Source organism: Sus scrofa, chromosome 13 (genome assembly GCF_054392235.1).
Source record: "Sus scrofa isolate SSC_HxYL_T2T_F1_AM1 chromosome 13, Sscrofa_HxYL_maternal_Yorkshire_Landrace_v2.0, whole genome shotgun sequence".
Taxonomy (NCBI): Eukaryota; Metazoa; Chordata; class Mammalia; order Artiodactyla; family Suidae; genus Sus; species Sus scrofa.
In genome coordinates this window covers 204543751-204832108 of record NC_139395.1, presented here as the reverse complement: position 1 = coordinate 204832108, position 288358 = coordinate 204543751, and the positions used below count along the sequence as shown (strand labels likewise).

At 40.3% G+C, this 288358-nt stretch overlaps 6 protein-coding genes, 2 non-coding genes and 2 pseudogenes across 38 annotated transcripts; 6 read left to right on the top strand and 4 right to left on the bottom strand.

Moving 5' to 3' along the window:
• Positions 1-59273: 59273 nt before the first annotated feature.
• On the bottom strand, positions 59274-97267 carry GABPA (GA binding protein transcription factor subunit alpha). 4 transcript variants are annotated; one of them, XM_021071441.2, is made up of 10 exons: positions 97169-97267; positions 89511-89615; positions 86645-86789; positions 84184-84268; positions 80821-81066; positions 74283-74477; positions 70245-70298; positions 68957-69097; positions 68518-68710; positions 59274-62960 (listed from the first exon to the last, which is right to left on the bottom strand). In XM_021071441.2, exons 2-10 carry the CDS (start codon positions 89585-89587, stop codon positions 62732-62734), a joined length of 1365 nt encoding a protein of 454 aa, XP_020927100.1. In that variant the 5' UTR covers positions 89588-89615; positions 97169-97267; the 3' UTR covers positions 59274-62731. The 4 variants fall into 4 exon arrangements, 3 of the variants coding, with proteins under 3 accessions (XP_020927100.1, XP_020927099.1, XP_084847984.1); XM_021071440.2 differs by lacking the exon at positions 97169-97267 and adding an exon at positions 96656-96822; XR_014825095.1 differs by lacking the exons at positions 59274-62960; positions 97169-97267 and adding exons at positions 64896-66641; positions 96656-96822 and having other exon boundaries at positions 68459-68710.
• ATP5PF (ATP synthase peripheral stalk subunit F6) lies at positions 96555-105432 on the top strand. 8 transcript variants are annotated; one of them, NM_001444920.1, is made up of 6 exons: positions 96555-96747; positions 96844-96924; positions 97209-97250; positions 101508-101681; positions 104585-104709; positions 105248-105432. In NM_001444920.1, the coding sequence occupies exons 4-6, from the start codon at positions 101518-101520 to the stop codon at positions 105283-105285; spliced, it is 327 nt and encodes a 108-aa protein (NP_001431849.1). In that variant the 5' UTR covers positions 96555-96747; positions 96844-96924; positions 97209-97250; positions 101508-101517; the 3' UTR covers positions 105286-105432. The 8 variants fall into 8 exon arrangements, with proteins under 8 accessions (NP_001431849.1, NP_001431850.1, NP_001431851.1 ...); NM_001444921.1 differs by having other exon boundaries at positions 101505-101681; NM_001444922.1 differs by having other exon boundaries at positions 96555-96924.
• Positions 105433-110962: 5530 nt separating this feature from the next.
• Positions 110963-187931, bottom strand: JAM2 (junctional adhesion molecule 2). Of its 8 annotated transcripts, none has more exons than XR_014825101.1 (11): positions 187334-187931; positions 146747-146812; positions 140389-140496; positions 137305-137457; positions 134296-134498; positions 129312-129411; positions 122238-122345; positions 121642-121689; positions 116207-116276; positions 113017-113145; positions 110963-112388 (listed from the first exon to the last, which is right to left on the bottom strand). XR_014825101.1 is itself a non-coding variant. In XM_021070861.2 (10 exons), exons 1-10 carry the CDS (start codon positions 187398-187400, stop codon positions 113113-113115), a joined length of 897 nt encoding a protein of 298 aa, XP_020926520.1. In that variant the 5' UTR covers positions 187401-187931; the 3' UTR covers positions 110963-113112. The 8 variants fall into 8 exon arrangements, 3 of the variants coding, with proteins under 3 accessions (XP_020926520.1, XP_084847989.1, XP_084847990.1); XR_002338017.2 differs by lacking the exon at positions 121642-121689 and adding an exon at positions 120237-120252 and having other exon boundaries at positions 116207-116249; XR_002338018.2 differs by lacking the exon at positions 110963-112388 and adding an exon at positions 120237-120252 and having other exon boundaries at positions 113042-113145; positions 116207-116249.
• On the top strand, positions 117921-118414 carry LOC106507178 (large ribosomal subunit protein eL31 pseudogene; annotated as a pseudogene).
• Positions 187652-221567, top strand: LOC100621445 (uncharacterized). Of its 4 annotated transcripts, none has more exons than XM_084991868.1 (3): positions 187652-188137; positions 189016-189155; positions 221414-221567. In XM_084991868.1, exons 1-3 carry the CDS (start codon positions 188028-188030, stop codon positions 221434-221436), a joined length of 273 nt encoding a protein of 90 aa, XP_084847994.1. In that variant the 5' UTR covers positions 187652-188027; the 3' UTR covers positions 221437-221567. The 4 variants fall into 4 exon arrangements, with proteins under 4 accessions (XP_084847994.1, XP_084847996.1, XP_084847995.1 ...); XM_084991870.1 differs by lacking the exon at positions 221414-221567 and adding an exon at positions 217832-217962; XM_084991869.1 differs by lacking the exon at positions 221414-221567 and adding an exon at positions 199804-202569.
• Positions 190756-192201, top strand: LOC110255310 (U6 snRNA-associated Sm-like protein LSm3 pseudogene; annotated as a pseudogene). The gene has a single exon (XR_014825106.1). The product of XR_014825106.1 is annotated as a U6 snRNA-associated Sm-like protein LSm3 pseudogene (transcript).
• A 350-nt stretch (positions 221568-221917) lies between the features above and the next one.
• MRPL39 (mitochondrial ribosomal protein L39) lies at positions 221918-239020 on the top strand. Of its 8 annotated transcripts, none has more exons than XM_005670308.4 (11): positions 221918-222015; positions 222359-222578; positions 222828-223034; positions 224971-225110; positions 226387-226486; positions 226827-226894; positions 230060-230172; positions 232600-232665; positions 233900-234050; positions 235925-235972; positions 238799-239020. In XM_005670308.4, exons 3-11 carry the CDS (start codon positions 222881-222883, stop codon positions 238844-238846), a joined length of 888 nt encoding a protein of 295 aa, XP_005670365.1. In that variant the 5' UTR covers positions 221918-222015; positions 222359-222578; positions 222828-222880; the 3' UTR covers positions 238847-239020. The 8 variants fall into 8 exon arrangements, 5 of the variants coding, with proteins under 5 accessions (XP_005670365.1, XP_084847988.1, XP_003132793.4 ...); XM_084991862.1 differs by lacking the exon at positions 238799-239020 and adding an exon at positions 238275-238456; XR_014825096.1 differs by lacking the exon at positions 222359-222578 and having other exon boundaries at positions 235925-237533; positions 237853-239020.
• On the top strand, positions 224612-224750 carry LOC146397841 (small nucleolar RNA SNORA29). Its single transcript, XR_014825399.1, has one exon. It is a non-coding gene; the product is annotated as a small nucleolar RNA SNORA29 (small nucleolar RNA).
• An 8166-nt stretch (positions 239021-247186) lies between the features above and the next one.
• Positions 247187-261080, bottom strand: LOC146397840 (uncharacterized). Of its 3 annotated transcripts, XM_084991866.1 has the most exons (4): positions 260339-261080; positions 260097-260224; positions 252370-252542; positions 247187-248993 (listed from the first exon to the last, which is right to left on the bottom strand). In XM_084991866.1, the coding sequence occupies exons 1-4, from the start codon at positions 260549-260551 to the stop codon at positions 248848-248850; spliced, it is 660 nt and encodes a 219-aa protein (XP_084847992.1). In that variant the 5' UTR covers positions 260552-261080; the 3' UTR covers positions 247187-248847. The 3 variants fall into 3 exon arrangements, 2 of the variants coding, with proteins under 2 accessions (XP_084847992.1, XP_084847991.1); XM_084991865.1 differs by having other exon boundaries at positions 260097-261080; XR_014825103.1 differs by lacking the exons at positions 247187-248993; positions 252370-252542; positions 260339-261080 and adding an exon at positions 252860-257176 and having other exon boundaries at positions 260097-260220.
• Positions 248830-248910, bottom strand: MIR155 (microRNA mir-155). Its single transcript, NR_038583.1, has one exon. It is a non-coding gene; the product is annotated as a microRNA mir-155 (primary transcript).
• Positions 261081-288358: the final 27278 nt, after the last annotated feature.

Below are 288358 nucleotides of genomic sequence, written 5' to 3'. Positions count from 1 at the left end.
TGACAGTTTCTTTTTGTTTGTTCGTTTGGGTCTTTTTAGGGCTGTACCCAAGGCGTATGAAAGGTTCACAGGGGGTGGGGGGCTGTGCTTGGGCTGTGGGATGGAAATCCTGTGAAATCAGATTGTTATGATCATTATACAACTACAGATGTGATAAATTCATTTGAGTAATAAAAAAATAAAGTCAAAAAAATGAAACAGGTTTCTATTTGGAAATATAATTTGAACTTAAATACTCATTTAAAATAAATTACCTTGCAGGTTTGATTTAAAAAAAAAGAAAGAAAGGTTCACAGGCAAGGGGTTGAATCAGAGCTCTAGCTGCTGGCCTATGCCACAGCCACAGCTACGCCAGATCCTAGATGTGTCTGTGACCCACACCATAGCTCACGGCAACGCCAGATCCTTAACCCACGGAGTGAGGCCAGGGATCGAACCCGCATCCTCATGGGTACTAGTCAGATTCATTACCCCTGAGCCACAACAGGAACACCCACCATTGGTTTATTCTTGGGAATTAGTAAAGTCCCTGAGGGCAGGGATGCTTTAGAGCCTAGATCCTCTTCCTGTTTCAGTCTCCAGCGCATTTCTCTACACACAAAGCCTTAGAGAAATGGGGACCGCGTCCTAACTTCCATCTAAATGCAGGTCAGATTGAAAGGGGAGTGTGAGAAACACTATTTAATTCCATTACTTACTAATTTTTTTCTGCTTCCCAAAATGTTTTAAGTGGAATTTCTTTCTTTCTTTTTGTCCTTTTGTCTTTTTAGGGCCACACCCATGACATATGGATGGTCCCAGGCTAGGGGTCAAATTGGAGCCATAGCCACCGGCCTACGCCACAGCAACTCGGGATCCAAGCCATGTCTGCAACCTACACCTCAGCTCACGGCAACCTGGGATCCCTGACCCACTGAGTGAGGCCAGGGATAGAACCGGCATCCTTATGAATGCTAGTCAGGTTCGATAACCTCTGAGCCATGACAGGAACTCCTTAATTGGAATTTCTGAACACTGATATAAGGGGGAAAAGATTGATATTGAAGTCTCCTTTCAAGGGACTGCTCACCTGTTCTGCCAATGTATTGGAATTTAGGTGGCTGAATTATTTCTGACAGCCGGTATGGTGAAAATTATTAGTCCCAGCCAGCCCCAAACAGGTCCCTAGTGACAGAAATTCAGCTCAGGAAAGAGATCTGTCTGCTGTGACATCTTTGAACTCGAGGAAAATAATAGCCCAGATGCACAGTAATGCAAGAATTTTAAAAATTACTAAATGAGATGCAGCCAAAGGGCACTAATGTAATGCATAACTCTGAGAGCCAAATCATTCTAATTGTAAGGAAAGAAAAAAAATTAGTTTCTTTGAAAGACTTTAATACTCAGAATGCTATTCATCATGTTAGCCACACAAATGCAAAAAGCTGAGGCCTGGCACATTTCTTTAAAAGAAACTATATAAAATCCAAACAGCTCCAGGTAACATGGAGCATGGGAGGCAGGAGGAATGTGCCTTTGTAGCCCCATAAAAAGGCAGTCTGAGAGGTGGACGTTCTGGGGTTTTCTCTTTCTTTCTTCTTTTTTAATGGCTGCACCTGCAGCATATATAAGTTCCTGGACAAGGAGTCGAATTAGAGCTGCAGCTGGGGCCTACGCCACAGAACAGCAACACCGGATCTGAGCTGCATCTTCAATCTATGCTACAGTTTACGGTAATTCCAGATCCTTAACCCACTGAGCGAGGGATGGCTTCAAAAATAGATCTCAGGTTGTTTGGTTTTGTTTTTTTTTTTTTTTTTTTTGCTTTTTGCTTTAAGTTGGTTTTCATTTCCAGCAATGTCTTCAGAAAGAATTGTTATTACTCTGATGAAATATAGAGCTCTCTGGGTAATTGCTGACAAACCAGTAAGGTCATAGATACACACTCTGTTCCTCTGTCAACAAATGCAGAGACTGGTTGCAAGAGTCCAAAGGAAAAAAGGACCTTACTCAGTTCCCAAGAATATACTAATAGTTGGAGTTCCCATCGTGGCTCAGTGGTAACGAACCTGCCTAGTATCCATGAGGATGCGGGTTTGATCTCTGGCCTTGCTCCGTGGGTTAAGGATCTGTTGTTGCCGTGAGCTGTGGTGTAGGCTGGCAGCTGCAGCTCTGATTCGAGTGTAGAGGCCTCCCAGGGTAGCCCTGTCCTCTGCTCTCAGCGACAGTTGTTTACTTCCATGGCTGTATGACATGTCTAAAGAGCTCTCATCTTCAAAAAAAAAAAAGTGTGATTTTCTTTTGGCCCAATCTCTCCTTTGCTTAGAAAATATCTATCCTCCTTTTGAAGAGATTCTTCCTGAAAGAGAAGTCATGATCCCCCATCTCTTCTTTACTCCTTAATCCATGGCAATCTGGCTCTCTAAAATCCTTCATTTGGTTATTCCCCAAAAGCTGCCACCAGCATTGACAAAGCTCCTTTAGATATCAAACCAAAAGGGCAGCTTTTGTTGGGCTCTCTCTTGATCCTGCTGCCACATTTCATCCCTTTCCCCTAAACATTTTCTCCTCTCGTGTTTCTGAGTCACGACTCCCCTCCATTCTGACCCTCACACATAATATCCTTGCACAACCTCTCTCGTATCTCCCTTTGATATTTGTGTCTTGTGAAATTTTATCCTGACTCTTCTCTTTTCCTATAAACTCTTCCCGGATGTTCTCTAAACCTACAGCTTTAATTAAAATCAACTCGGCTAACTTCATCTCTCCTATTAGCTCCAGACTCATCTCTCCCCAGCTGGCAGAGGGGCAGGTCCAAGGAACAGCCAACATGAAAGTGGAAAATCACCATATCCAAATTTAATGTTATCTCGACTTTCCACTTGGTCCTCTTCCCTTGATTCCTATCTCAGGATCTGTTCCAAATAATGAGGATAAAGCAATTAACGAAATAGTCAAACTCCTACCCTTACATAGTTTTATTCTCCTTGGGGTAGAGGAATAATAAATAATCCTGTACACATGGAAAGCATCAGGTGGGAGGAGGTGCTGGAGGAAAAATGGAGCAGAGTGAGTGGATCGAGAGTGAGAGAGAGGTGTGTTATGCATGGATGCTGAAGGAAGCCCTAGCTAATAAGATGATATTTGAACAGAGAGCTGAAGCGAGTGATGGATGGAGCCAGGTGAGGATCTGGGAGAATTCAGTCCCAGGCAGAGGGAGAAGCCAGTGCAGAGCTCATGAGGGTAGCACATGTCAGGCTGGTTAGACTTGGAGTTGAAGTCTCCTTGGAGACTAAGGGTTTCTGAATGATTGGACTAAGTATTGCCGAAATGTCGGTTGCCTCTGTACACCAATGCCAACTAGAAATGAGACAGAGTTGGAGGACACAGAAAAAGTAGCTTTAATGGCTAGGCAAAGAGGGAACACAGCAGGCTAGTGCATGGGATCAGCTCCTGGACATTTTTCTGATTGGTGGGTGGTGAGATAATCGGGAGCCAGCATCATCAAGCTTCTGGTTTCAACCAGCCTGGGGTCTAGGTGCTTCTGGGCAGCCTACAGTTGACTTCTTCCACCTGGTGGGGGCTTCAGCACCTGAAAAACAGCTCCATGGACGTGGCTCAGAATATTATCTATAGTCTTTGAAGAACCGAAGATCCTTGATTTTGTTGAATAGCTGAACTATTATTATTGTTTACTTTTTCTCTGTACTTTTTTTTCATTTCCTCAATTGAATTGGTTCTTTGACTAAAGTTTTTCTATAGATAAAAAGGCAAATGGAGGATGTGAGTTGGGGGTCAACTCAGGGAAGGTCTCACAGGGTCCTGCTCAGTTACATAAGCCGGGAGGAAATGGCAGCATGAACGTCGGGGAAATAGCCCAGAGGCACATGATGCAGAACTCATAGGCTAGAGCCCGGACTTTGGATTTTTTTGTAGTTGTTGTTGATGCCAAAAGCCACTGCAGATATGCTCTGACTTCTGTTTTAAAATGATTATTCTGCCTGCCACGTGGAGGAAAGATTGTAGTGGCGAGTGTTATACATCAAGGTTCAGTTAGGAGATAGAAACTGCCCTGGGTAATTCAGGAAGATCTTAATTGGAACAAAAAAATTAAAATAAAAAGCAGCTTTTTTCCTTCCCCTTATTTCTCAGTCTCTTTCTAGTTCCTCTTATTGTCAGAACTAGCAGGAAGCTGGGGGCAAGGGAGAAGTGTGGTTTGCGCAAAGCAGAATCCAGAGAGCAGTTGGTATCACTTAGGAATGAAATGAGGCAAGTCAAAGAGAAATCCATGAGCCGTGGCTTAAATAAATAAGGATTGATTTTTTTTTTTTCAATAGAAAGAAATGGGGTGGGATAGGGTGGCTATGAGCATTGGTTCAGTTATTTAATGGTCTATGTTATTTACTCAGTTATTTAACATGGCATTTGGAGATTCTCTGGAATGTTACCATTCAAGATTCTGCATTCAGAGCATCTAAAAGGAAGAAAGGATAGCATGAGCTCCCAGAGAGACTTGATCATAATTCTACTGACCTCTCATTGACCAGAGGAGTGTCAGATGGCCACCTCCAGCTGCAAAGAAAACTAGGGAAGTGAGTGCTTGTCTTCCTGTTCTCTAGTGGATATTGGCAGAGAGAAGGCTGTGGGACAGCCTTGTTGAGATAGTAGTGACCAACACAGATCTAAGGGGGTCAGGCTTTTGAAATCTGAGAAAGGATTGAGAATGCTATGAATGACTCAATGAATGAGCTTACTCACAGATGCTTTTTCAGTAAAAGGAGTTCTGTTTGGAGTTCCTTTTGTGGCTCAGTGATAATGAACCCAACTAGTATCCATGAGGACATGGGTTCGATCCCTGACCCTGCTCAGTGGGTTAAGGATCCAGCATGAGCATGAGCTTTGGTGTAGGTCGCAGACATGGTTTGGATCTGGCATTTCTGTAGCTGTGGTGTAGGCTGGCAGCTGCAGCTCTGATCCAACTCTTAGCCTGGGAACTTCCATATGCCATGGGTGCAGCCCTAAAAGACAAAAAAATAAAATAAAATAAAATAAAATAAAATAAAATAAAATAAAATAAAGAAGAAGAAGCTTCTGTTTGGCTCTGTCCAATGCAGATGACTCTAACAGCTACATGTGGCTGATGAGCGCTTGAATATGGCTAGTCTGAAATCAAGAGTGCTGTACATATATATCATATATATATATATAAAACATTTAAAATTTTCATCAATAATTCTTTATGTTGATTATATGTTATAATGATATTAGGGATACATAGTAAAAATTTAAGTTCCTGTTGTGGCTCAGTGTGTTCAGACCTGACCTAGTGTCCTTGAAGATGTGGGTTCAATCCCTGGTCTCACTCAGTGGTTAAGGATCCTGCAGTGCTGCAAGCTGTAGTGTAGGTTGCAGATGCAGCTCGGATCTGGTGTTGCATAGGACAGCAGCTACATCTCTGATTCAACCCCTGGCTCGGGAACTTCCATATACCACAGGTGCGGCCCTAAAAAGACAAAAAAAAATGACTTCACCTTTTCCTTTTTACTTTGTTTAATGAAGTTGCTAAAGAGTTTTAAATCACATTATGTGCTTGCATTATATTTCTATTGGATAGTGTTGCCCTGAATTATTGAATGACCCTTTCTTTCTTTAAAAAGAGTCCCTAATTTCCTGCCTCTAAGTCAACTTTTCCTCTCCTGAGGTTGCTGGTTGTCATGTTCTTCTAAACCTGGGAAGAACTTACCAGAATTACATCTTCCATGATCTTTGTTGATCTCTAGCTCAGAAAGGTGTCTTCTGGTGACGGGTTGGAAAAACTCTACAAATCCTCCTCCCAAGAAACTAGCCATGACTATTGTATGTATTTGTGGTAACGTAGAGAGAAACAATTTTCAAATGATTAAATCAAGGAAAGATTCAAATGAGGAATCAAATTGTTCAACATCAATCACACCCTGAGTTTATCGGATGAGATGGTTTGACTCTTGTGGAAAGAGGATGGCGATTTAACTTAATCTTTTACTGAATCCCCTTTTTTTTCCTCATTAGATACAAATAGAAACCATTAGAAACCATTGACTTCTAATTTACTACCAGCTTGTCCACAACTTTGCATTTAAAAAATTTCTCCCGTGACTCTGGGGAGAAAATGATTGAGTTGGACTATGAAATCTATGGCCAACTTGTAGCAGGAAAAATAACTCCCCCCACCACGAATTCCCAGACTCTGTTAATGTATTACCATATACAGCAAAGGACCTTTACAGGTATTGATTACCTTACTCACTTTGATGTGAAAAGATTCTCCTGGATTGCTTGGGTAGGTCCCATCTAATCTCATGGGTTCATAAAGCAGAAACTCTTTCCAGCTGGAATCAGAGGAGATGGGACTGCAGGAAAAAGGAGCAAGTGATGTACCATTGCCAGCTTTGAAGATGGATGAAGGGGCCAGAAACCAAGGACTGTGTGTGGCCTCTTGAGTCTGGAAAGGTGAGAGGAAATAGATGCTTTCTGAGAGCCTCCAGAAAGGAACACAGCCCTCTTGACACCCTGATTTTAGTCCAGTGTGACCCATGTCACGGTCCTAACCTCCGGAACTGTAAAATAATAGATTTGAATTGTTTTAAGACCCTAAGTTCTCTTGTGGTGGAGCGGGTTAAAGATCGGGCATTGTGACTGCAGTGGCTTGGGTCACTGCTGTCATGTGGGCTCAATCCCTGGCCAGGGAACATCTACACCTCGTGGGCATGGCCAAAAAATAAATTGAACTTTCATTTGTTAAAAAAAAAAGACAATAAATTTGTGGTGATTTACTCCAGCAGCAATAGGAAACTAATATGCAACTAAAGAGAGAGACATCAAAGCAATAATTTTTATTTTGAGAATATTGCTTTTTAATTTATTTTTTATTATTTTGTTTTGTTCTGACTTTTTTGTCTTTTTAGGGCTGCTCCCGTAGCATATGGAGGTTGCCAGGCTAGGGGTCAAATCAGAGCTGTAGCTTCCACCCTACAGCCAGGGGATCCAAGCTGCATCTGCGACCTACCCCACAGCTCGTGGCAATGCCGAATCCTTAACCCATTGAGTGAGACCAGGGATCGAACCCTCAACCGCATGGTTCCTAGTCGGATTCGTTTCCACTGCACCACAGTGGGAACTCCCGAGAATATTGTTACCTGTAAAACTTCGACCTTCACAAAACTCTCAGCAGCTTCTGTATTAGCTATTAGAAGCTGGAAGTAATAAAGACATTACTTTGAAGAGATGTTCACTTTGTCCATTATCCCTTGTGCCCGCATACACACAAACACACAAACATTTCCTAAAGGATCAAAAACAGATTTCCCTATCCTGCTAATTACTCTTTTCAAATAATATGTAGCACCAAGGTTGGGGGAAGAGGTATCTTTGTATTTTCACATTTATGTCTTATTTTTACTAGCTTGTAGCCTGGTTTGTTTTGCCTTACATTTTATCTTGGTTTCTTACTTATATTAAAGAAGTCATTCTGGACTTTCCATTGCAGCTCAGCAAGATATGAACCCGACTAGTATCTAGGAGGATGAAAGTTCGATCCCTGGCCTCACTCAGTGGGTTAAGGATCCAGTTTTGCCTCAAGCTGCAGCGTAGGTCACAGATACAGCTCAGATCTAGCATTATTGTGGCTGTGGTATAGGCCGGCAACTACAGCTTCAATTCAACCTCAAGCCTGGGGATTTTTATATGCCACAGGTGCAGATGTAAAAAGAAAAAAAGAAAAAGAAAAATCATTTCTCTCCATCCCTCTCAACTGCAGTATACTTAAACTATCAGGCCTTGTTCAACACTGTTTGCTGTGTAAGGAAATATGTTCAGGCAAGAGAATTTTGCTACCAGCAATGGGAAAAAAAAAATCTACCTTCTTTGTACTTAGACTAGATGGCGTTGAACCAAGTCATAAATGATGAAATGCTATCCGCTTCATGAATAAGAGTTTATTTGAAAATCTAGCACTGTGCTGACAATAAGAATCACAGAGAAGTGGGAAAACATAATCAGGAAAAGAAATGGTAAGGAAATAACCAACTGTTAAAGTTTCCTTCAAGAATCCTCTTTCAGATCTACTGCAAGACCTGAGAATCTTCAGGGTATCTCTGACTCATGTAACTTAAAGTCCTTAAGTCATTAAATGGGTCCAGATCAGATAACTCAAAGCCCATGGGTAAGTGTGAGGATTCCAACACACCCAGACTCCTGACCCTGTCTTGTCCCCCAGTATGACTGCTTCTCTGAATCTACCTCCTGATGCTGCTTTAGGTCCCCCTGATCTGCCTTGTTCCTGCACCCCAAAAGGTGACCTGCTAACATGAGGCCATAGGGTACAAAGGATTAGGATAGTCAAAAATAAGACAGCAGACACAGAACAGAGTTGTTTTATGCTAAGTCCCATGTCGAAAATCAAGACTTAAATTAGTCACGAACTGATTATTATCCATGAGGACGTGGGTTCTATCCCTGGCCTTGCTCGGTGGATTAAGGATCCAGTGTTGCCATGAGCTGTGGTGTAGGTTGCAGATGCAGTTTAGATCCTGTGTTGCTGTGGCTGTGGCATAGGCTGGCAGCTGCAACTCTGATTCCACCCCTAGTCTGGGAACTTCCATGTGTCAGGAGAGGCCCTGAAAAGCAGAAAAAACAAAAAACAAAAAACACCTTAAATTAATTACAATTGTAGCTCTCCCAGAAATAGAATTTTAAATCAGTTCATTGAGAATCTCCTGATCAGCACTAGTTAGGTCGTCTGCCTGATAGACTTCTGCCATCCTCTAAAGGAAAGTGACCTTGCAATAACGCACCCACTTTTTTGCCTATTCTAATTTCCTTGACCACTCTCCTTCTGCCAATAAAAGTGGGAGTTTCCGTTGTGGCACAGTGGAAATGAATCTGACTAGTATTGAGGCAGAATTTTTTTTTTGTCTTTTTTTTTTTTTTTCCTTTTTAGGGGTGCACCCATGGCATATGGAGGTTCCCAGGCTAGGGGTCTAATCGCAGCTGTAGATGCCAACCTATGCCACAGCAACACCAGATCCAAGCCGCATCTGCAACCTACCCCACAGCTCATGGCAACGCCGGATCCTTAACCCACTGAGCAAGGCCAGGGAACCCACAACTTCATGGTTCCTAGTTAGATTGGCTTCTGCTGCACCATGACGGGAACTCCTTGAGGCAGAATATTAACTCAGGTAGTCAGTTTAGGAGCATGGGTTTTGATGCATTCTTGGATATAGCTATTGATTAACATTTGTGGCTTAAGGACTCCAGAGAGTAATTCCCACAGGCCTTGTTTTATTACAGGAATTGTGCCTTCGCCACAGCCTTGTTTACTATAGGAAGTGTACCTTCTCCACAGGCCTTTTTTATTGTAGGAAATGTGCCTTCCCCCCACATGGCCTTAATCTCTAACCCACTCCTCAACTGATAGAAAAGGAATGAGAGGAATGGGGACTTAGTCTAAGAGACGAGAAGGACAATGAAACCATAAACCTTACAGGATATTTCCACCCCTAAAAACCCTACTGGACAAAGCCTGATATAGGTAACTGGACAAGGCCAATAGGAGAAAACCACATCTTTCTGGACGCCATGTTGGTACCCCCCCCCCATCTTTAAGGGATAAAAACCCCTGTAGGACAATAGAGAGCAGGGGCTCTTCTCCCCACTCCCAGGAGCCCTAGGAGCTATTTGCTTTCCTATAATAAAGACTTTGCTTGCTTGCTGCCTATGTGTTTTAGGAGTTCATTCTTTAAGTGCGTGAACAAGAACCTGGATTCCAGTAACATCTTTCAGGCTTCAGTATCTATGAGGAAGTGGGTTCGATCCCTGGCCTCAATCAGTGTGTCAGAGATCCAGCATTGCCTTGAACTGTGGTATATGTAGTTTGCAGACGTGGCTTGGATCATGCATTGCTGTGGCTGTGGCATAGGCCAGCAGCTGCATCTCTGATTCAACTCCTAGCCCAGGAACTTCCATATGCTATGGGTTCGGCCCTAAAAAAAACAAAAAATAAATCCTGAGAGCTCCTTTCTATCTGCTAGATTGGATGCTGCCCAACTCAAACTGACTGTCACTCAAACTCTTACAATTTTTCACTTGCCTCAGTTAATCTTTTATGAAGAGAGGCTGATTTGCACAGATAGAATCAAATAGCCCTGATCTTAAAGTTGATCCTGCAGTCCCTGCCCCAGGGAATCTCTTGATGACTGGTTGTCCTCTAACTTCCCATTTTTCCATCACGTTTCCCTGGTAACCCATGAGTCAAGCAAACATGTAAGATTCCCCATCCATTAAATCACTGATATCTCTGTTGCTGACTCCAGGCTCTTTGGTCTTGAAGCTGAGCAAGTACTAGCCTAGGAGATGTAACCTAACACCTCCCCATGTGCCCAAAGTTCCAGGGATCTGACATCTGCTCCTTCTGGAAGCCCATATAGCAGCATCTTAGGTCACTCTCTCCATCCCCAGGGAAGACACAGTTTCAGTTGATCTGTTACTTCCTCTCTAGTCCAGACTGGTTCAGGTCTTTTCTTTTTACAACCAAAGGGCCCACTAGATAGTTTTTCTGAACAAAAGCCTATGATTTTCCATGAGGTGAATTCTGCTGTCCCTACAGAATAAAAATGTGGCTAGTCAGTTGAGGTTTTCCTTTAATAATAATATTTTTCTTCCCACTGAAATATAGGATGTATTTCTTCATCTCTTTTTGCTGTGTAAGACCACAAAGAGTTGCATTAATATAGGATGTTGGTTTTAACAAAATGCTATCGCAGCACATTGGAAAGTGGCTCTACCCATCCATCGGGGATACAAAAGTGCTTTAAAGAGGGGGAAAGCATTGGGTTGGATTCTAATTGCATGTTATGCCCTGGGATGATGCCAAAATGGGCAACCCAAAATGAAATTCTCCTCTCTTCCAGCATCGCATAAGTGGAAACCTCAACTTCTGAGTATATCCAGAACTTCCAAGGAAATTTTACAGTTTAGCTCTGTTTTCTCAAAGTGCATATAGTCTAGAGACCACTGTATTAGAATTACCTGTGTTTGTTAAAAATGTGAGCTCCTGCCCTAGGTTTCCTTGTCCTAGGAACATGCATTTTGGGGACAGTTTTTAAAATAATATTTATTTCTTAATAGTATGTATATATGTATGTGTAACTTGGTCCCCATGCTGTACAGCAGAAAAAAAAAAGTTAACATGTGCATAACAGGACACAGAAAAACACAACCCAATAGGAAGCAAAAAAAAGCAAAGTTATTTTAGAAGGATGCGTCCTTCTATGTCTCCTTTGGCAATGCAATTTTTATGGACAGCTAGGCTTAAGAAGCATATACAGAGTAAGGTAGCTTCAATACATGGATTAACCTGTGAGACTTCAAGGAAACCATGCTTTGTAGTCATCATTCCCCAGAATGAAAAATAGGGGTCAAAATAAAGAGTAACTTTACAGTGGAGAAACCTGGCAAATACTCTTAGCCAGGGTTAATATCTACGGTGATAAATTGTTAATACCTTGGTGTCATATGATGAAAATGGCACTTTAGCTCTCTGGTCTTCCCCTCAGAGCCCACAATTCCAGTCTAATCATGAGAAAACCGGCAGGCAAATCTCAACTGAGAGATATTCTACAAAATCCTGACCAGCACTCCGCAAAACTGTCAAGGTCATCAAAAACAAAGAAAAGTCTGAGAAAATGTCACAGCCCAGAAAAGCCTCAGGAGATAGGATGATTGAATATAATGAGGGGTCCTAGAACAGAAAAAAGACATTAGAGAAAAACAAAAGAAATATAAAGTATGGATGTTAGCTCACAATAATATACTAATATTTGTTCAATAATTGTGGCAAATGTACTCTTAATGTAATATGTTAATATGAGAGGAAGCTGGGTATGGAATACACAAAAACTCTCTGTGCTATCTTCACAGGTTTTCTGTCAATCCAAGATTCTTCTAAAACTAAAAATTTGCTTAAAAAAATTTCTTGAAGAGGAGTCAAGACAGAGAAGATTAATCTACGCCATTGTTCTTGGCACCCCCTCTACCTAGTCCATCAATCAAAACTCTATTCCACACAGGTTAATATAAATAGAGTTGATCAAATAATTGACATCATGGTATATATAATCAATAGGTTTAATTCTTCTATGTTGTGTATACACAGGGCTCCTGTACGGTCCAATTCCTGAAGGCTCCATTTTACACGAAGTGGGAGTGAACGAAAATCATTTCTATAGAATTGCAGGGGAGGAAAGAATTTCTTCCCTCTACCCTCCTAGGTCCAATACCTGGGTCCAAGAAATAAATTGACAATGGTAGATTAGCAGGAGAAAAGGCTTACAAATTTATTAATTTAGTATTACATTACAGGAAAAAATAATACTCCAAAAAAGAGTAATATATATGAGAGCTTATACATTGTCTTCACAGCAGGAAGGAGTGATGTAGGTAACTTAAAGTGTGTAATTTTTAGGAAAGATGAAGGGGCCCTTAAAAGAATAGATGGGAGGAGTTCCTGCTGTAGTGCAGCAGGGATCCATGGTGCTTCTGCAGCAGCAGGGACACAGGTTCAATCCCTGGCCCCGCACAGTGGGTTAAGAATTCAGCTCCAGGTGGCATAGGTTCAAGCTCCAGCTCAGATTCAATCCCTGGCCCAGGAACCCCATATGCTAAGGGTCAGCCGAAGAAGAAGGAGTGGGTAGGGGGAGAAGGAAGGATAGAAGATAAGATAGTTTGTGACAAAGTTTGTCTGGGCAAAGTGTCCACTTCTCCTCTCCTGTGATAAGGACAGATCTTTCCTGGGTGAAGAAATTCACAGAGGAAATTTCTGACAGTTGCATTCCTTTTGGAGGCTCTGTCTTGAGGCAGATAAGAAGGGTGCGGAGAAAGCCTTTTCTTGCATTTGCTGTTTCTCGAGTGTCTACAGCTCAAAATAATCAATATACCAAAGTGGCATGTTTGGGGGCAGCAGGTCCTGAACACCTTTAATTAATAAATTAATTAATTGTCTTTTTAGGGCCACACCCAAAGCATATGGAAGTTCCCAGGCTCGGGGTCTAATCAGAGCTGTAGCTTCCAGCCTATACCATAGCCTCAGCAACACCAGATCCAAACCGCAGCTTCAACCTATACCACAGCTCACGGTGATGCCAGATGCTTAACCCACTGCATGAGGCCAGGGATCCAACCCGTGTACTAGTCGGGTTCATTACCGCTAAGCCACAGTGGGAACTCCCAGGGCCTGAACACCTTTAGAACACAACGTGGGCAACCCTAGAATTGTTCTAACTGCTGGCCTGTTTACATAGCATCTCGTGGGTGAATGTACAAGGGGGCTATAAGGTGCCATGTTTATTTCTCATGTGAGGCTACCCAGGATAAAATAAAAGCCATCCCTATAATGTATCCTCTCCCTCCACTCCTAATCTTTACCTGTGAATGAATAATCTATCCACCTTCTCAACTGGCAGGACACTATTTCTCTCCATCAGTAGTTATCTGCTGTGCTCTTTTCTCCTCACTCTTTTTCAGATAACTCAGGCTTCTCCAACCGAGGACCCACTTCTTACCACTTAGGTCAAAATGTGAAGAGGAGAAGAAAAGGAGAAAAACCCTTGAGGTCTTGCCACAAGCTCTCGTCCATCTGTGCTGCATTTGAGCAAGTTCACAAGTACTTTTGTTCAAGAATCTGTGGTTAAACTTATAGCAATTTCGTAAATTGGTAGCAAGAGTATTAGTAGCTTTAAATCATCCTGATTGGAGTATTTTATACTGAAAAATTGGCACACACGACCAATGGGGCTTTTTTCCCCCCTCCAGGACCCACCACACCTTATTTTATATATGCATCTACAGACCTCAGATCATTGCTCTCCTCAGTTCCTGTAGAGATTCCTCTGACATGCAGAAGACAGGTTTGGGAATTTGTTTTTTTTTTTTTTTTTTTTTTTTTTTTTGCCTTTTTATATCTATCCTTAAAGACCTAGCTCCATTGTCATGGTCAAAGTGTTTTGGTCTCAAGAAACTGAGCCCAGGAGTTCCTGTCGTGGTACAGTGGTTAACGAATCCGACTAGGAACCGTGAGGTTGCAGGTTCAGTCCCTGCCCTTGCTCAGTGGGTTAATGATCCAGCGTTGCTGTGGCTCTGGTGTAGGCCGGTGGCTGCAGCTCCAATTCAACCCCTAGCCTGGGAACCTCCATATGTCGCGGGAGCGGCCCAAGAAATAGCAAAAAGGCAAAAAAAAAAAAAAAAAAAAAAGAAACTGAGCCCAGTAATGATAGCGGGGGAAAAAAAAGATTGAGAGAGATAAGATTTGGGATAATAACCAAAAAGACATAGAAGAATTTCAGATAAACCAAGGCAGGAAGCACCCAATGTGATATTAGGGTGCATGAACCTAGCAGGTCCCCACCACTGGGCCTCCCCTGATTGGCTGGCTTATGGTACCATCAGCCACAGGCTGAGGAGACTCTCGGTAAATTCAGCTGCCCCTTCACTTAAAGGGCCAATATTCACACAGGCTAGTGCAGTGAAACATGGCCAGCACATCTTTCTATAAGAAGAGACACTAGTCTCTCCCTAGTGATGGGATGGAAATAAATGCCCTGTTTTGATTTAACTGTTTGCAATGAAATTCATAAGATGTGTCCAAAAAAAGCTAAATTCTTACTTGAGTGACAGCAGAATTTGAGTCCTGCATGAGAGGCAGGGGAGAAATCATCAAACTATATAATTCTTCTTACTGGATCAAGAATTGGAGGGATTTCATTTCAGCAAAGATATAGCCCCTCATATGTGACAGGCGATGTGGTTAGAAAGTCGTGATAAAGGGTTTATCAAAGATCAATCTTCTAGGAACTCATCTTTTAATAAGAAGCTCGTGGTCTAATGGGAAATAAAGGATAGTACCAACAAAGTTTGTAGCACATTGCAGATCCAGCCTTGGGAGATACAAAAAAGCTAAACTGAAGGAGTTCCCACTGTGGCTCAGTGGGTCAAGAACCCAACAGGTATCCACGAGGATGTGGGTTTAATCCCTGGCCTGGCTCAGTGGGTTAAGGATCCAGCATTGCCACAAGCAGCACTGTAGGTTGCAGATGCAACTCCGATCTGGTGTTGCTGCAGCAGAGGTGTAGACTGGCAACTGCTGCTTTGATTCAACCCAGCCAAGGAACTTCCATATGCCATAGGTGCGGCCCTAAAAATAAAAAACAAAAAGCCAGACTGAGTTCAGAGGTCACCCTACAGATGGTTCCTGTTTTCCAGGGCTTCTTATTTTCTATTTGGTCCAGACAAGACACTACCTGTTCAGGTGGAAACTGAAAGCTTCAATACTCTCAAAGGCATCAAGTGGAGGGCTGAGGGAAGTGTGGTCCCTAGTTCACTTTTTAAAAAGATACATTTTTAGTTCCCTAAATGGGAAGAGTCTAAAAACATCCCATACAGGAGTTCCCTGGCAGCCTAGTGTTTAAGGAGCCGGAGTTATCACTACTGTGGCTCAGGTTACGGCTGTGGCACAGATTCAATCCCTGGCTGAGGAACTTCTTTCAGCATGCTACGGGCACAAGCAAAAACAAAACAAAACAAAACAAAACAAAAAAACATATACAAATATCTCATATGGTAATCATTACAAATAGTGGCTAGATTTTCTAGTATTATTTGTATCCAATTACCCTTCTGAGTAAGACTAATAGGATTCCTTAAGGCCTTTGTAGAACCTAATGCCTAAGATTATTACTCTCGGAAAATACACTTCAAGTGAAACCCACCAGATCACGGCTGGGCTTTTGGAACCAAGAGCATCTGTCCCAGCGAGCAAAACAAAGAGTGTTGATCTGGGTTCAACTCCACTGACCTCCCCTTCCTCACCCTGGAAATGTGCCTGCAATTTAGGAGAAACAGAAAATTAAATCTGAGAAGGGATTATAAATTATTGTAGCAATTAATTGAATTTTTAACTAGATACTTTTCAAATGCAAAGGGCTTCCTATACACATACAGATATTGTTCAGATATATTTATTTTTAATATATATTTTTGTTCAGATATATTTATTTAAATATATTTTTGTTCAGATATATTTATTTAAATATATTTTTGTTCAGATATATTTATTTTTATATTTCCATTCTTTGGTTGTAAGAGTAAAGGAAATTTTGAAGAGTGTGGCTGTGAAAATTATGGATTTACAGTCAATCTTTTCAATGCCTAACACTCCAAAAATAATGTTCTAAGCAATGTTCATTGATGAAAACCATTGTGGAAATAAACTTCCACCGTCGTAAGTCTTGGTATTCCTATTTTGGAGAAAAACGTCTCCTACTAGACCGATGTTTGAATAAAGTTTCAGGAGTTCCCATTGTGGCACAGGGGAAACAACCTGACTAGCATCCATGAGGATGCAGGTTCGATCCCTAGTCTCCATCCTGGTTGGGAATCCAGCATTGCCATAAGCTGTGGTGTAGGTCACAGAGGAGGCTTGGATCTGGCACGACTGTGGCTGTGGTGAAGGCCGGCAGCTGTAGCTCCAATTAGACCCCTAGACCAGGAACTTCCATATGCTGCAGGTGCAGCCCTAAAAAGCAATTAAATAAATAAATAAATAAATTCTTAAAAATGAATAAAGTTTAAGCCATTTTCAGAGAATATTGTAAAAAAATGTTCTCTGTAGAAAAATGGATTTCATAGCACCAGAGATGCAAAGAAATATATTGAGTTTTATTCTGGATCAATGGTGGATGGGTATGTCTACACCTGGTAACAGCATGGCATGGACTGGAAATACGTCAAATGGATCAAGAGTTCTAATCTGGCCAAACGGAGACAGTTTTCCCCTCATTAGAGCTATTCTGTACCTTTGTTTCATCAGCACTGTGTTCTCATCAACCAAACTTACTGGACAAGTTCAAATGTTATTCTTTTCAAAGGTCAAGTCTACCTCTCTGAAGAAACGTGCCTGCGGCTAGGTTACAGTTCACATTACTTTCCTGTGTTTTTATGATTTCAAAAGATGGAAGCAACAGAAGTATTCAAAGCAGAAAAAAATGGCTCATTAAATTAGGACAAAATCATTTGGAAATTTGGGCATTCACTAAAATGATAATAGAAAATTACATAGAAATGTTACCATTAAAAAGGTAATATAAAGACTACATAGAAACATAATTTAACTTGATCACATGGTTTTATAGGCTGGATCTTTGTTGAATCATACGAAATTGCTGATAATCTATTGTTTATGACCTACAAAAATGCCAGTTTTAAGTTTCAATCAAATATGTTCCTATACATGACTTTTTATGTCTATAAAAAATACAATGCACATTAAAAAATATATAAATTGACTTGGATTAATTGGGGACAAATTAGAGTTAAAACCGGGTGAACTATATATTTATAACAAAATGAAATATCAGAGCACCAAAGATTAGAAAGTCACAAAAAATTAGGAGAGGTCAAGATTATATCAGAGTGAAGAAATTATGGCATGTCCTACATCTTTCTAGGTTTCTGTAATGGGTTTTGTCTTTTTCAATTGGAAGGAAAAAATCGTAATGTCTTATGTGCTATTTTACCATGTCAAAGACAGAGCTAACGGCTCTTGTCAAGGTTCAGAAATGGGAGCCATACCACGACTAAAGGTCTAAGTCCACAGAGTTTCTATGTCTCCCTTCGTCAAAATAGACATCTTCAGAAGTTCCCGTTGTGGCTCAGTGGTAACAAACCCAACTAGTATCCATGAGGCCTCAGGTTCAATCCCTGGCCTCACTCAGTGGGTTGAGGATCCAGCGTTGCTCTGAGCTGTGGGGTAGGTCGAAGACTCCATACCAGCGCTGGTATGGCTGTGGTATAGGCCGGCAGCTACAGCTCTGAATTGGCCCCTAGCCTGGGAACCTCCATATGCCATGGGTGTGGCCCTAAAAAGAAAAAGAAACAAAAAAGAAATCTTCAAAAAAAGAAATCTGCATAGCTCCAGAGCATAGAAAACTCACAAGGTGACTTTATTTAGTAAAACAGACACAATCATTTTTTAGCTGGGTTCTGTAATAATGTATATTTGTCTCCAGTCTTAAAGACCCTTGCTTTAACAAAATAGGGTTTTGTGAGCATGTCTCTGTCCTCCCAGGTGGCTTCTTCTGGCCAAGCCCTGCGGTTCAGGGCTATCTGTGTTAAAGTATGGATATGGGACCTGCCCCGCTCACTTATCTCCCGTCAATATCTCACCTGCCTGGGAAGGGTCTGAAGGAACGAGCAATTCTGAGTCCCTGTCCCACCCATATTGCTTCACTTCACGTAGATAGTTAATGCTATTCCACTGGTTCTCAAAGTACAGTTCCCCCAACCAGCAGCATCAGCATCACTAGAAATTTTGGTAGAAATGCACATTTTTCAGGCCCCACACCAGATCTACTTAAGCATAATTTCTAGATGGAGCCCAGTGATCGGTGTTGAAACAAGACCTTTAGGTAATTCTGGCACTTACCACTGAGAACCGCTGGGCTATTTTATATGCCTACTTACAACACATTTCTACATAAATACCAACACAGCAGTAAGAACATATTACTTTTTTTTTTTTTTTTTTTTTAGTGCTTTTTAGGGCCATGGCATATGGAAGTTCCCAGGCTAGGGGGCGAACTGAACCCAAATCCTCATGGATGCAAGTCTGATTCCTTTCCACTTTGCCACGACAGGAACTCCCAAGAACATACTGCTTTTAATTCTAATTTGCTATCATAATCACAAATTGTCTTCATATTGTATTTCTGAAATAACTATAGAACTATAAAAGAATTACAGAAATGGTACAGAGACTTTCCATATGCCCTCCTCTTAGCTTCCTCTAATACTAACATTTCAACATAGTGATGGAACATGAATCAAAACCAAAAAATTAACTTTGGTACAAGATTCTTAACTAAACTAGTTTCCACTTGGTTCTTACCAGTTTTGCCACCAATGGCAAATCCAGGATTTCACACTGCATTTAACTGTCATGTCTCCTTGGTCTCTTCTCATCTGTGACAGGGCCTTAATCTCCCCCCCCCCTTTTTTCCATTGAAGTACAGTTGATATACAGCAACATATGTTATACGTGTACAATATAGTAATTAACAATTTTTAAAGGTTTTATTCCATTTATGGTTATTATAAATTATTGGCTCTAGTCCCCATGTTGTACCATTTATGCTTGTAGCTTATTTTATACTTAGTAATTTATACCTCAGACTTCCCTGGTGGCTCAGCAGGTGAAGGATCTGATATTATCACTGCTGTGACTCAGGTCACTGCTATGACACAGGCTCATTCCCTGGCCTGGGAGCTTCCACATGCCACAGGTGGGTCCAAGAGAAAAATGTTTAAAAAAAATAGTTTATACCTCTTAATCCCCTACCTTCGTGTTGCCCCTGCCCCTTTCCCTCCCCACTAGTAATCACTTGTTTGTTCTTTACATTCAAGAATCTAATTCTTTTTCCTTATATTCACTAGTTTGTTGTATTTTTCAGATTCCTGTTTGTCTTTCTGATTTATTTCATTTAGCATTATGTCCTCCAAGTCCACGATTAGAGTTATAAGAATTTAAGTACCTTGGAAATTTTATTTGTCAGATTATTGCAGTGTTTTAAAAGGTAATCAAATATGAAAACTGCTGTTTAAATTGCTTAAAGGAGTTTATGTTTATAAATGAAACCAAGGATCAAATTGCCCTATAGTAGTTTCTAAGGCTTCTGTAACGAGTGACCACAAAATTATGTGGCTTAAAGCAACAGAAATGGGAGTTCTCACTGGGGCTCAGTGGGTTAAGGACCCAACATAGCCTCCATGAGGATGCGGGGTTGACCCCTGGCCTTGCTCAGTGGGTTAAGGATCTAGCATTGCTGGGCAGCTGCAGCTCAGACTCAACCCCTAGCCTGGAAACTTCCATATGCCACAGGTGCAGCCTTAAAAAAGAAAAAAAAATTAAAAAAGAATTCCCATTATGGCTCAGTGAGTTAAGAACCTGACTAATATCCATGAGGATGTGGGTTTAATCCCTGGTCTCACTCAGTGGGTTAAGTATCCAGCATTGCCACAAGCTGTGGCATAGGACAGAGATGCAGCTTGAATCAGGTGTTGCTGTGGCTGTGACATAGGCTGGCAGCTGCAGCTCCAATTCAATCCCTAGCCTGGGAATTTTCACGTGCCACTCCTGCAGCCCTGAAGAAATAAAATAAAATAAAATAGTTATGATGGTTGTACAACTATAACTATAATAAAATTCACTGAATTAAAATATAAAATTGGGAAGCAACACATTTATCATATCAACTGAAATGTTTTGCTTCCAGTTCTGGAGGCTAGAAGCCTGAGATAAAGGTGTCAGCAGGGCCACATTCCTTCTGAAGTTTCTAGGAAAGAATCCTTCTTGCCTCTTCCAGCTTCTGCTGGGTCCTGGCTTTCCCTGGCTTGTGGCTACATCTCTCCAACCTCTGGCGTTGTTTTCACATGACCCTCTTCTCTGTGTCATTTCTGTCTCTAATAAGGACACTCTTATTGAATTTAGGGCCTGCCCTAGTCCATTATGCTCTTAGCTTGATCCTTATCTAAATTTCAACTGCAAAGACCCTACTTCCCAAATAAGGTCATTTTCTGAGCTGCCAAGTGGACATGAATTTGGGAGGGACACTCTTCTACCCACTACACCCCTTTTAAGAGCGATTGTTAAAATCTGCTAGATTTCTAAGTAGAATAGTAAGGCTTGTAATCTAAAGATTACCAAGAACAAGGACTTTGACAGTGTCTCTGTAACAAACTGTTATTTTGAAAACAAGGTAACCGCTGAATAATCCATTCTGCACTTGTTTCTCTCTCAAGGTCACCAAACAGCTCACTGTCACACAGAAAGAATCCTTTTATTAAAAAGGCTCTGGCAAAGTGGCTTTCCTCCTTCTCATTCTGCTCTAATATTTCTCTTTGAAGACAGCAGCATTGCTGTCTGACATTTACCTTAAACTAAGAAGTCCTGGACAAAATGAACACCTGTCATGATAAAGAGCTTCAGATAGAATTCCCTGGGGTTCCCATCGGGCTCAACAGGTTAAGGATCTGGTGTCATCACTGCGGTGGCACAGATTTGATCCTGGCCCAGGAATTTCCATATGTCTTGGATGTGGCAAAAAAAAAAAAAAAATAGGATCCTCTATCAAAAGAAAACACAGCTGCAAAAATATAATCTCTGGTGGAACCCAAAATATTCTTTAGCCAATGAAAGGAAAGTAGATCACAGCAAAAGCATGATTTGTCAGTTTTTGCAGAATTATAAACAGAAATGATTTTCAGATAAAGACATCTTAGTTAACTCTAGCAAATCTTCCAAAAATCACATGGTCCCCAGTAGAGATAAACTCCTTCCATATTCTTGGAATGATGGCTTTTACTCCCCTGGCCAGCTGCTGAGGACTCGGGGCAGGGGACTGCAGGTCTGAGGCCAGCCCACTGAGAACATTCAGGACTTACATTACTTCATAGAGATAAACTACAGCAAGAGCCTCAAAGAAAAGATGGGTGATATGTCTGTCTCCAGGTGCTGGTCCGCCCAGGTAGACAATGAGGAAACATCTATCAGAGAGATTAGACATCACACAGGAGCCCCACAAATGGTGAGAGAAGCAGAGGCACCAACAGCAACAATTCTTGGAGGTTGGTTTCCCCAGAGAAGTCTGCAGCAAGCCATATTTGATCATAAGATGTAGGCTACTTTTTTAACATTCACTATGCCTGGCCTTTTAAACGCATATCTTTTTCAGACAATTACAGTACTTCTCTAATAATAACATCATTTTTAAGGAGACTGGATAACAAATTCTTTGATTTATAGGTGTAGTTCCAAGTTCTTTCCTTAGAAATATTACCATTATTTATTAAACAGCCCCCAGACCAAATAATGAGCCCCCTCTTGAGACGGCTACTCTTCTGCCAAAGAGCTCAAAGCACTTTATATTACTTGCCAAAATAGAATTCAGATTGGAGGTGAGGAGAAGAAGAATATACAGAAAGTAAAAACTTTAACCGACTTAATAATGAGGAAGAATTTCTAGGCATAGAAGAAAATAAGGTATAAGATGCTATAAACAAAGTGAAAGGCGAATAGCAGAGTAAAAAGAGGTTTTCAAATAATAAAATGGACCAAAAAAAAAAAAAAACCCCGTTAACAGCTTTAACCAATGATAAATTATTGATGGGCCATTACAATTTGACAAAGCACTTGAACGGGCATCGCCTAAAAGAAAAAAAATATACAACGAAAAAAATATGTGTTCAACATGATGATTTGTCAAAGACATCCACAACAGAAATAATTTCTAAGTATCGATTGGGCATGTATTCGATGTGTGAATAGAGCACTATCATATAGCTTTGCATTTGCCAGACACTTATTCCTTGCAACAATTCAACATTAGCAGTACTATTATTATCTTCATTTTACAATTGAAGAAACTGAGACACAGACTGTGAGTAATTTAATCAAGGTCTTGTGGCTACACGTTGGTTTAGCTAAGCTCCATGCCCGATAGTCTGGCTCCCCGTCTATGCTCCTAACCACTGATTTTATGATTTTTCTTTTTTTTTTAAACATGTGTTATTGTAAAATAAATATTTAGTTAGTTAGTTAGTTCTTTTAGGGCCACACTCACAGCATATGGAGGTTCCCAGTCTAGGGATCGAATCAGAGCTGTGGCCCCTGGTCTTCACTGCAGCCACAGCAACTCAGGATCTGAGTCATATCTTTGACCTATACTACAGCTTACAGCAATGCTGGATCCTTAAGCCACTGAGCAAGGCCAGGGATTGAACCTTCATAATCATGGTTACTAGTCAGATTTGTTTTCTGCTGAGCCACGATGGGAACTCCTGATCTTTCTGAATATTTGCAATGGGCCAAATATGTGTATCCCCCTAAAATTAATATGTTGAAAGATTAACCCCCAATATATCAGGTGATAGTGTATTTGGGAGGTAATTAGCTCATGAGGGTGGAGTGCTTATGAATGGATTAGTGCCCTTTTATTAAGAGACACCAGAGAGCCCTCTTGCCTTCTCTCTGTCATATGAGGACGCAATGAGAAGTCAGGCTGTTTGCAACCTGGAAAACGGTGCTTACCAGAATCCAGCTACACTGGCACCCTGACTTTGGACTTCTATCCTACAGAACTGGGAGAAATACATTTCTGCTGTTTATAAACCACTCAGTCTATGATGTTCTGTTTGGGCAGCCTGAATGGACTGATGCAGTTCTATGGGGGGGAGGGGCAGTGAGATCTCTCCCACATAGCCTCATGAGCAGGCAATTTAGTGCAATTGTGAGAATAGGTACAATTGATCAGTGAAGCAGAGGCTTTATTTTATTTATTTATTTATTTATTTATTTTTGTCTTTTGCATTTTCTGGGGCCGCTCCCGCGGCATATGGAGGTTTCCAGGTTAGGGGTCGAATCGGAGCTGTAGCCACCGGCCTATACCAGAGCCACAGCAACACAGGGATCCGAGCCGCGTCTGTGACCAACACCACAGCTCACAGCAACGCCAGATCCTTAACCCACTGAGCAAGGCCAGGGATCGAACCCACAGCCTCATGGTTCCTAGTTGGATTCGTTAACCACTGCACCACTCCCCAGCAGAGGCTTTATGTAAAAGTTCTGAAATACCTTTGTATGGAATAAGACTTTTTTCTTTTAAGGCATGAACGCCTTGAGGACAATGAACAGCATAATTGTGGAATGGACCCCACCGATAACAATGGTACCAGGAGTGACTGCAGAGAAAGGGGTCTATACCCAGAACGAGGTTGCTGGCAAAGCTGGAACTGCAGGAGCACAAAAAAAGTGGAGGGTCAAAACACATGACTGAAGGAGTCGCATTTGATGACCTCATCTTCTCCGTAACATTGGAAGCAAAGTCAGTGGCAGAAAGACAAGTTGTGAGAAGGGGGAGAGAGAAGACGCCTGACACAATCACTGACTGGTAAGGAATCAGAAGAGGTGAATTAAAATTTTTCTGAAATGCAGAAAGATGAGCTTTAAGCAAGACAAAGGGAATTTTCAATGGACTTGGACTTGGTGATGAGTTAAGTCAGCCTCTGTGTCACTCTGACTCCAAAGCTGAACTGAAGACAGTGGTAGGAATCCAAATTTTGGAGCAGATGGAAAGTCAAGGGAAAAAGATAATGCTGCTAAAAGCATAGGTGTGCAGGGAGTTCCCGTTGTGGTGCAGCAGGTTAAGAACTTGACAAGTATCCATGAGGATACAGGTTTGAACCCAGGCCTCGATCAGGGTTAAGGATCGGGTGTTGCCGTGAGCGGTAGTGTAGGTTACAGATGAAGCTCAGATCTAGCATTGCTGTGGCTGTGGCTATAGGCCAGCAGCTGCAGCTCTGATTTAATCCCTAGCCTGGGAACTTCCATATGACCCAGGTGTGGCCCTAAAAACAAACAAAAACATGGGTGTGCAAATATCTCTCAAAATCCTGATTTCATATATTTTGGCTATATATCCAGCAGTGGAAGAGCAGGGAACATATGGTTAAAAAGAAATCTTAATTTTTTGATGAGCCACCATGTTTTTGCCATATGGGCTGTGCCATTTTTACATTCACACCACGGGTGCACAAGGATTTCAATTTCTGCACATCCTCATCAATACTTGTTATTTTCTATTTTATATATATATATATATATATATATATATTTTTTTTTTTTTTTTTTTTTTTTTGCTTTTTAGGGCTGCACCCGTGGCATATAGATGTTCCCAGGCTAGGGGTCGAATTGGAGCTTCACCCACCGGCCTACACCATAGCCACAGCAACACAGGATCCAAGCCACATCTTTGACCTACACCACAACTCACAGCAATGCTGGATCCTTAATCCACTGAACGAGGTCAGGGATCAAACCCACATCCTCAAAGATCGTATGGATCCTAGTTGGGTTAACCACTGAGCCATGAAGGGAAGTCCTATTTTCAGGGTTTTTGTTTTGTTTTGTTTTGTTTTGTTTTGTTTTGTTTTTTTGAGGTAATCCTAATGGGTGTGAGTTGGTATGTCATTGTGATTTGGATGTATTTGCATTTCCTTAATGAGTAGTGGTGCTGAGCATCTTTTCATGTACTGATTGGTCTTCTTTGGAGAAATAACTATATGTCTATTCAAGTCCTTCACTTTTTTTTTTTTTTTTTTTTTTTTGCTGTACATATAGGATGTGGGAGTTCCTGGGCCAAGGATCAAACTCTTGCCACAGCAGCAACCCAAACTGCTGCAGTGACAATGCAGAGACCCTAACCAGCTGTGCCACAAGAGAACTCCTACCCATTTCTAATTGGTCCATTTGCTGTTGTTGAGTTCTAGTTCTTTATATATTCTGGCTATTAACCCCTTATCAGGTATATCATTGGCCAATATTTTTTTCCATCCTGTAGTTTGCTTTTTCACTCTAATTGTGGTTTTTGATATACAGAAGTTTTTAATTCTGATGTAGTCCAATTTATTTTTACTTTTGATTCCTGTGCTTTTAGTGTCATATACAAGAGATCGTTGCCAAATCCAAAGTCATGAAACTTTTACCGTTATCTTCTACAAGTTTTATAGCTTTAGCTCTTATGTTTAGGCTTTGGTCTATTTTGAATTAATTTTGTATATGGCATGAGGTATGTTTATTCATATGCATGTGGACATCCAGTTTTCCCAGCACTATTAAGACTGCTTTTCATCATCCCTTAAGTTCTAGTTGATCTAGTGGTTGAGCGCTTCAGACTAATCTTTACCACTGAAACAGAACTGGGAATCTTTACAACTGATTTATTATCTTTGCTATTGTTAAGATGTTACTTCCCTTGCCTGATAAGTTTGTTCCTGCCCTATTTTGATCCCTTAAGATCATTATATACTGACACCTATTCCAGGACAAGCATTGCAGCCAGATCACAAAATAGCTCAGATGCAAAATGGCTTCTCTTATGTCAAGAAAGAGACCCCCCTACCCTATCTGCTTATAGTAATTTGTGTGGATAAGGTTAAGTATGACTATGACAAGAAAAGTCAAGGAACTGAAAGACCATGGTGTTGGCTGGGTCACATACAGAGATTTCATTTAATGTTTGATTATAGAAAACTTTCAACATTTACAAAACCAGAGAGAAGAGTATAATAAAGCTCCATATATATACCTATCTTCAACAATTACCAACTCATGGCCAGTCTTCATTGGCAGCAAATCCAAACCTCACATCTTGATATCTGTAAATGTATCAGAATGCATCTGTAAAAGATAAGGACTCAAAAAAATAACCACCTTACATTATCACATTTAAAACAACCAACAATAATGACATAGTATCATCAAATGCCTGATCAGTCACATTGAGGTTTAAAGTTGCTGGTCATTATGATAGAGATAAAGGCTGGTGGAGGGAGCTGACTCCAAGGCAGGAGAAGGAGAGACAGAGGTGTCCCCAGCTGACAGCAATAAAGAGAGGGGGGATTTTCAAGTTAGGTAGCCTAATCCTCAAAAGTGCGGGTGACCTCCACCCTCCTTGCTTCTAAGAAAGGTGGAGAAATGGTTTGGAAATGAGAAGTGAGAGGCAGAGGAAAGCTTCGATTCTCATAGTCTCACCTTGAGAAACAAGGATATTAGAGCAAAAATTGCCTCCACTTGAGAGATTGGAAGGGAGAGATTTCACAGAGAGACCCAGGTTTCAGGTGAATTCAGGAAATGAACAAACTATTTATCAAAGAGATGGACGTATGAGAATCTGCTCATTGCAGACCTGGAGGGCACAGTGAAGAGTAAGGATGTGGGAGAGGATGAGGGTACAGAGGAATCGAGTTAGATTTATGGGGAGATGTTCTGGATGGTGTGGGTCATGAGTAGGTTGATGATACATCCTATTTTCCCAAGACTATCCTCCTTTCTTTTTTTTTTTTTTTTTTTGGAGAGTTGGAAAACTTGGGTTCATTACGCTGGTGGGCTCAGAGGAGATCGCCCTCTGGCGTCTGAGCCCCAAAGAAGGGTTTCACAAGGCTTTCGTGGGCCAGCTCTTCTGGGCACGTGCTTGGCAGGATGGACCAGAGTGAGGACAGGCAAGGTAGCAGATGCAGAAGCAAGTTTACAGAAACAGAGGCGTGGGGAGGAGGTAGTTAGTTAGCTGGATTCTGCTTCGTATTCATGGCCAGGGTGGTTCATTCTTGGCCTTTCTTTATCTTAGGAGAACTCTCCTCTACATTCCCCCCTCTTGATGCTCTTTTAAATTTCTATAATGCATCAACCTTCCTGGTCTTCTTGACCCAGGGGCTGATATAAGGGCAGCCCAGACATCACCACAATTTGTAACTTGATAGATTCTAGGTGTGAGGAGACAAACTTGACCTGACAGTTCAGGATACAAGGGTCAAATGAGAGGGCCATGAAGAGCAGGAGTGGCCCATCGAAAGGCATGAGCCACGCTGCCCGGCTCCAATAGTTTCCCCAGTTTAACCAGGAGTTAGCTAAGTCTTCTCTTCATTTTGCTGTGGGTTCTTTTAGGGGTTGGGCTCTATTTTCTGACTATTCCCGACCTGTTTGTGTAAAAACAACATCCTTCATTGAGGAACAGGCAAAGTCCCCCCTTCTCAGCAGTGAGTAAGTCCAGTCCTCTCCTGTTCTGAAGGGCTACTTCTGCCAGAGTCTACCTGATCCTGTAAGGCTACTAGGGCAGTGGCTACTTGTTCCTTGTCATCTGAGAATCCTTTAAATAACGGATGATAATAGGCAGTGGAGGACGCCATCCTCCCGCTGCTGCTCCTACTCCTGCTGAAATTCCCAAACCAACTAATGAGAGGATAATTTGTACTGCTCTTTTGGTTCTGCCATGTTCCACTATGGGCCCCCAAAGAGACTGATTCCTAGGGACAATATTGATTTGAGGAGTGACAAAGGCTAGTGTGCAGGCCCCCGTCCAATTAGCAGGGAGCCACTGGTAGGCATAATTTCCACACACAAAGAAAAGGCCTGGCTGGGGTCTACACCAAGTGATCAAGGAAGGGTCTAAGCCCTTGACATTAGAAACACTGTCACACTGTTCTTTCATCTCAGGTTACCCTCCTGAACCACTTTCCCAAGACTTTGAATGCCCCACGGGGCCTTGAAAGGCATGTGTACACCTATCAGCCTAGGTTCTTGTGTTGGATCAAATTGGCTTTGGCTTCCCCTGGTGGTACTGATGACACTTGTCGGGACTGCAGTAGGTTGGGGCTTTTGGATGGGTAGCCAGAGCCAGTAGTCCCTCGCATTCGGCATCTGGCCTAGGCCAGGGACTTGGCTCGGAGGGCTGAGTTTTAGCCTGGTAGCTTTATGGGGTTGGGGGGTGGCAGAGGCCCCCCATGTACTCTTCAAACTCGAAATCTAGTCCCCCTGGCCCCAGATGGTAGCTGGCTGGGTAGTGATTTCCGGGGGCCCTGTTATGAGTAAGCTCCGTCCCATCCCACAGGGCGTCGTCCCAGTCTGTCACCCCTGGAGCAGGGCAAGTGTTAACAAGACTGTGATTCCCTTGGTTGTGCTCACTGACCTATTAGGCGTAGGGATCCTAGTACACGGCCAATCGGGAGACACACCACACAGAGGAGCAGCAGTGCTCCCTGTCCCCATCCTGAGGGGGTTACGGGGTATAACCCCACGCCAAACACAAGGGCTATGGCAATTTCAACCCCAATATTCCCCCTCAGAACATGGGTTCAGTTCAAGTTTGCGTGGAGATCCTCTGGCTTCCAGTGCACAGACCAGCCAGCTTCCAGTAAGTGCCTGGTGCAGGGCTGTGGATTCCTCAAGCTTCTGCCATGCATAGACCGACCAGCTTGCACGTGTGGTCAGAGCAGGATTCCTTGTTTTTCCATGGTGGGCACCTACGTATCTTGACCTTGAGGAAGTTCTCAGGGTGCCTGACGGGTTTCCCAGGTGTCTGTGTCAGGGTGGGAGCAGACTTCTTTATTGTGATGTGATGGATCCACGGGACAATACCTGCAACTTGTCCTGAGGCCTTTGCTCGTGAGTTGGTCTGTCTCTCCACTGAGTCCCGTCGGAGTTGAGGTGGCCGGGAGTCAGGAACACCGCTCAGGAAGGAGGACCCGAAATACCACCAGGTGGTGCCACCACCTGGTTCGCTCTGAGGGCTCCCCAGCCCCATTGCAGCCTCACTGTGGCTCTGGTGACTCAAGGTATGTCTTACTTCATATCTTTTCAATCTTTCACGCTTTTAAATGCATGTATTTACGGGTATAAATTTACTTTTAAATGTGGATATTTGAACTCCACAAGTTTTGATACCCGTGGCCACAGTGTATCAGCTCCAGCAGCAGCCCTGCCGCCCCATTGTATCCAGAGTCTCTCTTACCCGGCGAGAAACCAAGTGAGCACAAGGCCTCACTTTTCCCAGCACGTCAGGGCTATCCTCCTTTCTATCTGTCATCCTGACATGAAATTTAGCCTATGTCCAGGTCATGTGATCTCTGTAGAGGTAAAGGCTGACTAAAGTTTGTTCTCCAGGCAGTAACAGTGAGCAAAGATGCCCAGCATGGTGGGACTGCTCCGGAGAGCCAACCTGTCCTAGCTCTGTGTAACCCTGGGGTGACAACCACACTGCAGTGCTGGGAGCCAGTGCATGGGATGGTTTTTCCTCCATCAGTGAGATCATTTGGGGTGAAGAATATTAAACTTTTGAGCCAGCAATTCCAAAGTTGAGAGTCTATCCCTAAGGAGATAATCAATACTGCAGACAAAGATTGCTTACCCCTCGATCCTTGTTTTGGTATTATTTATAAGAAGCTGGACTCCCCAGCATAAACAGAGAATAATTAACTGTCTTTAAATAAATAGCTCTACTTCTCTCCTGAGGAATAAACTATAAAGAATTATCCATGCATGAAATGTCTGAGTCTCAAATAGCTGCCTGCAGTTCTCAGCATCCGCCATCCTCACCTTTGATTTGAAACTCACATATGACACCACTAGGGGAGGCACTGCTATCAGTGCATGTAAAATGCTTCTCAATTTTGTGAGGTTTTTCAGTTTTTCTTGAGCTAGTTTTAATGCATATCATTTTCTAAAATTAAAACGTTGAATAATTTTTCAAATGTATTGGTATAACATTGCTCAGATGCTTATGATTTCCAAATTCATTATATCTTAATTTGTTCTCCTTCTTCCAGGTTCATCTCTAGTTTTTTGGCACTGTTATTTCCTATTTTATGTATATTATTCATTTCTACTCCTGCCTTTTTTTTCTGTTCTTATACTTACCTTATTTATTTATCTAGCTCTTGAGATAACGTCTCACTTCATATCTTTTCAATCTTTCATATTTTTTAAATGCACGTATTTAAGGATATAAATTTACTTTTAAATGTGGATATTTGAGGTCCACAAGTTTTGATATAGTGTGTTTTAATTCTTCTTCTTTTTTTTTTTTTTTTTTGTCTTTTTACCTTTTCTTGAGCTGCTCCAGCGGCATATGGAGGTTCCCAGGCTAGGGGTCGAATCGGAGCTGTAGCCACCGGCTTATGCCACAGCCACAGCAACGCAGGATCCGAGCTGCATCTGCGACCTACACCACAGCTCACGGCAAGGCCAAATCCTTAACACACTGGGAGAGGCTAGTGATCGAACCCGCATCCTCATGGTTGCTAGTCGGGTTCGTTAACCACCGAGCCACAACAGGAACTACTTTTAATAATTTTTTGCTCCTGCTGTATAGCACTGGGAACTACATCTAGTCACTTATGATGGAGCATGATAATGTGAGAAAAAGAATGTATATGTGTATGTGTGACTGGGTCACCTTGCTGTATAGTAGAAAATTGTCAGAACACAGTAGACCAGCTATAATGGAAAAAAATAAAAATCATTAAAAAAATAATTTTTTGGTTTTTTTTTTTTTCTTCTTAGTTGTGATGTGTGTCGTGAATTCTTAATCTTAGTGTAGCCATCATTCTCTGAGTGTAAAACTCTAGGCTGATAATTATTTGCCTTTAAGACATTTAAGATACTCTTCTCTTGTCTTGATGCATCTACCTTTGTTGATAAAAATAATAAAACATCATGAACATGTGATCATCTCTCTATTTGGTGAATTTTAAATTTTCTTAGAGAGTTTTACTATCTCTTGTTTGGATCTATTTTTATTCATCTTCCTTGATACCTAGAATACCCTTTTTATTTAAAAACTTGGGACCAAAAAAAAAAAAACTTTGGTTTGCTTTCAATTCTGGGAAAGCCTTAGCTAATCTCTTTAAATATAATTTTTCCACCATCCCCTCATTTTCTTTCTCTGTACCTAGGAACAGGGATATGGATATTAGGTCCAAGAGTTTATCCCATTTTTCATTTCTAATTGTTTTTTTCTTTTTGATTATGCTCAAGGCATGTGGAACTTCCTGGACCATGGATCAAAGCTGCTCCACAGCAGTTATCAGAGCCACCGTAGTGACAACACCAGATCCATAACCCACTGAGCCACCAGGGAGCTCCGTCATTGTTATTCTTTTTAATTAGTTATGTTTCATATCCATCTATTCTTGGTTCACTTATGCCTATTTTGTTTCATAATATTTTCACTCCCTTCTACTTTTTTACCTTGAGCAAGATGTTTCCCTTTATTTTCTCTCTAAGTATCTTAAAATATTTAAAGCCTTCTTTTCAGATGTTTCTATTATTTTTAGCTTATTCTAACCACATTTACCTCATGATTTTGCCAGTTGTCTTTCTTGGCATTGTAGTTCTAGGTGCGGTCTGAATATTTGGTTTGCGGGCTCTCTGGCTGTTTTTTCTGTTTCTGTCTTCATTCTCTTCGTGGGCGAACCTCACACTTCAGGTGGTTGGACTATTGCTGGACCCTGAGGCAGAACCAGGTCATTGCAGGGAGGGGCCGCTGGAGATGAGGCAATTCATTGACTCAGTCACTGAGGGGTTAAGGGGCTTGTTTCAAGCTGCTCTTGCTTATGAGTGTGTGTCCTTATTCCCTAGGTCTGCAGTGTCACAGAAATCCTGGTGCCAAGCTACAGTCAGCAGCAGAAATTTGGAATTATATTGCAGCAGCAAAGGATCCACACTAGCCTTTGTTTCAGCAACGAACTAACTCCGGCCTCTGTCTTTCATGGAGCGATTTATCTTATCAGAATCCAATTGCCTGTTCCCTCCGCCAGGTCCCAGAGCTACAGTCTTGAGTCTTCAGCTCACCTACTTTTGCTGCTTCCTAGTCTACATTGATTTTTTTTTCTGGATGTGTGCGTGTAATAACTCTGACTTGGAGTTCCCATTGTGGCTTAGCAAGTTAAAGACCCTATGTAGTCTCCATGAGGATGTAGGTTTGATCCCTGGCCTCGCTCAGTGGGTTAAGGATCCAGTGTTACCAGTGTAGATGGCAGATGCAGTGTAGGCCAGCATCTGCAGCTCAGATTCAGCTCCTAGCCTAGGAACTTCCATATGCTGCAGGTGCAGCTGTAAAAAGAAAACAAACAACTATTTCTTTTTATTTCCCTATTTTATACTTTATCTACTACTGCCATATGTTTGGAAGAGAAAGAATATCCCAAAGTGTAAAGTTAAGGCTTCCTTGAATGGAGATTCTGAATTAATTCCAGGTCAGGGGCATAAAAGGAAAACCAAGGTTTTAATAGCTGAAATGTTTTATTTTTGTTTTTCAAAAGTGTTGCAAGGCATAGTAACTGTGTGCTCTGATAAATAAGCACTTGTAACAATGCAGTTCAGGGGCTATTAGATGGTATTATAAGAGGCTCTATATACAAACAGCCCACTAAGCATTATATTCAGTTGTCTTGTGATTTTTTTTTTCTTTGTGCAAACTGGGACTTTTTCTAGATTTCTGTCCAGGCTCATAGTCTTTTCACTTTCTTGAGAAACTGCAACAACCAATAAAGAAAACTAAAACCTCAGAGGGCAAATATTTTGCAAAACCCATAATAGCAGGTATAGAAAGCAGCAGGAAAACAGAATATCAGAAGTCAAAGAGTAGGAGTTCCCACTGTGGCTCAGCAGTAACAAGCCCAGCTAGTTTTCATGAGGTTGAGGGTTGGATCCCTGGCCTCACTCAGTGGGTTAAGGATTTGGTGTTGCCATGAGCTGTGGTGTAGGTCACAGATGAGACTTGGATCCCTCACTGCTGTAGATGTGGTGTAGGCCGGCAGTTGCAGCTCCAATTGGACCCCTAGCCTGGGAACCTCCATATGCTGCAGGTGTGGCCCTGAAAAGCAATAAATAAATAAATAAGTCAAAGAGTGACTTCGTCTTTCTTTGTTCCAGTCCTTGTTGGAAGGATGATCTTATTCCTTGGGGGCTGCTAAAGTGGAGGGAAATCTAATTTCCTTATAGCAATTGGGTATTGGGGAAGGATTAAAAAAATGCCATAGGGAATAATTTTTTTCTAAAAATATATTTTTGGTTTTGGTTTCATGCTGTTTTTAATTCTCCCTAGATACGATGCCTCTGACATTTTCTTGCATGCCGAAGTGAAAGCTTTTCTTAAAGTCTGCATTTCTTACACTGAACTTATGAAACGTTGATGTTCAAAATTTTAAAACATTAATACAATAAAAATGGCGCGTGCATAACTTAAAGTCTTATATTTGAGGAATTTTCAGGCTGGAGGTGATTTCTAGCTTTTTAACGTATCAGTGATGGTGATGGTATGTGAGCTTAGTCTAGGTATATTGGACCTTAGTCTACGTATATTGGACAAGTTACTCTTCAAATAACAGGAGACATGGAATTGTGAATAAAATCATTGCATGGCTGTTGGCCACAATTATCAAAAGTTGGTATCATCCTAAACTCACTTGTCTGCAATGGGTTTAAGAGTATCATTTCTTTTAGAAGCAATAAGCTCTATGTTTCTATATGTTGCCAATTAGAAAGAACTTTGGTACTTTTGTTTAGTTTTGCTTTTTTTTTTTTTTTTTTTTTGGCTGCACCCCCCAGCATGTGGCAGTTCCTGGACCAGGGATCAAACCCGAGCCAGAGCAGTGACTGAAACAAAAGCAATGATGACACCAGATCCTTAACTCACTGAGCCACCAGGGAACTCCCTTTGGTCCTTTTTTCAAAGGGAGTTTTGTGGATGTTGTGTACATGCCTGTGAGTCTAAATATACACATAAACACAGTCATACGCAACACATACATTGGCTGAGAGTGCCTTGTAAATGAACATCCTGAGTTCCATTCTCTCAGGAAAGAAAGCCTTTATAGATTTTTGTAATGTCTCTGTTTTTAGCTCTTGAATTTTTAATTGTGCATGGAATGCTATGAGGCTGCTCCTTAACATAAAGAAAAACAGTGAACCCCATAAGCCTCTCATATTGAAAGCCAAAATATAGCAGCACTTGGAGAAAGAAGTTATTATGAGAGAGAAACACCAGCTTTGGAGTCAGTTAGGTCTAGATTGGACCCTGTTTCTGTCGTTGACCCACAGTATAAACTTGACTTTGAACTTCTTTCCATGCATTTCTTTACCTGCAGAGTGAAGATGATCTCTAGCCTGTGCACTTATGTGATGTCAGTTCTCTTTGACCAATGACACATCCAGAAACTAGGACAGGGATGCTATTAGAGTAAGAAAATATGAAGATGTATGAATATACAAAATAATGTTTCAGAGCAAGGGACCTGCAAAGTAAACACATGGGCTATCTTCCCATCTAAAAAAAGCAGTCCTATCTGATGTAACTTAGCTTTGGCTGGCGACTACTGGTCATGAAATTTTGTTTCCTGAACTCTTCTATTGTTGTCCCCTCCTCAAGACCCCCTGGATATACCTATCAAAACTCCTACAGATTATTAGTTCTCCATTCAAACAGTCTCTAACTTGCATCAGAGAAGGGGGACTTAATCCAGCATTTCTTATACAGAAGATTAGAAACACAGGTGGCATAGCCACCAGTTTTACAGTGGTAGGAGCCCTTTAACAACTACAGCAAGGCCTCCTTTTAGGCACTATAAAAATGAATGTCGGGGAGTTCCCTGGCGGTCTAGTGGTTAGGATTCAGCTCTTTCACTGCTGCAGCCCAGGTTCAATTCCTGATCTTGGAGCTGAGATCGCACATCAAGGTGCTGCTTGGCCAAAACCAAAAACACAAAACCTTCCAATTGAAAGAGTCATCTGGAGGGAACTCCTAGTCCAGTTACTGCAAAACTTTGCCTTAAAAATGTCAGCCAATGCTGACATCAGCAAAAGCTCAGAATACACTGAAAACCAAGACTTTCATACAGCCAGTTGCCTGAATCTCAAAATATACCACAAATTGGAAGAAAGAAAGAAGAAGCTGAAGGAAAATTAATCAGTGCTCTGCCCTAGCACAGAGGGCACTTGTGATACCTTCCAGAATCACCTCCCTAACTATCTATCTTGCTCTCAACCCTGTCCCAGGTCATGAAACTTGCTTTCGTCCCTCACATTTAAGCCCAATCTATTCTCCATTCAAAGTCTGAGTAATAGTTAAAATGATGGTGGTCACAACAGCCATGACATCACAACATCACAACATCACAACAGCCCATGACAAAGGTGATTTTGTCATCAGTTTTACAAGTGAGGAAATCAAGCTCATCATTCTGCCTCCAAATTTGATAAGAGAAAGCACTGTGCTTCCTATATTGTTTAAGTTCCTACTGATTGGGGTGTTCCTGTTCCTAAAGCCAAAATAGAGGATCTAGGAATATAATACCTCGTCTTTTCCAAGGCTGATTTCGTAGGGTCCATGTTCCTCTTATCTTTCAAAATTACCTTAAAAAAAAATAAAAAAAATAAAAAAAATAAAAAACAGCTCTTGTTAATCTAAGCAGTTTTTGCAAGTCTACAGCCATGCTGAACATTCACTTTTTAAATGCTATTTCTAGAAATAACCTTTCTGTCTTTTCTGCATGTCCTTGCTTTTGTATCCTTTTACACCTGATCTTTTAAAAGCTGTAGACTTATTTATATCTTGCCGCATTTGGAAATGGATGGGAGGTGACTGCTTAGAGATCTTAGACAATTTTATACTCGAGGAGCCCAAAATATGCCTTGCCCAAGTGCCTTGGCCAGATCTGAGCTGAGCCATCCCCATATATGGGTATAAGTGTTTTCTTACAGCTCTTGCAAAAAGCAGGTTCTGCCAACTTGCTTAGGAATGAGGTATCTTCTCAAGCCAGACATTTAATTTTTTTAATACATTTAATTTTTCTAGTAGTTTTGGATTTACAGAAAAATTACAAAGATAGTACAAAGCATTCAGAGATGCACATGCCCCAGACACAGTTTCTTCTATTATTAATATACATTTGTCAAAACTATTGAACTAATAATGATAGAATTTTATTCACCTTTTCATTCAGTTCATTCAAATAGCTTTATTCATTTTGCCTATTGACTTCCTGTTTTTTTTGCGGGAGGGGGGGTGCCCAAGGCCTGCCAAAGTTCCTATGCCAAGGATGGAGCCCATGTCACAGCAGCAACCTGAGATGCAGTAGTGACAAAACCAGAGTCTCAACTTGCTGCATCATACAAGAACTCCCTTCCTTTCTAATATTTACACTTAATGATATAAATTTCCCTCTAGGTACTGCTTTCACATCATCCCAGGAATTTCAGTAAGTTGTATTTTCACTTTCATTAATTGAAAACTTTTTTAGCGTCTCTTGACACTTCATCTCTGACCCACGAGTTATTTAGGATTGTGTTGCTTCATTTCCAAATATTTGGGGATTTTCCAGCTATCTTTCTGTTCTTTATTTCTAGTCGATTTCCTTTGTGATCGAAATATATATTGTTATATCACTATGAAAAATTTGGGCGTTCCCGTTGTGTCTCAGCGAGTTACACAACCAACTAATATCCATGAAGATGTGGATTCGATCCCTGGCCTTGCTCACTGGGTTTAGGATCTGGTGTTGCTGAGCTGTGGTGTAGGTCACAGACAAGGCTCAGATACCTCATTGCTGTAGCTGTGGTGTAGGCTGACAGCTGTAGCTCTGATTCAACCTCTAGCCTGGAAACTTCCATATGCTGCAGGTGTGGCCCTAAAAAGCAAAAAAAAAAAAAAGTAAAAAATTTGTTCAGGTGTGTTCCATGGCCTAAATTGATGTACATTCCATGTAAACTTGAGAAGAGTGTGTATGTTGCCATTTTGGATGAAGAATTCTGCGTTTGTTGACGAGAGCCAGTTGTTGATGGAATTGCTCAGATCAAATATATTCCTACTGGTTTTCTGCCTGCTTGAACCATCAGTTACTCAGAGAGGGGTGTCTACTTTTCCTTCTAGTTCTATTCATTTTTGCCACATATATTTTGACCCTCTATTGGTAGAGGCATATATATTGAAGATTACTTTGTTCTCTTAGAGAATCGACCTTTTTATTTTTATGTAATGTCCTCCTTCAGCCCTGATCATTTTCCTTACTCTGATCAGACATGGGTTCGACCCCTGGCCTCGCTTAGTGGGTTAAGGACCTGGCTTTGCCCTGAGCTGTGGTGTAGGTCGGCAGCCGTAGCTCTGATGCGACCCCTAGCCTGGAAACCTCCCTATGCCACAGGTGCAGCCCTAAAAAGACAAAAAGACAAAAAAATAAAGTGGGTTTCTGGTGGACAACGTATAATTGAGTCTCGTTTTTAGATCTACCTTGACAATCTTTGTATTTTAATTCATATATCCAGATCATTTCCATTTCAAGTAACTGTATACTTCGGTTAATATCTAGCATGCTTTCTATTTGTTGCTTTTGTTCTTTCTTTTTCCTCTCTTATTCTACCTCCTTGGGTTTTAACTGGGTATCTTATATGAGTCCATTTTATCGCCTTTCTTAGATCAATTATACATCTAACTTTTTAGTGATGGCTCTAGAGTTGGCAATGCATATTTTGAACTCATCTAACTCAGCTTTGAGATAACACTGTATGTCGCTTAACATATAGTGCAGATGCTTTATAACGGAGGATTCCTAATTCCTCCTTCTCATCCTTTGACATCTGTCATTCATTTCACTTATTCATATAATTGTCCACAACACTGTTACTGTTACATCTTAAATTATTTCTTTTGGCTCAAATGAGAGTAAAAGATTTTCTTTTACTTTCATTTATTCCTTGTCCAACAGTCTTTATGTTTATCTGAGTTTCATTTTCCTTCTCCTTGTAGAACTTTTTATTTTATTTATTTATTTATTTATTATCTTTTTGCCTTTTTCTAGGGCTATTTTTTTAATTAATTTTTATTTTATTTTATTTTTTTATTTTTTTTGCTTTTTAGGGCCACACACACAGCTTATGGACATTCCCAGGCCAGGAGTTGAATCAGATCTCTGGCTGCCAGCCTACACCACAGCCACGGCAACACAGGATCTGAGCTATGTCCTCGAACTACACCACAGGTCATAGCAACTCTGGATCCCCAACCCAATGACTGAGGCCAGGGACTGAACCCACAGCATCCTCTTGGATACTAGTCGGATTCGTCTCCACTGCACCACAATGGGAATTCCCTTGTAGAACTTCTTAAACATTTTTTATAGGACATGTCTACTGTCAATAAATCCTCCAATTTTATTTGTCTCAAAAAGCCTTTATTTTTCCTTCACAGAAAATTTTGTGAGATATAGAATTCTATGTTGGTGGGGGGTTTTCTCTCAATGTTTTAAATATTTTACTCTCTTCTTGCTTTTGCACGCTTTCTGTCAAGATGTCCACTATAATTCTTATTCTTGTTTCTCTACAGGTAAGGATTTTTCTCCCATTCTCAAACTTCTTTTAAGATTTTGTCTATTTGCTTTTTGCAGTTGATATGCAATATTCCTATGTATAGATTTTTTGACACTTATCTAGCTTCTCTGAGCTTCCTTAATCTATAGTTTTGCGTCTGTCATTAATTTTGGAGATTTTTCACTATAAATACAAATATTTCTCCTGCTTTATCCTCCTTCTTTTCTTTCTGATCTTCTAGTTATGGGTAAGTTATAGCTTTTTAAATTTTTCCACCTTGGCTGGACATCCTGTTCTACTTTATTCTTTCTTTTTTCTCTTTGAATTTCAGTTTGGGAAGTTTTTATTGACAAATCTTCAAGCTCACTAATTCTTTCCTCAGCCATGTCCAGCCTACTGAGGAGCCCATCAAGAGCACTGAGCATTTCTTTTTCTTTTTATGGCTGCACCTCTGGCATATGGAATTTCCTTGGCGAAGAGTCGAACCATAGCTGCAGTGGTGGCCTGTGCTACAGCCACAGCAACACTGGATCTGAGCTTCAGCTATGACCTTTGTTGCAGCTTGTGGCAACAGCAGACCCTTAACCCACTGATCAAGGCCAAGGATCAAACCCACATCCTCATGGAGACGACACTTGGTCCTTCACCTGCTGAGCTACAACAGGAATTCTGAAAGCATTGTGCATTTCTGTTACAATGTTTTCAATTTCTAAAGTTTCCTGTGGATTCATTTTTAAAATTTCCATCTCTCTACCTATATTTCCTAGTTGTATGGCATGTTGTCTATATTTCCCATTAAAGTCTTTAATATATTAGTCATAGTTTAGATTCCCTGTCTGATAATTCCAAAAATTGTGTGGTATCTGAGTCTAGTGCTAATGCTTATTTTGACTTTCAGGCTTTGTTTTCTTTCTTTCTTTCTTTCTTTCTTTCTTTCTTTCTTTCTTTCTTTCTTTCTTTCTTTCTTTCCTTCTTTCTTTCCTTCTTTCTTTCTTTCTTTTAGCATGTCTGGAGATTTTTTTTGTTGGAAGCAAGACATGATATATCAGGTAATAGGAGCTGAGGTTATAGAGTTTTAAAATGCGTTTGTGTGTTAGTCTGACTAAATATTGGGCTGTGCATAACTGCAGGTTCCAAGGACTTCAGATTCCTCTAGCGTCCTTGTTTTTGCCTCTCCTGTTGACTTTAGGTTTCTTTAAGAATTCCTCAGACATTGCAGCATGCAGTCTATTTATTTTCTAAGGAAGGAATCAAAGGAAATGGACAAGAATCAAAGGCGTTATGACAGCAACCTGCTGCTATTATAGTGGTGCACTGTCAGTATGGTGGTAGGGTGTGAAGGAAGAGAAGCATTCTATATTCTTAGGACTAAATCCCAGCACTTCTGTGGGCCTGTGTCCCTGGACTAGGATTTTTTTTTTTTTTTTTTGCTTTTTAGAGCCACACCTGCAGCATATGGAAATTACCAGACTAGGTGTCGAATCTGAGCTACAGCTGCCAGCCTATGCCACAGCAAGACAGGATCAGAATAGGGTCTGAGACGTACATCACAGCTCACAGCAACAGTCCTTAACCCGCTGATTGAGTGAGGCCAGGGACTGAAGCTGCATCCTCCTGGATACCAGTCTGGTTTGTCACCCACTGAGCCACAACAGAACTCCTGAGGACTTTCTTATTTTGTCTTTCTTTTTATGTGAGAAGTGCAGAGAGGGGCTCAGGTGGGAGAAATACCATTCCTCAGTTGAGAGGAAGTCTTGTCCACTAAAGAATCAATCTCCTTTGTTATGGAGAATGCTCTGGGCATGTTTCATAAGGGTCACTCTTTCTCTCTCTCTCTTTCAGAACTGAGGAAGGGCTCTTTTTTGGCCCTTCATCCTGAGAACCTGATGAGATTCCTGGAGGTAAAATCTATGAAAGTGTGAAAGTTAACTCTCAAGCTAGTCCACATGCAGCCTCCAGCAGTTCATCAAAATTACCGGTTAAGTGTGTTCCTACAAGTTTATAGCTCCACTAACTTCTGTTTGGGGGGAATTGGGCTGATATTGGTTATGACTCTCTGAATTCACTTTTCTTTCCAGGTTTCAGGTAACAGTCTATCCTGTAACTTCTGATGAGTCCAAGAAAAGTCATGGATTTTCAATTTGTTCAGCTCTTTCTTGTTGTAAGAACAGGAGTGACGCCTTTCAAGCTCTTTACATGTCAGAGCTGGCATCAGACGTTTTCCAGATATTTAATTTTAATCCTTATATTTTCCTAAACTCAAGAAAATGCTGTGAGTGTGACATAACATTTCCACAATAATAATTTATTCCAAGTGTGGGTAGAAATATTTTCAACTTACCCTATAACCATATCCCAAAATAAGCATAAACACATCATATCAGAATGCACTGTTTTAAGCCAAGAATTATATGCTACCAATAATTTGGTGATGTGACTGTCAAATTTAGACTTCCCATCACCACCCAGGTCTGTAGTTTTTCCCTTCCTCTCTCTTCTTTCTTACATACACAGTATTAAATATCACTCACTGTGAAAGGTTTTCATGTATATACTGACAGCTCTTACAATCATGAAATACTTTTATGTGTTTCATTAAGCTTTTTCCTACTGTGATAGAAGACTTTATAGTTGTATCCATTGTTTCATTTTCTGTGAACTTGGAAACTTAACACTCCTTACCTCATTGTAAAACAGACCCTGGAATTTTAGAGTTGAAAGAATTGGAATTTATACTAAGGTGCAGAATTTATAGAAGCACTGAACACATCCCCCCCCCCCCCCCAGTGATTGAGGGAAATAATATTTTAATGCAATATTTTTAAAATGTATGCAAAAAATCCATGATGAACAAAATATAGGGGTTTTTTTGTTGTTGTTGTTTTGTTTTTGTTTTTTCCTTTAGGGCTGCACCTGTAGCATATGGAGGTTCCCAGGCTAGGAGTCCAATTGGAGCTGCAGCTGCTGGACTGCACCACAGCCACAGCAATGCCTGATCCAAGCCACATCTATGACCTACAGCTCATGGCAACGCCAGATCCTTAACCCACTGAGCGAGGCCAGGAATTGAACCCGAATCTTCATGGATACTAGTTGGGTTTGTTTCCGCTGAGCCACAAGGGGAACTTCCCAAAATATGAGTTTTAAATAATATCAAGATCAGTATATTTTCTTGTCTAAAGATTGTGAATCCTTCACACATGGACCAAACATGGAACCAAATCTTTACTTACTCATGGAACATTTGAGACAAAGTATGATCTTTTCTGGGGGCAAGGAGGGCCATACCTGTGCCATATAGAAGTTCCCAGGCTAGGGGTTGAATCAGAGCTGCATCTGCTGACCTGCACGACACAGCAACTTGGGATCCAAGCCATATCTTCGACCTACACCACAGCTCATGGGAAGGCTGGATCCTTAACCCACTGGGTGAGGCCAGGGATCGAACCCGCATCTTCATGGATACTAGTCAGGCTCGTTAACCGCTGAGCCACAATGGAACTCCAAAGTATGGTCTTTAATAAGACTTTTTACTCAGGACTCAGGGGTTACAGAAAGTAATTTCAATGCAATAGACAAGCAGTTTTATTTTTGTTGTCAGTGGATACTGCTGGTCCCAGAGCTCTTCAAACAAGCGTCATCCTGCCTGGGGAAATTTGGCCTAACCTGCATGAGGATACAGGGTACCTTACCCTCTACTCAAAGTGCCCTTGAACTTGTCTCCTAACACTACTGTCCTATCCCATAAACAGACCTGCACAACAGAACCAGGATCCATCCATCTCCTCCCTAAGTCTTCCTCTAGATTGGTTTCGATTCCAAGCCAATCTAAGGATTAAATGATCTGTCCTAAGTTCCTTTTTTAGAAGGAATTTCTTCCTGGGATAACTGATGATAGATAGGAATGTCCCCTTTATTCAACAAAAGCCTTGCCTGCAGGGCTTTGAATTTGTCTGAGACTCTCAGTAGGAATCTACACCAGAAGACATCAGTATAACCCCAGCATATTTCTCCAGATATGGATCATTCTGTTTTAATAGTCCCATAAGCAGGAGACCAACAGCATAGTCCAGGCAGAAATCTATCTGAGCCGCCTAGTTCCCTCTTTGTGTGAGAGGAAGAGCAGCAGGTTTTGCATAGTTTCCACCCTCAGTCTCGGCTCCTGATCACTTACGAACAACTTCTCCAATAACAGAAGCAACAATAAGAATGGCAACAACAGGGAGTTCCCTGGTGGTCTAGTGGTTAGGAATCAGCACTTTTATTGCTGCAGCTGGGGTTCAGTCCCTTTCTTAGAATTGAGATCCCCGATCAAGATGCTGCATGCCAAGGCCAAAACAAACAAAGAAAGAAAAGAAAGAACAGCAACAACACAAACACACATCTGCATAAAAGAGAGTGGCGGATTATAGGCATAGTGCAGATTAAATTCATACGGAGAACTATGAGACACTCTTACAAATGCCACCCTACCTTCACTCTTCACTCCCTCTCTTTTTCTTCCAACCATTTTTACACAGACCCCCTGTCCCCACCTCTTTAGGATTTCCTCTTCCAGTTTAAGGAATGTGCTTAATAGACCCATAGGCAAATAATCTCTTCGGGTGGTTTCCCCAGGACACGAGGCCTCAGGATATATTCAGGTCTTCACTTCCTACAAGGCTTCCACCAGGATGGTTAAAGTTTTGAAAATGTTGAAGCCAAATTTTAGTTAGGATATCATATTACAAGAACTTTGTTGGAGTTCCCGTTGTGGCTCAGTGGTTAACGAATTCGACTAGGAACCACGAGGTTGTGGGTTCGATCCCTGGCCTTGCTCAGGGGGTTAAGGATCTGGCGATGCCATGAGCTGTGGTGTAGGTCACAGAAGCGTGGCTCGGATCCCGTGTTGCTGTGGCTCTGGCGTAGGCCAGCGGCTACAGCTCCAATTTGACCCCTAGCCTGGGAACCTCCATGTGCCACGGGAGTGGCTCTAGAAAAGGCAAAAAGACCAAAAAGACCAAAAAAAAAAAAAAAAAGAACTTCATCACCTTATTTTGGCAGATCAGCACTAGTCACTAATAAAGACTTCAAGATTTCACTGGTCCTAAAAATAGCACTCTTAGGATGTTTATGGAGTTAAATGCACTTAAAGTCTATTCCTTTGTTCCTTCAGTATATATAGCCTTATTACTTTATTTCTCTTAATACATCATTTCTTTTATTAAATGATGATAGCATCATATGTTGGGTTTTTAAATTCCTGATTTGGCAAAATGAAGTTTAAAACTGGAGTTCCCATCGTGGCTCAGTGGAAACGAATCTGACTGGTACCCATGAGGATGCAGGTTCGATCCCTGGCCTCACTCAGTGGGTTGAGGATCTGGTGTTGCTGTGAGCTGTGGTGTAGGTAGCAGCTGTGGCTTGGATCTGGCGTTGCTGTGGCTGTGGTATAGGCCAACGGCTACAGCTCTGATTCCTAGCCGGGGAACCTCAATATGCCTCGAGTGCAGCCCTAAAAAGACAAAACAAAAACAAAAAAAGTTTAAAACTATGTGTCATCCACCTAGGGATGTGGGTTTGTGGGTTTGTTGCTGTTGTTTTTTTGCTCAGAGCTGAATTGTGTTCCCTCCAAATTCATATGTTGAAGTCCTAACCCCAGTACCTCAGCATAGGATGTTTAAAGAAGGAATTAAGTTAAAATGAGGTTATCAAGGTGAACTCTAAGGCAATATGACCGGTGTCCTTATAAGAAGAGGAGATTCGGGCACAGACACACAAAGAGAAAGACCGTGTGAGGACATGTGGAGAAGACGGCTGATGACAGAGGCCCTGAAGGAACCAACCCTGCTGACACCTCGATCTTGGACTATTAGCCTCCAGAGCAGAAAATACATTTCTATTCTTTAAGCCACCTAGTCTATGGTAACTGGTTATGGCAGCTCTAGGAAAATAATGTCTTCTTGTTTGTATTATTTATGTAATTTTACTGTTTCATGAAAGCCCCAGGTCTTGGGAAACTCATCTCAATTTAGTTTAGGTCGGTTTTATCTTGCAAAGGCACAGTAAATGCTTCTTTTGTATCTTCTAGAACAAAGTAGACATTTAATCAATATTTGTTGAAACTTTGAGTTATTAAAAAAAAATTCCCAGAAAGATCACTAGGGAAATTTTTGATTAAGAAAATGCTTCAGGAGTTCCCGTCATGGCTCAGTGGTTAAGGAATCCGACTAGGAACCATGAGGTTGCAGGTTTGGTCCCTGCCCTTGCTCAGTGGGTTAACGATCCGGCATTGCCGTGAGCTGTGGTGTAGGTTGCAGACACGGCTCGGATCCCGCGTTGCTGTGGCTCTGGCGTAGGCTGGCAGCTACAGCTCTGATTCGACCCCTAGCCTGGGAACCTCCATATGCCGTGGGAGTGGCCCAAAGAAATAGCAAAAAAAAGAAAAAAAGAAAATGCTTAAACACACACCCACCAGACAAACTGGCAACTGTCTTGCTATTAATACTAATCCAGATTTGAAAAACAAGATTTATTTTGGCAGAATTTGCTTCAGAGAGACCATTTTCCTTTATAGATTTTATTGTGTAAATAGGCATCAATATTTCCTCTCTCTTTTTTCTATTCCCAATTTTACCCTCGGCCACACCTGCAGCATATGGAAGTTCCTGGGCTAGGAGACAAATCAGAGCTGCCTCTGAGACCTATGTTACAGTCACAGCAACACTGGATCCGGACTGCATCTGCGACCTATGCCACAGCTTGTGGCAATGCCAGATTCTTAACCCACTGAGCAAAGTCACGGATCGAACCCACATTCTCATGGACCCTGGGTTGGGTTCTTAACCCTCTGAGCCACAACCGGAATCCCTAACCTCATCATTTTTACTGTCTCGCTGCCTCCTCTGTGGAATAAAGTTACTTCCCAGAGCTTTCTAGGGACCAAATGTGTCTTCCTAGCCATTTATTCAAGGAATCGCACTCAAGGCCCCATTTGTAATCAAGACCTGGTCAAGGCCATGGAAACCCAGCTATGTACTGTGCCTTTAAGACCCATTTCATTGTTTCAGTGCCTGTTTCTGAAACACTGATGAGAAGACTGATTTTTTTTCACATTTTTCCATCTCAGGCCTGAGAGACCTTTGCCGTAAAACCCAGTCTGTGGCCTCTTTCTGGGCACAGGGACCCTCACCAACGGAGAGAACTTCAGCCTTCAGAGCTCTCGATGGCCATGAAGGCTGCACAGTTCCGACTTTCTCCAGCAGAATTCCAAATACATGTCCTCAATCCTCATTCTTATCACTGATTCATAGGTTTAAAACAGAAACAGCGATTTTTAGTGCTCAATTACAGTTTCAATACTGATGACATCTTACGGTCCCAGCTTGCATTTCCTCCAACTTTGCCAAAACCTTTTCTTCACTGCGGACGTCGTGACGTGGAAAGAAAGCTGCATTTTAAATAGGTTTGCTTTCCAACTTTTAAAGCAGAAGAAAAACAAAAACAGGAGTTCCTGTTGTGGCTCAGCGGTAACAAACCCGACAAGTATCCATGAGGACGTGGGTTCAAGCCCACGCCTCACTCAGTGGGTTAAGGATCCGGCTTTGTTGTAGCGGTGGTGTAGGCTGGCAGCCCCAGCTCCGATTCGACCCCTAGCCTGAGACCTTCCATATGCCGAGGGTGCAGCCCTAAAAAAGACAAAAAACAAACAAGAAAACACCCAAACCAAGGGTGGACCGTCTTTGAAACAAGGTCCAACACAGCTTATGATTATCTTAATGGGAGAAATCATCTTTCCCATCACAGGTGACAAGAGGAACCAGTCTAAAATCAGATTCTCCTTGGAAGTCAGGGCCCCATGGAGGCAGGTTTCATAAGAGAAAACATTTGTGTGGCCTCCACTCAAGTGCTCACCACTGGTGCATGTCACCGTGTGCTCTGCGGAAAGTGCTAATAAATACATCTGCTTGCCTCCCCGCACAGCTGAGTAATATCAGAAAACAGATCTGTGTTCCCAGTCCAGAAAAAAGACCCAGTACAGGCTCACGGATGAAGTGTTTTAGTTACACAAGTTCCTTGACCTCGCCATTTAAACCACACGGCAAGACCGAGGAGTCCCTAAACAGCTGCTGAAACTCAAGGACCTGTTATTTACTTTGGAGCCTAAAGTGCTCAGGCGGACAATTTAATTTCAGCTGCTGTTCATATTCAGACACTCTGAGTCATTACCACTTCTGTTAATAAACAAGTCCTTGCTTTGGATTTCCTCTATTATCTATCCTCTGACTTCCTGCGGGGACGGAGACAGTACACCTGCCCATCGCCAGAAATTTAGGCTTCAGGGGTCTACTTAACGCTTTCTCAAGAGCCTAGAAGCCAGACTAAAGGCTGTAATTGGCTCCCTCAATACCTCGCGGAGGTTTAGATCGTGGGAAGATTTACCTGCTGTGGCTTTGCAAAGAGCAACGTTTCGGCAGCTTCCAAACTCATTATAGATTTGTCTGTTTCCTTTTTTACGGATTCATATAAGAGCAGATAAATGCATTCACTTTGCTATTGATTCCAAGAATTGAATTCTGATGTTTTGCCTTTTTCCCCATTCCCATTTTAGTAGCATCCCCCCAAATACACGCTTCCTCTTGATTCAGCCATGTTACTAGATTTGTATCTTCCTCTTTCTGCTGCTTTAATGCCAAATGTTTGAGCTACTTTGCCATAGTGACATCAACTGGAAAAAGCTGGAACTGGAAACTCTAAGCCCCATAAACACCCCCAAATGCATCATTTTCTACATTACTGGCATTTTTATCTTTAACAAAGCATAGATTTCTAGATAAATTCATCATGTAAATTAATAGCCAAGTAATACTTAACACTTTCCGATAAGTTTTATCAGAATAGCCATTCATTTATTAAGCAAATATGTCTTCTGAAATCAGATTACACGTAAGGCATCTACAGTGCAAGAGAGCTACAAATACACATAATTCTTGGGTATTCTGCCTCCTGGGAATTTACAGTGCAACTAAATAATACCCATTAATAATACCATTGGACAAAACACATAAGATATAGGCTGTGTCGGCTGCCATAAAAGAATGCTACAAGAATTTAGAGAAAGGAAATCAGTTAGCATCTTAGTTGGAATTTGAAGAATGAGTAAGAGTTTTTTTAATAAATAATGCAAATAATCAATACTATATTATTTTGTGCTCCTATATGCAGTCTGAAGATTTGTTCTAGGACTAGGCTTGTTTTTTAAGCTTCGTTAGATGAGACCAAGGCAGACTTTAGTAACTAATCTTCCGAGTATTCTGCTCAATATCTCATGTATTATGGGTTATCCTCCTTGACAGGTAGAAATACAATGATTCCCAGCCCTGGGGGAGCTCTGACCATTATTCTCTGGGCTCCTGTTAAGTGGGTCTTTCTTCAGCCTTGGGTAGTGTCCTCACTTATCTGTACGGATCAGTGCATATGTGTAAAATCAATGACATAAGTTTCATCTTAAGAAGCCAGAAAAATATGATTATATTTAACCTAAACAAGGAGTTCCCTTGTGGCATAATGGGTTGAGGATCTGGCATCGTCACCGAAGCATCTTGGGTCGTTGCTATGGCTTGGGTTTGATCCCTGGCCCAGGAACTTCCACATATGCAGACATGACTAAAAAAGAAAATTAAAAATAAAAATAAATAAAATTAAAAAAAAAAAACCCAAACAAGTCCCATCGTGGCTCCGTTGGTTAAGAACCCAACTAATATCCATGAGGATTCGGGTTCAATCCTTGGTCTCGCTCATTGGGTTAAGGATATGGCATTGCCATGAGTTGTGGTGTAGGTCACAGATGTGGCTCAGATCCTGTGTTACTGTGGCTGTGGCTGGCAGCTGCAGTTCTGATTTGACACCTAGCTTGGGAACTTCCATAAGCTGCAGGTGCAGCCCTAAAAAGAAAAGGAAAGGAAAGGGAAGGACAGGGAACACACATGAAGGAAAGCAATAAAGCTAAGAGTGTAAATCAATAAAATAGAAAACAGTAAAAAATAAACCAAGTCAAAAATTTATTCTTTGAAAAGGTTAATAAAATCGATAGATTCCTAGCAAGACCAATCAAGAAAGAAGAGAAAAACCTAAGTTGTCAATATCAAAAATGAAAGTAAGGTGTTATTATAGGTTCTATAGATGTTCAAAAGATAATAGCAACTTTATGACAACAAATATGGCAATTTAGATGAAACAGACTTCTCGGGAAAAACCAGGTATTACAAACTGACCTAAAGTGATATAAAAATCTTAATTTTCCTGTATCTATTTAAGAAAGTTGAATTTGTTATTCAACTTCTTTAATTAAAAAATTTTTTAAAAAGGTCTTCTTACAAAGAAAACTCCAGACCTAAATGATTTCAGTGGCGAATTCTACCAAATATATATATATATATTTTTTGCCTTTTTTTTTAGGTCCACACCTGTGGCATATGGAGGTTCCCAGGCTAGCGGTCCAATCAGAGCTGTAGCCACTGGTCTACACCACAGTCGCAGCAATACTAGATCCGAGCCATGTCTGTGACCTACATGGCAACGCCGGATCCTCAACCAACTGAGTGAGGCCAGGGATCGAACCCGCGTCCTCATAGATGCTATTCTGGTTCATTAACCACTGAGCCATGATGGAAACTCCCCTACCAAATATTTAAAGAAGAAATAATATCAGTATTATCCAGAAATTTTGTGGGGTCAGCGTAAACCCAATATCAAAGGCTGACAAAAAAAAAAAAAAAAAAAAAATCCCAGGCCACTATCCCCATGAAAATCAGAAGAAAAAAATTTTTAAAAACTCAACAAAATTCTAGTAAACCAAATGCAGCAATATGCTAAAGTAGTAATACTTCAGGGTGAGATAAGGCTAGTTCCATGAAAGCAAGTTTGGTTCAACATTTAAAATTAATTAGGGAGTTCCCATCATGGCTCAGTGGTTAATGAATCCAACTAGGAACCATGAGGTTTCGGGTTCGATCCCTGGCCTTGCTCAGTGGGTTAAGGATCTGGCGATGCTGTGAGCTGTGGTGTAGGTCACAGAGGCAGCTCGGATCCCGCGTTGCTGTGGCTCTGGTGTAGGCTGGTGGCTACAGCTCCGATTTGACGCCTTGCCTGGGAACCTCCATATGCCGCGGAAGCGGCCCAAGAAATGGCAAAAAGATAAATAAATAAATAAATAAATAAATAAATATATATATAAATAAAATTAATAGGCATTGCTATATTAAAAGAGGCCCTTCCAGAAATCCTCATGAGTTCTGTGAGATTGGACAATTAATTCGTAGTAACAGAGAGAGAGAGAAGAGGGAATGGGTTTATGATAGATATTAGTGCTAGAATTTTTACTGATAGGTTGGCTGTAAGAATGAAGAAAATGGAGGAATCAAGGAAAATGTTAAGTTTTTCCTTTTGAGCATTTGGGTCACTGGGGAGTTATTTACTGAGAAGGGAAAATTAGGAGGCGCAAAAGTGGGTTGGAAAATTAAAAGTGCCATCTTCTACATCGTTAGGTTGAAATGTCCTATTACACATCCCTGCAAGCAGTTGTCAATTTTATTCTCGGATTCTGGGCAAGCCCAAGGCTAGCTATGAAGATGTGCGATCACATAGGTGGTAGGTAAAGTTAGAGTCACCTAACGTAGGCTTGGAGGAAGAAAGGTGACCCAAAACTGAGCCAAAAAATAGGTGCCCTTGAGGTGGGAAGATCAGGCGTGTGTAATTTCAAGGAAACGGTGTTCAAGAAGGACTGGATACTTGATTCAGGACAATAAGCGATGCTAAGATTTTTGACAGGCAGAGAAGTGGGGAAAAAAGGAAGGATAAAGGGAAGAAGCATTTCGGTCAGAGGGAACAGGGGTGAAATGCAGTTCCTATGCATTTTCCATAGAGACGCGAAGCTGATCTTCCAGCCATCAGCTTTTGAGAAATGAAGAAAATATAGATTTCCTTCAGGAAACCAGCATCCTGTGTCCAGAGTAAAGATTTTCAAAGCACAACAACTCGCTCAGATTTCTAGGGCACCGTTCAGTAAGCTGAGATAATCATTGACTTTCAGAAGGAAATCCCATCCAGCTTCCACAAGGTGTCTAATTTACTCTCAGGTCCTACAGGCTGACACAAGTTCAACTATTTCTCATCTGAGAAAGAAGACTTGGGCTCATCCTGTTTCAAAGATACTGCCAACATCTTGAAAACCAAATAGCCGCAAGAAGTCCTTCACAGACAAAGTGAAAATGTGGAAAACAACCTTACTTTGATTTATCTTTGCAAAGATATGTGGCATTATTACTCAACAAGGATGGAATAACCTAATTTTCTTTACAAGAAATAAATATGAGGAAGACTTTTGTTTTCCCCAGCAGCACCAAAATTTATCAAATACATCCTATGGCATAATATTTGAGCCTTCACTCCAACCAGGTGAAATATTTCACCTCTGTAAGCCTTCCGACTTCCTGTTTGCTGAATTCTTCCCAAGTTTATTGCTCTTAAATAGTTCATTGCTTTGCTTCAGGACTAAGAATTTGACAAGAACTTGTCATGAAAATTCTGCTTGGAAGCTGCTGAAAAGAACTTACAGAATAAGAAAAGTTAGTATGTTTTTTTTTTGTTTTTTTTTTTTGTTTTTTTGTTTTTTTTTGGTCTTTTTGCCTTTTCTAGGGCCACACCTATGGCATAGGGAGGTTCCCAGGCTAGGGGTCTAATCGGAGCTGTAGCCACCAGCCTACACCAGAGCCATAGTAACGAGGGATCCGAGCCACGTCTGCAACCTACACCACAGCTCAGGGCAACACTGGATCCTTAACCCAGTGAGCAAGGCCAGGGATCGAACCTGCAACCTCATGGTTCCTAGTCAGATTCGTTAACCACTGCGCCACGATGGGAACTCCGAATTTTGAATCCTTAAATAATATCTTAACTGAAGAGTAATCCTGCTCTTTCTGGAACTCTGCACCAAAAATCTTGACGTAAAAAATAAAATGCCACAGATCATCTAATGCCCCTCACTTTTTCAGACTTAAGTCATTGATACCAATTAACATGTTTTCATAATGAGATTTAGAATCAATCAATGCAACAATGTAGTTCTTATTTAGGAGAAAATACTGGAATGCAAAATAGTTTCTACAATGTTACTTCTCAGACTGATTTTAAAAGGCAGATAAAAATCAAATGTATTATGGAAAAGAATTAAGGATTGAAGTGGTGAAAGGCTCTTTGCCCTTGTTTTTCCTATTTACCCAAACATGAGCATGAAATTTAGCACCATGCTTCTAAAAGAAAAAAAAATATATTTCTGCACGAATTTGATTGTTTTCATGTCAGGAAGGTAAAATATTTCAAGATAAATGTATTTTTAGAATCAACAAATGGACATAATAGGGAGTTCCCTTTGTGGTTCAGCGGTTAATGAGCCCAACTAGGATCCATGAGGATTCGGGTTCGATCCCTGGCCTTACTCAGTGGGTTAAGGGATCCGGCGTTGCCGTGAGCTGTGGTGTAGGTCGCAAAAGTGGCTTGGATCCCCAATTTCTCTGGCTCTGGTGTAGGCTAGCAACTGTAGCTCTGATTTGACCCCTAGCCTGGGAACTTCCATATGCCTTGGGTGTGGCCCTAAAAAGCAAAAAAAAAAAAAGACATAATAACCTATCAAATGGGTAAACATGCAATCAATAGGATATTCCTGATATTGTCAATTTCTTTTTTTAATCTATTTCCCTATGCAATATTGATGCTATTTCAGACTCAAATTTCAGTTTTATCCTAAATAACCATAGGAAAAAAAAAACAGATTTTTTTTTTACTTATTTCAATACTTATTCTTTATCTATAAAATAAGAGCTTTAAGATGCCATTTGAATGCAGATCAAAACCATAAGATATCACCTCTCACCTATCAGAATGGCTATTATCAAAAAGATGACAATAACAAATGTTGGCGAGGATACGGAGAAAGGGGACACTCGTGCACTGTTAGTGGGAATGTCAATTGCTGCAGCCACTATGAAAAATAGCATGGATTTTGGAAAATGTTCCCCCCCCAAATTAAAGATAGAACTATCACACAGTCCTGCAATTCCATTTCTGGGTATTTTTCTGAAGAAAGACAAACACCAATTCTAAAAGATATCTGTAGTCCCATGTTAATTGCAACATTAGTTCCAACAGCCAAGATATGGAAGCAACCCAAGTGCCCATCAATAGATGAATGGATAAAGAAGAGGTGGTACATATATACAATGGAGTATTACTCAACCATCACAAAGAATAAAATCTTGTGTTTTGCAACATCATGGATGGACCTAGGAGGTACTGTGCTAAGTGATCAGAATTAGCCATTATTCATTAGTCATTCATTCAGCCATTCAACCATATTTTGTCATTTTTACAATATCCCCTCATTTTACAATACTGTATCATTAAATGAGATAAGCACAAATTTCAATACTAAAGAATGGGATCCTTTGGAGGGTAGATTTTCTTTTCCAGACCCAAACGCTCCTTAGTGTTATTTAATTGCAAGATGCTTTCATTTAATCCTCTTCATACACCTGTAGGCAAAAGTATCCTCCATCCTAGCTGAGACAGGAGGACATGGAGGAGCAGAGGGGCTAAATGACTTGCCCTCAAGTTCTTATCTAGCCGGTGGCAAAGCTGGGACTAGAACCTAGTTCTTTGGGTTCTTTCCTTAACACACTGCGTTATGTATCCTGTATGGTTAGGTACTCTGTATTCATTGAATCAATTAATCAATAAATTTCAGACCAGCAGGGTAGATTTTCATACTTAAATGATTTTTTTTTTGTTCTTTTTTTTAGGGCTGCACCTGCAGCATATTCCCAGACTTGGGGTCAAATCAGCGCTGTAGCCACTGGCCTATGCCACAGCCACAGCAATGCCAGATCTGACCTGCATCTGTCACCCACACCACAGCTCACAGCGGATCCTTAACCCCCTGAGCGAGCCCAGGGATCGAACCTGCATCCTCATGGATGCTAGTCAGATTTGTTTCTACTGAGCCATGACAGGAACTCCTTAAATAATTTTCTTGGCAATAAAATGTCCTCCCATCTTATAATGGAGTTACTGGGTGGTGACAAAATGTGCTTAACTTTTCCAAAATCATGCGCTGTTATTTTACATTTTCACCACCAATGAGCGTGATTTCATTTGGTCCATCACCAACACTGGCTGTTACAATTAATTTTAGCAGTCATAATGAATATTTCATGACACTGAATCGTGATTTTGTGTTTCCTGATGGCTGATAATGCTGAGCAGTTTTTCATATACTTATTGACTATTTGTGTATCTTTTGTGAAGCGTCTGCTCAAATCCTTTGACCACGTGTTCTAGACTGTCTTCCTAAGAGTTTCATATATAAGTTTGAAATAAGAACTTTGTAAGATATAGGTATTGCAAGTGTTTTCCCCCAGTCTATGTTTTGCCTTTACTTTTTAAATAGTGTCTCCAAGGACGGAGATCTTTTAAAAAGGTTGACAAGGTCTATTTTAGTGATTTTTTTTTCTTTATGATTTAGTTTTTTGACTTATCTAAGAAAACTTTACCCCAAGGCCATGGAAATTTTCTTCTGTTTTATAAGTTTGAGAGATTTCTAAAATTTTTAACTTATTTTTAAATTGAGGTATAGTTTATACAATATTATATTAGTTTCAAGACGTTTGAGACGAATTCCCCTCATGGATCAGCGGTTAATGAACCCGACTGATATCCATGAGGATGCGGGTTTGATCCCTGACCTCGCTCAGTGGATTAAGGATCCGGCATTGCTGTAAGCTGTGTGGTGTAGGTCGCTGATGCAGCTCAGATCCTGCATTGCTTGGCTGTGGTGAAGGCCAGCAGCCTCAGCTCAGTTCGACTCCTAGCCTGGGAAATTCCATATTCCTCAGGTGCAGCCCTAAAAAGACCAAAAAAATTTTTTTTTGAGACTTTATCAATTTTTTCTCTTTACATTAAATCTTATTGTGATACAACTGATTTACACTGTTGTGTTAGTTCCTTGTGTACAGCTAAGTGAATCAGTTATACGTACATACATATGATATCCATTCTCTTTCAGATTCCTTTCCCATATAGGTCATTACACAATATTGAGTGGAGCGCCCAAGAAGTTTGAGACTTTTATATTTATCTTGGATTTAGACTGATGATCCATTTTTAGCCATCTAATTTTTGTGTGTGATAGGAGATAAGGATTAAGGTTTACTTTTCTCCATAAATACATCCAGGTGTCCTAACATTTGTTGAAAAAATTATCCTTTCCCCATTCAATTACCTTGGCACCTTTGTCAAAACTCAATTAGCCATAAAACTCCCTGACAGAAGCACAGGTGGGAGGTATGCTTTTCTTCCCAGTAATTCCATACCCACAGCATTCATTTAGTAATAATTCACGTATGGAGTGTTTGGGGTAATTTGGAGAAAAATCAAAATCTGGGGGCAGACATCAATGAATGTCCCTCCAACTCCTCCACCAGGCACCATCCATGGATATGTGCCATCTGTAGGTGAAGGAACTCACATTTGTGTTTTAAGTGGGAACCTTGCCTCTGCGCAGCTGGAGAGACATGCTTTAGTCAGATGCCCTGTTTTGAAGAGAGACCAGTTTTATGTCTGGCGGAAAATGTCAAAACTGAGTCTGCAGAGTTCCTGTTGTGGCTCAGCGGATTAAGAATCTGACTAGTATCCATGAGGATTCAGGTTCGATCCCTGGTCTCACTCACTGGGTTAAGGATCCCGAGTTACAAGCCTTCTGTGTTAGGTTGCAGATGCAGCTCAGATCTGGTCTTGCTGTGGCTGTGGTGTAGGCTGTAGCTGCAGCTCCCATTCGCCCCCTTGCTGAGGAGGAACTTCCACGTGCCACAGGTCTGGCAGTAAAAAGGAAAAAAGAAAAAAGAGAAAATTGAGTCTGTGACACAACTGCTTCCAAAAAAGCAGAAGAGGTGTTGGATGTGTTAAGTCTTCTGCCATTAATAAATCGATTTTCTCCCCTTGCCCAAATTCATAGTTCTCATGAGACCCATGGCTTATGAGTCTTGGGATGGGTTTTATTGGTGTACAATGCTTAAAAGGTCCAGTTTCCCCAGAATCACTTTTCCTGGGATGAAAAACGAGAAGGGAAGCTCCTGTCATGGCTCAGCGGAAATGAATCTGACTAGCATCCATGAGGATGTAGGTTCGATCCCTGTCCTTGCTCAGTGTGGATCCAGGGTTCCCCTTGAGCTGTGGTGTAGGTCACAGAAATGGCTTGGATCCCTCATTGCTGTGGCTGTGGTGTGGGCCAGCAGCTACTGCTCTGACTCTACCTCCAGCCCGGGTGTGGCCCTAAAAAAAAAAAAAAGAGAGAGAGAGAGAGAGAGAGAGAGAAGCAAGCACCCCTTCTTAGACACCCAGCTTTTAAATGTGAAGAACCCTGTCATGCCCACGATCTGCTCAAGGAGATTTATTTAGACTTGATTACCAGAAAGGGCTCTTGAATTCTCTCTTAAACTCAACACCACGGGGCCATTGCTTTTAAAATATTACCAGGGATAATTTTATCTTTGAGAATCCTCGTGGGTTGTTTCAGCCATTCGATTTCTCTGATTCCTATGTTAAGAGGACCCAATTCTGGATGGTATGTTGGGAACCATCTCTGCCGTTGGCAATCTTTTGCTCAGACTCCAGCATCAGATCACATCCCAGGCTTAAGGAGGGAATTGCTCCAGGGTTCATGACTGGTGATGTCCCTTGGGGCTCCAGCCAGGGGCAGTATTTTATCTTGATGTCCCCAGCCATGGATGTTTTCAGGAAATCAAATATCATAGAAAGCAGCTTCACTTGCAACACTGTCCTAAGACCTCGGCTCTGCGTGTTTCCAGGAGCAGGGCAGCTGGAAGTGCCATAGGGACTGACTTTATGATGTGTCTTCTCCCTACACCCAGGCTGGGAGAACAGCCTCAGACAAGTGCATCCCACATCATCAGCTGTATTTTGCCATCGTGCATCCAGGCCCTTCGCACTTCTTAAAAATCTTTGGATCCCTGTAACTCATGAAAACGTGTGTCCCTCTAGCCAACTGTGTTTGCGTTTCTCACGTTTTTTTTCCCTAGGCCCTTGGGTTGCCAACCCTCCTCCTGAGTTGTATTTTTTCATATTTAGTGCTTTCCAATTTGATGCCTATTCAAGAAACCCCAGAAATAAACTCCTTTTTTTTTTTTTTTCTTTTTCCTTTTGGTCTTTTGTCCTTTTAGGGCCGAACTGGAGGCACATGGAGATTCCCAGGCTAGGGGTTGAATCAGAGCTACAGCTGCTGCCCTACACCACAGCCACAGCAATGCCAGATGCAAGCTGTGTCTGTGACCTACACCACAGCTCATGGCAACACCCGATCCTCAACCCACTGAGTGAGGCCAGGGATCGAATCTGTGTCCTCACGGATGCTAGTCAGATTCCTTTCCGCTGACCTACCACGGGAACTCCTAAACTCCTAATTAAAAAAAAAAAAATCAACTAGCCATACATTTGTGAGTCTGTTTCTGGACTACTCTGTTCACTGGCCCATGTCTATCCTCCTTATCCCAATATATCTTGTGTAAGAAGAGCAAAGCTTTATATAGATAGTGCAAGTTTTTTTGTTTAATTGTTTTGGTTATTCTGGGTCGTCTGCATTTACGTACAAATTTTATAATCAGCTCATTTATAGAAAGGACTGCCAGAATTTTGAGTTGATCACAGCCCAGGTTAGAGACATTTACAAAATGGAGTCTTCCAACTCATAGTGACGGTATATCTCCCCATATTTTTTAAAAACATGTTTTAGATATTTCTATAGTTTTCATTGGACAAGCCTTGTACAGATTTTGCTGTATTTCCCCTTAATTTCTTCATGTTTTTTAATACTATTGTAAATGATAGTTAAATTTCAATTTCTAATTGCTGCTAGCATGTAGAAATAATATTGATTTTTGTATATAGGCCTTGTGCCTTACCTCACTAAACTTATCTAATTCTAGCAGGTTTTTTAAAAAATCTATTCTTTAGCATCTACAATATATTGGATGTTTTCTGCAGAGCTTTAGTTCCTACAATATGTATGCCTTTTCTCTTTCTTGCCTTATTTCCAGATAGGGTCTTCAGTATAGTGTTAATGAGAAATGGGAACTACAGACATCTCTGCTTTCCCTAAATCTTAGATGGAACACAACTATTGTATATGATGCTAGCTGTAGGTTTTTCATATTGTTTTAATCAAATTAAGGAGGTTCCCTTCTTCTAGTTGCTCAGAGATTTTATTATGAATGGATGTTGAATTTTATTGTACTTTTCCTGCATCCATTGAGATTTCTTCCCCCTCTTGTATACTGTGAATTTGGTAAGTTACATTGAATTTTAAAATTCTCCTAGCAATTTTTTTTAAAAAGTATTAATTGTGGGAAATACGTATAAAATTTACCCTCTTACCCATGCTGAAGTTCAGTAGTGTTAAGTATATTTATTGTTGTGTGACAAATCTCCAGAAGCTTTTCATCTAAAAACTGTAACTTCCTACCCATTACACAACTCTCCATTTCCTCCTTCCCCCGTTAATTAATTCACTTTTTATAAGTTTCAGTCTGTGACAAATTAGAAATAAAAGTCATTCTTCACCACTTAAAAGTTTTAAAAGCAGGGTACTAAATCAGTTTGCTAGTGTAAAATGCCTTTAACCATGTACTTAATAGCTTGCAAATTAAGCTTTAAAGTTGAATACAGAAACATCAGTGTCTTGGGAGAACAAAGATACCTAATTTCCTGATGACTTTCATCACTTCAAACTAGGTAAAATTAGATTGTGTGAAAAGCAATTTATTTCACTCAAACTATTTCTTTTTGAAGGATGTCAGTCACTTGACTGTATACAAAAGTATAAGCCAGGTTTTTCTCCTGTACACCTCCCCCCTTTTTGGCCACACCTACAACACATGGGAGTTCCCTGGCCAGGGATCGAATCCAAGCCATAGCTGCAACCTACACAACTGCAGCAAAGCTGGATCCTTAACCCACTGCACCACAGCAGGAATGCCTCTCCTGTCCCCTTTGATTCCTCTAAACTCACAACCTGGAGGCAGCATCCTGTTCTTACTCAACCAACATGGACAGGTAATTTTTCATAATTAGAAAAAATAAAGGCTTTACTAAGAATTTCTATTTTAACAATCACCAACCTGCCTTTTGACGGAGTACTCAAGTGTTACCATTTCTCCTGTTGCTATTCTGAAACAGTTCAGTTTTGTGGATGGAATGTCATGTATTTTCTTAAAAAAAACCTAAACTCTCCAACATGTAATTTTAGTTCAGTGGAATCTGTTCTTCCCAAATTCATAGTTTTTAAGTAAACTGCGTGGGAATCACATGTATAATACATCAGATGGGTATTGTCATATTTTTACCTAACCTAACATCCCAGGAATTTGAGACTATCTGCATTTTGGGGAAAAAACTTCTAAAAAACACAGAAATATACTGTATAATAGTTTTATTTTTCTCATTTTACTATTTTTACATTTTATGCACAAATATTTTTATCTGAGTAAAAATAGAAAATAACTGTTTTATGTAAAATTACAAAAAATAAAAACCACAAAGAAATACATAATTGTTATTATGACAGTATAAGTGTCTTTATTTAAAGAGTAAAAATGTATGCAAAAATCCTCCTCCCTCTTACAAAAGACTGAGAATTTTTTTTTTTTCTGGCAGCAAGTGAAATATCACTGAAATATCAATATTTTTATACCCTACAGATATGAAGACATTAAGTTAGTCACAAGTTGTTTTCAAATTATGAGTTTTAAAACACTTTTGTGCTATTTAAAGATACATTAGTTTATTTAAAAGGCAGTAGCATAAAATGATGAATATGAAAAACAGCAGACCTCACCAAAAATATTCGGAGGCACAACCCTTTAAAGAAATATCATACTTCAATTTCATTATTTATCAGGGAATAAAAACAACTAAATAATTTTTTTTTCTAATTAACTGACAGGGATTGACACAAAAATGAATGTGAGGAATCGATTCATTTGGTAATCAACTGCATAGCAATTTTGCCTATTTTGTTTGATTTTTTTGATGCCAACACAAACTTCCAAACTTAGGGCTAGCAAGATACATATGAAAGTTGGCTGAGAATTTTGTGTGGAAAAGTTCTAAACCAAAAATGAACATTTCATTGTTTTTGTACTTATATGGTATCAGAGAAGACCCATAATTTTATTTTTCTTCCTTTGACTATACTGTAAATTTGCCTATGGAAGATTCATTCATAAAAACAGAGCAAAGAAAGAATAGCATGAATTTTTATTTTCTTTCACAAGTTATCTTCCAATAAAAGAAAAGACTATTAGGCTTTCTGAAAACTGCAATCTCAATAAGGAAAATGGAAATAGTTTATTTAGAAGCTTAGACAAAGTAATGAAAGTTTCTTGAATCAATTGTGGAAACTACTCTTATTACTTTACCTATGTTACGCTGCATAAAATGATGGTGAGAGCCAAAGAAGAAAACAGAAACAGCAACTGATCTCAGTGTACGAGAACCGCCCCTATTCAAATGATATTGAGGAATAAAATAAAAATTGCCACAGGAAGAAAATGGATAGAATGTGTTTTGTTTTGTTTTAAAGCATCTGAGAAATGCTCAAGGGAAAAAAGAGATAGGTTGATTTTAGGGATCTAGAATATGGGTGTCCTGTGTCTTAAAAATGTATATACACATGCAATTGAGACATAATGAAGTCTGTCATCTAAGCTAAAACATAATGTCTCTCTCTCCCCACAGCATTTTAAATCAGAAAGTCAGCAATTTTAAGCTCTTGATAATTTGCCAGAAGAGCAGGCGTTATTATCATTATTTTAAAACTAAATGACTTGTCAACTTCCCAGGCCATAAGAGCATCATGGTGTAAAACATTCTTTTTAGCTATCTATTTGTTATCTGAAATTAGAGCTTCTATATATTTCATATTGCTATCCTACTTGATTGCAGATATTCTTGCAATCAAGTATCCAAATTAAATTAATAATTTGTCAGTCTACTCTGAATGTGTTTATAAAAAGGTAAACTTGGAAATCACACATTTTCTTCTTTTTTAGATTCTACGGCAGGGTCTTTGACTTAATACAACAATATAAATGAGTTACCATTACACGTTGTAGTCCCAGAGCATAACACTTAATATTGTGATTTGAGGTTACTAGAAAAGGTCTTAGATTCCTTCCTCTTTCCCTTGTTCTTAAGATCTCTGCCTTCTTCGGTTCTTTCCAAACCACTATGTGGTATTAGGGGCAGCAACTGCTAGCAATGCCCCTGTGTATTGCCATGGCCCTTTCCTCCTAGTTAGTCAAAAGCATTAAGTGAGCTCTCATAAAGCTGTTTAAGGAGATGGATTTAAAGGCGATGATGAGGGAGAAGGTACATAATGTTATATCTGAGAATCAATCTTCTGCTATAAGAGAATCAAAGGCTATTTGCCAGTATCTCATATCATGATTCATGCATAATACCTTAAAACACAAACTAAAAGAAAAAAAGAAAGAAACCAAGCAAAGCAAACAAGCAAAAAAAGAAAGACATTTCTAGCCATTTCTGTTTAGTGTTGGCTTGTGGTAAATAAAGAGTTGCATGTATATAAGAATTATTTAATTTTTAATGTTTTTAAATGAGTTATCTTTTGAAATAGCTTTCCTTTTGAATATCATTTTTTATTTATATGTGTACAGGTATATATATGTATATATGTAAATATATGTGTATATACACACACACACACATATATATATGATGGTCAACTGCGCATGTATATATCTGTATACCTGCACACATATATAATATTCAAAGGAAAAAAATTAAATAAATGGAAAATTTTAAGAGAAGACTGTCTATACTGGAGGTCAAAATTTCCTTTTAAAAAAATCTTCAAGTAATCTCCTAATGCCATAAAAAGTAAAGTACTGCTGACTGATTTAAAGTCTTCATTTCAATAGAAACACAGAGGACTATGTAAACTTGTAAACTGCTTTCTGTCATAAACCAGCACTATAGGGTAATTAAAAAAAAAAAAAAAAAAAAGGAAGCCATACCAAACCAAACTAAACCGAACTTTTATTTTCTGGTTGAGGTATACTTTTTCAGATTTTTAAATCTCTGATAGGAGAAACAGAGATCATTTGAGAATTTTTGCAATAGTTGGTTTATTTAAATTTAATGCCTCTCTTATAATAATTTAAATTCTTGGCCTGACATTAGGAATAGTCTATACAGTAAATCCTTAAAATTGGCTTGAGTAAAGCCAGATTTAAACCTGGATCTCCTTCTTCAGCACAGCTCTCCTGCCAGTCCTTTATCGTCCTTTGCTTGCAAATATATAAATTACTCTAATAATGTGATACTCTTAGTTTAGTAATTAATATTATAATTTTATTTGATATGACTATTTTAACTCTGCTTGATTAGATGAAACAGGCATACATGCTTTAGCTGTGAAAAATTCCTGGTTCTATGTAAAGCAACATCTAAAGCAGCAGAGAGGGGAAACAGTTATATTTTCAAAAATAGTTAAGCCAGACTGTTTCCTGGAGATACTTCATTTATTTTTCAACCTCAGATGCTACCGGCTATTTTTGGTAGGGCTAGACATTAATACTGACCAGTTTAGCTTTCCTGACTGTTAACAAACTATCCCACAATGAATCTGCCGAAAGACATTGTGGTGATCCTTTAACATACACATTTTCTAAAATATATGCTCAAAGTAAAAAGATCCAAATTCACAAGAGTATGAAATATTTATAAAAAAATCATGCATCAGATCGTACAGTCTAGAAATAAAAGAAGATTCAAATTCAGTAATAAAGGTAAGAGCAATACTTGCTCTAACATTTAAGAAAGACCTTGGACTCCCAGAAGGTCCTGGGCTCAATTATCTTTTTCTGTTTGCAGAGATGCAGTAGCAAGGGCTACTGCTGTGACTGGCTGGGCAATTCCATGGAGCTGCATCTTTGCAAGTTTCTTCTGTTCACATTCTGTGACCAAACGGTTCAACTCTGCTGCACTGTATCCAATAAGAGTCTTCAAGTCACAGACAAACTTGTATACAAATCTCTTGCCTTGAACTTTACAAATCATGTCCCCATCATAATAATACCTTTAAGAAGAAAAAAAAACAAAAACAAAACACATTAGGACTACATAAAAACATAAACATTTTGACTTAACAATATTTCAGACTATTCCATAAGCTTAAGCCTAGTATTGTATCTATCACAGTAACAATTCACATCAAAGTTTTATAGAAATCCTTAATATTATCCAAGGAAACATCAAAATATCATTAACTGCAATTGTGAGGCTAAGTACTCTAAAATTTTATTACCAAATTCAAAGATTATCTTCAACAATTATGATGAAACATAATTTAAAAATAAACATTTTTAAGCAAAACAAAAAACCCTTGGAGCAGTAACTGAATCTAAACACAAGGGCTATGAATCAGAATCAGATTCAAAACCTAACATTCTCAGGAGTTCCTGCTGTGGCAAAGTGGGTTAATGATCCAGCTTGTCTCTGTGGAAGATCCCCAGACTAGCACAGTGGGTTAATGATCCAGTTTGTCTCTGTGGAAGATCCCCAGCCTAGCACAGTGGATTAAGGATCCAGCATTGCTGCAGCTCTAGCATGGATTCGATCTTTGCATGGAGCTTCCATATGCTGTGGGTGCAGCTGAAAAAGAAGAAAACAACCCCCCCCCCCAACCTAACAACTCAACTTTTTACCCTTTGTGACCACAGGAAAGTCACCACATTTTCTTTATGCTTATTCCTCATTTATAAAATGAGGTTAAAAACAGCACTAACCCTCAGAATGGTTAAAGATTAAAATGATTATCTTATAAAGTGCTAATTAGTACACAATGACTGGCACATATAGCCCTCCGTAAAATAGCGGCTAAGCTGATAACTAAAAATCCAAATAACATGAAGATTTAACACACATTTTTTTTGGATTATTGGAATGTCTACTTTTATTATGTAGCTATACTTTCACCTTTACCATTTTAATACGTAAAGGTTTTCTTTATGAGAAATTCTCCAAACCAATAGGGAGCCTCAAAAGTATAAGAAAAAGGGCTTAAAAGAAAAAAAGAGAAGAAGAGAAGATACAGAAAAACAGAAAAGGGACCATCATAAAGAAACAATGTTTCTAGGAGTGGCTCAGTGGTTAACCAACCCCACTACTATCCATGAGGACAGGGGTTCTATCCTGTCCTCAATGGGTTAAGGATCCGGTATTGCTGTGAGCTGTGGTGTAGGCCAGGGGCTATAAAAGACCAAAAAAAGAAAAAAAGAAAAAAGAAAAAGAAGCAATGTTTCTAAACCTACACTGGTACATCTAGGGAAATCATTCTCCAAGTCTGGACTACTGTTGCTTTCTATGGAAACAGAAACAGATTTGGACTTACACTAACTTTGGAAACACACTTTATTTACCCTCATACACTGCCAATTCCAACACTAAGAAAGTCAAGACTTCTCTGGGTTGGCAGGTTTTGAAGCCTTTTAGTTTAAAACTACACGGCCCATTTATACCCAATCTGAGGCAGAGCTGTTACAAAAGAACCAACTTTTTGCAAAAGTATCACTGGTATATAAATGACTATACTTAACAGGATTTTATTATAAAAATCACTCAGTTTAACCAAAAATCTATTAATGAAAAGATTAAATGCAGAAAATGTCATCTTTCCCTAATTTTGGAAAGGCTAGAGTAAAGCAGTTATTATGTTCACTTTCCCAGTAAGAGATACAACAAACTGGGCAGTCTTGTGTCTCTTCTTCTGTCAATTACATCAAAATAGAATTTACATCTCAACCTACAAACCACCATCTGGTTGTTATCTAAATGCTGTAGACGTTTCAATTTCTTAAAGTTTCTACATAATATAATATGTAAGGCTACAACAGACAGACACTTGGAAAAAAAAAAGGAAAATAAAGAAGGAAAGAGGCTGTTTATTTCTAGGAGGGAAATGGAGTTGGTTTAATCATGTTTCTTGCTAAGAGGTTATAAAACACCACATACGTAAGGGTTGGTTTTGGTTCATGTTTTATTTTTTATTTAAAAATATTTTATTTACACTTTTACAATTAATTTACTTTTATTAATTTTTATTATAGTTGATTTACAGTGTTGTGCCAATTTCTGCTGCACAGTATAGTGACCCAGTCATGCATATATATACATTTTTTTTCCTTATATCATCAGGATTAAGAAGACTTGGTGCACATACATAATGGAATAACCACTCAGCCATTAAAAAGAATAAAAAATGCTACTAGCACCAATATGGATGCAACCAGAGACTTCCACACTATGTGAAGTAAGCCAGAAAAAGAAAAGTATCATATCACTTATATGTGGAATCCAAAGCATGGCAAAAATGAACCTATCTACAAAAGAGAAACAGACAGAAAATTTATAAAATTAAAGTATAGGTGATTTACAAAGCTGTGCCAATTTCTGCTGTACAACAAACTGGCCCAGATATTTATCTTTTTCTCATATTATCTTCCATCATGTTCTATCCCAGGAGATTGGATATAGTTTTCACTGTACTATAGAGTACCTCATTGCTTATCCTTTCTAAATGCACATAAGTTTTCATTTTAATTAGCAATTTTACTAAATACTTCTCCAATCTAGTAACAGATGCATCATACAACCACATATAACAAACAGCACTTACTGCATTTGTTCTCTCCTTAAAATGAAGAAAGTAGAAAGGTACACAATACCTGTATTTTCATGGATATGATTTCTTTTCTCCTCCACTTTAAAAAAATTGTAATTTTTAAAACCTTTTAAATTAGGTAATATATTGCACAAACAGAAAAGACACAAAAGTGAACAGCTCAGTGATTTATTATAAAGGGAACATTCACCTGTTAACTATAACTCAGGTCAGAAAACAGAACACTGCCAGCCCCCCAGGACCCCTCCATGGCCCTTCCCAAATATCACCTTCCCTTGCTCTAAAAGATTAATATGATCCTGTTTCGTGATAACAATTCCATTATTTCTTTTTATATTCTTATCACCCAAACTTATTACTTTTGTCTGGTAAATACTCAGAAGAGAAACTGCTGGGTTACTAGTCAGTTTAAATTCCTATTAACAGTGCAGAAGTATCCCCACTGCTCCATATCCTCACTAAGACTTGGTACGGGCAATTACTTTAATTATTTTAATTTCAGCTGGGATGTGCATTGTGCCATTTCATTGTGGTATGAAAATGCATTTCCCTGATTACTAATGAAGTTGTACATGTCTGCATATATTCATTGGTCATTTGTATAATCTCTGAAGTGTCTATTTAAGTCTCTTGCCCATTTTTTCCAATTTTCCTATGGATTTGTAAGAGTTCTTTAGATACTCTAATTAAGAGTCTCAGATTTAAGTGTGGCTTGACCTTCACTCTCTTAATGACAGCTTCTGATGACAAGAAGTTCTTAATCTAAATGTAGTCCAACGAACTGATCTTTTCAATGAGGTTAGTGCTTTTGGTTCTGTTTAACATCTTCCTCATCTACCAAAGTGATGGAGGCACTTCTAGATGCTTCCCTATCTTCCTTTTCACATTTAAAGCTACCAGCTACACAGAACTGATTTTTACTATGCAATGGGAATGAGTCAATATGGATAGTCAATTGTTCCAACACTACTGACTGAAAAGTAGGGCTTTTTCTCATGTCTTTTCCCCACTGTTATCTTTATTTATTTATTTATTTGTTTTTTAGGGCCACACCCACGGCATATGGAGGTTCCCAGGCTAGGGGCTGAATCGGAGCTACAGCTGCGGCCTGCACCACAGCCACAGCAATGCAAGATCTGAGCCGCGTCTGTGATCTACATCACAGCTCAGATCCTTAACCCACTGAATGAGGCCAGAGATTGAACCCGAAACGTCATGGTTCCCAGTCGGATTTGTTTCCACTGAGTCATGACGGGAACTCCCCTACTGTAACCTTTAAATCAAATGTTTCTATATTCTTGTTTCTCTTCGAGTTTATCTATTGTAAACTCTGGTCTATTTGTCTATCCTAGGAAAATGGCATAGCATCTTGTTGTAGCTTTACAGTGCGTCTCAATATCCTGTAGAGCAAGTCTTCCCACTTTGTTAAGTAAGCTTCTTCAGGTATCCTGGTTATTGTGATACTTTATATTCCTATATAAATTTTACAATTATCTTGTCAAGCTCTCCGAAAAAACTTATTCAGGTGGTTATTACACTGATACCTAGGCCAATCTGGGGAGAAGTAACACCCTAATTAATTCAAATAATTCATCTGTAATTTTGAGGGAACTTGTAAGCATTACAATCACATCAGCTGTCAAAAATGACAGTTTTAATTCTGATTATATGGAAAGAATCTTTAGATAGTTGGTAAAGTGTTTGAGGCTGAATAAGTGATACACACACTGAAAATAAAGCATTTTACTTACGTATGCTAAGGAAAACAAATGGTCATTCTGGAAAAGGCAAATAATCATGATAAACTATGTAAAAGTACTTACATGGTCATGATGCTGAAACAGTGAATACTGATCTAATGAACACTTCCACATAATTATATAATTTTATAGGGATGAGGGGATGGAAGAGGAGTGTGTGTGAGTGTGTGTGTGTGTGTGTGTGTGTATAATGATGAGAGGTAAATCATAATCTCTCAACGTGTAATTCAGACAATGCCCAAGTGAAACATGAAGTAGCAGCAAAACCATGTTATTTAGCCTGCAGAACTGCTCTATCAAATTCACTCTTCCAAAAACATAAGATGTAATTTCTATATATCCTACTTCTCTGATACTTAAGTGCACATATTGAATTTTCATCACTGTAGTAAGCATAATTTCTCACAGTAATTATGTCAAAAAATTTCATAGCACTCAAGAAATTACAAATAATTACTCTATTCCAACTCAACTGGTGTAAAATTTGGATATTCAGATTTAGGAAGACTGTAGGGGAAGGAAAAACAGGGAAATGGGTGAACACTTTGCAGCTAATTATAAAAAGTGACAATATTTATGCATTTGCTAGAATTTACACTCATCCAATTCACCTATGCCAAATGACAACAGCTCTAATTGTTATGCAAATGAAAAAAACCTCAAAGATTAAATGTTGGTTTTAAACAGAGGAGTATATGCTTTTAAATCAAATAAAAATAATCCTAGAATTATCTTTTAAAACTTCTATGTATCTCAAATTACTAAAAATCTTAAGAAGTAATTTTTAACAGGAGTGTGAAAATTTTTAGCTTTTTAAAATAAACATCTCATAAACAAGTATTTTAACATCATTATATTATAATGTTTACACCTAGAATAAGATAACATTTTTTAGAAAGTTTTGATCATTAAAACAAACAAAAAAAAAGAGTTCCTGCTGTGGCTCAGCAGATTAAGAACCCAGCTAGTATCCGTGGGGAGGTGGGTTTTATCCCTGGCCTTGCTCAGTGGGTTAATGATCCAGAGTTGCCACAAGCTGCAATGTAGGTCGAAGATGTGGCTTGGATCTGGCATTGCTGTGACTGTAGCACAGGCTGGCAGTCGCAGCTCCTGTTTGACCCCTAGCCTGGGAACTTCCATATGCCAGAGGTGTGGCCCTAAAAAGAAAAAAACAAACAGTAATGAATGCTTACCTTAATGCACGACTAAGTTTCTCATAGTTCATGGTGGGTTTATTTTTACGTTGTCCCCATTTCTGTGCAACCAGTTCAGGCTGATTTAGCTTAAACTCTCCTTCATCACCAACCCAAGAAATGCAATCTCGAGCATCCTTGTCAGTAAGAAGTTCTAGCAAAAACTGCCACAGTTGGATTTGACCATTGTTTCCTAAAATTGATAAGGATGATAAGCATTGACCACAGTGCTATGGATTAACAGAGAGCAACAGGAAACAAACTGGTCCCCTAGTTCATATCTCAGCCACACTAAAAACACCAATCTTTTTTTTTTACAAATGCTGTCTAAATACTGCCAGAGAAATAGCCCATATTCACATTTTCATGCAGTGAAATAAAACGAAAATTCTCGTAACTTGGCAAATTTTATAAATAACAGGTGATAATGCAAAAATACCTGTTCTGTTTCCAGGTGAACTTCTATCTTCTCCTGAAATCCTTGGAGCTCTTTGTACTTTAGCTGCCTTTGCACTACTACTTATAGCTTTAATCGCAGTTGGTGTAGCAGACTGAACTGATGCTGGAATAATCTGCACAGCTGCAAAGAAAGACAAGGGAAAAAATTTTTTTTCCTCCTTCCAATATAAGCAGTGGAAAAAATTACTGAAAGAAATAAAATGCAATTAGTTTAAGTAATGTTCACTAATTACCTCAATAAAAGTTCAGAGAATAAGGTATAATGTTTGCATTACAGTTTGTGAATCTTAGCAAATACGAGTTGGTCTCTTTATTTTGGAAAACCTTGGTGATGTATATACATTAGATAAAGTTATAGAAACTTTTTTTTTTTTTTTTTTTTTCCCTCTTTCTTTTTTGGCCACCCCACAGCAAATGGAGTTTCCAGGCCCGGGATCAGATCCAAGCTGCAGCTGTGACCTAAGCCACAGCTGCGGCAATGCCAGATCCTTAAACCACTGTGCCAGGCCAGGGATCAAACTTGCGTCCCAGTGCTTCTAAGACGCCACCAATTCTGTTGTGCCACAGTGGGAACTCCAAAACATCTATTTTTAAAATATTTATCCATAAAAAATGGTTTAGCAAATTTTGGAGAATGTGGAGAAAGGATAATTCATGTTCCACTGCTGATAAGAGTTCAAACTTAATACCACTTTGAGAAAAAATTTGGTAATGTATAGTAAGATTGAAAGGATAGCAACCCTGTATTATAACCAGAGAATCTGACACGCATTCTTATAAACTCTCATTCAATGATGTTCACAAAGTTTTAAAAATAATACACAGCAGTGAGAACGAATGAAACTGAGCTGCATGTATCAACATGGGTCTCATAAATAAACAAAAAAGCAAGTTATAAAAGGTTACACACAATATATTACCACTTTTCCCAGAAAGTTTACTCATGTGTAAAAACAATGCTATAAAGTGCTTATGGTTATAGAGTTGGTAAAAATATAAAATATGCATAGAATAATAAACATCAAATTCAGGACACTCATTTAAAATGGGATCTACCACAGGTGAACTTGATATATAAAGTTTTCTCTTATGGTGTATATAATTTCTTTATATTTTCTTTGTATATCTTTATAATTTCTTTGTATATCTAAAATACTTCATACAAAATTTAAAAACTAGTTTTTCTTTTTACTACCTTGCAGTACTAAAGAAAGAAAACATGTCTTATTGAAAAATGGGCCATATATTATGAGCACATGAGTACTCACGTTGATCAATTGTAACTATCTCATTCATCTGTTGTTCTTGGCTGGCCAATACATCTGAAGAACACACATAAAAATTTTTGTTTTCATTTAAATCAGAAATGTAAAGTCTAATCCAGCAAAATTCAACTTAATGAAAAAAAAAAAAAACCCTCCACAATTAAAACAAAAACCAAGCAAACATAAAAGCAAAACATCAAACAACTGAAACTTACTGGCATAATAACTTAAAAAATACTTGACAGTCACATTATAGGAAAAAGATATTTTTAAGAGAAATAGCAGGGAAAACTCCAATTTCTTTTAATGTTCAGAAAAGTTATTCAGAGAAGCAGAGTTTTCTAAACATAAATATTTATTCTAAATCATTTATCTATCTACATAAAACCATGTAAAAGAAACAGAAAAATCACCAAGATCAGATCAAAGATGAGAATATACATCACACTGAAATTATTTACACTCTTCATCAAAAAGCCTTCCTCAAGATGATCTCAGAGATCGTCATAATTTACTCATCTAACATCCATTTTTGAACAAAACTGCCTTGACTTTGTAATGCTTCTTCTTAAAGACGGTTAAATTTTCAGCGGAACGATAGCTGTCCTGTGTCACAACTAAACCAAATCATTAACACATCTATAAATATAGCTCTCAACATAAGACTTACAGTGTAAAAGGTCCTAATTCAGCCCTTTGGATAACCATTCATCACTCATCTGTTGCTATTCCCTATGCAAATGCTGTTCTTTACCTCTCAGACAAGAGTTAGACTTTCCAGTCTCTATTCCTTCAGCCGATCTATGCCCATCTTCCCATCTAGACTGGATGCTTCTCTCCTGAATTGAAACTGTACCCACTAGCAGTGATCTGTGTACTGAGGCCTGGGCTCCCATCACAGTTCTGCTTAGGAAGCCACGCCAGGATCCAATTCCAGACCCAGAGCTGGAGAGGGCTGGAAAACTAAAAGGAGATCTGAATCCTACTCTCAGATGGGAGCTTTTCCCTTGGGGGTCCCTGAGTTTGGGAATTTAAACAATTATACAAGATGAGCCTCAGACAGACCTGGGTTCTGATCTTAGTATTCACTTACTGGCTAAATGAATATGGTAAATGACTCGAGCAACTTGATCACTGATTTCTTCATATTTAAATGAGATACCCTCACCTACCACTTCATGGGGTTGCTATGAGGATTAAAGGAAATGCTTTGAACAAGCACAATGCCTGAAACATAGTTGACTTTTCAGTAAAGACAATACTCTTTAACCCAGATCCCTAGTTCTGAGCATTCTCCCCAAGAACTATCTCTCTTGAAAAGTCCCTGCTTTATATTTGCTGTATATTTTCCCCCAAGCTTTATAAAATTTCCCCCAAATTTTGTAAAAATGATATTGTTCATTTGTGACTATAAATGAACAAGTGCCCTAGCTTAAAAAGAGGCAAAAGCCAATCACTACCACACAGTACAGGTGTTACTGGCCTGTAACATCAGTTCCTCAGCCCTGATTTTCAGAATGGAGTTTGGTTTGTTTTCTGGGAACTCTTAAGATAGAAGGCAGAAAACAAAAAGAAAGAAATTTTTGAAAGACCAGTCCAAGACCACATATGCAGTCTAAATCCATAGTCCTCTGTAGCCCTCAAACCCTGGCCTTGCACGAAGCATGCCGAGCCCCAAAAGGCAAAGCTCTGGGACACATGGAGGTATTTTATGGAGAAATACCTTAGGGAATTAAAGAAATGAGGCAATTCTTTTTCCTAAAGAAAATCCTCAGCAAACAAAGCTTTGTGCCTTTGGTGACAGAAGACATATTCATATGTAGGACAACACAGAGATGGTACTACTGGAACATTTCCTAATGAATTATCCTCCACAAGTACTGTAGGACCTAGAGGAAATTTCTTTTTTCTTTCTTTCTTTTTTTCAATTATAGCTGATTTACAATGTTTCTTCAATTTGTGTTGTACAGCAGAGGGACCCAAGCACACACAGTTCCCTGTCCTGTACAGCAGATAAGGGGAACGGCAGGAAGGTGGGTAACCTAATACAAAAATCTAAAGAGGAAGTTCTGTTTAATACTGCTTCTCCTTGCTAGATCTAGATCACTGAGGAACAGATGACAGATGCTGGGTTAATAAATACCTTTCAGAAATATGCTGTAAGGAGTTCCCATTGTAGCTCATGGTAATGAACCCAACTAGTATCCATGAGGATGCAGGTTCAATCCCTGGCCTTGCTCAGTAGGTTAAGAACTCAGTGTTGCTGTGAGCTGTGATGCACATCACAGACACAGCTCGGATCTGGTGTTGCTATGGTGTAGGCTGGCAGCTGCAGCTCTGATTTGATCCCTAGCCTGGGAACTTCCATATGCCTGGGATGTAGCCCTAAAAAGCCAAAAAAAAAATAAGTATGCTGTAGATGTCACTCTATAACAGGGATCAGAGAACCCAGACCACACTCAAAAGAGCTTGTCCTGAGAAGCGAGGCTTGTGAATTACAGAAAGTCCACCGGAAATAGCCTTACACATCATACTACCACTACCCACTCCCGGATTCTGAACTGAGCACTGGATTTCCAATGCAGATGGGATTTCCTTGCCAGCAGAGCAAAGATGCTCTGGGGTTTGATACTTTTGAAAACAAAACAATTGCAGAGCAGAGCTCTTCTGAAGAAGACCCGTTCTACAGCAAGGGAATGGGAAGATACATAAGATTCCTCTGCCTCCTTTGCTAGGAAATGTCTCTGAAGGAGCTTTAATATTTGAGAAGCACTAGAAGAATCAGAAAAAAACAAAACAAAACAAAAAAAACAACCAAGTGCTGATCTCCGGGAGACAGTGAAAACCATGAATTTGAGAAAAACTAAACTGTAGTCTAAACACTGTCCCTCTTCTATTCTTGGGAGTTCCTACAAGAAAACATTTCAGTAAACATGACTCACATGTTAGGAATCTGAAACAACTCAGAATTTACCTTACTCGTATGAAAAGCTCTGCAGAGAAGAAAACCTGTGAAGCCAAGGACAAACCTTCAACCAGAATATTCAATTTATTTATCTAATAGGAACTGAAACTGGAAATAAACCCTGTAAACGTAATGAAAAGCAATAAGACTTTCAGATATTTTTTTCCTGCTAATATTTAAAAGAACCCAACGCAAGAGAGACACTACCAATAAAAACAACATAGGAAAGCCTCTCTACAGAGCTCATTTCTTATTTAACAGCAGATGAAAACCCTAAGCATTAAATGACTCTGAAAAAATCCCTCCACCAAAGCTGTCCCCTTATTGGGTACAGAGTAGAATGAAATGTTACCCATTACATTTCATCCATAGCCACTATGAAAACAAAGTCAGAGAGTCCCATTCACACGTTCTGAAAAAAGTGTGAGTTTAGCTAGCATTTACAATTTATATAACAGCGTTAGGAAATGGGTTACTGGAAGATACTTTAACAGTCACTGAGATACAAGATAGATCAAAATTCAAACAAAATAACTTATGTCCATTTAGGCTCTGTTGTTGGACAGCCTTAATCATTACAATAATGTCTGTGGAACAACACTATAACCAGTCCAATTCAAGATGGTGGGTTCATACTTACAATTTCCCTTTCTCCCTTAAAATCCCATTGAATTAAAAGACATTTAAAAAGATTTAATCTCAAAAATGATGAGAATGAGAGAGAAGCTATCCATGAACAAATACTCTTAAATTTCTAGAAGATGAGCACAAATGAAAGAACTGATTGATGAAACAGAAGTCAGCTACTAGAACATTTATATGCAAAGAGCTAAATGCAGGGCACAGAATCTTTCTAAGCTTCCGTTTCCTATATGAATAAGGAAAGTAATGATTTGCAGCATTAGCACAAGATTGAATGAAACTATACATATAAAGTTCTCAGTACAGCTTTACACAATTAACAAATGTTAATCATTATTACTATCATCAATGATAATTAAGATGAAATCAAAGTTATAAAAAAATAAATTAAACTTAAGTTACAATGCAAATAGAAAATAATTTCAACTTTATACATTTTCGAAGAAGTTCCAGATGACTCCAGAGAATCTCTCCCCGAGGAACCCGCTGAAAAAAGTCTTCTTGGTTGAGACTACACAGTTCTCTTCCGGAAATATTCAGTGTAGTGAGGTCTATGTCGGTCATGCTGAATTCCTTCATTACCCAAACCACCCAGTGCAGGACCTGGTCTGTGGACCACTGTATGGGATCTAAAGAGAAAAATATTACTGTTGGTCTAGTTGCAACTTAAATATTATCTAAATTTACAGTCAACTTGTCAACACACATACATATAAACATGCATATAAAATCCAGGCAGGTTTTTCTCTCCCTCAAGTGAAATAAATTTAATATATGAAATAAAAAAGGTTATTTTTTCTTCTGAAATGGTTGCACTCACAGCACACAGAAGCCAGGGACTGAATCCAAGCCTTGGCTGGGAACTATGTAGTAGCTGTGGCAACGCCAGACCTTTTAACCCACTGCATGCCAGGCTGGGGATCAAATCCATGCCTCCACAGCAACCCAAGCTGCTGCAGTCTTAATCCACTGCACCGCAGCAGGAACTCCATGAAATAAAAAGATTCATATGCTCTATTTACTCCTTCGTTCCTTGTCAATTTCTTAATCTAAATTTTTGATGGATTCATTTGTTTCTACATCAGTTACTCTGAAATTTAATAAGAAAAACAAAATGCAAAACTGCTCTCTACTGGGCCAAATGGAAGAATTAAAATACATGATTACCTTGGAGAAAATGGAGTAAGTTATCCAAGTTTTAAAAATTTTGTAGTAATGAGTTGATGCATTAAAAAAAAAAAAAAACAAAACTCTAAGGAGTTTCTAGGGTGCAAGACATATTCTCCAAAATAATTTTTCCTCATTTTTTCTTCTTGTAAAAATCTACTTGCTTCTGAACTTACCCTTATGATGGCAACTTACAATAAAACATGCTAATTGCATGACTACTCAGCTGTCTTCCCCTATAAGATCTTGAGGTCTTATTTAAATATAAGCATTGTGTCTTATAAAGCACTGAATTTTCAGAGCTTACCACATGCTTTGTGCATACTTCATTAAATTTATAAAAGGTGAATCCAAATAGCTTCATTTTCTTCATCATTTTTTACTATCTAATAAATGCACAAATGAAAAAGATGGCCAACATGTATGAATACTTCATTATTGGCACCTAATACAGCATTCTTCTCACAGAATTTTAATAAATACTAGCTGAATTAATTTTGGAGTAGGTATTTCTTCATGGAGAAGTTAATCCACCTAAATAGTATTGATTATATGCCCCCAAGATACATGCTATTCAATAAGAAAATAAGTGGGAAAAATAACATTTAGGTACTCATCAAGAGCCAATTTATAGCAAAAATGAATCAAACATAAGAATACAGGAAGGAGGAGTTCCCTTCGTGGCTCAGTGGTTAACGAACCCAACTAGGATGCATGAGGATTCAGGTTTGATCCCTGGCTTTGCTCAGTGGGTTAAGGATTCGGTGTTGCTCTGAGCTGTGGTATATACGTTGCAGACGTGGCTTGGATTCCGAGTTGCTATGGCTATAGCCTAGGCTGGCAGCTGTAGATCTGATTCAACACCCAGCCTGGGAACTTCCATATGCCATAGGTGTGGCCCTGGAAAGCTAAAAAAAAAACCAAACAAACCAAAAAAAAACCAGGAATGAGAGCCACAGAATCGATTTTTGTTTGTTTTTTCACAAAGAAGTTCAGGAAGATTCTGAGAAGATGACAGGAAAATTTAAAAAACTTCTCTCAATGTACACATAAAACAAACACAAACAAAACAAAAAAGCCCACCATTAAAAGGAACTGGAGGGCAAAAGCAAAAATTCATGGGCATTTATAACCACGTGATCTGATATCCCCATGGAACCCAAAATACACACAGCTGAAGACAAAGCAGTAAGAGCCACAAGCCTTGCCTGGTATGAGCATCTGTGCAGGAGAGAAAGCAAAGAAGGAAGCAAAGGGACATCTGACCCATTCTCTATCCTGAACATGGGAAAACCTCAACAACAGCCAGGAAGTACTCTTTGAAAGCACAAAGGGCCAAGCTGAAGGAGCAGCTCAAAGCAGTTTTGCCCAATCCAACAGCAGTGGAGTATAAAGGTCCAGGGTAAGCTTTAAAGGTGATGCAGCAGTATATCACCTATGAGATTTTCAAACTAAGTCAAGGATCACTTTCAGAAGAAAAGACCAAAATAAGGAAAAACTGGTGGGAGTGGAATTGAAACTGAGTAGTACAGGAACATCAAGGAAAGGGAAAGAGGAGATCCAGATAAAAGTGGAGTAAGGAAAGGCAGGAACTATGAAAGCAAGAGGCTCTTTTTTTTTTTCCTTTTTGGACCACACCCATGGCATATGGAAGTTCCTGGGCCAGGGACTGATCTAAGCCACATCTGTGACTGATGCCACAGCTGGGGCAACACCAGATGCTTAACCCACTGGGCTGGGCCAGGGATGAAACTGGTGTCTCCACAGAAACAAGCGAGATCGTTAACCCATTGAAGTGGGAATTCCCAAGATGCTCTATTTTTAATACTACTTGAAAACAAGAGAAGGAGTTCTAGAAAGTTAGAAAACCTATCCTGAACCAAACTTCAAAGTTCAAAGAAGCCTACTGTACACACACATGAACAAAAAGTATCAAAAAACTAGGGGAGGAGTTCCTGTCATGCCTCAGTGGTTAACAAATCCGACTGGAAACCATGAGGTTGCGGGTTTGATCCCTGGCCTTTCTCAGTGGGTTAAGGATCTGGCGTTGCCATGAGCTGTGGTGTAGCTCACAGATGCGGCTTGAATCCCGCGATGCTGTGGCTGTGGCTGTGGCTGGCGGCTACAGCTCTGATTACATCCCTAGCCTGGGAACCTCCATGTGCCGTGGGAGCGGCACTAGAAAAGGCAAAAAGACCAAAAAAAGGGGGGGGGGGGAATAGATTTGGTCCACCTTTTTTCTTAAATAACATCAGAACTTCCAGTTTAACCTAATTAACTGCCATGAATGTTTTCCTCTAAGTTCCCGGTAAAAGGATAGTAAAGAGATTTTCAAAAGATGTAAACTCCTAGGAACATGGATGCAAAACAACAGAAATGGATGAGAGATTTCAAGTAATTTTTTGGAAGACAATAAGTAGAGTGAAAAATCAAGTGGAAAAAAAAAAAGCGATAACCTAATCCCTGACTCAGGAACTCCATATGCCCCAGGGCAACCCCCCCAAAAAGGCTATGACCTAAAATATCTATTAAGGAGGAAACCAATTAAAAAGTGGAGCATCCCTCCTGCTACTAGCTCAGGCCATGGTGGTTCCATGTTGTAGACAGAAAACGAGGAGATTAAAATATGTGTTGTGGTTAGAATCTCCAGAGCCTCTCCTTCATTCTTAGGAGCCAACTGAATGGAAGCATCCCCTCACACGTAGGCATCAGGACACTTTAGATCAAGGAGAAATACAAAGTGGAAGCTAAGAGAACAGATGCCAGTAAGAAAAGTCTACAAACAGAAGAGTGAGACCCTCCTACCCCTCCTCCCACCACTTTGCACTTCCAGAATGCAGATACACATCGACCCTAAATCTTCACCGCAGCCTTCTACTCCTGACAGGTGTTTGGCCAATTCTCAAGAGAAGCTGAAGAGACCCAGAAGAAAGATCTATATATACTGACACTTGAAAATATTTTAATTAAATGACCAACACCTTTTTTTACCAGAGTATAGTCAACCAACCCCTTCCAGACTTTAATTAGGTTTAAAGTTATTCACTCTTAAATATGAGAAGATGGTTAAAAACAATCAGGTATTTGAGAGACTAAAAAACAAACCACTAGACAAACAAAAGTAAACAGAAAAACAAAACCCAGAGAAAGTAGAAGTAATGCCATAATAAACTAAACAAACCAAAAAAATCAAAAACTAATAACCCCCTCTCCACTGAAATCAACATACTCAGAGAAGAGAAAACATGATCAAAATGCTATGGAAAAGGAACAACCAGAATGAAGAACCCTCGTAAACTGAAAATAAAAATCAGAGAGGCTGCAATAAAACAACAAGAAAATTCGGCAGAAAGTAATACAATTAGATATGGAGATGAAAAATAAGGAAGGAAACAAAATGCAGAGGATCAACCCGGAAGATTCAACAGGAGTTCTATTAACAAGAACAAAGAAACACAGAAAGCAATTATAATGAAGGAAAACTCCCGGAACTGAAGCCTACAATGGTCTGGATAAGCAACTGTCCAAAAGACAGTTCAGGCCACTATGTAATTTTTACATTTTCTAATAGCTACATTAAAAAGGTAAAGAACTAGATGAAATTCATTTCAATAAAAATGTCATTTATTACATCGAAATGTTATCATTTCAACATGTAATCAACATAAAAAATGTATACGATTTTATATCATTCTCTTTTTGTCTTGGCCGTTTTACTCTTAGAGAACACTGCAATTCAAACCAGGCATATTTTGAGTGCTCACATGGGACTAGTGGCTACCGCACTGGCTAAGTACAGGGCTGGATTGAGATGCTACACTAAAAAGCCCTGAGCAAATTAAGAAGATCCACACTGTGACGGAACCGAGAAAAAGACGAGATCCTGAACAGCTCTTCTCATTCTTTGAGGAATAGCTAGGTCTCCTGCTTCAAACTGGACTCTTATCTTGTTATGCTCCAATGAACCCCTCTCCTTGCTTCCCGAATCTCTCCTTCTCCCACTAGTTCCACATCATTTATCTACAAATACACTCACACCACCAACTCCTGGACCTTCAATATTTTTTATTTGTCCCCCCAGCACTCTTCCACTTACCTCTGAAAAAAGCTAATACTCAAATTTCTCCATTTCTACAATATTTATTTCCTGTAATTCAGCTTTGTCTCTCCAACTCAACAGTTACTTTTATCTATATCTACCAATGAGCCTCTGATCACCAAATTTAGTAAGATACTACTCAGTCAGCATTTTTGACTTTCTAGGCAGCGTCAAGATTTTTGACCACCTAAAAGTCTTTCTTGGGGTTCCCATCGTGGCTTAGCAGAAATGAATCTGACTAGGATCCATGAGGATGCAGGTTCGATCCCTGGCCTCACTCAGTGGGTTAAGGATCTGGAGTTGCCGTGAGCTGTGGTGCAGGTTGCAGATGTGGCTTGGATCTGGTGTGGCTGCGGCGTACGGCTCCGATTCAACCTAGCCTGGGAACTTCCATATACCATCCATGGGTGTGGCCCTAAAAAAAAAAAAAAAATTCTTTCTCAAATTCAGAGACACTATATACAGTTCTTACTTTCCTTCTTTCTCTCCAGCTATTCCATGTCTCTGCTCTTCCTGTTCCTCAACCCTAAACGTTGACAAGGTCCAGCATCGTGTTCTTTTCCATTTTACTCTCTTCCATCAGACTACATCTACTTTTATGACTTACAAATCCAATGTCCCAAATAACATCATTATCTCTAGTCTAAATCTTGTGTACCCGAAACTACTTTCTGGCGACTTCCAGTTGAGTATATATTACTTCAAAATCAAGAATTATCAACACTTTCCTTTCCAACCAAAAATCCAAAAATCTTTCCTGCACTAGAAAGATTTCCTGTACTAGACTTTCCAACGCCCCCTGCCCCACTAAAGTTTGGAACACATGGAGTGTCTTTCCCATGTACCACTGAAAGCCCAGCATTTACCATGGTGCCTCACTCAGGAAATAGATAACAAAGACATAATCAATTCTTATCAATATTATTCTTGCGTAGTCATCCAAGCTTGAGAAATTAGATCAGCATTTGAATCCCCTCTACCCCCACACAATCCATCAGTTGCTCAGTCCTGTCACTGTTTTGATCCACCTCTTCCTTTCTACTCCCACAGAAATCACCTCGTCTAGGCTAACCTAAATATTATCATTAAGTCACACCTAAACCACCTAACTTATGCCACACTGCGCTGCCACATTCGCTTTCAACTGTCACTTCCATCAATCAAAAACGGTTCTATAATGCTACAGAATAATTCCTTCCCCACTCACTGTATGTTCTCATGCTCACGCACAGCATACTCCCACGTCTCAGCTTTGCACATACATTTCCTATCTGGAAGGTCGTCCTCTGCCCAACAGTTTCCTTGTCTATAATAAACCCCCAACTTCCCCCCACCGCCCTGCGCCCAGGCCATTATGATCCCTTTGAGACTGTAATTCTCAGTTTCCTTTATACCGGTTATTGATAGCTTAAAAACATGTTATCTTTATGTCAATTATCTCCTTTCATCTATCTTCTTGCTCTTCAACTACACTGTGAACACTTTGAGAGCAAAATTTTTTTAGTATGTTTGTATTCCCAGCACCATCACATATACAGACCCAAACCCCCCAAAAAAACAACAGCAAAAAAAAAAAAAAACAGGAAAATCAATATATTACCTAAATATCCTGCATCTAAAATAGATAACTTACTCACCCTAGTGTTTTCTATGTCAAGCTTAATTCTTATTATTCTCCCTAACATCATTATTATGTATTTTATTACCATAGGGTATCCCAAGACGTTCTTGCTCTTTCCTATAACCCTCAAGTGCAGCAGCCCATCGTGTCACTTGTTCTGAGGTTTCATCTGAAATAGTTGTAATGTGTTTTGTGCCATCAAGAGTTATCACTTGAGCTTCCTCAACAAGATGTGCTTCTGCTTCAGCATGGTGGGCATCTGGATCAATAACTACTTCAACTGTTTCTGCCGGTTTAACAATTTCCAGGATGTTTAGCTTTGGTTCGATTCCTTAATAGTAAATTGGAGAGAAAATAAAAAAGCATATTTAAGTCAGAACATGAATGAAAGTCACTAACAACATTTAGATTAGTTTATGTGTTCATACATTCTCAAATGGTAGAACAAAACCCATTTTAAATATTCTTGGCATTATGTCTAGACAACTTAAAAGATGAAAAAAAAAAAAAAAAAGAGAAATCTGTTATCTTCCTAGGGCTGCACCCGCAGCATATGGAGGTTCCCAGGCTAGGGGTCGAATCTGAGCTGCAGCCACTGGCCTACGCCACAGCCACAGCAACTCAGGATCCAAGCCGCATCTGCAACCTACATCACAGCTCTTGGCAACGCCGGATCCTTAACCCACTGAGAGAGGCCAGAGATCGAACCCATGTCTTTGTGGATGCTACTCAGATTCGTTAACCTCTGAGCCACAGGGGAACTCCTTAACAGATTTCTATTAAATGATAAAAATAACAATTCAACAGAACTTTGGTAGATCAGATAACAGTATTATATAAACATTAATTTCCTTATTTTGATAATTGTGATCATATAAAAGAATTCCTTGTTTGACATTCCTGGCACGGCTCAGCAGAAATGAATGATTAATATCCTAAGGACACAGGTTCGATCCCTGGTCTCGCTCAGTGAGTTAAGAATCAAGTGTTGCCATGAGCTGTGGTGTGGGTCACAGATGTGGCTCAGATCTGGTGGTTGCTGTAGCTGTGGCACAGACCAGCAGCTACAGCTCTGATTCAACCCTAGCCTGGGAACTTCCATATGCTGCAAAAAAAAAAAAAAAAAAAAAAAAAATTCCTTGTTTTTGGAAACCACACACACCACTGTATTTAGCTAAAGAGATTGTGTCTGAATCTTATTTTTATTTTACTTTTATTTATTTACTTATTTATTTTTACAGCTGCCCCTGCGGCACATGGAAGTTCCCAGGCTAGGGGTCGAAAGGGAGCTGCAGCTGCAGGCCTACACCACAGCCATGACCACATGGAGGCCAACCTGCATCTGCAGCCCATGCCACAGCCTGAGGCAATGTCAGATCCTTGATCCACAGAGCGAGGCTAAGGATCAAACCCACATCCTCATGGAGACTACACTGGGTTCTTAACCTGATGAGCCACAATGGGAACTCCAGTATCTTATTTTTCAACACGTCAGAAAACTAATGTGAGGATGAAGGGGAGAGAGAATAAAGCAAGTGTAATGAAAGTTAACATTTGGGGAAGCTGGACGAAGGACATCCAACAACTCTTTTACTACACTTGCAACTTTTCTCTACGTCTAAAACACTTTAAGACCCCCACCACCACACATGCACACATACATACACACCCCATTGACAAACACCAGTAAAAAAAGTACCAGTGTAGAATAGAAAATAAAAACTAAACCAGAGAGGGCAAATATGAGTAGCTACCTAACTTCAGAACTTTAAAAAGTCTTTCTAAGCAAACTAAAATTACTTATTGACTGCTTTTTTTTTTTTTTTTTTTTTTGCCTTTTCTAGGGCTGCACCCACGGCATATGGAGGTTCCCAGGCTAGGGGTCTAATTGGAGCTGTAGCCGCCGGCCTACACCACAGCCACAGCAACACAGGATCCGAGCCGCATCTGCGACCTACACCACAGCTCATGGTAACGCCGGATCCTTAACCCACTGAGAAAGGCCAGGGATCGAACCAGCAGCCTCACGGTTCCCAGTTGGATTCGTTAACCACTGAGCCACGACGGGAACTCCTTGACTGCTTTTCCTTTAAGGAAACAAAGTACATGTTTTGAAAATAAAGACACTGAATTTAAGTTAAATTCACATCATTAAATTCTCATTTTCGACTGAAGAAAAACCCAAATCCTTAGGATATTTAAAAGAGAAAAAACTCTTCTTTACAAAATAACCTCAGATACTTAGGTTAAAATGACAGCTCTAAGAAACTATCATACAACTTAACAGCTAATGTTTGCTCACTGATTCAGTTACAATCTGTATCAAAAGTTAATTTAAGTGCTTTGAAAGAAAAAACAAAACTCAAGTGTAATACTGTGAAGTTCAATCATAAAAACAATTCAATTCAATTGTGGAACCAGTATTATAAGAAAATATACTGTTATCACTTATTAGGTAATATAAAAGAAATCACTTTTTTTCAAATATACATGAAAAAAAATCATAATTTTTCAGAAAAAAAAATTTCCCCTAAACCTCCATTCAAATTTCGTCAACCATTCGTAAACGCACTTGAATTGAGAGGTCACTAAGCTTTTAAAGATAGAAAAAAAGACTGATTTTCTTTCTTATTTCCAACAACAGTAAATCCTGGGGAAATTAAGGTGGATAATTACCATTTTCATAATCTGAACAAAACTTTGGTTGGAGAAACATAATTGTCAGCAATATAATACATTCAGAGATTAAAATCAGTCTAAAACTCCAGTCAGAAATTTCAAAGGCTCATTTTAAAAAACTAAAACTCAATGTACCAAAAATGGTTTCCTAATTTTCTATCTTGTGTACTTACACAGATTTGTAAAAACACTGTGAGAGATATGGCTCACTGGGTCACTCCATACCCTTGGCAAATTCCTCTCTCTGTGCTAAGCTACACAGACTAGATTGCTTTGCAGACAGGATTCCAGGTGTGATTTAGGCATGCATCTTCTATTTGGAAATGAGCTAAGAGGGGACAAGCATATACATGGCATCCATTTTTTGGCTAATGTGGTTCACGGAAAAGGCAGCATGGTTCCAAGTTATCAGCTATAGGGGTGGCTTTCAGATTTGCCATTTTCCAGATCCTAGCAGAGCAGCAGCTTACTTGGCAGTGCTGTTCTGCAGTGTGGCTAAGCCATTCTCAGAAAGTCCATTAGAACCTCCCCTTCCAACCCTCCCTAGGATCCTGTTATTTACTACCCTACACTATATCCTTTCTTGTAGTAGGCAGAATGTATTATACTAATTGCTTCACCCTGACAGATAAAACAGTTAAATCAAAAGCATGAATATTTGGCTATAACATCACCTTAATTAATTTAGATAAGCATCTAAAGCTTATAAAAGTTCCTATATTAAAAACATGAGCTAAACTTTTAAATAACAACACTGAAAGTATCTTACCTTGGTAAGAAATTACCTGTACACTAAGCTGTACAGTTCCATCTGTCTTTACTCCTTGGTCAAATAAACTTCGTTCTGGATCCAGCTAAATATGGGTAAAATGAATAAGATTGTTTTAGCTCAGTCATCTGGTTTAATACAAATGGATATGCCAGCAGGACTTAATTACTGAGGCATACTAATTAAATTATAAAAACACATTTAATTTTTCAAGTTGTCATATCATTTAATTCTTTGCCAAAGCTGAAACTAGTTGAACCAATGTGGTAGCAATTAAGGACAACACAAACAACATTTATTTTAAGTAGTGTTTTTTCCCTAGCTCTGGAGTCTAGTTTACAATTTTTAATGATGCCAAAAGGCAATTTTTTTTTTGTAAAAGTATTTAAAATAGAAGATAATGCAATTTACCTGCCATGGATAGGTAAGAGTGTTTTATTAATGGGGAAAATTTATATACATTTATTTACATAATTTTTGCCATATGTCCCTTATACAACCAATGATACACATTTAAGATGAGTGTTAATTCTAAATTTCCGATCATAAAGGACTTATAACCTTAGTACCTAACCTAGCTATGAGTATCTTTAATCACAATTCTATATCCTTTCAATACTAGTGTCTTGAACACATTTCACACAAATGGCAAATTGATGACAAAAAGTTAATTCTAACTTTTAGACATTTTATCGCAAGTTTAGAAATGGGCTCCCATTGTAATTATTTTAAATAATGTATACTCTGAGTCTGCATATTATATAGCTGGAGGTACAAAGCTCCTCCCACCTTCATTCTCAAGAATTCAGCTAACACTTTAGTCATGGTACAAACATATTTTCTCATATTAAAAATGTCATATACGTAAATCCTAAAATCTTCAGAGACTATGCCTCTAACTTAAACAGAAACAAGACAACCTGTTTAACATGAAGATGGATGAACCTTGGCAACTTCACTTAATACAACAGGCTTTGGCTGACACTTTGTTAAACATTCTACTACTTTGTTAAAAATTTCTCCCCTAACTAGTCAACACTGGTATTATCTACCAGAAACTACAGCCTGTGTAACTCTGAAAGAGGGCTCTCAGGTATTGAATTCACTAGCTAGTTCTATAAGAACTGGCACAAGAATCAAACTCAAGCACAATATTTGATCTCGGATCATATTGCTTAGAGAAGTGCAACTCAACAGTTGTTCATTAGCTTTCAGAAGTCAGCATTCATCTGAAAATACAAAAGCTTTATGACAAGAGGCAAGCATTCTGACTCCAACTGTATATCTGTATTAATTGCCAAAGAAAACAGAAGCTGCTCCCCTTACATCCTTTTTGAGAAGAAGAAAGATAGGAAGAAACACAAAAGGCCCTGTATCCAAGGCACCTCTGAATCCTATGATACTATCAATTAGCATATTTCCATTTATTCAACCAGTATTTACTGAGAACCTATCATAGGTTGGGTACTTTGCAAGTCATACTTTAATTTTGGTTAGGTCAGGTATCATAAAAACAGTAACAAAGGTCAGAGCTAAAAGGCAAGTAGGGATTGAGTTACATATGAGACTCAATTTTACATATGAGAAAATTCAGCTTAAGTCCAGTGACACTGAATTATTCAATACGACTTTCTTAAAAAGTCAGCCTCACAAATGATGAGAGTTTTGAATGTCGCAAAGACCTGGGTTCAAATTCCACTGTATCCCTTTGTAGTTATGCACTGGGAAAAATATTTTATTTCTTTAAATCTTTCTACATCTACAGAATTTCATTAAGAACGTGTTGACTTCAAAGACTGATGTGAAGAATAAATGAGACAATTTAGAAATGTTCTGCAAATATTTTTTCACTCAATGTAAACTGCCCATATAGCCACAGTTTACCAATTTTTAATAGCTCCCTTGAATTACAATTTATAGAATTTATTATTATAATACTATCTCAGGTAAAATCCTATTGCAATAAACTCCAAGAAATTTACATATATGTATATGTGTGTATATATATATGTATGTATGTATTTGAATTTTAATCCAAAATTTACTGCTAGAGCAAATAAATGTGGAAGGGAATGTAAAATCACTTGGTCAAATTATCTCTTTTTAAATATGAGGAACTGAAACACAGAGAAGCTAGTCAGAAATGAGAGCGTGAAGACACAGTTTGGCTTCCAAGGTCAATGTGCTCCTTTCTCCTATTGTTTAAGCTCCGATTCAAATGTATTTAAACTTCTCATTTTGTATTTGTCAAAGTTAAAAAAGGATGTTTGATTTATTACTTAATCTTTTAAAAATAACTTTAAATGGAGGAAATTTTGCTGAAAGAATTCTTTTATTACTAAATGCTTCTAGTTAGAGATAAAGGCAATGGCTATAGCTATAGAGATAAAAGACCAACAAAAAAAACATTTATTAGACATAAGTGCTAAAATACAAATTTCAAAAAGAAAAAAAAAATTACCTGAATATCTTGCAGGCAAATTTCATGAGCATCCAAAGAACACTGTAGTCTTGGTTCTAGTAGTTTCTTCAAATTGCCTATTGGTTCATTGATGTCTATGGCTTGGCTTATGCATTCAGCTGGGGTATAGGTTTGTTCTACAATGCTAAAGAACACAAGGTTAAAGGACACAATGTTAAAGAACATAATGGTTAATAACTACATTTCTACTCTAGATTATTAACATTACAATATGTTCAAAATAAAACTCAACCAAAACACATTCCCGGTCTTTGAAACTCATTTCTAGATTGACAGCCTTCATAATGGTAGGCTCACAGAAACAAGTTGCTAAACTGAATACTGAATCGCATGGAGAAATGCTAGCTTGAAATTTAAAGCAACCCTGCAAACAGACCTCATTATTTGTATACATGTACACGTCTGTACATATATATGTGTATAAATACACACAAATATTGCATATACAATATTTAAGGAGAAATGTCTGAATTTATATCTCCAAGTTATTTTGAAGAATTTTAGGCTCAGAAAGGGATATAAAGTCTCGAACTTTGTATGACATCTCTACTAGTCGATTTCCCTTCCCAACATAAGCACAATTTAATAATATAACTTATAAAACGTTTTCCATTTCATCTAATCTGATAACTACTACCTATAAACAGCATAGATCCACCTTAAATAAAATTGTATTATTCTTTTAAAACTCTCTACGGGCTCTTTTGCATTGTTATTTCCTAATTTGAATTCTATGGAACCATAGCTCCTTAAGGGTAAAATGTTCTGTAAGTAATCCCATACGTACTTTTGTGAATCCTTACTTGAGGCCAAACAGAAGATAGACACCAAATAATAATTGCTGAATTGGTAAATCTAGAATAAATTAAGTTTCACAACATATTTAATTTAAATATGATTTAAATCTCATTTGCAGTTGTGAAAACATTAAGTATTTAAAAATTTGTCAAGTTCCATTTTCACATAAATTCCAAGCATAATGCAATATATACATAATATTCACTTAATGAATTTAGCCTAAATTCCTTCCGACTGTTTTAAAATTTATAAAAAGATCCCTCGTGATTGAAAAAAAATAAGAGTATTTAAAAATAATAGCAAACTATTATTATTTAAGATAAAATAATTGGGTCTTTTATTTAAGTATTTTTACTAAATTCTTCAGCTATGGCACAGTGGGCTATATTTTTCTTTTTCTCTAACAATAATTTTTTAAGAGAGTAATTTCCTACATATATAAATAACTGTGTGTGTGTGTGTGTATAAAAGACTCAAAAGACCTCTCCCTTGATTCTTTTATACATATATCTGAAAATTAAGAGAAAATTAAAAGAGGCATGTAGCCTATTGTTTCTTCTGCCAGAGAAAAACAGCATAATCAAACATGTTGAAAAGCTCCATTAAAAATGTGAGGTCTTCCAGGCAGCGGCGATGAGGTATTTTAGACCTTTTCTGTCAGGAAAACATTCCTGTGCCACAGCATGGTGGGACAGGACAGGACCAAGGACAACTAAAACAGAGTTTGTCTTTTGAGCTAGAGGCAGATAGCAACTCTTGAGCAGAAGAGGTGACAGGAGTAACCCCGACCTCAGGGCATAAAAAATGGGGGAGTTGCTAATTAACTGGCATAAAATCTCTATTATGCAAGAGGAATAAGCTGTAGAGATCTGCTGTCCAACACTGTGCCTATAGTTGACAATATTGTACCATACATTCAAAGATTTGTTGAGGACATTAATGTTCTTATCACAATAAAATTTTTAAAAATTTTAGGGACTTCCTGTTGTGGCACAGTAGAAACAAATCTGACTAGTATCCATGAGGATGAGGGTTCGATCCTGGCCTTACTCAGTGGGTCAGGGACTTGGTGTTGCCATGAGCTGCGGTGTAGATTGCAGATGAGGCTCGGATCCCACTTTGCTGGGGCTGTGGCCTAGGCTGGCAGCTGTAGCTCTGATTCAACCCCTAGCCTTGGAACTTCCATATGCCACAGGAGTGGCCCTAAAAAGCAAAATAAATAAATAAATAAATAAATAAATAAATAACAAAAAATTTAAGGTCTTTGATTTCAGCTATACTCTTCACAACTGAGCAATCTACTCAATCCTGTCCATTCCCACCATACTTATTCTAAACCTCTGTTTCTCTATAGAAGTTTACTACTAGTCTTTAGCCCCTTTCAGTTTCAGCATATTAACCCTCCCTTCTCCTTTACAGACTAAAGAAGGACCATTACCCATGACCTTCCTACCCTTCTTGATGCTCAAATCTTTATATTTTACCCATATTCTCTTCTTGGATCCTGAAATCATGTCCACTGCCCTCCTTCCTTAAAGGAGGAAGTAACAGTCTGTTACTATTCCGAAACGAACACCTGTCACTACTCTGTGTGCTTAGTACCATGAGGGCTCACACAGCAGCTTGTCTCCTCAGGTACAAGATGATCTCTCCAAGGGCAAGTCACAGTCGCATTTATTCATGTACTCCTGACAGTTACTATCTGTTAATTAGTTCAGGCTGTGGATTAAACTTTTCGTGAAATAAAAATAATCAGTACTGACAAAAGGAAAAAGAATCAAACAGTGCCCTCAGGGGAAAAAATCATCACAATCAATCGCTTGATCATTATCAGCTATGCTTATTACTATCTTTAGTTTGAAAAGGTTTTTTTTCTCCCAGCTATAAACCCATTAAGTCAGAAAAAAGAGGCAATACATTACCCCCTCAAATGCTCAGGCCCATGGGAAAAAAAAAAAAAAAAAAGCCCCAAAAGAACTTTGGCTTGATTTTTAATTTTAATTAGGTATGTTGAGAATATAAAAACGGTAAAATAAAAAACACCAACCTTTCTTCTGTGCACTCTGGTTTCTCTGTTCCATCGATCTCAATTTCTATCAGCTCCTCTGCTTCTCTTTTCGTCATTGTTGTGAAGTATTTCAAAAGCTCAGCCCTGCAAGAGTTAAATTTTAATACATTCGGAAATTATCTGCATAAACAGAAATGCTATACGAGAAGGAAAGACCCAACTCAATTAAAGCAGAGGGTAAAGAGAAGAGGAAGGAATAATCTTCACATATGAAAGAAAGTCCACAAGTGATATTTATAAACTAGTTATTGTTTACATAGTTTTTATTAGCCTGACATGGCATCATCATCACTCCACTGGATTTACTGATGTTTGTCAGCCCAATCTCCATCAAAAAATTAATTCAGGTTACTTCAAAATCAAGTGAAAGTTATATCATCCATATCACAGCAATTCAGTCTTAACAGATTCAAGCATGGAGCCTAAAAACCAACACGGAAATGAACTGTTTACAACTGTTTAGCTAAAAGCTGTACTTTATTGGCAGAATTTACTCAAACCGTTGTACTGACAGAGTAGTATTAATTAAAAATTAATCCTAGCTGTGAATTTGTGTTGCAAATTACATACCTCATAATTGCCAGTACAATACTCTCAATAGCAAAATAAAGTAACAAAATCATTATAGATATGCACATTATTATCCTGATTACACCCTATAATTTTTTTTACTGTTTTTCAGATATTATTTTATACATTTTAAACAACCCATTAATTCAGTTTTTAATTATCTCATGTAAAATGATTACCTAGTATATTAAACTTCCATTGATTTTTGCACCACTAATAAATTATATGCTGTTTTGTACCACTTGTACCACTAATACTAAAACATAATTTTTAAAAAGCTAAATAATATAGAAATAACTGCATATTTTGATATTTCTGTGTGTCCATCTCCAAGGTATGCATGCTGTAAGTTTCAGGTTGTTGTGACCTCAGTGCATCTGTCTTTGGACTCCATACATAGTCTCAGCCCAGAGCAGAAGTTTCTAAGTTTACTACCGCATCTAAAAAGACACTTATATGTGCCTTTGACTCTCTGACTTAAAAGGAACGATCCTCTAAATTTGGTATTTTAATACTTACAAAAGTGTCCATGCTCCTAAACAAAATTTAACAAAATGAATAGAATTCATGAAAATTAATGAGCAATTATTAAAAAGTTAATGAAAATTTAATAGAAATCAAATATTCCTATTAATAACAACCATTATTTACTGAGTATCAGACACAACCTTCAAATGCTTCACACAGAACAATCTTTTAAGTCTGCCCTCATACTAAACTGCCTGTGACTCTATCAACTGAAGTACACACTACTCCAGGTGAGGCTGAACCATGGTCTCCTCAAACACAGGCTCTGTACTGCAAACATAAACTAGTACCAGAGCCCCTACCATCTCTTACTTGTAACTGCAACAGCCTCTTCCTAACATGGTTGCCTGTGTTGGTGCCCTCGCCTCCCCAGCTCCCCAGTCGTTTCCAGTCAATACCATGGTGCTTTTTCAAAGTGACATTACACCTTCTGATTGATACCAGAGTTAAATCGACAGACCACCACAGCCAACAAGGCCCTACATGATCTACTCTCCATCCGCATTCCATTACTGTCCTCATTGCCTCTCCCACACTGGCCTCCTTGCTCATCCTTGAATCCTTCTTGTCCATAGCACTTGCCCTCTAACATACTATATCATTAACTTACTAAATTTATTGTCTTTGTCGGATCACTGTCAAGGTACAAAAACCAAAACTGTCCAAAAGTGACCCCAAGAACTTAGGTTGGTTTGTCTGGACTAGGGACTGCCCCTAGCTTCTTGAAGTGGGAGGGGCTTTCCCAGGTCTCAGCTTCTCAAGGGACCAAAGTTTCTCTGGTAAGCACAACAATAACCCAGAACCTGTGACTATGTTAAATCACCTACCAAAGCAGATTTAAATCTACTCATCAGCTGACCTTAAAATACAGGATTATCCTGGATTATCTAGGTAAGTCCAATGAAATCACAAGGATTCCTAAGAGTGGAAGATGGAATTCAAAAAAGATCTAGAGTGATTTAAAGTGAAAAGGACTTGGAGTTCTCCTGCAGCAGCAGTGGGTTAAGGATTTGGTGCCGTCACTGCAGCTTGGGTGGCTGCTGTGGTGCAGGTTTAATCCCTGGCCCAGGAACTTCACATGCCACCAGCCCAGCCAAAAACAACAACAACAACAACAACAAAATGAGAAAGACTTGACTGGACAGCTGTGACTGGCTTTAAAGATGAAAGGAGTCACAAACCAAGAAGCAGGCAGCCTCTAAAAGCTGAAAAGGAAAGGAAACAGATTCTTCCCTAGAGCCTCCAGAGGAAAAGCGGGTTTGCCAACATCTGATTTTAGCCCAGAAAGATCCATTTCATACCTCTGACTTCAAGAACTGTATGACAGGAGTTCCCGTCGTGGAGCAGCGGAAACGAATCTGAATAGGAATCATGAGGTTGCGGGTTTCATCCCTGGCCTCACTCAGTGGGTCAAGGATCTGGCGTTGCCGTGAGCTGTGTTGTGGGTTGCAGACTCAGCTCGGATCCTGCATTGCTGTGGCTGTGATGTAGGCCGACCGCTGCAGCTCTGATTAGACCCCTGGCCTGGGAACCTCCATATGCTGCGGTGTGGCCCTAAAAAGGACCAAAAGACAAAAAAAAAAAAAACCCAAAACTGTATGATAATAAATTGGTGTTTTCAAGCCACTGAATTTGTAGTACTTTGTTCCAGTAGCACTAGGAAACTAATACAGTCTTCTCTCCCATTTTAGAAAGAGTTTTAACACCTCCAAACTGGTGGGGAGCTGGTTTTCTGACAACTTAGTCTGTACACCACTGGCATCCAAATCTAGACTTCCTGGTACAAAAATGATCTGACTCCCCCCCTCCCCCCATCATTAAGGCTGCTCTCACACCTCCTCTATAAGAAGAAAAGAGGGTGGGGTTCTCTATGTGAATAGATACAGGTCATGGACATCCATCCAGGAGAATGCCCAAGTCCCAGCTGATTTTGTTTGGGATGATGAAGGAAGTGCTTTTGTTCGCCTCTCTTGCTGACCCTCGTCTAGTAAGTCTTCCTTTTCTCCACAAAGCCCATTTTGTAACTGCTAGAATATGTAAAAGTGTGGAATTCATCCTAAGCACTATAGCAGAACAGGTGGTGGTGACCCAGTAGGAACCAACCTTGAGGGACAAGAGCTCCACCTGGGAAGCTTACGAATCTATACAAAGTACTTTGAACAGTGCCTCTGCCTTCGTAGGCACTCTATTAAAATGTGTTGAATTAGTGAATGTTATAAGAACTATTATACACCATTATCAGTTGACTCCAGATGCCTAAAAGGCTTAAATGTGAAAGGTAAAACTACAAAGCTAGCAGAAGAAAATGGTGGGAATTTTTCTGAGATCTAAGAATAAAAGAGGGTTTATTTCCTAAACAAAATTCCAAAAACAAACCATAAGGAAAAAACCTGATAGATTTGATTACATAAAATTAAGATTTATGCTCAACAGACAGGCCAGACTGGGAAAAGATATTTCCGATATCCAAATGTGACAAGGGACTATTAACTGAATAAACAGCAAACTCTTGCAAGTTGCAAACTTCTGCAAGATGATAACAACCCAAAAAGAGGTAGGACAAATTAGAACAGTAAGTAAAGCATAGGAAAAGGAAATTCATTTGAAGGGGAACCAAAACAGCTAAGGACACGGAAAAAAGCTCACATTCAAATCACTCAAAAATGCAATTTGAAACAAGGAACTACCACTTTATACTGTGTGTGTATGGCAAAGATTAGAATGTTGAATGCTGAAAAGAGTTACTTAGCAGGGACATGGAGGCACAGGAATCCTGCCTCTGTTGATAGAGTCCAGACAGGACTGACTATTCTGGAGAAAAATCTAGCGGCACTTGCTCAAATAAAGTATGCTAATACCCATGACTAAGCAATCTTGCCCTTAGATAGGCATTCCAGAAACATTCTCACATTGACTGATAATAGGATGTTAAGGGCAGCTTTCTGAGGAGAGCTGGAAGGTGGAGCCAATAAAAGTACCTATGGTTAGAGAGTACTTCGATACAAGAAAATGTGAAAGAAGCAGACATCATGGAACTTTAGAAGCAGTTAGAAACAAGAAAATAATGTATACGCACACAAAAAAATCATAAAACCTGCCATATAGAAGAAAGTGAGAAAGAGAATAAGATTTATAGCAGGGCAGCACTTGAAAGGATTATTTATTTTCAGGCCCTACAAGGAAGTCCATTCCCACCTCCATAACCAATTTTAAACATCAGAACACAAATGAATTTTCTGGGAACTCTGGAAAAATAGAAAACAAATGAGGAAGTAATTATAAGCAGATAGAGTAGGAGGTCCCTGGAGAAAGAACCAGGCATGGCTTTCTTTACATAAGAGAAGCCATTTGGGGCCTAGGCCATTTTGGGATCCAAGCTTGGTCACAATCCTTGTCCCTGAACAGATCTCAGTAATAATGATCTTAAGGAGCAGCAATAGCAAAGATAATAAATCAGTTATCAAGACTCCGAGGTCTATTTAGACGGTAAAGATTAGCCCAAAGCACTTTCTCGAGCTGTTCTGCAGAATTAAACCCCTTCTCAAACGCTCAACCACCAGATCAACTGGAATCTAAAGGATGATGATGTTGGCCTTTTCTGACCCTCATGATTTCAATCAACTTGGGCTCTGTGGACCTCTGCCCTAATGCTATGCTGATCTCTCCTGCTGGAGCCCCTTCACGAACATGCATATACCTTTAGATGAACACTTCCCCAATTTTGCTGTAGGGGATTCATTGCTTTGGGAAAGATCCCAGATGTTCTCCTTACTTGCAGCAATAAATTCTTCCTTCTCCTGATCTTTGGCTTGGTTGTGTCTTTTGGCTTGACACCCACCAAGAGGTGAATCCAGTTTTTGAGTAAACAAGACTAGAGGGCGAGAAATGGCCCTGAGGGATTATCAGCAGGAATACCTGTGGCACCCTTAATACGCACAAGCACTAAGACAGAGGCTTGTTTTTCTCTCTTAGATCTCTAAATGAAGCCTAAAGAAGCAACGGAGAAATCTGGGAATTGTCCAAATCTTGATATCACTAATTGAGTGGGTTTTAGCTCTTTCTATGAAACCTATTCCTCAGGATTCCACATCAATACTTCAGAAAATGGACAAGAGGAGTTCCCGTTGTAGCTCAGCGGTTAGAGAATCCGACTAGGAACCATGAGATTGCGGGTTCCATTCCTGGCCTTGCTCAGTGGGTTAAGGATCCGGTGTTGCCGTGAGTGCTGGTGTAGGTTGCAGACATGGCTCCGGTGCAGGCTGGTGGCTACAGCTCCAAATGGACCCCTAGCCTGGGAACCTCCATGTGCTGTGGGTGCGGACCTAGAAAAGACAAAAAGCCAAAAAGCCAAAAAGCCAAAAAAAAAAAAAAAAAAAAAAAAAAAAAGAAAATGGACAAGAGAATATGAAGAGAATATGACTTGGAGCCTTTTTACCCAGGAAAGGTGCCCCTTGACATGCTAGTTTCTCCTAGACCAAATCAAACCTGGGTTCAAAATGCCTCCCAAGCTAAATTTACAAACTAAATACAAATAAAACTTTACAGTTACGTTTAACATTCTCTTTTACAGTCATAGATAAATTTCAGCATGATCCTTCTTCATTGGAACACATTACTAAATTACAGTGTTTAGGACAATTTTACCCCAGTAAAAGGACAACAAATAAATAACAAGTGTAATTGGGGAGTACCTGCCTGATCAACTGCGTATTTTCTCAAGTTAAAAAATATTTTTAAATACCTGAGGAAATTAAAAAATATTTTTTTTTAAAATAAAGTCAATAGCTAAAAATAAGCACACAAGTCTGTGTGTGTGTGAATGTGTGTACACATGGAAAGAGAGAAAGCAAATGTGGAGAAAGGTTAACACTTGGTGACCTCTGAAGGTGAAGATGTTGGTTGTATCATTTCATTGTATTTTTTTTTTCAATTATCCTGCAGACTTTTTAAGTTTTATGAATAAAGCTGGAGGTGAATGAAAACCAACAGTTTTAACTTAATATTCAGCCTCCACATGCCTTGCCTCAATTTAACATCTCCCTCATTATTTATGTCCTTACTTCCAGACTCTATATACACCCCTCAAGGCTTTCGGTCCTGTAGACACAATCCAGGTAAAACTGACTTAAGTCCACCTCGTGTCAGACTATGTTTAAAAATAAATAAACTTGAAAAGTCTGGGTCAAACCCTGAGAGAGGTCATTATCCCCTTAAAGTAGCTTCGAATGAGTGGACCAGTTTCTTTGGAAGTTTAAGACAACGCAGTATCTAAGAATGTTATCACTGCCCAATTCCTCACTTTGCTCAAGTGAAGCCTTCTAAATCTTTGCTCCTCCCATGGGTCAGACTTTCTGCGTGTATTTCTAAATCACTACTCATGCTCTGGCAACGCAACATTAGGCGTAGTCCTCCCTGCCGTTAACCTAATCAAGCTGAAACACAACATGAAAATCTAAAAAAGCTGATGAACTACATTAACCCATCATTTCCTCCTCGTCTTACTTCCTCGTTTTTAAAAGAAATCCAATGGACACCATATACATTAACAGATGGCTTGGATGCAACTGTAAAACAATTCTAGAAATACAACTGAATTTGAAGTGAGCGAATCGCTGAGTTGGCAAGGAGATTGGTTTTGCATCTTCCTCCGAAATCCTGGGGGCGTCAGGATCGGATCTCGACCACTGCGAATGCAGACCACGGCGGACAGTCCAGCAGGGGACAGTAAAGGAAGGGGGTGGCGAAAGGTGACAGGAACGACCCCAGCCCCGGGGGCGCGCGGCTTCGCAGAGCCCCGCGCCGCGCGCCCCCCGCCCCTCCCCTCCGCTCCCCGCACAGCCTCCCCCGCCCCTCCCCACCCGGCTCCCTCAAGTCTCCACGAACGGAAATGGGAGTCACAGCGCCGGGGACCAGCGGAAACAAAACACAGAGGCGGCCGCGGGGGGGCCGCTGTGGGGGAGAAGGCCCCGGAACGAAGCCGGCCCGCGCGGGCCCGCGCTCCCCTCCTCCCCCGCGGCCGCACTCACCCGCTCCGGATTCAGCCCCGTCGCCCCCGCCCGCACTCCAGAGCCGGCTGAGAACGGCAGCGGCGCGGGCTCCACGTGCAGCGTCTCTCCCGGTAAGACCCGCAGCTCCCGCGACTCGAAATGGGAGGCCCCGGGCCCTTCCCGCGAAAACGGCGCTGAGAAACTCCAACCCCCCTCCCGCCTCCCAGGCACCCCCGGGTCCGGGACTACAACTCCCAGCAGGTTGTGCGAAACGGACACTCTAGGCTACGGGGGCTCGCGAGGCACAGGTAACGCAACGCCCCAATCCGCTTTGTTTTACACCCTCACTTTGCCTGCGCAATCATACACCTCAACCACCCCCAAGGAATAGGACGCTGACTCGGGGCGCGGGGTGGGGGTGGGGGAAACTGAATTAGGAGAAAGGCTAGTCCAAGTGCGCATGCGTACAAAAGATTTCCGAGGGGGGAAGAGCAGGTCAAGTTGGGCGAGGGAAAGATGGCGGAGGCGTCCAGGGGACCCGGAAGCACTTACCCTCCACTTCCTCCTTCTGTTTGGCTTCTGTCTCACCTAGAGCCGTCCGGTCGCAGACTGTCTCCGAGACGCTTCCTGTCCGGTGAGTGTCGACCGACTGAAACGGCGACCCACAATGCCTTGCAATGGCGGGTAGGCGGGTGGGGGGCGGAGCCAGGGCCGGAAGTAGAACGGTGGCGGCGGTGCTGGCTCTGGCAGCTCGGGACTGAGTACAAGGTGACTGGGAGGGTAGTGGACTAACTTTGTTTCCTAGAACTCAGATTGTGGCTTTCTTCACGAGAGGCAGGGATGCTTATTACCTCTGCCTTTCAGGAAGAGAGAGCAGCCTTAAATCCCGGATACCTTCACGGCCTGGCCCGGGGTTTTTGCTCGGCGCTTTTAGGCCTGAAGGTTGTAGCAGACTCAATAGCCCTGATAATACTGCTCTCGGGGCAAACCGGGATGGTATGGGAGGCGTGGAGTCCGGGGCTTTTGGACTATCTCCCCGGCTGGGACAGCTCAAGGTCAAGCCTGCCGGGCCGGTCTGCAGCCAGGCCTGTTCAGCCAGGGCGCGCAAGAGATTGTTCTGAACTATTTAAAGTAGAACGTTAGAGGGAAAAGGGTAATAGGAATCCTGAAAGTTTGCAACCCAACTGTAAGGATTGGTAGTGCTAAAACTTGGTTAAGCAGCTTTGTTTTACAGTTCTACCCCTCGAAAACCCTAACGAAGCAGACGCTAGCTGCAGAAGAGGGGACTTGGCTTACAGACGTTGTTAACATGGTTGCCAAGAAGGAAAAAGAGAGGGTCAGGCTAGGCGAGTATGGATTGACTTTAGGAATATGCGAAAGAGGCAGCGAAAGCATAAACCTTAGGCCGGTCAGTCTTCGCTGTAATCAGGAGACCATGCTCCGTCTAAGGCCTCTGCGGCTGCTAAAACTTTTTCTTGCTGTTACCGTCCCAATTTTTCTGTTTCAAATCCCTATTACAGGCCTGAGTGGCCCCCCATGGTACTCAAATAGAGAACTTAATCACAGTAGGTATTTTATATTTATTTGTGCAATAACGTGTCTTTCTCACTAGATCAGTGGGATCTAGTGAGGAAAAAAATGAAAGGGAGTAAAGGAAAGCAAGTTTTGACAGAGATTGTGTGTTTACTTTTTAGATACTTTGAATTTAGGTAAGTAGAGGGCTCTATAGAACTTATGAAAGGATCAGAGCTGTTGAATGTATAGGTTTGGAGTTGAGGAAAAAGATCAAAATTTAAGGTATGATTTGGGAATCATTAATACTTTGACAGAAAATGGATATTTTACCTGTATTGAAATAGAAATAACGTGGTCTTTGCAGTCAGAATGAGTTAACTGTGGGAAATAAGGGGAATTTAGTAACCATTCTTAAACATTGATTTGTTGTCCCTAATAAAGGAGGGAGAAAAACACTTTACACCTGGAGTTCCCATCGTGGTGCAGCGGAAACAAATCCAACTAGGAACCATGAGGTTGTGGGTTTGATCCCTGGTCTTGCTTAATGGGTTAAGGATCCAGTTTTGCGGTGAGCTGTGGTGTACGTCACAGACACGGCTCAGATCCCGGGTTGCTGTGGCTCTGGCGTAGGCCAGCAGCAACAGCTCTGATTAGACCCTTAGCCTGGGAACCTCCCTTTGTCCCAGGTATGGCCCTAAAAACAGACCAAAAAAACCCATCACTTTCCCCTGTTTTTTTTTTTGTTGTTGTTGTTTTTTACCAGTATTGCTAGGACCTACTTTGCAAAATATCTGGGGCTAAACAAATGTAAAGTGACTTTATTGCAGTGTCAAGTGTGTTGCCAGAGGGAAAATACATATTGAATTGCACAATTTTAAAAATACATGTGTATCTCCTCAGATTCTACTGTATAACTATACTAGGGTCAGGTACTTACCTCTAAGGGTCAGTTTCTGTATATGTGAAATGAGAATGATGTTAAGTATACCCTAAAATGTTTGCTTGGAGTCTTCTCAATTATTTTTTCTCTGCTGAGTTATAGGAGTGCTATAGGATGAATTCTTTAAGTAGTTTGCTTTCGTTCTGACAGGTGAAGGATATTTTGTTGATTGTAGGATTTCTTTTTTTTTTTTTTTTTGGTCTTTCTGCCTTTTCTTGAGCCGATCCCGGGGCATATGGAGGTTCTCAGGCTAGGGGTCTAATAGGAGCCGTAGCCACCGGCCTACGCCAGAGCCACAGCAACGCCAAATCACAGCCGCGTCTGCGACCTACACCACTGCTCACAGCAACGCTGGATCCTTAACCCACTGAGCAAGGCCAGGGATTGAACCTGCAACCTCATGGTTCCTAGTCGGATTTGTTAACCACTGTGCCACGACGGGAACTCCGATTGTAGGATTTCTTTTAGTGGTTTTTATGTGCTATTTCAGGGCTTCTCAACCTTGGCGCTATTGACATTTTGGACCAGATATTTCTTTGTTGTGGAGAGACTGTTGTTAAAGGATGTCTGGCAGCAACCTGGTTTTTACCCACTAGAGGCCAGTAACACTCCTAGCAGGACATCCAAAAATGTCTTCAGGCATTCTAATATCCTGGGGGATACCCCACCTCTGTTAGAGAACTGCTCTGCTATTCCACTGTCTTCTGGCTTAGTGCTTTCAAACTCATTAGTAGAGGTCTATGTTTTCCCCAAGCCTGGTGGGGGAAAACTTGAAGAATACAATAAAAATGAATCACTGGAGGAGTTCCCGTTGTGGCGCAGTGGAACAGAATCCAACTAGTATCCATGAGGTTGCAGGTTTGATCCCTGGCCTCGCTCAGTGGGTCCAAGATCCAGTGTTGCAGTGAGCTGTGGTGTGGGTTGCAGACGAGGCTCAGATCCCACGTTGCTGTGGCTGTGGTGTAGGCTGGCAGCTGCAGCTCCATTTTGACCCCTAGCCTGAAAATTTCCATATGCTTAAGGTGCAGCCCTAAAAAGCAAAAAAAAAAAAAAAAGAATTATTGGAAAAATTAGATGAAAGACATAACAATGGAGAAACACAAAATACAAATTCTGATTTTTTATTATTTAAATCAACAGATATAAATCACTGTCAGATTGCTATAAAAGTTTCTAAATGCTTATTCCCAATTTTGATATTACTATAGACCAGTAACAACACTACCGCTGGTCCACAGCCCATAGTTTGAGCAGTATAATGTAGTATAGTAGTATAATATAGTATGATAGTAGTCCAGTGTCAGTATGGTGATGCTTGTTGTTATTTGATGATTTGAGGGGGTATGACAATCATATTAGCATGTCAGGTTTTCACTTTATCATTAAGGCTCAGAAGTTTACCAGTCTATATTGAGGTCTGAATTTTTAATTACCCTAACAATAGGGTTTGGTAAGCCTTTTCAGTTTAATCAGTCTTTTAATCTGGGGTAGTTTCTTCTAATTATGTGTGGTCTCCTTAATTATTCCTGTTCTTTTGGAATTCCTGTTTGCAGATAATTGTGGGGTTTTTTTTTGCATTTGATCTTTCAAGAAACTAAATGAGGTCTCAACTTAGATCATCCTCTGATTTATCTAGTGAAATTTTTTTAGCTAGAAGATCGTGTATTTTAGCTTCAGGAAGTCTAAGGACTTGGAAATCTTTAAGTCTTTATTTTAAAAATTCAGCCTTCACAACTTCTGTTTCACTGATTAGGTTTTACTGCTTGATTTTTCCATCTTTTGTTGGTGGGCTCCCTTGGACTGGATACCATTCTCCCTGCTGGTTCTTTTGGGCTTGAATTTGCTTTTTAGGGTATTTTTGAGTGCCTGGAATCCTGCAGATGTAACAGGCAGAGCAGTTTCTCTTCCTGTGAAGTAGAAACTGTGGCTGAGGCAATTGTCTCCAGTCTCCTTGCCCAGAGCTCCCTTTTCACCTTTTGAGGGAGTCAGAGAAACCTTGTACCTTAATTTGGGCACGAGTATTATTCTTTTTCTGCTGAGAGTGGGCAGTTTTCTAACGTCTTAGCTCAGTTCTTTCCTCTGGTCCAAGACTAATAAATTCATGGAGAAGAAATACCACATCCCAAATTTTGTGCTTTCTTTCTGCATCTAACCTTAGTGGAGCCAGTCACAGGCCTGAATGGTTCCTATCTTCTGCTAGGTCCCAGGGCCTTTTGGTTAAGAAGCAAAAAAAAAAAAAAAAAAACTTGCAGTGGGGAGCAGAGAGCAGAAGAGAGCTATGGTCTGGTGACTGCTCTTCGTATTCACTGAGTTCTGGAATGATTTAATTCTGAAGCAATTAGTAGAACTAGATGCCCACAGTAACATATGTAGAGGTGTTTTACAATTATATCTATTTTAAAATATCTTAACTTTCTGGGGCTTTTTTTCCAGTAGCAGAATCACCATGATTCTTCAGAGGCTCTTCAGACTGTCCTCTGTCATTCAGTCTGCAGTCTCGGTCTCTTTGAGGAGAAACATTGGTGTTACAGCGGTGGCATTTAATAAGGAGCTCGATCCTGTGCAGAAGCTCTTCGTGGACAAGATTAGAGAATACAGAACTAAGCGACAGTAAGTGGATAGACAATCAACCATGATGTAAATAGGAACACTCAAAGTGTTTAAGTGTTGAGATGGTAGTAAAGAATTCCTTAGCATTTGCAAGTGTCTCAGACCTTCACTGAGCTGATCCCTGGCATAAAGTTTCATTAGCTGCTCCAAAAGATGGGGGTCTTCCTTTGTTTGAGGTCCCAAATTTCACCTTCCTTGTATGGGTTCCAAGAAAGAATGCCATTAAGTCTGGTGCCATTTTAGATACATCCCTGCTATAATGTAATGTATTGTAAACTAGGGTCAACTCATACAAGAACATGGGGTCTTGGAACTCTCTTAGGAATCCTACTTAAGAAAACAAAGCCCCTTAGACATTGATTAGCCTAAGGTCATAAAACTAATTGTAGGGAAAAGGTTTTTAAAATATTCTCACTCTCAATTTAGTGCCTCTTCTGTGACATCATGATTTGGGGGAATTGTAAATAAGCATAGCATTTTTAATTTAATGTTATTTTCGTAGTTATATATTTCTGGGAATATCAAAGGATTGAAATGGCATAAAGCAAGTCCAGGAAAAGCATGGCTATTGAACCTCACAGTTTTGGAGATGAATATGACCTTAACCATCATCAAGTTCAATCCTCAAGTCTTTGGAAAAGAAAAGTGATGTAGATCAATTCAGAGTCTTTTTTTTTTAGGGCCTCATCCATGGCTTATGAAAGTTCCCAGGCTAGGGGTCGAATCAGAACTACAGCTGCTGGCCTGCACCACAGCCACAGCAATCTAGGATCTGAGTCACATCTGCGACCTACACCACAGCTCACGGCAACGCCAGATCCTTAACCCACTGAGGGAGGCCAGGGATCGAACCTGAAACCTCATGATTCGTAGTCGGATTCATTTCTGTTGCACCACAACGAGAACTCCCAGAATCTTGTTTTCTTTTATTTAGCTGTCTACCATGTGCAAAGCCCTGGACTCCTAACAGTGGTGGACCACAAAGAAAGAAGTTGTGTTGTATTTCTACAATAGTCTTAAAATCTGAGAGGGTAGAAATTTTGTAAAAAGTAGATACAATAGAAGGTAAAATAGGCTAGATGCTAAGACAATAGCACATTTGGTATTTGGGGAGTTCATAGAATGGAATGCTTCTTTCTAGCTGGTGCATTTTTTGGAAGGTGGCTTGGAAGAGTGACTGTTCTAAAAACTTGTGGATCCCAGAACTGGATGACAGTCTTTAAAATACCTGGTTGAAGGCTCTGTCTAGAACTGCACCGTATGTCCCAGGAGCTATTATCTACATGTTGAGTATAAATAAAAATTCCTGTCCTCAGTCTTCTTAGCCACTTTTCCAGTGATCAATAGGCAGATATGGCTAGTGGTTACCTTGTTAGCACAGATACAGCACATTTCTGTTATCACAGAAAGTTCTTTTGCACATGCTAATGTAGGAGAAAATTGGATCTGTGACTACAAACATTATTAACAAGTTTAATTTAGAGCTGGCTCAGAATTTTTCTGTGGAAATTCTGTAACAGAAATAAGACCCTATGCTTTTATCATAGGTATGGGTGAAAATATTACCTTTGGATGGAATTTTCACTTGTAAATTTTTTTTCTTTTTTGTCTTTGTAGGGCCACACCCGAGGCCTATGGAGGTTCCCAGGCTAGGCGTCGCATCAGCTGCCGCTGTTGGCCTACGCCAGATCCTCGTCTGCAGCCTACACCGCAGCTCACAGCAGCAGCAGATCCTTAACCCGCTAAGTGAGGCCGGGGATCAAACCTGAGTCTTCATGGGTACTAGTCGGGTTCATTACTGCTGAGCCACTTTGTATTTCGTGTTCATTGATAAGTGGGCAGTAACATGACAATGGTAATTAATTAGATCTAATTGGCCCCACTGCTGGTTTGTGATACTTTATTCATCTTCCCAAAGCGTAACTCTAATTCTGTCATTTTATTGCCTAGCAAACAAAATAGAGACTCCCAGGCTTAATGTCCCAGGCCTCCTGTGATCTGAGTAGTGCTGCCTTTTCTATCTAGACTGCACTAGAATATGTGTAGTATTCCCCACATACCGCCAAATCTACCTCCACATCCTTGCTTTTTCAGTCTTAGAAAGTCTCAGATTAAAGCCTGACCCAAATACATGGTTTGTCAAAAATGCCGCCTTTTAAAAATGAAATTTTTCTGTTTAGCTTAGCAAAAGTGCTCCCTTAACTCCAATAGCTTTTTGTTAAACTGCGTCTTTGAAGGTTATCTCTTAACTCCCTTACAGCATAAATGTTTATAAACATGTTTTTTTGTTTTTTTTTTTCCTTCTACGTGGCAAAACCTCTCAGGGTAGAGAGTAATTTGCTCCTTTGTTAGGCTCCTATTACAGAGACTTGAAATTGCTTAGATCTTTGACAGCTGTTCAGTAGTGGCTGGTTTAAATCCTAATGACAGTAGAGCGCTGTCTGAGTGGGGCATGTGCGTGCTCTCAGCACCACCAGTGGGTAAGACTTTCCCTTGTAGATGCAGAAACTATAAGTTTAGAGGGGTTCATACCTCGCTCTAGTTCACACAGTTACTAAATTGGAGAGCTGATGTGCAAAGGGAAGCAGTCATTCACCCCAGAGCCCTTGGACGTAGCCTTGACACCGTGTTGCAGCTGAGACCCTGAGAGATTCTGACTTTTAATGAGTATCCTTGATACTGATGGACCGCGAATGTTAGAGGTTTGTTTGAAGTTGCCTCATTTGTGTGAAACCTCATATTTAAAAGTTCAAATTGAAATTTAAGTGGAAATACTTATCTTTCAGAAAAATCTGTTTTTTCCCTGCATTTAGAAGGTCTGTGAAACTCGATCATGGAAAGTTATTTTTGTTTGTGTAAACCAGTGCTTAAAATGAGTTAATACTTGGTCATTTACCCCACAGGACATCTGGAGGACCTGTTGATGCTGGCCCTGAGTATCAGCAGGACCTCGACAGGGAGCTTTTTAAGCTTAAGCAAATGTATGGTAAAGCAGACATGAATACGTTCCCTAACTTCACATTTGAAGGTAAGTCTTTTTAGTCACAGACTCATTCTTGTGGGGGATCATTTTAAGTGGAAAATATTTATTCTTGCTTGGGTTGTTAGAGGAGTAAATGACAATTCCAGGCAAATTTGTTAGGATAGCGACATGTGCAGAGGAAGCTCCGGAATCAATGTTTGCCACTGGAGTAGGAGATCACCCAGCATGGAGGGTAACTGGTGGGGATCTAAAACCAGACTCCCTGGTCTTGAATCCTGACGGTGTCACAGATGAGCTGTGTGATTTGAGATAGTTAACTGGTCCCTGTTTCTCATCTGACATTTGGGGAGATTTATACTAACGTCCTCATGATGATAGTTGTAGTTAAATAACACAATATATGTAAATTAATGGGAGAGCCAAACTCATTGTTAAGTGCTGCATAAATCTTAAGTAATTATGTTTCCATGTAGAGTTTTTTTTAAAATCATCAGATCGATGAGCTAAATATTGAAGCTGTCTGGAAAGTGTACTTTATTACAGTATGGCTAAGCTTGAACCTTTTTTTTTTTTCCCCTCTTAGACCCCAAATTTGAAGCCGTCGAAAAACCACAGTCCTGAAGAAATAATGTAAAATTTATCTGGTAATTCGTTAGATTAGTCGTACAACTGATCAGACGTATCAAAATAAATGTACATTTCACAACATACTGTTCTTTTAATTCTGATTCCAAATACATTATCGGGTAGTGTTTGGTGTACACTTAAGTGGAGTGAATTCTGTGTTTTTAGATCCTCCTTTTTGGTTATAACAAGGCAGATCGATACCTTGGATTAATTGGATGCAGCTTGTCTATCACTTGCCAGACTCTTCTCAGAGTGCAGGATATCCTTTTTATTGTGGAGATTTATTACCTGATGGGAACCACCCTGACTCAAGGAATGTTTGCTGTGGAGGATGATACACCCATTCCCAAAATATGAAGAAATGATTTATAAATCCTTAATATCACAGCTTTTTTCAGGAAACCAAGTGCGATTATGAATATGTATAGGAACATCCATCATATTTTACCTTCCATCTCTCTGTATTATCCCAGCAACCCCAGTCCCTCCCCTTGCTGTGAGCGATCAGTGTCTGTTACAGTGCTGTGTGGACAGAGCAAGGAAGCTGGGAGCCAGGGGAAAGGAGGGCTCTACAAAGAACTTCCTTGAAAAGATGAAGCTGTGTGGTATTGTTTCACCCAATTAATGGAAGATCCAGCAGGTATGTGCCAGATTAGTGGCATAGCAGGCACATCAAAGTTTCAGTGAGAAGGTGGCTCGCCGGGAAATTAATTTTTAGTTATTTTCTTAAAGGGAGGGGGGCTGTGCCTTTTTATATCTGACAGTCTCTCTGTGTCAATACGAGTCTATAATAAAACTTTGGAGATTTTCTGTAAAACTAACAGCCCTCCTTATGAGGTTAGCTCACTTCAGAAGAGGAATAGATTTTTTACGATGGCATGCCATACAGCTGAAGCCTAAACCTGATGAGAAATACCTTTTTTAAAAGATCCACAAATATCTCTTGAAGGTATAGGTGATTAAACTTCGTAAGATGTGAAGAGATGGAATTGGGAAGGGTAAAGTAGTAGGAAGAAACTACCCAGTTTCCTAAGAAGCTAAGCAAAGACAAGTCAGTTGAATTTTATTTAAATCATTGTAGGTGTTGACACACTCCGATGTTTGATTATGGCACTGTTAAAGGTAACGGGTCCTTCCTCTCTCCTCCCCTGCAGTGGCTCTATTCCAGCCTCCTGTGGCAGGCAGTCTCAGTCAGCATGCCCTTCCCTCCCCACCTCAAGAGTTTAGTTGAGTTTTACCTTTCATAATCTCACACCTATTTCTTCATATACATTTTTCATCTAACAACTATTGGAAGTTTGCGTTTCAACATCCAGTCATTGTGTAAACAGAAGGCCTCTTTGTGGCTAACTGCAAGAACACCTGTGACCTCCATCATAGGCCTTTGCATTTAAAGCCAAATCTTGGCCAGAGAAGTGCTCTGTTTTTCCCAGTTGAATGCTCTAGTGGTGTGTCCTGTCCTGATGTTTCCTCAGATCCCCTTCCTCTTTCTGATGAGGCCGCCTCACATTTGCAGACTCCAGCCTTTGTCTGCCACTTCAGCCGACCCAGTGTACTTCTGCACCTACCATTTTGGACCACTTTATGTGTTACTACAAATGACCTCAACCTCCTGGACTTTTAGCTGTTTAAAATGGCATTTTTCTCCCTTACGTGGTGGTGCGGGCTGAGGTGTAGTCCCCTAAAATTCACACGTTGAAGATGTAACTCTTGAAACTTTATGTGGTTGTGTTTGGGGGTAGGACCTTTAAAGGTGATTAAGTTAAAATGAGGTTGTCAGTGTGGGCTTGACTCTAGTCTGCCCGAGGCCCTTATAAGAAGACAGGTGTTCTTATTAAGAACAGTGAATTTGAACTGAGGGAAGGTAGAAAGACCTGGAAATGGACATGTGCCTACCTGTTATGTATGGCCAGGCCACTCAAGGTGCTGTTCTCCCACTCTCTGTATATCCCCTGCCCAACCAGTGCCTGCCTCACCTGTACCCACTCATGTGACTGACTTTCCCATGTACTTGCTCCAGGCCTCAGCTAGTGATAGCTTATCAAAGGAGTGGTGAGGGGTGTGGCCTTCTGCTGGTTTCCCTGGTAACTAAGGAGCAAACCTGACATCAATTCCCCCAGTAACGTGATCTGCCCCGCTCATCCCCCAGGGAAGACTTGCCTGCTGTCCACCCCACACGGTGGGATATCCCTCTAGGACTTTGCTTCAGATGTGTAAGCTCCCCCATCCATTAAATGATTCATGTCTCTGTTGCTGGCTCTGGGCTCTTCGGTCTTGAATGTGGGCAAGCACTGGCCTTGTAGGCCTGCAGGGTGCAACCCAACATAAGACTAAATAGGGAGTTCCCATCGTGGCACAGCAGAAACGAATCCAACTAGGAACCATGGGGTTGCGGGTTCGATCCCTGGCCTCGCTCAGTGGGTTAAGGATCCGGCGTTGCCGTGAGCTGTGTGGTGTAGGTCGCAGACGCGGCTCAGATCCCGAGTTGCTGTGGCTCTTGTGTAGGCTGACGGCTACAGCTCCTATTAGACCCCCAGCCTGGGAACCTCCATATGCCGCAGGTTCAGCCCTAAAAAGACCAAAAAAAAAAAAAAAAAAAAAAGATTAAATGGCAAGTGAAACCAAGTAGGACCCTACAAGGGCCCTTCTGGATATAAAAGTACCCCCGCCCCTGCCCAGTGTTCCCAGTTGCTTGTTTGTAGTGGAGAAAGGCTTTAGTCTCCTAGGCCTTCCTTCAGTTCCAAAGAGCAGGCTCCTGGCCTCCTAGTTCCTCCTAAAGGGAAGGAGATAACAATCTGATGCATTTCATTGACTCGTTCTGCCGGTGCGGATGGTGGCTTCTTGGTGACCACAGGCATGTGGAACCAGAAGTCTGGGATTCAGGAGACATTACCTTATTACGTCACCACCAACCCATCAGCACTCCCTGCAGCCCTCACCCCAGATTTTGCTTTTGAAAACTTCCCCGAAAATCATCAGGGAATTCAGGCCTTTTGAGCAGATTCTCCTTGAGTGGCCCTTGCCATAAACCTTCCTCTGTTTCAAACTTTTATGGTTCACTTTGGGCTCACTGTGGATGGGACACATGAACTTGGATTTGACCATGAAAGTATCAGTATGAAAAAGTGTATAGTTTACCTTGGATTTCCTAACCAGTTACTACTAAAATTGTCCCAAACATAGATAACAAGAAACAAAGGATGGAAAGTTATTATTGTTATTATTTTTGTCTTTTTAGGGCCACACACAAGGCATATGGACGTTCCCAGGCTAGGGGTCGAATTGGAGCTGCAGCTGCCAGCCTATGCCACAGCCATAGCAATGCCAGATCCAAACCAGGTCTGTAACCTACACCTCAACTCACCACAATTCTGGATCCTTAACCCACTGAGTGGGGCCAGGGATTGAACCCATGTCCTCATGGATACTAATCAGGTTTGTTACCACTGAGCCACAACAGGAACTCCCAGCATGTTAAATTTTAAAACTTGAAAGTGGAAAAATATTTTAAGATCTTTTAAAGAATTGTGTGGAAATGGATGCCTAATAACTAAAAGAAATAGAATAAGAGAAAAGGGAGTTCCAGTCGTGGCGCAGTGGTTAACGAATCCGACTGGGAACCATGAGATTGCGGGTTTGGTCCCTGCCCTTGCTCAGTGGGTTAACAATCCGGCGTTGCTGTTAGCTGTGGTGTAGGTCGCAGACGCGGCTCGGATCCCGCGTTGCTGTGGCTCTGGCGTAGGCCGGTGGCTACAGCTCCGATTCGACCCCTAGCCTGGGAACCTCCACATGCTGCGGGAGCGGCCCAAGAAATAGCAAAAAGACAAAAAAAAAAAAAAAAAAAAAAAAAGAACAAGAGAGAAGTAATTTCTGTCCAGCCTTAATTCGTGCAGCATTCCTTTGTGACTGCATAATAAATGAACTGGTTATAAAAATACTGCAGTGTAAAATATTTTATTAGTATTCTAAATCTACAGAGAAATTTTATCAATAAATACTCTTTAGGGAGTCTCCTGGTATCTAGTGGTTAGGACTTGGCGCTGTTTTGGCCAGGGTTCAATCCCTGCTCTGGGAACTGAGATCCTACATCAAACTGATTGCAGTCGGAAAAAAAAAAAAAAAAAAATACTCTTTAAATTGTCCTTTCAGGAGTTCCCATTGCAGTTCAATGAGTTAAGAACCCCACCAGTAACCATGAGGATGAAGGTTTGATCCCTGGCCTCACTCAGTGAGTTAAGGATCTAGTGTTGCTGCAAGCTGCAGCATGGGACAGATGTGGCCCGGATCTGGTGTTGCTGTAGCTGTGCCTTAGGCCGCAGCCATAGCTCTGATTCGACCCCTAGCCATGAACTTTCATATGCTGCAGGTGTGGCTAGCTGTAAAAAGAAATAAATTGTCCTTTCACAAGTGCTTTTTTGATCTTTAAAAAGGAGTTCCTGCTGTGACGCAGTGCGTTAAGAATCCAGCATTGCCACAGCTGTGGCATGGGTCACAGCTGCAGCTTGGATTCAGTCCCTGGCCCAGGAACTTTGATATGCCATGAGTGAGGCCATTAAAAAAAAAAAAGTCAGGATTTCCCACTGTGAGTCAGCGGTAACAAACTTGACTAGTATCCATGAAGATTTGGGTTTGATACCTGGCCTTGCTCAGTGGGTTAAATATCTGGTCTTGCTGTGAACTCTAGTGTAGGTCACAGAGGCAGCTCGTATCCTGCATTGCTGTGGTTGTAATGTAGGCTGGCAGCTGTAGCTCTGATTCAACCCCTAGCCTGGGAACTTCCATATGCTGCACAAGCAGCCCTAAAAAGCCAAAAAAAAAAAAAAATCATTCAGCATATATTAAATATAAGCTACACATTAGGTATGGTTAAAAAATAATAAAATAAAAAAGTCCCACCGGGCTATGAGACTGGGGGTGGGGTGGGTGGATGGCCAGAGATTACCAAGGATGAAGGGAAGGTGTGCTAGGAGAGAATTGGAGAATTCAAAAGGGAGCGTTGGGAGCAGAGGAAAAACATCTTGTGTCAAACACCCTGGGTCAGATGGACCCAGGTCACATAGACCCGCCTCTCACTTGTCAGCTCTGTGAACTTGGCAGTCACTGACTCAGTTCATCTCAGTTTCCTTCTCTGTAAAATGATGATATGGCTTACTTTACAAAATCATTGAGGTGAATGAGATTTTATACACGCTTACCTCTATCCACCCCCACTTCCATGACATATAGAAAGTGTTCAATGGGAGTTGCCCTTGTGACTCAGTGGGTTAAGAACTGGACATAGTGTCCATGAGGATGTGAGCTGGATCCCTGGCCTCCCTCAGCGGGTTGGGGATCCCTTGCCCTGAGCTATGGCCCGGGTAGTAGAAGCAGCTTAGATCTGGTGTTGCTGTGGCTGTGGTATAGGCCTGCAGCTGCAGCTCCAGTTCAACCCCTGGCTCAGAAACTTCTGTATGCTACCAGTTCAATAGAGTTTTGGCATTTTATTTTCAAAGCATTTTTCAGCCTTTGAGAGGTTGGCAGGCATTCAGACCAAGAGATGAGATTCTCATCTTAAGCAGTTAAAGCGCTGGCCTTGTGGCTACAGATGATAAGAGGGAATAGTTTCCTGGGTTTTCTTGAACAATAATAGGTGGGTGACTTATCCCCTGCATCATTAAATTGGGCTAAAAAATTTGAGCAAGTTCAGCTATTTTTATTAATGTAGACTTTCATCAAACAAAACCATCTGTGAGATGAAGGAAGTTCTTGGCAATGCTGTATTGAAACACAGTTGTTCCAAATTTAGTTAGGTTAACCCCCCAGCTAAAATTAAATTAAATGTAGTTACAACAGCAATGATAATAATTAAGACAAAACAAAACAAAACTTGCTATTACAGATTCCAGAGCCCTAACCCTTTGTACAACATAATTTCACACAGAAAAAATTAAATCAAAATGCTCTAAGAACCATAATGATAGATTTTTTTTTTTCCATGTTTCACCACCAAGAATTGGGAAACTATGCACGTGGGCCAAATCCTGTCTCTGCCTGCTGTTTTTGTAAATCAAAAACACAAACATGATCATTATTAATTTTTATTATTTTCTGTGGCTGCTTTCATGCTACCATGGTATGAAAATGGCAGAGGTCAGTACGATACAGGTAGTTGTAGTGGGGACCCCATGGCCCTTTACGAAAAATGTTGAAAGGGGTCTGGTGAAAATCACTGACACAGGTGGGTGGGGCATCTAACAACAGGCATCTTCCCAGCCACTTGGTGTCCAGGCACATGTTAGGCACTTGGTGAATACTTAATCCAGCTGTCGGTCCAGCGAATCCTAGGGATTTGCTTTGCCAATTGGGCAAAAAGAGTAGACTCCTTTATTTTTATTGTTATGGCCGCACATTGAAGTTCCTGGGCTGGGGATCGAACCTGCGCTTCCACAGTGACTGGACCTACTGTAGTAGGATTCTTAACCCAGGGCACCACCGCGGGAACTCTAAAAAGAGTGAATGTCTTGAAAAGCCTCTTAACCACATTCAGAGTTGCCAAAGGTAGTGAGAGACCTTAGCATCCAGATTTGCCTGGAACTAGAAGTGCCCTCACTGTATTCTGTTTTCAATGTGACCTGAATAATCAAAATAAGTTCCAGATGATCATGCTTTTAACACAGGCTAATTGCTCTCACGATGACATGGGTCACTGGAATTTTCCCTTTGTAAATCCAGCTGGAGGTCTTTGTGATTTATCAGTTCGGATACCAGAGGATCAGACCCATTTTTCATTTCATTTCTCCGTTGAGTTCTGTGTATCAAGCATGGCACCAGGTGCCGGGAGCCACACTGAGCTATTTCATCTCATTTTATTTGTCTTCCCGTCCATATCCCTGACTTTGCCATAAGCAATATTGGCAAATCCCTGGCCATAACAGCAAAGGAGCGGCCCAATGCAAAATTTCCACTGCACGATTTTTAGAGAAAGAGATATGAAGCCACCATCAAGCCACATCTGCAGGGTTATGTGTATCAGCTCCAGTGCAGGGGTAAGTTCTGATGTCAAGGTTGCTGATCCTCTTCAAAGGGTTCTCAGGGGAAGGAAATAGCAATAAGCAGCTCTGAAGGTGAAATAAGACACTTGGGTTTGTGTTTGACTCTCAAAATGATGTTTAATAAAATCAAGGACACACACCAGGTGAGAGTTCTGGTCATTAGGTGTTTCCTTTCATGTTGCTTTTGGTTCTCAGAAATGAAAGTAAACACAAACTGCAAATCCTTGGGTAAAAGACCCTTCCTGCCACTTCCCTTCTGTGAATATGTTAGTGATAAATGAGCAGCAGAATAAGGATTATATTAGGGGAGAAAAGAGGATTCTGGTAGCAGTGAGACTAGAGGTTCATTTTGCATCTGTCAGAGTAATTTCTGAACTCTCTAAATCAGAATCCTGCACAGAGGATGCATGAAGTTTACATTTTCATGCTCTGCAGATTAATTTCACAACCAATATGGTGTGTTTTAGTATCTTTCTCTAGAAGTTAGGACAGTTCAGTAACTTTCTCTAGAAGTTAATTTCATAAGCCTCAGATTATTACAAAGCATTTTGATTTCCTTCAACTCCTTCCAGACACAAGAAGCCAGACTCTATTTTAGCTGCTGGGAGAACTATTTGTATAAAATAAACATTTCAAGGGATTTAGCAGTCATAAAGATTGTATAATTAAATCCCAATTTCATCTCCTCATGTACCTCTTTGCAAATGTAAGACAAAGCAGAGTTTTATAATCTTTTAATAACTTGTGTGCAACAACTGTGGTTTGGGTGTGTCGCAAAGGTGGGATCCTTTTAAATTATAAAGGATTTTGTGTGCTTGAAATCCTGGGAGAAGAAAGAAAAAACAAGTTTAAGTATGATGTATTAATTCATATTTAAAGACATGTATAAATCTTACCAGTATAAAGCTATATCCACTCTGAGAATCTTACAGGTACAAACCAGTGTACATTTAATTAACTCTATTTTATGGGGAATTAAATAATTTAATACTAGGAGGCAAAGCTTTGAAACTTAGCCTAAAGTGTAAAGAAGTCAGGAGTTCCCATTGTGGCTCAGCAGAAAAGAACCCGACTAGTATCCATGAGGATGCAGGTTCGATCCCTAGCCTTGCTCAGTGGGTTAAGGATCCGGTGTTGTCATCAGCTGTGATATAAGTCACAGACGAAGCTCAGATCTGGCATTGCTGTGGCTCTGCCACAGGCTGGCAGCTGTAGCTCTGATTCGACCCCTAACTTGGGAACTTCCATATGCCACGGGTGCGGCCCTAAAAAAAAAAAAAAAAAAAAAGTGTTGGAGTTCCTGTCGTGGCGCAGTGGAAGAAAATCCAACTAGGAACCATGAGGTTGTTGCAGGTTTGATCCCTGGCCTTGCTCAGTGGGTTAAGAATCTGGCGTTGCCATGAGCTGTGGTGTAGGTTGCAGATGAAGCTCATCCCATGTTGCTGTGGCTCAGGCAATAGCTCTGATTAGACCTCTAGCCTGGGAACCTCCATATGACAAAGGTGTGGCCCTAAAAAAGGACAAAAGATTAAAAAAAAAAAAAAGGGTAAAGAAGTCGGAGTGGGTTTTCCTGTTATGGTGCAGCGTTTTGAGAATCTAGTGTAGTCTCCATGAGGATGAGGGTTCCATTCTTGGCCTTGCTTAGTGGGTTAAGGATCCAGCGTTGATTAAAGTTGCAGCAGTGTAGGCCATCTGCAAATACAGCTCAGATCCAGTGTTGCTGTGGCAATGGCATAGGCTGGCAGCTGCAGTTTGGATTTGACCCCCTAGCCTGGCAACTTCCATATGCCACACATGCGGCCCTAAAAAGAAGAAAAGAAAACAAAAAGAGTTGAACTAGAACAGGAGAAATTTTTTTTTTTCTGAGGGGATGCTATTGGCATCTAGTGGGGAGAGGTCAGGTACTGCTAAAGCATCCTACAATGCATGGGACAGCCTACACAATAAAGAAGTACATGAAATTATAAGGATTCCTTACACAAGAATGATAAATTTCCATTTCTTTCTTTCTTATTTTTTTCAACTGCACCTGTGGCATATATAATTTCCTGGACCAGGGCTTGAATCCAAGCTGCAGCTTCGACCTACGCCATATCTGCAGCAATGCCAGTGTCTTAACCTGCTTTGCTACAGCAGGAACTCCAGAAATTGCCATTTCTCATGTAAATTCTTACATGAGAATTATAAGAACCTGTCAACAGTGCCAAGACTGAGAAACCCTGCTCTAGGCTATGAGGCAACAGAGAGGAAGTCAAAGAAGAAGAAAGAGGCTTTTGTTCTTGCAACTCAGCCATGAAGTGTCTCTTCCTATTTGGTTGGATGAGATTGTTTTATTCACTCAAGGAGTATTTCCCACAAATTACTGGAGCAAATATGGACTTACATATTCCTAGTCTGCTAATTAATGAACAATATGCTGTGGTATTATAAAGTACAATATAATAAAGCCACTTCTATGATGGATTCAGGAGTGGATAATTTTTTTTCTGTCTTTTGTCTTTTTTTTAGGGCTGCACCTGAGGCATATGGAGGTTCCCAGGCTAGGGGTCCAATCGGAGCTGTAGCTGCCAGCCTTCACCACAGCCACAGCAATGTGGGATCCAAGCCTTGTCTTCGACCTACCCCACAGCTCATGGCAATGCCAGATCCTTAACCCACTGAGCGAAGCCAGGGATCAAACCTGTCCTCATGGGTACTAGTGGGTTTGTTAACCACTGAGCCACAAAGGCAACTCCTGGAGTAGATATTTTTTTTAAATTTTGGCAGAATAAACTCTAGGGAGCAGTACATGGGTCTTAAAGGTTAGTGTCTGCTAGAGTCACCTAAGTGGTTATCATACTAATGTCCACACCTGACCCCAAGCTCTGTTGAAGGGAAATCTAAGCAAATGCAGGGTACTGGTGCTCAGTTTCTCAAGAAAGGGCTTAGACTGCTAAACACATGGGAAATCTCCCTCCTATCACTGTATTCCTAAAAATAGTCCAGTATGCTGAATATCTATCCAAAGAGCTACAAAACTGAGAAATGGTGGTATTTTCTGCTTCGCTGTAGTGCTCATCAATGCAAAGTCCTCAAGGGCCCAAACTTCTAAATTATGTCTCCTTAAGCAACTGAGGTAGAGAATTCTTGCATCTTTTCAAGGATTTCTGAAATGCTCCTTTCAGCAAAAGCAGAGGATAAGCCATAACCCTAAAATTTCGAAATGCTTTGAATAACCACGGGAGAGTCCTGGAACCACAGATCTGCCACAAGCCATATGCTTGGTCGAGCTGACAAGAATCAAGGTATCTGGGTCCCAGCTCAGTCACTCACTGTCATCCTGGGAGAACTTGTGTCTTAAATTCTTCGGGTATAAGATGGAGCTGATAAGGCCAGATCTACCGATCCTAAGGAGGCTGACTAATAATAGGAAACACCAAAGAGAAAATATTGGGAGGGTAGAGCTCCAGTGCTCTACAAACGCTGGGCAGCCCATTTAGAGAATTTAGTTCTTCCAAGACACTTGTACGAGGTTTATTAAAAGTGAAAATCCTGGAGTTCCCATTGTGGCACGGTGGAAACAAATCTGACTAGGAACCATGAGGTTGCGGATTCGATTCCTGGCCTTGCTCAGTGGGTCAAGGATCCAGCGTTGCCGTAAGCTGTAGCGTAGGTCGCAGACGCGGCTCGGATCTCCTGTTGCTGTGGCCCTGGTGTAGGCCGGTGGCTACAATTCCGATTTGACCCCTAGCCTGGGAACCTCCCTATGCCGAAGGTGCAGTCCTATAAAGAGAAAAAAAAAAAAAAAAAAAAGTGAAAATCCCTCCATTCTATACAATTAATTCATTTCCCTGTCTGATTCTCTAAACACATTCATTCTATACATATGCTTTAAAAATACTCACATTTTCACTCATTGTAGGGGCTTTAGATGCAGAACCACTCTTCCTGTTTGTGGAAGATAAAAGACGTTTACTACATTTCACTTCCAATTCTGAAACACATAACCTTTTCCAGTTCATATTATTTACCCCACACATTTTCTAAATATTTATACAACCCCCCCACCCTCAGCAAATCTAACTGAATTTCTTGTATGTATAGACAATAGTCACAGAGAAAACCATGCAACAAAATATCGGTATATGTGAAGCCCTGTGTATTTACTTGTAGCCTCGGGCTAGACACCAACAGCTTATACAGAATATGTAAACCAGAGACTTAATGACTTTTAACTCACAAAGTCGCTGACATTTAACATTTTGAAAGCTTGATCATTAAATCTTCAATTTCATTTTTTCCGTGGAAAGAAAGTTTTACATAGTGACTGCGGTTCCAGTTATATGTTATGGGCTGAATTGTGTCATCACCAACTATTCATGTATTCAAGTCCCTACCCCCCAATACCTCGGAATGTGACCATTATCTGGAGATGGGGTTTTTAAAGAGATAATTAAATGAAAATGAAGTAAATAGGGTGGGCCCTAACCCACTATGGCTGATGTCCTTATAAGAAGAAATTTATTAGAAGAAGGAGGAGGAGGAGAAGATGAGGATGAAGAAGAAAAAGGAGATGGAGAAGGAAAAGAAGGAGAAAGATAAGAAGGAGGAAGAGGAGAAAAGAAATTTAGACCAACAGAGATGGAGCAAAGACAAGGAGAAGACCATCTTTTTCTTCTTCTTCTTCCTGCACTGCAGCATGTGGAAGTTTCCGGGCCAGGGATCTGAATCTAAGCCACACCTGTGACCTTTGCCACAGCTGCAGCGATGCGGGATCCTTAACCCCCTGTTCTGGGCCAGGGATCGAACCCAAGTCTCAGCAGCAACCTAAGCCGCTGCAGAGATAATGCTGGATCCTTAACCCCCTGTGCCACAAGGGAACCCTGAGAAGAGCATCTTTAAGTCAAGGAAAGAGGCCCGGAACAGATCTTCCCCTCGTGACTCTCAGAACCAATTCTGCTGTCGTTGAGAAAATACATTTCTGTTGTTTGAGCCACCCAGTCTGCGGCCTTTTAAAGCAGCCCTAGCAGACTAATATCCAGTTGATTTTTCAACAAATTTCAAGGGACTTGGATTTGGCAAATGGCATAAAAAACCAAAATAATGCCATTTGCAAGCAACATGGATGGAACTAGAAACTCTCATGTTAAGTGAAGTAAGTCAGAAAGAGAAAGACAAATACCACATCATATCACTTATATCTGGAATCTAATATACAGTACAAATGAACCTTTCCATGAAAAAAAAAAAAAAAAAAAAAAAAAACCTCTTGGACTTGGAGAACAGACTTGTGGTTGCCAAAGGGGAGAGGGAGGGAATGGGATGGACTGGGAGTTTGGGGTTAGTAGATTCAAACTATTACATTTGGAATGGATACGCAGTGAGATCCTGCTGTATAGCACTGGGGACTATATCTAGTCACTTATGATGGAAGATAATGTGAGAAAAAGAATGTATATGTATTTTTGACTGGGTCACTGCTGTACAGTAGAAAATTGACAGAACACTGTAAACCAGCTATAACAGGAAAAAATAAAAACCGTTAAAAAAAAAAAAAAAGGATCTGGCAAATGGGAGGCAGGTCTAGGAATAAAGATACTGCCTTCCACTTTTCCATTCCAACCAGGGCTGGGGAAAATGGCTCCATCAAAGAAAGGTGGTGAGAAGAAGAAGGGCCTGTCCACCATCAGTGAGATAGATGGTGACCAGGGAGTACACAATCGACATCCATGGAGCGGGTTTTAAGCATGCCCCTGGGGCTCTCAAAGAAATCCGGAAATTTGCCATGAAGGGGATGCGAACTCCGGATGTGCGCATCAACACCAGGCTCAACAAAGCCATCTGGGCCAAAGGAATGAGGAATGTCCCATATTGGATCCGTGCGTGGTTGTCCAGAAAATGAAATGAAGATGAAGACTCACCAAACAAGCTCTATACATTGGTCACCTATACACCTGTCATCACTTTCAAAAATCTACAGACAGTTAACATGGATGAGAACTAACTAATGATTGTCAAATAAAAAAAAAAAAAAGATACTGCCTTCCAGATTACTGTCTGCGTTCACAGAGACACTAATTGAATGAAAGAATAATAACTTCCCTCACCTTGGCAATGCCAGCCTTTCTCCACATGGAAGATGATGTCTCCCCTCTGTTCATAGCCTTCCCTCCAATTGCTTTCCATCTTAATAAAAATGGGAATCCTCACAACTGCCTGGTGGGGGATGGGGTGGCTGTGCCATCAGGACACTCTGCTTTTCTGAATTCGCCCTTGAACTAGCTATTGCTAGGCCTGCTAACGTGGCCCTCATCCTGAACTTGGATATTATGAGGCTCAGAGGCCAGCACTAAGGAGCATGTCTAGGAACAGGAAATCAACGGCAACTAGGTCTTCCAAAGACTTAGGAGGTGACAAAGTATCTGAAGCCATGGAGGCTGAGGTGGAGGGAAAGGCCCACAGACTCAAGGTTGGGTCCATGCATACAAGAAGGCCAGTCACAAATCAAGGGCACAGAACTGCAGACTTTGTGATCTCATCTAGATCTCACGCACCAATGACCCCCCCCCCCATTTCTAACTCTAGTTAAGGTGTTTCCCCAAACTCCAGATTCATATATTCATATGAATATTCATATATTCATATATTCGGTTACTCAGTGACTATCTCTACATGGAAGTGTAACAGGCATCTCAAATATGAAAATTCCAGAGCACTCCGGACCTCTCTACTTACCCCCATCACCACTCTCCAACATGCTCCTCCTAAAACCTTTCTTGCTTCAGTAAATAAATGGGAGCTTCATCCTCTTCAGAGTCTTGGAGGCATCTTTGAGTTCTTGCTTTGGCTCACAGCCCACATTCGATCAATGAGCATAGTGTTCAAAATCCTATCCAGGATCCTATCACTTCTCAACATTTCCGACACCGTCCCTTTGAAACAAGCCGCCATTTTCTCTTGTCTAGATTATTCAGCAGTTTTCTGACAGGTCTCCCTGCTTCCTCCACCCTTTGTCGCCCTGCAGTTTATTCTCAACAGAGCTGCCAGGGTGAGCTTCTAAGAATTAAGTAAGAAGATGCCAGCCCTCTGCTCGAGGTTCTCCAGTGATGTCCCATCTTACAACCAAAGCCAAACTCCTCACAACTGCCTGGAAGAGACACACTCGTCTCCTCTCTGCATTGTCCTCACTCTGTTCCAACCACACTGGTTCCCAGGATGTTCCTCAGACACTGCAGGCATGCCCAGCCTCAAGAACTTTCCTTTTGTTCTCTCCCCTCTGCTTGAACACCCTTCTCATGCTTATCTGCATGACCTGCTCCCTCAGCTCCTTTCTCAAACGTCCCCTCATGAGAAAGGTCCTCCCTAACCATTGTATTTAAAAGGACAATCTCCATTTCTCCCCTGTGCATTCTCTATTCTCTCATTTGCTTTATTCTTTTCCATAACACTTTTCACAAGCTGATATACTATGGCATTCACATATTTGTTTGCTTCCTGCCTTTCTCTACTAGAAAGTAAGTTCTATGAGGCAGAGGTTTTTGTTTTTGTTTGCCTTTTTTTGTTTATTCCTATGTTGTCAGTCCCTAGGGCAGTCTTGAGCACATAGTCGGTATTCAATTCAATGTTAAAAGGACAGTTGGGGAGAAATTCTTTGAACTTTTTAAAGTTAGGAAAATAGAGAAAAAAAATGTTCAAGTAGTATTGTGGAAATGCCTATAGTAAAATTAGTGACTATATTTATTCCCTAGATAATTGGACATCACTCACAAGTAGGCATGAGGCATAAGGTGGTATATTTCTTTGATGAATTTAAGTCACTTCTCATAGAACTAAACTCACGTAAATAACCCAACTTCCCACTCTTGCCTTTAAACAGACAAATAACAATAAAGTAGAAGTTATGGGGGAAAGCATGCATTAAGAAAGTATACTTACTGGAAGGAGGTTTCTTCTACAAAAGAATAAGTATATACCATTAAAACAAGAATTAACAGGGTATAATACAGCTTCATATAAAAAGAAGTTTTGGCTTAATTCCTTTTTCTCAATTTTGATTCTCACTTTCTGACATTTATGACTTCTGAATCAAGGGTTGGCAAGACTTTTCTGTAACAGACCTCATGAAAAATATTTTAGGCTTTTTTTTTTCTTTTCTTTTCTTTTTTTTTTTAATGTCCACACTGCAGCATATGGAAGTTCCCAGGCTGAGGACTGAATCCTAGGTGCAGCTGTGGCAACATTGGATCATTTGATCCTCTATGCAAGGGCCAGTAATCGAATTCATATCTCTGCAGAGATCTGAATGGCTGCACTCAGATTCTTAACCCACTGCACTACAGCGGGAACTCCAGTATTTTACTCTTTGTGGACAAAGAGGTGAAATCATGAATACTGGGCAGGTACTTAATATAACAAAAGAGAAAACAAATTTCCAAAAATTTTTATCAATGAATAAAAAATATAATAATAATCATAGCCTTGCAATTCAGACCTACTAATTAGAAGAATGTAATTCTTTTAGGGGGAGATAAGATTTCTCTTAATTTGGGTTCACTGTTAGTGTCCTCTGTTATCATATAGATTGCCATGTTCATCTGTAAAAACCATTTGTAGCTCATGGACCATAAAAGATCAAGTGGCAGGCCAGATTTGGCTCATGGGTCATAGTTTGCCAAGCCCTGTCTGAAATGCAAGCTCAAGAAAATGATTCTCTTAGATTTTCTGCTGGATGAAAACAGGATTAACTTTCTTAGCTAATGAATGGCTTATATTCACATCAAATCTTTAAGTATTTTAAGAAAAATTTGTTTACCAAGTTTTTAATAAAAAATACTCAGGTATTCTTTGCAAGTAGAAATAAAGTTGACAAGGGTTATCAATGAGCAATCTTATCTGTTTGTACTTTCACTGGTGACCAGCAGGGGGACTTGATCAGATTACATTACACTGGACTAGACTGGGCAAAGGAACAGCCACTGTTAATTCACAGAGCCGTTACTCTTAGTTGCAGAAAATATCCTTAGAAATCATGTTCATGGGAACATGTTGTAATACTTAATACCTCTTTTGTAGGTATTATTAGAAACACCTTATAAATTTGTTTTATTTTGGTATAAAATATCTTTTAAACCTAAATTCCAAAATTAATCTTCACAATAATAAAACAGGGGGTCTAAAACTTGTTCATACTACAAATTTATTATTTCATGAAAACTTCTACTTTATTCATGATTCCCAATAGACTTGATGGAATTATACAGCTTTTAAGGTCCCAGATAATTTTAAAGACTGGGAACAAACAAATGCATTAAAAGACTAAAACATTATTTTTAAATCTTACCCATTTACATCAAACTGACTGTATCACCAAATGGGAGTTCCAAGAGATCTAAATTTGAAGAATTAAAAACCTTAGAAGCATCTGTAATACAACAGGTTTCTAGTTTTTAATCGAACATTTCTCTTCTAAATACAGTTGTGCTAAATATGACATTGAACATTCCACGGTTCTGCACTGACAAAACATTTCACAGACTTATTTCAGTGAAATTTCTTATCATAAATCAGAAATTAATTTACATCTTGAGATACACATTTCCTAACTTAGAATAAAAGGATCTTAAATACATGTCCAGGTAATATACATGTCCATCCGCATTGCATATTTCCCAGGACAGCTGCGCTATGTACTCCAGGGTGCCTCTCACCTACTCTGTGGGTTTCCTGGAAGGTTGCCAGGAGACAGCTCTGCCTTTCCTTCCTATGTTTGCCAAGGGGCTTCATGACTCACCTGCCTGTCATCGTGGGTATCTTCTACTGCAGAAAAACCAATGAAAAATATTCTCCAGAGTTCTTTAGAACTTAGGAGAAACAGTGTCTCAGAAGAGAACTCTGTATCTGCAGGAAGCTGTCTAGCAAAGAGTGAAATTCACTTACTTGAAAAGTAGCCTTTCCTCTGAGCATAGCACACGCCAAGGCCACAGAGAGAAATCACTATGGCCACGACGACTACCGCCGCTATGATGCCACTTATGTTGAGATCGTCTGGAATGCAAAATAAACCATGCATGAATTCATGTCAAAAAGATGGACATTAAAAAAGAAGATGGACAGATGTAGTCATTCAATTGAAAAAGTTCAAAAGTGCTCCCTTTTGCAGTTAGCCTTAAACGTGGATAGTGTCATGTTTTTAAAAGTGTTCAACTAACTTACTTTCAGGACATTCAAAGTTGATTGAAAATATTAACAGAACTAAGTTTTGCAAGACTACTAAAATTTTGGAGTTCCCCTTGTGGCTCAGTGGTAACAAAGGTGAGGATGTAGGTTCCATCCCTGGTCTCGCTCAGTGAGTTAAGGATCCAGTGTTGCCCTGAGCTATGGTGTGGGTTGTAGACATGGCTTTGACCCATTGTTGCCATGGCTGTGGCTGTGGCAGGCAGCTACAGCTCTGATTCAACCCCTAGCCTGGCAACTTCCATATGCTGTGAGTGTGGCCCTAAAAAGACAAAGAAAAAAAAAGAATATTAAAAATTAAAAAGTTCTATGATCTGGAAATAAAATGTATGACCTGCTCCTGGAGGTATAATCCATATGATTAAATACCAGGCTGGAAGTGATTTTTGAAGTTCAGCGAATTCAAATATTCTAATATCATACTCCCTTCAATTTTTTTTTTTTTTTTTTTTTTTGTGTGTGTGGCATGTGGAAGCTTAATGTGGGATCTCAATTCCCAGACCAAGCATTGAACCCCGGGCTGCAGCAGTGAAAGCATGGAATCCTAACCACTAGACCACCAGGGAACTCCCTCCCCTCAAATTTTACTTAAAATTCCTCTACATAATCATCTGTGTCAATTTCACAAATAAGGGACAAGCATTCAGCCCCAAAGAAAGCTCATTCCACTGTTGTTCTGTAAAACTAAGTGTCAGAAACATCTTCTTTCTTGAATTTATATGGATGGGTGTGTGTGTGTGTGTGTGTGTGTGTGTGTGTGTGTATACTGCACACACACACATATACACCACATACACATATGCCATTAAACTTACCCTATTCGGTTAAAAATGAATTAAACTCCTCAAGATTTTTTCCTGTTGCTACTAAGTCATCTCTCCTCCAGCCTAATATAATTGCATTTTTGGACCTAAATTTGAAATCAATACCACGTTATCAACTTAGGGGATTTTTCCAGTTACCGATTCTGTTGCCCAAGAATTAAATTATTAACCTTGTAACCATGAGGTTGCTGGTTCGGTCCCTGCCCTTGCTCAGTGGGTTAATGATCCGGCGTTGCCGTGAGCTGTGGTGTAGGTTGCAGACGCGGCTCGGATCCTGCGTTGCTGTGGCTCTGGCATAGGCCGGGGGCTACAGCTCCGATTGGACCCCTAGCCTGGGAACCTCCATATGCTGTGGGAGCGGCCCAAGAAATAGCAAAAAGACAAAAAAAAAAAATTATTAACCTTGTAAGGATAATATTTCTGTAGCTCGGAACTGCATCAAAAATACTCTCATTCAGGGAGTTCCCAATGTGGTGAAGCAGAAACGAATCCGACTAGTATCCATGAGGACACAGTTTTAATCCCTGGCCTTGCTCAGTGGGTCGGGGATCCAGTGTTGTCCTGAGCTGTGGTGTAGGTCGCAGATGCAGCTCCGATCCTGAGTTGCTGTGGCTGTGGTGTAGGCTGGAAGCTGTAGCTCTGATTTGACCCGTAGTCTGGGAACTTCCATATGCGGCGGGTGCGGCTACAAAAAAAAAAGCAAAAAAAAAAAAAAAATACTCTTATTCAAGTCATTAATAAAATGATAAACATGACCTTGGGAAAGAACTATATAACAGGCCATTAGACATATCTCTTCATATAACAAAATGTGCTAGCATGCTCTGGATGCAACTACGTGTGAATCAATCTACACGTTTAATGTGGGTCACATTTTTCCGTCTTGTCCATGAGGATTTCATGAGCCACACTTTCTGTCAGTTAGGCACTTGTTATATATTGATTGACATGCAAATTACCTACACTTTTAAAAGGAACAAAGAATTCTTTTTTTTAAAAGCAAGTATTAATTAATGTATAATAAATAATTTGGAGAAAATATTAGCAAGGATATTCTCAATAGTAATCTTAGATATTACTTGTGGAATGACTTTTTTAAAAAAAATATGAAATGAGTCTGCTATCATAGAACTTCCTGGTCTTAATTTTTGTTTGTTTGTTTGCCTCTTCCAAGGATGTGGAAGTTCCCGGCCAGGGATTGAACTCAAGCCACAGTTAAGACCTGAGCTGTGGTAACACCAGATGCTTAACCCACTAAGCCAGAGGAGAACTTCCTTCCTGGTTTTAAATTTTTGTTCTAATGCAAAATGTTACTAATTTTTGATACCTCTGAACTATTAACTTTAAAAAAAAGAAGGAATCTGGATAAATCCTTTGAAAAGCTGAGTAATTTGAGCAAAGTAGGAAATATGAAGTATTACTTGGTATAAACTCAGGTCATATTTGCTTGGATATTGAGAGATTAAGATTCAGCTATTTAATCACTTAGTTGAAAATTAGCAGAGAGGAGAAAAATCCACAATAATCACCATCTATGGCAAAATTAAATTAATAACTAAATGAAACTCCTGAGAACCAAATGTGTGCCTACTATTTGCTTTGTATAGTCAATGAATCTGACATCTACAAGGGGTTCAACCTAAAGGCTACTATCTGATAAAAAACTATCCCGTAGTTAGTCAATGGATTTGACATCTATCAAGAATTCAAGCTAAAGGCAAATTCTAATAAAAAAAAAACATCTAATCCTGTAGGTACTAAGTGGTGGTATAAATGTTATTTTACTTTCTTCAGCAAAATATAAGATAGAAGACTTTTAAGTTAGCTGTCAATTGTTTTCATTCCATTTGCCATTTACTCTGAAATCCTGAGCAAGTCATATGCCCACCTCATGCTTCACTAAAGAGAAAATATAATAAGACATATGAAAATATTGTGTTCTTTCTTTAAAAAGAAAAAAGCCACAATAAAAGGAAAGTATTCTTATTCTAACCAAAAGGAAAGGAACTAAATACTAAAAGGCTAAGCGTGAAATTGAACAATGAAGCAGCTTGGGAATAATTAGCAAACCCATGATTTACTTTCTTTCTATACTTCAAACAGGATTTATTTAGAACAGTTAACAAATCTGGTTTTGGATACAAGTTGAGAATTCACAAAGAAAACTGGAAATGAGATTTCATGAACTATATATTTCCAAAGATGTGAATTCAAAACCAATGGTATGAAACATCTAGGATCAATGGATGAGCTTTTTAATTTCTTTTTAGGGCCACACCCATGGCATATGGACATTCCCAGGCTAGGGGGAGAATCGGAGCTGTAAGCCACTGGCCTACACCACAGCGACAGCAATGCAGGATCTGAGCTGCATCTTCGACCTACAGCACAGCTCTGGATCCTTAACCCACTGAGCTAGGCTAGGGATCGAACCCACGTCTTCATGGATACCAGTGGGACTTGTTCCTGCTGAGCCATGATGGGAACTCTTGGATGAGCTTTAAACAAAGTCATTTTAAATGTATCTAGTATGTCAAAACCATGACTTCACAGATACTATTTCTTAAATGAGGCTAAATTAGGCATTGAAATTAAGAACGATCATTAAAGAAAAAAAAAATGTTATACTGAATTTTTCTAATAGCTCCGAAGTAGCCCTCAGAGGGGTATTTTCTGAAATTTGAGCAAATGCTTATGTTTGATTCTAAATGGTCAATACTTGAGTGAATTTGGTGTATAATATGTATCCTTGAATTTTAAAATAACCTGAAATTCAAATTTAGTTGTGGAAATTAGAGTATACTATTGAATACCTTTTACTTTAGGATATTCTGAAGTTGAATAAAATAATATTTTCTTTAAAAAATGATGCTGAGTGTAACTGGACATAAACAATACAAATTACTATCCGTATATGTACATACCCCAAAGTGGATTTAAAAAAAAAAAGGCGTTTCTGTTGTGGCTCAGTGGGTTAAGAACCTGACATAGTATCCATGAGGATGTGGGTTCAAATCCCTGGCCTCACTCAGTGGGTTAAGGATCTGGCATTGCCACAAGCTGTGCTGTAGGTCATATCTGACGCTGCTGTGGCTGTGGCACAGGCCAACAGCTGCAGCTCTAATTCAGTCCTTAGCCTGGAAACTTCCATATGCTGCAGGCGTGGCCTTGAAAAGAAAACAAAGGGAGTTCCCGTCATGGTGCAGTGGTTAACGAATCCGACTAGGAACCATGAGGTTGCAGGTTCGATCCCTGGCCTTGCTCAGTGGGTTAAGGAACCGGTGTTGCCATGAGCTGTGGTGTAGGTTCCAGACGTGGCTCGGATCACCAGTTGCTGTGGATCTGGTGTAGGCCGGCATCTACAGCTCCGATTCGACCCCTAGCCTGGGAACCTCCATATGCCATGAGGGAGGCCCTAAAAAGACAAAAATAAAAAAATAAAATAAGTAAAATTTAAAAAAAGAGAAGAGAAGTCTGACCCCACCATGCTGAGGCTAAGCCCCTGAACTGCCTCAGGGTACAGCCCTCCTGAATGACCTTTAACTCCCTCCACTGCCATCTCCCTATTACACAACCACTTTCAAAATGCACAGCTTTCATACAAGAAAGAATTAGAATTGTTAAAAATAAAATGAAAAAAATTAATGTTTGCTCTGAAACCCATGTAATATGATGAGATTCTTGAGCCCAATTTTTTTTTGAAGATGTCTTCTCAAGCAAAAGCATTTTTTTTTATCACATCTGTAGTTGTGTAATGATCATAACAATCCAATTTCACAGGATTTCCATCCCACAACCCAAGCACATTCCCCCACCCCGCAAAATGTCTCCTCCAGAGACCATAAGTTTTTCAATGTCTGTGAGTCAGCATCTGTTCTGCAAGGAAGTTAAGTCTGTCCTTTTTTCAGATTCCACATGTCAGTGAAAGCTTTTGATGTTTGTGTCTCATTGTGTGGCTGACTTCAGTTAGCACGATAATTTCTAGGTCCATCCATGTTGCTAAAAATGTTGATATTTCGTTCCTTTTAATGGCTGAGTAATATTCCATTGTGTATATGTACCACATCTTCTTGATCCGCTTCCATGTCTTGGCTATTGAAAATAGTGCAGCAATGAACATCGGAGTACATGTGTCTTTGCAAGTCGTGGTTTTCTCTGGATAGATGCCCAGGAGTGGGATTGCTGGATCAAATGATAGTTCTATGTTTAGTTTTCTGAGAAATCTCCATACTGTTTTCCACAGTGGTTGCACCAATTTACAATCCCACCAACAGTGTAATAGGGTTCCTTTTTCTCCATACCCTCTCCAGCACTTATTGTTTATAGATGTTTTGATGATGGCCATCCTGGCTGGTGTGAGGTGGTACCTCATCGTGGTTTTGATTTGCATTTCTCTAATAATGAGTGATGTTGAACATCTTTTCATGTGTTTTTTTTTTTTTTTTTTGGCCATCTGTATGTCTTCTTTGGAGAACTGTCTGTCTGTTTAGACCTTCTGCCCATTTTTTGACGGGGTTGTTTGTTTTTTTGGTATGGAGCATCAGGGGGTGTTTATAAATTTTGGAGATGAATCCCTTGTCAGTTGATTCACTTGCAAAGATTTTCTCCCATTCTGTGGGCTGTCTTTTCATTTTGTTTAGGGTTTCCTTTGCTGTGCAGAAACTTTTAAGTTTGATTAGGTCCCATTTGTTTATTTTTGTTTTTACTGTCATTACTCTAAGAGGTGGATCTGAGAAGATGTTGCTGTCATTTATGTCAGAGAGTATTTGGCCTATGTTTTCCTCTAAGAGTTTTATAGTGTCTGGTCTTACATCTAGGTCTTTAATCCATTTGGAGTTTATTTTTGTGTATGGTGTTAGGGAGTGTTCTAATTTCATTCTTTTCCATGTGGCTGTCCAGTTTTCCCAGCACCACTTATTGAACAAGCTGTCCTTTCTCCATTGTATATTCTTGCCTCGTTTGTCATAGATTAGTTGGCTGTAGGTGTGTGGGTGAGCCCAAATTTTATTGGACCCTAAGAAACATTTTGTGAAATAGGATACACAGCAGCTATGTTTCATAGCAACCTGGATCCATGACATATACTCACCATGTCTTTTCTGAGAGCTCACTCTGTGATAGGTACAAGTGTAGTATTTCAGGGGATGGAAAAAATGACCAATTAAAATAGTCAATACTTATATAGTGCTTACAATATGCTGGTGCTATTCTAACACTTTTGAATATTATTTTAATCTTCATAGCAACCCTATGAGGACAATATATTACTAATTCTGTTTGGGAGAGACTGAGGCACAGAGGTTAATTAAATTGCCCAAGAGCAGGTAGTAATTAGTGGCAGAGCTGGAATTTGAACCCCCCATCCAAATCCTTGACGCTGAGCAATTTATAAGACTCTTAGCTTTTGTTTGAAAGAGGATTGCTCAGATGAGCCTATTTTTAAAATAATTATTTGAAAATTTTGAATATCTATAAAATAAAATGATAAATGTTCTTGGCTTGGCTATAAGGTGGATGAAAACAGGACTTTTGTTTTCTGTAACATGTTATGTCACACTTATTTCTCCCATTCATCCTTCGCATCACTCATGCCTTATCTACTCCTTGCTCTTTCCACTCCCAAATATTTGCACATTTATTTATTTATTTATTTATTGTCTTTTTAGGGCCAAACAGCAGCATATGGAGGTTCCCAGGCTAGGGGTCAAATCGGAGCTATAGCTGCTGAGCTACGCCATAGCCACAGCAACGTGGGATCTGAGCCTCGTCTGTGACCTACACCACAGCTCACAGCAACACTGGATCCTTAACCCACTGATTGAGGCCAGGGATGGAACCTGCATCTTCATGGATACTAGTCAGATTCGTTTCTGCTTAGCCACAAGGGGAACTCCCCAAATATTTGCACTTTTTAAATGCAAACCATTTGGTTCTCCCAATATTTCATGCTTACCTACTTGCATTCGTTTCCCAGGACACTTGCGATGTCCGACAGAATTACGGGCTTCACAGGAATATTCTCCACTGTCCAGTTTTGAAACAGCATTAAATTGCTATTTGTGGAAGAAAAAAATATATCTTTAAGCAATAAATCTGTCAGTAGACTCCTGAAACAACTGTGTTCCTTAAATTTAGCATTAAGTTGGTTTTTCCTTTTTCAATGAGTTAAGACTTTCTATCTTTACTGTGAATTCAAAAATCTGCCATGTCTTCAAGGAGTAATTAGCTAGGCCTCCCGTTTAATTTGACAGAGAAAGATTTAAATTTATACAGTGTGTCTTTTGTGAGTGATACTGAAAAAGTTGTACAGTTAGGAAGGCAGCGGGTATTTTTTAAAGTTTATAGCACATGGCAGCGTTAAGTATTCTAGGTATTTCTTATTCCTAGGGAACACTTTTTTTTTTTTTTTTTGCTTTTTTTTAGGGCCACACCTGCAGCATATGGAAGTTCCCAGGCTAGGGGCTGAATCAGAGCTATAGCTGCCGGCCTACACCACAGCCAGAGCAACACCAGATCCGAGCTGCCTCTGTGACCTATACCACAGCTCATTGCAACGCCAGATCCTTAACCCACTGAGCGAGACCAGGGATGGAACCCTCATCCTCATGGATCTCAGCCAGGTTCGTTAACTGCTGAGCCATGAAGGGGACTCACCATTGATAAAGTGAAGGTCTCCTCAGACTTAAAGGATAGTTTTCTAAGTCACGGGTGAGTTCGCCACGGGGGCAAACAATGAACACATCCTCTCAAGAGCCAGAGTTACTACCAGGAAGTAGCTCAGGGCCTCAGGAAGCCTTATTCAAGGTGGTTTTACGGGATTACACATTCCACCAGGTAGCGAGTATTGGAAAATTCTGAGGTCATAACGTCTAACCCTTGCTCCCTCTACTCCCTGCCAGAGGAACTCAAAGTTCAGGCGTGGATGTAATGAGCTTCCTAATTGTTACTAGTAGTTTTAGCCCCTTGGAGAATTTCTGGAAGGAAGGAGGGCAGGCTGGAGGAAAGAAGGGATGGGTGGATGGGTGGATGGGTGGATGGAAGGCGAGAAGTTAGTTAGGAGGGAATGCAGTGTGTCCTGGACACCCGGAAGGATCCTGCCAGGACCTACAGAGGGTGAGAAGGGTGCTCAGAACCATCCTTTCAGTATCCTCCTGTCACCCCCTCAGGACTGCAGGGGTCACTGCTGATTGTACCCACAAGAGGCCATGAACTTCTAAGGGGCACCACCTTATAGTCGTATAATCTCACCCTCATGTAATATCTGTGTATTAAACCACTCAGGGTTTTTGATCTATTAACTCCTTCTTCTCTCTTTTGAAGTTTTATTTATTTATTTATTTGCATCTGCTTCTTTTAATTAACTTGTTCTCACCACAGCACTGTTAAAAGTAAAGGCATGATTTCCAGTCTATAGATGGGGAAGTTGCCTTGCAGTTTTTATTTTACGACCCCGCCCGTGGCATATGGAAGTTCCCAGGCCAGGGAATGAATCCACGTTGCAGCTGTGACCTACACCTCAACTGTGACAATGCTGGATCCTTTAACCTACTGTGCCAGCCAGATAGCAAACCCATACCTCGGCAGCAACTGGAGATGCTATATAGTTGGATTCTTTTTTTTTTTTTTCCCCCCGTCTTTGTAGGGCCACACCCGCAGCATATGGAGGTTGCCAGGCTAGGGGTCAAATCGGAGCTGCAGCTGCCAGCCTATGCCACTGCCATAGCAATGAGGGATCCGAGCTGCATCTGAGACCTACACTGCAGCTCACGACAACACCTGATCCTTAACCCACTAAGCAAGGCTGGGGATCAAACCTGCGTCCTCATGGATACTAGTCAGATTCGTTTCCACTGAGCCACGACAGGAACTCCTGCAGTCGGATTCTCAACCCACTGTGCCACAGCAGGAACTCCTCCTTTTCCTCTCTTTTCAACCTTCAGTGCCCGCTTTCTGTAGCCCTCAACATGATGAGATAGAAAGCCTTCCTTTGCGGGAGTTCCCGTCGTGGCACAGTGGTTAACGAATCTGACTAGGAACCATGAGGTTGCAGGTTCGGTCCCTGCCCTTGCTCAGTGGGTTAAGGATCCGGCGTTGCCCTGACCTGTGGTGTAGGTCGCAGACACGGCTCGGATCCCACGTTGCTGTGGCTCTGGCATAGGCTGGCAGCTACAGCTCCGATTCAACCCCTAGCCTGGGAACATCCCATATGCCACAGGAGCGGCCCAAGAAATGGCAAAAAGACAAGAAAAAAAAAAAAAAGAAAGAAGGAAAGAAAGCCTTTCTTTGCATATTCTCATGTTATGGAATCATCAGTCCCCAAAGCTAGACTCCTTTAAAAAAATTCACCCTGAACTCAAAGCCAAGGTTACGTGTAAACAATAAGTGAGACTAAAACTGAAAATGATCTTCCAGCACACTACAACTGGTGATTTTTAAAAAAGGAAGCCGTTGTTAACCACACACTAGAGTCTTTGTTTCGCTCACTGCCCAGAGAACAACCCACCCTGCTTCTGGCCGGGTGCGTCCCTTTGACATCACAGGTATTTCAAGGGTTGGGGTGAACTGAGGAAAGAGAACCTATCCTATATCATTTCAGACTCGCCTTGGGGCTTTTTATCACCTGCTCTGAGAAAAAAATAAATTTGGAAAGTAAATATAGCCAAGTGTGACAGCAGATTTTCTGCCCAATTTCTCAGTGTAAATATCACTCGGACCTGCTGACTGAGCCTCCTGACAGTGAAAGGGCGCAGCGTGGCCTTCCTTAAGGAGCAGCCACATCCCCCCAAATGCTTATCACTGTCGCTTTATCCATATGCTCCATTACTGACAAACCAGAGGATCCAGTTTTTAAATGTTACTGTGCACTTGTAGGTTGAAGGAATGCAAGGAACATTACACCCTCCTCTTAAAATTCATTACCAAATTTATTACCATGTCTTTTAAGATTTTTTGAGAATGGTTGCGGTAGTGATTCTGCATTGCCGGAAATCAGACATTTTTAAATGGACATATTCCTTTGAATGGAAAAAAAAAGCTTCAAACTTAACGATTTTTTTTTTTTTTTTTTTTTTTTTTTTTTTTTTTTAGGGTGGCACCTGCAGCATATGGAAGCTCCCAGGCTAGGAGTTGAATGGGAGCTGTAGCTGCCCGCCTATGCCACAGACACAGAAACACCAGATCTGAGCCGTGTCTGTGACCTATACCACAGCTCACAGCAACGCTGGATCCTTAACCCACTGGACAAGGTCAGGGATCGAACCTGCATCCTCACGGACACCATGCTGGGTTCTTAACACACTAAGCCACAATGGGACCTCCCTTAATGACTTTTTTTTCCACTCACACCGCTACCTTAAAAAGTCAGAGAAAAAATATTAACAACACTTTTATTTGTAAATGTCATTAATTATAAAAAGCTTATTTATAGATTTCCATCAGTCTTTCTTAGAAATGCTTTTCAATCAATCAGACAATGTGGACAAAATCATAAGTCACAGACTCAATTGTCAATGATCCAGTTATGAAAGAGTTTAATGACATAAACACCCTATTGTAGGTTGGCAAAAGTTACTCTTCCCACATGGTTGGCACTGAGGTCAGGGCTTCCCTGAGACAGCCTTTTTTTTTTTTTTTTGAAGTATAGTTGATTTACAATGTTGTGTTAGGTTCTGGTATACAGCAAAGTATTTAGTTTTACATATATATTCTTTTTCATATTCCTTTTCCTTACAGTTTATTACAAAATGTTGAATATAGTTCCCTGTGCTATACCGTGGTGGGGCCTTGTCGTTTCTCTATTTTACACAGAGTAGTGTGTATGTGCTAATCTTAAACTCCTATTTTATTCCCCCCCTCTTTCTCCCCTTTGGTAACATAAGCTTGTTTTGTATGTCTGTGAGTCCGTCTCTAGTTTGTAAATAGCTTCAGTTGTATTATATTTTAGATTCCACATATAAGTGCTACAATATATTTATCTGATTTATTTCATTTCACACGATAATTTCTAGGTCCATCCATGTTGTTGCAAATGACATTATTTCATTTTTATGGCTAATATTCCATTATTACATATGTGTGTGTGAGTGTGTGTGTGTGTGTATACACACAACATTTTTTTTTTTCTTTTTAAGGCTGCACCAGCAGCATATGGAAGTTTCCAGGCTAAGGATCGAATTAGAGTTACAGCTGCCAGCCTACAACATAGCCACAGCAACACAGGATCTGAGCCAAGTCTGCAACCTATACCACAGCTCATGGCAAGGCCAGATTGCCCACCCACCGATTGAGGCCAGGGATTGAACCCACATTTCCCTGGATACTAGTCAGATTCATTTTCACTTCCCCACAGTGGGAGCTCCTATACTATATATTTTTTATCCATTCATCTGCTGATGGACAGTTTGGCTGCTTCCCTGTCTCGGCTATTGTAAATAGCGCTGCTATGAACACTGGGGTGCATGTATCCGGATTATGCCCAGGAGTGGGATTATTGGATCAAATGGTAACTGTATTTTTAGTTTTTTAAGGAACCTCCCTACTGTTTTCCATAGTGGCTCCACCAATTTACATTCCCGCCAACAGTGTAGGAGGGCTCCCTCTCCCAAAAGACTTTTCGTTTATTTCCCTGATATTCTAAACATGAGACTGCACTGGGTACTTTCCAGGCCTGATCCATCATCATGAATCCATCTTGGCTCACTTCAGGCGCCTGGTGTAGACCTTCGTGTGCCCAGCTCCCCAGTCTTCCGTTTTGTCTTCTCTCCTGTGGCAGCCTTTCCATCACTTCCCTGTGTGAGTGCCACCGTCTTTCCTGCTACCCCTTCCTCTCGCCACTTAAGTAGCAATGGTTATGAGCCCTCTACTGTTCATTATTCTAGTTCTGATGTTTTTTTTCCCCATGCAAACAGTTATTAGGCCAATGCTTGAAATGTCCTTACCAGACTTCCAGATTTTACATTCATTGTATATGAGCTGTTGGTGCTTTGGGCATCCAGTCTTGGATTCCCTGACAAACGGATGCCATCCTTAAACCATGTGTATTCGGGAGCTGGATTGCCTTCTTTGTCTTGACATCGCAGCTCTACCGTAGTGCCGCTCAGAGCAGAACTGGGTACTTCACATGATGGAACTGCTGGAGCCACTGAGGGATGGAAGTCAAATGGTACTGGTTATTTACAAGCAAAACAGGGATTTTATTCATTTATTTATTTTTATTTATTTTATTTTTTATTTGGTCTTTTTAGGGCTGCACTAGTGGCATATGGAAGTCCCTGGGCTAGGGGTCGAATCAGAGCTGTAGCTGCCAGCCTACGCAACAGCCACAGCAATGGAGGACCTGAGACGAACCTGCAATCTACACTACAGCTCATGGCCACTGAGCGAGGCCAGGGATCGAACCTGCATCCTCATGGATGCTAATCAGATTTGTTTCCACTGAGCCACGATGCGAACTCCGTACAAGCGAAATAAGGATCTTAACAGCCAGGTAAAGACAGACCTATTGGGCACCTGTGATAGAGACTGGCTACTTGTTCGGGAGATCCACTTCCTTTCTTGGTGGCCACACAGCTAGACCACATTTTCCAATTCCCTTGTAGCCAGATGGGGTCAGTCAAGAGTTCTGGCTAATGGAATGAGGGGAAAGTGATAAATGCTATTCCCAGGCCTGATCCATAAAAGCTTCCTGCAAGATTCTCCATTCCCCTTCCCCTCCCTTTACCACATAGGTGTTAATATCCATGTGACCTCAGAGAACTGGGCATTGAAGATATCAGACTTATATCAGCTTGGGTCCCTACTGATGTCATGAAGTAGAGCCGTACAGTTCCACCACTACAATCTCTGTCTTCAACTATTTAGACTTTATTTACATGAGAAAGAAATGTCTATTATGTATGAGCCACTCACTGAGAGTTCAGGACTTACCTGTTAACAATAGCAAGCACTACATTGGCTACTATAACAGCTATTCTCTTTTAGATAAACAATCTCCACTTTTTCCTTAACCCAAAAAACAATTTTTTTTGGCCACACCTGTGGCATGTGGAAGTTCCCAGGCCAGGGACTGAACCCAAGCTGCAGCCGTGGCCCAAGCTGCTGCAGTGACAACCACAGGTCCTTAACCCCCTGTGCCACAAGGGAACTCCCCCTCACCAATGGTGTAAATGTATGATTACCAACTACATTCAAAACTCAAACCTGAGTATATTTTCAAGGCCAGTACTCAAACTAAGGTCCCATTCAGGCCAATGTAGAGAATACCTGACTTAGAGTTATTCTGGTCCCAGGGATTTATAAAGTAAATCAGACTTTAGTCCAATCCAGGGAAATAACGGTCTGTAGTAGGCAGAATTCTAACGATGGTCTCCCAAGTTCCCCACCTCTGGTGTATACACACTTTCTCTCAAACACCAATCTAGGTACTACTCTGAAGGGATTTTAGAGCTGTAATTAAGGCCCCAAATCTATTATCTTTATAGACATAGATGGGTCCGACCTCATCACATGATCTCTTAAGTAGTTTTTCTCAGGCTACTCACAGAAGGGAAAGTCAAAGATGCAAAGCCCAAGAAGGATTCAATGTGCTTTTGCTGGATTGAGGGTGAAGAAGGCCACGTGGCAAGGAATGTGGTGGCTCTACGACAGACAGCATAGACTGGGGACCAGGTCTACAATCACATGGAACCAAAATCTGCCAACCGCGAAAATGAGCTTGGCAGCAGATTTTTCCCGAGAGCCTCCAATCAAGAATTCAGCCCAGCGGACTCCTTGAGCTCAGCCTTGCAATGTCTGGGGCAGAGAACCCAGCTGTCATGCTGGACTTTTAATCTACAGAACCATGAGCTAATAAATGGGTAGTGTTTGAAGCTGTTAAGTTTGCCATCATTTGCTCTGTAGGAGTACAAGACTAAAAGTACCTTATTAGAATTTTAGAAAGAGCCTAGATTATATAGAAAAAGGAAGAAGAGTTATTTTATTCTCTTTGCTTGGCACTTTCTAGTAACATCTGTGGAGAAGAAAAGGTGTTCTTCCACCAGCTGTCATCATGGGCAGTTACACCTGTTAGTGAGTCTTAGAGTAACTAAAGGTATTGGTTTGGGAAAAGTTAACTCCATCAGGTTCCAAATCCTGCTCCAGATACTTCCTAGCTGTGCAGACTGGGGAAAATCACTTAGCATCTATCTCTCATCAGTAAAAACCACTCTGTCAGTGAAGATTAAGTAAAATTACATATGTGAGAAAGTCTAACACATACTAGCTGCACAATCAATGCTTATGTCCTTTCTTTACCAAAAAAACTTCTAGACCCCCCCCCCCAGCTGCCTTTTTTGTTTGTTTGTTTTATTGGCTTTTCTATTATCTCCTTTGAAACTTTTCTATGGTAACAGAATGACTACATATGCTGAAAGTGATGGAAAACTAAACTCTTGAGGAAATGCTTCTGCAAACAGCGTAGGACCATTAAGATATGCCTCAATTTTTATTTTATTTTTTTTATTTTTTATTTTTATTTTTTTCTTTTTAGGGCCACATCCGCGCCATATGGAGGTTCTCAGGCTCGGGGTCCAATTGGAGCTACAGCTGCTGGCCTACACCACAGCCACAGCAATGCAGGATCCGAGCCACATTTGCTACCTACACCACAGCTCATGGCAACGCTGGAGCCTTAACCCACTGAGTGAGACCAGGGATCGAACCAATGACCTCATGGTTCCTAGTCAGATTCGTTTCTACTGCACCACAACGAGAAGTCTAAATGTAAAGAGATTTTTGTCATAATGAATCAGTAAGAGTAAAATGTTAGCAGCCACAGGATGTGAAAAGGAGAAACAGTCAAGAGTTGGCAGGAAAGGCAGTTTATAACTTTACCGACTGGGGCCCCCACCAGGGCTGGGTGGTGGGGGTAAGGGTGGGGAGGAGTCATCACACACATTTGAGCACATCACCTAATACTTCCAGGGTGACCGTATCCTCTGCCAGGTTTTGACCTTGTTCGGATGGAGCACTAATTTCACAACGATACTTCCCGGCATCATTTCTTGTAACATTTTTGATCCGTATGCTGAAATCTATCAGCTCAGCTCGATCTTTAAAAGCACCTTTTAGAAAAAGAAGACAATGGTGTTAATAATGATGCAGTCACTTTCTAGAAACTACCTCCCTCTAGTCACTTCATTCAATAACTTCGGCATTTATTTTCCTATTGATAAACTTAATTTAAAAGCTTAAGGAGGGAGTTCCCGTTGTGGCGCAGTGGTTAACGAATCCGACTAGGAACCATGAGGTTGCGGGTTCGGTCCCTGCCCTTGCTCAGTGGGTTAATGATCCGGCGTTGCCGTGAGCTGTGGTGTAGGTTGCAGACGCGGCTCGGATCCCGCGTTGCTGTGGCTCTGGTGTAGGCCAGTGGCTACAGCTCCGAATAGACCCCTAGCCTGGGAACCTCCATATGCCACGGGAGCGGCCCAAAGAAATAGCAAAAAGACAAAAAAAAAAAAAAAAAAAAAAAAGCTTAAGGAGTTCCCGTCGTGGTGCAGTGATGAACGAATCCGACTAGGAACCATGAGGTTGCGGGTTCGGTCCCTGCCCTTGCTCAGTGGGTTAACGATCCGGCGTTGCCGTGAGCTGTGGTGTAGGTTGCAGATGCGGCTCGGATCCCGCGTTGCTGTGGCTCTGGTGTAGACTAGTGGCTACAGCTCCGATTCGACCCCTAGCCTGGGAACCTCCATATGCCGCGGGAGCGGCCCAAGAAATAGCAAAAAGACAAAAAAAAAAAAAAAAAAAGCTAAAAAATTATATATGGGTGCTGTTATTTCAAATTCCCTACTTTTTTCTTTACAATGTCATACTGTTGACAAAAGAACATTCAGTTCTGTATTCCCATATTTTATTATTTTTTTATTTTTATTATTTTTTGTCTTTTGTCTTTTTAGGGCCACACCCATGGCTTATGGAGGTTCCCAGGCTAGAGGTCCAATCAGAGTTATAGCTGCTGGCCTTACCACAGCCACAGCAATGCCAGATCTGAGCTGAGTCTGCGACCTACACCACAGACCATGGCAACACCGGATTCTTAACCCACTGAGAGGGGCCAGGGATCGAACCCGTGTCCTCATGGATACTAGTCCGGTTCGTTAACCACTGAGCCATGATGGGAACTCCTATTTTTATTTTTTTTCAGGGCTGCACCATGGCATATGGACATTCCCAGTCTAAAGGTTGAATCAGAGCTGCAGCTGAGGCCTACGCCACCAGAGCTGAGGCCTGTGCCACAGCCACAGCAATGCCAGATCTGATCCACATCTGTGACCTACGCCACAGCTTTCAGCAAAACCGGATCCTTAACCCACTGAGAGGGGCCAGGGATCGAACTCACAACCTCATGGATACTAGCTGGGTTCTTAACCCACTGAGCCACAGTGGGAATTCCCCCATATTTTATTGTAAAGAATTCAACCCTCATTCCTGACTCATCCCCTTTCTAGTATGCTTATTAAAATACTCACATCTTCTGAGGATACCAGAGCATATCTTTAATTAGCTGGAAGAGTAACTTTATGTGTGGTGGGTTACATGGTACTGTCCACGAAAGTGAAGCTGAGGGGTATTTAATAACATACTTTTGGTTAGTTTTTGATAGTAATGGGTGCAGAATTAAAACAGTGTTTTGTTTCATGTTCAGGTGTCAGATTGGCAATTATAGAAAATTCAAGTAAAGACAGCCTGTGCTCTTAGACCCCTGCTGTCTGTAGTCTTATCTCATCTTGACAGATAAGAACAGAAGGATATTTTTTTAAAGTTTTATTGTCTTTTTTTTTTTTTTTTTAAGGGCTGCGCCTGTGGCATACAGAGGTTCCCAGGCTAGGGGTCGAATAATAGCTGTAGCCTCCAGCCTACGCCACAGCCACAGCAACGTGGGATCTGAGCTGTATCTGTGACCTACACCACAGCTCACAGCAGCACTAGATCCTTAACCCACTGAGCAAGGCCAGGGATTGAATGCATGTCCTCATGGATGCTAGCTGGGTTCGTTAACCACAGATCCATGACGGGAACTCCAAGTTTTATTGAATTATAGTTTATCTGCAAGGTTGTGATAATTTCTGCTCTAAAGAAAAGTGATTCAGTTATACATGTACACACATCCATTCTCTTTCAGATTCTTTTCCCACATAAATTATCACAGAATATCGGGTAGCATTCTCCGTGATGTACCCAGAGGGATATTTTAAATTCTCCAAGCACTTTAAACACTTGCTTGCTTGCTTAATTCTTAAAGATTAAAGTAATACATAGTATTTTAAAGTAATAACATGTTTATTATACTTGTTAAGTTATACTTACCACTTTTAAAATAATTACAGTGGAAAATTTCAAGCACACAGACAATGAGAAAGTTTAAAAGGAACCTCAGCGACTGAACCATCACCCAATTACAATGGTAAATCAATGCACAGCCTATCTTGCTTCATCTGTTCCTCTAACCACTGGATTATTTTGAACCAAATCCCATGATCATCATCACTTGAAGGTAAAAGCTTACTGTATATTCAACAGGAAGAACAGGGAGTAGAAAGCAATGTATGACAAATAAAAAAAATTTCAAAAAAGAAAGCACTGTATAAAGATAGTTGAATTTACCCTCCGCTAAGTCCTAACTCCCTAAACTTCTCAGTGATGGGTTAGTTTCTTGATGGTGATATGGAAATGGGGCAGTTGCTACAACTGAGCGGTGACCTTTCACCCCAACCCCATCATCTTTTCCTCCTTTCTCTCAAGAGTTCAATCTACTGGGCCACCAAGAACAATGGCCTCTAGGACGGGACGGAGAAATGAGGGGTCCGTGGAGTTCACCCACTTCTGTTCTCTGTCCTCTGCTTCTGTGCTTGTTGTGTTCCAGGTCTTGGTCCCTGCTGGTTTCAGCTCATGCTTTACAGAAACACATTTTCAGTCATCAGCCATGTCCTGCTCTCTTTGGTTAATTAAAGGATCGGGGTCTCTTGCCCTCCCCTCATTGAGTCCCAGCTTCTTACCTTGAAGAGCCTGTTGATAGTAGACAAAGGAGATACCCCGCCCCAGTTTCTTCCATTCTAATCTGGAGGACACGGTCTTCTTTGGGTATTTACAGGCTAAAATAACCTCTAGGAACAACAACAAAAATACTTGTTTTCTAATTGTCCTTCTGAAATTATACTTTATTAAATTAATAGGCTTAACATCCTTCAATTATTCTTCCATCCATTCATTCAATTATTTACTCATAAATTACCTCAATTGATGGTACCTCAGGTACCATGCTGGCTTAATTCAAAGATAAATCGAAAGCATTATGATTCTTGGAGTTCCCGTTGTGGCTCAGTCGGTTAAGAACCTGACATAGTGTCCGTGAAGATACAGGTTGGATTCCTGGCCTCGCTCAGTGGGTTAAGAATCCAGTGTTGCCACAGGCTGTGGCAGCTTGGATCTGGTGTTGCTGTGGCTGTGGCGTAGACTGGCAGCTGCAGCTCCAATTCGACCCCTAGCCTGGGAACTTCCATATGTCACAGACGCAGCTCTAAAAAGAAAAAAAAAAAAAATAGAAAGAAAACATTATGATTCTTCCACATAATAATTTTGTGACGTTATACTACTTTCCCTAGTTCCTTGTTTTGGCCGTGTTGTGCAGTGGCATGACGTGGGTATCTCAGTTCCCAGACCAGGAATTGAACCTGGGCAACAGTGGTGAAAGCGCTGGGTCCTAACCACAAGAGCACAAGGGAACTCCCAAATCTTTTTTTTTTTTTTTTACTGTCCCTAGTTCTTGAGCCTTAGGTGCCATTTATAAAATAAAATAGTATGTCATAGAGGTGTCATGAGTCATCATATAAAATAACACACTCAAAGCCCACGTGCCTGGACACAGTAAGTTCTTTACAGCTATGACTAATTACAGCTACAATTAATTATTTATCTTTTTCTTCCTCTTCTCAGTCTTCAAGGAGTTTAGGGTCTGGGAGAAGAGGCAAATAAAGTAATGTCATTTCAGTCCAACATGAAGAGTGCCAGGATAGAGGGAAGCAGTGGGTACCTCCCACTGAGTGATGAAGAAAGTCATTTAGTCCAGCCCATGCCACACTATGGAACCCGGAACGGTCCCTTCTTTAATGACCTTCTCTGCAAATAAGCTAATACACACCCTTTGTGATCTTCTAATAAATCACAGACTCCGACCCCTCATCTCCATCCGGAAAAATTATTAGAAGAATTAATCTGGGCATCAAGCTTAACCGCCTCAGTGGAGCTCGCCAGGGTCACTTTCCCATAAGGAATTTACTGCACTTACGTCATTCATGAATTCCTGGAATCACCCAATGAACCCCCTCTTATAACTGTCCAAACAAGATGACTGAGGGAGGAAAAACCCCAGGGCCTGCCTGCCAACTGCGGTGATTGCCAAGTGGAAACCTCTAGTTCTAAATATGTTTAAAGTATATTCCAGCTGGGCTCTCCAGAGTGTCAACTTCATATTCCTGAGACTTTTCCCCCCCCTCTGTAATGCATATAGATACACACAAATGTCTTTTTACAGACATGTTTACAGTTATGCTACACAGAAATGTGTGCAGAGGGACTTGTCTGAGGAAACGCGGTTCTGTTGTGGTGATTAAGGAGAGCGGGCGGTGGCCTTCCGGAGTCTTGAGTTTTAGATAGATTTCCTTCCCGTATTTTGTTGAGTTTCCAACAATTAAACACATACCCACACTCATTTTTAGCCCAAACTCCTAGGTCTTAGGAATAAATTTATACTCCAATAATCATATTGTTTCACATTTTTAACTGGACACACACACCCACACACACACACATCCCTTTGGGTGAATTCTTCCTGATGTTTCTATTCATTGCTCTATGGAAAACCTCTGCAGAAATTATACTTAAAATGTCACCAAATGGTTTGCTAAAGTGCAGTGACTCCACTCCAGCCTCCGTCTCATGGACCCTATGAAACATGGAGAAACGGGGTATTCAATTTTTCCAAATTCTATGGAGGACTATTGTGTGTCTAGCATTGTTCTGGAATTAGAGCATTGAGCAAAACAAAGGTCCCCGTCCTTTGGGATCTTATGATTTTCAGACACACAAGAAACACCACAAAGTGAATTATACAGTAAAAGTCATGAGTGTTATGGAAAGAAGGTGGAGTAGATCAGAGGACAGGAAGTTGGAGGATGCTAAGGGATGGGGGTGCAATTTTTAAAAAATAGAGTAGTCTGGGTTCACCTCATTTCAAAGGTGAGATTGGACCAAAGACTTAAGAGAGGGAATTCGAATTCCTTAGAATTCAAAATCAAATTCAGTTTAGTTTTGCGGTTCTTTGGGAGTGTTCCAAGCGGGGGAGCATCTTGATCTTCAAAACTGTGAGAAACAGTCAATCTACGGAATCATGGGGTCAACATCGGAGGATAAGGAACTAAGTGACCTTAGGAAGTAACTACCATGGACTCGCCTCTCTCTTTTCAGCCAAAATTCAACATGCATGGCCAGCATAATTTTCTCTGTCTAGCCCTCAAGTTTAAGGGACAAGCTTTGGAGTTAGACCTCAGCCATAAACTAGATGTGTGATGTTGGGTAAATTATTTAACTTAAAAAAAAAAAAAAGATGTGCTTGTGTTCGAATCTGTAAAATGAGAAGAACAACAGTACTCATCTCTCCAAGTTATTGTGAAGATTAAATGAGATAATGTGTTTATATGTTTGGGCACAAATGTACTTTGTATATAGTACTTGCTCCATAGATGTTCATTATTACCTTCACCTATGAGGTTTTTCTCTTACCTATAGTTGCAAACTTGCTGTGCATTAAAGAAATCCATTAGTTGCAAACTTGCTGTGCCATGATAGAAATCCATACTTTTTTTTTTTGGCCATGCCTGTTGCATGAGGAAATTCTGGGCCAGGGACTGAACCATTGCCAACAATGCTGGATCCTTAACCCCTCGGCCACCAGGGAACTCCTAGAAGTCCATACTTAATAGTATAAGTATAAATTGATCTCCATATTACTAAGATTTGAACTAAAGTGTTACCCGTGTTTGAGACAGCAAAGAAAATGTAATACAGATATAAATATTTACTTTCTCAAAACAAGGCATATTAAAGCAAAAAACGGCACCTAGTTTTTCTGTTAGATGATTATTATATTGCCAAAAATATCTGTTTCAGTTTGGATTGAGAAAAAAATAGTTCTTGATTTAGAAAAATCATTTTTTCAACATGTAACAAAATAATCACTTTTAGGAATCACACTGAATCATTGTGAATTTTAATTTTTCTAAGATTCTATATTGCTGTCATTTCATTTCATTCTCTGTGCTCAAGTTAAAAGTCATCAAAACCTTACACAATGTAAGAAAATTGATACTAGCAAAGTAGGTCTAAAGAATTACTATAAATAACTTTTATGGAGAAAAGCATGCTATTAAATTCTGATTTATTGCTCTCAGGCTTGACACTCTCTGCATAAGGCCACTTATATAATTTATAAGCCTGGCAGAGGGGCCCTCATTTAACTCTCATTTTGCTTTTGGCATCACTATAGGAAGTGATACAGAAAAACAGTACCGAAAAGAAAGAATTAATTAATTCATGATTTAGAGGCATCAGAGAGACAAAAGACAAAAAAAAAATAAATGAACTAGGGGGAGCACACATACACATATATACAAATCATAAAATATTAGACATTACATAAAATTAGGTTACTTTGTAAGATAACCTAAAACTGAAAGGTGGAAGAAGGTAGACATTTATTTTTGCTTTATGGAAAGCCAAGTTGGAATGACTGGAGCACATATAAAATAGAATCAAAATGTAATTTTTAATTAAAAGGAGCAGAGGTGAAACAAAAAAATAGAAAATATTTATTTGGGAGTAAATAAGACTAACATCTGATTGCCCTAAATATGGAAGGATTTTCTATATTAAAAATCAAACACATATTTTAAAGTGCTGTCAGTGGGGAGTTCCCTGGGGGCTCAGCAGATTAAGGATCGGGCAGTCACTGCTGTTTGGGTTCTGCCATGGTGAGGGTTCTGTCCCCTGACCTGGGAACTTCCACATGCTGCAGGTGTGGCCAAAAAAAAAAAAAATACAAAGTTATATAAGTGGTAAAGGGTTTTAGTTTAGAGTGATGGAAATGCTTTGAAATTAGATAGAGGTGGTGGTTCCATAACACTGTAAATGTAATGATTGCCACTTAACTGTGCACTGTAATATCATGAATTTTAGGTTATGTGGATTTCACCTCAGTACATATTTTTAAAGTAACCTGAGACTCAAGAATATACTTTTTGCATCGTAAATCAGATATCATGGCATTAGTGCCTGGGGGGCAGTGCTTGGGTCCACCTGGACCCAACAGTAAGAATAGGAAAGTAAAAAGTAGGAGAAATTAACTTCATTTCCTTTGTGCCACGTGGACATCCTGACCCATCTTTTCCACTCACTGTGCTCATTCACTGGCATTTCCAGTCTCTTTTTGGCCTCTCACTCAACTACGTTTATCTTTCCCTATAAGTACTCCCGAGTCCCAGATTACTCCCAATCATTAATTTCTTTATCCCACCTCTCCCCACGGTTAAAACTAAGTCATGATAGGAGTTCCTGCTGTGGTGTATCAGGTTAAGGACACAGCATTGCTGCAGCTGTGGTGTAGGTCCACACTGCGTCTTGGATTCAGTCCTTGGCCCGGGAACTTTCATTTGCTGTGGGTATGGCTAAAAAAGAAAAAAACAGGCGTTCCCATCCTGGTGCAGCGGAAACAAATCCGACTAGGAACCAGAAACAAATCCGACTAGGAACCATGAGGTTGCAGGTTTGATACCTGGCCTCACTCAGTGAGTTAAGGAGCTGGTGTTGCTGTGAGCTACAGTGTAGGTCTCAGGCACAGCTCGATCCTGTGTTGCTGTGGTTGTGGTGTAGACCCCTAGCCTGGGAACCTCCATATGCTGTAGTTGCGTCCCTGAAAAGACAAAAAAAAAAAAAAAAAAAGAAAGAAAACCTAAGTCATGATAAAGCATGTTTTATTAGCTTAATCATGTAAAATATAAGGATTTCAAAGAATCTGATTAACCTTAATAATTAAAATAAGTGAATGACAGGCTGGTTCTTATCCTAGCATATTTTAACTTAACAAGCACAAACAACTTACTATATGCCTGGCACTACTATAAACACTGGTTAAATATTAGTTCATTTAATTCCTCCTCACCTCAGCCCTCTTTTTAAAATCTTTGTCTCTTTATTCCAAACCTCTCTCTCTCTAAGAACCTAAGACATATTCAAAGAAGAGGGATCAAACATTTGAAACCTATTTCTTAAATATTTATGGTCTCAAGAAGCATCACATTTAAGAAATGGTAATTCTTCTTGTTGCCCAGTATTATTCATGTGTTCTCAGTAAAAGATCCTTTGGAAAAGTAGTAGATGTCAATATTTGAAGTCCATTGATAAAAGCTCTTATAATTCCTTTTGGTTATTAGATCCTTAAAAAAATTTAATTATGATAAATACACTTAATTTAAAATTTACCTTCTTAATTTAAAATTTACCTTCTTAATGGTTTAATTGTGTTAATTTGTGTTAAATATATTCACATTGTTGTGCAATCTCCAGAAATTTTTCATTTTGCAAAATTGAAACTTTATACCCATTAAATACCAACTTCTCCCTTATAAATATTTAAGAAGCCAAAATAAAATAACAAAATGATACCACCAGATAAGCTCTATTAATGTTATCTTAAATACATACAGTAGGGCTTATGTTAATTTCCACTCATGAAATTGAGCTGCCAGGAAATTTTGCAAGATCACCACCTTCCAGTTCTACGAATTAGATTTGCTGTGTTGCAGATACTTGACATAATAAGAGACCTTTTTATTTTTTTTTTGTTTACATAATAAGAGACCTTATTATTTTTTTTTTTTTTCTTTTTAGGGCTGCACCCGAGGCATATGGAGGTTCCCAGGCTAGGGGTCAAACTGGAGCTGTAGCTGCCGGCCTACACCACAGCTCACGGCAACACTGGATCCTTAACCCACTGAGTGAGGCCAGGGATCGAATCTGCATCTTCATGGATACTAGAGAGATTCGCTTCCACTGAGTCATGTGGGAACTCCAATAAGAGACCTTCTTTGTATATCAGGTCTTTTATGGAATGTCCAGAATTTCCACTGAGGAGATGGAGAAAGAGTTCTCCAGGTGAAAACAGCAGGGTGCAACATTACAGGCAGAGGAGTTAGTGTGAAGTGAGGCAGAAGTTCCTGACAAAAAATAGAAAGATGCTCATGCATGTCATCCCCATGAGTCATTTAAACAGTACAGCCCATGAAAATCAGTAAGATACGCTACCTTGATACTCTATTGCTGTGACTACGTGATGATCTTTTGGGTCAGAGAATCCACAGGCCTTATGATCTGAAAGATGAAAAAGACAGGACAATTAAAATGGTGCAAAAGGCCATTCTCAAACGCTTGAATGGGATGCCATATTAAAGCAAACCGACCTAGTTTGATGACAGCCTCACGCAGTTCATAACACATAAGTTTTAAAGCATCAAAATAGGAAATGCCAAGGCAAACTCTCTGTTTTTTATTCCATTTTCTCCATTGCGGTTTTGCCCTTTAAGCATTTCGCCAAGCAGAACTCATGAATCTATTTGCCCCTCCGCCCCAAGACAACAAGCCTGTTTGTTAAATAAGAATCTATGTCCTTAATTCAGCCTAGTAGGTGATCAAATACTATCACAGCTATTGCCCCCTGAAAACAAAAGCTAATTATTTTGAGTGCCTTACGTAAGGATATAAACTGCCTTAGAAACTTATCCCTAACTATACCTACAACATATAGAAATGAGTCACTTAGCATATTTTTGGGTTATGAAATGTATACGTGGTATACAATGTTTATAAACTTTGTATATAAGATTATGATGAAAAATTCAAATAGAATATCTTTGTTTTCCCCCTAAACATTTCAATGATTTTCCAGGATTGGTCTATAGGGTTGAAAAGACTGACCTATTATGGTTCCTAATGGGATCTGATAGTTAATTGCTGGATGCTGCTGCTGCTGCTAATGATGATGAGGAGGATAATAGTGAGGACATCAGCATCGCTCTTGTAAAGTTATATGGAAGTTTTCATTTTAAAGACGTGCTTTCACATATTTTTTTAATTTAATAACATTCAATATGTGAAATGACTTGGTGTGGTAGGCATAATCAAGACTTTAAAAAAAAAAAGTAGCAGAACCAGGAATTAAAATGGTCTGATTTAATCTTTGATAAGATCACTTTGTATTATTTCACTTTATGGATATCACTCTATGGCCCAGCTTAATGACCATGTTTAAAAATAATTTAAATCATTTCCTATTACTATGCATCTCTGAAATATAAATGCTACAAGGGCAAGATTTTCTGCCTGTTGTATTCTCTGATATAGTTGAAACACCTAGAAAAATGCCTGGCATAAAGCAAGGCACAATGACGATATACTGAAGTAAGGAATGAAACCCCTTCTTATTGTTTACTCGTGAGAAGAATCCAGTAAATGAGGTCAGGGCAAAATGATACTAAAGAAGGGTCCTAGAAGGAAGACAAGCCATGCCTCTAGGAAGGTGTCATAAGTACGCAATATTGGGTTGGTGTTAATTATTTTAATACAAAGCATTCTTGCTGGTCATCTTGAGTAAAATCATCCTGAGTAAACAATTTAGGCAAACAATCCAACTGCAGTTCACCCTAAAAAATCATATGGGAAATAGTCTAAGACCAAATTAAACTCATAAAAATCTAAAGAAGGTTATTTCTTGTTTCTTTTCTGTTTTTTCTTTGCTTGTTTGTTGATTTTTTGGCCAGGCCTGCATGCCTTCAGTTATCCATCCAGGGATAGAATCCACACCACATCGGTATCTGGAGCCACAGCAGTGACAACACCAGATCCTTAACCTGTTGAGCCATGAGGGAACTCTAAGAAGTTTATTCCTTGAAGATATATTTCTGCAGTTTACTAGAAATGCTAGTTCTCTGCTCATGCTACCATCTGTTTTCTGTCATCATATAGTTCACTGACCCTATTTTCACCAAGGCCAAAATGACATGGAGTTCCCCTGTGGCTCAGTGGGTTAAGTATCTGGTGTTGTGACTGCAGTGGCTCAGATGATGTGGTGATGCAGGTTTGATTATTCATGGCCTGGAAACTTGCACATGCTGTAGGTATAGCCAAAACCAAAACCAAAAAACAAACCATCAAAAATGATGTCTTTGTTGCCCTATTCAATGGACACTTTCAGGTTTTATCTTACTAATCTCTTCCTGACATTTGACTGTGCTGACTCCTGTGGATTTGGTGACATGATTCTCTTTTAGTCTTCATTTGGTCTCTGTGGGGTCTTCTTCCTCCTTGTTCTGCCCATCCAACCATCCATCCATCCATCCATCCATCCATCCATCCATCCAGAAACTGCTTTCCCAACTCAGCTAACTCCTTTCTGTATAAACTTTTATATACTCTTATTGACCCATCTACCATTTTTACTGAAAAGTCCTAAATCTGTGTCTCTAGCTCCATTCTCTCTTTTGAGATTAAATCCATAAACTCCTCTTCTGGTGAGTATCTGTATCTCCATTTTCTACAAGCACCAAGACTCGTGGGCAAAACTGAACTCTGCTTGTCCCCAAACTTTGTTTTCTTTCTACAGGTCCCATCACAGTGAAAGGTCCTACAATCCACATGGTCACTCAAGCCAGGAAATGAGGCACATCGCCCATGAGCAGTCATCCTTTCATCCATTTACTCATCCATTTCCATCTAGAGACAGAGGTGTGTATCTTTCAGGATAGTGTTTGGAAACATGTGCCTTTTCTCCTCTTTGCCCTCCCCCACCTCCAGGCTGCCAAGTGTTCTTTGCCTCAGGGAGGGGATGTGGGTAGCCAAAACCCACAGAGAGAGAAAAGCAGGGTACGTCCTGCCTTTCCACATTTAGAAACCTGGGCCAACAGGGAAATGGAAACAATGCATAGCTTAAGCAAACATCTGAGCAAAGACATCATGAGTAAAATATACCTTCTCCCCGGACCAGAGTAGAGAGGAGCAGGTGGGTGGGAGGACATAGGCCTTAGTGGGCTCTCAAGAAGGAACACCACCAGCTAACACTTATTATGCACTTGGGTATTAGGCAACATTCCCATTGCTTTACATGTATGCATTTATTGAACGCTCACACGTCTCTGTGGCAGGGTACCATTTTTATCCACATTTTTCCCAGTGGGGAAACTGAGGCACAGAGAGGGTAAGAAACTTGGCTAAGGGTATACAAGTAGTAGGTGGTGGCGTTGGGATTTGACCTTTCATCTGAATTATACTCCATGTCCACATTGTTTATTACTATTCTATACTGGGCACCATATCACATTCCCCACAAGCTGAACTGTGGCATCAGGTTAACTAAAGATGCCAGGTAGAAAGGTCCATGGATCTAATGAAAATGGAACAGGCTGAGAAACGGGTGGTCTTGATGAAAGTAAAAGACTGGCTCAGAAGAACAGCAGGAAGATGGAAGCTGAGAGGCTATACAGGTAGGACACCAAGTAATCTCAGAGGGAAGGTTCTAGACAAGGGTTTCTAAATGCGAACACTGATGGCATTTGGGACTGGAACATTCCTTCTTGTGGGAGCTTGTCCTGTGCACTATAGGATGCTCTGCAGTGTCACTGGCTTCTACCCACTAGATGCCATCCCTATCCCTCCCACCCCAAGTCATGATAACCAAAAATGTTTCTAGATATTGACAAATGTCCATTTAGAGTAGGATGGGGAAGCCACAGCTGTGGAGAACCACTACTCTAGACTCACAGGTAGGTTGGTTTGAAGATCCAGGAATAGACTTCAGGAGGGCAAGGAACCATCAGATCAAGGATTTTGAAAGTTTCTATGATATCTTAACTCTGAATAATTTATTACACTTCTGAGAAGGTGGGAAAAATTGTTCCAATGACATGGCATCTTTTCTTTCAATCATTCGTCTATATGTACATTGCCACATAAATGATTCTTCTACTTTGCTACATTTTATTCTTCTTGAAGAGCACCTGCTATTCTGGATAATTCCCCCCCCCCCACCTTTCTCTCTTCCTTGGAAGTCTGGACAACAAATCTAATTGTGAAAATAAAAATCTCAAAAATCTACAAACCTCAAATGTCTAACTCCACTCTTCAACTTTAACTATTCAGATTGTACATATCTTTAAGTTGCAAGCATTTTCTAAGGAGACTGGCAAATCTTGTGTCTATGTGAAGAATGGAGGCCTGAGCTGATTCTTTTATTGACCCTTGTAAATATATATAGTTGTATAAGGCGGTCACCCATGTGGCTCAGTCTCAGAGAGGGCCACCAAAGAGTAATTTCGAACCATGAATGGCCCTAAGGAATCTTTTTAAATACTTGATTTTCCCCGTTCCATCTACTTCCGTCACATACCAGAATATGGTGCATAGTCCTCTGAACCCCTCCTTTTTTTTCATTTTTAAGTTTTATTGAAGTGTAGTTAACAATGTTGAGATAATTTCTACTCTACAACAGTGATTCACACACACGCGCACGCACACGCACACACTATCCATTCTTTTTCAGATTCTTTTTCCACATAGATTATCACTGCATATTGGGTACAGTTCCTTGTGCTATATAGCAGGTCCCCTTTGACCACCCATTCCACATGCAATAGTGTGCATATGCCAGTCCCAAACCCCCAGTCCATCCCTCCCCCAACCTGTCCCCTTTGGTAACCGTAAGTTTGTTTTCAAAGTCTGTATGTCTGTTTTTGTTCAGTGAATAGGTTCATTTGTATCATATGTTAAGATTCCACATCTAAGTGATGTCACATGATGTTTATCTTTCCCTGTCTGACTTATATCACTCAGTATGATAATCTATGTCCACCCATGTTGCTGCAAACAACACGATTTCATTCCTTTTCATGGTTGAGTGCCTCTCTTTTCCAGCTTCTCCTCTCCTTCTTCAATTTTATTTTGTAGGGTCCAAAGGGAGAGTTTAGATTTTCAGAGAGCAGAGGAAGAGAAGAAACTAAGCTGGCCAAGCCAGAATCCTCTTAAGTGAGCTGGAGAAAAGTCAGAGCCTCATGAGTTCTTGTGCACCACACCTACGTTCTTTAAATTTTTCCCACACTCATAGCATTCCAAAGTAGTACTTCCCGGCCAAGGATCAGACAGCCTCAGTGACCTGAGCCACAGCAGCGACAATACCAGATCCTTAGCCTACGGAGCCACCAGGGAACTCCAACACTACACCTACATTTCATTCATTAGATAATTAATATTTTATTTATTTACTTATTTGTTAGGGTGGCACCTGCGGCATACGGAAGTTCCCAAACTAGGGATCCAAATGGAGCTGCAGCTGCTGGCCTATATCACAGCTCACAGCAATACCAACTTGAATGGGGCCAGGGATCGAACCCTCAACCTCATGGACACCAGTCGGTTTTGTTACTGCTGAGCCACAACTGGAACACCAACACCTACATTTAAATGGCATGATTGCTGCAAGTTTTTGCCAATGATTCTGATTCTAAACTGTTATCCTGGGTGGGGGGGATATATGTTTGGGTTGTGGGATGGAAATCCTGTGAAATTGGATTGTGATGATCATTATACAACTACAGATGTGATAAAAAAAATAATAAAAATAAAATTCAAAAAAATAAACTGTTATGCTATGAAACTTTTGAAGTACACTTTGAAAAAAGTCTTTTTTCTCCTTGAGTCATATGTAAATTAGTGCCCTTGGAGAAGCTCCAATGATGACTGGCATTTCTTGTGACTTCTGAACTGTGTTAGTACAACTTTTAGACAAAACAATGAAGATTCATATTCCCTAGAAACCAGCTGAGGGGAGAGTGTTGGCAAAATAGGAAAAGATATTCTTTGTTCCCTTCACATCCTATCTTTGAACTTTTCAGACCCCACTCTGCCTCCTGAGAATGTTTATTTTCTTTTGGAGACTTGGTCTTCTTTCATTTGAGGCAAACGTTAGTCCAATCTGAGACTGGGAGATTTAGGACAGGGTATAATCAAAACTCCCCGCTTCCCAGTCCATTTTCTGCCAGCTAAAACCTTCTTTGAGAATTACTTCTTACATTTTCAAAAATCGCTCTTAAAGTTCTATTTAAAGTCCAGCTGTTAACTTCAGGAATTTTAGTAATTCCCTCATCATTTTATATGTCTATATTTGAACAGAAAAAAAAAAAATGTGTCCCAGACATGCAAAAAGAAAGGCTTGATTGAATTTGCAAAACTGTAAAGGCAAAAATATTATACTGGGGATTAGTTTGATTAAATTAATAAATAGGTCAGAGTCCCTGTTGTGGCTCAGCGGTAACAAACGCGACTAGGATCCATGAGGATTCGGGTTAAATCCCTGGCCTGGATCAGTGGGTTAGGGATCCATTGTTGCCCTGAGCTGTGCTATGGGTCATAGACTCGGCTTGGATCTGACATTGCTGTGGTTGTGGCGTAGGCCGGCAGCTGCAGCTCTGATTTGACACCAAGCCCGACGAGAACTTCCGTATGCTGTGGGTGCAGCCCTAAAAAGCAAAAAAATTTAAAAAAATAAGAAAATAAATTAAAAAATAGGTAGCATTTCTTGGTAGCTGAATATTTCTTTCTATGATTGTAAGCATCTTCTCCTAGCTACTTTGTTTCCTGGAATTGTTTACCTCAAGGTTTGCCTTTAGTTAAGTAATAATATTTTTTAAACTGTGGTCACTTATCTCGAACTTATTTAAACAGAAAATTCTAAATCTTAAAAAAAAAAAAAATTATAAGATTGCTACTGAGTCCCAGCCTTTCTAAATCTTTCAATTCAGTTTTATTTTGCTCATTTGCACCCAGTTGTCTTTTTATGTAAACAAAATGTTGGATTTTGTATCCAACTTTTCCTGGATACAAACAATTTACTATTCCTAACATTTTACCAACAGATGTTAGGAATAGTCTCTGTTGGCTAATTTCTTGAACTGATTTTTTTTTCTTCGCTTTTCCAGAGTAAGTTAAATAGAAAAATAAACAAAAAATTGTCATATAGTTCAGCTGGCTGAGGTCAACAATTGTTTTAAAGTTAGCTACAAAACATCTTTCGCAGTTATGGATGTGTTCCAAAATTGCTGGCCCAAGTTCATAAAATGAGGTTAAGGGATGATTATTTCCATAACTTGCAAAACTGCAAGTCAGGTAATGCCTAACCAAATAAAACCTTTTGTATTTCTCCCTGGCCCCCACAAGAAGGCAGGTTCTTATATTGTCTATTGCTCATCTAAAAGAATCTGGCTTGACTAAGAATAAATATGTATTCACTCTGCCACAATTTATAAACTGACTACTAAAAGTGTTATTTAAATAATACTTTATTTATTTTATTTTTTAATGGCCTCACCAGCAGCGTATGTAAGTTTCCAGGCCAGGGACTGAGTCCAAACTATAGTTGTGACCTGTGCCACAGCTATGACATACACTGCAGCTGCAGCAACACCAGATGCTTTAATCCATGGGGCTAGGCTGGAGATCAAACCTGCATCTCTGCAGCAAGCCAAGCCGCTGTAGTCAGATTCTTAACCTATTACGCCACAGTGGGAATTCCCTAAATTAATGCTTGTAATTGAAAACATGACTGGGAAAATTGACATGTTATAGACGGTTTCTGTTTGTTTTAAAAGTCCATTACCGACAAGATCATGCATAAGAGCCAGTTATAAAAATGGTGGCTATAAATTATTTCATAAGTTGTCAAAAATAAAAATGAATAGCCATGTGGTTTTGATAATCACTTATATGTAATTACTGTAATAACAAATATTAAAAAGATCCAGGGAGTTCCCGTTGTGGCGCAGTGGTTAACGAATCCGACTAGGAACCATGAGGTTGAGGGTTCGATCCCTGGCCGTGCTCAGTGGGTTAAGGATCCGGCGTTGCTGTGACCTGTGGTGTAGGTTGCAGACACCGCTCGGATCCCGTGTTGCTGTGGCTCTGGCGTAGGCTGGTGGTTACAACTCTGATTAGACCCCTAGCCTGGGAACCTCCATATGCTGCGGGAGCAGTCCTAGAAAAGGCAAAAAGACAAAAAACAAAACAAAACAAAAGATCCACAGGGCTAGCAGTAACAAGATTGCCATTTATCTGTATTTATTACAGATAAATATTTATATGGCTAGAAAGTAACTTATGAGGTAGGAATTAAGATACATTAGATAATATACTCATCTATCTCACTATCATTCAACCATCGTAGGTCACAGAAGGGGAGGGGAAGGAGAGGGTAGGAGGAGGGAGAAGAAGAGAAAGAAGGAAAGGGAGAGAGAGAAGACGTACAGACAGACATGTCCTTCTAGTCTCCAGCCATTCTGGCCCTTCCTCTTAATGAAATATTGATATCCATTTTTTTTTTCTCCCCCAAAGAAGCAGAAGCCACAACAAGGTTCAAGGAGAAATAAAAGATGTGTTTGACTTTGGAGCCACCCATGGTGAATGTCCTGGTGAGTTAATGATGACCTAAGGAATTTAAGGGTAATTTTGACAATGAATAAATTTTCCCTTTAGGAACCCAGCATCTAACAAAGACGTGACTCCACTCTGTTTATATCCTTATTGGACAGATGTGACAACCGAGAGAGGCTAAGTACCTGGCTTAAGGTCACAACACTAGCAAGAAGGGAAACCAAGATTTGCATCTAACTACAGCTAGTTGTCTGGCTCCACAGACCCCCTCCAACTTCCCCCCCACCCCATCAGTGCAAGGCACTGTAAGAAAGCAGTATCAAATATGATGAACTCAGACACTCTGCAAATACATATCCATTATCAACATTTAGCACTGTGAAAATATTGTTCAGGGAGTAGGTAACAAATTGCCATTTTAACAGAGAAAGTATAAATGGGCAAATGTTTATGAATGAATTAATTTGAATAAACTTTGTATATTTATTATATACTACACACAATTTTTGCCCCCTTGCTTTTCTGATTGTGTGTGTGTGTGTGTGTGTGTGTGTGTGTGTCTTTTTAGGGCCATACCTGCAGCATATGGAGGTTCCCAGGCTAGGGGTCAAAATGGAGCTGTAGCTGCCGGCCTACACCACAGCCACAGCAAAGCCAGATGCAAGCCGTGTCTGTGACCTACACCACAGCTCATGGCAACACTGGATCCTTAACCCACTGAGCAAGGCCAGGGATCGAACCCACAACCTCATGGTTCCTCATCAGATTCGTTAACCACTGCGCCATGATGAGAACTTCGGCTTTTCTGATGTTTTTAATCCCTGAGTACAAGAAGGATGATTGGTGTTTCGGAACTGAGTATACGTTGTTTCCATAAAACTATACGCCTTAAGTAAATTTAGGGAAATTCTCGGGGCATTCCTTTACTCAAACAACTGGATGGTTAAATTTTTCAGGTGATATTCAAGATGAAGTAAATAAATTAAGTCTTTATAGTAAAATTAATTCTCAAAAATTTCAAAGAAGAGTCCTTCAAGTACATCTTCCAATGTTTAATGGTGGCCAACAGCATCAGAAAGTCCTCAACCTATGGATTTCTCACCAGGTACAGTCCATGAGAATATGAAAGATGCCATTTGAGCACTGGGAGATCTTTCTTTGATATTCCACAAGTGACAACCTCAGCCAATCACCACAAGCGGTTCACCAGTGGCATTAACTATAGATTTTAGATAGATAATGACAGTCCTTTCAAATCCAGCAGACTCTCAAGACAAGATGAAGAAATGCCACCTTCCAAAAGTGATGCTCTTAAGAGTCACATATTCAAAGTAAGGGATGGATGTTAACCATTCCGTGTTCTTCTAACTGACTGTCCTTAAAATTATGGTACCAGGAAACAATGGCCCTAATATTTTGTTACTGTAAAATCAGAAATCATTACTAAAGATGTCAGATATCAAAACAAACACACAGGGTAATGTCTATGATACTAAAATAAAAGAGGTGAAAGATAACAAACCTGAGTGTCTCTCTTCACTAATTGACTTGTAGCCTGGATTGTGCTTCAGGCACATCCTTAAAGTAGAGTTGATGCATCGGGCTTTGAGAGCTTGATGACATTTTAATTTAAGATTATTCATTACCCTTTAACCTAAAATCACAGTTGCTCACTCTTAAACTTCATAGTTTTTCAAGACTAAAAGCCCAAAATCACTACCAGCCTTCAGTAGTTACATTTCTCAGCAGAAATGAACATACTAATATCATTGCCAAATAAATAATTTTTGAGAGCAGGTATTAGAAACCATTTCTCCAGAACTTTGACTGGTTCTGAGCAAATGGCTAAACCCAAGTTTCTGAGTCTGGTTCTGAACTCTGGTTCTGAATCTCCAAAATGTGTGAAACTTCACAAAAAGTCCTAACAGCTGACAAGACAGATTACTCAGAGGCTGTCTGGATCAGAGGATAATGAAACGGTTATTCTACAGTCATTTGATATTTAGAAATCCACTTAAGCAAGATATGTGAGACAAGAGCTCTCTATCATTTTCTGAGCTCTCTCCAACCCTCACTCTAGACAGATATTTGTTTTCCACTTTCTTAGTACTTCAAGTAATATTTTTCTACCTGACTGAGTGAATTTCCAGGAATCACTAGCAAGAGTTTAATGCATCAAAAGTTTTCATTTTTGGAAAACATGAACATGCAGCTATGAATACAAATTGTGTTTTCTAGGGACTAGCATAAAAAGTATCAAAAAGTATAGAACTACCATGTAATCCAGCAATCCCACGCCTGGGCATATATCTGGACAAAACCACAGCTCAAAAAGTTACATGCACCCTTACCTTCATAGCAGCACTATTCACAATAGCCAAGACATGGAAACAACCTAAATGTCCATTAATAGGTGAATGGATTAAAAAGAGGTGGTGCATATTCACAATGGAATACTACTCAGCCATATAAAAGAATGAAATGATGCCATTTGCAGCAACATGGATTCTCACACTAAGTGAAATAAGTCAGAAAGAGAAAGACACACTAAGTGAAATAAGTCAGAAAGAGAAAGACAAATACCATATGATATCACTTATATATGGAATCAAAAATATAGCACAAATGAACCTATCTACAAAACAGTAATAGCCTCACAGACACAGGGAACAGATTTGTGGTTGCCAAGGGGGAGGGGGAGGGGAGGGGAGGGGGAGGGGGAGGGTGTAGGGTGTAGGCGGAGGGGGAGGGAGGGAGGGGGACGGAGTGGAATGGATACTGGGAGTTTGGGGTTAGTAGATGCAAACTATTACATTTAGAGTGGATGGGCAATGGGGTCCTGCTGTATAGCACAGAGAACTATGTCCAATCTCTTGGGGTAGAACATGATGGGGATGATATGAGAAAAAGAATGTCTGTACATGTGTATGACTGGGTCACTTTGCAGTATAGCAGAAATGGGCACAACACTGTAAATCAACTATACTTTAATAAAAAAAAAGGAAAAAAATAAGCTACAAGAATATATTGTACCACATAAGGGATATAGCCAGTATTTTTCAATAACTGTAAATGGAATATAACCTTTAAAAATTGTGAATCACTATATTGTATATCTTTAACCTATAATCTTACACATCAACTATACTTCAGTAAAAATTTTTAAATAGGAAAAAAAAAGTATCAAAAAGATCCTCTAATATCACCAGTCTATTAAATTTACCTTCTGCAAAAGAAGTTATCTTTCCATTTTTCGGAGTTTCCATCATGGCGCAGTGGTTAATGAATCTGACTAGGAACCATGAGGTTGAGGGTTCGATCCCTGGCCTTGCTCAGTGGGTTAAGGATCCGGCGTTGCTGTGACCTGTGGTGTAGGTTGCAGACACGGCTCGGATCCCGTGTTGCTGTGGCTGTGATGTAGGCTGGCGGCTACAAATCCGATTTGACCCGTAGCTTGGGAACCGCCATATGCCATGGGAACGGCCTTAGAAATGGCAAAAAGACCAAAAAAAAAAAAAAAAAAAGTATCAAAAAGATCCTCTAATATCACCAACCTATTAAATTTGCCATCTGCAAAAGAAGTTATCTTTGCATCTTTAAAAAGAATATAAAGCACTCCTAATTTTTCATTTTTTCCTAAATCAGAAGATTTCTAAAATGTAGTGAACAGACACATAAGGGAAGGCAGACTGACCACAAAGTTAAGAAGGCTTAAGCTTTGGGGTCTTTGCTTGCAAGGACACCTCCTAAGGCCCTGGAGGTGAGATGGAGAGAGCATAGTAATATGGTCACTTTTTGTAAAATTTGCAATATGATTTTTTGGTATAATTTTTCTTAGTGAGAGCTGTAATGATCCACCCCTGCACACAGTTATGGACTGCTCCTTAAAAATGAGTTTATTTGGCTTCCTAAATTAGACCACCCACAAATAAAGAAAGTAGTCTCCAGAGTCTATTGTCTGATAGCTCAACCTTTAAAATACTAAGATTGTATATGACCAACAATTTAGTGCTCTCTTTCTCAAATTTCAATTCTTAAAATATAAGAGTTGCACAAATTTTCGTTTTCCCCTCTCCTGTTGGATGATGATTCATAAATATTTTAGCCCTTACATTTCATACATTTGTTATTAATTAAATTCTATTATCATAAATGCTTTCAAAAGAGATTTAAAAACTCAGAGAAACCCTCCCAGTTTATTGTTGCTTCATGTTTCCTTTGATTAGTCTTCAGGAAGCCAAAGGAACAAAAACCATTTATTTTGAAGTTCAGCACATGGAAACAATGGCTTGGCATTGCTTAACTGTCGTATTTTACAACTGTCAGGCAAGACTGCTCAGAATTAGTTATCCTGATTTCTAGGGTGCTCAAGTCCAAGGACTATAATTTCCCCTTTATTTTGGTAAAGACAGTTCTCTGACTCACTCTTTTATTTCAGTACTGGTCCTACACATCCAGCTTTGAGCTATCACCAAAATGCACTTTTTGGTGTCAGTCAACTGGGTCGAGTAAAAGAAATGGCTTGATGAACATCTGTGATGTGGACTGAATGTTTGTGTCTCCCCACAATTCACATGTTGTCATCCTAACCTCCAATGTGATGGTGTTAGGAGGTGGGGCCTTTGGGGGGGGGTGATGGGGTCAGAAGAGTGGAGCCCTCATGAATGGGATTCGTGTCTTTAGAAAAGGGACCCCAGACAGCACCCTTATCCTCTCCACCAGATGAGGACACAAGGAGGTGGCAGTCTGCATTATTCACAGCATCCAAAAAGTGGAAACAAACCAAATGTCCATCAACTGATGAACAGGTAAACAAATGGAGGTCTCTCCACAGAAGGGAATATTATTTGCCAATGAAAAGGAACGAAGCACTGATGATATGTTGCAACCTGGATAAACTTTGAAAATATTATAAGTGAAAGAAGCCAGTCCCAAAGAGCATACATTATACTACTCCATTTTAATGAAATTTTCAACACTGGCAAATCCATTGAGACAGAAAATAGTACATAGTTGCCAGGGGCTGGGGGGGTGAAAATGGAGAGTGACTGTTACTAGATATGTGGTTTCTTTTGAAACTGGATAGTGGTGACAGTTGCAGAAATTTGTGAATATGATTAAAAAAACCAATTATCTATTTTAAAAGGGTGAATTGTATGCTATGTGCATTATATCTCAATAAAGCTATTTAAAAAAAATAAAACAAACAACCCCCCCCCCAAAAAAAAGTTGGCAGTCTGCAACTAGGGAGCAGGCTCTCCCAGACACTGAATATTCCAACACATCGATCTTGTACTTCAAGCCTCCAGAACCGTGAGAAATAAATGTTTGTTGCTACCCAATCTGTGGTATTTTTGCGACAGCAGTTCACACATAACTAAGACAATCTGCATACAGTCCAATCAGTGGAGCTACAGAGGTGCATCCTAGAATGGGCAGGAGATGAGGACATCCTATTACAGACCCAATTTTTGAAACTTACTCAGATCAAGTGTTAAAAAGATGGACAAAGGTATTTGCGTCCAACAATGGTAAGCAAGGGTCTAATGGTTATAATGGTCATTTAGGGGAAATGGCTCTGCAATCCTGTGTGCCATGAGGATGGCTGAACTTGGGGCAGAATCAGCAAGATATTCTGAAAATAGCTTCTTCTTCTTCTTCTTTTTTTTTTTTTTTTTTTCCAGCATCCACAGCATGCAGAAGTTCTTAGGTCAGGGATTGAATCCATGCCACAGCAGTGACTCCAGCCAATGCAGTGACAATGCCTGATCCTTAATCTGCTGAGCCACACAGGAACTCCTACAGCACTTGAGGTTTTTGATAGAGCGGTATTAGAACGAAGTCTCACCCGTGGGGATAAAGAGCTAAAGAGTGTTGGACCAAAACCACCACCACCTTCAGCAGGTTGGCTTTTTGACTAAATATTATCGAAAGTCAAACAGAAAGCAACATTAAAGTCCAGATGGGTGAGGAAAGGGTAGCCTGACATAAATGTGACCTAAGTATTACAAATGAAAACAGTCTTTTTTTTTTTTTTTTTTTGTCTTTAGGAAGTGAGAACTGACATAGAAGAAATGAGATCTAGCTAGCTTTGAAACCCAGTGCTATGAATGACAAGTCTCATTGCCTTGGGAAACCCTACAGCCTTAGCCTTCTAAACCTTAGTTTCCATTTAGGTAAAATTAAGCTACTAATGTCTTCTTATTGGTTGTAATGATGAAATTAAACTAAGTACCTAACGGCGTAGCCTAGATCCTGGCACTTGGTCCTTGTCTCCTCTCCCTCTCCTCCCTCCACATTGTCTTATTTTTTTTTTAGCCAATGTGATGATGCAAATTTAATGTTTCATAAATGATTCCACAGTAATCATGTATTAAGATGGACTATGAAATCAGAGGATGAGTTGTTAGGGCTATAGCTTTTTCTTTTTAAAATGATTAACTTGGCTTCATTACAGTGGCTGCTTAGAGAAGGAAGCCCTGGGTTTAAATTCTTGCTTTGACATTTTTGGGACAGTTATAGCCTCTTTGGATTGTGTTTTTGTCATTTGTTAAAACACGATTTATGGGGAGTTCCTGTCGTGGCTCAGCAGTTAACGAATCCGACTAGGAACCATGAGGTTGCGGGTTCGATTCCTGGCCTTGCTCAGTGGGTTAAGGATCTGGCGTTGCCATGAGCTGTGGTGTAGGCTGGTGGCTACAGCTCTGATTAGACCCCTAGCCTGGGAACCTCCATATGCTGCGAGAGCGGCCCAGGAAATGGCAAAAATACAAACAAAATCATGATTTATGATGGTGCCTTCCTTAACTATCTTAATTTGAGCCCTTTTAAAAAAGGTTTTTATTATAGTTGATTTATAACATTCTGTCAGTTCCTGCTGAACAGACAAATGACCCAGTTATGCATATATGTACATTCTTTTTCTCACATTATCCTCCATCATGTTCCACCACAAATGATCAGATATAGTTCCCTGTGCCATACAGCAGGATCTCATTGCTTATCCACTCCAGATGCAATAATTTGTATCTACTAACCCCAAACTCCCATACCCTTCCCCTTTGTATGCTTTCTGCATTTAGCGCCCAGGACAACAGAACTGGTTCTAGTTTTCCCTCTCATGGATCTTATCCGGGGTCATCCCCTCTCCTCTGCTTATACTTTCTTCCTTGATGATGTGATCTCAGCTCATAACATTAAATACTCCCAGGTGCTAACAACTCCCCAATACCTATCTCCAGGCGTCTTGGCTAAACTCTGGACTCAGATCTAAATGCCTCTTCAACTTTGCAGGTTCAACACAGATTTCAAACACTATATCCAAACCTCATTTTTCTTTCTAAACCTGCTCCACTTTGCTTCCTTCAGATGATTATTCCTGTTGCTCTGGTTAAAAACCCTGCAGGTGTCCTCAATGATTCTACGTCTCCAAGCCCATATCCACTTCATGAGCAAATTCTATTGGCTCTACCTTCGAAATGCATCCAGAACCTGCCTACTTCTCACTACTGCCATGGCTACCACCTGGTCTGAGCATCACTGTCTCTTGTCTGGATCACTGCAACAGATTCCTGGCCAGACTTCTACTCTATCCTGCTCCTACAGAATTTAATCTCCTTTAAAACGTTAAGTCAGGACTTACTGTTGTGGTTTAGCAGGTTAAGGACCTGACATCCTGTCCGTGCTGATTTGGGTTCGATCCCTGACCTCGCTCCAATGGGTTAAGTATCTGGCATTGCTGTAAACTTGGCTCTGGTGTTGCTGTGGTTGGGGTGTAGGCTGGCAACTGCAGCTCCGATTCAACCCTTAGCCTGGGAACTTCCATATGCTGCAGGTGTGGTTGTAAAAGGGAAAAAAAATGCTAAGTCAGATGGGGGCATCTTGGATTAGTTCACCAGAGTCAAGGTAAAACCCTTCATTAGCCTAGAAGGGCCAATACAATTGCCTTGCAGACCTTCTTTCCTTAACTCTTCCCTCCCTTTCCTCCAGGGGCAAAGGACTCCTTTATCATCCTCCAAACAGGCCAGGCTCTATTTCCTCTGCCTGGGATCCTCTTCCTTCAGGTGTCAACTACGTCCTCTACTTCTTCAAGTTTATTCTCAAAAGGCACCTCCTTAGTGAAGTCTATACGGATGATCCTATTTAATATCACCGCCTCACCTTCACCTGCTCTTTTCCCTTCCAAGCTCCTGATTCCCTTGATCCTGCTTTGACTTTTTCTTTCTTTTTTCCATTGCACTTGTCATTCTAACATAGTATACAATGTACTGATGTTTTCAGGGCAAGGGCCTTCATTTCTTTACCAATATCCCCAGGGCCAAGAATAATGCTTGATGTGTAGTAGATACTCAACACATATTTGCCAAATGAATGGAAATGAACTAGGGAGAAAGTGGAAAAGGAATGTAAAAAGCTATACTTCATTTTTTAAATTAAGGGATAAGCTGCACAAGATTAAATAATGGAAAAATTCAAAGCAGCCAGTTTGAAACTAAAAAACAGTTTTATCATGACATCACATCATGGTGAATAATCAATTTTCACATTATGTAGCAACAAAAATTAACCTATGAACATATTTAATATTAAAAATGATGAGAAACAACTCCTAAAATATCTGAAAATGCGATTTTATTTATTTATTTATTTAGGCCTGCAACTGCGGCATATGGAGGTTCCCAGGCTAGGGGTCAAATCGGAGCTGTAGCTGCTGGCCTATGCCACAGCCACCACAATGCCAGATCACAGCTGGGTCTGCAACCTAAACCACAGCTCACAGCAACGCCAGATCCTTAACCCACTGAACGAGGCCAGGGATCGAACCTTTATCCTCATGGATACTAGTAGGGTTCATTAACCACTGAGCCATGATGGGAACTCCTGAAAATGTGATTTTGAATGCTATAAATCACCATTCTTGTTTTTAAAACATCTTGCCACTTAAAAGTAAAAATAAATGTAATAAAAATTCTAATTTTAATAACCACAAAGGGGAGAAATTTTATTATTTAAAACAAAATTATTTGCTTTTTAAAAGTTTTGGGAATTCCCACTGTGGCTTGGTGGGTTAAAGACCCAGCATTGTCTCCGTGAGGATGTGAGTTCAACCTCTGGCCTCACTCAGTGGGTTAAGGATCTAGAGTTGCCATAATCTGTGGCATAGGTTGCAGATGCGGCTCAGATTTGGTGTGGCTGTGGCACAGGCCTCAGCTGCAGCTCTGATTTTACCCCTGGCCCAGGAATTTCCAAATGCTGCAGGTGCGGCTGTAGAAAGAGAAAAAAAAAGTAAGTAAAAGAAAAAGAAAGCAAAAGTTTTGATTTACAGTTTAAAGCAGGGTTGTGATGATTAATTTTGTGTCAACAGGACAGGGCCACATTGCCCAGATATGTGGTCAAACATTATTCTGGATATTTCCCTGAGGGTGTCTTGGGATGAGATTAACAGTTAAATTGGTAGACTTGGAGTAAAGCAGATTTCCTTCCACAGTGTAGGTGGGCCTCGTCTAATCAGTAGAAGTCCTGAATAGAACAAACGACAGACCTCCTCCCAGCAAGAGGGAATTCTGCAAGCAGACAAACTTGGGGCTTGAACTGCAGCATTGGCTCTTCCTGGGTCTCCAGCCCACTGGCTCACTCTGCAGATTTTGGACTCGTCTGCCACCCTGTTTTTTTAATGGCCACACCTGCAGCATATGGAAGTTCCTGGGCCAGGGACTGAATCCATGCCATATCTGCGGCAATGCTGGATCCTTTAACCCAGTGCACTGGGCTGAGGATTGAATCTGTACCTCTGCAGCGACCTAAACCACTGCAGTTGGATTCTTAACTCACTGTGCCACAGTGGGAAGTCTTTACCTGCTTCCTTAATTGCATGAGCCAACTCCTTAAAATAAATCTTTTTGTATGTGTGTGTGTGTGTGTGTGTGTGTGTGTGTGTTCTATTGGCTCTATTTTCTGGAGAACTCTGACTAACACAAGCATCATGATTATAGTAATAAATTAATTTTGGAGTGTCTAATTTAATACAAGTGTTCTTTATATCTTAGGAATTCCTTTCGGAGGTTCGGTAATATACTGTAACTTCATTTATTTACTTTTTAAGTTGAAGTATAGTTGATTTGCAATGTTGTGTTAATTTATGCTATAAAGCAAAGTGATTCAGTTATACAGATATACTTTCTTTTTTAAAAAACATTCTTTTCCATTACGGTTTATCATAGGACATTGAGTACACTTTTCTGTGCTGAAAGCAGGACCGTGTTGTTTATCCGCTCCACATACAAGAGCATACATCTACTAAGCCCAACCTCCCACTCCATCCTTCCTCCTATGCCCTCCCCTTGGCAACCACAAGTCTGTTCTTCTTGTCTGTGAGTCAATTTCTGTTTTATAGATAGGTTCATTTGTGTCACATTTTAGATTCCACATACAAGCAATATCATATGACATTCATATTTTTCTGATTTACTTCATCTAGCAGGATAATCTCTAGTTGTACCCACGTTACAGCAAATAGCATTATTTTATTCTTTTTTATGGCTGAGTAGTTTTCCATTGTATATATGTACCACATCTTCTTCATCCATTCATCTGTCAGTGGACATTTAGGTTGTTTCCATGTACTGGCTCGTGTGAATAGTGCTGCTGTGAATACAAGGGTGCATGTAACTTTTTGAATTATACTTTTGTCTGCATGTATGTCCAGGAGTGGTACTGCTGAATCATATGGTAACTCTATCTTCAGTTTTCTGACAAACTTCCATACCATTTTCCACAGTGGCTGTATCAACTTACATTCCCACCAAAAGAATACACTGTAATTTTAAAAAATTTATATTCTTCGAAAGCTGATCTAGACCAACCTTACACAGTCAATCACTCCCCTTTAAACCTTAACAAATACCTTTCTCAGGCCCATGTCTATATCTTCAATAACATGTTTATTTAATCTTCCTTATCATTTTTTTTGCATACAGTCTTCACAGGAGGGGAAGTGTGGGCATTAGAATTCTCCATTAAAATTATTTCTAATCTTCAGGGCCCCTCTTAAGTCTCACCACCTCTAGGAAGTTCTCCTATGAAAGCTCTGAGTAACATCTTGACTAGCCATGGAACTATCTTTTTCCACATACTTTGATAAAATTAAAGAGCATTTTATGATTTGTTATATTCCTCCCTGGAATATAACCATTCCTCCCTGGTTCTTTTCTCTGATGCTCCTTCTCTGTCTCCTCTCTCTCAGGTTGGCCATTGACTTTTAGTATTTCATACAAGGATTATATATTATAATATTATATAGTACACATATACTGTATAATATATATAAAAATATTTGTCTTTAAAGTTTGACAAATATTGGGTTAACAAGTGAAAAGTTTCTATTCTATTTTGAGAGCCTTTAATATGCTAAGGAGCATTGTGACTTTCCAGTACAATGGAATATGACTCAGAGGAGAATAAGAGAGAAAAAGCCCAAGAGGAAATTAGGTAGAAGATTGAGATGAGGCAATCAGAGAAATGAGAAAACAGGAGAGAATGATGACATGGAAGGTAAGGATGGGCAAACTTTCAAAGAGGGAGCATCAACAATGTCTGATGTCCTAGAGAGGTCATATATAGCATAAACTATATATATTTTAATCTAGCACAATACCTGGTACATTGGACCTACGGATAATACTAGTTGAATTAAAATAAAGTACTAAGATTTACTTTAATTTTAACATTTATTTGATAATGTTAAAAGTTTATAGCTCTTTGTACAAAAATCTAAAGGTAATACTGACATTGCATAACTCTAAACTATCCATACCTTAACTACATATAAAAGGAAAAAATTACTTTAGCGTATTTTAGTGAAATGTGCGTATATGCACACATGATTTTTCTGCAGTGCATTCTGTAAAGTCATTTTTTAAACATTTTTCTCCAATTTAATTATTTTATTATATCAGCTAAAAATGGACTTTGGAAAGGGTAAAATTGGTTCCCTAAAAATAGAATACATAATAAATTTCCCATCTTCAACTGCCACAAACTGAAGAATGTAGTGCAGTGATGAACTACATGTAATTTGCATTTATTTATTTTAATTTAGAGTCTGTTTTTGTAATAAATCTCTGATGCCTTTTTAAACTAGCCTGATACAAAATTTATAGATAATACAACATGTCATATATTTATATACATATCTACAGATTTGGAAAACTAAATATAATCTTCCTGTGATATTAAGGAAAAATAAATGGAAAACAATTTATAATAAAATAATATATATTTCAATTTACAAATGCTTGTATATGAATACATTAGAAGATACAGTGAAAAAATCAGATATTAATCTACACTTATAATGTTAATATTATTTACAATAGCCAAGATATGGAAACAACCATTGATGAACAAATGGATAAAGAAACTATGGGGTATACATTATAGAATGGTTTTTGTTTTTTGTTTTTTGTTTTTTTGTAAGCCAAAAAAAAAAAAAAAAAAGAATGTAATCTTGCCCATTTGCAACAACAATGAATGGACATCATGCTATGTGAAATGTCAGAAAGAGACAGAGAAACCATAGGATCTCTCTTATATGTCAAATATTTTAAAAAATGAATTTTATTTTTTAAAAGCTCATAATAATAATAATAACAACAATATGTTAAACTGGATTTAAAGGAAGTAAGAAAACCAGAAGTCATTCCAAATGGTACAGGAAAATAAAGAACGGTGTTACTTTGGACATTAGAATAGAAACTTGTAGATTTAGGTATACATTGTCAACAACAAACAAAAACTGTGTTAATAGGTAAAATAGTACAAATTATAGACTCAGATAGTTATCAAGTTTGCACTTATTGAACATGCAGTGGGGCCGGGGAAAGTCACGGAGGATGAAATTCTGTACTTTGCAACATGGCCTGGAATATAGAATTTATCAGCCTCACCCAGTGTCCAGCTAAAGTATAGCATCCGCCCATCATTGTGACAATCAAATAGGTCCCTCAGAACTCCAAACACCCCCTGGGGCAGGACCACCCCTCCTGTTAGTAGTTCCCAATTGAATTTCTTCAACACATTATCAGCAAACAGAAATTTGTAAGCTTTGTTTAATAAACTCAGAACGTTCTCTTATACAGCTGATGTAATCTGACCACAAAGTTAATTTTTCAAGAGTAAAATTTACAGTCTATATCATGATCCACTGATGGTACTTGTCCTCACAACAAAACTGCCACTGGGGTACCACAGAGGATACAGGATTTATTTTACAAGCCCTATTTTATACAGTTCGGAGGCTTTTCGATTCTGTTACTTTCTACCTCACATCTTTCAACTTTAAATTACTTATTGCTCCAAATCGAAGCCCAGTATAATTCTTCCTACTCACAATATGCTGTGTGTCGAAGGATAACATTTTCAGCAAAGAAAATTCTAGCTGACTTTATGAATTTAACTGGGATAATGGATGTCTCTGAAGTCTCCTTATTTCTCAAGATTAGTCTGCCTAGGAGTTCCTTTGTGGCTCAGAGGTTAACGAACCTGTCCAGGATCCATGAGGATGCAGGTTCAATCCCTGGTCTTGCTCAGTGGGTTAAGGATCTGGAGTTGGCCTGAGCTCTGGTGTAGGTCAAGGATGTGGCTCGGATCTGGCGTTGCTGTGGTGCGTAGGCTGTGGGGTAGGGTGGCAGCTGTAGCTCTGATTTGACCCCTGATCCCTAGTCTGGGAACTTCCATATGCTGTTGGCGTGGCCCTAAAAAGCAAAAAAAAAAAAAAAAAAAAAAAAAAAGGAATATGTGCCTAAAACTATTTTATTCTTTTTTCAGGCACGTACTATCACATTTTTAAGCTCTGATCCAAATCTTCAATGAAAATTTTTGAAATGGTAACCATACTGTGAAATCAGAACTCAGTTTTCTCTCTCTTCAAAGATCCCACACAGACTCCCTTTAGTTAAGCTATAAGTGCTTGAAGCCTAATTAGGAATCCTGGACTCACCATTCTGAAAGAGTCCCAAATACTTTCCAACTGATCCTGTTCCCATGGAAACTAAAGTTGGAAAGTAGTAAAAGACAAAATGGTACCAAAGACATTAGCCAAAAGAGTTATTCTTTACTTCAAAATAAAGAAAAAACCTTGCGTCCTACCAGCAGATAGCACAGAGCAATTTTGAAAAGAGTACATATATAAAATTTAGGAAATGTATAATACATATTTGTTTTTGCTTAAGACAGAATTCCTACTTTTCTTTAAATACTAGTATTTAGAAAAAAATTAATTCCTTGTAGTATAGCAGGTTAAGGATCCGGCATTGTCACTGCAGCAGCTCAGGTCACTGTTGTGGCTCGGGTTCCTACATGCTGCAGGCACAGCCAAAAAAAATGGCTAAAAAATTATGAGGATTTTCCTCTTTCCCTTTTAAATAATCTGTGATGCTAGGAGGTTGACTAAATTCTATAATAAATCCCTGATGATATTAAATGTGCTTATTTTTTGATATTTTTTACCATTTACTTAAACAATATTTTCAGATTTTGAAATATTTATTGCAGGCTTATGGATTACACTTCAGGTTATTTCTTTATTTGAATTTTTTTTTTTTTTTTTTTTTTTTTTAGTGATCACACCTGCAGCAAATGGAAGTTCCCGGGCCAGGGACTGAATCTGAGTCTCAGCTGCAACCCACGCCACAGCAACACCAGAACCATTAACACACTATGCGGGGGATCACACGCCAGCCTCTGCAGTGACCTGAGCTGCTGCAGCTGGATTCTTTCTTTTTTTTTTTTTTGTCTTTTTGCCATTTCTTGGGCCACCCCACGGCACATGGAGGTTCCCAGGCTAGGGGTTGAATCGGAGCTGTAGCTGCCAGCCTACGTCAGAGCCACAGCAATGCGAGATCCGAGCTGCGTCTGCAACCTACACCACAGCTCACGGCAACGCCAGATCCTTAACCCACTGAACAAGGGCAGGGATCGAACCCGCAACCTCATGGTTCCTAGTCGGATTTGTTAACCACTGCGCCACAACGGGAACTCCTGCAGCTGGATTCTTAACCCACTGCACCATAGCAGGAGCTCAACTCCTCAGGTTATTGCTTTGAATTCGAGTTGTGAACATGGAAAGCATTTATGTTATGTTGAGAACAACCATGCTGCACATACACTAGATGTCAAAAAGTACTTTAATAACAGATTAATATTTTAAACCATGAGCCACATTCCTAAATAGAATATTCAAATCATTTTTTGTTATGACGGAAACAATTAGTCATTTTTGCACTGTGCCTGTGGCTTACTGTGTGCTGATTCTAAATCTGTACCTAACAAGACTGGAGACTCCCTCTCTCCCCTCCTTGTGAATCACTGGCTGAAGTGAACACCAGAAAGGAGCATCTTCATTCCTCTGAAAATTTCCTCAACTTTCTACCTTTCCTGATACTTCGTCTTCCACAAAGGAAAAAAAATGACATTTGGGGTTAGCAATCCTAACGTCAAGTCCTGCCTCTACGTCTCCCTAAAAACATCCTAGGCTTCAGTTTCTCATTTATGAAACCGTGATAAAAATAGTTCCGGGTACAACACAGAGATGCGAACAGGACAATTAAGTGCTATAATTTCCTGTGAAAGGATTTTTTCAATCGTTGAGTTGCATTCAAATGCTAATTTTGTTTTTTCTCTACTTCTTAATCCCTTCGATAGTCCATTACTTCATTCTGATCGTCTCCCTTTTTCATCCTTTTTAGCCTCCAACTAACAACCAAGTCAGTAAAATTCCTCCCTGCGTCCATGACGCTCTTCTGTTGCTTTTCTATTACGTCCCCGGGCATTTGTTCTTCATTATCTCTGTTCCTTTATATTCTTTATCTGAGCGCATTCGCAGAGGTCAGTCCTTTGCCCCTACTAATCTACCTCCACGTTTTCTCCCAGAGTGAGAGAAAACCTTCCTATTTTTATTTACCACTTAAACACAGGCAGTAGGTACAGAGAAGTTACATTTCTCCCCCTCTTTTTTTCCAACAGTCCCCACACATTTTCAGTTGGCTATTTTGTTGCCTCCTGAATTATGGAAAATAATCATTCCTTAAATACTATGATTTCTCTAATTCTTCACATTTGCAATACTTGGAAGTTTGTTTTGATGTCCTCTATATTTAACCAAGCACTAAGGCTTACCAGTTTCTATTTAAATGTCTTCTGAGTTTAACTCCTCCTAAACAATTTTTTGACAGCTGCCAATTTAATCCTAGACCCTATTACCTAATACCTGGGCTAAAGTTACCTCTTTCCTCCTGCCTATCCTATATGTAAAAGTCAGAATTCTTGTTTACATCAAATACCAATTTTTGGCATATTGATTTACTCATTAAAACTTCCAGCAGCTTCCTGTTTCCTGCTGTATCAAATTGGAACTTTAAACATAATATACATGAAGTCATGAACTCCGAGCCACCTTTGGAGCCTATGTCTTACTCCTTTTCAAAACAAACTAGTTTTTGTTTGTTTTTTGTTTGCTTGTCTTTTTAGGGCCACACCTATGGCATATGGACATTCCCGGGCTAGGGATTGATTCGGAGCTGCAGCTGAAGGATCCAAGAATCATCTTTGACCTACATCACAGCTCATGGCCATGCCGGATCCTTAACCGCTGAGCGAGGCCAGGGGTTGAACTCACATCCTCATGGATACTAATCAGTTTTGTTCATTGATTCATGACAGGAGTTCCCAAAACAAACAGTTCTAATCAGTAAGAACTCTAAAAGAAGTCGTTTAGAGTGAAAATATTCACAACTCCACCTAAAATAATTTTATCATCACATGCCAAGTATGGTACCTTTTCTCCCCTTAAAAACATAAACTGGTAAATTATAAAGAACACTAATAATCATTGAATCAAACCCCCTCCCTCAATTTAGAAATATGGGAAACAAGTCATGAATAAAATGAAGCCATTTCCTAGGGCTCTCTTTCCATCAACTCTCTCTTTGACATTCACCTTTTTATTCCTAAGAGCAGAAATGACACAATCTTAGTTCTTTGGATCCCGACCTCCATTTTATTTACATCATACTTTTTGCTTCTTTATGAACAAACTTGACATTTATGGTTTAGTAAAATATAAGGTGATTCTTTGACCATCCAGAAGAGCCATTTCACATGGATATTTAACTTATTAATTCAATAATATATCACTGTCAAATATATATTGGAAACATGATTTATAACATCAATCCATTTAAAAAGTGAAGGTGATTCTGCCCATCCTCCCAGTCAGAAGGGACCGGCCCAGGAGTCTCCCCATCAGGGAAGATGTAACTGATATTCTTTCAAATAAAAGATAGGAATCCATTGTCCTCTGAACAGAAAAAAACATTTCTATTCCACACACTCATTGGTAAGGTAATTTAGCTTTACAAAAGCAAAAAATTGCTGCTGTATCCCACTTCCAAAATTATTTGTCCTTTTATTTCCTAATAATTAGAAATAGATTTCCTCTGGGGAGACAGGACTAAGATGGCAGAGCAGAAGGACTGGAGCTCACCTTTTCTCAAAAAAGCAACAAAATTACAACCAACTGCTGAACAACCTTCAACCAATAGACTGCAAACTATCACAAAAAGGTATCCTGCTACAGAAGACAAAGAGGCCACATCAAGACGACATGGTCTGGCAATGATTGGTGCTACTCATCAAATATTTCTGGCTCACCACCTCCCCGGCATATGGTAGACTTGCACTTCCTGCCCATCCTTGTGGATGAGTGCACCTTGTGATGCGCTTTATCCAATACATTGTGAGCAAAAGGAACCAGAAAAAAAAAAAAAGAAGAAGAAGAAATACATTTCTTCAGCAATTCTAGCCCATGTAATGACAAATTGTGACTGGTCTCATCATTCCCCAGCAAATTCTGGCATCTCACTGCGAACGATAAATAGTTGCATAGGTAAAATGCTGCAAGCTTGACTTGTTCGTTCAGATAGGACTCTAAATAGAAATTCTGTAAAAGGGCTGTGAGACCATCTTTCTTGCACTCTAAAACTAAGAAATAATGAAATGGAAGGTGAAGTGAAACTCCTTCCTCTATGAACGCTGACATTCTCTTGCTCATGAATTCATGATGTATTTGGGGAAAGTGTCAAAAATAGTTTCCGACATAAATGACTAAATTGCTAGTATGTATAGGTTGCTGACACAGGTTCTACGTTGCTTCCAAATGCCTCTATTTCTTCCATTCTTTCCCCACAACCAGAGTCTTCCCTAGAGAATCCTTTGAGCTTCGGGGTCTTTAAGGTTCAAGGAGCTATAGGACATTAAATCATCTAAAGAACTCATTTGGAACCTGACATTAAGTTATTAATGACATGGGTCTGAAGCGTAAATAAATATTCCAGAAAGTAGGAGCAATTCCAAAATGTGTTTGAGTTGATAATGTCAACTGCTGGATATGCCCTTACCCTGTAAGAAGGCTTCACGTTTTCTCTTTTGTTGTTCAGGAGTTGAGCCAGCGGCTTGATGAGAAAGGCTGGATTGAATCAGCCTCCGTTAAATAAGTTCAAGAGAAAAAATTTTAAATATTTAGGAATTTAATCAACTCTCTCTTTTACATTCACCTTTCGAGCCATCAGTCTATGAATGTGACATGCACTCATCTAATGGGTACTTCTACATTTTAGGGAATAAAATATTAAAGTCCCTCTCAAAAGAAATAAACTGAAAGGCCTTCGCCACATCATGAAGAAAAACAAAGTTGCTATGCAGTGGATTTACTACCTTCACTGTACAACCCAGGCTCTTGGTTGTACTATCGTTGCTGACAGGGTGTTCATTTGTCTGCAGGTATTTTATAAGAGTGGAAGAGATTTAAAAGGTGGCTATTTAAACAGTTTCTTATACTGACTACCTTGGTTAAGGTGTCGAGTTTAAGAGAACAGATATTTCAGATAATTCAAGTAGACTGACTTGGGTCTATTTATCTTTTCTTTAGACCAGTACATTCTAAGGCAAAATGTACAAGAAAAACCAGAGGGGTGAATATTACAATTTCTGTATATTTATCCTTCGCCTCTTTTTCCTGTCTTTATGGGTTTAAGTAGTATTTTTTTTTTTTCTTTTTATGGCTGCACCTGCAGCATATGGAAGTTCCCAGGCTAGGGGTCAAGTGAGAACTGCAGCTGCCAGCCTACACAGTCACAGCAACGCCAGATCCGAGCCGCATCTGTGACCTACACCACAGCTCATGGCAACGCTGGATCCTTAACCCATTGATCAGGGCTGGGGATCAAACCTGCATCCTCATGGATACTAGTCAGGTTCATTACCCTTGAGCCACAATGGGAACTCCTGTTCAACATCTTTAAATCGTGTTCAATAATTTAAAAAATTTTAGATTCTCCAACTGCCTCTAATTTGGCCAAAGGGAGCCTTTTTATGTAGATTCCTGTGTCTTTTAGACACAACCTAATTAGCTTTGAGAATTCTAACTTGCTCTCTGGTGAAACAAAATGTCTCAGACTCATCTTATATATCCCAACTCTAAACATGGAATCAGATGTCCCAGTCAGTGCGAGTGTAGAATGGTATCTAGCAGTCACAATGTATATATGATCACTTTTATTTTATTTATTTATTTTTTTGTCTTTTTGGCATTTCTTGGGCCGCTCCCATGGCATATGGAGGTTCCTAGGCTAGGGGTCGAATCAGAGCTGTAGCCACCAGCCTATGCCAGAGCCACAGCAACACAGGATCCAAGCCGCGTCTGCAACCTATACCACAGCTCACAGCAACGCCAGATCCTTAACCCACTGAGCAAGGGCAGGGATTGAACCCGCAACCTCATGGTTCCTAGTCGGATTCGTTATCCACTGTGCCACGACGGGAACTCCTATATGATCACTTTTATGGATGTTGGAATAGACTGTATTATTATTCCCCACTACTCATTCCCCTCCTACTTCTCATCACATGATTTCCAGAGCATCCTGGCAGGCAGAATACACTTATCCACCCCAGTTCCAGGTCTGGCCATGTGATATGCTTTGACCAATGGACATCCACCATGGTAAGTGGATGCTTTAAGAGCTGTTACATGATTTAGCTCTGCCTCTAGCCTTTGGCCTTGAGCACAAGGACTGTCTGTCCCAAACAGGGTCAGCTCCTTCAGCCTGGGGCCTGGAATGAGATGACAAGAAGAGCAGAGATTCTGCAGAGCCAATGACTGAATGCAAAAAAAAAAAAAAAAAAAAAAAAAAATAGTATACAGTTGCAACCTACTGAGATTTAGGGGTTACTTGTTACTTCATAAGAGCTGATTAACAGAGGTACTTATTTCATCTAGGCCTTTTCAGTGGACAGGGAGAAGAAATGTGCAGTTTTGGAAAAAAGCATCGTGAGGAATTTCTGCTGTGGTGTAAGAGGATCAGGGGTGTCCCTGCAGTGCTAGGATGCAGGTTTGATCCCCCACTGAGCACAGTGGGTTACAGGATCTGGCATTGCCACAGCTGTGGTGTAGGTCCAAAGTGTGGCTCAGATCTGATCCCTGGCCCAGGAACTTCCATAGGCCACAGGGTGCCCCCCCTCCAAAAAAAGCATCATGAATTCATGCTAATATTTTTTATTTATTTATTTATTTATTTGTTGTTGTTGTTGTTGTTGTTGCTATTTCTTGGGCTGCTCCCGCGGCATATGGAGGTTCCCTGGCTAGGGGTCAAATTGGAGCTGTAGCCACCGGCCTACGCCAGAGCCACAGCAACGCGGGATCCAAGCCGCGTCTGCAACCTACACCACAGCTCACGGCAACGCCGGATCGTTAACCCACTGAGCAAGGCCAGGGACCGAACCCGCAACCTCATGATTCCTAGTCGGATTCGTTAACCACTGCGCCACGACGGGAACTTCCATGCTAATATTTTTAATTCAAATATAGCATTATAGGACTTTTACTTAACATTTAAAAAAACACATGTTTCTCTTCTGTCCTCCACAGAAATCTTTTTCTTTTTTGCTTTTTAGGGCCCCGCATGTGGCATATGAGGTTCCCAGGCTAGGGGTCTAATCAGAGCTACAGCTGCCAGCCTACGCCACAGCCATTGCAACATCAGATCTGAGCTGCATCTGTGACCTGTATCACAGCTCACGGCAACGCCAGATCCTTAACCTACTGAGCAAATCCAGGGATCGAACCCACAACTTCATGGTTCCTAGTCAGATTTGTTCCTGCTGTACCATGATAGGAAATCCACTGAAATCTTGATCTATCTATATTAATATAATTACTGATTTGCATTGTCCTGTAATACAAAGTAGTTTCCACAGGACAATACCACTATTTTAAATTACTTTAAATTAGTTTAAAATGTATTTGCAGCTTTAGTCAGCCTTAAAATATATCTTCTTATTAAGTAGAATATTACGTTCTAAGCTCAGACTGGAATCATTCTTTGCTCTATGTGGTTACATCACTGATTTGATACACAGTAGGTTCATTCTTTTCAATTTTTAGAGGTGGATGTTTTAGCTAATTTTATATTTTATTTTACTTTTTATTTTTTTTAATTTTTTGGTCTTTTTGTTGTTTTAGGGCCACACCCGTAGCCTATGGAGGTTCCCAGGCTAGGGTTCCAATAGGAGCTGAAGCCGCCAGCCTATGCCACAGCAACGTGGGATCCGAGCTGCTTCTGCAACCTACACCACAGTTCATGGCAATGCCCCATCCTTAACCACCTGATCAAACCCATGTCCTCCTGGATGCTAGTTGGGTTTGCTAACTGCTGAGCTATGACAGGAACTTCCAATTTTATCTTTTAGATACAACCTTTAAGTTTTCAAAATCAAATCCATGTAATAAGCTACTAAGAGACACCTGTTCCATTCCTTCCCACCCATTGTCAACGGTTTTCATTTAACCTCCCAGTGTTTTCTTTCTTACAACGTGGCATGTGAAACCATGGAGTTCTGCATGTTGCTTTTTTCACGTACTCTATCCATTCTGTTATTTATTCAGCCAGTCTTGTACGGATGGGCATTTGACTGTTTTCAGTCTTTTCTATAATAAATAATTTTGAAATAAATAATGCTATGCATGAATCATGTCCTGTTTTTGTATAGATTTGAAACAGGTACCCAGGTGTGGGTTTGAGAAGTCAAAGCGGAGGTATGTCATTTTTCTATACATTGCTGCATTTCACTGTTCAGCAGCTAGATCACTACACAGCTCCTCAACGGTGTATGAAAGGGCCTGTCTTCATACAACGTCAAAGACAGTATACAACTGAGTTATGTGTTTTTGCTATTGGTAGGCAAGCGATGCTGTCTTTGTAAAGGTTAAAATTACATTTTAAGTTATGTTGAGCAGAGGTTCATACTTGAAGAACCATTTGAATTTTTCTCCTGGGAACTTTTTGGGGTTTGCTTGTGTGTGTATGTGTTGGTAGGTTTCTGGAGAATGAGATGCAGTTGAATGTGAACATGTATGTAGAGTCTACCTCATATGCTACCATTCCTCCTCAAGCCATCCTGTTCCTCTTTACAGCATGAGAATTATCTGGGGTTTCTCTGTGTATGTTGTGTATAGGGGTGTGTGTGTGTGTGTGTGTGTGTGTGTGTGTGTGTGCGTGTGTGCACCCATATGCCATTTTTCTATTTTATTCTTTATATTTTTATTTTCCTTCCATTTTTAGGGCTCTTCATTAAATCAGTGACAACACTCTTTGGTTGAGGCTTCAGTTGTGAATATATTTTCCCAATTAGACATTTATCTTTTTTAAAGCATTTCATTTCCTGTGGCTGTGGCTGTGGCGTAGGCTGGCAGCTGCAGCTCCAATTCGACCCCTAGCCTGGGAACTTGCATATGCTGTGGGTGGCCAAGGATCGAACCCTAGCCACAACACTGACAATACCAAATCCTTAACTGCAAGGCCACAAGGGAATGCCTGGACATTTATCTTCTGATTTGTGATAGCATTTTATTTTTTTCATGCAGTTGATCTTTGGGTATATAGTCCAGTCCATGGGAGAATGTTCTATGCTTTCTTTTGGTGGGGGGAGGGTAATGGTCTTATTTATTAATTAACTTACATTTAGATCTCTGATTCATTTGGGCTTAAACCCCATATACACATCAGGTGCAGATCCAATTTCCCTTAAATAACTGCACAGCTGTTATTATAATATTAAGAATTCTCTATGGTTTAAGATGTTACCATTTTATACGTAGATAAATAGATATAGATAGAAAGGAAGGTAGACATAGATAGAGCTCTATTTTTTTTTTTTCTTTTCTAGCCATACCCACGGCATTTGGAGGTTCCTGGGCCAGGGACTGAAACCAAGCCACAACTCCAACCTATACCACAGCTGCAGCAACGCCAGATCCTTAACCCACTGTGCCAGGCCAGGGATTGAACCTGAGCTGCCGCAGAGACAATGCCAGATCTTTAACCTGCTGCACCACATCGGGAACTCCTCGATCTCTATTTTCATCTCTATCTATCTATCCTAAATTTCCAAATGAACTTGGGCCAATTTCTGGATTTTATATTCTGTTCCATCTGCCAATCTCTTCATGCATCAGTTGTACAGTGTTATAATTACAGGGGCTTTATCAAATTCTATACTGTAGGGCCGCCACCACCTCATTTCTGCCCAGGATTATTAGTGTTCATTTATTTTCCATTATCGCACTTAATATTCATTTTATGTATATTTTATAATTAATGTACTATATTGATACAGAAATACATGTACAAAAACTTATGTTGGTACATATGTTCTTTTTAAAAAAAAGTAAGATACAAATTAAAAAAAAAAAGGTTGAAGACTAGTGCCCCAGTGATTTTTTTTTTTTTTTTTTTTGGTTGCACCTGCAGCATGCAAAAGTTCCTGCACCAGGGATCAAACCCACACCACAGCAGTAACCAGAGCCACAGCAGTGACAATGTCAGATCCTTAACCTGCTGAGCCACCAGAGAACTCCAGACAGTGATTTCTGGACATTCTGGCATCCTCAGACAGCACTAGCACAATACAGCTGAGATTCTTTTTTCTTTTTAGTGCCACAGATGGGGGCATATGGAGGTTCCAAGGCTAGGGGTCGAATCAGAGTTGCAGCCATTGGCCTACACCACAGCCACAGCAGATTGGAGCTGCGTCTGTGACAAACACCGCTCATGGCAATGCTGTCTCTTTAACCCACTGAGGCCAGGGATGGAACCTGCATCCTCGTGGATACTCGTCGGATTTGTTTCTGCTGTACCACAACGGGAACTTCTAGAGCTGAGATTCTTAGAATGTGTCTGGTCTTGGCATCTGCCTAATGCCGAACGATGTGATTGATACCCTGGGACTGAGATGAGCATTCACCTGGATTTTAAGGAAATTTTTTTTCAGTACTAATAAGAGGATCCACAAGAAGATGTTATGGTTGTTGGTCAAGAATGCCTAGGAAAACGACCTTTAGTTTGGAAATAAAGATCACTTTTTCATGTTCTGTCTTTTCCTCTCTCTGAATAAACTTTTGCCTGTAGTGGGATATGGATTACTATGATCTCAACTGAGTGGCAAAGGGGACTGGCCCATGAGGGGAAAGTCTGAGATCCCTTCCTCCAGGGAGTACTTTTTTAATTTATTTTATTTTATTTTATTTTATTTTATTTTTATTTTTAGGTCCTGCAGCATGAGTTCCCGGCTAGGGGTTGAACTGGAGCTGTAGGCCCATGCCACGGTCAGAGCATCATCAGATCTGAGCCACATCTGTGATCTACACCACAGCTCACAGCAATGCTGGATCCTTAACCTACTGAGTGAAGCCAGGGATGGAACCTGTATCCTCATGGACATTATGTCGGGTTCTTAACCTGCTGAGTCACAATAGCAACTTCCAGAGAGTACTTTTAAAATTCTCTAACACTTTATGTTCCGTTTTACCTCAGCCAACTGGTGAGGAGGTACTGTTTGATTCATCTGAGTTTATAATCAGTGCTTATCAATTCAGGAGAAGCTTATGTGTTTTTCATGATAAAAGGAGGCATCAGGCAATCAACAACTGTGGAAGGTAGACTGGCCGCTCTACTTCCTTGTGACTCTAGGAAGGTCACAGTTAACAAGGAGAAGGAAGGTCTAGGAGCAGTAAAATTAGGCATTCACTGGGAACTATGAATTTTGCATGTTACCTGGGATCTTTATGATTCAAAAGCTATGTGATTTTATGAAGCTGAGAAGCAAATAAACGTTAAACTCCAGGCTCCTTACTTGCATTTAACTGATTCTTAGAGAACCACTATGTGTCAGGCATAGTGGTTGTCTCTGCCCTCAGCAAATTCACAATCCAGAGAGATGCACACGTAAAATGGTAACAGTACAGTCCAATAAGTGCCATGAGAGAACCAGGAACATGCCAAGAGCGCCCTGATCCTAACAGGCGGTAGACTTTGACTTTGAAGAATGGATGACTTGGAAAGACTCAGAGAAGAGGTAAGGGATTTTGGAGTTGGACTTTCAGAGAGGAATTGCATTTGGCGACATGGAAAACACATCAATGAGGACAGAGTAGAAGAGATGGATGTTGGGAGGAGACATACTGTAGGTAAAACTGGGTAGATGGCACTTCTTTACACATGCGCACACACTGCACAAAAGCACCTGACCCTCTTCTGGGATCAAAAGCATTACGTGAGGTCAAAGTACAATGATCCCACAGCTCCAATCAGTTTATGTGAAACTTTGATCATTTTTTTCCTATGAATTCTTAATATGCCCCACTTGCAGCCTATGGAAATTCCCAGGTTAGGGGTTGAATTGGCGTGGCAGCTGCCGGCCTAGGCCACAGCCACAGCAACACCAGATCGCAAGCCGCATCTATTTGTGACCTACACTGCAGCTTGCCCTGAGGAAGGATCCTTAACCTACTGATCTAGGTCAGGGATCAAACCCTCATCCTCATGGATACTAGTCCGGTTCTTAACCGGCTGAGCCACAACAGGAACTCATAATTTTCATGGCACAGTTCACTATGTTTATATTACTGGATTCAATAATACATTAATTAGTAACTAATAATTAAATTATTGGATTAAATATATCAGTGTTCATTTACACTTGAGTCATTGTTTATTTCATCATGTCAGTTCTACTTCTGATTGGAATCCATTCCTATTTTCAAGTGGCTCTGGGGCATTTTTAAAAAAACATAAACAGGAGTTCCTGTCGTGGCACAGTGGTTAACGAATCTGACTAGGAACCATGAGGTTGCGGGTTTGATCCCTGGCCTTGCTCAGTGGGTTAAGGATCCAGCGTTGCTGATTGGACCCCTAGCCTGGGAACCTCCATATGCCGCGGGAGCAGCCCAAGAAATGGCAAAAAGACAAAAAAACAAAACAAAAACACATAAACACAATTCTCTCTTTTCAAATTTAGCACTTTCCCAGTAGTTAGTTCAACATGTTCCAATTTTATTTGTGGTCATTACTTCTTTCGTCTCCTTTAAAAATAGCACCAGCTCACACTTGTCTGTAAACCTTAGCGGTGCTGGAGTCTCTGTCCCTGCTGGGCCTCGGCCTTTACACTCTTCACCTTTGGGCATTTTCATTGGGTCTGGGTTGAAATTTTTCCTTTTCTAGGTTTGGTCACTAGTTTGGGAGTTTATTTCCTTCTGTTTTTTTTTTTTTTTCTTTTTTAGGGCTGCACCTGTACCTGTGGCATTTGGAAATTCCCAGGCTAGGGGTCGAATCGGAGCTGCAGCCTCCAGCCTACACCACAGCCATGGCAACGCCGGATCCTTAACCCACTGAATAAGGCCAGGGTTGGAACTAGCATCTTCAGAGAGACAATATCTGGTCCTCAACCCAATAAGCCACAATGGGAATTCCTCCTTCTGTTTTGTTATATCACTTCATTTCACTAATATTTATTTGTTGCTTTTAACTAGAAGGTAATGCCTACGGCTTCTTGGCATAGGGTTTAAAAAACCTGATAAGAAATCTGAAAGTTATTAACATGAGTTCTGTCTGTGAGACTGAGTTTTGGGTTGTGGCTTTAGTTACTAGAAAAAATAAAATTTTGTAGGAAAGCACAGAATACAATACATAATATGATTTGATTTATTGGAAGGTGCAGAACAGTAAGCACAGTAAATTCTGATTTTTATTTTTAAAGAAACTATCTGAGGAATGCTCAGATATGCTGGAATTATATTTACCCCCACAATTTTTCTGGAATCACATGCAAGAAACTTAAGAGGGGGCTTCTTTGTTGGTGAGGATGTGGAGAAAGGAGAATACTTGTACACTGTTGGTGGGAATGTAAGTTGGTACAGCCACTGTGAAAAATGGTATGGGATTTCCTCAAAAAATTAATAGAACTACTATATGACCTAGCAATCCCACTTCAGGGTATGTATTCAAAGAAAATGAAAACACTAATTCAAAAAGATATATGCACCCCACCCCAATGTTCACAGCAGCATTATTTACAATTGCCAAGATACAGAAGCAATCTAAGTATCCATCAACAGATGAATGGATAAAGATGTAGCATGTGTACACACACACACACACACACACACACACACACACACACACACAGAGGAATATACTCAGCCATGAAAAAAGAATGAAATTTTGCCATTTGCAACAACATGGCTGGACTTGGAGGGTATTATGCTTAATGAAATGTTGGAGATAGGAAGACAAATACTGCGTATCACATATATGGAATCTGAAAAATAAACTAGTGAATATAACAAAAAAAGAAACAGACTCACAGATATAGAAATTAGTGGCTACCAGGGGGGAGAGGGAAAGGGGAGGGGCAATAAAGGGTAGGGGATTAAAGGATACAAACTATTGTGTACAAAATAAATAAGCTACAAGGATATGTTATACAGCACAGGGAATATACATATATATATATATATATATATATATAATTGTAGTTAAACATGTACTAAACATTTATTTAAACACATTTAACAATGATCTATTTTTGTCTTTTGATTATGTCCATCATAAAGTATTGAGCAAGCTTTCGCAGTGTGAACAAAGCAAAAACAGGTGACTGTTTTGACAAGATGCAAGCCAGCAAGCTGGAAATACCTTGCATAAAGGAGACAGAATGGCTAGGCTTCTTCACACTGTAGAAATATAAAGACAAATCTGTCCCCAACTGTCCCCGCAAAACATTATGAAAACTACAACAAAGCACAAAATTCAACGAAACAAAATCTTGATGCCAATGACGTAAAAAGAAGGAGAAAAGGACAAGACTCTTCAGCTAAGGACTAAAACTCATGTCTGTTATACTCACAAGGATTCTTGCTCAGGACTTTTTGAGCCCAAAGAGTGGACAGCTAGGAGAGTGTCTCTCTCTCTTTTTTTTTAAATCATTCAAGAGCACTTTATTTACTTTATTCACTCTTCTTGTATGCTTCCCCACTTCCAGTTTCTAGAAGGAAATATTTGACATTTTTCTCTGCAACGTTTCTTTCCCAGTGAGCTGCTAGTAATGTCAACAAAAGCAGCAGGAGATGCTCTGAAGATTTAGAAAAAGCAGTCGAACAGACAGACACGAATGACTCCTGTTTACTTAGAGTAAAATGAAGGTTCTACCTCTACATTCAACAGTTTTAGAGCATTTTGAAGAGATAAATTATGCTTTAAATCACCACTCTTCAAATTTTATCCCTTAGAATATCATAGGGTTCCACAGCAGCACTTCAGGAGCTGTTCAAAATTGTTTCCTAAAAATATATTTTTAAATTATTATTATTTTTTATTGAAGTGTAGTTGATTTAAAATGTTGTGCTAGTTTCAGGTGTACAGCAAAATGGTTCATTTATATATATATTCTTTTTCAGATTCTTTTCCATTTTAACTTTTTACAAAATGCTGATATATTTCCCTGTGCTCTATAGTAAGTCCTTGTTTATTTTATATATAGTAGTGTGTATAGTTCAATCCTAAACTCCTAATTAATCTCTTGGGGGTTTGGGATTAGCACATGCAAACTATTATATATGGAATGGATAAATAAGGTCCTACTGTATAGCACAGGGAACTATATTCAACATTCTGTAATAAACCATAATGAAAAAAAAGAGAGAGAGAATAGCTCTTGATATGTTTCACAGGGCTAGGTCCATTACAGCTCTTTGCTACTTTGCTCATAAACATAGGAACAATTCGAACTGCAGAGCATTTCCGACCACTCACTGATTTGAAGATCCTGTGCAGGGTTTTGTGGTCCTATCAGCAGGCACTCATTTGCACACACACATCCTGCTCCCTCTCTGTGGCCAGCACACGTGTACACTCTTAGCAACATAGAAGGCCACTCTTCGCCCAATCACGTCTAATCAAATCACCCTCCTGAGGGTGGCAGCTTGGGGAAATTCTAAAAACACTTGAAAAATAGTGATAGAAGATAAACTCAGGCATTGGAAAAGAGAACAATACTGAAAGAAGAGAAACAGTAACCCAAAGAGCTACTGCTTTATGTGTTTATGTTGGGGGATGAACAGAAAATTAGAAATGCTTGCAGCATATGTGATTTTTAAAAAATTCCTTAAAAACCAAAGAGCAATTTTTCTCAAACCTCTGACGAAAAGTCACTAACTACATTTCAAAAATAAAACAAGTTTCTCTGGATACTTGTATATGTTTATATATGTTTGTGTATGTATCTATTCCAGGAAACTATTTAAAAGAAATATGTATGAAATAATTGCCTGGACCACTCCAATTGCATCTAACAGGTCTATCTGCTTCAACGTCCCCCCTACTCCCCTCTGCCCCTTCTCCATCTTTCATCCACTGTATTCTCCTTTTGAAATGCAAATCTGACTCATAGTCAGTGTTCAAAAGGCTTTAATGGCCTCTCCTTGCTTTAGGATAAATTCAAAATCCTACACCTTCCATCACCTGGCTGCTGCATCACCATGCATGTTGTTGGCTCCATCGATGGCATCTTCCATCTTCTTTACCTGGTTACCAATATAATCGTTTCATAGATGGATAGATAGATGACAGATAGATATAGAAATGAGACAGAGAGAGACAGAGATAGAGAGAGAGGGAGGGAAGTATGTGTGTAATACTTATGTTACACAGTGTAAGCTATATGAACTATGTTCATAATAGGTACCCTTGATATGATGTGATGAAAATGATACTTTGCCTAGATGAGCTTCCTTCCAAAAAACCCATAAACCCAGTTTTGTCATAAGAAAAATATCAGAGAAATACCAGTTGAGGGACATTCTACAAAATATTTCACTAATACTCCTCAGACCTGTCAAAGTGACAAAAAACAAGGGACGTGTGAGAAACTGTCACAGCTAAGAGGAGCCTCAGGATACAGAACTATTAAATGGAAGGTGGTGTCCTGGCTGGGAGCCTGGAACAGAAGAGGACATTAGGGAAGGATGAAGGAAATCTGAATAAAGTGTGGACTTCTGTTAAAAATAATGTATCCCCAGGAGTTCCTGTCATGGTGCAGTGGTTAGCGACTCTGACTAGGAAACCATGAGGTTGTGGGTTTGATCCCTGGCCTTGCTCAGTGGGTTAAGGATCCAGTGTTGCCGTGAGCTGCGGTGTGGGTCGCAGATGTGGCTCGGATCCCGCATTGCTGTGTCTCTGGCGTAGGCCGGCGGCTGCAGCTTCGATTAGACCCCTAGCCTGGGAACCTCCATATGCCGTGGGAGCAGCTCAAGAAAAGGCAAAAAAAGACAAAAAAAAAAAAGTATCAATATTGGTTCCTTAACTGTGACAAATGGATCATACTAATGTAAAATATTCATAACGGGGGAGTGGGTGTGGTGTGTATGGGAACTCTCTATACCACATTTGTAATTTTTCTTTAAATCTAAACTGCTATGAAAGTTTAAAAGTTTGTTTTCAAAAAAAAAAAAACAAAAAACAAAAAACAAATAGAAGAAAACATTCTTGCAGTACTAGGCCTTCTGGCATCCCAGGACCAATACAGAAAGGATCACTACCCACTTCCAAGTTAATCCCTACAGGAGTCAGCATTAGAAGGAACGATGTGTTAGCTTTACCTAAAGCTTGAAAAAGAGGTAGTCTGTTTCTATTTTTGACTATTGAACAAGATACCAAAGTAAAATCATTTTCTCTGTTTTTAATTAGTGATAATTCTCCACTAAAGTCAGTCCTTTTTATTTGAAATTTAAGGCTGTCAGTAAAATACATAACTCTCCTAGCAGTTTTGTTACAATATCTCCAACCTGCTTCTTTGTTGCCTTCGACAGCATTAGTAATTTTTTTTCTGTGTTCAACATGATACTAATTGATATTTAAAAATTGCATAGTGGTTTTATTGTGAAGCCTTGACTTTCTGGTTTGATTTTTTATAACATAGGGCAGCCCATGTCCCTTCCCTGAGACAACTTGACCTTCCACTAAGGGACAAAAACCCACACCACACTGAGCTTGGCAATACTCACTTAGGCAATGAGAGAGCCAGAAAAAGTCATTATATTGTGGTATTAGACACTCGTCCGGCAGATTATTTTAAGTATTATATTACCAGAACTTGGATAGCAATAACAGTAATCCATTCTATGAAAAATAAAAGGAAAGAAAAACGAAAGAAAAAAGGAAAACTGTGCCGAAGTGCTTAAGAGCTATTGTCGTTTCCTCCATTTTTCTAAAAAATTAACGCGAGGATTTGAAATCTTATGAGCCCAGAATCCGTGAAAATCCTGTTTAGAACCATCCCATGAAATTGGCTTTGGGACGTCTCCCGCTATTCTATCATTCGGCTTTTGTATCTTTCTAACAATCATCCCCTTGCACGTCGCTTGAGGACACAGCAGCTGGCTGGAGCGCCCAGACCAGACTCCTCTAACTGAATGTAGATGTGCAGGTGGCGAGGATAAAAGTAATTCTGGCTCAGCAGCCCCGAATTCCCTCCCACCCCTGACCCAAAAGTGCACTACATATGACTGGTGCAACTGGGACCCCCAGAAGCCAAAAATACTTTAACACCGCCCCCTCCTCTGGCACTTAAGAGGGTGGCCGGCGCCTGGCTCTGAGTGATGCCATCTTGGGATCTTAGCATCTTCTAAGGAGTTAGTGAGTTTTGCATTCTGTTCACGTCCCTGTGTCTGTGTCTTTGAAAACTTAACCCAACTTTGTAAGAAGGTGAGAACCTGCTGGTGTGGATTCTTAATTTTCTCTAACTGGTACTGACAAAAAGCAGATGCTATATACAAGGAAAGGAAGACCTCGGGCTCCCCGCCCCTGCTGGCACCCCGGATTATGGGCTCGCTGAGTGTCTGGTTAGACACCCGGCCGCAGAACCCTCGGCCCAGAGCCCTGAGACAGCCCGCCGCCAGCGCCGCGACCAGGGGCTGTAGGTTTGGGGGAGGTGGTCTCCGCAGGAGTGGGTGGGAGGATGGAGGTACCCCCAGCAACTTACAGTCCAGGGCGACCACCAGGTAGCGCAGCAGCAGCAGGAGGAGGCGGTGGCGGCTCCTCCTCGCCATCTTCGCGGGGTCGGAGCTGGCGGCTCCTCGAAAGCCGAGGGTCTTGGTGGCGGGACCGCTGGAGGCCGGCGGGGGACTCCCTGAACTTCGGTGGCTGAGAGAAGAGACGCGTGCAGGGCAGGGGAGGGGCGGACCCTGATGGGATGTCAGTTTCCCTTTTCCAGGGGCGCCTTCTCCGCGGGCTGCCTAGAGGCGGGTCTGGCCTAGACAGGGGCCTGAGGGTCTGGGCAGTTATTTTTTTTGGGGGGGGGGGTAAGAAGGGGCGGGCAGTGGGAGCCGGACGAGGTGTTGCCCGGGTCCTAACGAGGGGGCAGGAGGAGGCGACGAGCGGAAGGGAAGCCCTGGCGGGGCGGCCCCCGCCCCCGCGCCGCCGGGATTGATCGGCTTTGTGTCTGGTCCGGCGCGGGGCTGCCAGCTGTCCCCAGGGCGAGGAGCCCGGGCTTGGGAGGCGCTGGCCGCCGGGATCAGGGGGGTGGGGCACGGTGCAAGAGGGCACTCCGCCTGCCTTGGTCCAACTCCCCTCTCCTCCTCCGCACAAAAGTTCTTTGGGGGTTTTCAGCCTAGGGGTGGAGATATTTGGAAAATTCTGGCCAACCCGCGAAGCTGCGAGGGAGGCGCTCCGGGGAGATGGGGTTCTCCGGCTCCGCCTTGGAGGCGAAGGGGGGAAAAAAAACAATTGAGACTCGTGCTGGAAGGCAGGTCTCAGATGTTAGCCATCGCCTTGGCTCCTTCTCTGTGTAAGTTTCCTGCTTCTTAGAGGGTTAAGCTGTGTTTTGTGTTCCTTGCTTTCCACGTGTCAGAAGTTCATCTAACGGTGTGAAATATTTATCATGTTTCTTTTCAGTTATATAACTGCCGCCTGTGGAGTTTTCCACATGTTAAAACTCTACAGCTGCCCTTTGTCAGGTTTATTTTTGGTCTACAGTGCTTTTAAAAGGGAAACCCATTATGAATGCTCTGTTGCGTGCTTTAAAATTGACCCGCACTTACATCGCACACAGTACAAGGGCTAAACGGGAAATTTTAAAATTTCCTCCTAGGGACCAAAAAATGTCTGGTGCATTTAAGAGTATTGACAGGTCTGGAAAAAGGCCATTCCTAAGAGATGGAATTGTTCCCCATGTGTTTTTTAAACTGTAGAATAATGGGTAAAGTTCTGCATAGAAGACAGTTGATTTAGTGGTGTGCACGCAAAGAATTTAGCTTAGCTCAGTGGACAAAGGCAGCCAGAGTTCAGATATGCAGAGCTGTGAGGAATGAGGCGTCCCTACTGTTTCCTTGGTGACAGTGATGGAGGCTTTAACGCCCATGGTGGGAGAGGGGCAGAGGGGACCCAGAAAGGAAAATTGAAATGGCAAAAATGTTAGAGCTGTACCCAGTCGAGCAAGGAGAAAGGACGTGAACAACAACGAGCTTATGCCAGTTTTTCTGGGCTGTGACAAGAAAGATTTAACGCTGCAGAAGAAAAGTTGTTGGCATCCTCTTTTCTCATTCTTGCCACAACTGTTTCTTTTGCTCCTTCCTCCCTACAGATACACACAAAGTGGAATTTTTTTTTTTTTAATTCTGTGACATCCTATGTGAATAACTGATTCACTGCGTTATCTGTCACCAGGCAAGGTGTTTGTCAAAGAGCTGCGATGTGCCGGATGCTGGAGGACAGTGATTTACAAGATCGAGTCTTTGCTGCTAATGAGCTCACAGTCTTGAGGAAAGACAGTGAGTTCCATCTGGAAAGACCTCTAAAACCACATGGTAAGTGTTACTGGGGGACAGAAAAAAAGATTTTTATTGAGTGCTTTCTCAGCAGAGTCTGAACAGGGCACTATCTAATCCTCCAACAACTCTGTAAGAGAGAAAATATTATCATTCCCACTTTACAGATGAGACAACCTGTCTGAGAGATGCTAAGGAGCTTGTTCAAGGTCAAGGATAAGAGGATGTTCCTATGTTGGGGATGCATGTAATGTACACACATCCTCCCATTTAGGCATGGAAAGTTAAGCCACATTTTAAACGGAAGGAAATCAGAGAAGGACATTCTAGGCAGAGCAAAACAGGATCAAAAGCTGAGAGATCAAAAAATTATGGCTTGTTTATGAAAAGCAAGCTTCTACAGAGCTAGAGTACATATAGAACTGGGCAGGGGAGATGGAAGAAACTGAAAAGACAATTGGATTATGAGGGTCCGTCAACATACTGTGGACTCTAGACCTTATCCTGTAGGTAAAGAGCTTTTTGAAAACACTAGGGTAGGATATAAAATAATCCATATTTTAGAACTGTGCAGTCCAATATAGTAGCCTCTAGATCCATGTGGCTATATACACTTGAATGCAATTAAATTTAAAATTCAATTCTTCAGGGAGTTCCCATTGTGGCTCAGCAGGTTACAAACCTGACTAGTATCCATGAGGATGTGGGTTTGATCCCTGGCCTCACTCAATGGTTTAAGGATCTGGTATTGCTGAGAGCTATGTATAGGTCGTAGACACAGCTTGGATCCCGCGTTGCTGTGGGGTAGGTGGCAATTGCAGCTCCAACATTCAATCCCTAGTCTTGGAACTTCCATATGCCACTCATGTGGCCCTCAAAAAAAATTCAGTTCTTCAGTCACACTTGCCACATTTGAAATTCTCAATAGGCATATGGGAGTAATGGCTACTCTCCTGGATAAGGCAGATCTAGAGCATTTCCATCATTGCAGAAAGTCCTATATGACACTGGTGCCTTAGAATGATGATTTGTTTGGAAATATAGAGAACAGATTAGAGATGAGAGAAATCAGAACATTGGCCAAGTCTGAAAACCTTTGCAGTGTTCTGAGAAAGAGATGTGTCATGAAGCAAATGGTCACAGAGGGGTAAGTGAAAAAGCAGATAGATTCAAATAATATTCACAAACCTAGTCAGCAGGATTGTGTCGTCAATGAGACACAGAAATGAGAACGGGGAGAAGTTGTAGTAACTGAGATTTGCAGCCTGTGCGACTGTATGTGGTGTTATAAATAGCATCATTACTTAAATAAGAAATATAGGGAGTACACACAGTTCCAGCAGTTTTGGCAGGAGTTGGCTCAGGGCTATCTAGGTGAGACTGATCTCAGGGAGAAAAAGGCATGCAGCAACTTGCAGCAAAATCTTAGGAACTGAACCTGGGCCACCTGGGTGAAAACTAGGAATCCTAACCAGAGGCTAGTGGCTAGAGGCAGAGCCCTTGGCTCTTGTCTGCTTTGCAAAAAGAATTTTATAGAAAGTCTGAGGCTGTAAAACAGACATAGAAACACAACTCATGTGAAAGAGCACATGAAGAAGTAGTTTATTTAAGACAGAAGCAGAAAGTGCACAGGGTTTGAAACCTGGTTGACAACGTGGACCAGCAACAAACTACCAACACCATAGACGAGTCCCTGGAGCTCATCAGGCTCAGCCTGGATGAGCAAATCTATGTGAAAATGAGAAACGGCAGAGAGCTTCAAGGCAGGTGACATGCTTGTGATCAGCACTTAAATATGATTTTGGGAGATGTGGAAGAAACTGTGATAACTACAGAAATTGATGAAGAAATGTATGGAGAGAAACACAAATCAACAAAACAGAACATGCCGATGCTCTTTGTCCAGGGAGATTGTGTTGTGCTAGTTGCCCTGCCATTGAGAGTTGGCTGAAACAAAGAATTTATCCTGTGTGGAAATGGGGGATATCATGGGATTGCCTCTTTAAATGCAAAAGACACCCCAAATAGAAACCTGCGTACATTTTTTTTTTTTTTTGGTCTTTTTAGGGCCGCACCCTCAGCATTTGGAAGTTCCCAGGCTAGGGGTAGAATTGGAGCTATAGCCACTGGCCTACACCATAACCACAGCAACACTGGATCCTTAACCCACTGAGCAAGGGATCGAACCTGCGTCCTCATGGATGCTAGTCAAATTCATTTCTGCTGAGCCACGGCAGGAGCTCCATTGCGTACATTTTGATACTAAGAAATAAGCAAGAATTCTTCCACCCCTGAAATTGGTTCATTTGTGGATAACTCAGAAGAATCTTAAGCTAAATGGCATTTTTGATTTTTCTTCATCTCTTCCAATAAATGTGATCACCAAGACGCAGAACTCTTTTTCAGGAGTTGATTTGCTCCATTGTTTTTTCAGTCAATTTCTGGGTTTTTTTCTTTAAATTAAATTTGACGTTCTTTTTTTTTTTTTTTTTTTTTTTTTGATTAAAAAAAAGACAGAAGCAAAGCAGAAATATACACCCAGGGAAAAAGGCTGTGGATGTCCTCCCTAATGAGGAGCACGAGAGGGGTGGTTTAAACTGCTTATATAGGGGCCACCTTCTGGCATCTTTGTTTTCCTCTGGCCAGTCATCGTCTTCATATCCTGATCTGATCTGACTCAAGGCCCTCCCTGATATGCGTGGGCACCTTTTTACCAAGGTGGAATCCAGGGCAGGGATCTCTGGGAGGTTGGTACGATATATCATGGGCTAGTGCCCCCTCCCTTTTTGACCCCCCAGGGAACTTTTTTGCGCATGTGCAGTCGAGGAGGTCTCCTTGACCTCAAGAATGAAAGATGTTGTCATCTTTTCTCTTTACTCCAGCAGAGCTCAGCTCCTTTCAGCTTCTGCCATTAACTTTACCCTTGAAATAGCAGGGGGAGACAAGCTCCAATCTACTCAGCCTGACAAACTCCAGCTGTTCAGCCCAGGGACCCATCTACCTCCTACCTCAAGATGACCAGTAAACTATTAGAAAGACTGGACTAGAATTCAGGAAGCTCTCAGAATTGATTAAAAAAAATAAATGTAAATATCATCACCATTCCCTAGAAAAGTGATGAATAAGACTGCTCCTCAGAATCCCCTAGAGACCCTTATATATGATTCTCTGCTTAAAATTATGTTAAAAATTCTGAGTCCTAGAAGTTTCAATCTTGGGGCGCCTGAGAATTTGCACAGTCTCTTCATTTGTGTCTGAGGGGGGATTGGTTCCAGGAACTTCCCATGCATACTAAAATCTGAGAATGCTTAAGTCCCTTTTTAAAAATGGCATTAGCATTTGCATATGACCTATGCACATCCTCCCATATACTTTAAATCACTTCTAGTTTACTTATAATACTCGATACAATGTAAATCATTGCCAGTATGCAGCAAATTCTAATTTTGCTTTTTGGAACTTTCTGGAATTCTTTTTCAAATATTTTTGATCTGTGGTTGGTCGAATCTGAAGATGCAGAACCTTTGCATACAGAGGGCTGACTGTATATCAATAAGCAACCTGGTTGATTCTGATGCAACTATTCAATAGACTGGTATTGGGGAACTTTTCTAGAAGATGGGAGAAGTTATGAGAGTAAATGATTGAGATCAATTAGAAAAAAGAAGTGACTATCTAAAAGTAAATCTAAGGAAATAAATTCAGTAAGAGGTAGGAAGAAGATCCATGTTAAAAAAAAAAAGTGAATCTAGACACAATCTTCTACTTTTCACAAAAATGAATTCAAAACGGATGTAAATGTAAAATGCAAAACTATACAACTCCTAGGAAATAATTTTCCCTCTACCCTTCTAGGTTCTTGGCTGAGATCCCCCCATAATGAAAAGATGGGTTAACAAGAGAAATACAAACACATTTAGTAATTTTGACACCTTCTATGTACATAGGAGATATCTAAGGGTACTGAGTAACTCTCCAGAGTGGCCCAAGCCATCACCTTAAATGCCACTTAAGTTAGAGACAAAACAGGTTGTTGGGTCTCCCACTCCCCTCCAGGCCAGTTACCAGGAAAAGCACAGTAAACAAGAATAAGGTTGTTATGTAGATTTAACTCTCTGCCTTCTTCCTTGATAAGTGTTTCCAGAGATTTAAAGTCACCTGTCTCTCCCAGGGACAGAGAGGGAAATACCCATGCAAATGGAGATTTCCCTTTTAAATATGTCTCCTACGAAAGTATAACTTCTATTCAGTTTTCAGAGCTTTTCCAATGTTTGCTGTGGCTTAAAAGTAATCAGCCCAGGAGTTCCCGTCATGGCTCAACAGTAACAAGTCTGAGTACACGTGAGTACATGGGTTCGATCCCTGGCCTCAGTCAGTGGGTTAAGAATCTGGCATTGCTTTGAGCTGTGGTGTCGGTCATAGACAGGACTTGGATCCTGCGTTGCTGTGGCTGTGATGTGGGCTGGCAGCTCCAGCTCTGATCTGACCCCTAGACTGGGAACTTCCATACGCTGTGGGCGCAGCTCTCAAAAAAAAAAAGTAATCAGCCTAGCCTAAAATAATTCTCATGCCCAAGAGGGATATTTTGGGGTGACCAATTCTGCTCCATTTCAAAACAAAGGACAAAATCTAGAGGATCTTGGGTTTGGTGATGACTTTTTAGAGATAATACCAAAGGCGTGACCCATGAAAGAAAGAATTGATAAACTGGACTTCATTAAAATTAAAAACGTCTGCTCTTTGAAAGACAGTTTCCAGAGAATTAGAAGCCACAGACTGGGAGAAAATATTTACAAAAAACATATCAGATAATGAACCATTACCCAAAAGAACTTATAAATCCAACAAGAAAACAACTCGATTTAAAAAATCTGTAAAGACCTTAACAGACAGCTCATTGAAGAAGATATACAGATAGCAAGTCTAAAAAATTAATGAATTAAATAGAGTTGGGAGACCAGAATGAGGAGCTCTCACATCCTGTGACAACAGAGGAACCTAACAGGAAGAAGAAAGACTCCTCTTCTTTCCTGGCAAGGACTGGCCATGGACTCTTAGTTTACTATAGCCCTGCCCTCAACTTCCTTTTCCCATCTATAAAAGGGTTCCCTTTTCCCTGCAGTACTGGGACTTGCATGTGGCTCACCATGGTTGCAGACTCCAAATTGTACTTCTCCACCAATCCCGAATACCCCCATCCTTACTGGAGAAATAAATGGCAGTCCACTTGTTTTAGGTCAACACATGTAAGCATATGAAAAGATACCCCACATCATATATCATCAAGGAAATGCAAATTAAAAGAACAATGATCAGAGTTCCCGTTGTGGCTCAGTGGTAACGAACTCAACTAGTATCCATGAGGATGCAGGTTCGATCCCTGGACCTGCTCCGTGGGTTAAGGATTGCCATGAGCTGTGGTGTAGGTCACAGATACGACTTGGATATGGCGTTGCTGTGGCTGTGGTGTTGGCCAGCAGCTGCAACTCCAAGGCAACCCCTAGCCTGGGAACTTCCATAAGCCTCAGATTTGGCCTTCGAAAAAAAAAAAAAGAACAATGAGATACCAGTCTACACCTATTACAATGACCAAAATCCAGAACACCGACAGCACCAACACTGTCAAATGCTGGTGAGGATGTAGAGCCAAAGGAACCCTCATCCACTGCTAATGGGAGTACAAAATATGAGAGCCCCTTTGGAAGGCAGGGAGCAAAGAAATCCAAATCCATAGACTATATAAACCAACAGTAAACTCTGATGTAAACTCTGGGCACTGGGTGCGGATATGTCAATACCGAGTCTTCAGTTGTAACAAATCTATCACTTTGGAGGGGATGTGGATAATGGGGAGACCATGATGTGTTGGGGGCAGGGAGGATATGGAAAATCTCTGTACCTTCGGCATAATTTTGTTGTGAATCTAAAACCTAATAAAATCTGATAACAAAATTAAAACCAACAAACAAAAGAGCACAAAAAAGAGTAGTCAAAGATGTCTGAGAGGAATCTGGAGCCAGCCTAAAATAATTCTCATGCCCAAGAGGGATATTTTGGGGTGACCAATTCTTGAGTACTAAACAAACACTTGAGAACGTAACCCAGCAGGACCCTATGGGGCCTTCCTAGGGGAGGCCCTTCCCGCATATCCTCTGCTTTAGCGCCTCTCTGAAGCATACGTGTGTCCTGTTGGAGTTTACAGGAACATTGTGATCTGACCTCTGTGGACAGCTATCAGATCAAAGGAGAAGTTTGCCAAAACCAACCACACCATCCCTCACCTTGCCTTTTTTTTTTTTTTTTTTTTTTTTCGGTCTTTTTAGGGCTGCACCCATGGCATATGGAGGTTCCCAGGCTAAGGGTCAAATAGGAGCTACAGCTGCAGGCTCACACCACAGCCACAGCAATGTGGGATCTGAGCCATGTCCGCAACCTATACCACAGCTCATGGCAATGCCAGATCCTTAACCCACTGAGTGAGGCCAGGGATGGAACCTGCATCCTGGTGGATACTAATCTGGTTTGTTTCTGTTGCACCACAATGGGAATGCCTTCCCTCACCTTGCCTTTGGAAAGGCTTTGTAATTTTGGTTCGGGAAGTTTAGGATATTTTGGAAGCATGAACCACCCATCTCCATGCATGGCCCTGCAGTAAACCTTTTTTTTTTTTTTTTTTTTTTTTTTTGCATTTTAGTGCCGCATCTGCTGCATATGGAAGTTCCTGGGCTAAGTGGGGGTTGAATCAGAGCTGCAGTTGCTGGCCTTTACCACAGCACAGCAACGCCAGATCCAAGCCACATCTGTGACCTACACCACAGCTCACAGCAATGTGGGATCCTTATCCCACTGAGTGAGGCCGGAGATCAGATCTGCATCCTCATGGATACTAGTCAGGTTCATTACCACTGAGCCATGCTGGGAACCCCAGACTTGTGTTCTGTATTTACGAAAGTATAAAACTAGTGCATAAGATAAAAAACGAATACTGAGGAGTTCCCTGGTGGTCTAGTGGTTAAGGATCCTGTGTTGTCACTGCTGTGGTTCCAGTCACTGCTGTGGCGGGTTCAGTGCTTAGCCCAGGAACTTCTGCACATCACCGGTGCAGCCAAAACAAACCAACAAAAACCCCAGTACTGAAGTGATGACAGACATCAGCAGCAGGATGATGAAAGGAATAGCAATAGTTGATGCTGCTCCATTAGTGGGGGGTTGGGAGTTTGTTTCATTATTATTCTGCCTGTAAGAATCCCTCTCCCAGGGAGCATCAGGCAACAACATGAAGGGAAGAATAGGGACGAATTACCATGGGAGCCCCTCCAAGCTCTGTTCTATTCTCCAGTGACTGGGTCCCCCCCCCCCCCGCCCCCGCCATGTGTCACAATCACTTTCACTCTGATACTATAAGCATTTTGTCAGGTCAACATAAATAGGGATCTGGAGTTTTAGGATGTCTTCCCATTTTCCTCCTTTCCAGCCACTCTCTTTCTGAATTCAAGGTAATGTTGAGGAGGTGTCAGGCACATTTCCTAAAACAAGCAGTGCAGAGAAGGGCTGTTGAGTGACTTCTCACAACATCTCAGATTGGGTATTTCTGTGTTGAATGGGTTATTTTTCCTCCTGGGTGTGGAGGAGGTGCTGGCAAGAGTGCCCACACTCTGCAGTGTAGAGAAAAGGGAAAAAATAAAAGGGTCTTCCATTTTCAGAACCACATAAATTCCCATGTGTTTCTCATATGAATTCGAGATGCCTATGGATAGAATTTAAGTCTTTCATGGGAGGCTCATTACTTATCCCGCGTAATTATCCCTGAAATCTGGAATAAGCCTGATTTCAGCTTTTCATTCTGATAGGCCTGCAAGCACACTCATAGCTCATTCTCAAACCACAGTCCTTTCCAGCCAAATAAATCTGTTCAGAGAAGCCCACAGAGATTCCAGCCTGCAGCCTTCTTGATTCTCCCAAAGTGACATCTTTCTTCAGGTACATTATAACAGTACAGTGCTCAAAACTGTCTTCCAAGAAAAAGAAAGAAGGAAAGAAAGAAAGAGAGAAAGAAAGAAAGAAAGAAAGAAAGAAAGAAAGAAAGAAAGAAGGAAAGCAAGAAAGAAGGAAAGCAAGCAAGCAAGCTTACTAGCTTCACTTAATTCTGTATACAATGAGGAGTAAGATTCCTTCACAGCCTCTGCTAAATAACTTAAGTAAGGCACTTCTACCTGACAAATAAATCACACTGGTGATCAGTAAGTTAAATATTAATGCTTTCTTTCCTTTTTTTAAAATAAAGCACACTTATTATCAATTCATTGTTTGTTTCCTGTTTTGTTTTGTTTTTTAATGGCTATCCCCATGGCATATGGAAGTTCCTGGGCCAGGGAATGAATCTGAGCCAGCTTCGACCTATGCCACAGCTGTGGCAGTGCCGGATCCTTTAACCCACTGTGACAGGCCAGGAATAGAACCCACACTGCCACACTGACCCAAGCTGCTGCAGTTGGATTCTTTTTTTTTAATGAAAAATTTTTAATGATTTTTATTGTTTCCATTGCAGTTGGTTTACATGCAGCTGGATTCTTAACCTACTGCACCATAGCAAGAACTCCCTCAAGGTGCTTTGTTTGGTTTTGATTTTCTTTTCATTGCTTAGAGTTTTATTGAAGTCTAGTTGATTTACAATGTTGTGATCATTTCTGCTTTGCAGCAAAGTTACTCAGTTATACGTGTACACACATGCATTCTCTTTCAGATCGTTTTGCCTCATAGGTAGAGTTCTCTGTGCTGTACGGCAGGTCCCCATTGGCCAATCATTCCGTATACCTCCATGTGCATATCAATGTGTTTCTTTGTTTTTGTTTTTGTTTTTGGCCATGCTCATGGCATGTAGAAGTTCCTGGGCCAGGGCCTGAACCTGAGCCACAGCTGCAACTTGAGCCATTGCAGTGACAATGCTGGAGCATTAACCCCATTGTGTCACAAGAGAATTCCCAATAGTTTTTTAAATTTGAATGATAATCAAAAATTTCAGGAGTTCCCCGTCATGGCACAGTGGTTAACGAATCCGACTAGGAACCATGGGGTTTCGGGTTCGATCCCTGGCCTTGCTCAGTGGGTTAAGGATCTGGCGTTGCCGTGAGCTGTGGTGTAGGCTGGTGGCCACAGCTCCGATTAGACCCCTAGCCTGGGAACCTCCATATGCCACCGGAGCGGCTTAAGAAAAGGCAAAAAGACAATAAATAAATAAATAAATAATAAAATAAATAAAAATTTCATAAGGAATTAGTACAAAAATGACTTTTTAAATGGAATTTTCCACTCACAAAGGTTATCATCTTAGGGGAGGAAGCAGCATTTAACAAACATTTGCCAAGGTCAAACAAAGGATGGACAGGCTATAAGGATGGTTAGTTTATAAGGATGGAGTCATTACAACTAAAACTCGGGGGAAAAAGAGATAGTTCTCAACTCCATCCCCTCCCCACACTCCCCCTCCCTCGTTTCAAGTTAAGGATGAGACCCAAAGCAGTGATGTAATTTACTCAAGATCACACAGCAAGATAGAAAAGAGCCAGGCCTGGAATGAACGCTAGTTATTTATGTCTTTCCTCTGCAGTCCCCTCAGCGTTGACTGGGAATGGATTTACCCTTTTGCATGTAACTTGACCCACATTATATCTAGTTCTCTCCTGAGGCCCTTGCCTAGGATAACTACACTTAATATATGTCCTTAATTAAAAAGGGAGTAGAGGAAGTAAAATTCCCCTGGGTTGCAGGAGACTCTGCAGCTTAACTCACCATCTTGGATGGATGGCAATACAGCCCAGACGAGAAAATAGTAAAAAGATCTGAGAAAGATTCATTGATTCTTCCCTTTGGTGCGCTGCTCTCCAGGACACTTCTAAAGACAGTGATGGGGAGTTCCCTCCGTGGCTCAGTGCTTAATGAATCTGCCTAGGATCCATGAGGTTGCGGGTTCACTCTCCGGCATTACTCATTGGGTTAAGGATCCAGCGTTGCCTGTGAGCTGTGGTGTAGGTGGCGGACACAGCTCGGATCCCGAGTTGCTGTGGCTGTGGTGTGGGCCGGCAGCTTTAGCTCCAATTTGACCCTTAGCCTGGGAACCTCCATATGCCGTGGGTGTGGCCCTAAAAGGAAAAAAAAAAAAAAAGACGATGATGATTGTAATTGTTAGCATGTATTAAGTACTATTTGTCTGGCACCCTGCAGAGCACTTTATAGGCGTTATCTAATAAAGAACTTTGTGAAGAGATGCCTTATTATTTTACAGGTGAGAACAAAGGCTTAGGAAAGCTAAGCCCCCGACCCAGAACTGGGCAACTAGGAAATATTTGAGCCAGATTTATTTATTTATTTCTTTGGGGGCCGCATCCATGGCATATGGAAGTTTCCAGGCTAGGGGTTGAATCAGAGCTGCAGCTGCTGGCCTACACCACAGCCATAGCAATGCCAGATTTGAGCCATGTTTGCAACCTACATCCCAGCTCATGGCAGTGCCAGATCCTTAACCCACTGAGTGCAGCCAGGGATCAAACCCGAGTTCTCATGGATACTAGTCGGGGTCATTATTGCTGATCCATAGCCTGAACTCCTTGAACCAGATTTAAACCCATGTTCCTACCTACTAAGACCCCTGAAAATATGGACTCCGATGGAAGGCTTTTCTCTCTTCTAGGAAGAAGAAAAATACCATCCTGAACGTTGTCCCCTGATCGCTGTGATGATAGTGTCGTCTTCATTTGACACATGATATTTTGAAAGTCCTTTCATATGCATTTTCTCTTTGGATCTAGGCAACAACCCAGGGAGGGAGCTGGCGAAAGGTATATGATTATGCATATTTTAACAGCTCTATCTATACCTGATGGATATCAGTAAGTGCCTGATCAACTCCAGATACTAAACCAATAGAGATCAAATTCTGTATGATTTCTTTTTTAATTTTTTAGGGCTGCGCCCACAGCACGTGGAATTTCCCAGGCTAGGGGTTGAATGGAACTGCAGCTGCTAGCCTACACCACAGCCACAGTAACTTAGGATCTGAGCTGAGTCTGACCTACATCACAGCTCACAGCAATGCCAGACCCTTAACCCACTGAGAAAGGCCAGGGATGGAACCCTCATCCTCATGAATATTAGTCCCGTTCCTTACCACTGAGCCATGATGGGAACTCCCTGTATGATTTCTGTATGAGGAATATTCAGGGTACTCTGAGTGACCAGCTAGGTGTGAGGCTGTCTGGGGACATGGGATGCATGCTATCGGGAGCCTGGCTGGCTGTGATAGGGATGATCTCTCTCCATCTCTCTGGGGACTTAGAGACTTTCTAACTTGCCAAATCCATGCAGATAATGACCCTAAACCACCTGGCTCTAACAACCCTGCTATGCCCCATTCCTTCCCTTCGGTCCTCTTTCATGTTCTAATAACTCCTGAGTCTACGTCTCTCTACCTCAGAGCCTTTGCTTAAACTCCAAATCAGTTTTCCTTGTTTTTCGAACATCTGTACCTCGAGGTGCCACTCAAAATCAATTAAAATTGATTTTTAAATATGTACATTAAAATCAAGTTGAAAATTAAGTGGTTCTTCTCATCTCTCCATCCCACCTCGGTTTTCTCCACTTTTTGTTTACCTTCCACCTTCTCTCACATCCTTCGTATCTTTCATTACCCAACAGGAAATAAGCTCACTTACTTTCTTTTTTTTAATGGCTGCACTTGCGCCATATGGATGTTCCCAGGCTTGGGGTTGAACCAGAGCTGCGGCTGTCAGCTGATCGCAATGCCAGATCTGAGCCACATCTGCAATCTATACCACAGCTGGTGGCAACACTGGATCCTTAAGCCACTGAGCGAGGCCAGAGATCGAACCTGTATCCTCACAGAGGCTCTGTTGTGTTCTTAACCCGTTGAGCCACAATGGGAACTCCTTATCTTCTCATAAAGGCTCTTACCCTGTGCCTGAGGGCTCCACCCTCATGACCTCATCACCTCCAAATACCATCACATTAGGATTAGGGTCTCAACATATGATTGTTGAGGGAACATAAACCTTCAGTCCACTAACAATGTCTTTTAAAAGTCAGTAGTACTTTGACGCTTCACTACCTCTATATGCCACTCTCCTTTCTAAGTGCTCTATTTGCAGGATCTTTTTTGAGTGAATGAAGTGCAATAAATTACCTCAGGGGTACCTAGTAGGTCAGTGGCAGCACAAGACATGTTTCTGGGGTACCCAGTAGGTCAGTGGCAGCACAAGACATGTTTCTGGGGTACCCAGTAGGTCAGTGGCAGCACAAGACGTGTTTCTGGGTCTATCTCTAAAGCCTTTACTCTGCAGCACTGCCATGTTACCGCCACCCTTTTATTTGTATTTCTTTTCCTTTTTACGGCCACACCTACATCATGTGGAAATGCCCGGGCCAGTGTCGAATCAAAGACACATCCGAGACCTACGATGCAGCCATGGCAACACCAGATCCTTAACCCACTAAACGAGGTCAGGGATGGAACCCGCATCCTCACAGAGATAATACCAGGTTCTTAGCCCACTGAGCCACAACGGGAACTCCACATCTCCATTTTTTTTTTTTTTTAATTAAAGTATAGTTGGCTTACAATGTTTCTTCAGTTTCTCTGGTACAGCAAAATGACCCAATCACACACGGTTCCCTGTGCTGTACCATAGCCTCCCATTGCCCATCATTCCAGATATCAATCATCTTTCCAAGCCAGTCCTGTTGGCACCATTGTATTTACTGTAGGGATATAATACCTATTTAACAGAGCCATATTTTATTAACTTTTAGGTTGTTTTCACTTTTTAGCATCCTAAAGAAAACTGTGATGGACATTCTTCTATATTTGTACCCTTGTCTGATTATTTCCTCATGGTTGTGGTGGTTAAAAAAAAAAAAGCCAGAAGGTTTCAATTCAAATGGATACACTGGCAACAGTAATATCTGAGTTTTTAGGAGTGGATGCTATTACCCACCTATTTGCCAAGAGAGTATGTTTTGCCATTGTGCCAACAAAGAAAAACATGACGTAAAAAGTCTTTGCATGTTCATTCATTTGTTTTGGAGTACAGAAGAAAAGATAGAATCTATGGCAGCCCTTTTTCTTCGGACCTAGTCCTCAAGGCATTTTTTTGAAGTACGAGGTTTAGTATGTATTCCAATGTAAGGGAGATAAATTGGAGTACTTGAAGCAAAAATAGGCTGCTTATGATTTATTTAGTGTTTACGCTTGTATCCTGCACACATTTCCTCTAAGGTATCTGTATAAACCTTTACATTTTTGCATAGCCAAATTCTTAGTGCTGATGAGCTTCTATACTGAGAATGCCTTTTCTTACCAGCATCTCAGTTGCATTTTTCATCTTTAAGATCTTTGGAATGGGGTTCGAGAACCTGAATAAACTTGCTACAGCAAAAATGAGATGGCGAGTCAGAAACAGAGTGATGACTTCTCATTCCCAAAGATTCAGGCATTCTGCTGTGTTCTTGGATCTGGCCCTTTTAAGCCAGGTGGATAGTTTTAGTCATTCTGGAATGCTCTTTTTGGCCCTGTTGAAGAGTAGCTGACTGGAAGAGCAGCAGAAGATTACATTTGGTTTCACAACTGCTAACGCAGGAAGTGACAACATTCTGTGCACCTTACTCGAGATCTGTCTTTCTCTGAAGTCAAGAAGGGGCGTGGTTCCTCAGATGATAACCTTTAAAACCCTCTCGTTGTTTCCCTGAATTTTTAAAAAATTTATTTATTTATTTTTCCACTGTACAGCACGGGGGCCAAGATACACTTACCTGTATACATTTTTTTTTCCACCCTTTGTTCCGTTACAATGTAAGTATCTAGACATAGATACAACTTGGAATGGATTTACAATGAGATCCTGCTGAGTAGCATTGAGAACTATGTTTCCCTGAATTTTAAGGCTTGCCTTGTGCCTTATAGATGTGAGTGCTCCTAGGAATTGGAACCGTTTTCAAAAAAATATTATTTTCCCTGGACTTGTGATATTATAACAAACGCCAGGCTTTTGACTCCCTGAAGTGCTCAGAATCCTTGCAGAGACAGAAGTTCAAATGTTTGTCTGCTGGCTTGGAGCCAGTGAACACAATGGCAGGGAACTCTGGTGGAGACATTGGAAATGCCCAGTGGGGTGGATGCAGTTTAACAAGCAGGATACGGGGGTTAAAACCCACAGCGGAAATGGCCATCCTTGTTGTTCCTTCCTAAGACAGGCCTAAACATCCTGGAGAACTGAAAATTAAAAAGCAGAGACATAGTAGCCATTCCAGAAACTACTTTTGAACCCCCCCCCCCGAGACACTTTTACATAAGCCACCTGAAACCTCTGGAACTTCTGTTCCTCATACAGAACATGGGACGGAAGTAATGTGATTTTTGAAAAATAATTTTTATTAAAGTATGGTTGATTTACAATGGTGTTCAATTCCGGCTCTACAGCAAAGTGACCCAGTCATATGTATATGTACATTCTTTTTTTTTTAATAGGACCCTCCCCTATTGCTTATCCATTCTAAATGTAGTAGTGTGTGATTTTTAAAAGCACTTATTTCAACTCTCAAACTAGACTTTTCTTAGGTGTGCGTCTTCAAATTCAGAAACAAAGAATTAGCAGGTTTTCTAATAATAATACCACATTACATTGCTGCCGGAAACTTGTCAAGATAAGCAACCTCTGTTCAACTACTACAGATTTTTTTTCTTTTCCCTTTGCCCCAGCCACTGAACACACACACACACACACACACACACACAGTCTCTCTCTCATGAACTGTTTAAAGTATATTTAATTTTATCCTAGCAAGTTAAAAATGTTAGCATGGGAAGGGATGTAAGGAGATAGAAGAAAAAGATATCTTGATTGTGGTATTGGATTTGGGTTTATTGTCTTTTGTCTTTTTAGGGCCGCACCTGCAGCGTATGGAGGTTCCCAGGCTAGGGGTCTAATTGGAGCTGTTGCTGCCGGTCTATGCCACAGCCACAGCCACAGCAATGCCAGATCCGAGCTGCATCTGCGACCTACACCACAGCTCATGGTAACACCGGATCCTTAACTCACTGAGGGAGGCTGGGGATCGAACCCGCCACTTCATGGTTCCTAGTTGGATCTGTTTCCGCTGTGACACAAAGGGAACTCCTGGATTTAAGTTTATAAGAGTGTTTCTGTTCTTTTCTCTTTTGATCTTCCTCTTATCATCACCTTTCTCTTTTCTACACTTCCTGCCCTTCCTGCTGCATTCGAAGGCTCCAACATGTTGACTAAGTTTCTTCTTCTTCTTTTTTTTTTTTTTTGCTTTGTAGGGCTGCACCCACACCATATGTAAGTTCCCAGGCTGGGGGTTGAACGGGAGCTGCGGTTACCAAAATACACCACAGCCACAGCAATGCCAGATCTGAGCTACATCTGCAACCTACACCACAGCTCACGGCAATGCTGGATCCTAACCCAATGAGCAAGGCCAGGGATCAAACCCACATCCTTATGGATACTACTTGGATTTGTTTCTGCTGCACCCCAACAGGAACTCCCTGAGATTCTTAATTAAGAAAAAGCTACTGGTACTAAGCCAGATCTTTCCACTGCATTTTTCAATGAGGAGAACTCTGGCTTTTGGCCTAACTTGACCAGAGTCTTTGTCAGTAGTTGAGAATTAAAGAGACTTTTGCTCTCTGATGTCAGGGGCCCCCTCTGGAAACCAAAAAGTAAAGACTCAGCTGGTATCTGAACCAATTTTAACAGGTCCAAGTTCTTCCCTCTTCTCCTGCTAGCAAAGGAAAAAGTGGTGGGAATAATAATGAAAGCTTTGTGGTACTGGAAATAACTCCAATTTTAACCTCAAAAGTTTTAGCCAAGTGTAACTTGTTTTTATATAAGAAAATGTCATTACTTAAAAAAAATCAGCACAGTGAAAACTTAGGAGTGATATGTCATAATATCTATAATTTATATTAAAAGGGTAATGTAATCACTTTGTACAGCGTCAGATGGTTACTAGACTTATTGTGGTGATCATTTCATAATGTGTGCAAAGGTCAAATCACTGTCTAGTACATCTGAAACTAACATAATCCTGCACATTGACTGTATTTCAGTATAAAAAAATTAACAAAATCGGAGTTCCCATCGTGGCTCAGTGGTTAACGAACCCAACTAGTATCCATAAGGATGTGGGTTAGATCCCTGGCCTTGCTCAGTGGGTTAAGGATCCATCATTGACGTGAGTTGTGGTGTAGGTGGCAGATGTGGCTCGGATCCCATGTTGCTGTGGCTGTGGTGTAGGCTGGCAGCTACAGCTCCAATTGGACCACTAGCCTGAGAACCTCCATATGCTGTGGGTGCTGCCCTAAAAAGACAAAAGCCAGAAAAAAATTAATAAAATAAAATACTTCAGAAAAACAGAAAAGAAGCAAAACATGGCAAATCATTAACCTAAGTGGCTGGAATATGGCCTTTTTTTAATACTAATTTTTCATCTTTTCTATATGGCTGAAATGTTTCACTTCTATTTCATACACATTTCAAAATTCCATACACATAACCAAAAGTGAATAAAAAATTAACCACATCCTCATAAATAAGAAACGAAAGCCTTGAATTAATTTGCTATCCTCTCCCCCTATGCAAACTTGCTGGATCTTCAAAATAGTAGTATAGATAAAATCTCTCTGCTATGTTTCTGGCTCCACTAACTCAGTTGATCTAAGAGAAGTAATCACTATCAAAACAAGTTTAATTTTACAGAGGCCTTGACTGTGAGTTAGAAGGCCAGTTCACTGGGGGAGAAAAACAGAAACTTCTCTTCATTGTTTTTATCTTGCTCTTGCCAGCTAGTTCTAACACCCCTGCTGCTCTTTGGAGGAGAAGAGCAAAGGAAAGAAAGAAGAGGAAGGCAGCAGAAGGACATTTCACTAGGATTTTCCCTTGCTTAGGAGAAGTGAAAAAAATTAACCTTTCTCAAAAAAAAACAAAAAACGGCAAAAAAAAAAAAAAAAAAAAAACCATCAAAACACACCCAGTTCTAAGTTTAAAAAATAATGTCGATGACTTTTAAGAAACTTGGTGGGGAGTTCTCCTGTGGTGAGATGGGTTAAGGATCTGGCATTGTCACTGCAATGGTTTGGGTCACTGCTGTGGCATAGGTTCAATCCCCGGTCAGGGAACTTCTACATGCTGTGGGTGCAGCAAAAAAAAAAAAAAAAAAAAAAAAGAAGAAGAAGAAGACAAGAAAGAAACTTGGTATATTAAATCAGAACTTGAGGGAAAGGGGTGGGAAGACTTAAAAATTGGTTTCAGGGACTATGCATATTTTTCCATTCATATATTATCTTAATGTTTCTTAACAGAGTAGAGGATTGTACTATAAAATAGCACTTCTGAGACTCTAACGGGCATCTGAATTTACAGAGCGTCTTGTTACAATGCAGATTATGATTCAGTGCTCTGAGGTGAGGCTGAGAGCCTGCTTTTATTTTAATTTTTTTCTCTTTTTTGTCCGTGCACCACAGCTATGGCAATGCAGGATCCTTAACCCACTGCATCATGGCAGAAACTTCTGAGAACTTGTCTTTCTTTCTTTCTTCCTTTCTTTCTTTTTCTTAAGGTCGCACCTACGGCACATGGAAGTTCCCAGGCTAGGGGTCGAATTGGAGCTGTGGCCACTGGCCTGTGCCGTAGCCACAGCAATGCCAGATCCAAGCTGCGTCTGCTGCCTACACCACAGCTCATTGTAATGCTGAATCCTTAACCCACTGATCAAGGCCAGGGATCGAACCCGGGTCTTCATGGATGCTAGTCGGATTCATTACCACTGAGCCATCATGGGAACTCCCAAGACAGAACTTGTCTTTCTAACAAGCTCCCAGGTGATGGTGACGCTGCTGATCCTGGACCACACTGAACAGCAAAGGCAATATTTGAATGTAACTGGTTATATCCTGCGCCTGAAAATACAACCTGCATTTGATTGAGAAAGATAGTTCAATCTTTCATTTTCTTACGATATAAAATATGAATATTCTAGGCCATGAATTCTCAATACTGTTACCAGAGGGAGAAAGTTGTTTCACTGGAGGTGAAAAAAGCTTAAACAAATATACCATATATCAATGGTATTAAAATGTCATGAGGGGCCATTAGGAAAATGTGTGAAAAACCTACTTGGGGAAGGCTTGTATAATGAAAAAAGTTAAGAACCACTGCTCTAAATTACTATAAAATCTCGTGAAACTGGCACAAACAAAAATCAGGAAGCCAGCCTGTTTATAAATTAAAATTCAGTTACCAACATTTATATATCAATGCCCAGATTCTCAAATTTTCATGGACAAATATGATAGAAATATTTTAATCAAGGAAGAGGATGTTGGGTTGAATTTTCTAGCTTTTCAAGCATCTAAACATTGTATAGGAAAGGGATGAGAATAAAATACATAATTATCAGAGATAATTTGTACCAGTAGGAAGATTAACCCAAGTTGAATAAAAAACCAATATATATTGGGCTTCCTGTTGTGGCTTAGTGGGTTAAGAACCTGACACAGTGTTTGTGAGGATTCGGGTTCGATCCCTGACCTCAGTCAGTGGGTTAAGGATCTGGTGGTGTAGGTCACAGATGCAACTTGGATCTGGTGTTGTCCTGGCTGTGGGGTAGGTGGACAGCTGCACTCCCATTTGGCCCCTAGCCTGGAAACTTTCATATGTGGCAGGTTTGGCTATAAAAAGAAAAAAAAAAAAACAAACTCAAAACAGTATATTACAAGTAAGTGGAAAGTTTAAAACTGAAATTGCAAGCACCTCCCCCTTTAATGTTTAAATGTTCTCAGCCCTCTGAATGCATTTCTTTGAACTTTTATATATACTTATTTTTCTAAGAATGGGATAATATGAGTTGTCATACATTCTATACAGAAAATTTTAAAATTAAAAAATACCTTGGAGTTTCCCTGTGGCTCAGTGGGTTAAGGATCTGGCATTGTCACTGCTGTGGCTCAGGTTGCTGCTGTGGCGTTGATTTGATTCCTGGCCCAGGAACTTCTGCATAACATAGGCGTGGGCAAAACAAAACAAAACATTTAATTCCATTTAGCTGTGGATATGCATTAAACTGCTTCTGGTGCCCAAATGGCTGTGCTGCCAATCCACAGCCTTCTGCTGGGTTGGGGAGGCCAGAGAGGGCACCTACTGTCATCTCCATGAGAAATGGAGTGAGAAACCTGAGCCAGATCAGTCCCAGGAGGGTCCAAGTTTCAAACTCCAAGGCCACGCCCAGCAGCAATAATGACTTTACTGAAGGTACCTGTTGGAGTGCTGAATACCTTCTAGGAATTAACTGCTTTAATCATTCCCCAGGGCTATGAATCAAATAGTATAATGACTCCAATTAATTCTTTTTCATATGATTAATTGGAAGCATGAGGTGCAAATAAACTTTAATAAAAGTAAAGGGCTAAGAAGTGGAGAGGAGGGATTTGAATATGCAGCTTGGTGCCAGTGCTATCTTACTTCCTCTTCCAGGCAGTTCATGCTGGTTGCACCCAGCTAGCATGGGGTGGTTTTGGGTGGTCAGAAATCCAGCTGTATCTTCTCTCCAGGGCATGTCAAGGTTGATGGGAAGAGGCAGTCAAGTGTCAGGACTGGGATTAAGGCATCCTTTCAGAAGACCATCCAGACTGGTCAGGAAGTTTTTAGAAACAGCTTTATTAAAATGTAATTCACATGCTGTGCAGTTCACCCATTTAAAGTGTAAATTCAGTGTTTAAGACGTTTACAGGGATGCGCAACCATCACCATCTAATTTTTTTCTTTTCTTTTTTAATTGAAGTATAGTTGATTTACACTGTGTCAATTTTTGCCGTATAGCAAAGTGACTCAGTCATACATTATATATATGTTTGTGTGTATATATATTCACACACATTCTTTTTCTTTCTTTGTTTCTTTTTTCTTTCTTTTTTTTTTTCCGTCTTTTTAGGGCTACACCCATGGCATATGGAGGTTCCCAGGCTAGGGGTTGAATCAGAGCTGTAGCTGCCAGTGTATACAACAGCCACAGCAACACTGGATCCTTAACCCACTGAGCAAGGCCAGGGATCAAACCCTCATCCTCATGGATATTAGTTGGGTTCATTAACCACTGAGCCACAATGGGAACTCCTACACATTCTTTTTCTTATATTATCTTCTATCACGTCTGCTCCAGGATATTGGGTGTAGTAGGACCTCATTGCTTATCCATTCTAAATGTAATAGCTTGCATCTACTAAATCCAAACCCCCAATCCATCCCATTGCCTCCCCTCCCCCGTGGCAATCGAAAATCTATTCTCTATGTCTGTGCGTCTCTCTCTCTCTTTTTTTTTAATAGGAACTCCAGTAGCTTTATTCTTCTTCTTCTTTTTTTTTTTTTTTAACTTTTGTCCTTTTAGGGCCACACCCGCAGCATATGGAGGTTCCCAGGCTGGGCGTCTAATCAGAGCTACAGCTGCCGGCCTATGCCACAGCGATAGCAATGCCAGATCTGAGCCACATCTGTGACCTACACCTCAGCTCACGGCAATGCCAGATCCTCAATCCACTGAGTGAGGCTAGGGATCGAACCCACATCCTCATGGTTCCCAGTTGGATTCGTTTCAGCTGTGCCACGATGGGAACTCCCTCTTTTTTTTTTTTTGTAGATAGGATCATTTGTGCCATATTTTATATTCCACATATAAGTGATATCATATGATATTTATCTTTCTCTGACTTACTTCACTTAGTATGAGAATATCTAGTTGCATCCATGTTGCTGCAAATGCCATTATTTCTTTTTATGGCTGAGTAGTATTTCATTGTATATACATACCACATCTTTTTTTTTTTTTTTTTTTTTTTTTTTTTTTATCTTTTTGCCTTTTCTAGGGCCACTCTCATGGTACATGGAGGTTCCTAGGCTAGGGGTCCAATCAGAGCTGCAGCCACTGGCCTATACCAGAGCCACAGCACGACCACATCTGTGACCTACACCACAGCTCATGGCAACACCAGATCTTCAACCCACTAAGCAAGGCCAGGGACCAAACCCAAAACCTCATGGTTCCTAGTTGGATTCACCAACCACTGTGCCACGATGGGAACTCCAGTACCACATCTTCTTAATCCATTCATTTGTCAATGGACATTTATGTTATTTCCAAGTCTTAGCTATTGAATCACCATCTAATCTTAGAATGTTTTAGTTCCTCCTAAAAGGAACTCAGTACCCATTAGCAGTCACCCTTCACCCAATTTCCCAACTCCCTTTTCTATACGAACATTTAATATAAATTGAGCCATACAGTATGTAATCTTTTGTGATGGCCTTCTCTCATTTAGCATAATGTTTTCTAGACTCATCTACATTGTAGCACATATCAGTACTTTACTCCTTTTTATCAATGAATATTTCGTTGTGTGGATATATCATGTTTTCTTTTCCATCCATTAGTTGATGGACATTTGGGTTGTTTCTACTTTTTAGCTATTATGAATAATGCTGCGAGGAACATTCACGTAGTTTTTTTTGTAGATGTATGTTTTCATTTCTCCTGGTATATGCCTAAGATTTGAATTGTGAGGTTATGTGAAAACTCTATGTTCAATGTTTTGAGGAACTTCCAGCCTATTTTCCAAAACAGCTGTACCATTTTACATGCCCACCAGCAGCATGTGAGTGTTCCAGTATCTCCACATCCTCACCAACACTTATTCATATCTGACTTTTTAATTAGAGTTCTCCCATTGTTCTTCTTTTTCAAGACTGTTTCTAAGTTCCTTGAATTCTGGATGAATATTAAAATCAGCTTGTCAATTTCTTCAAAAGCCAACTGGGATTTTGATGGGGATTATGGCACCTGTGAATCAATTTGAGGAGTACTGCCATCTTAACAATACAAAATTTTCTGATCCATGAACATGGGATGTCTTTCCATTTATTTAGGACTTTAATTATTTTCAACAATGTTTTGTGGTTTTCAGTGTACAAATCTTACACTTTTTGATGCATTTAATGTAAGTAATTTATTCTTATGCTATTGTAAATGAAATTGTTTTCTTAATTTTATTTTCACAAGTATCATTGCTAATCTATAGAAATACAATGTATTTTCATAAATTGGTCCTTTATCTTGCAGACTTTTTGTACTCTTTTATTATTTCTAATACTTTTTTAGTGGATTCCTTAGGATCTTCTATATATAAGAATCAATTTCAGGAGTACTGCCATCTTAGCAATATCATCTAAAAAAATTGAGATGGTTTTACTTCTTTCTTTCCAATCTTGTACTTCTTTTTACTTTTTTTTTCTGCCCATGTCTGAGTCATGTGGAAGTTCCTAGGCCAGGGATTGAACCCATGCCACAGCAGTGAAAATACCAGATCCTTAACCCACTGAGTCACCAGGAAACTCCTACTTCTTTTTATTTCTTTTTCTTGCCTAACTGCTGTGGATGTAATCTCTAGTACAGTGTTAAATATAAGTGAAAATAAATGGATATCTTTTTCTTTCTTGTTCCTAATTAAGGCATTCAATCCTTCACTGTTGTGTATGATGTTAGTTGAAGATCATTGAGGAAATTCTTTCAATTTTCATTTTGTTGAGTGTTTTTTTTTTCCCCTGCACCTGTGGAATTTGGAAGTTCCTGGGTCAGGGACTGAACTCTCCCCAAAGCCACAACCCAAGCTCCTACAGTGACAATGCCAGACCCTTAACCTCCTATACCACAAGAGAACTCCTGTTGAGTTTTTTTTTTTTTTAATCAATAGATGATGTTGGATTTTTCCAGTCTTTTCTGCATCTATTGAGATTACCATGTGTTTTTTGTTTTTTATTCTATTATAGACTGCATTACATTTATTGATACTCATATATTAAACCACTTTCAAGTTCCTAGGATGAATCTCATTTGGTCATGGTATATGTAAACTTTTTACATACTGTTGGGCTCAGTTTGTTAGTATTTTCACAGAAATCTTTTGCATCAATATTCATAAGGGATATTGGTCTGTATTTTTTTTTCTCGTGATAATCTTTTTCTGGTTTTGGTATCAGAGTAATTCTGGCCTCATAAAAATTCTTTTTGCCTCTCCTATCTTTCAGAAGAGTTTGTAAGGAATTAGCATTAATTATCCTTCAAATGTTTGACCAACTTCACCAGTAAAATCATCTGAACCTGGTCTTTTATTGGTAGGAAGTTTTAAAATTACTAATTTGATCTCTTTACTTGTTATAAGCTTGTTTTCTATTTTTCCTTGAGGCAGTTTTGGTAGTTTGTGTCTTTCTAGGAATTTGTCCATGTGATCTAAGTTACATAATTTCCTGGCATATAGTTCAGAGCTTTCCTAATAGTCCATTTTCTTACTTTAAGTTTGGTAGTAATGTGCCCTCTTCCATTCCTGATTTTAGTAAATTTGTTTTCTATCTTTTTTTTCTCAGTCAGTATAGCTATATATTTGTGTATTTGTTAATTTTATTTTTTCAAATAATCAACTTTTGATCCGAGTCACATCTGTGACCTGCACCACAGCTCAGGGAAATGCTGGATCCTTAACCCACTGAGCAAGGCCAGGGATTGATCCCAAAACCTCCTGGTTCCCAGTTAGATTCATTTCCTCTGCGCCAGGGAGGAACTCCTGAACTATAATTTTACATGGGTATTTTTGCCCAGCCTCTGATTCTATGGCAGACAAACATCCAAAATGCACAGGTTAAATACATAAAGTCCAATGAGCTTTTGTTTTACCAATTAGTTATTCAAAGAGTTCATGTAATTTTTAATTTTGAAGGGTGATTTATTCGATGACAATTGTGAAACATTCTCAAACCTGTCACATGCAGCAATTCTGTGGTCTGAGAAATTGTTACTGGCATTTGCAAGCATGGCAGAAATTTTATAAACTGTCGCCAAACCATTTGCTTGTTTGAATGCCAAGGTTTCCTTCCCTACATCACATGCAGTGTCCTGCTGCCAACAGTTATCAAAATACTCCCACAGTAGTCACAGAGAATTGTTCAGGCAGTTACTCTTTCTTTCTTCTTGTTATCCCTATATTTCATTGCTTTTGCAACTTCTACTCAGAGACTTATTTGAATAATGTGAATAATGTCAGTATTGAGCAGTTAAATGTTGAATAATGGATTGAAAAAAGACAGCTATCTGAGGCATAGATATATAGAGAGTGTAGCAAGATCGGGAAGTGTGATTTTCATACTTTACTCTCTCGTGTTCCTAATGTTTGGGTTTTTATAGACTCTATTGTTTGTGTGATATTAAACAGTAATAAAAATGTAAACATAGTTGAGAGGGTGTCTAGAGGAAAACACTAAGAAAAGTTCTAATTAGATAAACTCATTCTAATCAAAGACATGCAATTTTGAGGCGCAAGCCTTTATAACAGGACTTACCGATAAAATCCAGCCCTTTGAATCAAAGACGGACAGACATTGAAATGATGAGCTCTGAGTTTGTGTTTTCTTTGATGACTCCATCAAATCAATGCCTGACTCAAACAGGTGAATGCTTGGCCAGGTTTGAAAAAGCTCTGGCCTCTGAAACATGAGAGGTGAACGATTAGAGGCTGTGATCTTGGACCTCAGTTACAAATTCAAAGATGTGTCAAAGTGTAGTCTTTTACAACTATGACAATATTCACAACTATTATCTGGACTAAACATGTCTCTGCTCTGTCTTGTATGTTTCTTTTTTTCCTTTTTGTCCTTTTATGGCCGCACCTTCGGCATATAGAAGTTTCCAGACTAGCGGTAGAATTGGAGCTGGAGCCACTGGCCTACATCACAGCTCATGGCAATTCAGGATCCTTAACCACTGAGTGAGGTCATGGATACTAGGCAGGTTCGTTAACCACTGAGCCACGATGGGAGTCCCTGTCTTGTATGTTAATAGCTTTGATGAACACTTTGGAAGCACTTATCAATATTTCAAATGATATACCCTTGACCAAGCAATTCCATTACTAGGAACCTCTTCTATAGAAATACTTATACCCGTACACAGACTATTTTATTTTATTTTATTTTTTAAGTTTTATTTATCTTTTGGGCTGCTATGTAGCATATGAAGTTCCTGGGCCAGGGATCAGATCTGAGCAGCAGTGGCAACCTATGCTGCAGCTGCAGCGATGCTGGATCCAGCGCTGGATCCTTAACCCACTGTGCTGGGCTGGGGATAGAACCCATGCCCCTGCGCTCCAGAGATGCCACCGATCCTGCTGTGCCACAGAAGGAACTCCCGGCGCACAGACTTTAGATAGACAGATACTCACTGCTAAAAAATATCTCAAATATCCTAAGTTACATCCAAAAAAGTATGGTTATGTAAGTTTTAGCCCAAGGGCACAGGGCTAAGAAGTGGGGATCTGGGGTCTGACTTACGCTTTTACCTCTCATGATACTGTCTTTCATGAGTTTGTCTGTGGGTAAAGGGGGCTGTGGGTGATCAGCACTCAGCTTCTGTGCTCTTCCAGGGCAGGTCGAGGTTGGATGGAAGGGAGAGGACAGAGGAGGGCAAACGCTGTGGACAAGGAATAAGGAATAGGACAGGGGAAGCGTTCAAACCAACAGTCAAGAGTGGAAACAAGGGGAGTCCCCACTGCGGCTCAGTGGTAATGAATCCAACTAATATCCTGAGGACTCGAGTTCAATCCTTGGCCCCACTCAGTGGGTTAAGGATCTGGCATGGCTGTGGCTGTGGCGTAGGCCAGCAGCTGCAGCTCTGATTCAACTCCTAACCTGAGAACTTCCATATGCTGCGGGTGTGGCCCTAAATAGACAAAAAAAAAAAAAAAAAGAGAAAGAAAGAAAGGAAAAAAGGTTATGCATATTTAAGGGAGAGTGATGCTGGAGGGAAGTATTCTGTTTCATCAAAAGAGAATTATCTGGAATTCCCGTCGTGGCGCAGTGGTTAACGTATCCGACTAGGAACCATGAGGTTGCGGGTTCGGTCCCTGCCCTTGCTCAGTGGGTTAACGATCCAGCATTGCTGATTCGACCCCTAGCCTGGGAACCTCCACATGCCTTGGGTGTCGCAGACTCGGCTCGGATCCCGTGTTGCTGTGGCTCTGGCGTAGGCTGGTGGCTACAGCTCCGATTCGACCCCTTGCCTGGGAACCTCCATGTGCTGTGGGAGTGGCCCAAGAAATGGCAAAAAGACAAAATAATAATAATAATAATAAATTAAAATAAAAAAAATCTCCTGTAACAAAAAAAAAAAAAAGAATTATCTTCATTTTCACCACAGCTCCCAAGAGCATGTCTCCCACCCCCCAATTCTAAAACACTCTGAGGAGTTCCCATTGTGGCTCAGTGGGTTAAGGGGCCTATGCTGTCTCTGTGAGGATGGGGGTTCTATCCCTGGCCTCACTCAGTGAGTTAAGGATCCAGCGATGCTGCAAGCTGTAGCATGGGTTGCACATGTGGCTCTGATCCAGTGTTGCCATGGCTGTGGTGCAGGCTGGCAGCTGCAGCCCTGACCTGGACCGTAGCCTGGGAACTTCCATATGTCACAGGTGTAGCTATAAAAGGAACAAAAAAATATAAAAATAAAAAAATAAAGACCTCAGTGTGTAGGCAATCTTTCTCACTCTGAAATAGGATGGGGGGTGGCATTGAAAGAGGAGCTTCCTTATGGAGAGCTTATCTGTGCTTTTTCATCAAAGAAAATGCACATTAACATTGGTCGAGGGATTAGTACATCTTGGAAATCCTAAGCAAATGGGAGAATTCTTGCCGTGTTGCTAGGAAATGAAGGCTTTGGTGTGGCTGCCACAGGGCAGGATGATCTGGAGCATTTTAAGGAACACATGCCAGTTTCAGGAGTCCTGGCATTTTTTGCATGCCCTGGTGTTTGTGGTCATCCCAGATGCGACTCAAGCTTTCTGTATGACCTTGCGCCAAGTACTAGCCTTTCTGTAACATCTCTACTAAACGGGGTGAGAGGGAGGAATAAATGATCCTTACTCTCTCTTCAACTTGTGATTTCATTGATAGTTTTCAAGACTTACTGAATCATTAGTATTTTAAATAAACATGGTTTGGTGTTGACTAATGAGTCAGAAACAAACCATTGTGCTACGTTAACATGGTTTATATGCACACAGGCACATGTTTTTATTGAAAAACAAAACTAAACTAAAACTATTAGTTCACGAAACTCTATACCTTGGTGATCTGTACCCTTGGTTCTTTACTATTAAAAAGAAAAGAAACTTGTGAACAGGGACAAAAGCTGGCAGGAAACTTTTTAATGATATTTTGGGGAATTTTTTTTTTCCCACACAAGTAAATGTGTAATTATTTGAAGATGTCAAATCAAATATTTGGATTTAAAAAACATACATTTGAGAAAAAAAAGACAGCATTGGCTTTGGAGGTTGGTCTGCATTTGTGGCCCAGCTCATGTTGTGACCCTGGCAGAGTAACAGGGTAACTGGACTATAAGTTTCAGTGTTTTGCTTTGCTTTTTTTTTTTTTTTTTTTTTTTTTTTTTGTCTTTTGCTCTGCCTTTTGAAGGTGACTCCTATAACCTTGCCCACTGCCACTGCTCCCCACAGAAGGCAGACACCTCCTCCTGACGGTCACCGGGCTCGGCTGTGTGGCTTGCTGGGGTGAGGGGGCGAGGAGGCCGAGAACCAGGCGGGTCTGAGCAGAAGCTCTGAAGAGCTGGCTCACTGCTCTCTTCTCTCTGCTGCAAGACCGAGGAGCCGCAACTCGGGGCTGTGTCCACAGCTTGGAATCACACGCAATGCGAGCAAAACTCACTTTTGTAGTTGAACACTACTGTGGTCATTCTCCAACTTATTTTTTTTTTAATTTTTTATGTTTTTAGGGCTTCACCTAAAAACATAAAGCATATGGAGGTTCCCAGGCTAGGGGTCGAATTGGAGCTGTAGCTGCCAACTTACACCACAGCCACAGCAACACTAGATCTGCGCTGCATCTGTGACCTACACCACAGCTCACAATGCTGGATCCTTAACCTACTGTCTGAGACCAGGGATCGAACCTGATCCTCATGGATACTAGTCGGGTTCATTACTGCTGAGCCAGGACAGGAGCTCTCTCCCCCAGCTTCTTATTTGGAAGAATTTGAGAATAAAGTTGAAGGAGTAGTACCATCCACACCTCACTTAGCTTCCCCAGTTGGGAACATTTTGCCTCATTTGCTTAATTTCTCTTTTCTCTCTATTTACTGCCCCATTTGAGACTTAGAAGCATAATGATACTCTGCCCCTAAGTATTTCAACATTTTATCCTAAGAACAAAAACTTTCTCCCATTTCACCACAATAAGATGATAGTCTCCAAGAATTATAACATTGATACAATGTTATTTAGCGCACAGTTCATATTCACATTTCTGGCACAATAATATCCTTTGTACATTTTTTTCTTTCTGAGCTAAGATCCAAGTGAGGTCATACAAAGATATCAATTTTATGGCTCTTGACTCTCCCTTAATTTAGAACAACTCCCTGACATTTTTGGTCCATCTTTCATGAAACTGATAATCTTGAAACTGATAGTTTTTTTTGGCTTGTTTTTAAATGTTATCAGAGTATAGGTGGCTTACAATGTTGTGTTAGTTTCAGGGGTACAGCAAAGTGACTCATATATGTGTATCTCTATTCTTTTGCAGATTCTTTTCCCGTATAGGTTATTACAGAATATTGAGTAAAGTTCCCTGTGCTGTACAGTAGGTGCCTGTTGATTATCTACTTTATGTAATGTGTATATGTTGGTCCCAAACTCTTAATTTATCCCTCTCCCCTCCCTCGTTCCCCTTTGGTAGCCATAAGTTTGTTTGTTTTTTTTTTTTTTTTCTATTTCTTGGGCCGCTCCCGCGGCATATGGAGGTTCCCAGGCTAGGGGTTGAATCGGAGCTGTAGCCACCGGCCTACGCCAGAGCCACAGCAACGCGGGATCCGAGCCGCGTCTGCAACCTACACCACAGCTCACGGCAACGCCGGATCGTTAACCCACTGAGCAAGGGCAGGGACCGAACCCACAACCTCATGGTTCCTAGTCGGATTCGTTAACCACTGTGCCACGACGGGAACTCCCCCATAAGTTTGTTTTTGAGACCCGTGATCCTCGTTTTGTTTTGTAAACCAGTTCATTTGTATCATTTAAAAAAATTAGATTCCACCTATAAGCCATTTCCTATGATGTTTATCTCTGACCTACTTCCTTCAGTACGATCATCTCTAGGTCCATCCCCGTTGCTGCACATGGCATTCTTTCATTCTCTTTCATGGCTGAGTAATACACACGTAGCACATCTTCTTTATCCGGTCCTCCGTCGATGGACATTTAGATGGTTTCCATGTCTCGGCTATTGTAAATAGTGCTGCAGGGAACATTGGGGTGCAGGTACAGGCCAGTTGTTTTATGGAATGGGTCATTTGCTGCCTATATCTTATTTTTCTTCCCGTAGCTCTTTAGATTCCGGGTCCACACATATGGTAGGAGTACTACCTGGGTGGTGGTGTTTATAGCACAACCGAGAGGCACAAATCATGTCGGATTGTCCCATTGTGGGTGATGACAAGTCTGTCCACTGGGGAAGATGCTCTCCACCAGACTCCTCTGTTGAGAAGTTTCCTTTATCTCAATGTTTTATCCTTAATCTGTGGGGTGATACTTACATACCCTGTGAATATCTTGACCCTCAACAAACTCTCCCCACTGGTTTTAGCATCTATAGAGGATCCCTTCCTGAGTCAATCATTACATTGGTAGTTGCAGAATGGTAATTTCCCCCATTCTATTATTCCTACTTTATGTATTATCTGACATACTTTTGTAAAGAAAACTTCCTCTCCACCCTCTACTCTCATTTAGAGTGTCACTACGGCTCATGGATTTTTAAAACATATAATGTTATAACTCTTCATCACTATTTTTTTTTTTAGGGCCACACCCATGACATATGGAGGTTCCCAGGCTGGGGGTTGAATCCCAGCTGCAGCCGCCGGCCTATGCCACAGTCACAGCCACGTCAGATCTGAGCCTCGTCTGTGACCTACACCACAGCTCACGGCAATGTCAGATCCTTAACCCACTGAGCGAGGTCATGGATCAAACCTGCATCTTCATGGATGCTAGTCAGATTTATTTCTGCTGAGCCATGAGGGGAACGCCTCATTCTTCTTTTTGTTATTTAAACGATCTCAAATTTGTACAAAGGGAACCCCTTCGAGCTGGATCCTATGACCTTTCCACATGTTTCTGTCTATCTTTGAGTATTTTCTTGCTTTCCGGCACAATGAGATGCTCCAAGCTCACCTTAGACATTTACTGCCATATGCCTGGTTCTTTTTATGTGGGAGGGAGATTGAGAGAGTGAGACTAAAATCTGGGGAGAAGGTTGATAGGGAAGGCAGCAAGAAAGATTTAGGGTAAGGAAATACTCAAGCTCTCCGAGCCTGAATTTCCTCCCCTAGAAAATGAAGATTATCGTGCCCACTGCATGAGTAGGTTGTGAGAATTAATAAACCTGATGATGGGCATGTTCAATATGACTGGCATGTGTTTGAAATTCATTGGACATCAGCATTACTAACATCCTTCCAACCAAGTCAGTTTCTGTGATACTTGTGACTTCCAATTACTGCTCCCCATGCAATTTATGATTTAACTTGCTTAAATTGGAGTTCCTATTGTGGCTCAGCAGGTTAAGAACCTGACAGAGTATCAGTGATGATTCAGGTTCGATCCCTGGCCTCGCTCAGTGGGCTAAGTATCTGGTGTTGCTGCAAGCTTTGGTGTGGGTTGCAGATGCGGCTCGGATCCGGTGTTGTGGTGGCTGTGGCATAGGCTGGCAGCTGTGGCTCCAATTTGACTCTAGCCTGGGAACCTCCAAATCCGCAGGTGCGGCCTTAAAAAGAAAAAAAAAAAAAAAAACCTCGCTAAAATTTATGTTCTGAGGCTTTGTTTAATATTGTTCTAAAATGTTATGAAGGCAACTAAATGGGGTTAAATAGTGCAGATTCTAAAAGACGAATGAAGCAAAGAGTGTCAAGGGAATAACTACGCAAATTTAAGGAGGAAGTCAGAGATACACAGCCCACACATACAGCATACATATTTGGGTCTATGCCTTGACAGATCTGACTCCTTTTCCTTCCAGTTTTTTTTTTTTTTTTTTTTTTTTTTGTCTCTTTACCTATTCTAGGGCTGCTCCCTCGGCATATGGAATTCCCAGGCTAGGAGTCTAATCAGAGCTGTAGCCACCGGTCTACACCAGAGCCACAGCAACACGGGATCTGAGCCGCGTCTGTGACCTACACCACAGCTCATGGCAACGCTGGATCCTTAACCCACTGAGCAAGGCCGGGGACCAAACCCGCAACCTCATGGTTCCTAGTCGGATTCGTTAACCACTGCGCCACGACGGGAACTCCCTCCTTCCAGTTTTATAACTAATGTACAGCACTGTTTAAGGTGTACAGCATAATGATCTGACATATGTTTATAATGCAAAACGATTACTTAGCACAGTAAGTTTAGTCAACCTTCATCACCTCCTATAGTCACAAAAACAAATCCGTTTTCCTTGTGATGAGAACTTTCAGGTTTCTTTAGTAATTTTAAATATACCCCCATAGAATTGTCGACTACAGTCATGATGTTGTACGTACATCCCCAGTACTTATTTATCTTATGCTGGTTTGTACCTTGGGACCTACTCCCCTCCCCCAGCTGCCCCACAGGAGGCAGATAGTGACATCTGTTCCTTAACCAGTATCGCCACCTGGTGGTGGTGTATTCCAATTGCAAGTCCAGGCGCAGAAGGAGAGCGGGGTGGGTAGGCGGGGTGGGTTAGGTGGGGAGGCCCTGGGCTGAGTTTGTCAATGCACACGATTTAAGTAAAGCCACAGCAGTAACCAAAACTGCTGTTATTCAAAACAAAACATCGAATAACAACATTTTCATGCTTCATCTCGGGAATGCTTACTTCAATAGAAGCAACATTCTAGTATGACAAAGAAATCGGACTGCGCTGAATGCAAGGGCATTCAAATCATTCAACAAACATACATACAGTTCCTACTATGCGCCAAGCTTGGGATCCATCAATGAGCAAGAAACAAAAATCCCGCACTTTGACATGGGATGCCTCTTAATATGTTCTCTATATTCTTTCTATAGTATATAAAACGAATCTAGATAATTTGTAAAGCTCTACGGATTACCAAGTTCCCTCCAACATCTACAGGTCGCATTTTGTGGTCCTACTGAACGGAGAAGCCAGGCGCAGACCCACTCCAGCCAACCTAAGAACTCACCCTTGAAAAATCGAGTTAAGCCACGAGTTGGAAGATGTCGTCGGTAGAGCCGGCAGGGCTGACCATGAAAGAATAAAACAGAAGTCACCGTCCCTCACTTTTTATCCTCAGAAATATTGTTTGCAAGAAGCAGGTGATCGAACCCGTGGAGGACGGAGGGTGACGGTGCGTTTCGGGCTTTGAGGCTCCAAAAGAGATGCTTGTTCTCCCACAGAGCCCACAGGGTGGCAGACCGGCCACTCTGGCGTCCAGGACCTCTGGTCACCTTCCAAGCGCCTGGAAAAGACCGGGTTCCAGACGCGGGACCTCCGGCCACTGACTCTCGCGCCCCCTAGTGGCAGATGCAGCCGGGGGCCGGGCCCCGGAACGAAATTACCTGACGGAACCCGGAGTGCGCGCTCCGAGCTTCCGGGGAAGAAGACAGAGCAGGACCTGCGCGCGGCGGTTCCTGCGCTCGGGAAGGAGGCCATGGCCATGGGGGCTTGGGGGTTGCGGCTCTGGAGGGCCGTCCCCCGCGGCGAGGCTGGCTGGAGTGAGTGTCAGCGGCCATGGGGACGGGAGCCAGGATTAGGAGGTGGTGTCCGCCCAGAATGGGCCAGAGGCCGATCCTGGGAGGCCCCGCCGCGCTGGTGCGGAGGAGGGTCTTTAAGTCCGTGCTGTGGCGGCCGTGCCCTCCCGCCCTTGGGGGTACCGATCCTAGGGGGGCGGGACGGCTCTGGGGTGGGGGAAGAGCCCATGTGCCGGTGCATACACGTCCTGATTTCCCCGTGGGAACACTCGTACCTGCTTGCCCGATTTGAGGCAAATCAGGAGAACTAAATCAGGGGACCTCTGATTTGGGGTTTGGAAAATAAACTCAGCATTTCTCGATTTAGATACGGGGAGGTTTGCGCGCGGGACCTCCAGTCTCTTGGAGCTTTCATGTCCCCGAAGACCTTTTCCAAGCGACAACTTTGCTCACCTTCCCAATGACCGGTCTGGTTTGGACTCCCCTTCCCGGTTACTTTCTGCCCTTACTGTAAAGCACAGATCGGGATACGGCCGAGGAAACTGGGAAGTGGAGCTCGATGGTGAGAGAGCACAGTTGAAATGAAGGTGCGGATCTGGGCAGGCTGCAGTTTTCTTCTGTCGGCGTTTTAATGATTAGTATTGGAAAGGGTGTAAGTTTACCGATGAGCTCATTTTGATAAAGGGCGTTTAAAATTCCCTTGCCTCTTGCTCTTGTTGTAGGAGGGTAGTGATGTGGGAGTGGAACAGGGTAGGTTAGTAGGTTATTTATTTTGTCATATTCATTTTTAAGTTACTGTTATGTCAGTCTTCACATCTATTGTAACTTCTGCCCAGGATTGATAGCAACATCACCAGCTTCTCAGCTGTCACCGACCGAACTGATAGAGATGCAGAATGATCTCTTTAACAAAGAGAAAAACAGGCAGCTATCCTTAACTCCCCGGACTGAGAAGATTGAAGTTAAACACGTTGGGAAAACTGACCCTGGCACTGTCTTCGTGATGAATAAAAACATTTCAACTCCTTATAGTTGTGCCATGCGTAAGTAATGAATCAGGATACCGTTTTGATGATTTTACATAAATCAGAGGAAGAACTAGGGCAGAGGAGACAAGATGCTGTAATTGCTTCCTGAACTTGCTGGAAGTTCCCCTTACTGTCTTGCTGTGTGTTCGCTGTCAGCTTAGCTGTCCATGGGTCTGGCAAGGTTGTCCTGGATTTGATTGCATCTGGCTGAGTCTAGAGTGCTAGGGTTTCTGCAGAAGGCAGACCTGAAAGCATTGCTACTAGTGTGCTTGCCCCTTTTAGACACACTCTGGTGGAATGTGAGCAGTCACCGTGTGAGTCCCATTAAAAGATCTGGGGACAGAGGGACCTCTCTGGCCTCAGATGGCTCGCTTTTTTGCCTTCCTTTCCTTTCCTGCTCTTTAGAGCCTAACCGACATCTTTTATCTGCTTGCACTTGCCTCTGTGTGTGTTGTGTTTTGTTTACATTTACACGTACCTGTAGTAAATGTGTGGGTGGAGATGTGCATGAGATGAGTGTGATTGGGGTAAAAATATTTATTGTGTTCATATCTCAAGGGAGATAACAATGCCCTGGTGCGATTTTGTGTGGAAATGAAGGGAACAGAGGCTTGATACATTATTTTCAATCAGAATGCTTTTTGTGGTAGCTTTGATAGAACTGGTGAAGTTTAAATTCCAAAAGAACAAAAAATGCATACTTAGACCTACATGCTTGTCATATATAATTAGCTGCATTGCTCAGATTTTTGGAAAACTTAGTAATGATTCTATTTAAGTAATTAATGATAGGTAAAAGCCTAAAGTGACCTGAGTGTATACTCTTGATCTTCATTTACCTTCGCACTTGAATTAGTACTTAGAATTTCTTACTTGTTTGCTGTAAGATAGGCATTAGGAATACGGAGGAGGCGAAGATAACGCTCAGAAGGCATTTTACACACATCACATGTAGAGATGAAGCCTCTGAACCACTCTCAGCATGACCCCCACCCTCAGACTTGCTTATCATTCATACTGTCCATTATTCAGTAAACTTATATTGAGTACCTGTTTATAGTTTAGGCCTGGAGCTAGACTCTAGATATAGTGGTGAGTGAGCAAAAATCGGCATGATCCCTGCCTTATGGAACTTAATTAGAACCTGTGTTTTGAACACTTCTGTAAATAGTTGTGTACTCAAAAAAAATCTAATCAGGATTGGAGTTGTATTCTAGAGTCATATAACAGACCAGAACTGATTGACTTACATGTGAATTCATACTGATAATTTACAACTGGTAACTGTAGCATTTAACTTGAAGAGTGCGTGTTAAGGAGATAAGAGAGGGTTTGGGAGCAAGTCCCCAAACACATCCAGAACAGACTTCCTGTGGGTGTATATTTTTATATTTTTCTCTCCTAAGTGGTGTGTGTGTATATCCAAATATCCATAATGATACGCCTATGATGCTGCTCTCTGAATGTTTAAGTGTAGCTCTTGAAAATTGTTTATTACTTAGTAATCGACAGGTTAATTTCAAATTAGACTTATCCTTAATGATTTTGTAAATGCTTTCTTTGGGTAATTTGATTAATAATTAACAATACATTTTCCCATTTGACTACCACATTATCTCCTAATAATAGATTTTAGTGGCTATGCTTATGGGATAGATTAAATTGCCATGATTTGAAGGGGGAGGATTCATTTGTGTCTTCTTCTTATATGAAATGGCTGAACAGGAAATCGAAGAAAAACAAACAAACAAAAAACAAGGAAAACAATACATTGGCTGTGTTGGGAATTCTTTTTCTATTGGCTACAATTTTTTTTTTTTTCCTCCCCAAAAAAGGCAGCTTGAACCATCTTGCCTTTCTACTGTTTTATTTCTTTATATAGCACTTAAACATGTAACTTTTCACTTGGGTTTTGTTAGATTTAGATCTTCAATCTGTTTTAAATTTCTAGATTTAAGTGAGTGGTACTGCAGGAAGTCCATTCTGGCCCTTGTGGATGGACAGCCTTGGGACATGTACAAGCCTTTGACCAAGTCCTGTGAAATTAAATTTCTTACTTTCAAAGATGATGATCCTGGAGAAGTAAATAAGGTATTTCTGCCTCTGTGTTCTTTTGTCCTTCTCCCCCCCCCCACCCCCGCCAGGTTTTTCCTTCTCTTTTTTTTAATTAAAATCTATTTTTTATGGAGTATGAAATGTGCAGATATGGTCAAATTCAGATATTGTACTGTACTAGGTAATCAGGGTGTTACTTGGTAGATTAGGCATTTTCATAGTTCAAAAATTCCCAGTGGTGTTCAATTCATTATGTATGGTATAACCAAATACATATTAATATACTTATTTTACTTTAGCACAAGTTTGTTAACAAGTTAACTTTATCTTGGGTTAAAAATAAAGTTACTGGAGTTCCTGTTGTGGCTTAGTGGGTTAAGAACTCGACATAGATGTGGGTTTGAGCCCTGGCCTTGCTCAGGGGGTTAAGGATCCGACGTTGCCACAAACTGCGGCATAGGTTGCAGATGCGGCTCTGATCTGGCATTTCCTTGGTGTTGTGTAGGCTGGCAGCTGCAGTTCTCACTTGACCCCTAGACCAGGAACTTCTATATGCCACAGGTTTGGCTGTTAAAAAGAAAGAAAAGAAAAGAAAAAAAAAAAAAAAAAGAAATTAAAAGAAATAGATGTAAATTCTGAGAGTAGGTTAGATGCATGACAAAATTTGCTCACTGTTAAGGATAGAAATATTTGATTCAGAGGAGGAAAAATTCTGAAAGTGCAATGGAGAAAGGAAGCAGTTTTTTTTTTGAAATAATTATCCTAAGAGCTAGATTTATTTAAAAGTGTATATAGAGGAGTTCCTTTTGTGGCTCAGCAGGTTAAGAACCTGACATAGTGTCCATGAGAACACAGGTTTGATCCCTGGCCTCTCTCTGTGGGTTAAGGATCCCGTCTTGCTGATCTGGCATTGCTGTGGCTGTGGCGTAGGCCTGCAGCTGCAGCTCTGATTTGACCCCTAGCCTGGGAACTTGCATATGTTGTAAGTGTGGCCCTAAAAAGAAAAAGAAAAAAGAAGTACAGTTGCTACCAGATAAAAAAAAATTGTAAAACTGTTTATTGCCTGATAGACATTAGTGAGTCTTACCTTACACAGGCATCGCTAACCACAGGAAGGTGGTGCTCCATTCCCTTGTGGGTTTTGCTTGGTGGAAGTGATGTCATGGCCTGATGGTAACAATTGCCTCATGCTGAAGATGGACAGATAGTGGAGAAATAGTTCCTAAGTCAAAAGTCAACCTGAATTTTAATGTTGAAGTAACGTTAATGAATCTTAGTGTGTATTACGTTTGTGTGTATTTTATTTTTCTAGGCTTATTGGCGTTCTTGTGCCATGATGATGGGCTGTGTGATAGAGAGGGCGTTCAAAGATGAATATGTGGTCAGTTTGGTCCGAGCTCCAGAAGTTCCAGGTAATGTGCTCATATAAGTAAACAAATTAATAGCCTTCATTTTATGATCTAAATATTCATTTGTTGCAAAGTAGTAACTTTCCATCCTAGCAGACTTGACTTTGCTTTTTCTCCTCCCCTAAAAAAAAATGCATAGTAAGCATCTCTCGAATCTGCCTTCTTTTCCTCAGCATAATATTTTCGAGGCTTTTAGTATAGCCTGCAGCAGTGGTTAGCTTCTTTCTCCTTATTGAGTGGTATTCCATTGTATGGCTAGCCCTGTTTCATTTATCCATTCACTGGTTGATGGGCCTTTGGTTGTTTGCTTTGACATTGCTTTCTATTTTGGTTGGATTTATAGTAATCGCTGGAGCTTTCTGCTATGACGTTGTTTTGGATAAGAGACTTGATGAGTGGATGCCAACAAAAGTAAGTGTAACTCTGTGGAGTATTGATTTTGGAGTCTGTGCCTTTCTTTGTTAGAATGATTCCTTGTTAGTATTGTTGAATAGTACTGCATGTTGAAGTTATTTAAAAGACTGTGTAGCTATCTTTTTTTTTTTTTTTTTTTTCTTTTTAGGGCTGCACCACGGAATATGGAAGTTCCCAGGCCAGGGGTAGAATCGGACCTGCAGCTGCCGGCCTACACCACAGCCATAGCAACTTGGGATCTGAGCCACATCTTTGCCCTACACCAAAGCTTGCAGCAACACTGGATCTTTAACACACTGAGCGAGGCCAGAGATTGAACCTGTGTCCTCATGGATGCTAGTCGGGTTTGTTACCACTGAGCCATGACAGGACTCCTGTCTATCTTTATTGTTGCTTTTTCATCATATTTAAAACAGAGGCATATGATTAAGTATATTCACACCAGGGTGGTAATCAAGATATATAATATAGAAGTTTATCTTGGTTGATATGGTAGGGGGAGCTGGGAGCCTCACCTCCTTGGATTTTTAGCACCATTTTCAAATCACTGCTCTAAACCATTTTAGCCTGTTGCCTATTGAGATCTTCCTATAAACAAGGGTTACATTGAGAGTTGGGGGTGAATTAAAATGTCAGACTTTGACAAAATTCACCCAGATAGCAGCACACTAGCTTCTTCTGGAATTGTCTGCCTTCAAAATGAGGGTCTCTTTGTTGGTCTGGGTCTTGGGGAGCAGCCGGAGCCTGGCTCACAGAGAGGGTCTAGACCTAGACTTAGTCGTGATTAGGGAGAGTAGGTAAAATCCTGATTCTTAATTAAGCAAAACTGTATGCCCTGCAGATTGGAAGTCTGGAGATTAGAAAAGGGGAGGTGGTGTAGCATATCATTTATCAATTCCACTGTATACATCTTTCTTCACTTTTTTTTTTGTCTTTTTAGGGCTGTAGCTGTGGCATATGTAGGTTCCCAGGTTAGGGATCGAATCAGAGCTGTAGCTGCTGGCCTACACCATAGCTCACGGCTCGATCCCTAACCTGCTGAGAGGGGCCAGGGATTGAACCCGCATCCTCATGGATTCTAGCTGGGTTTGTTAACTGCTGAGCTATAATGGGAGCTCCCTTTTTCACTTTTGAATATCTCTGGGAACAGGTATGTTTTATAGGAGATAGCATCTTATTATAATTGGTAATTTTTTTCTTAGTAGCACAATTAAAGGTTAGTAAAATAGTGTAATTCCTAAAAGCAAAAATTTTGGAGTCAGGGCAGATTTAGGTTTAAATTTTGGCTTTGTAAGTTATTTCTTGTATAATCCTGACCAAATTGCTTAATATCAAGAAGGAGATAAGTTCCCTGGTGGCCTACCGGTTAAGGGATCCAGCATGGTCACTGCTGTGGCTCAGGTCATTGCCTGTGGGTTCAATCCCTGGCCTGGGAATTTTCACATGCTGCAGGCACAGCCAACAACAGTTAAAACAGAGGGAAAGATGAGGGAATCAGGAAGAAGAAAGACAGGGAGAGAGGCATAGGGAGAGATGGAGGGGGGTCAGGGAAGAGATTGGAACCGTTCTTCATGATCCCTGGACTCATTTCAATATCAGTTCTTTTTTTTCCCCCAAGTCTGTCAAGATTCTTATTTTATTGGGGGAGTTAAGTAAAAAACGAATGAGATCAAGAATAAACTCTCATTGTCTATGAAACTTACTGTCTCATTTTCCTTTTTTATTTTATTTTATTTTTTTTAGTTTTTTTGTCTTTTTGTCTTTTCTAGGGCCGCACCCATGGCATATGGAGGTTCCCAGGCTAGGGGTCTAATCGGAGCTGTAGCCGCCGGCCTATGCCAGAACCACAGCAATGCTGGATCCCAGCCGTGTCTGCGACTGACACCACAGCTCACGGCAACACCGGATCCTTAACCCCCTGAGCAAGGCCAGGGATCGAACCCGCAACCTCATGGTTCCTAGTCAGATTTGTTAACCACTGAGCCACGACGGGAACTCCCTTATTTTCCTTTTTTAAAAGAGAAATGTATTAGTTAATTGTAAGCACCATGGGGTTGAGTGGAAGGCTTAGAGATGGTAGAGGAGAATTACATTCAAGTAACAGCTATATTAAACTATGAATATGGACTTGTTGTATAGTAAATTATCCCTTTGAGAATGGAGAAGAGTCATTTCATTCAAAAGAGTCCATTAGAAAGTTTATGGAAAGGATTTAGTACAGAAATTATTTGCGTAATAGTGCTTGATCTTTTCAGTATTAGTAATGATTTATAGTGTGAAAACTCAATTATAGTTCTTATTAAAAATCTCATAAACAAATGTGTATTCATTATTTTAATTGTGTAAAACTGACAGTTTCATTAAACAGAAATTTCTAATTGAATTTATGCTGTATTTTGGACAAGGCCAGTGACGACATTTCCTAGTGAAACTTTCTGATTCATATAAACAATAATTTTTTCCTCATGCATTTATTTAAAAAGCTTAGTTTTACTCACAGTATAAACAAGTTTTTATATCTTACTATTTTCTTACTAGCATTTATACTTGTTGCATTATCATTTTAATGAAACAAATGTATAATTTGAATGAAATGTTTATTAAAATTTCTTTGTAGAACTATCCTTAATTATTTCTAATACAGGCCGATATTTAATTATAAGTTAGCAATATGTTTTATAGTTTGTAGAGTTGGGAGAAATTTCTAATCCTACAGTTTATGTTTCAAATATTTAATTGTTGCAAATTTATGCTTCTTTCTTAACAAATTTTCTTTTACTTGTAGTTGGCTTTAAAATATTAAGCATATGGAGTTCCCGTCGTGGCGCAGTGGTTAACGAATCCGACTAGGAACCATGAGGTCGCGGGTTCGGTCCCTGCCCTTGCTCAGTGGGTTAAGGATCCGGCGTTGCCGTGAGCTGTGGTGTAGGTTGCAGACGTGGCTCGGATCCTGCGTTGCTGTGGCTCTGGCGTAGGCCTGTGGCTACAGCTCCGATTAGACCCCTAGCCTGGGAACCTCCATATGCCGTGGGAGCGGCCCAAGAAATAGCAAAAAAAAAATAAAAATAAAAATAAAAAATATTAAGCATATAACTTTATTTGTCTTATAGAGAAATACTTTTAAGTAAATTGTTACAGAAAGTTAATGCTTTCATTTTTAAGGAGAACCTACATTCCTTCACAAAAGATGCTCGTGCTTTAATTTATAAAGATCTTCCATTTGAAACTCTGGAAGTTGAAGCAAAAGTGGCATTAGAAATATTTCAACACAATAAGTAAGTGTTGGGTTCCTTTAAAACAAAATTAAACCTCCCAAAGTTTTATGTGATAAAGAAAATTCAGCTCTTCAGAATTTTTATGTTTATGTGTACATGGGACACCTTTTAGTTTTTAGCTCTATGATCTCTTTTTTGTACCAGCCTATTTTCTTTCGTTCTTTTCATTGCTTATTTCACTGAGAAAAAGTGCCCTCACAACCTTTGATGATTTTCTTACTTTGTTTTACCTTTTTGTTCGCCAGTCCTTCTCTTTATGTCACTGTAGCAGTATGTTTCCCTTTTTTCCTTCTATTGTGAAGTGATAGCATATGTTAAGAAACTATTATTTTGAATTTAAATTTAAATTTATTTAAACCGTATTGCATTTGGCAACCTTTCCTTCCCATCTTTCCACTCTTTTAAATGAAAAGAGTAAGACAGAAAATGCCAGTTGTTTGGAGGGAGCTAACAGCTGAAATAAAATGTTCACACAGCCAGGACTTAGTCTTCTAAATGGAATTATCTATTTGATGGGTTTTCTTTACCAACATTTAGTTCTTCCTGGCTTCTCAATTCCCTTTCTCATAGAAAATTTCCAGTTTATCTTCAACTAATTTAATTGAAATTAGAATTAATTAGAAAAGGAATTCTGTATTGCAAAAAATAACAGATGCTAGATTCTGAAGCCAGAATTTTGCACCTGCAGTTGTTAAAGGTAATGGGTTAGAATTCCTTAGCTCTTTATAAATTGAGGCACTAATTCTCGTGAGGCTAGTTTATAATATTTAGCATATCCTAGAACTAGCATCCTTAGAAAACAGTAGGAATATACTGAACTAAAGTACAAACGGTTCTTTACAACTAAATTACCATTAATTCTATAAGAAAATTCCTTGAATTAGAACATATCAAGTAACCTCCCCTGGTAAAATTTTAGGGCCGTGTTGTATGATAGAAATATAATCTGAGTCATCTATATAATGAAATTTCCTAGTAGCTACATTAAAAAAAAATCAGAAGTGAAGTTTAATCATACATGTTTATTTGAACAGTGTATCTGAAATGTTATTTCAACATGTGAGCAGTATTAAAAAAATGATATTTTTATTCTCTTTTTCATACTGTCTTGAGAATCTAGTGAGTGTTTTACGCTTAAGGCATGTTTCAGTGAGGACTCATTACGTTTAATTGCTCCACAGCTACCATATTGGACAGCGTACTCTAGACTTTGATTCCATGTACACCGAGATTTCTTTTTCTCCCCTGACCCATCTGTCAAAGGAGAGGCTTGTAGGACTTTGGTAACTTCAGCTCAATGTGTCGAAGGAGGTGGTAGATCATTTGGGAGCAGATTTAAGGGGACAGAGAGTTTTGAATGGTTGACGCTGGATCAGTGATGGGGCCTTCCTGCTGCAGGGGAACTCTCAGTGTCTTTGGCTCTCAGAGGACGGGAGCATCCCTTAGAGGTGGATCAGGAGGAACAAGTATTCAAGGGAATTGTCTTCCTCAGTAAATACATCAGGACTCTGGCAGAAGGGGTGTGGCAGTAAGTGGATATTTTTCATGAACTAATGCCTCCCAACCTTGCCCCACACACGTGTAATATTTGTATAGCATTCTGGGGTACATAGGCAAGGCTCTTAATGGTGAGTGGTGAAGTCATGACTTGAACTTGGCCTTGCAGTGTCATCTTTGCTATTAGCTCTGCTCACAGACTCAAGTAGATTTGAGAGACATTTAGGCAGTAGAATTGACATGACTTGGTAGTGAATTGGATGGAGGGAGTGTGGTAGAAGAAACAGAAGTGAAGGAAAGTCTGAAATTTTTCACTTGGTTGTGTGAGTGATTGGTGGTGTTATGTTCTAAGCTAGGGAATTCAGGAATAAATTTGGTGAGAAAAGAGGGGATAAGTTTTTGTTCAGTTTGAGAATTTGGGAGTGGAAGGTGCTTGTGGATGTCCAGAAGTGTCTTGGCTATATGGTCTAGGGCAGAAGAGGTATGTGGGTTAGAAGTAAAGGTGTGGAAGACAGAAGTGTGTAAGTGGTTATTAAAGCTGTATAGGAGTTCCCTGGTGGCACAGTGGGTTAAGGATCAGGCATTGTCACTGCAGTGGTTTGGATAGCTGCTGTGGGGTAGGTTCGATCCCTGTCCTGGGAACTTCCACATGCTGCTGGTATGGCCAAAAAAAACCAAAAAAACAAACAAAAAAAAACCAAAAAACTGTGCAAACAAGGAGGTACCTGACAAGAAAGGTTGGTGGAGTCCTGGGGCTGTGGCTAGATTGAAGGAGGTGAGAGTGAGGCATGAATGGGAAGTGAGGAAGGGGAGGCTCCAAGTGTAAACCCCCTTTCAAAAACTGGCTGAAGAGGAAGACAAAGGGAAGTAGCTTTAAACACCATTTTGTATATTTAGAAGTAAAAAGTTTTTTTCTTTGCTGTTTTTTAGGTACAAATTAGATTTCATAGAAGAGAAAGCATCTCAGAACCCTGAGAGAATAGTCAAACTGCACAGGTAAGTAAAAAATTAAAAAAAAAAAAAAAAATTAGCTGCTGTGCTAATAAGGTTTAGTTTTATTGTTACTCGACTAATGCATGACTGAAAAAGATGAATTTGTACATTAATTTGTTATTCTTTTCTATTGCTTCAATTTTTTGATATGGTGGTAATTGGAAGCTTTGTTATCTTCAGGAACAGCTGTGGTTTCTGTTCCTCATTATATTGTTTGTTATTTTTCTTTCTGCATTTTAAGAGTTGGAAACCATAGTTAAAAAATGTGGTTTTTAGAGTTAATTTGAATTTGGGCAAAATATTCATTGTTATGAATTGAGCATAACTCGTGTATATGGAAATACGAATGCTGACTAACTGGTTATTACTTATGTTCATATAAGTAAAGTTATCTCACAGCATGAATTCTGATGCAGGGATGAGAGAGAGAAGACAATGCATTATGCAGAAGCATCTTCATGGCCTGTATCTGCTTGTTGCATCCTTATGTTTTCTCGACTCAGACTTAACTTTTTTCCTCTAACAAGCTGCTCTCTGGATATCATCTTTCCTACATGCTAAATTCTAAATTGTGTTGCAATTAGTTGTTATAAGATTTTAGGTTATCAGTTTTGTACATTGAACCCACTTGATAGCACAATGTGTTCAGTGATCTTTAAAAATCTTTAAAATTATATCAGAGTTCCCATTGTGGCTCAGCAGTTAATGAACCTAGCATCCATGAGGACTCAGGTGCGATCCCTGGCCTCATTCGGGGGTTGAGGATCTGGCATTGCCGTGAGCTGTGGCGTAGGTCATATGCCGCTCGGATCCCACATTGCTGTCGCTCTGATGTAGGCCAGCAGCTACAGCTCCAATTGGACCCCTAGCCTGGGAATCTCCACATGCTGTGGGTACAGCCCTAAAAAGACAAAAATAAAAATAAAATAAATAAAATCTTTAAATTTATATCAATGCTAATTAAGCAAAAGACTCACTGATTTTAATTTTCAAAATTATAGTCTCTTCGCTTGAGATCATTGTATCAGGGGCCATTAGAGGCTCAACTGATCCATGTGGATTGTTCTTGATTAGGGATATGGTGGCAAAGAAAATGAATATATGTTTTTTTCATACTATTGTAAGTGATTTGAATTGAGGATCTATTTGCTTATTTTTATGTATTTTTGTTATAGTTGATTTACAATGTTTTGTCAATTTCTGAGGTTCTATTTGTTTATTTTTAAAATTGAATCAGATTTGGTGATTTCATTGATGTGAGCGAAGGCCCTCTTATTCCAAGAACAAGTATTTGTTTCCAGTATGAAGTATCAGCAGTTCATAATCTCCAGACCCAGTCGAGTCTTGTACGAAGATTCCAGGGTCTCTCTTTACCTGTGCACTTAAGAGTAAGTAGAGTTAATATCTCAGGTCTCCCTTTGGGTATGGGTGTGGGCGTGATTCTGGTCTTGGTTTTTATACCAATTTGAACGACATACATTTTAATTTTCATTAAGCTGTGTAACACTAATATTTTGTCAGCTTGGGTTTATGAATAAAAACAATCTTACCCAGAATGTAAATAGATAATTTACAAATGAAATACTAGTTGAAAAATATTAAACGAAATTGAGATAGTATTTTTAGTTTTTCAAAGTAGCATGTGGGAGGGAGTGGCAAGGGGAGGTGGAGCACATACTGATAAGACCTTCTGGAATGCCTTTTGACCTTACACCAGGCATGTTCTTCTCCTGATTCTGAGGATCTTTTCTCTTTTTTCTGTATCATTTTGTATCATTTTCCATATTGCTCCCACCCATGCTGCTCCTTTTCTTTTTTTAAATTAGACTTCTGATATTGAGACAATTGTAGATTTATATGCAATCATAAGAAATAATGCAGAGAGATCCCAAGTTCCGTTACCCAGTTTCTCCAGTGGTAACATGCATCACACATAGAGTTGGGCATTAATGCTGTGAGCACTGGAGGGTGGGCGTTGATGCTGTGAGCACCTAGAGGGTGGGCATTGATACAGTGAGGACACAACTGTTCCTTCACAAGGATCCCTCCTGTTGGCCTTTTATAGTCACAACCACCCACATCTACTCCCCTCTGCCCTGCCTGCACCTCTTTGCTTCTGGCAGCTACCAATCTGTTCTCCATTTTTATAATTTTGTTATTTCAAGAATGTCATGTGAATGAGATCATTCAATATATAGTTTTTTCTCTTTATGGCCACACTTGTGGCATATGGAAGTTCCCAGGCTATAAGTTGAATCAGAGCTGCAGCAGCAGACCTATGCCACAGCCACAGCAACGTGGGAACCAAGCCACATCTGCAACCTACACTGCAGCTTTCGGCAACACCAGCTTAGAGTCTCCACCAGCTCTTTTTCCTTTTTCTTTTCCTTTTTTTTGGCTACACCTACAGCACATTCCCAGGCCAGGGATTGAACCTGTAACACAGCAATGATGATACCTGATCCTTAACTGCTAGATCACCAGGGAACTCCTATTTTCCTTTTTACACAAACCATGTTTTCCCTTTAAATATACCAGGCTGCTCTTCCTCCAGAAAGGTTTGCATGAACATACTTAGTAATTTCACCTTTTCTTACAGATTTTACTAGCTCATTTACCAGTGTGTGAAGTTGTCCATGACTGACCCATATCCCTTAGTGTCACCTTCAGCTGACTTAGTGACATCGATGTGGTCATTATGCACTTTGCACAGTTTTCGTTTATGCATTCTCATGCGCTGCTGCTACAGAAGATTTGTTGATGATTAAGGAAACTGGTTCTATAATTTTACTGTTGTCTTTGTTGGTTTTACTTATTCTTTAGGTTAATTTACCAAATTCTCTAAGTCTGCTATTTCAGTGTGAGGTGTCATAGTTGGCTCTTAATGACCCTCTCTCTATGATTGCTTATGATTTGAAGAATGACCTCTATCATGTTGAAATTGGTGATTTAAGGAAGAACCATAGGAAAGGGGGGCCGATTTTTGTTTCCTGTTAGAACTACTTTCTAGTGATTAAGAAGGACAAAGAAGAATGGCATATTCAGTCTTTAAGTCTTCTTTTTCTTAAATGCTAAACAAAAAGCTGTTCTGTATAGTACATATCTTCCTTTTTTCCCTACTCAAACTCACTTTTGTAACCACTTAGCCTCATTAGTGCTGCCTAGTTTTATATGTATGTGTTTTGTTTAAAATTTATGTAGACTCAGCCTGTTTTTCACTTTACTACTTTATTTAATTCGTAGTAAACCTGTTCTTTTCAAGGCACATTTTACAATATGGAATAAGCTATTGGAAAGGTCTCGGAAAATGGTAAGTGTTTTTAACAGCTTGTGAGTACATGTCTATGAAGAAATTTTCCTTGAAATTAAGCAACAACCGTCACCACCACAACAAAATAATAAAGAAAAAGGAAAAGAAAGAGAAAGAAAGGGGAAAAAAAGGAATTAGTTGTCTCAATAGCTAAAGCAGTATTGCAGTAGCTGACCCTAATAGTATTTTGGCAGGAGAAAAATTATTTGGCAGTTCTCTTTGTTTTTATTTGTTAATATCATGGGAATGATATTGTAGAACTTGAAGAGAAATAGTAATAATTCTGTATGATTGTAATGTTGTTAATTAGGTCTTATAAATTTTTTGTAAACTTCATGAACATTTAAAGATTTGCCAGATATGTTTTAAAGTCTCCTTGACAGTTGACATATTAAATGTGTAAATGTCCTGAAAAACCAAATTTGAATACTTGTGTTGTTATAATTTATTCTGGTATTGGAGTTCCCATCATGGCACAATGGAAACAAATCCAAGTAGGAACCATGAATTTGCAGGCTCTATCCCTGGCCTTGCTCAGTGGGTTAAGGATCCGGTGTTGCCATGAGCTGTGTAGGTTGCAGACGAGGCTCAGATCTGGTGTTGCTGTGGCTGTGGTATAGGCCGGCAGCAACAGCTTTGATTAGACCCCTAGCCTGGGAACCTCCATATGCCATGGGTGCTGCTCTAAAAGGATAAAAGACAAAAGGGGGGGGGGCTTAGGTTTAACATGTGGTTCATTGATTCATCTACACAGGCTTGTTGAATGTCTGTTATGTGCCAGGAACTGTAGGTGTAGTAATGAACAGAATCTGCTTGCTGTCCTCAAGGAAGTTATTGGATTAGGATAACTGGATGCATCAGCAGGCAATTCAGGTCTGCACCTGTGGGGCTCTGGCATAAAGAGGAGAGGGGCCCAAACCAAGCTAGGGGTTTGGTTAAGGAAGGTTCCCAGGAATTGGTATTTCTTAAGCTGGTTTTATAGAGTGAATAGGAGTTCCCGTTGTGGCTCAGTGGTTAACGAATCTGACTAGGAACCATGAGGTTTCGGGTTCGATCCCTTGCCTTGCTCAGTGGGTTAAGGATCCGGCGTTGCTGTGAGCTGTGGTGTAGGTTGCAGACACGATTCAGATCCCGCGTTGCTGTGGCTCTGGTGTAGGCCGGTGGCTACAGCTCCGATTAGACACCTAGCCTGGGAACCTCCATATGCCGCAAGAGCAGCCCTAGAAAAGGCAAAAATAAATAAATAAATAAATAAATAAATGGTGAATAAAAGCGGGCCAGGCAGATAATTTGCTTGGGGGCGGGTTTATTTCAGAGGAAGCTCCTTGCCTAAGAGGCATGGCCGAGTGGAGAGCATGGTGATGTAAGATGAATCCCCATGTGTAGTCATGTGTAGGGTGGGCGATGAGTCCAGGTAGCTTTGTTGGAAATAAATACGAGGGGCATGTCTTTGGTGATATGGAATTTCCTTCCCCTCCTGAAGGTGACTGGAGGTAACTGGAGAATTTGAACAAGGAAGTGACCTATTGGTAAACTATTCCTATTAAAATCTCATTCCGGAGTTCCCGTCGTGGCGCAGTGGTTAACGAATCCGACTAGGAACCATGAGGTTGTGGGTTCGGTCCCTGCCCTTGCTCAGTGGGTTAACGATCCAGCGTTGCCGTGAGCTGTGGTGTAGGTTGCAGACGCGGCTCGGATCTCGCGTTGCTGTGGCTCTGGCATAGGCTGGTGGCTACAGCTCCGATTCAACCCCTAGCCTGGGAACCTCCATATGCCGCGGGAGCGGCCCAAGAAATAGCAACAACAACAACAACAACAAAAAAAAAAAAAAAAAAAAAGACAAAAGACAAAAAAAAAAAAAAAAAAAAAATCTCATTCAGGGGGCATCATGGCAAATAGCTGTGACTTAAGCCAGCAGTCCTATGATGGATAGTAGATGGTGGGATCCTAAAGTCCTGCAGGCCATTGAAAGTGGCTGTGAGAGTTACTTAGGTGGAATGAATAGGACTGGTGATTAACTAAGCAGGCAAGAGAACTGCGGATTCTCTCATGCCAGGCTGGCCACCTGGGTAGAGCCCTTCACTGAAATAGGTAATGCAGGTTTTAGGGGGATGGGGAACACAGTGTAGCTCCATTTGTTTGCTAAATCTAAGTGGCTTATAATAAAAATGTGAACATACAGATACCTATTTCTACTAAATCTGTCATACGCTGTCTTCAAAATAGAAGTATTAATATTTTTCAGCATAAAATTTTTGCATCGCTGCCAATATTTTTCTTTCTTTCATTTTTTGCTTTTTAGGGCCACACCTGCGGCATATAGAAGTTCCAGGCTAGGGGTGAAATTGGAGCTGCAGCTGCCAGCCTAGCAATAGCAATGTGGGATTCAAGCCATGTCTTTGACCTACACCACAGCAACGCAGGATCCTTAACCCAATGAGTGAGGCCAGGGATTGAATCTGCATCGTCATGGATACTAGTCAGGTAGGTTCCTTACAACTGAGCCACAATGGGAACTCCTGATATTTTTCTTATTTTAATGATTTCATTTTATAGATGAAAAAACAACAAACTCAAGAAGTCTAGATATATGTCTCAGATTATATTTTTAACAGAATTGTTGTACTTTACTTGATAATTTATATTAGGAACTTGGTTATATACGTTTTCTTCTCTTTCTGCTTAACTTTCTATAATAATTACTATTGAAGGAGAAAAGTCAAAGGATCATTATAAGAGAAGGATTGTGGAATGACTTTAAGTGGTGGGTAAAGGGTCAAACTAAAAGTGTTCATTAGAAAAGTAAAGCTATTTATATTTTTACAGGTAACTGAAGATAAAACTAAGCCTACAGAGGAAAGTGCATCTACCTAGTAACTTCCTCAATTTAAATATGTTTAGTAAGTTAAAATAAAAGTTTTCTATGTAATGTTTATGCATGCTTGTAAAGATTAACTCTTTTCCTCTGTAAGATTTGTATTGACACTTTTTTCTTTCTCTAAAGGGTGAAACAGCTTATGTTCACAATAAAATTTTACACAGAAACAACTCTGTCCCCTCCTACTCTTTGGAATGTAACCCTTTGCCATGTTTTCTCCTTTCAGTCTTTTTTTCTGCATGTATAAACCCATATGTACAAATACAAAGGTAATCTTTTAAAAACATAAATAGGATCATACTAATTGCCATTTTTCACCGTTTTAAGCAGTGGTGCAGTCAACATCCTTGGGCAAAATGGCGAGTGTTTTGTAGGTAGATTAACTATTTGCTGAATAACAAGTATTTCCTCCACACTGGCCATCGGGCTGAGCCTTTCACATGGAATCTCTTCTGTAGTCCTCCCGACAACCTGCGTGGAAGGTGTTTCCATTTTGTAAATGAGGAAACAGGAGAGCACGGAACTGGCAGGTAAAAGCCGGAAGTGGCCGCAGGTGCTTTCTCTCACATGCTCTGATGTGCTACTCTGCACTGTCTCTCGTCTAAGTGATTCTGTAGGAATACACTTCTGGTAGTAGACTCCTTGACAGCTGCTGCTGGAGCCTAGCCTCCCAAACGGTTTGCTCAACGGCAGCCCCAGCAATAGTGTCTGAGGGCACCTGCTTCCCCACGCTTTGCGCGAGTCTTGATGATCAGTTTTATAAAATGATTTGCCAAAAAAATTTCTTCCCATTCCAGGCCGAATCCTTTGGTTTCAGTGCTTGGTGCACAGGTTTTGTCTGAGTATCTTACTTCTTCCCTGGGTGGGATCTACTTTTTCCTAGAGTCTGTATCTTCCTGTTCCTTGTGTGCAGCTTTTTCATTGCACTGGAGTCCACAGTAAGTTCCGTCTGAAGAAAAAGTGGCTAAGAGGTAAGCCCTTGCCTGTCTACAGCAGCTTTGTTTTACAGCCTAACATTTGATCAAGTCTTTGGTCAGACAGAATTCTAGATTGAAAAATAATTTTCTGTCATGAGATTGAAAGCAACTCCGTTATCTTCTGGCTTCTGATGTTGCAAATGAGAAGTCTGATACCAATCTGATTCTGTTCCTTTTTATATAATCAGTTCTATGCAATCCTGCCTTCCTCCCCAGCTCCTGCCCTGTCACACAACCTACATGCACACATATCCTGGGCAGTTTGAGGACCGTATTATACTTGGTGTTGTCAAGTACTAAAATTTCATATCTTTAGCTAGATCTTCAACTATTCTCCTTGGTACTTTCTTTTTTTTTTTTTTTTTTTTTGTCTTTTTAGGGCCACACCCACGGCATATGGAGGTTCCCAGGCTAGGGGTTGATTTGGAGCTGTAGCTGCCAGCCTGCACCACAGCTGACTAGCAATGCTGGATCCCTAACCCAGTGCAGTGCCAAAGATCGAACCTGTGTCCTGGATGCTAGTCAGATTTGTTTCCACTGAGCCACAATGGGAACTCTGTCCTTGGTACTTTCAATTTGACATTTCTTTTGAGCTCTAGGAAAGTTTCTGTTTTTTTAAACATTTTATTCTTTTTTTTTTTCTTTTCTTTTTTTTTTTTTCCTTTAACACCTTTTAGTTGGATTTTGGATCTTCTGCATTGTTCTATATTTTTCTCCTCTCATTTGTCTTGGATTTATGCATTTATGTTCTAATGTCTTTAATTGAGCTTATTATTTTGTCAAGCATTTTTTAAAGCCTATTTAATTTTTTTAGCTTTATTTTTTATTTTTTATTTTTATTTTTTTAGGGCTGCACCTACATATGGAAATTCCTAGCCTAGGGGTCCAATTGAGCTGTAGCTGCTGGCCTACACCACAGCCACAGAAATGCCAGATCCGAGCCGCTTCTGTGATCTACACCACAGCTCATGGCAATGCCAGATCCATAACCCACTGAGCAAGGCCAGGGATCAAACCCATGTCTTCACAGATACCAGTCAGATTTGTTACCACTGAGTGACGACGGAAACTCCAGGTGTCAGGGTGAAGCTCTTAGAGGTACACGTTCATAGCATCTTGTTCATGTATTTTTTTTTTTTTTTTTTTTTTTTTAGGACCTCACCTGAGGCATATGAAAGTTCCCAAGCTAGGAGTGGAATTGGAGATGCAGCTGCCAACCTACACCATAGCTCATGGCAACGCTGGATCTTTAACCCACTGAGTGGGGCCAGGCCAGCCTGTGTCCTCATAGATACTAGTCATATTCGATACCGCTGAGCCATAACGGGAATGCCCCTTGTTCGTGTTTAACAGATGTAGTATGTGCTCATGAATCTTTCTGGAGATACTAGTAGATATATATTTATTCCTTTGTTCATGTATTTCCCAGTCCCTGAATGATATCTTTCTTCTAGAGACAGATTTTTTCCTTATCTCAGTCTTTCATGTTTCAGCCTCTACCCCCCAAACTCCCAGTCTAGTGATTTTTGGTTGTTAGTTGTTTTAGTTGAAAATGTGGCTACAGGGAGCCCCAGCTCTGTGGTAGGGGTGAGGTTTGGCTTCTTTAAGGATGAGTAGGTGAAACTGGCTGTTATGATGGGGATTTTCTAATGCCGGAATGAAGAGGTTGTCAGTTTTGGTGACTGGTTTCTGCAACGACGACTCTCATTCTCCCTAGACTCTTCTTTACTTATTTTATGAGTTCCCTCCAGTATCTCAGCTGTGTAACTATCTGGATTCAAGCCCTTCTGTCTTTGGAGGTCAGAGGTATGGGGTAGATAGACCCAGCTAGTTTGGTTTAGACCTTTGGTTGACCCCATTCTTTTTAGCCCCTCCTCAGTCTTCCACATCTCTGAGCTTCTCCAGGCCAGCTGGGCAGGTCAGCTCTCTCTTCTGCTGGACTCCCCCCACATGTGTTCTGAGGTGGTGACATCCTCTCCTGTTGCACCGGTCACTCCACTGTCCCATCTTTTAGGAATTGGTTGAAATTCCTGGCCTGTCCTCCCCCATTCCCCTTCTTTGCGGATTTATACTTTGAATTTTTTTCTTTTCTCTTCTTTTCTTTTCTTTCTTTTTTTCTTTCTTTCTTTGTTTCTTTCTTTCTTTCTTTATCACATCTATAGTTGTATAATGATCATAACAATCTGATTTCACAGGATTTCCATCCCACAAAATTTTTTTTCTTTTAAAAAACTGTTAAGTATTTTGAGCATACAAAAAATAATTTAACAAACCTTTATTTGGAAGGACATTTTTCCTCCTTTGTGGCACCTGGCACTGCTTGAACATCCACTAATTGGTGACGTCCCCCTTTATGTCTTGTCTCTTAACAAGTGGAGAGTGAATTTCCAAGCCTTCTCTGTCCTGGTGCAAGGTGTGAGGCTGTTTTCCCCAACAGCTGCTCTGTGGTGTAATAATGGGCATTTCTTAGACTTCATTTCTTGTGAGCCATTTGTTTTTTGCTTAAACTAGTAGAGCAGATCCTGTTGTTTGTAACCAGAAGGTTGACATATAGCCACTACCCAGATTAACCATTGTTAACCTTTTCCCTGATCAGATCCTTTAAGTAAGGAAAAAGCTGGAGTTCCTGTTGTAGCTCAGTGGTAACAGACCCAACTAGTATCCATGAGGACGCAGGTTCGATCCCTGGCTCACTCAGTGGACTAAGGATCTGGCTTTGCCGTGAGGTCGCAGATGCGGCTCGGATCCTGGGTTGACTCGACTGGTCAATTTGTCCGCCCCCTGCACCACTCTGACACAGGTTATTATAGCTGTATGGCATTTTTTGATGTATGGTGTGGTAAGGTGTTTTTTTGTTTTTTTGTTTTTTTTCAAAATAGTCATGGTTTTTGGATTAGTTTGTCACCTTCTGAGTGACTTGTCTTAAAATCTGCTTTTCTGATAGTGATATTTCTACATGAGATTTCCTTAGGCTAGTGGTAAGTATTTTTCCATTCCTTTTAACTTTTCCTGTCATTATGTTTTAGGTTTTCTTTTTAAACAAACATATAGGAATCTTTTTTTTTTTTTTTCCTGCTTTAAAGCCATTCTCCTAGAATAGTTGTGGACTTGACAGTTTACATTTGCTTATTTTATTTTGAGACTATTTTGTTAGCACTATGTATTTTGGTTTGGAATTTTTATAACTTGGTGGCAGAATATTTCTTTTTATTCATTAAATAAGGATCCTTAGTATCCCTAGTAATGATTCCCCCCTCTTAGTCTGTTTTCCTAAGTTTGTTTCTTCTTTAATCTGGTTCCGTTTTCACACTAGATTTTTACTAGTATTTACATGGTATACGTTTTTCTGTACTTTTTCAACTTTATGGTTTAAATTTGTCTTTTGTAAACAGCATAAAACTGTTGTTGTCTTTTAAAATCCAGTCTTGGAATTACTGTCTTTTAAGAAATAGATTTTAATTCATTATCCTTTTCTGTAATTACATTTCTTTGAATTTTTTTTCCCTCTCCTTTCTTGCCATGTACTGGATTGATCCAGTTTTCCTTATTTTCTCTTCTTTTTTCCTTTTCATTTTAGGGGTTGCATGTTCTGTTTCTAGCCTTTCAGTATATACTATCCTATTTGTGTTAAAGAAAGGTGTACCATTCTTTATTCGGTCCTCTGTTGATAGTTGATTTTAAGTTTTTGCTGTTAAAATAATGCTTCAGTTAGTAGCTTGTACATATGATGCTCCATGTGTGCCAATAGTTCTGTTATACAGATTCTTATAGGTGATCTTACGGGTCCAAGAGTATGTATATTTTAAGTTTTGGCAAATATAGACAACATCCTTTTGAAGATAAATTTATCCAATTAGATTTTAGATTTCATACAGTCAAATATATAGAAAGAAAGGAAAAATATTTATTTTTAGTGACAGCTACTACTGCAGTGTTATTTCTAAGGGATCTCAAAGCTGGATGTTATTATGTCAAGCCTACCTGAAGAGAGGAAAAGGACAGATTTTCATATATGATTTTTTTAATAATGGAATTTCTTAAAAGGAATATGGAGACTGCCTTCTTGAGTTGCAGAACTTAGGAAAAGCCAGATTGATGCCTGAGTTGTCTGTAGTGCGTCCATATAAGTCAACTTGAAAAACAGTCCCCCAGGCTTTTCTGGACATGCACATATGCCAGGTACAGACAATTTCCAATAGCATAACAAACTGTATTTCCAAAGTCAGTGGAGACTTGGGTACGTTTTCCCATTTCACTTAAGTGTGAGCAAGGGCCCGAGCTGAGTGAAATACTGAAGTGTTTAAAATGATAGTTCTTTCCTACGGGAGCTCATGATCTAGAAGAGAGGATAGCACTTATGCAAATAACAGGGGGCACAGTGTGAAGCGCTTTTCTAGGAGAACTACAAACTGTACTTTGGGAGAACAGAGGAGAAAGATCACTTTTGGGTGCAACTGTTTCAGGGCTCTTTTCCTGTGTGCTCAGCATGGGCAAAGGGATCAGAAACTGCTGAACTGTCAGCATTTGGGAAAGGATGGCATTTCCCTAAGTGGAGCCTAGGAATAAAGATTGCTGAGGCCTTGACAGCACACGAGTGAGCAGGTGAGATAGGGTGGCAGTGACAGTTCATGCTTGTTTCCTTAGTCAGCCAACCCACTCTTTTGGCAGGACCGAGCACCCAAGTCCTCCTCATTGACCTTCCCTAACTACTGCTCCAAGCAGCAGCTAATTGGTTAGGCCTAGATAGTACAAGGTCATTGATTGGTCATAGCTGGTGGGAACTGGTTTCAGTGGGCGACTTTCTAGTCAGGTGGATTTTATTGAGACAGTTAGGGTGTTTTTGGCTGGGAAGGAAGATGGGACCTGACATTTAATTGATGCTTATCCCCAAAAGAAGTCAATAATAAGAGCATCTCACTAGTCAGCCCAGGTTGCAGAACCTCACACTACACAGAGTGAATGGTGTGTAAACACGCTGTGCCTGTGTGTCCAGGATTTCTGCCGAGCACCATTCCTAGGTGCTATACCAATGTAGCACTGGATGTAAACCACTGTTTCTCAGAGTTTGTTTATGAACCACTTGCATCTGGATCACCTGGCTAGCTTGGTAAAAAGGTACTTTCCTCAGCCTCATTGCAGAATCAGAATCTTGGGGGTGGGAGCCTGGGAGCCTGCACCTTGACAGGTTTCTGAGGAGATAATTGCAGCCCTAGCTCATCATTTATATGTAGCATGTTCCAGTCATTTATTTGCTGTAATGAACTTTTATATCCTCCAGATCATCTCTTTGAACCTGTCAGTATAAAGTGAAATGTTCACTGTATTCATCATTATTTATTTATCTATTTGGCCCAGCTTGTGCCATGTGGAAGTTCCTGGGTCATGGTATATTTAAGCCGAGTTCTGTTTTTAGGTTTCGCCTTGGAATGATAATGGTGATTAAGTTGGTGAACAGTGAGCAGGATATGGGTAGGCGAAAAGGTGGATGGGCCCTAGGGTACCACCTGCTCTAGTTCAGTCATTCCCATATGAAAACAAAGTGGGATACAGTGTGTTAAATGCTAGTGACCCGAGAAATCGCTGAGCTGTGCAAAGAAGGGTGGAAGAGTGATCCAACCTAGGGAAGACATCGTTGGCATGGAATGACATTTGAGAAATCCACCTAGAAAAATCATTACTTAAGTGGTTAGGGATGTATATGTGTTAGCCGGTTGAAGACTAATACTGGAACTCTTAGATTAGTTAAAACACAATAGTAACAACAACAACAACAAATCTTTTACGTATGCATTATTTCCTTCTCCGTATTGCATATGACAAAATATGAAATCCTAAGTGGAAAGCTGAACTGTTACATGCAGATTTCATCTATTCGTTTCAGTTTTCTGGAGAACCACATAATGGGTCAGCCTTTTTTGAGTGCTTCGCATTTATGGGCTCTCTATTTCCTTCAAGCTTTTTTTATTCTTCAAGTTTCCTAACCTTCGAACAAAGTCCTGGTCATCTCCATTTTTGGAAAAATTCTAATACTCCAGTTTTATATAAGTTCCTTATTCTCCTCATTTCACTTTTTTCCTTATTCTTCTCTTTTTCCCCCCTTTGTTTTAAGTTTCTGGGTCTATCCAGCTGGTGACAGTGAAGAAGAAAAGCCTGATCTCTACTGTAACAACTTTCTGGGGAAGTGAGTCAGATCCTAGACAACCCTCATTCTTCAGGGTTTTTTTTTTGTAATTAAATAAATCAGGTCCTGCATAATGTAGTGCTTCACACAGTTCTGTTATTCTGTGTACCAAACTGAGGTCCTTTTCCCTTCACCATCTATCCCAGAGCCCACGTTCCCTTTAGCCACTCTTAGTTTGTCACTTCAACACACACACTCACTTCCTTGCCACTTACCTCTTCCTCCAACCCAAACACACCCCCAGTCTTACTCATGTTCCAAGAATGTTTGAAATGACTAAATATATTGGTCAGGAGGACTCCGTCTAAGACCATGAGGTCAGGCACTAGAGGCCTAAGAGAGTTGGGCTAAGAGAAAACCCAGTGACAGTGGCATTATTCAGGTTCCCTGGGTTGTCATCCTGGGATTATGGTTAGATTGGAGCTGCTGTGTCCTTGGAGAGATCTGCTAGGGTAGGGTAGGTCACTTGATTTAGAAATTTAAAACTTTTAAAGCTAGTGTTTACTTAACACTTATTGCAGAGCAGACACCATGCTTTTCAGAAATACTGTTTTCATTTCAGCCTGCCATCCTTATGAAATACATTCATTGTTTTACTGATGAAGAAACTGAGACTTAGATTAAGTAAAACTCCCTTTAGTTTCATATAGAGTGGTCTGTCGCTCTTCAAACAAATCATTTCACAGCAGTTTTTCTTAATCTGCCTTTTCGATGTACATAGCTTTTCATTGTAACAGCAGGAAGGTAATACTGGATTAGCGTATTCCAGGGCTAACACACTGAGACTCCGTGGCTGTAGGTGCTGCAAGCAGGGTGTGGAAGAACTGGGACTCAGAGTAAGGACTCCTCTAGAAGACAAGCAGTGCAGATGAAATGAATAGTCCCAGGAAACATGCCTTATTGTGATGTACCTACATGGAGGCTCTCTGGAGCCACGTGTTCCTTCCAGGGTCAAGAGGAGGAATTTATTTTGGCAGCACAGACCACCTGAACAGAGATGGGGGATAGGCCGGGGGGGGGATGCCCCCACATGAGAATACTGTGTCCTAAGAGTCAGCAATGTTCCCCTTAGAGGTCTCATAATTTTTTCCCATTGTCTTTGTGTGTGTGTGTGTGTGTAAATAACTTCTGAAATTATAATTTGTATGATGCAAAAGAAAAAAGGCCATAACAAAAAATTATTTTAAATCAACCACTCAAGTGATTTATTTGGTTTCAGTGCACATAACTTGTTTGACAAAACATTGAGAAGAGTTGCTAACACAAACACACATTAAAGATGCTGATTACAATTAGCTATGTATTTGTAAGTGGTACAGTTCTATAACTCTGGAGAAAAATGGCATAGAAATCCAGACCTGAAAAATTCTGTGGATCAAATCATTAGTTTTTCTCTAACAAAGAGGGGGGATTAATTTGACTATAACGTTAATATATTATTAATATATTAACATTGATACTTCATATTTTACAAAATAGTTCTCCATCTCACGTAAGCCTCATACCAACTCTGTTAAGTATTAGCCCATTCTGTGGGACAATAAACAAGCTGAGAAGAGGAGAGGTGGATTTTCTGACCTAACGGCTAAGCTATTGAATTTGAACATAGTTTTGGGACTTAATTTCAAATAAGAGATTTTTTTTGATCAAATCTTTGTTATCTTGTAGGGAAAAGATGGATTGGTTCTCACATGTCATTAACTGTACTAAGTTTAAAAAATCTTTTTGATTTTTTTATTAACGTATAGTTGATGTACAACGTTGTGGCAAGTTCTGCTATTGCAGCAAGGTGACCCAGTCATATGTATATATTCATTCCTTGTCTTATATTATCTTCCATCATGGTCTATCCCAAGAGACTGGATATAGTTCCCCGTGCTGAATAGTAGGACCTCATTGCCCATCTAATCTAAATGTAATAGTCTGTATCTACTAACCCCAAACTGCCCATCCATCCCACTCCCTCTTCCCTCCCCCTTGGCAACCACAAGTCTATTCTCTATGTCTGTGGGTCTGTTTCTGTTTTGTAGATAGGTTCATTTGTGCCATATTTTTGAGTCCACATATAACTGATATCATATGGAATTTGTCTTTATCTTTCTGACTTAACTTCATTTAGTATGAGAATCTCTATTTGCATCCATGTTGCTGCAAATGGAAACAGCCTAAATGTCCAGCGACAGACGAATGGGTGGATTAAGGATATGTGGTATATATATGCAATGGAATACTACTCAGCCATAAAAAAGAATGAAATCTTTCATTTTTTAAAAACTAATTGCCATAGCCTTTCAAGTCTACTTTAAGATTCATATAAAAGTATCCATTTGAAACTGAAGTTGTCTAAATAGAATTGTTACATGGGGGAAATACCAATTTCTAAATCTTTTTGAACATATTTCCCAACAATCCATGATTAATTAGTGGATAGTAGTCCTAATTTTTAACTGCAAAGATACTCAGAATGTGTTTATATTTCTTTCTAGTTAAATTATTCAAAGTGTTTATAAACAGTTATAATGAACAAACCATAACTGTGAATTAAAAAGGACAGGAATACATTTTCCATTAAAGATTTTTTTAAAAAAAATGTGGGCTTAAGGATTAAAGTAAAAAAGTTTGCTTTCAGGATACCGTTGATAAATCTTTTACAAGACCTTATTCTTAAAGACTTACTATCAGGTGGAACATCCCAGTGACCAGATTATGATTAACAAAAAATAATAAAGCTTAAAGTCTGAGTTTATCCAGCAGGGTGACTCACACTTCTTTGTCATCCTCCCACAGCAGCAGTTTGTTCCATGTGAATGCTAGTAACAGGCATCATACCCTGTTAATGCTAACATGTAGGAGTCAGACGGAGGTAAAAACCCCTATCACAATTAGCATTAACAGCATATAGCCTCCAGCAAGCCTCCAGCTCTCCGAGAGGGATGAGACACAGAGAACGTAAACCACAGATTTCCCCTTCCTGGTTTGCACCACCTGCAAGAGAGAGAGAAATGGTTGCGTACACACATACAGTTATAAAGCTGGAGTGACAGAATATAAATCTGAAAGCAAAAAATATGTTTTTTTTTTTTTTTTTTAAAGGGAAAGAGCTCATTAAATCCTAGTCAGTCATTTGTCGAAGTGGGTAGAGAAATTGGCAATTAAATGATGACATTTTTACCTCACATTGTATCTGAAGACTTGTAGAATTCTTATGTTTTAAATTCTATCCTGCAGTTGCTTTGGATGATTTACTCATACGTACCATCTTTAAAACAAAAATGAAACCACTCTTGCAAGTCCCCAAATGCTAAAACGCAGAGGGGAGACCTTGTGTTCTGATAGAGCGCTACCTTTTCTGATTTATATCTCACCTGGACACAAGGTAATTGATGTGAAAGGCCAGAATATTAAAAATAATACTTTATGATTCATAAAGATTAAAACTGAAATTAACTTGCTTTACAAAGGTAGAGTTTGGAGTAGATTTTCATGCTGTAATAAATAGTTGAGGTTTTACCTTTATTTTATTTTTTTCAGAAGATGTGGCATAGGCAGGGGAGGTCTTGCCTACAAAGGAATCCATTGTAAACTGCCTATATCATCTTCTATTTAGAGATTCCTTAGGGGAAAGCACTACAGTGGCTTTGGTTTTGATCTACGTAAAGGAAGTATGACTTACAGAGTGCTTGGTTTCAAACTACTTGTCTTGAGCAGAGGAGTGGATTAAAAAAGAAAGAGATGAATTTGCTACTTCCTGTTAGAGCCTGATTTTACTCTCTCAGATAAAGTGACATTTCTCCCACAAGCTTCTGGTTTCGGTGTTACTATAGAAGAACCTAGAAGTTAGTGTGTGGTCTCCTTTAGTGCAAAAGGGGAATCACCTTCTCTTTTATTTAATCATGAAACCAGCTAGATGTAAAATTGTGATTAAGTTCAAAAGAAGTGTATCACAAGTTAAAAATTCCCCAATGAATATATTTTGAGAGGGCAGAATATCGTGGTTTGGAAATTTCCAAACCAAGGAAATTTGTCATTCTTACTGAGAGTACCTTTTTTCTTTAACTCGGCTGTTTTCTGAGATGAATTCATTTAATGATGAAGAGCTCTGAAGTGAATGATGTCAATGCAGGATTTTAGTTTATTTTTACAGACTTTCGGTCAATAAAGATTGTCAAAATAAGGACTTTTTTCTCCCTCCACAGTCTTGGACACAGGAAATGCTTGGTTATGTTAGTTCCTCCAGCCCTATAACTTAACCTTCTCTTAAAGAGCTTTTTTCTAATTCGTATTTAAGGTGAATGGCTTGCATACTGTTCTACTCATAAATTTTACTCCTGTTTTGTAAAGGTGACATCTGAGCACAGGTATTAAGAGAAATACATTTAATATAATAATTTTTTTTCTCTCATCTTTTCACAATTGCCTGATTAGAGTGCTCAGAAAAATGACAGTGTTTTTCATAATGTGCTCTATTTTATTAAAAACTCTAACAGCCTTTTTTTAATTATTATTGGCTCAAACACAAAAGATGTGCTGAAATAAAAACATCATATAGGTCCCCTTTTGTTCTCAATGCTCAGAAACCATGGTACTATGTTATCTAGACAAACTTCTCGGGCCTGATTCCTCAGGTTCTCCTAAAATGGCACAAAATGAGCAGTTTGTCTAAATACACTACACAATCTTAAATCTCATTAAAAATATAATGAGAGATGAAAAACAAAAACCCCAGCAAACAGAATAAAGGCAAAATTATTGCAGAATAGCAAGTAGAGTCAGACGTTTAGACATTAGAAGGGCCCACCAGTGTTGAAGCTGTGCTCCCCTTTTGATGTTTTGGCCTGGGTTTGCAAAGAGGACCCCAGCTAACCAATGACAACTGCTCTGTGAGTGGAAATCCATGATCACAGACAACAAAGGCTAGTCTATTAGCCAAGGCATTGGGCACAGAGTGATGTCACGAGGTAATAAAAAAGTGGCTTCTTCTGGAATCTGTACAGCCAGCCAGCTGGTAATGTGGTAGGAGAAGAATTATACAAAGTTACAGACCCAGCAATCAACAGCTATAGCTGCTAACCACTTCCTAAAACTAGCAAGCATCATGTGTAGTGTACAGCAGTGCAGAAAAATGGATATGGGTTATTCAATACAAATTAGAGTGAGGGTCTTCTTGACTTTGGCAGTTCTGAAAGACATACTTCAAGCCCTCTCGCTCCATAGTACTTTTAGGCCCACAGCATGAAATAGCTATTGTGAATGTAAACTTGACTGTAGCACAGTTCTTTTCAGTAGCCGAAGATAGGTTCCAAGTTAAATGTAGTTCTTAACAATTTAGTTCTCAGGAATTGGGGGTCAAAACCATTCCTTCTTACTGTGAATAAAAATCTACCCAAATGAAGAACTAGATGTACTAGTAAATAACAATAGATTCCTTTCCTTACATGGCAGACCTAGTCTTCCTCAGATAGAACTAAGCCGAAGGCAGCACTCTGGGGAAAATCTCCTTAAATTATGCTTTTCTGAAGGATAATTTTTTTAGAGAGGGGACCATATGATTTGAATATACCCTTTTACCTTACTGATTTGCCAGGAAAGATGTTATCAGTAAAATATGTGTTAAGTTTGTCACTAAGGATCTCTTCACACATGAGTCATAAGTTAGATCCTTCCACAATTATATATATATATATTTTTTCTTATTTTGCTGCTTATTTTCAGCACCAGCCACTCATTTGCATACCAAAAGAACTGCATGCTATAGCGTTTTCTTTAAAAAGAAAAGAGTCACAGTGGTTGACCCTTATAACCAAGCCATGGTGAGAGAGCCTTGACTTTATTCACCTTGAAAGGTACAAATATTTGGAAACTATTAATTTGTTGCTAAGAAGTGAATATACACTTATTTCTACTGAAAGGCATGATCCTATGTTGATGAAGCCAGGTGCATTCTAGCTCCAAAGCCATTTTAATAGATGAAAAGGAAGGTAACTATGCTTTTGAAAATTAAAATGATTAAGTTTAGGTGGCTCCCTTTAACTATTTCCCCATGTTTATTTACATTGTTTGTGTACCAGTAAAAAACATAATCCTTAAAATGGAATTCAATGTGAATTTCTATTTGGATCCATTCACTAGCATCTAAATTGCATAAGAAAACAGTGTTGGGCTTTCCCATCAGAACTTAGCTCTAATTCCCTAAATTCTGAAGTTGGCTGTTTTGATTGAGGTCCTAAAACCAAGCAGGGAAGATGAAAGAAGGCCTGTAAAAATCAAGATCCTGAGAAAGTTTCTGCTTATTGTTCATCTTGGGAAATTGTACCTCTGTCTTAGTGCTTCCCTTCCCTTCTACTTAGTCTGAATTTCTTACCATTAGAACCATCTCCTTCAGGTGGGAGAACCAAGGTGGCAGGCAAGGCTTCAGGTGAACCGTCTCGGAAATGCGAATCAGTTATTTGGAGACGGTGGGGTGGCGGCCGCCCCTCCAACTGCTTGGACTTGTTTATTATGTTCATTTGGCTAGTTATCTTTGAAAGGAGAGATCTAGAACAGAGGAGGGAGGATGGGGTGGGTAAGTTTTAATGGGGATAAGGAGTGATTTAGAGGAAGGATGAGGGTACACCCCAAATCTTCTGAGAACTCATCCTTTTCACATCCAGCCTAAAACAGCTACAAATTAAGAATTTAAAACAGTATCGCTTGAGTTTGAGTTTAGTCCTCTGTGTTTCAACTTGTATGTGATATAAAACCACATGTAAAATGTTTAATTTTCTCAGGAATTTCTCATAAGGACCTTCAGCATTCTGTGGTAGAAAGATATAATTCAAATGACTGGTTTTCTAAAGGGTGTTTATTTGTGGTTTGTTTTTTTTTTTTTAAATCACATTTTCTGTAGAATATGATTATTCTGTGTTACACGTCAGTAACTGATTTTAGAGTTAAGTCAACTTGTGTGCTATAAAGAAATGGGGCAAAGAAGATTATCTTCTTTTTGAATCCACATGAGTTCCATCATTAAAGAGGGACTGCCAGTGTGACCTGCTACTGATTAAGATGGTAACTAACTGGGATGACAAAAGCACACAAATGGCTATCTCCTAAAAATAAGATGAACTGTTCTGTAGAAATAACCCATATCCTGACCTCTTGATGAATGATAAAATTACCTTTCATATCATTAACCTTTCATATCATTAACTTTACATTTAAGGGAAGTTCCATGAATAAAGCCATTGCTGAGGAAAAAAATTATAAACTCCCTATGTTATGATATTTCATTTACTTCCATAAAAATCTAACAAAACACCCCTCTTCTTAGTAGTTGAAAGAATTCTTTAAACACCTACTTTGTCTAAATTATGAGTTCCTTATTGAAAAGACTGGTTTGCACATGAAACAGCTTTAACAGACAATACTTTTCTGCATTTTGAGTGTTTTTAAAGATATATACCGATAATGATATTGACACAGAAAACTAGGTATGACTTATTTTTGAACTTTCTCAGAAGAAAACCAATGTGCATACACAGGCTCACTATGGAGACATTGCGTTGAGTGACCGTTTAATCGTGCATGGGCAAACGAGAAAGCATACTGGCTTTGGAGAATTATTCTGCTTTCCCTAATTTGAAAACCAGGAAGTTTTTTACTTAAGCTCCTTTGGAACTTATTTACAAGAGAAGTAACCGTCCCACCAGTTCTGTTAGGGACAGTGATTAATACCTTCACTTTTCAGATAAGGCTGTGGAAAAAAAAACAGGTTAGAAATATCCCCCCACACACACACCCCTGAATCAATCTGTAGAGTAAGCAGAAGTAGGTGGAGAGCCAGCCCCAGTCCAGTTCCCCCTCTTGGACCCAGGCATCACAGAGGGGGACTTCCTCTGCACCCTGACTTTACACTGGCGCAGCCGCAGGCCTGAAACTCCAGGAAAATGTTTTTGAACTAACACGGATAAAACAAGTGTTGGGAAGGAGAGCACTTGGGGGAGATGCATTCTGTTGCTTTAAATCATGGCCATTCATTCTTCTTTCACATTTACACAAAAGGTTTTCCACCTACCTGACGATTAAACTTTAAAGTATCACATGTCCAGAAGAGAATTTTTGTGATAGTTTTCTCTTTTTCATTTATAATTTATTTTCAATCTCTTTTCTCTCTGCTCCCCGCACTCTGCCCCACAGGAAAAAGGGAAAGTGGTGGCAGTTATCAGCTCTGAGTGTTTGCCATCCTTTAAGTGTTGCCTCTTCTAGGAGGCCCCCTCTGTGAGTTCACAGTGCTTATTCTCCACACTGAATTTTAATAAAATGCCTCCTTTGGAACTTATTATGTGTAAGCTATTTGTTAGTTACATGTATAGGGTCCCTTATGTCTGGCATTACAGGAAAAATCAGCCTTTCTATTTCCAAAAGCCACAGTTCATAAATTTCTATTTCGACAATGCCAGCATGGCAAGGAAAATTTTGTGCACCGAGAATGATGTGAGACAAACTGAGAAAGTTCTGGAAACAGTTTGGTTTTGCCTGTTTAAAAATTGGTTTTCTTAAGATGCCTCATGTATAGGCTCCCCTGTTAGAAGGCAAACACCATCCCATTTCCCTCTTACACCCCACAGCATTGTACTCAGATGAGGGTCGTGTCTGTGGCTCCACACAAAGTCATCTCTAGACATAATCTCAAACACACTCTTAGGCTTCAGAGAGACCTACTGCAAATAGCTCCTAAAACACAGTTGTGTCCACTTTGCCTTCTTTTTCCCTGGCAGAGAACAAACTGCTCGAGGCTGGGTTCGCTTTGTCTTCTGATATGACCCTTCCCACTGTCACCCCCAAGGTGGTCAACCAGTCCTTTCTCCATGCTCTGCGGGAGCACTCCTTACACTGCACTGGGGTTGTCTCCTTGGTTAGTGCTGAGGTGTGCTTGAGGGCAGGGACTAGGTCTCCCCTCTATACCTGACACATGGCTCACCCTCGGTAAACCCTTGAGACCCTCCAAAGGCATCCCTGTCTGCACAGCTGGCTTGGCTTTGGCATTAGCGCATTTCAGTAAAATTTAACTAATATGCAGATTCTTGGAGAGGTAGTGCAGTAAGAGCTTATAAATGTGTAAATAGATCAATGAGCTGTGTTGGTTTTCCAGATTGGTAATGGGTCGTTAACATTCAGAGCATTCTAGGCTTGGATCTCAGTCCACCAGGTATAATCATTGTGGGATAAAGCTGGAGAATTCCATCAGATATAATCATCTGAAGTTATGGATAAAAAGTAGCTTCCATTCCTGTTTTCTTTTTCTTTTTGAACCACACATGGATGGCATAATCATGGGTGTTCATTGTGTAGGAGCATGTTCTTAGTCTTAGGAAATATATGCCAAAGAATTTAGAGGTAAGAGGCCAGGTCTGCTTATAGATACAGACAGAGAGAGAGAGAGAGATGGATAGGGACAGAGAGCAATAAAGCAAATGTGGCAGAGGGTAACAGTGACTGACTCTAAGAGAAAAGTCTGGGGTGTTATCGCTCAGTTGTTTTCAGCCAGCCTGGGTTCCATTCCTGACCTCAGCCACGCTACAGGCTGTGTGGTACTTGGTCATTTAATTGACCTCATTAAGTTTTAATTGCTTCCCTAAGAATGGACATAATGATGGAGCCTACACAAAAGGTTGCTGTGAAGATGAAGTGACCCAGCGAATGTAAAGCATTTGCTGGGTACCAGGCTCATAACCATGATGGATCCGAGCCATGGTGCTAATGACATCAGTCATGAATACTTGCTGAGTGCCTGTCCCTGTACTTCTACTCCATGTTGCACTTGTTTTAAAAGTTTAAGACAAGGTCCCTTCTCTATTGTATGACTGAATCATTATATAAATTAGAGGTTATGAAAAAACCTGGATAAGCCAAATAATCCTTTGGGATCCTAATCTCTAAGTCATAAGTAACTGCTAAAAGGTATACCACAATGGAACTAATTTTCTAAAGTGTTTTATTGGTTTTTCTTTGGGCTCAGGAGAAAAATGCATTCTGAGACTGTTAAAAGCTCTTTAAAACCAAACAACGGTTTACCTTGTTAAGAATTTTGAGACCACTTTGTACGTATAAACTTTACTTTCTCAGACTGATTTTTGTGTCTCACTTTCCAAACTGGGTTCCTGAAATATACAAGATCATAAATGTATTCATAACAATAGCAAACACTCACATAGGGCACCCTCCGGGCCACACACCAGTTTTACTTCTCCATGTTCGCCAACTGGCGTATTCCTCTTAAAATCTTTTGCAGGGCGTATTATCCTCCTGCTCATTCACACCTGGGGACATGGAGGTGCAGGCAGGTGAAATCATCTGCCCAAGCTTGAAATGCTGACCAACCCCGGCAACCTGGCACCAGCATCCATGCTCTGAACCATGATACTGGCCTGACTGTGCGCAGCCACATAAAAGAGCACTGTATTTTGTTAAGACGGCCAGGAATTTATACTGTTTCAGAATTAGCACAGATATTCACAGTCTGTCTTGTGCCCTGCCACCTGACCGAGGTTAAACCTCATTCTCTGGCTAATGTGTCATTTTGCATAAGGCTGGGAACTGTGCCTTTTGGTTCAAAGTGTTTTCCACATTGATGTGAGTCTTGGAGTTGTGAGTGAGTGTGCGGAGCAGTGAACAAATTAAAAATGCTGCATTTCCAGGAGTTCCTGCTTTGGTGCAGTAGGTTAAAAATCTGACTGCAGCAGTTCTGGAGGTGTTCCATCCCCAGCCTGGAGCAGTGGGTTAAGGATCTGGTGTTGCTGCAGCTATGGTGTAGATTGCAGCTGCAGCTCAAATTTGATCCCAGGCCTGAGAACTTCCATATGCAATAGGGGCGGCCACAAAAAAAACAAACAAAAACAAACAAAAAAACTGCCGCAAGCAGTTAATGATATAGTCAAAGTGTGGGATAAAGAGAGGCTTTTAAAACTTTAATGTATTTTCTTGAGAAAAAATGTTTTCACAATTTCTTACTCTACCCAATTTCAGCCAATGCATGACAGTTTTGAAGACAGTTAATTCAGTGAAAGACATATACATTCTCTAGTCAATTTTACTGATACTTACTCTGACTCTCTCTGGCGATAGAGGAAATGAATTCACTGAGTCCAGCTGTGTCTTAGGAGATATATGAAAGTGAAGTGGTAGTCACACTGGAATCATAGAATTGCATCAGTTTAAGAGACTTTGGAAATGACTCAGTCCCAGCCCACCATTTTAGAGGTGAGAAGAATGAGGCATAGGGATTTGCATAGAGCTGGGACTTAGAAACCTGCATGGTTCCCAGGCTGGTGCTCCTTCCACAACAGCAGGCTTCTGCACTGTAGGCTGGAAGCCTAACATCAAAGCAGTAAAGGTATTAAAAATAATAGCTTCGGCTAAGCACTAGCCATTGCTTTCACAAAACTGTAGAAATGCCAGCTAGTAAAGACAGAGGTGCTCAATCCACGTGCAAGGTAGAGTCCCACACCAGTCTCCACTGCTGCTCAAGCTGTTTAACTTTTTTTTTTTTTCCTTCTTCTAGGGTCACACCTGCGGCATGTGGAAGTTCCCAGGCTAGGGGTTGAATTGGAGCTACAGCTGCCAGCCTGTGCCACAGGCACAGCAACGGGATCTGAGCTGCGTCTGTGACCTACATCACAGCTCATGGCAAAGCTAGATCCTTAACCCACTGAGTGAGGCCAGGGATGGAACCCACACCCTCATGGATACTAGTTGGATTGTTTCAGCTGAGCCACAAGGGGAACTTCCCTACTGGGTTTAGAACAGAGATTAAGAAACTCCACCCCAGTAGGGTTGAGAGTTGAGGCTGAGATTCAGGGAAGCCTGGAGCTTCTTGACACTGAATGCAAACTGTGTGAACAAGTACATGAAAAAAAAAAAAAAAAATCTGGGAAAAGCATACATAACCTACATTAGATTTGAGTTAGGGAAAAAAAAAAGAGTTAAGAACTTTAATATGAAACATCTTTCAATTGAACAGTAGATCTTAGGACATAAAATAGCTGATGAAAAACCTTTTCAAAAGTTAAAACCTAGGGCTTTTTGGGGAGGCTTTGTTTTTTGATTCACAGAAGAGTAATTTGATGAGCTACACAGAAAGATGAAGATTATTAATTTTCCATGTTTGCAACTGGAAAGTAAAGGATGACAAAATTCACAGCACATTCTAACTAGTTTAAGTATTTATGTTACTGCCATTGAAACGATATCAAATTGCACAGCAATGACTGTTAGTCTTTCCTCTAAGACTCCTGAGGTTGAGATATACCTGCCTCCTCTCCAGTACCTGGCATAGTGTCTGGTACAGGCAGACATGCCGATGGGCTTGCCATCAAAAGAGCGTGGCACGCAGGGATTTTTTTTTTTTTTTTTTTAAAGACCAAGATGTTATCCTTTTTACACATGGTTAGTTAGGCAAAAACAAGAATAAAAATGTGTGCAGACGCGGCTGTTCTGCCTTGACACAGTGTAGGTCTCAATGCTTAAGTTTCTTAATATATGTGGTTAGGAAGCTTGGTCCTGTGGCAGGGGAGCCAACCCACTATGTGAGGGAACTTGGTCATTACAGGTCCTTACCGAGTATCCATGCAGCAGAAGTCATTACTAAATGTGCTTTGGTCCCCTGAAAGAAATTAGGGGGGCAGCAAGTGGAAGGGACAGCAGCCTAAGTGGAGAGTCAAAAGGCTCCTGGTCTGCAGCCCCCCTAAGCCCCCACCTCCAACATCAAACATCCCAGATGCCTTAGCTAAAAGCAGGCTTTAAACTAAGGACCCAGTGATCTTACCAGAGAAAACATAAATTCTCTGAGCCACAAGTCTTCATGGGCAGAATGAGGATAACACCTACCCTGCCAATTTCCTATTATTGAGATTATCAAACCAAACAATAGGCAGGGAATTGCCTTGACAACTTTACAGCTTATATTACTGTTTACATAAATAAGCAATTAAATACTTCATACATATTCAATTTTAAAAGCTTTGTCCTACGATTATCAAACATTCAGATGCCCTAGTTCTTTAGACTGTCCATTACATTAAAGCCATATGACAGAGGTCCAGAGAGAAGGGAGAGAAAGAGTGACTTTGGCTTTATGTAATTTTCTACATAATGTCATATGAAAAGTGTACCTCCACTTGACCTCATCTATTTGATACAAAATATAAACGAAATTATGAGTATCATTAGATACGGTTAACCTCTTCAAAGCACACGGAATCTTAGCTATTCCGTGGTGATGCTGGAAAAGTAACTTCACTTTTCTTTGGTCCTCAGTTCCCTCATTTTTAAGAACTGGAGTCTGGCTCCTAGTTTGTCACCTGTCAACTTCAGTAATTCCAGGTTAAATTTTACTCATAATCATTCCAAAAATGCCTGCTTTAGATGATAGAAAATTCAAAAGACCTGGTCCACCCTTGGGAGCTGTAAAACGCGGAGGACAGACACACACAGGGGTTTTGCGGGAATAAAGAAAGCTAACCAACGTGCTCTGCCAAAGTGCACCCAGGCCGAATGCAAGCAGAGGAAAACAGAAGCTCAGGGAACATCTGCTCAGTCCTCACGTCTATTAAAAGACACTGATAACTCAGAAGCTATAACTCTAACTTGTATAAAATGAAGGTATGCTATTAATTTGCGAAAGAAAATATAAAAGGGTCGTGTCTTGAAGGCAGTCCGTCTTGATCCAATCCACCCAGTCCCTCCAATCCGTTCTGAACACTTGTCCCGCAGCTCCATTAGCTAAGCTCATCCAGGGCCATGTCCGAGGTACCTTTCCTATCAACTAAGGGGACTTTGCCGATAAACAGAGCCCCGGATCTTTAGGACCCCTCCTCCCCCTCGACCGTCTTCTCCCCGGAAGAAACCCGGTTCCGTGCGACCCGACGATCAGTGGACGTCCCGCGGACGGCGCCCCTCGGACGGCGCTCCCGGGCGCGCAGGGCCGGGCGGGGCACTCGGCGCCACGTGCGCGCCGCCCCCGCCCCCGGCGCCTGGGTTGGGACGCGGGAACCGCCGCCCTCCCGCCGCGTCCCCCACAGCGCCTTGAAGCAGAGGGCAAAGCCGGCGTACCTTCCTTCCTTCCCCGCGTCGCGTGATCGCCGCTGGGCTCGGCGCTCCGCTCGCGTCCCGAGGGTGGAGGCCGCCCGATGGGACCGTCGCGCTGCGCCCCGGCTCAGCCGCGCACAGGAAGCCCGCGCCTGCGAACGTGCGACCCTTTTATAACCCACTTGTGACTCATAACCGACCAGGCGCCTTTTCTGTACACCCCCCCACCCCGCCTCGCCCCCCTCCTGCCGGTTCTTGGAACCTACAGCTTGAAAAACTTTTTTCTTTTTAAAGGAAAAGTCGAAAAAGCCCAGCGCAGGATTGGTGTTTTCCCCTTTCCCTTTCTCGTGGGTCATTCTGTGTGTGTGTGTGTGTGTGTGTGTGTGTGTGTTTGCTCTCGACACACATCTTGTACTTTCCGGCCGCCGCGCCGCGAGGCTCGGACTCCAACCTTTGTTCTTAATGAAAAGGAAACGCATTCAAATGAGCGATCAGTCTGCGGGCCGGAGGGGAAGTTGCCACTTTTTGTAACTGGGCGGCAGAGATGTCTTTAAGCTCCCCTGGCAGATGGGAAAGAAGGAGCCGAAGAGAAGCAAGTGGGAGACGGAATCATCCGGCAAGCAGGTCCCTAAAGAGGAAAAAACCATCCAGGGACACCCCCCCTCCCCCCGCGTGACCCCTCCCCTCAGTACCCTTCGGGAGCCAGCATTTGATGAGGGAAGTACACCTGGGCTTTGAGTGCATTCGTGCCTTGCCTGCTACCTTACCTACGCTGATATTTCAGGATGCTAGGTTACAGGGCCCCAACCTTCCTTATTTTTGCTTCGCCGACTTTTCTACTCACTCCCCGCCCCTCTCCCACTCTAAGGTCATATTCCCTGAGCACAAAGGACTTCAGTTTTAATTTAGCTTCATCGTCTCCCTTTTACTCTCCCGCACCTATCAACAGGGGAGCATTTTCCTGGAGCAGGTCCTTTGGCACAATGGATGGAAATGAATAAAATAAATCTTAAACATGACACGTGTCTACTACTGAAAGCCTAGTTCAGTAACTCGGTTTTGAGCCTCCGTTCAATAAACGTTTAGACCTTAAGGAGGAAGAAGAAAGGAATCTGAGGGGCAGGGAGGAGGTGGGGAGAAGACGGGGAAGTCAGGAGTGGACTTGACGTCATAGCCACGTGACTCATGCTTTTTTGTGGGTTAAGACAGGGCCACTGCTGGATTCCAGCTCAAGTCTCCTATACTTGGATCTCCATCCCAAAGGAGGGGAACAAGACATATTTAAGCTAGTTTGTATTTAGCTGATGTCCAAAAATTGGTTTCTAGGAGTTCCTGTCGTCGTGGCTCAGTGGTTAACAAATCCGACTAGGAACCAAGAGGTTGCAGGTTCGATCCCTGGCCTTGCTCAGTGGGTTAAGGATCTAGCATTGCGGTGAGCTGTGGTGTAGGTCGAAGATGTGGCTCGGATCCTGCGTTGCTGTGGCTGTTGCATAGGCCGGCAGCTACAGCTCGGATTCAACACTTAGCCTGGGAATCTCCATATGCCATGGGAGCCACCCTAGACATGGCAAAAAGACCAAAAAAAAAAAAAAAAAATTGGTTTCTAGAGTGCCTGATGATGCGGAAGCTGAAGATCACATAGTCCTTAATTTACAGTTCATTAAGGAACTTGGGGTCATTTAAAAACCCTTTCTTCTTAAGGCATATATTTTCCTTTTCCCTGTAATTAAAAGATCTTAATAGCAGATAGCATGTATAATGCATTTACTCTGTGCCAGGCCCTGTTCTAAAGCTCCTGCCATATATTCTTTCAGTCCTCCCTGTGATCCGATAAGGGAGGGCCGATGAGGCACAGAGAGATGAAGCACCTGGTCTTAGGTCATGGTAAGAAGTCAAAAAGCGATTCAAACCCAGCTCTGCCCCAGGTGTGTGTCTCCAAAAGTTCATTCTCCCTGCTTGCCAGATCCACGCTGGACCAGGAGCTGGAGAAGAGCGGCAAAGTGTGTGGTGGGGAAAGGTATGATGATCCCCCCAGGGTTGGGTCATATCCTGCAAAGCCTGGCCAAATTTCCCTTTCTCACATTAGGTCTCACATTGGGATACACAGCGATGGTGGATAGATAAATGGTTTTTGAAATCATCAAACGGACTGGTTCTAGCTCTGGGACCTGGGGATTAACGTCTCTGTGCCTCATTTTCTCATCTGGAAAATGAGGATAATGATGTTTCCCCATTAGGGATTGCCAAGGAGTGAATTCCCCTCCCCCAGATTCGTATGTTGAAGCCCTAAGCCCCAATGTGACTGTGTTAGGAACTAGAGCCTGTGAAGAGGTGATAAAGGTTAAATGAGGTCATCAGAGTGGGGTCTTAAACCAATAGGGCAGGTGTGCTTGTGAGCCGAGGAAGAGACGCCAGAGCTTGCCTTCTCCACACTCATACAAAGCAAAGGTCATGTAAGCACACAGTGGGACGGTGGCCACCTACAAGCCAGGAAGAGTCCTCACCAGAAACCAAATCCTGCTTGACCTTGAGCTTGGACTTCCTGGCCTCCAGATCTGAGAAAATATATGTCTGTTGTTTCAGCCACCTGTCTATGGTATTTCGTTACGGCAGCCTTAGCAGACCAAGACAGGGATTAAATAAGATGATGGAAGAGTTCCTGTTGTGGCTCAGCCTGAATAGTATCCATGAGGATTCGGGTTCGATCCCTGGCCTTGCTCAGTGGGTTAAGGATCTGGTGTTGCCATGAGCTGTGTTGTAGGTCGCAGATGCTGCTCAGATCTGGCATTGCTGTGGCTGTGGTATAGGTCTGCAGTAGCAGCTCCCATCTGGCCCCTAGCCTGGGAGCTTCCATATGCCATGGGTGTGGCCCTAAAAAGAAAAAAAAAAAAAAAAAAAAAAGATGATGGATGCACAATGCCTGTTTCAAATGAGAGCTTGAGAATGTCGAAGCTGCTTGCTGCCACAAGTGTTGTCTCATGGTTGTTTTTATGTGTTGAATTGCGTCTCCCTCAAATTTATATGCTGAAGTCCTAAGCGCCAGTGTCTAGAATGTGACCTTATTTGGAAATAGGGTTGTTGGAGGTATAATTAGTTCAGATGAAGGTTTAAGGCGGGCTCCTGATCCAGTAGGACCGGTATCCTTATTAAAAAATTATCATGTGTAGAGAAAAAGACAGGCATAGTGGGAAGGTGATGTAAACTGACACAGAGAGAAGATGGGTTGGGGACTGGACCTCAGAACTTTTGGAAGGAATCAACCCTGTCAATACCTTTCTTTTGGCCACCTGGTTCATGTTACTTTGTTACCGCAGCCCTAGAAGACTAATCCAGATGTGTGTCCAAGGCTGACCCTGGCTGGTGTCCTTGTCCCTCCTCACAACTCCTGATGGCCACCAGAGGCTGAGCAGGGCAGACCAGTGGCCTCCCAGACCACAGTGGCACTTGCTGATATTACTTACTATAGATAATGATGAGTCGAGTGTGGCAATCGGCACACATACATACCACTGAAAAAATCTTGCTAAACACACCATAAGGTCATAAAATTCTGCAGAAACCACAAGAATCACAGGGAATGATTAGGAACAGCCTACAACTTCTGTCCTCAAAAATTAATCATGGAAAAAATTAAAAAATAATTCCGGAAGGCTTGGTATTAAATGCATGCAAAGCTCAGCCCTTTGGAAGAATATAAGAAAGAGAGAGACATTGCTCAGAGTGGATCTCACTTTTTAGATGGTGGGTGAAGAAATAGAGCGAAATTTCAAGCTTTACCAGCTTATTTAATGTAGCACAAGGCTTCCGTTGAATAATAAAATGGAGATAATTCATAACTTCATGAACTTGTGGATGTTTTTTCTCCCTGGGGATGAACTGGGATAAATTGGTTTTCTCTAGACCCCATCAGTGGTGCGACTATAATTAATGCCCGAGGCTAAACCTCTTGCCTCCATAAGATGTTCAGACTTAATAAATGGTGTTTGTTTTTCTTTTTCATACACAAAGCATCACAAGTTGGGTGTGTTTTTTGTTGTTGTTGTTTTTTTTTCCTACCATAGTGATTTAACTTTTATTTCTTTCACTGCTTATAATGTCTTGGAAATTCACATCTGAAATCTATGTTTTCCCACCCACTGTTCCTCTCTAAATGGGTTTCTGGTTTAGAGTCTTGTGTGAGACTCTTAAATGCAGGATGTCTGCTTGCCTCATCAGAGGATAAAGGGGTGCCTCTCACCCTTTTTAAAAACCTCTTTCCGTCAAATAGATGAAGTTTACAAATGACAGAGCATTAACTTTTCAACTTTCTCTTTCTCATTCACCCCTTTCCAAAGCACAGTGGAATGTCAGGCGGACCTCTGCATAAGAATTGTGTTTATTGCAGGGGGGTTATGGGCTCTGATTAGCTATGCCCTAATTGTCTAATCCTTTGTGCACACCAACTGCCTCCTGAGAATCCTTGTGTCTGTATATTCACTGCTTGTCTTGCGTAGATAACTTATTTTATCACCTTAATGTTTAAAACTTTATGGCGATGAAGTCTTTTTGCTCTCAGCCCCATTTCTCCTTTTGTATGTTTGGAAAGCCAGGTTGTCATAGTCTGGTGGAAAATTTCACATAATAGAGGAAGAGTTAGGGTCTGGGGATTGAATGGAGATCCTAAAACTATTTTGGTTTATGAACAACAGTGGCAGGGAACTGTTCTGCTTCCCTGTCTACTACCGTCATTGCATATAGAGAAAATTCCTTCACCCACCTCCCCCAAAGGCACACAGCTTCTCTCAGTATCTGACCTCAGCTGTGCTCTTATCTCTTCTGGCCTGGCCCAGTGTTCTCAGCTTCAGTTGGTGCATTGATGAGTCACTCACAGTAAATCACTCTCCACTGTCTTTTTGTTTTTTCTTCCCTGAAATGACCAGGGGAACTTCTCCAAACACTAGCGCGATCCGTTCTTGTCTTGTCTTTCTGCCTGAAGACCAGGGTGTCCAAACCGGGTAGTTGGAACCATGCTGACAACTCAGCGCGACTTGGATGTGTTTGCTTAGTGGGCTTGGGCTGCTGTAATAAAATAACCTGGGGTGGGGGGCAAGGCGGTGGCCTAAAGAGCAGACACTGATTTCTTACAGTTCTGGAGGCTGGAAAGTACACGATCAAGGTGCCAGCCCATTTGGTTCACGGTGAGGTCTCTTTCTGGTTTCTAGGTGGCTAACTTCACACCACGGCCTCCCAAAGCCTTTCCTCCGAGCATGTACATGGAGCGAGATCTCTCTCTCTCTTTTAAAGGCCACTTATCCTATTGAATTGGATTTCACCCTTAGGATCTCATTTAACCATAATTACCTGCCCAAAGCCCTATCTCCAAGTACAATTTCACTAAGGGCTAGGGTTTCAACATATGAATTTTGCGGGTGATACAATTCAGTCCATAGCACTCATTGACTGTGATGACGGTGTTTGGTTTTCTCCTTGTTTTTGTTTGTTTGCTTGGTTTTTGTTTTTTAGGGCCGCACCTGCAGCATATGGAATTTTGCCAGCTAGGACTGGAATCGGAGATACAGCTGCCAGCCTATATCACAGCCACAGCAATGCCAGATCCGAGCCGCATATGCAACCTACACCACAGCTCATGGCAATGTCAGATCCTTAACCCACTGAGTGAGGACAGGGCCTGAACCTGCATCCTGGATACTAGTTAGTTTTGTTATTGCTGAGTCACAACAGGAACTCCCACCTTCTATTCTTTTACATCAATAAAATAATCTCAGTTTTCTCTTCATAGAGATTTATTTCAAAATTATTTAAATATTCCCAGTGGCTCTTTTGTACCCTCTTTTGCATTGCCAGTTCTGTTTAAAAATTTTTTTAATTGAAGTTTAACCGATTTATAATATCATGTTAGTTTCAAGTGTACAGCAAAGTAACATATATATTCTTTTTCTGATTCTTTTCCATTATAGGTTATTACAAGATATTGAATTGAATACAGTTGCCTGTGCTGGAGTTCCCATTGTGGCTCAGCAGAAACAAGCCGGACTGGTGTCCATGAGGATGCGGTTCGATCCCTAGCCTTGCTCAGTGGGTTAAGGATCCAATGTTGCTGTGAGCTGTGGTATAGGTCACAGACGAGGCTTGGATCCTGCATTGCTGTGGCTGTGGTGAAGACTGGCAGATGTAGCTCTGATTTGACCCCTACCCATCGAACTTCTATATGCCATAGGTGAGGCCTTAAAAAGCAAAAAATATAAAAAAAAAAAAATTTTCCTGTGCTATCCAGTAGGTTCTTGTTAGTTATCTATTTTATATATAGTAGTGTGTATCTATTAAGCCATACTCCTAATTTATCCCTCCCCGCCATTCCCTTTTAGTAACCATAACTTTGTTTTTCTATGTCTGTCTCTTTCTGTTTTGTAAATAAGTTCATTTGTTTTTTTTTTTTTTTAGATTCCACATATAGGTGATATCATATGATATTTGTCTGAGTTATTTCACTTAGTGGGATCATCTCTAGGTCCATCCATAATGCCGCACATGACATTATTTCATTCATTCATTCTTTTTTTTTTTTTACAGCTGAGTAGTATTTCATTACATATATATATATGCACCACATCTTCTTTATTCATTCACCTGTTGGTGGCCATCTAGGCTGCTTCCATGTCTTTGCTACGGTAAATAGTGATGCAGTGAACATTGGGTTTCATATACCTTTTTGAATTATAGTTTTCTCCAGATAGATGCCCAGGAGTGGGGTTGCAGTATCATATGGTAGCTCTATTTTTAGTTTTTTAAGGAACTTCCATGCTGTTCTCCATAGTGGTTGCACCAGTTTACACTCCCATTAATGGTGCAGGAGAGTTCCCTTTTCTCCACACCCTCTCTGGCATTTACTATTTGTAGACTTTTTAAGATGGCCATTCTGACTGGTATGAGGTGATTCCTCATTATAGTTTTGATTTGAATTTCTCTAATAATTAGTGATGTTGAGCCTTTTTCTCATGTGCCTGCTGACCATCTGTATGTCTTCTTTGGAGAAATGTCTATTTAGGTCTTCTGTTTATTTTTTGATTGGGTTGCTCGATTGATTGTTTTTAATACTGAGTTGTATGAGCTGTTTGTATATTTTGGAAACTAAGCCCTTTTTGGTTGCATCATTTACAAATATTTTCTTCAAGTCTTTAGGTTGGCATTTTATTTTGTTTATGGTTTTGTTTGCTGTGCAAAACCTTCTAAGTTTGATTAGGTCCCATTTGTTTATTTCTGCTTGTATTTCTATTGCCTTGGGAAACTGACCTAAGGAAATATTGCTATGATTTATGTCAGAGAATCTTTTGCCAATATTCTCTTCTAGGAATTTTATGGTGCCAAGTCTTATATTTGGGCCCATGCTTGTTTTAAGAACAGTACTCTAATGTTGATTCTGTTGAGTATAATTTGAGAGTGGACCCCAGTGCTTGGCTTAGAAAATGTGAAAAAGTGGATCTAAGGGAGCAGCATGAATAGTGATAGTAATAGATGAATGGGTAAAGAAGATGTGGTATGTATATATATATGGAAATATATATATATAGGAATATTAGCCATAATAAATGAAATCTTACCACTTGAAAAGGCATGGATGGTATTATGCTTAGTGAAATAAGTCAGAGAAAGAGCAAATTCTGTTTTCATTTATATGTGGAATCTAAAAAATAAAAGAAACGAACAAATAAAACAGAAAGAGACTCACAGATACAGTGGTTACCAGAGGGAAGGGGAGTGAGAAAGGGGAAAATAGGTGAAGGGGATTAAGAGGTACAAACTACTAGGTATAAAATAAATAAGTTACAAGGATATACAGCACAGGGAATGTAGTCAATATTTTATAATGAGTTCTTATGAAATGTAATCTATAAAATATTGAATTATGATATATACCTGAAACTAATATAATATCGTAAGTCAACTGTATTTCAGTAAAAAAGAATAGTGACAGTAAATTCCAGAAACCAGAGCTAGTCTGAGCTTCAGGGTTATCATTGGAGGAGACAAATGAGTTACAGAAATAGTATGGTGATACACAAAATGTGACAAAGGATTAATATACTTAACAAGAAACACACAGTTCGGTATATTCCAGGCTCAGTTATCTTAAAAAGCAACAAAATCCTTTCATGTGATTTCTCTTACTGGATAACAACCTTAGTTTCCAATACTCTATATTCACCCAGTCCTCAAGGAACTGTGTAGCTGCAATTCCCCCTTTTGTAAAAGTGACCAGTATCTTTGATATTAACAAACAGAGCTTGAGTCTGGCTGATTTCTAACTTCTTGAACACAGCTTTTTGTTAGAGTTCTATATATTTATTTTTTCAAAAAGTCTTCCCTAATTTCTCCAAGCTTCATAGTCTTAACATTTTTCCCAACTCTTAGGACATTGACGATAAGATTTTTTTCTATTATTAACTTTTATATTTAATATAGTTTCATTTGATTTCATAATTTAGCAGCATTACTTGTGTTTGTTTTTGTCTTGCCAATGAAAATGTAACATCTTTGGGAATTAGATTCATATTTTGTTACTAAATTAGTATTCCTCATAATACTTAGAATTGTGCTCAGTGTTAAACACAAAGTAATTAATCAATATATCCAGAATTAAATTAACTTTGCTAGGAGACAGGAGGCCAACAGAAGGATAACAAGCATATACATTCAAAGGTAACTTTAAGAGGGGTAGATTTTGAGTCAACCGTTTAAAGGTCTATCGATGCTAATAAAGCCTTAAGAATATACTAATGCATTTAGTGTATTTTTGTACATGTGTATTAATCAAATTGTATTGACTGGTGGATATCCTTACCTGAAGAATAACAAAAATTTATTTTTACATTCAAAATTTTAGAGGTTTTGATTTATATGGCCAAATTTATTCCTCTGTGGCCTTGTCCATCTTAGAAATTGATGCCACCACCCACTTTATTGCTTGAGGACCCTTAATTTCTTGCTTTCTCTTACTCTGCATATTCAATCCATTAAAAATTTAATAAGGAGTTCCCTCTGTGGCTCCAGAGGTTAAGAACCCAACATATTCTCCATATGGATATGGGTACAATCCCTGCCTTGCTGTGGGTTAAGGATCTGATGTTGCCACAAGCTGTAGCATAGGTCCTGTTGCTATGGCTGTGGCCTAGGTCTGCAGCTGCAGCTCTGATTCTACCCCAGTCCAGGAAATTCTGTATACTGCAAGTGTGGCCATAAAAAGAAAAACAAATTTGATGAACTCTTCTTCTAAACCATAGTTTGACACCACCTAGCTCTCTCCATCTCCACTGCTACCCTCCTAGTCCAACTCACCATCTTCTCTTGCTTAGTTAACTGTCTTGTTTCCCACCTTTTCCTCCTGTGATGCATACACAGCCAGGGTGGTCTTTTAAAAACCTAAAAACCTAACTCAGATGTCACATCCTTACTCTGCAATAGCTTGCCTTTGCACTCTGAAGAAACTCCAAACTTTCTATGTGGTCTGCAAAGTCCTATAGCAGCTAGGTCCCTAAATTTCCCTTTGACCTCATCTCTTATGCATTTCCTGCTCTTGCTATATTTCAGCTCCCTGGCCTTATTTTTATTCTTGGAATTAATTGAGGCTGACTCTTTCTTAAGAATTTGTGGGAGTTCCCTGGTGGTGCAGTGGGTTAAATATGCCGAGTTGTCACCACTATGGCTTGGCTTTGATGCCTGACCCCGGAGCTTCCGGATGGCCCTGGGTGCAGCAAAAAAAAAAAAAAAAAAAAAAAATTGCACTACCATGGCCACTGCGATCTATCTAACTTTATGTTCTCTATATAGTAAGGGGGAGGTTTTCTTGGAAGATAAGCAAACAAAACTGTGGGATGGATGCTTTGGTTAACTCTGATCTCTAGGGGAATAAACTTTATTGTTCCCAGTAAAATGGAACTGCCCCTGCTGATTAAGCCAGGCAAGAAACCCACATTTTTTCAAAAGGTAATGTAAACATTTTAATGTATTACAGACAGTTGGTTTTACAAATAATTTGGTTTTCTTTGTGAGGAATGGTGACTGAAAGGAGGTTGAGGATGAGTAATAAGACAGAGCTGAGGAATATAGCTTGACAGAGATCAGAATCTTCTTCTACCTCAAAACACAGTGAGTAAATACCCCTGGTGCTGCCATGGGTGGAGGGTGGGGGGTGGGGGGAAGAGGGGAGAGGGTGTCAGTTCCTAAGGCCCAGGTCACTGCTCTTTCCAGCTCTGTTCCTCCACTCGAACAATTAGCACATTTCACACGCTAGGACTATATCCAAAGCCAGACAGAACACCTCCGTGCTCAGAGATATAAATTGTCTTTCCCTTTGGGTAAATGAGTTTTTGCGAAGTGACCATTTCTTCAGAGTGTGGTGTCTAAAGTGTTCAGCATCTTGGGGACTCATCTCTTAGGCGCTGGCGAGAGAACAGAGCTAATGCCTTTCCTCGAGGCAAATGGAAGCAGTGCATTAAACTAGGGTTCTCAAGAGAAAAAGAACCAATAGGAGATTTGTATTTATGTATGTATATGTATGAGAAATATATTTATAGTGAGGAATTGGCTCATGTGATGGCAGAGGCTGGCGAGTCCCCCGTTTGCAGGGTAAGCCAGCAGGCGGGAGACCCCCAGTGAAGAGTTGGTGAGGCAGTTCAAGTCTTCAGGCAGTCTGCTGGCAGAATTCCCATTCCTTCTAGAATAATCTTAGACCAAATATCTGGGTCCCGTGGTCTCGCCAAGTTGACACGCAAAATGGATCATCACAAGTGGCGATATTCCTTCTCACCTCCCATTTGAGGCACAAGTTCCCCAGGAGGTGACGGCAGACCCCTGTGTGTTTGTGCACCTATGGAGGGTGACAGACTGTTTGGAAAGGTCTTTGGTGTTCCTCACCAACCCTCTGCTACAGTCTCCTTCAAAGGCATTATCACAGAAGAAAATCCCCACTGAGGTAAATCCTCAGCAGGTGCCTGTTGGGAGAGGTACTACCTCCTGGAAGCCACTGTCTCTGGGATGTCACACTGCACTGTGGTTGACGCACACTTGTGGTGACAGTTTGTGGGAGCAGGACCTCTGCTCCCACCAGGTACCTCTATTGATGGAGGTGCCCCATAGAGATCCACCCTTTCCACTCTCATCCCTATGGAGGATGTTGTCATCGTGGTTACATAATTTTATTTTTCTTTTTATGGCCACACCTGTGGTGTATGGAAATTCCTGGGCTAGGGGTTGAATTAGAGCCGCACCTGTTAGCCTAGATGCCACAGCCAGGCAACACCTGATCTGAGCCACATCTGTGACCTATGCTGCAGCTTGTGACAACATGAGATCCTTAGCCCACTGAGAGAGGCCAGGGATCGAACCTGGATCCTCACAGATACTATGTCAGATTCTTAACCTCCTGAGCCATGATGTTACATGATGTAAAGCAAAAATTTATTACTTTGAGAGTTGTTTTAACATTGTACCTCTCCCTCTCTGTATATATATCATATAATGTATTGTATATATTATATGTAGCTGTTGTGTATGATATATACACACAATCAAAATGCTATATTGATAATAAACAAGGCAGCTTAAGTAAAATAGAAAAAAAAAAGGACGAATACTATAAAATGATCTTAGGAGTTCTCATTGTGGCTCAGTGGTAACCAATCCAACTAGAATCTGTGAAGATCTGGGTTTGATCCCTGGCCTCCTCACTCGGTGGATTAAGGATCCCATGTTGCCATAAGTTGTGGTGTAGGTTGCAGACATGGCTCAGATCGGGCACTATTGTGGCTGTGGTACAGGCTGGCAGCTGCAGCTCCAATTCACCCCCTCAGCCTGGGAACCTCCATATGCTGTACATTCAGCCCTAAAAAGCAAAAAAAAAAAAAAAAAAAAAAAAAAAAAAAAAGCAAAAAAAAAAAAAGATCTTAGTTTTCCCTCGACATGAAGAAATAATTATCCTTTGTCTTTTGTACGTTCTACTCAGATAGCAAACATTTCCTTCTGCCTCACCTTATGAATTCTGTCAATTCTTGAGCACCTGTTAACTTACTGCTTTTATGCTACTTCTTATGCTCCTGGCTTGATTTAAATTAAATAACAAGGACTCCTTATTTCAGGAAATACTAAAGTTCTCAATGATTGTCATTTGTTTGCTCTGCCTATTTTTAAGCACTGTATTGTCACTTTGGTGAATGAACATAGCTGTATTTATCTTTTGTTAGTAGGACCAGTCTTATCTGACAAAAAATTTTTTTGTCTTTTTTTTTTTTTTTTCAGGGCCACACCCACAGCATAAGAAAATTCCCAGGCTAGGGATCTAATTGGAGCTGTAGCTGCTGGTCTATGCCACAAGCACAGTCACAGCAGCACCACATCCAAGCCACATCTGCAACCTATACCATAGCTTCTGAGCAATGCCAGATCCTTAACCCACTGAGACAGCCCAGGGATCAAACCTGAATTATCAGGGATACTAGTCAGGTTTATTACCACTGAGCCATGATGGGAACTCCTTCTATCAAAAATTTTTGATATTGCCTTCCCAAGATCAGATACTAAATTCAGAAAAAAAAAACAAAAAACAAAACCCAAAAACCTGACAAGTGTCTTTGACACCTGATTCATTCTTGATGATTTCTAGATAGTTTCTAGGGAGAACTAAAGGCTTAATCCCTCACCTAGTGAAAGAAAGATGATGGAACTATTGAAATGTATTTGGTATGCTCCATATATATTTTTTTCTTTTTGCAGCTGCACCTGTGGCATATGGAATTTCCTTGGCTAGGGGTTAGTTGGAGCTGCAGCTGAGGCCTATACTATAGCCATGGTAACACCAGATATGAGCCACATTTGCTACCTGCATTATAGCTGGGGGCAATGTCTGATCCTTAACCCACTTGAGCAAGGCCAGGGGCATTGTGTTGGGTTCTTAACCTGCTGAGCCACAACAGGATTCCTGCTCCATATTTTTAAAAATTTTTAACAATATTATAAGGGCTAGACTACAGTTTATAAATCAAGTCATTCATTAAAGTCAATGAATTTAAAGGTTATCTAGAAAGTGTACATATAAAAATACTTCAGTGATATATACCTTTCTTTTTTTTTTTTCTTTAGGATGGATAGGAATACATTGCAATGAAGGCTCTGAGCTTCATCTGCAACCTACACCACAGTTTGAGGCAACGCCAGATCCTTAACCCAAAGTGATGCCAGAGATCGAACCCATGTCCTCATGGATACCAGTCAGGCTTGTTTCTGCTGAGCTACAATGGGAACTCCCAATTTTGTGCATATTTTCATGTGGTTTTTTTTTGTTTGTTTTTTGTTTTTTTGCCATCTGTACATCTACTTTGGAGAAATGTCTATTTAGATCTTCTGACCATTTTTTTGATTGGGTTTTTTTTTTTTTGATATTGAGCTGCATGAGTTGTTTGTATATTTTGGAGATTAATCCCTTGTCAGTTACTTCATTTGCAAATATTTTCTCCTGTTCTGTGGGTTGTCTTTTCATTCTGTTTGTGGTTTCCTTTGCTGTGCAAATCTTTTAAGTTGCAGGATACAAAATTAATACACAGAATCAACTGAATTTCTATATAGTAACAATGAATGATCAGAAAGCAAAATTACTGAAACAATCCCATTTACCATTGCATCAAAAAGAATAAAATACCAAGGAATAAACTTACTTAAAGAGACAAAAGACCTCTACTCTGAAAACTTTAAGACACTAATGAAAGAAATCAAAGATGACACAAACAAATGGAAAGCTATACCATGGTCTTGGATTGGAAGAATCAATATTGTCAAAATGACTTACTACCCAAGGCAATCCCTATCAAATTACTAATGGCATTTTTCACAGAACTAGATAAAAAAATTTTAAACTTGTATGGAAACACAAAAGACCCCAAATAGACAAAGCAATCCCAAAAAAGAAAAATGAAGCTGGAGGAATCAGGCTCTATGACTTCAGATTATACTACAAAGTTATAGTCATCAAAACAGTATGGTGCTGGCACAAAACCAGAAATACAGATCAATGGAACAGAATAGAAAGCCCACATGACTGTGGTCAACTAATCTATGACAAAGGAGGCAAGATTATACAATAGAGAAAAGACAGTCATTTCAATAAGTGATGCTGGGAAAACTGGACAGCTACATGTAAAGAATGAAATGAGAACATCCTCTAACACCATACACAAAAAAATAAACTCAAAATGAATTAAAGACCTAAATATAAGACCAAATAATATAAAACTCTTGGAAGAAAATATAGGCAGGACACCCTCTGACATAAACTGCAGCAATATCTTCTCGGATCCACCTCCTAGAATAATGAAAATAAAAACAAAAATGAATGAATGGGCCTAATTAAACTTAAAAGTCCCATGACTTTATTTTTAAGAGTAGTTTTAGAATCATAGCAAATTTAAGAAAGTACAGAGATTTCACCTATACCCTCCTACCTTACATGTATATAGCCTCCCCCATCATCAGTATTCCCTACCAGAGTGGTAGGTTTGTTACAATTGATGAACCTATGCTGACACATCATAGTCACCCCAAATCATAATTTACTTTAGAGTTCACTCTTGGTGTCATACATTCTATGGGTTTGGAAAAAATATAGTGACATATACCTGCCATTATGGTATTATTCATAATTTTTCATTGCCCTAAAAATCCTGTATTCTGCCCATTAATTCCTGCCCACATGCCAACCTGTAGCAACTACTTAACCTTTGTCCCCATAGTTTCAGTTTTTCCAGAATGTCATTTAGTAAACAGCCTTTCAAATTGGCTACTTTCATTTAAGAATATGTATTTAAGATTCTTTCATGGCTTGATAGCTCATATCTTTTAAGTACTGAATAATACTCCATTGTCAATATGTATTACAGTTTATCCATTCACCTACTAATGGATGTCTTTATTGCTTCCACATTTTAGCAATTATGAATAAATCTACTATAAACAATGCATGTACAGTTTTTGTGTGGCTATAAATTTTCAGTTTTAGGGTCATTTTAGATATTTACGTAATTAGGTTTTTAGATATTTACGTAAATACCAAGAAGTATGATTGCTGGGTAATATGGTAAAAAAAAAAGCTTGTTTAGTTTCATAAGAAACTTCCAAACTGTATTCCAAAGTAGCTGTACCACCAGGATTGGATGAAAATTCCTGTTTCTATGCGTCCTCTCTAGCATTGGATGCTGTAGGTGTTCTGGATTTTGGACATTTTGTGTAGAGTGGTATCTCTTTGCTTTAATTTGCACTTTCCTGACCCATGACATAGAGCATCTTTGCTGAATTCCCATCTGTATATCTTTGGTGAGGTGTCTGTTAAAGTGTTTGACCCATTTTTAATTAGATTGTTTATTTTCTTACTGTTCAATTTTAATAGTTCTTTGTATATTTTGAATGATAGTCTTTCAGCAGATACGTCTTTTGCAAATATTTTCTCCCAGCCTGTGTCCTGTCTTCTCATTCTCTTGATGTTGCCTTTCACGGAGAAGGAGTTTTCATTTTAATGAAGTCCAGCTTATCAGTGATTTCTTTCATGGATCATACCTTTGGTGGCGTATATAAAAAGTCATCACCACACTCAAGATCTTCCTGGTCTTCTATGTTTTCTTCTAGGAGCTTTATAGTTTTGCATTTTACATTTAGGTCTATGACCCATTTTGAGTTAATGTTTGTTCATGCTGCACAGTTTTAAATTGAAAAAAATCTGTTATGCAACAGGAAAACTAACTCTAGAAGTAGCTGCTTGTGTAACTAATATGAGGCTTCTGGGGATTTAAAGAAGCTCAGTACCTTGAGGGTAGTAAGGTCATTTTTGTCTCATCCCAGTGAGAGAAGCTGCAAATGCCCCATTCTTGCTGCAGCTGATCACCCATTCAGTTTTATTGTTCCTGTCTCTCTAGGTTGTGTGAATACTGGATCTGGATGCAGTGTAGGTTTTTCTGTTAATGTTCTTTTCTCTTCTCCATTACTGCATTACTAGCTTCTGTAACAAAACTTTTGCTTCAATTTGCTGGAATGTTGAGTACCTTCATTTGCTGTTATAAAAATTATCTAGTGTGACAGACTCCAAACTTTTTTGTTGACCGTGATTGATTGCTTTAAGCACTGGGCTGTATTCAATTTCCATGGAGCAAATAGTTTAATCACCAAAGCCGCTGGATTAGTGTTCACTGGGGAAAATTTGTGAGCACACGGGCAGCAGCAGATGTGAAGTTTCCTTGTTGCCATTCACACTCTAAGGCAGGTCGCAGCAACCTGACAGATAAGATGTTGGATTTGGGGAGAGTGATATTGACTCCTGGGCTGTGTATCTGTAAGCATCGTGATGAGGGACACACTTGCCTTTCTCCCGAGGTCATTAAGGGGTCAGGGTCCCAGTCTTATGGTTATAGCCACACAATATAACAAGCTAGTGACAGAATTCACCACATGAGCATTCATAGTTGGGGAGGCATAACCTCTTTCGTGGCATGTCTTGGGTGGGGTGGTTTAGTAAACAGAATAATGACTGTCTCAGAGATGTCCTCCTCCTAATCCTGGCATCTATGAATATGTTATGTTTACATGGCAAGTGAGAATTAAAGTTGTGGATGGAATTAAATTTGCCACTCAGCTGACCGTAACATTAGATTATACTAAATTCTTCAGTTGGGCCCAATTTGATCACAAGGGTCATTTAAATGTAAAAGAGGAGGCAAAAAAGGTTAAGATTGATGTGTAATTTGATGTGAGGAAGACTGGGCTGGCCATCACTGGCTTTGAATATGGAAGAAGGCCATGAGCAAAGGAATGGGGGCAGCTTCTAGGAACTGGAAAAAGCAGGACAACATCTCCACTAGAGTCTTCTAAAGGGACATAGCTCTGCTGACCCATTTTGGAATTCTGATTTTCTTTTCTTTTTTTTTTCTTTTTTTGTCTTGTTAGGGCCACACCCTGTGGCATATGAAGATTCCCAGGTTAGGGGTCTAATCGGAGCTGTTGCTGCCAGCCTACGCTACAGCCACAGCAATGCCAGATCCGAGCCGCATCTGCGACCAACACCACAGCTCGTGGCAACGCTGGAACCCCAACCCACTGAGCAAGGCCAGGATTTGAACCTCATTGTTCCTAGTCGGATTCATTTCCGCTGTGCCACGACAGGAACTCCAGAATTCTGATTTTCAATACCGTAGCATAATAAATCCATGTTATTTTAAAACATTGAGTTTGTAGAGGCTTGTTATAGCAGCATACGAAACTAATACAGACGGATTTGCTAGGTCTAAACATCATGGTGGCCCTGGATTGATTGCCTTGAGTGGCTGGGTTGTAGCCAGTCATCACATTCACTTGGCAGAGGCCAACTTCTTCTCCCTGCAGGCGGCTATTCTTGGACGAGTCAACCCTTATCATTAACTCCTACCTCTCACTAATAATTTTAATTCAAATTTAAAGCTACAAGGTATCACTTTACTTTGATGTCACATCAGTATCTCTTTCTTCTCCAGCCCAGTATCCTGGCTCCCAACAGCATCAACATTACCACTTGTTTACCTTATCCTACTGCATATACGTCAGAGGGTATGAAACCAGTGCTACTGCTGGTAATATTACTAATGAAAATAGCTTAATTTTTTTTCACTTCTCTTCGTCCTTAGAGTATAAGCCACAGGGAACATGAAAATGTGTAGTCCAAAAACGTTGTTTTCAAGTTGCTTGAAGTAATTTCTCCCTGTTTCTGAATAACTTGATTCACAATCAAGTTCCCTTGTTTAATTTGCTTTCAATGTTTAGGTAGTTTTTTTTTTTTTTAATTTTGAGTTGTTTTTGTTTTGTGTTTTTTCATAAATCATTTACACAGTCTCCAACTCAAATTCACAAAACATACTTAAAAAGTCTATCTGTTCCTCCTTCTCCTCACTGTTTCTTCTTTTAGTTTCCTTAAAATATATTTTTATAATTTGAAATTTCTTATATAAATTGAATTTGTCCTTCAATTTTTTGAACATATATCTCATCCTCCTCTCTTACATAAATGTCAGTGTGCTGTCTATACTTTCCTCTATCTTGCATTTCTTGATTTATAATATAGTCTAGATATCACACCATAGCAGAAGGTAGAGATGATCTTTACTCTTCATTTTATTTATTTATTGCTTTCTAGGGGTAGACCAATGGCACATGGAGGTTCCCAGGCTAGGGGTCGAATGGCAGCTGCAGCTGCTGGCCTACACCACAGCCACAGCAATGCCAGATCTGAGCCGTATCCATGACCTATACCTCAGCTCATGGTAACATCGGATCCTTAACCCACTGAGTGAGGCCAGAGATCAAACCCGCAACCCCATGGACATTAGTCAAGTTATTACTGCTGAGCCACGACAGAAACTACACTCTTTCTTTTTTTTTTTTTTTTTTTGCTTTTTAGGGCTGCACCCATGGCATATATGGCTGCAGCTGCCAGCCTACACCACATCCACAGCAACACAGGATCTGAGCCGTGTCTGCAACCTACACTACAGCTCACGGCAATGCTGGATCCTTAACCCACTGAGCGAGGCCAGGGATTGAACCTGCAACCTCATGGTTCCTAGTTGATTCGTTTCTGCTGTGCCATGACAGAAATTTTGGAATTCCATTTTTTCTCATTTTAGATTTATAGTTGTCTTATCCAGTTTGACCTGATATAAAAAGTATCACAGTCTAGGTCAACAGAAGTTTATTTCTTACTGTTCTGGAGGCTGGAAGTCAAAGATAAAGGTCTGTCAGATCTGGGGTCTGACAGGAGTCTGCTTTCTGTTTGTAGTTCCTGCTTTCTCATTGTGTGCTCACATGATGGAGGAAGGAAGCAACCAGTCTCCTGACTCTTCTTACAAGGGTGCTCTTCTCATGATGAAGTTCCACTCTTATGACCAAACTTCCTCCTAAAGGTCCCACCTCCAAATACCATTGCACTGGGGATGAAGGTTTCAACACATGCACAGGGCATAGCAATAGTCCTCCATGGCAGGCTCCATGCTGATGGACATTTGAATGGTTTTCAATTTTTGGTAATTATAAATAGTACTATAATGAATACTCTTGTGTTATGTCTTTTAGTATTTTTACCAATTTCATTAGTCGAGTTTCTCCCAGAGAAACAGAACTAGTTGGATATGTATTGTAAGAAATAGGCTTGAGTGATTGTTGAGACTGGCTAGGTTGAAATCTGCAGGGCAGGCTGTCAGACAGACTAGAAATCTTGGTTTAAGGTGAAGCCACAGTCCACAGGTGGGATTTCTTCTTTAGGGAAACCTCTGCTCTTCAAACTTTCAAGCTAAAAGAATCAGGCCCATTCAAACCACTTAGTGTAATCTTTCTTACTTAAAGGAAACTGATTATGGAGTTTATTCACATCTACAGAATACCTTCACACCAACGCCTAGATTAGTGTTTGAATGAGTAACTAAGGACTATAATCTAGCCAAGCTGACACGTAAAACTGATAATCACACTGATGTATCTTTTTGTAGATTGTTAGATGTGGAATTTCTGGGTCAAAGATAAACACATACATAAACTTTTCTAGAGCTTGCCCAATTCCCTTTCAGAGGGATTGTACCATTTTGTATTCTATTAACACATTAGAATGCCTCTTTCCCCATAGCCTCACCACAAAAATATATTTAGGATTTTTCTCAAATGTTACTTCTTTGTAGTCTTATTTTTCATTTCAGCTATTATGGTAAGTTGGGCTTTGTTGTAGTTTGGGTTACTGTTCCTAATCCATTACTACTTCCTCTGGCATATACCATGCAGTACACTGGAGAAGGTGTGGCATATGTTCCTGCCTGCCATGGACCAGGTGTTGTGCTCCCCAAGATTCGTATGTTGAAGTTCCAATCCCCAATGTGATGGTATTTGGAGGTGGGGCCTCCAAAATTAGGACATGAAGGCAGAGACCTCATGAATGGGATTAGTGCTGTTATAAAAGAGAAACAAGGAGTTCTAATTGTGGCTCAGTGGATTAAGAACCTGACTAGTGTCCATGAAGATGCAGGTTTGATCCCTGGCCTTGCTCGGTGAGTTAATAATCTGGCATTGCCACAAGCTGCAGTGTAGATTGCAGATGCAACTCGGATCTAGCAGCATTTCTGTGGCTACGGTGTAGGCTGGCAGCTGTAGCTCCAATTCAATCCATATGCAGCAGGTGTGGCCTTAAAAAGAAAAAAAGAGAGAGAGAGAAACAAGAGATGATCTCTCTACAGTGTGAGAACTCAACAAGGAAGCAGCTAACTACAAGAGAATCTGGCCATGTTGGCACCTTGATCTTGCCTCCAAGACTGTGAGAAATATATATAGCTACCTAATCTATGGTATTCTGTTACAGCATGAACTGCCACATTGTCTTCCTTTGGACAATGGAACGTTAATGGATCGATGCATGTAAAAGTCTTAAGCGTGCTTGCATAATTTGGCTTGGCCTCTTGTATGTCTGTGATCATTACAAGAGTAGTCTTGTGTCCAAAATGAAGATGGAGATACATGGAAGAGAACTGAACCTAGCCTTTAGCCTGGAACCTGAGCTTAGAGCTTGAACTCCAGAGTATGGAACCCAACATAGTCCAGCAGAGATGCATTCAACTTGCAGACCTATAAGTGAAAAATATGTGGTTATTATTTTAAGGTGTTGAGTTATTTGTTATACAACAGTATCATTGCAAAAACTGATTAATACAAACATATTTCCATTAAGTTTGCTTCTATGTCTTTGAGAAGTATAAGATTGAGAATATTGCTATATAATGTTTTAAAATTCTCTTCTGTATTTGTTTCTCTACTCTTTAAGCAATTCAATGTTTCTTCATTTACTTTTTGATATAGTAAATATCTATAGAGTAACACATGAACCATGCAATTTTCCTGGTGCTGAGAATGCAGTGGCAAATAAAGCTCTCATGGAGCTTAATTCTAGTGTTATTTTTTCCTTCATTAGACATGCTTGAAATTTGTGTATTTTATTGGTCTTTTCCAAAAAACCAGTTACTGTATTTATTTTCCAAGATTCATTTTCTTTTCTGTATTTCATTATTTTCTTCTTTTAACTTTATGCTTCTCTTCCTTCTTTTTTTTTTTTTTTTTGGTTTTATTTTCTTTTTGTGGCAACACCTGTGGCATATAGAAGTACTTGGGCTAGGGGTTGAATCAGAGCTGCAGCTGCTGGCCTACGCCACTGCCCCAGCAATGCCTGGTCAAAGCCACATCTGCGACCTATGCCAGAGATTGGGGCAATACTGGATCCTTAAATCACTGAGTGAGGCCAGGAATTGAACCCAAATCCTCATGGACACTATGTCAGGTTTTGAACCCACTGAGCCACAGCAGGAATATCTCTTCTTTTTTATTTTGGTTTATTTTCTTCTTTTTCTAATGTCCTAAATTTAATTTTAATCAACCTTCCTTCCTCCCTTCCTTCCTTTCTTCTTTCTTTCTTACAAATGTAAAGCTTTGGGTACCACTCTGGCATAACTTCATTAGTCTTTATATGTGTTGTCTTAATTGTATTAATTTCTAATTTGTCCATAATCATAGTTTAGACTTCTTCTTTGCTTAGTGGGTTTTTATTGTTGTTTTGTTCGTTTTTTTGTTTGTTTGCTGTACCTGTGGCATGTGGAAGTTCCTGGGCCAGGGATCCAAACCACACTGCAGCAGTGATCAGAGCCACTGCAGTGACAATGTGGGATCCTTAACCTGCTGTGCCACAAAGGAATTCCTATTCAAGCACTTTATACAAGACTTTTGAACATTTCTGGGGACTTAGGTTTAGGATATGTGTGTGTGTGTATAACAGTATGTTCTTATGTTTTTAGCATTCGAAAATTTCTCAAATCTCTGATGGAAGGCATTTCTGGTTATGAAGCTGTGAAGAAGTTGGGCAGTGGGAATCACCCAAAGTCAGATGACAAATTGAGAAGCATTTATTCTTGAGGAAAACGCTAGGATTTCAGGTAAGAACAGTAGGAGTCTGGCTTTTGGACTGGGATTGCATGGATCCTTCCCCCAGCCCCCACTCAAACTTGGTTGGCAAGAATGAACGTTTTATTAGCATAGGGATGATGCTAAAACAAATAGTTTTGCTGAAAAAGGAGATGAACTCAATTTGGGTGGGGGATGAAATAATTTGTTTTGTTGTTTAAAAGGGGTGGACATGATTGGGAATAAATGGGGAAAAATCTATAGCTTTGGAAGTCTGACTATGTGGTCCTGGTTGGGGTGAATGGCAGACCAGCCAGCCATTTAACAGGAAGACCACGGACATGAGATATCCATAGGAAGGCTGAGATAAACTCTCCATATAGTCTTGGCTGACTACGAAACGATATATGCATGGAGGAGACCTGAGAGGGCCTGGTGAAATGTGAAAGCCAGGGAAGACTTGAAAGCAGGCTGTAATTTTGAATGCATTTTGCAAGCAATACAAAAATCAGTTGACACAGGTAGAAGTCCTATGGGAATGAGGAATTTGAGCTCAACCTCTGCCCAAATCATTGGCTCACCTCTAAGCTATGGTCATAAAAAGGATACTTTTAGATAGTCAAAAAAAATTAATTAAAAACCTGAGCAGAGACATCAGTGATTCCACAGTTTAAGTCTGGGTAAATTACTTAAAAAACCCCATGTTATTTAAAAAACTCCACAACTGAAGTTCCCTCTGAGGGGCAATGGATCTTCACATCTCTGTAGCGCCAGGATGCAGGTTCGACCCCAAGCTTGGCACAGTGGGTTAAAAGGATCCAGCTGTTGCACAAATCTGATCCCTGGTGCCTCAGGGTAGCCAAACAAACAAACAAAGACAAATGACCAAAAAATCTCAAAGACCTCCACAACCTTAAGAAAGATAAAACAGAATCAAGAAATAAGTGGTGAATCTATTCTGCATACAATACAGGTTGTTTCATTTCATTTCATTTTATTTCATTTCTTCATTTTACTATCCAGAAATTAATAACAACTTTAAAACAAATATTTTACCAAGCACATCATTAAAAAATCAAATGCAGAGATACATATGCTTAAAAAATATCAATTATGCCTCATCCTTCCCACTCCTACTTCTGCTTCCCAAAGATACATTTTAAAGACATTCACTTGTTTTTCCAGGTGATTTCAACCCTATTACTAAATGACACATTTTTATCACTGTCCTTCTTAGATCAGATTGAGACATTTTAGCTCCCTTAACACCACGCGCTCCCTCTTTCTTCTCTTCCTAATATGATTCCATCATCACATTTGATGCTATATTGGTTAGCACTGTCCCTTTATTACTTGATACCTCAGAGTCCTGCCTCGCTTGGTAAGATAGAGAAATAACAAAGAGAATAGAACCTTCCTTTTAGTCTCTTCTCCCCTTAATCTTTCGACCTCTTCAATCTGCATTTTTCCTTTTACACCATAGTGATTGATGACATTTAACTTTGTTTTACATCTTCCGTGTTTGCTTATAGGTTTGTGATACAATTTGAAACTCAATAGTCAGCACTTACGTTATTAGAGGAAACAGAATTTTCTCCTTGAAGAGTATTGCCTTCACCATAGCCTCATTTCCTCCCTGCCTAAATCTCTTCATCAGGTCAATTCTGTAAAGTTCTGATTCCTAGAGGCCTCTCCTCTGTCATCCCAACCCAGTATGGATGTGGCGCCCTGACTTGCTGCGCTTGTTTCTTAGGTCACGTGTCCTTTCCTTTCCCATGATATAACTCCACTTATGTTTTCCAATCTATAATAACTAAGAAGAAATAATAGATTAAATTATTAGTTCTTACATGTCTGTAAATACGCCTTACCTCAAGCTTGCATGATGCTGTGGAAGGTTGTAGAAATCTAGGTTGAGAATCACTTTCCTATGGAACAGTGGTCAGTGAACTTCTGTAAAGGGCTGGACAGTAAGTACTTTAGGTTTCATGGGCCATATGGTTTCTGTTGCAACTACTCAACTCTGCCTTTGTAGCATAAAAGTAGCTATAGACAAAAGGTGAATGAATGAGCCTGGTTGTGTTTCATTAAAACTTCATTTGCGAAAGAGGCAGCCGGCTGGATCTGGCCCACAGAATGTAGTTTGCCAATCCCTTCTTTAGAATTTGAAGCCACATTTTCTTGTATTCTTGCATCTAGTGTTGTGAATGAAGTCTGATGCTGGACTAAATCTTGTTTCTTTGTATATCGCTTCCTTTTCTATTTTAATTTTTCCCTGAGACCATTTAGAATATTCTCTTTAATCTTTCCATCCTAAATTTTCACAATAATATGTACAGGTGTGGGTCTTCTCAACTCTTGGGCATATGGAGGGATATTTTAGATTGAAAACCTGACTTCCATCTCCAACCCAGGGAAATTCTCCTCGTTCACTTTATACTCATCTCTGTTTTGTTGCTTCTGATCTTTTTTTTCTGGAACCTGCATTGGTCTGATGATGGGCCACTTGGATAATTGCTCTTTGTGTCAAGTCTTTTTCTCTTTTTTTGAAGAGGAGTTCCTTGTCTTATTTTTGGAGAGGTTTCCTCAACTATATCTGTCCAAACTTTTATTGAATTTTTTGGCAATAACATTTAAAAATACCTTTTTCTTGCTGTCTAATCTTCCCTCTCCTCCACCTCCCTTTCCCCTGCAGAATAGATTTACCAGAAAGCTAATGACCCCACATTTGAGTTCCAAAAGTTGCTGTAGACTGTTCTAAGTGGGCATGTAAAACTAGGTTTACAATCAGGAAGCAGTTCTGTGAAAGCTGTTCTGGCTAAATCTTAAAAGACAGGGATTGGAATCTCTAAGATTATATAATTTAAACCGTGATGTATTTTTCATATATAAATATTCATTTTTGCACCATCTTATATGTCTAAATTAGTATTTTAAAAAAGACCCCCAGTATATACACACTACTATATAAAGTAAATGATTAACAAGAACCTACTGTATAGCACAGGAAGATAGAACTCAATAGTTTGTAATAACCTATATGGGAAAAAAGAATGAATACTTTTATATGTAAGACTAATTCATTTTGCTATACACCTGAAACAAATATAACATTGTATGTTAACAATAATCTAACTACATTTAAAACAAATTAAAAAATTAAAAAGTATTGCTTAAGCTTTAAGTTACACAAAACCTAGGTTTTTATCATACTTTAATTTTTTTGAGGGTACTCATTAGCATTTTTCTTAGTTATTTTCTGCTTTTTGGGACTTTATCTGTTTCCTTGAAGTTATCTTATAGTTAGTATATTATTTTTTTCCCACACATGTCTGGTGATCCTTGGTTTTCTATTCATATTTCAAGATGAGAAAATAGAAAAGCTGACTGTGAGGTCTATGAGCAGGGGTGGGGCCTGTCTGCTGGCAAGTTTTCTTCTAGGGAAACTGGAGGTGGGGGCATGGTCTCTGGGGTGCTGAGACTCAGCCACTTCTGTTCTGCTCTGAGACTTCACCCCATGTTTAAAGAGAATTCCCCATTTTTATTTTTTTCATTCCTTAGGGAGAAATACCTGGCTGTCAGGAGATGATTGATCATTTCTCTGATCCTCTCGTTTTTAGGGCCTGCCCCTCCCTTCCAGCAGTTGACACACCAGTTATAGAGTTTCTGAGTCTTACCAACAAGACAAGACACCTCCCACTGGTCAGCCTCTGGGTATGTTTTAGGCGACACCTTCCTCTGTTCCACATCATCAAGAGCTTATTCCTTCGCATGCTTTGTGGCTTCCAGATGTTTATCGAATCCCTTATTGACTGAGAGTCATCCTCCTGTTCTCTCAGCTGTGTGTTTACTGTGCTGCAACAGCGCCTTGGCAGATATTATGTGTACTCAATGGCGCCTTGAACTTAGAGCCTTATGGAGCTTTAATCTCCCCACCTACCAACTCATAGCTTAAAAGATGGCTCAGGTTTGGCTGCCTAGGCTGTTAGGTTTTTTGTCAAGATTTCTTTGGGGGAAAAACTCACTTTTTAGTGAAATCTTCATTTATTTATACCTCATTTTGAAAGACATTCAGCCTCCGTTTTTATCTCCTTTATATTTTCAAGAAGTCCTCACTCTACCTATCCAAGCCTTCCTGGATTTCCTGCATCACCCTATTTATTCATATTTTTATTTTGTTTTATTTTAGAGAGCTCTGTGGTGAGGAGAAAAGGAAGTGTGGATGCTTGGTCAATCATCTTCAACTGGAAGCCAGAACGTTCACATTTTTAAATGATATAATTCAATGGCCTTTCCTCTTTTCATAAAAGCCTTACAGACTACAAATCAGAAAGCTCTCAGAAAAAGCAGTCTAAAAACATAATTATGCACTCACATTTAGAGGAGTTTCTAATTAACTTCTCTTTTAAAAATATTTGATCCTGAAGGCACAATCTAAAACTTCCTATCATTCTGTTTTTGACTTATTTTCTTCTCAAGAGATACATATTCTTATCTGTCTCTTCCTCTTTTTGTTGGGTATTTAACTCCTTCATACTGTCTGATTTAAAAGCTTCCCATCTTTCTTTGAAATTTTAGGGTATTTAAAAGTCTTTTCCTACATGACTCTTGTACCACAGACCATTAATATTTTAGGTGAATCAGAATCCACTGAAGATCACAAGAAATATTCTGTATATTATGTCATTTAAACTGAAAGGGAATTACAGTGCTTTTCTGAGTACTTTCAGATCTTTATACATCCATGAATTAACTCAATAATAGATTTTTTAAAAAAATCTTTTTAGGGCCACACCTAAAATGGCACATGGAGGTTCCCAGGCTAGGGGCTGAATTGGAGCTATACCTGCTGGCCTACAGAACGGCCATAGCAATGCGGGATCTGAGCAGTGTCTGTGACCTACACCACAGCTCATGGCTGGATCCTTAACCCACTGAGTGAGGCCAGGGATCAAACCTGTGTCCTCATGGATACTAGTCGGGTTCATTAACCACTGAGCCAAAACGGAAATTCCTAGATTTTCTTTTTTTGAATGCCTAAACTGTGCCAGACATATTTTAGGCTGTAAAACTAAGTGACCAGAGACTAAGAAAAATCTCTGACCTCATGCTGTCTTCTTGGGGGAGACAATCAACGAGATAAATAGGTAAAAATATATTTGTATGAGGGTTCTGCAGAGAAACAGAACTGATGGGTGTATCCATGTAAAGAGATTTATTATAAAGAGTTGGCTCATGCAGTTATGGATGCTAGCCAGACCTGAGATCTTCAGTGAGTAGGCAAGCTGGAGAGCCAGGAGAGCCGATGGTTTAGTTCCAGTCTGGGTCCTAAAGCCTGAGAACCAGGAAAGATAAAGACATAGTCCCATTCCAAAAGCTGGCAGGTTTGAGACGCAGAGAGAGTCTTTGCTTCATTTTGAATTTGAAGGCAAGAAAAAGCCAATGTCTCTGCTCGAAGACAGTCAAGTAGTCAAGCAGGAGTTTGCTCCTCTGCAGAAGGATCAGCCTTTTGTTCTATTCTGGCCTTCCATTAATAGGACAAGCTCTGCCCATCTTAGGGAGGACGATATGCATTACTTAGTCTACCTATTAAAATGGTAATCTTGGGAGTTCCCTTGGTGCAGAGGGTTGAAGATCCAGCCTTGTCACTGCTGTGGCTCAGATTGTAGCTGTGGCACAGGTTGGATCTGCATGCATGGACATGGCCCAAAAAGATGGTAACCTGGAAAATAACAACAAATTAGAGATAAAACTGATCCTGAGGCTTAGAACATATTCTACTCATGCAGTTGTAATGTATGCTCGCGGAACTGACTATAGCATCAGGAGATTCATAATGAAAGACTACAACTCAAATTTGACTGTGGAAGTGGTCCTGAAATTGTGTTCATTTAAAGCATTCAAGTCAATGATAGGCTGTGATAGCCAAAGACTCTTGAAATGAATGGAAATGATACTAGATTAGTTCTAGACCAAGTCCACGCTGTATCAGACACAGTCCCAGGGGCTCTGAAAACCCTAAACCTGGATAATCAACCATGTGGTTTTTTTGGTGGTCCTATCCATTAGAAAGGCAAATAAGTGTTTCAGAGGTTGTATGGATTCTGCTTAATTGAATGGGCAGGAGATCCCTTTAAATAGCAAGTCAAGAAGCTATGCACACGTTGAATAATCAGCCAATACATCCCTTGGGTGGTTATGAACAGCTATAGAAGACTTCTCAAATAACCCTTGCTAGGATGGAGGCATTTGCAACTCATCACCTACTGAAGGTTATTACTACAAATGCAATGCCTTAAATG

Bases quoted from the DNA above. Each gene is read 5' to 3' on its own strand.
- GABPA (XM_021071441.2), bottom strand. From the start codon at position 89,587: ATGACGAAAAGAGAAGCAGAGGAGCTGATAGAAATTGAGATCGATGGA. The intron at 86,790-89,510 runs GTTGGTGTTTTT...TGTGTTCTTTAG, and splicing joins CCAGAGTGCACAGAAGAAAG to CATTGTAGAACAAACCTATA. The intron at 84,269-86,644 runs GTAATTTTTTTT...ACCCATATTTAG, and splicing joins TTTGCCTGCAAGATATTCAG to CTGGATCCAGAACGAAGTTT.
- ATP5PF (NM_001444920.1), top strand. From the start codon at position 101,518: ATGATTCTTCAGAGGCTCTTCAGACTGTCCTCTGTCATTCAGTCTGCA. The intron at 101,682-104,584 runs GTAAGTGGATAG...TTTACCCCACAG, and splicing joins GAATACAGAACTAAGCGACA to GACATCTGGAGGACCTGTTG. The intron at 104,710-105,247 runs GTAAGTCTTTTT...TTCCCCTCTTAG, and splicing joins CCCTAACTTCACATTTGAAG to ACCCCAAATTTGAAGCCGTC.
- JAM2 (XM_084991863.1), bottom strand. From the start codon at position 187,400: ATGGCGAGGAGGAGCCGCCACCGCCTCCTCCTGCTGCTGCTGCGCTAC. The intron at 146,813-187,333 runs GTAAGTTGCTGG...TTCATCTTTCAG, and splicing joins CCTGGTGGTCGCCCTGGACT to ATCATAAGGCCTGTGGATTC. The intron at 134,499-137,304 runs GTGATGTGCTCA...TCCATCCCTCAG, and splicing joins GGTCACCCTGGAAGTATTAG to TGGCTCCAGCAGTTCCATCA.
- LOC100621445 (XM_084991867.1), top strand. From the start codon at position 188,028: ATGGGGTTCTCCGGCTCCGCCTTGGAGGCGAAGGGGGGAAAAAAAACA. The intron at 188,138-189,015 runs GTAAGTTTCCTG...ATCTGTCACCAG, and splicing joins CGCCTTGGCTCCTTCTCTGT to GCAAGGTGTTTGTCAAAGAG. The intron at 189,156-197,664 runs GTAAGTGTTACT...TTTCCATTGCAG, and splicing joins AAGACCTCTAAAACCACATG to TTGGTTTACATGCAGCTGGA.
- MRPL39 (XM_003132745.7), top strand. From the start codon at position 221,952: ATGGCCATGGGGGCTTGGGGGTTGCGGCTCTGGAGGGCCGTCCCCCGC. The intron at 225,111-226,386 runs GTATTTCTGCCT...TTATTTTTCTAG, and splicing joins ATCCTGGAGAAGTAAATAAG to GCTTATTGGCGTTCTTGTGC. The intron at 226,895-230,059 runs GTAAGTGTAACT...TTCATTTTTAAG, and splicing joins ATGAGTGGATGCCAACAAAA to GAGAACCTACATTCCTTCAC.
- LOC146397840 (XM_084991865.1), bottom strand. From the start codon at position 260,551: ATGCGTTTCCTTTTCATTAAGAACAAAGGTTGGAGTCCGAGCCTCGCG. The intron at 252,543-260,096 runs GTACGCCGGCTT...CCTCTGTTCTAG, and splicing joins GACGCGGGGAAGGAAGGAAG to ATCTCTCCTTTCAAAGATAA. The intron at 248,994-252,369 runs GTAAGAAATTCA...TCTCTCTTGCAG, and splicing joins TGAAGGAGATGGTTCTAATG to GTGGTGCAAACCAGGAAGGG.